At 45.0% G+C, this 225,789-nt stretch overlaps 7 protein-coding genes across 17 annotated transcripts; 3 read left to right on the top strand and 4 right to left on the bottom strand.

Annotated features, from left to right (window-relative positions):
- The first annotated feature begins 885 nt into the window (after positions 1 to 885).
- LOC125740004 (solute carrier family 22 member 23-like) lies at positions 886 to 27,018 on the top strand. Its single transcript, XM_049010630.1, has 11 exons — positions 886 to 1,298; positions 1,638 to 2,168; positions 10,135 to 10,238; positions 10,414 to 10,568; positions 16,283 to 16,451; positions 16,801 to 16,928; positions 17,904 to 18,006; positions 18,880 to 19,115; positions 19,767 to 19,799; positions 21,026 to 21,149; positions 21,757 to 27,018. The coding sequence occupies exons 2-11, from the start codon at positions 1,749 to 1,751 to the stop codon at positions 22,904 to 22,906; spliced, it is 2,622 nt and encodes an 873-aa protein (XP_048866587.1). The 5' UTR covers positions 886 to 1,298; positions 1,638 to 1,748; the 3' UTR covers positions 22,907 to 27,018.
- A 2,321-nt stretch (positions 27,019 to 29,339) lies between these two features.
- Positions 29,340 to 38,677, bottom strand: ripk1l (receptor (TNFRSF)-interacting serine-threonine kinase 1, like). 2 transcript variants are annotated; one of them, XM_049010632.1, is made up of 11 exons: positions 38,037 to 38,676; positions 37,511 to 37,693; positions 36,328 to 36,484; positions 35,599 to 35,736; positions 34,441 to 34,672; positions 33,786 to 33,935; positions 32,709 to 32,785; positions 32,071 to 32,146; positions 31,169 to 31,672; positions 30,922 to 31,056; positions 29,340 to 30,779 (listed from the first exon to the last, which is right to left on the bottom strand). In XM_049010632.1, the coding sequence occupies exons 2-11, from the start codon at positions 37,666 to 37,668 to the stop codon at positions 30,484 to 30,486; spliced, it is 1,923 nt and encodes a 640-aa protein (XP_048866589.1). In that variant the 5' UTR covers positions 37,669 to 37,693; positions 38,037 to 38,676; the 3' UTR covers positions 29,340 to 30,483. The 2 variants fall into 2 exon arrangements, with proteins under 2 accessions (XP_048866589.1, XP_048866590.1); XM_049010633.1 differs by having other exon boundaries at positions 30,509 to 30,779; positions 30,927 to 31,056; positions 38,037 to 38,677.
- Positions 38,678 to 44,135: 5,458 nt separating this feature from the next.
- On the top strand, positions 44,136 to 52,693 carry LOC125740007 (dual specificity protein phosphatase 22-B-like). Of its 3 annotated transcripts, none has more exons than XM_049010637.1 (7): positions 44,136 to 44,607; positions 46,319 to 46,352; positions 46,674 to 46,756; positions 49,239 to 49,288; positions 49,976 to 50,050; positions 50,880 to 51,051; positions 51,824 to 52,693. In XM_049010637.1, the coding sequence occupies exons 1-7, from the start codon at positions 44,587 to 44,589 to the stop codon at positions 51,860 to 51,862; spliced, it is 474 nt and encodes a 157-aa protein (XP_048866594.1). In that variant the 5' UTR covers positions 44,136 to 44,586; the 3' UTR covers positions 51,863 to 52,693. The 3 variants fall into 3 exon arrangements, with proteins under 3 accessions (XP_048866594.1, XP_048866592.1, XP_048866593.1); XM_049010635.1 differs by having other exon boundaries at positions 44,141 to 44,607; positions 51,819 to 52,693; XM_049010636.1 differs by lacking the exons at positions 44,136 to 44,607; positions 46,319 to 46,352; positions 46,674 to 46,756 and adding an exon at positions 47,780 to 48,797 and having other exon boundaries at positions 51,819 to 52,693.
- Positions 52,694 to 53,777: 1,084 nt separating this feature from the next.
- On the top strand, positions 53,778 to 60,697 carry LOC125740008 (interferon regulatory factor 4-like). Its single transcript, XM_049010638.1, has 9 exons — positions 53,778 to 53,930; positions 54,426 to 54,625; positions 55,037 to 55,223; positions 55,763 to 55,848; positions 56,196 to 56,331; positions 56,795 to 56,899; positions 57,923 to 58,279; positions 59,082 to 59,194; positions 60,133 to 60,697. The coding sequence occupies exons 2-9, from the start codon at positions 54,428 to 54,430 to the stop codon at positions 60,184 to 60,186; spliced, it is 1,236 nt and encodes a 411-aa protein (XP_048866595.1). The 5' UTR covers positions 53,778 to 53,930; positions 54,426 to 54,427; the 3' UTR covers positions 60,187 to 60,697.
- Positions 60,698 to 79,601: 18,904 nt separating this feature from the next.
- Positions 79,602 to 92,107, bottom strand: pcmtd1 (protein-L-isoaspartate (D-aspartate) O-methyltransferase domain containing 1). Its single transcript, XM_049010634.1, has 6 exons — positions 91,505 to 92,107; positions 83,713 to 84,155; positions 82,240 to 82,342; positions 81,872 to 82,043; positions 80,856 to 80,979; positions 79,602 to 80,327 (listed from the first exon to the last, which is right to left on the bottom strand). The coding sequence occupies exons 2-6, from the start codon at positions 84,017 to 84,019 to the stop codon at positions 79,957 to 79,959; spliced, it is 1,077 nt and encodes a 358-aa protein (XP_048866591.1). The 5' UTR covers positions 84,020 to 84,155; positions 91,505 to 92,107; the 3' UTR covers positions 79,602 to 79,956.
- A 2,082-nt stretch (positions 92,108 to 94,189) lies between these two features.
- Positions 94,190 to 176,609, bottom strand: st18 (ST18 C2H2C-type zinc finger transcription factor). Of its 6 annotated transcripts, none has more exons than XM_049012170.1 (23): positions 176,481 to 176,609; positions 163,359 to 163,521; positions 130,795 to 130,904; positions 127,332 to 127,383; positions 125,441 to 125,471; positions 123,478 to 123,665; positions 118,044 to 118,766; positions 116,100 to 116,234; positions 114,066 to 114,156; positions 113,578 to 113,670; positions 111,964 to 112,172; positions 111,131 to 111,327; positions 107,456 to 107,695; positions 105,160 to 105,272; positions 104,336 to 104,398; positions 103,645 to 103,713; positions 103,071 to 103,133; positions 102,141 to 102,221; positions 100,077 to 100,298; positions 99,739 to 99,827; positions 98,994 to 99,097; positions 98,732 to 98,875; positions 94,190 to 97,129 (listed from the first exon to the last, which is right to left on the bottom strand). In XM_049012170.1, exons 1-23 carry the CDS (start codon positions 176,532 to 176,534, stop codon positions 96,989 to 96,991), a joined length of 3,375 nt encoding a protein of 1,124 aa, XP_048868127.1. In that variant the 5' UTR covers positions 176,535 to 176,609; the 3' UTR covers positions 94,190 to 96,988. The 6 variants fall into 6 exon arrangements, with proteins under 6 accessions (XP_048868127.1, XP_048868128.1, XP_048868130.1 ...); XM_049012171.1 differs by lacking the exon at positions 176,481 to 176,609 and adding an exon at positions 165,047 to 165,169; XM_049012173.1 differs by lacking the exons at positions 163,359 to 163,521; positions 176,481 to 176,609 and adding an exon at positions 146,664 to 146,830.
- A 4,030-nt stretch (positions 176,610 to 180,639) lies between these two features.
- rb1cc1 (RB1-inducible coiled-coil 1) lies at positions 180,640 to 207,209 on the bottom strand. Of its 3 annotated transcripts, XM_049010655.1 has the most exons (25): positions 206,912 to 207,209; positions 206,268 to 206,362; positions 205,844 to 205,948; positions 204,980 to 205,111; positions 204,749 to 204,875; positions 204,038 to 204,208; positions 202,651 to 202,853; positions 198,335 to 198,758; positions 197,249 to 197,419; positions 196,557 to 196,741; positions 193,409 to 193,595; positions 193,236 to 193,317; positions 193,004 to 193,068; positions 192,781 to 192,884; positions 192,224 to 192,350; positions 190,098 to 192,025; positions 189,108 to 189,291; positions 187,916 to 188,024; positions 187,417 to 187,675; positions 186,617 to 186,671; positions 186,264 to 186,311; positions 184,969 to 185,027; positions 184,594 to 184,721; positions 182,661 to 182,731; positions 180,640 to 181,600 (listed from the first exon to the last, which is right to left on the bottom strand). In XM_049010655.1, exons 4-25 carry the CDS (start codon positions 205,048 to 205,050, stop codon positions 181,523 to 181,525), a joined length of 4,836 nt encoding a protein of 1,611 aa, XP_048866612.1. In that variant the 5' UTR covers positions 205,051 to 205,111; positions 205,844 to 205,948; positions 206,268 to 206,362; positions 206,912 to 207,209; the 3' UTR covers positions 180,640 to 181,522. The 3 variants fall into 3 exon arrangements, with proteins under 3 accessions (XP_048866612.1, XP_048866611.1, XP_048866613.1); XM_049010654.1 differs by lacking the exon at positions 206,268 to 206,362; XM_049010656.1 differs by lacking the exon at positions 206,268 to 206,362 and having other exon boundaries at positions 207,153 to 207,172.
- Positions 207,210 to 225,789: the final 18,580 nt, after the last annotated feature.

Raw genomic sequence — 225,789 nt, 5'->3', positions numbered from 1 at the left:
TCAAACCCTCCTTCTCCGTATGTGGAAATTTAATATTATGCCCAAAAACACGCTCTTAGCTGACATGCCAGCTGCAATGGTGGCAATCGGCCAGCCAGCAGAAGTGGAGATTTCAGGTCCAAAGAGTACAAATCCAGACAAGATCCAATCCAGATTTTGCTTCAACCAAGCAATTGAGTATAAAGAGTCACGTTCACAGAGTACTCAACTGGTTGGTTGAAACAAAAACTTGGACTGGATTTGTACTCTCTGGACCTGAAATCTCCACCTCTGGTGGTCAGTAGTACCAAAAGGAGGTTCTGGGAAAGCGTATAGGGTATGTTTGACCTTCAGTGTTTCACGGTAGAACAACAGGGCACAGTCTTTTAGGTAGACAGATCCTGTGTAAAGGCTCAAGTCAAGCCGCTAGGTTTCACTTATTGTTAAGCCATAACGTCAATAAATTCAACGTAAATTGAGCGTATAGAGTTACGGTACGTGGATCAAAATTAAAATGCGGTTTTCTCTTGTTACAGGTTCATGATTTCATAACCATAAAAATAAATAAATGGTATGGAAATCAACACAAAAGTGACTTCATAAGAGTTAGATTTTTTTAAGTGCTTTAAAACGTACAGAGAGCCAGGCAAACAGCTTGTATTTCTGGTTGGTCATTAGTTTGGACAGTAGAGGGTAGCATTACTTCAAAATTCACGATTACCCGTCTGCCCGGGCTCCTCCTCCTCAAAAAAAAAAAAAGATAAATAAGTAAATTAAAATTAATACCCTCTATTACACAAATTCAAAAAGCAAATACAGCCCATTCCGACAAAAGACATTGACATTTCAATTAAATCCCAAAACGACTTAGTGAAATGTGCTACTACTCTACTGCAAATCATTCCCGTGTAATGTTCAGTCCCCCAGACACCAGGACAAAGGTGGCGGAAACATTTTGTTAAGGAATTTCTACCACAAAAAGAAAATGACTTTTGCGCCGAAATGTTTGCGGACTGTGTAACCACTGGAATAATATTGCACTGCAATATCGTCAATGTGCATATCGGCGCGGGTGTACGAAACAAAGCTGTATTTTGCAGATAAGAATGGGCAATATTTAGGTGCCCGCAGTTTTCATATGTAGTGTAGGCTGTATGTGTGGGCGGGGACACCTTCGCAGGTTTACAATATTGCGTTGGCAAAACCATCAAAAGACACATTTTTGTGTTCGTTTTAAAATGTTTGCTGTATAAATTATGCGTATGCTTTATTAAACCACGACCGTGCACGACATCTGAAGGAAGGCTACGTTTATACAGGTGTGTTACCTGTAGCTTCCTTTGGTAAAGGGGCTGGGTTTAGTCGGGCGGCTTGGGACTCTTTCCGGAACAGCACGCCGTCCGGTTTATCAGTCATATTGATCTTTTTTTTACGAAACCGAAAATATCAGAAGATAAAGGAAGGTTGAGTGACTTGGCTGTGGGCACGGCTCATTGGGAATTCCTGATTCATGCTGTCTATGTGGGCACCAGCGTGACTTTCCTTATTGTCTAGGCTAAGTAAAAAAAAAAAAAAATACAATGCGATAGAGACGTTTGCCATAGCTGCCCACCCCTTTCGATCGCGCTCAGTGCCTCCTTTTTCTTGCGGTTTAATAGATTGACGGCCCAGGGTCGGCTTTTGGTACAGCGCCGATGCGCTGCCGGAGACGGCGTGCGGGACTCCGGCGGCCGGCCTGCGCTCCTGACGGCTTGCAGTGAACGGCGGCGATGGCCGTGGAGCGGCTGGAGATGGGGGACCGGCAACCGGAAAACGGCTTCGTGTCGTGCGAAGCCGCGTCCCCGGGGTTTCTGTCCAGCGTCGACAACAAAGTGCTGCCTAATCTCGGCGGATTTGGGAAATACCAGAAACAGCTGGTTGTCCTGACGTGGATCCCGGCTCTGTTCATCGGTTTCAGCCAATTCTCCGATTATTTTCTTTTAGCCCAGCCGAATATCACATGCCTGGACCCGTCTGCCAACGCCAGCAATTTCACTGGGGGTCCTGCGCTATTTGACTCGAACGGCAGCCTGCTTTCACGATATAGTTTTGGTAATGGCACCCTCCAGGATAACAGCAGTATTCCGTGTGAGTGCAAGGACCGCAGATATAAGCTGGAAATGGGACTCGACCGAAATGTGGTCACTAAGGTAGGACCGGCTTTGCACTGTGCGCAGTGACGATCGTGTCCAGCACGAGTTTTTAATAAGAAACACAATGTAGCGCTATGCATATAATATATGTAACATGTAATATTATGCCGCTTTGCGTTAGCGCATTTTCAACATGGGGGGGGGGTGTCGACGCAACACTAGCGAGAGCATAATCAGCTCGGTATAATGTAATGTGTAGCGTTTCTCCATTTTCCAAGTATTGTTTTTGTGTAGCAGAATGCTTCGCAGCGCTGTATGCATGTCACCCATCTCAAGCATAAAAGGGACATAATGTAGGCCAATGTATCGTTTTAATCGCAGTATGTATTAATATGTGTAATTTTGGTCTGCACGTACATTCAGATCTCGCTGCCTTTCACAAAAAAATATGCTTAAGCAAAATGTAAGAGGCCGAACCGCAGCAATGACAGTTAGATGACAGGGTAGGTCATACAGGCACAGTGTTACCGGCGCCTATTTTCAGTCGGCGCTCTAAGATTCCCGCACGCCTGGTGCCGACGCTATAATTCATTGTGGGCTTTGGATGCCTTGCGATGTTTACCATGGCAATCGGGGCGTATTGTAACGCTGATTGTCAGTGTATTGCGTTTAGGGCTACGGCAGGCTGGGTAAGGTAGGCTGTTTTGCTGACCGAATGAGTCAAACTCATTGACAGTCTGTGCGCAGGAAGGCTGTCCTGGTGCGGCGATCAAAAGAACCGCCCCAATCAAAATGAATCCCCTGGACACGTTTTAAACCCCTTTACCCACATCAGAAATCACACAACACTATTGCAAGCGATTATGCGTTTTAATAATTTAATAAAACAGTACAACACTGGTCTGTCATTTGCAGATTAAATTATACGGCCATTCTATTGATTTCTCCTGGCGTGTTCTGAAAATTGCACAGTAATGTTATAAACAGTGTGTTTATGCGACGTGTAGTGTTTTCCTGCTCGTTGGTGGCAATGAAGGTGAAGTACAAGAGTATAGGGTGCTGGTTCTGGGGGTGTTACAGGCCGAACCGACACCACAGTACGCTTCCTGGGAAGAGGAATGTCTGAGATCAGGTAGCGCTTGTGGTCACAGCAGAAAAGCATTTCTTAATAAAGGGACGAGCAAAAACGTGTCCCCTTGTAAAAACTTCTTTGTATTTCGTGGTTAAAAATAGTGAAAAAAATGGGTTAATCTTTACCATACTTAAAATAGATGGTGAATATCTCATTATGCAGAGTGGAAACCTGGTTTATCCTGTAAGTAAGCTGTAATTTGTAACCTTTTCATTTACCTACAGTATTACATCTGCTTAAGTCCACATAGCGTTCAGCTCTATTACTTTTGTTCCCGTCTATGTGACTTGTATACATCGTATTGAGTTTATCATTGAATATATATTCACCTTTAAATATTTTACAGACTTATGCATTTAGGACAAATTTTTGTTGTTTTCCCATCTGAATCTAAGACCTTAATGGGCAGCATCCGATGTCGCGGTCTTGTCTCATTCAGCCTCGCACAATTTTATTGCGTGCTATTGTAGTAAGAAACGGGCCTCGGCCGCATGCGCGGTAGGAATCTGGACTAACAGGTCTGCCACTCTTATTGGGAACGTGCTGCTAAAAAGAATCCCATTGTATTTTTTGCTGAGTAATAAAAACATGTTTGTCTGCGCAATGTCTTTATTATTTTATTATTATTATTTTCGTGATCTCAACTGCTTTACAAAAAAACCTTGTCTGGAACTTCCCGGTTCTCACGCCGATCGAGGGATATTTTTAAAAAGGTCGATATGAGTTTTCCCCAAACAGCAGATGGGATGACTTCAGCTCTGATGAATTTAGTCCGTTCTGCCTCGCCCCCCAACGGCCGCAGATGTGCAGTGCGGCCCCTGGGACTCCTTACGGTGTCACACGCTTGTCCTGCTCCGCTGAACGTCCGCAGAAGCGTAAAAGCAAAACCATCGGCAGATGCTGGACGTCCTGACCCCTTGAACAGTCTGTTTCTTTTAAGGAAACTGGCACAACGTTTTCTTTTTTTTTGTTCTAATGTACTTTGAATCCAAAATTAATTCTTACCTCGTCGTAGTATAATTTCCAATGACGGCCCCAGCAAGGAGTTATTCGGTTTTGCACACCATTTAATAGTGTCTATGTGCTGCATTTGGCAGGTTTTACTTTCCCCACTGATTCAACTTGAGCCCCCTTATCAGTGTTGTGAAACCCAGTGCAGGGTTGCTGCCCGGCGATCGCAGCTGTACGGGGGCCCAGTGAGCTTTAAGCTTTGTGAACTTGTGAAGCCATTTTGTGGTGACCGGGCCTGCCTTTGAATCTGGGAACTGATACCACACTAGTGCTTACACATGTAAACTGGCGTGGGTGCCGGGTAACTCGTGACCGCATTGGGCAACACTGCCATGTACCACTTGTGACCTCATGGGTACACGTGAGAGAAGAGCTCACCACGGAGTCTAGGTCTTTTTGGTCTACCTACCTGCCCGACTGTCGGGCAATGGATTAACGTGCCGGTCTAGCTGTTGGCATATGCTAACAACGTCTGTTGTTATTATAAGGCTCTTTTCCACTGCCACCAAGAACCCTGCCATCAAGAACCATTACCGACCCGTACCGGGAACCGGTGCTTTTCCACTGCGGAGCCGTAACAGCACTGTAACGGTCCTGCTGCTAGCAGTGTGTGAGCCAAACGAGCTGGTTGTGGCACCACCATGTGATTGGTCGAAATATGTGGAGATTTCAGTGTTCTGCACATGGATTATTTGAAGGAAATACCATATATTAGGTATTATTCATTATTAGTAGTAGTCTGCATCGCGATGTACCGGTGCATTCCCGAAAACTCGGGAACTTGAACATTTCCAACCTTCTGCTTAAAAAGTTCTATAGAAGAGCTGAACAGAGTGGATTCGTAATGCAAATTTATGCAAACAAATGCCCATTCTGCTACCGTTTGATACTTGCATGACGCTGGGTTTATCACAGACATGCCAAAGGAAATTAGCACACAGTGAAAGAAGAAATAATATTATTATTATTATTATCATTATTATTATTATTATTATTATTATTAATAATAATAATAATAATAATAATAATAAAAATAATTATTATAATAATAATAATTATTATTATTATTAATTATAATAATTGCACCTGGTACACTGAACAGTAAATGAGTCTCTTCAGTTTTTCATCTCCAAACCCTGCAATGCCTTTAAGGAGCCGACCCTTCTGCAGTGGGAAACCGAAGCGAGCTGGATCTGCACTGTAACTGGTGCCTCTTCGCAGTACGGCTCGGCTCCTGTATGCCAGTGGAAAAGCACCATTAGAGATGCGCTTAATCGTTTGAGTGCCGTGTTTATGATTGCCAGTCCTGAAAGTGGAGCGGTGTAAATAAATTTTCTGGTCCAGTGTTTCCCAAGTTCCTCTTTAAGGACTTTAGGCCAATCCCATAAGTTTTGGTTCATCTCCAGACAGTCTGATCAAATAATCTGCTGGTCTTCAAGCCCATTATCAGTTAAGTAGTGGGCTCTATGGAATGGATGGAAGGAGATGTTTGGAAGCCGTTACTGTGCTCGGTCCTTCCTGCTGATCAGCTGCGCCCTGGCTGGGCTGTATTGTGTGATCAGATCGTAGTGTATTGTTAAGGAAACAGACTCCTAACCTGATGGTTATTAGTTTAAGTCCCGAGGATAAGTCCCTGCTGATGTACCCCTCAGCATTGCAGTGGTAACTGAAATGCGCTATAGCATGCTAATTTGACGTAATCAGTTTTAATGCACTAAGAGGGTGATTGTTTTATTGACTCTCTGTGTCATTGAATATGTTATCAGGGGTGTCTTTCTTAACTGTTTTGAGTTGGGGGGGGGGACTGATGTCCCCATATATCTCTGAGGGCAGTGTTTGCGTTTGATTAAACACTGGAATGCACATAGATCCAAAGTCTCACAGTGGTGTTGCTGTCTTACTGTAAAGTCTGATAATCCTGCTCGGCTGCAGCTTGGACCCCATAGGCACGCATGTATCTATAAGGACCGCCCCCCGCCCCCCCCCCCCAGTCTGAAACGCATGCAGTTTTATGGACACATACCTGTACATTGACCAGATGCTAGACAATGCATAGCAGTGGTTCCTTTCTCCCCGGGTTCTGCGTACAACAGCTGCTGGAGATGGGGGGGGGGGGGTGGCTGCGTGTCTTTGGTCACAGAGGATCTTGTTTGCATGGAGATTGTGTCACACTGGGACTCGGCATCGTCAGTGAGACACAAAAGTTTGCACAAAACTATTTTTTTGTATCCTCAATAAAACCCCCACCCACCAATGCTGGTTGCCATACAAGATATTTTATATGTCACATACATGGTTGTACAAGTACAATATATAGTGAAATGTACCCCGAATGACCCTTACACTGTGCAAATCAAATCAACAGTTAAATTTTTTTACAATAAACTAGAAAGTTACAATAACTAAAAATGTATACATAATATAGAGAAATACAGAAGTACTAGTATAGGAAATAATCTTAAGGTAATTAAGAGCTTTGTATTGTATTGTATTGACGGCCAGATTTGCAGCCAGTCAGGGAGGGAGGTCAACGCAAGAGGCGATTGGTCCCATTTTGATGGTTCCTGCTTTGTGTTTCCAAGAACCGCTTGTAGATGTGTGTGGGTCTCTGCCGGATGAGGAGCACTGAACCTCGCCCCCGAGCCACCCCAGCTGATACTGGCGGCTCAGATCCCATTCCGTTTCCCCACTGCCACGACAATGCGGCTCGCTAAACTTGGAAACTTTTACGTGGAGGGTGGGCCGTAATAGCTAAATTGATTGCCTGTTGCCATGGAGGCCACCTGCCATAGCTCTATGAAGCAGTTGTCAGTTGCTCGTTCTTACATTCGTTTCTCCCCTCCAGTGATTTATTTGGTTTGTAATTCATTTCACATTTTGTTCTAGATCTGAATCAGGTTCTAATAGCCAATTTTAACTGCATTCGACTTGGTTTATGAAACGTCGAGGTTGGGATTTTGCCCTGGGGTCCTCGGTGTCTTAAAGGTAGAGACAGACAGGCAACCACAAGGTTGTAAGTTCAAAACCACTAAGTGACAATGCTGTCCCTTCAGGTTGGATTTATTGCTTGCATTCCAATGTACAAATGGGGGGGGAAGTATGTTGTGTTTCTGCTGTAGGCGTCCGCTGTCTCTGTTAACTGTGCAGTTAAGGTTAACAGAAAGCGGAAAATAGCGTAACAATGGTCCCGATTATGCTGGTTATTAACGGCATGTATTTTTCCTAACATGCTTGGCACTATGCTAAGTCTTTGTTTGTAAGTGCTGTAGTATTCATGATCATACCAAACATATATGAGTGTTTGTTTTCACCGTTCATCCAGATCTGCACAGTGCAAACAAGTCCCCCCCCCCCTTTTTTTTCTGAACTCGTTGCTTGGCGACAGCACAGTCTGCCATGTAAGAAGGCGAATTGTGTTTCTATGTACTGAGATTTGTATTTTCTTATATTTGGCCGGTTAAACATATGCAACTTAAACGCTACAGATTTGAATCAATTTCCAGCTCTTTTGTGTTTTTCCGTTTTATTACCATTTTGATATCTGTGCGTTTTGTGCGTGTTTCTTTTCGTGATTATTACATTGCGAGGAGCAGATTTCCCCACAATGTAATAAAAGGACTGGGTAGTGGTTAGGGTTGTCATAGTTGGGATTAGTGCTACGTTCACAGAAATGAAGATATGAATATGTGGGCTGTGTGTCTGTTTTCTGTATATATTTTTTTCTTTCGACATCACTTGGATTCCATGTGACTCATACCAAAGTTCACTTTAATGCAAACCTGGCGTTTTTTTTTTTAAACTCGTATAACACTAGGCCTACTACCACAGCGTTGGGAAATGGGATTCGGGCACAGACTGTAAAGTTAATTTATACCACCACAAAACATTCAGCTCATTAACATCAGCTCCTGATACCTGCATTCATTTCTTGTTTCCTTTAACGAACATCCCGATCAAATTCTTAGCTAAATGTTGGAATGCTTGCTGTTCAGATGCGCCCCTCTCTCTCTCTCTCTCTCTCTCTCTCTCTCATGGCCTCCGCGAGGCTACAGATATCCTGTTACAGCTGGCTGTTTTTTTAACCCTCGTTGATAATTAATTATTAAATAGTTGTGTTTAATGCCGGACGATGCCTGATAAGTTCTGAAGAAACACAATCTACCATTCAGGCCATTTGGGCTTTAGTTTATGAAAGACCCAAAGATGTAGTCTTCTCCATTCAGACCTCCTGGCTCTGCCGTACACTCTGATACTCAGGATCGGCAGCAGACCCTTGGACAGCAGGCTGTGGCTCTATCTCTCTCCCCGTTAGCTCCTACAGTGCCCCCTTGTTTGGACCCCTTCTGTGGGGGAAGGGGAGGTGGGGCGTAGAACAAGGTCCGGTGTCTCCATTTGTCCCAGCTGCTCTTGACGCTGCCTGACACTTAACCCACATAAATCACATTCAAATACACAAATAAACTGACATTTTACTGTCTGGCTTGAATGGGACTTGGGACTAACGCTTGTACCACATAACTGGAAATGTAATATAAAATTAAAAGGATGCAGGCAAACTATTAGTCAGATCAATGTAATCTTTAATGTGTGCGACACTTATTTAATAAAACTGTCTTGGCCGTCGTCTTAATAACAGTAACTGCAGAGCAGGTCTGCAGGTCGCGTGGCTTTGCCGGAGAGGCTCGCGCGCCCGACTTGCATGACACGCGCTTTTGTGCGACTCGGCGACGGAGCCCGAAGCCGGTTTCGGTTTCGCAGGAAAACCGGGAAGAAAATTCTGGACAGCGGAACATGAATGCCCACTGGCTGATGGTGGAAAAGGAAGGTCCCTGAGCCATCCGGGAAGGATGTCGTTATCAGCGTCGCGTTTCAGACCCTCCTCAGAGGAACACTCCTCCCGGCCGGCCCTCGCCCTCGTGCCCGCAGACCTCTTGTGCACAAACTGAAGAATAAACAGCCGCTTTGCCGGTCGCTACACAGATTATTCCTTGTGGTTTCGCTCATTAGCTGCTGTACTGTCAATCCGTATTAACCTCGTTGTTACATAGCCGGTTTGCGCTCCGCGGGCCCCAATCCGCTGTGAAACTCTCTGTCTACAGTCCGTCCTTTATCTCTGTGTGCGGTTAGATGACGGTGATTATGCTTCGGGTCGTTAGCATGTACCACGGCACTCTCGTCTTCCGGACACTGACTGGCGTTGTTCCCAAAGTCCTGTGTTGTGGGGTAAATTATGGAAGCAAGCATGTTTTCCACTTGATTCAAAATCACATATAATATTTTGAATTTCCCCATTGAGTCAATAATGCACATCAATTCGTTTCTCTAGTAGTACAGATTTATTTATTGCTGGTGTCCAAGGGCTGGGGGGGAGAAAATGTTTTTAGAATAATTATGAAGGAAATACTGACACCCCAGTCAAACTAACTAGCATCTGAATAGCCGTGCAGCAATAAGATTCCTATAAAGACAGTTGCCATTAAAGCAATTAACGTGTCATTTGAAAGAGCAACATGTGAATGTCTGTTGAAGGATGTTTAGATAAACAACCTCTCAGACATCTTAATGTTGCACTATCTGCTGATTGAATAGCAGTCTTATTAGGTTCTTGCTTTTTTTTGGAATATTTTGTGTAGCTCTTGCTCCAGTCCGACTTACTCTGGTACCTGAGCATGCTTTGGAAGATCAGCTTAGCTGTACTTGTGTCTCTTTGACTGTTTGGCAACAGATATGTTTGTAATGTACCATCTGCCTCAGCTGTACATCACTTGGGACAAAAGCTCAATAAAATAAACGTGAATCACGTTAGGATACATAGATCGAGCTTCATTAAGTGTCGGTTCCAAAAACTGCTTCAGCCCTGCTTCCTGTGTCTCCTTGCAGTGGAATCTGGTGTGTGATAACGCATCGATGGTCCACATCGCTAAGTTCACCCTGCTGGTGGGGTCCATTATTGGATACTTGGTTATGGGAGTCCTTGCTGATTGGTGAGTCTTTTTTTCGATCTAATTTATTTGGCATGCCTACAATTGCTGCACTATGTGTCCTGGCTGCTTCCGATAACAGAGATCGGTGTCTGAGATGATTAAATTGCTCAGGAACTGGCGAGCCAGGTGTGAGAGTCGGGCGCCTTTGCGATTTATGAGTTCTGCTGTCCTCCAGGTTTGGCCGTCACCCAGTCCTTGTCATCTCCGTGCTATTCATGCTCGTCTTCGGTCTCTCCGTGGCGTTTTCGGTGGACGAAACCATGTTCAGCACACTCCGGGTCTTCGAGGGATTCTGCCTGGCTGGGATCAATCTCTCCCTCTACGTGCTCAGTAAGTAGCGCCCCCCCAGAGGCTGAAAATTGGATGGGCGTATCACGCATATAACGATGTTTGTTAGACGTCCGATCCATGATGTAGATTACAATTTTTTTCCCTTTTCCCAAGCCAACTAAATTGGAATGTAGGTTTGTAATGTTAATTGACCGCACTTAACCAGCAATTCTATCCTTACAGCATAACTTGTAGCGTTACAATAATAATAATAATAATAATAATAATAATAAGTGCTGCACTGGTTAGCACTGTTGCCTCACACCTTTGGGTCCCGGGTTCGAGTCTCCGCCTGGGTCACATGTGTGTGGAGTTTGCATGTTCTCCCCATGTCATCGTGGGGTTTCCTCCAGGTACTCCGGTTTCCCCCCACAGTCCAAAAACATGCTGAGGCTAATTGGACTTGCTAAATTGCCCGTAGGTGTGCATGTGTGAGTGAATGGTGTGTGAGTGTGCCCTGCGATGGGCTGGCCCCCCATCCTGGGTTGTTCCCTACCTCGTGTCCATTGCTTCCGGGATAGGCTCCGGACCCCCCACGACCCAATAGGATAAGCGGTTTGGAAAATGGATGGATGAATAATAATAATAAAAACTTAAGCCATGTAAAATACTTACTTATAGCAAAAATGCTTTTAATTATTTATTTATTTTTTTTTATGCAAAAGTTTTGAAAACAAATTAATATCACTTTGTAAATGATTGAACTTTGGTTGCAAATGCAAACAAATAATAAACTGCTTTCCTTCTCACCGGTTGTACAAAGGGTATCTCTGCAGAGTTTTCAGATTGCAGTTCAGTTTTCAAAATGATATCTCGCAAATCAAACCCATTTCCGCACAATAGAAATGTGTCGTTTTTTTAGAACCACTTCTTCCTCATTAGCCATGCCGCACACACTGGCTATTTGACGACATAACCGACTCGTCTGTGGACTGTGTGACGCGAGTGTGATGTTTTTAGCCCATTTATTTTGTAAAGTTTGTTTGTTTTCAAGATCTAGTCGCTAAGTTGAGACCCACTGGAACAGACAGACAAAGAACTGACACAGTGTCAGTGCTGACGTGTGACGCTTGCTGAAATCGCCTGTTTTTGTTATAACACTGTTGCAGCTTCCAAACATGCAGACATCGCATGACAAGCGCTTGCAGGTTTGTTCTGTCATTATAATAAGTGTTAAGTAGTACTCAGGAACCTGGGCCTTCACTGCTAGCTCAGCCTAGCTGCATGTATGAGGATTGACTCCACAACAGCACATATGTTTGTAATGTGTTATTTGCCTGAGCTCTGCGATGCTTTGGACTTAAACATTTGCTAAATTAACCTAAATGTAGTCCTGCATTGCAATTCTTGTAATAACTCTGAAACACGTATAATGGAATCATTTGCACCTGGCCACAATTAATTATCATCCTATCAGCCTTCGTTATGCTGAAGAATGATCTTTAGAGCTTTTGTGGTCCTTTTTTAAATATATATATATATATATTTTGGAAAATGATGTTCTAGTGGTGGTCCACTGTTTTTGAACCAGATATCTAGTGCAAAGTAGATGCAGGCATTATATGAACGCTGGTCTCATTTTGCTGTTTGTGACCAAAATGTCTGTTATCATGAAACTGCTCTCCACGCAGGACAGTTATACATCTGCCAAGGACAGTGCTGGCTTTCTGTCAGACGATAAGTTGTGTAGTGATACTGTCTTGGGTGTGGCCTATCATTGCCCTACAGGGATAACTGGGTGGGGAGGGGTCAGAGGGGGGTCCTCTGCAGCCTGAACCCTGCAGCACTCAGCAGAAAACACTCGCCGCAGGTCGCATGCTACGCCGATGTTTACATGCGGGTTCATCCAGATAATACTACCCAGCTGTGACCCATGGGCTGCTAAGACAAGCGTGTCACGCGAGTCAAAATGAGCGACATGTTCTTTCTTGGAGGGCGGGTACTGAAATTAACTCTATGCTGGAATGCTTTTCATGTAGCTTTGTGGGTATTATGTCGGGGGGGGGGGGGGGTTCCTCTCTTGGTATAAGGGCAGATTACACAAGGAACTAGTGTACAGTGAGGTCCAATACATTTGTGGATTAACACCCTTGTGAGGAATTCCCTTTTTTTAAAAAACCTTTTTGGTATGTTTAGCAGGTGCGATGACTAACCGTCTTCCAGCGAATTATGATCTTTGGGGAAATGCCTTATGAATGTCACTCGGATAATTGGCCTCACGTCACAGTCGCTGGGCAGTTTGAGATTGCACCTTGAAATCCCCCTTGCATCTGCAGTTAATGCTTGGCAGGAAGTCGAGGGCAGCTGGGGGGGGGTGGGGAACGGGGTGGGGAACGGACCGCGCTGTCCTTGTCATTCTGATTTACTCCGCACCACCCACCCTAAAAGCTTTTCTCCACCTTTACGGTGGGAGCGTGATCTCCCTGGCGTTCAGGCTGCAGACGGAGTGCTTAACGTTTCACGGGATGCCTGCATTCTTCCGTCTCCTGAGCTGACTCATTCCCAGACCACCCCCCCCACCTCCTAAAAACAGGAACAGGAAGTGCTTGTTTGTGTTACCTTAGAACCACAGTAGGAGATTCTCCCCGTGGCTGTCGGAGCAGGTCATTGTTTCATGTCAGAACTTGTTACCTGCCCTCAGTTCTTCCATGCATGTTGTATCCAGCAGAGGACGAGAAAGACCTGTTCGGTGTCCTTTAACAGCCCTGTCGTCTCTGCGGGGCATGGGGATGTGTGTATTCGAGCCCCGGTTACTCTGAAGCACATTTATAGTTACTTTAATAGCACAGAAATATTCTCTCCATCTCTTCAATAGTCTTGTCAGTCAAAACATGACGCTACATCTACCTTAATATTAACTTAGTTGAATTCCATATTTTTCTCATAGGCTAATATATATTTTGCTATCTATTTTAGTGCATTATCAGATATTATTCTAAAAGTATCATCCAAAGCAGAAATTCCAAATTGAAGAATACTTTTCTGGCTGTAATTTGTAAAGATTCAGACAGGGACATCTTTAACCGGTGATACATTGTGAAGACATCTTGGTGAAATTTGAATAGTAACACCACCGACTAGACTGGATAGCTTGTGAATCTTTAATAAGAAAATCCCTTTGTCTTGACTTGAATAGCATGCCGTTAGTTGAAATGTGCATGGTAAACACTCGTGGATCAGATATTCAATGGGAAAATGAAGCCGGACTGACTGGTTCGGCCTCTTCCACAGTATCGGGCAAGTTCAGACCTCTGAGGCAGCTGCTGCCGTTTTCAGCTTCTCAAGGAAGCGTCGTAGGGGAGCGTTTCAAATAATTGCTCAGCCGACACCGGTGAATGACAAAGTGTTTACCGGCCAGGTGGGTCACATGGCTGTTTGCGATTTCACAGCCTCCGCCGTCCAAGGCTTGGAATTACAGACGCCAATTCTTACCGCTCGGTCACCTTTGGCCTGGATTAGAAGCCAGAGAGGCAGAGGATGCTGGGAAGGGAGGATTGGCTGCTCTTTCTCTGAGAGTCGGCTGGTTGTTGTGCTGGTCACTTTTACAAGGTCCTTTTTAGGGGGCGTGTGTCTTCTGCAGCAATGCCGTTAATGTTCAACTAAATAATAAATAGTGGTAAGTGTCAGTGTGCTGACGGAGGGGGCGAGGTGCGTGTGCAGAGTACTCTCTGATAGCGTCTAGTTATGCCACGAACGGTTCAACATGAGTTTCTGAACGTGGTTGGGATGTGAAACGTTCTTGTGATGAGCGTGTACCTTCTTGCATCTGGGAGGGGTCCCTTAATGCAGTGTGGAAGCGGTAATGCCTGTACTGATCTTATGCATGACTGCGGGAGCTTAACCCCACCCCCCCCAAGACCAAAGTGTACCCGATCTGTGTATCACCATTGAGTCACTCCTGCCTCTGTGTCAGCAAAGCTGAGGGGGCAAAGGATTGGGGGAGGGATTGTAAACAGGAGGTGAAAAATCCATCGAACCCTGGAAAGGACTCCACTCCCTTTGCCTCTGGGATGGGCACTAAAACGCCATGTCTGTCTCCTGTCACCTAATATTTAATATCATCGTTAGTGTGGGCTCATTGTGTTCTGTTGGTGTGATCCTGAGACATTAGGAACTACCTGTAACACGCAGGCACAGGTTTTTGGGGGTTGTTGCAGACCCCTGAGGCGGAAATGTGAAAATTAGCCTTAATTCTCATTCATGTACAGGCAGTTTCACCGTTGGTTGCTTGAAGACGTTTAATATCCATGTGATGTTTTTGCTTTCGTGAGCGCGTCCCATTCTTCCCTGTACCGTTTTTCTCTTGTACCATGAGTCAGGCGTGGAGGCAGCCCAGTCCCTGCCGTGCACCAGCCGGCCGATTGGTCCGTGATGACACCTAGACGGTGTATCATAATCGGCTGGTCCATCAGGCCTGAGCAAGTCCCATGATGAGATCACTTTGATAGGAGATTACATACTGAAACCCCCCCCCCCAAATCAACCCTCCCACACAAACACGGCCCTGCGGTAATGATGGCCCTAAGCCATGACCAGTTCCCACCCTGATTAGAATTTTCCAGCAAACCTTCTAACCATGTGATTTCATACTGGAATGAGGATGAGTGGAATGTCCTTCCTGGTGCAGTCAGCAGTGCTCCTGAGACCCTGTGGGCTTCGTCGAGGCACAGTGACAGCAGACTAGGAACTTTCGTGCTCTATTATGGTGCTTTTCCACTGGCATACAGGAACCGCGAAGAGGCACCAGTTACAGTGCGGTTCTAGTTCGCTGCGCGTTTCCACTGGGATCGGCTCAGCGGTCACGTAGAACCTCTTATTTACTGTTCACATGGTGTACATCATGATTTACTATGTGTTCATTTCCTAGTTAGGAAACTTCATGAGGGCCGAAGAGGGTGAAATGTAATCGAAATCCCCCCCCCCCCAATCTAGGAGGGATGCTTAATTTAGCGAAAATGGATGCCGCTTAGAAACAGACGGACCGTTGTGCTGTGGATCGCGCTGACATGGCGTGCTGACTCCCCAGTCACGCAGGTGACACTCTCTGCTGCGTCACCCCCCCCCCCCCCCCCCCGCCATCCTCGACACAAACACGGCCCTGCGGTAATGACGGCCCCAGCTCAACCCATGTCATTGTGAGGATGCCTCAGCTGTTCATTTCTGTGATGTCAGTGTTTCTGTTTCGCCCCCCCCCGCCCCCAAGAAGAGTGTGACTTTGACTGAGAGACACAGCTGCCGTGCCGCTACGTTTGCGTCTGTCTGCTCCTGCTTCCATGAGAACGCAGAGCCCTGCATTGCTTTGCTTCATATATCGTATGATCTTCTTCATCTCCGCATGATAAACGCGTTTCGTTTGTTTTTCAGAGTTGCACACAGCAAAAGCTTACTTTCTGATATGAAATGTTTAAATAAGAATGTGGTATATCTATGCACGCATGCTGCAGCTCAGGATTTATGACATACAGGCCTGATTAGCTATGCGAATTTGAATATTTGACATTGTGGCACTCAGACAACAAGAACATGTGACGAGGGAAAATGTCACGTTGTGTGAAAGGGTGCTTGCAGGTTCCCCCTGGTGGCTGGAAATATATCTGCAGGTAGCTGCGTAACGGTGCTGTAAATGCCACTCACATTTCCTGAAATAGAATAAAAGCTTATTGCCCTCTCTCTCTATTTTTTTCTGCTATTCTTTGTGTCCCCCCCCCCCACAGGAATCGAGCTTTGCCTCCCCCGCTACCGCTTCTCCGTCACCATGGTGGCCAGTTTCATCACGCTGGCCGGTCAGCTCTTGATGCCAGGCCTGGCTGTCCTGTGCAAGGACTGGCACGTGCTGCAGGTGCTCATCGTCTGCCCCCTCGTCCTCATGCTCTTGTACACCTGGTGAGGAGCCATCTGGCCCGGCCCCCGTGTGGCCGGCATGCGCGCGCGCGCGTCCAAAATAGCTAAACGCGAACGTCGCGAGCGCAGAAAGGCTCGCTTCCTACAACGGGATCACACTGTACGCACAGGCTGTGCTTAACCTGCGAGGCAAACCGAAAGCCATGTTGGGCAGGATGACTACAGCGTCATCAGCTCCTTCCTGTTTTATCCCGCTTCCCGCTGCTTACTTGGTTGGTTCCTGCTGGGATGAACCAGGCCTTGATTGGCCGCGTGTGCAAATCCTGCTTCTGAGCCTTTTCGTCGCCGTCTCTGCCTGACCCTTGTGACCTCGTGTGTCACCTCTACCCAGGCTCTTCCAAGAGTCCCTACGGTGGCTCCTGGCCACCAAGCAGTACAGCAAAAGCAAAGGCTTGATGTCCAAGATGGCTAAGAAGAACGAGGTGGAACTGGAGGATCGCTACGGCGATATCCTGACAGGTCGGTGGGTGGTATTTCCCCAAAATGTCCAAACTGCCTTTAACTTCTTCTATTGAATGTATTATTTATTTAACGGGAACACATGTTGCCATTGACGCGCCACGGGGCAGGCAGGGCTGATGTCATGGCAGGGGGTGCCCGGCGATCGCCTTCAGGAGAGTGATGTTCCCCGATGGAGGCCCAGAACCGTTGCGGTTCGAAAGCAAAGACCATTTCGGGTCTGGTGGAGACCGTAGGGGCCCAGCAGCGTAAACGGACTTTGTTAGCATCTCCTCAAGCGGAAAATGCATGATTGGTGTCCATTAGACACAGAGATGGACTGGAGGCTGTTAGGGCACATGGTCGACCGGCCAGAGAAATGGAAATTTTCTTTATGTTGTCCGTCTTGCAACCCATTATCCAATACAGGTTCACGGGGCCACAAGGCTCATCTGGATCCTAAAACCGTTCTCTCTCCCCCAACCCCCCTCCCCTCCCCCAAGAAATGATGCCCTTGCATTTGATTACATTGTGGTGCAATTTTTTTTCCTCTCCCCCCCCCCCCCCCGCCCCCGGCCCCTGCTTTATACATTTCTATTGCACCTGCAGACAGGTCACTTTGCAGCTGCCTTTGTAATTGCACCCGCGCGTAAACAACAAGGCCGCTTGAATTGCAGCTGCCTGTAATGTCGTCCTTGATCTAAAATGTCTCTGTAGAGCACCAGCAGGCTAATGTGCAAGTTCTGTTTCTGAAGGACTCTGCTAAACTCTTGGAATAATCCTTGCTTATCGGGCAGTTTAAATGTTTTAGAAGTATATTTAGCTTTTTGTGGATTATTCTCACCCAACATGCAGAGGTATTCAAACCAATCAGGTGTCACATAGTCCAGATATATCTGACCTCAGTAAAAACCTGAATCAATATGTCTAGTTTCTGTTGTTACATACGCTACAGCATAATGGGAGTTTTCGTTTTCTTTGCCTGTTTGTTTTTAGTATTGCACAGGGCTGTTCCGAACAAGCCCCAAAAGACGTGCATCGTCAAGATGGTCGGCACCAGGAACCTGTGGAAGAACATCGTGGTCCTCTGCGTGAATTCGTAAGTGTGTTAGGATGATCAGCGCATGCCGTCCTGCTGTGAGAGCGCTGGTGTATCGCAACCATATGTATCGATCCGCAGACATCATGGAACTGAGCATGGGGTTCACCAACATCCCTGCATACAATCATCAGAGTCTCTAGCAGGGTCAAGATTTTGACAGTAGGCCTCTGGAGACAAGCCCTTCTCTTGATATGGTGGTACCTGCTTTTCACAGCCCGGGGGGGCTTTACCTCTGAGTCATTAAAGCCCCAAGCCCAAGATCATCATATAAATATTTGATGAGCCGGGAAGCGATGGCGATTGTGTACTTACCTTAGTCAGAAGCTTAGGCCAGTCTCTGCTCAGTGATTCGAAGGGTAGAGCATGATGGGATACCATCTCGTGTCTCTGATATCTCTTATGTTCATGCAACATTCATATATTACCCTTCTCGTCCTTGAATAGTCTTATTAGGATCCTTCTCTGTTAGAAGTTGTCGTGTAGTTGTTCCTGTGTAGCACCTGCTCTGATACTCCATACACCCGCTCTGATACTCTGTACACCCACTGTGATACTCCGTACACCCGCTCTGATACTCCGTACACCCACTGTGATACTCCGTACACCCGCTCTGATACTCCGTACACCCACTGTGATACTCCTTACACCCACTGTGATACTCCTTACACCCGCTCTGATACTCCGTACACCCGCTCTGATACTCCGTACACCTGTACCTGGGCATTCACTGGAAGTTCAGCCTGGTCGACTCCTTGACAGCATGTACGTTTTCAGTGTTCTGTTTGCCTTGCTTATACGCCGCTCTGGACAAAAGCGCCGATTTGTACAAAATCTGAAATATGTAAACGGAAATGTCTCCCCCTCCCTCAGGCTGACGGGCTACGGAATTCATCACTGCTTTGCCCGCAGCATGCGGGACCCAGAGTCCAATGAGACCCCTCTGTTCCAGAATTTCTACCAGGATTATTACACGATGGCGGGTATTGCCACAGCGGCGTGCATCGCTCTGTGCCCGGTGGTGGGCCTGTTGGGCCGCAGGGGGGGTCTGCTCGTCTTCATGATCATCACTGCCCTGGCATCTTTGCTGCAGCTGGGCCTGCCCAACTGTGAGTACTGGACGCGCAGGGTGGATCCATGCGGATGTTCATCTGCACACACGCATTTTTTTAGTTGCAGGGACATCACGTTGGCTTCCCCTCGCTGTGGAGTATGACTCCCAAATCCATCACAGCATTTCCGGAAGACAACTGAAAGCTAATAATCCAAATTGCCAAATCTTTATTTGCTAAAAGCGCTTTTGTTGTTTCAGACAAAGGAATTTTACCCTGAGGTGACATGTCAAAGGATTCTCCAAATAGCATTATTTAGCAATATTTGTCCTCAAAACAGGCAGTATACACACTCCCGCAGGCAGAGGTTATTCACCAATTCCTTTTTTAATAACCAAGCACATCTGACATACAGGTACACGCTCCATCACATGTGCAGAGCATTTCACAGTCGCATGGGGAGGATTGCACTTACACGCACAGACCCACACGTACCATTCAAAGACACACGTTGATAAATGTGATTATATGGCCTACAGTCATTTATATAAATGAACACTTGTCTTGTTATACTAGTGCATTAAGTGTGATATGTGAAGTTGTGAGTACGGTTTCACTCGCTTTGCAAAACATCGGCACAGAAATATCTGCATAAGCACTAATTTTGACTTTTTTTTTCCCCTCTTTTTCCCGGCAACTTGGACACAGTGCTTGGGAAATACAGCGACCACCTAAAAATAGGTACAGTATGTGTGTTTTCCTCGCATTTCCAGTGACAGCCTTCCTACTGGCTACCTGATAATGACCTCACTCACCATCTAGGTCTCACCTTTGGGGAAAAACTCCTTGGGAGGCGAGTGGTGAAATTTTTAAAAAATGCATTACATGCCCCTGAAAAGAAATTCGCGATGGCCTGATACGTTGTCAGATCCGAAAGGATTGATTGCGGCATCACTATGGGACGCGGCAGGCTCAGGCGAATGCCGCGGCTCCGGGTTCAGTGGATCGTGACGCGGGGGGGGGGGTGCTGTCTCACCGCTGTCGGTCTCCGAGCCCATCAGCACTGGAGAGTTATAGCTGGCGGGCTGCTTGGACTGAGATCTGGCGCGATGACGCCCCTGAGTTTGGTTCTGGTTTGAAATCAGTCTTAACAGAGTCGATAGATATAGGGGACCCAAATAAAAAGTATCCATCACGGGAGAGTCGGGCAGCCAGGCCCTAAACCTGGTTCGAACCCTGGACCAGAAGCTGCAGCTTAGGGTTGGCCTTCACCTTTGGTGTTTCAAATCTTCTCTTCCCTGGTTGCAGTGCTCTACTCATTATTAACATACCTTGTTACGCTCCAGCTCTCTGATTGTTCCATGGAGCAAGAAGGTCGATATTCCCCCCCCCTAACCCCCGGAGGAAACCATCGTCATGAGCCGTGGTGCCCTTCATGGTAGCCGCTGTCCTTGCGCGAGGACCGGTCCTCAAGGGCGGCTTATCCGCCGGCTTCCTGCCCGCCCCTTGATCAGGCCATTTCTTCTCCATCTCCTCTTCTTCTGTCCAACGCCACTGAAGCAGGACTTCCATTCTAGGGGGGCTGGATATGCTCTACTCACTTTGAGAAAGCACTTGTGGTATTTATGGAATTTTGAATCCCCCCTTCCCCCACCTGACCAACAGCACTACTTTTTGGAAGTGCACCCCCTGGTGGTACCAGCAGATTGCACACTACAGGAGACTACATGAACCGCATATGTGGAAAGAACAGTTTCAGTGTGTTACGTAAGATGGAGAAGAGCTTTATGGCTATGTAATAATGTATATTTCTAATGTGGTTATGCCACATTTTAAATGCAGTGCAGAGTTGCGTAATTGAGTCAGTGTTGTACAGGGTTACTGGTTACGACCAGTAACCCTTGTTAATGTCGGATCTTATTCCTGTAACTGCTGACAGCTGACAGTTTCAAATGTGTTTCCCGCAGAGCGGTCGGACACCCTGAACAGGAACTTCTCCATCGCCTTCTCCGTCATCGGCATGTTCTCCTCCCACGCTATCAGCAATCTCAGCATCTTCTTCTGTGCCGAGGTCACGCCAACAGCTATCAGGTAAGCTTGTTGGTGTGGGGACAGAGGCTAGCTGGCCCTGGTCTGGGACTGGGCCTGGAGCCAGGCATGAGCCTGGACCCGGACCCGGGCATGGGCCTGGGCCTGGGCTAGTTTGGGGCTAGGCCCAGCCCTGGTCTGATCCAGGTCTGGCTTTGGGCTGGGCCTGGGCTGGTCTTGGGCCTGGGATAGGTCTGGCTCTGGTTTGTCCCTGGGCTGTTCCTGGGCTGGCTCTGGTCTGGCCCTAGTCTGGCCCTGGGCTGGTCTTGGGCCTGGGATAGGCCTGGCTCTGGTTTGTCCCTGGGCTGTTCCTGGGCTGGCTCTGGTCTGGCCCTAGTCTGGTCCTGGGCTGGTCTTGGGCCTGGGATAGGCCTGGCTCTGGTTTGTCCCTGGGCTGTTCCTGGGCTGGCTCTGGTCTGGCCCTAGTCTGGCCCTGGGCTGGTCTTGGGCCTGGGATAGGCCTGGCTCTGGTTTGTCCCTGGTCTGATCCAGGTCTGGCTCTGCTCTGGCCCTAGCATCAAACTGGGGCCTGATCTGGAGTTGGTCCAGACCTCTGCCAGCTCTGCGTGTGTATTGCTTGCCGTGTCACAGCGGCTGTTCCCGTTCACAGGGGCGGTGGCCTTGGCCTGGTCCTGGCCAGTGCTGGCGTAGGCATGCTGGCGGCGCCCATCATGGAGCTGCACAACCAGAAGGGCTACTTCCTGCACCACATCATCTTCGCCTGCTGCACACTCATCTGCATCATCTGCATCCTGCTGCTGCCAGAGACGCGCAAGCAGCCGCTGCCCGAGGCCATCGCAGACGGGGAGAACTACGCCCGGCAGCCCCTGCTCCCTCCCAGGAGAGCTGGGGAGCAGCACCACCTCCTGTCCCGCTCCCAATCCAGGGAGTACACCCCTCTCCACCAGATGAACATCTCTGCTGCCCCCAGGCCGGCTTCTGCCGATGACTTCGCTGAGGATACCGACACTCCCCCTCCCACGGACTCTGCTGCACCCCTGGTCGTGAACTCCACCAGGCCCTCTGCCACAGACCCCCCCGCCACTGACTCCGCTGCTCCCCTGGGCACGCCGGACTCCCCCGCTCCCCCCACCACAGACCTTACCACTGTCCTCGTCACAGCATCTGCAGAGCGTTCCTCCCCCGTGGCCACAGACGCCGTCCCCCCCACCACAGACTCTACCTCCTGCCTTACCACAGATTCCCCCACCACCCCTACCAGAGGCCCAATTCCACCCCCTCTCACAGATGTCACTGCCCCTGTACTAGCAGACTCTGCTCTTACTCCCAAAACCGATTTCCGTCTGTCCATTGCAGACACAATGACCCCTCCTGCTACAGACTCCATCAGCCCCAGTGATGCAACTTCCTGTCCCGTGGCAGATCTCGTAATGTCCCCTAATGTACGCCCCCCAAGTCCCCTAGCTCCCTCAGGCTGTGTTGCTCCCCCAGCTAATGGTGCTGGTCCTTCTTCCCCTGCCAAAGATTCTCCCGATCCCCTTGTCTCAGACTCTATTGCCCTGTCCATCAAGGACCCTGCCACTTACTCCCCTGCCAAAGAATCTATTACGTACCCCGACGGTGACTCTCCTTCTACCCCCGCAGGCAGTAACTCTTCTCCCGGGCCCTATGCCACAGGCTGTACTGTAGCTCCTGCAATAGACATTATTTCCCCCAGCATTAAGGACACCACTGAACCCCCTGTTACGGACATTGCTACCAAAGAGACTAGCACTGCCAATGGAGTGAGGTCATCGTGATGAAACGCCCCACCCCCCTGCGGGGCGGGGGGATAGGGGATGGCCTTTGCCGCTGGGATGCTACGGCGCTGCCGACGACCCGAGTCACATGACAGAGAGTGAGGTATCCATCAGAATGGTAGGGCAGGGTCTAATTAATAAAGATGTTATAATTAAAGGAATCTTCCTACACATTGTCCCAGAGAGGAAGAGCGGGGAATTGATGAAAGGAAGGTTTGAATTTGAATCATAGTGCCATGAAACACTGTCATGTCTGCTCTGAATTTCCACCGCTCCCCTCTTTCGAACATTTCAGATTATCGAATGTAGTTCGGAAACGTGCGAGCTTTCGCACTGACCGATCGCAGGCCGCAATCCCGCACTTACAGCTTCACCTGAAACCAGCCGATAGGCTGGCGGACTTCCCCAGTGTGTAACGGCTGGGAATTTCTATTCTTATAAAATTCCCATGATTCTCTGCTGCTTCACGGTCTTTCCACTGCTTAAAAAAAAAAAAAAAGGCAGTAATTGTGATGTGAGGTTTCCGCGTGACGTGAAAGTACATCGATTAAAAATGAAATGGAAATTCAGTTGTGGGCCAGAGACTAAATATGGCAGGCATTATGGTCATTGTTATGTTTAATTTGTATAATTGAAGTAAGATTTAAGCAAACAGTTACACCCAGACAAATGAATATGATGGTTTGTTCATTAGAGGAACAAAAAAAATTGACGTGCCAAACATCAACATGCCTCACAGCTGGAAAGACACCTGTTTGCCTGGTTTAGGTCTGGGAAGTTGAAGGTCTTTTGCAGGTAAGCCTGGCCTGAACTTACTAAGATGTTCTCCCAAAATTCCATTACCAGCCAATCAGACGGCTGACAAACCAGAGCCCTCGGAGGTTTCTGAATTTTACAGATTATTGTTTTTATTAGTGCCACAAGATATTCTGTACACATAATTACTTAGCGTGAGCAATTGCCAATGTGCCCCATGGCCTTCAAGGGTTCATACTCCTTGTGTCCGAACACCCTAGGGTTGCACCCTACCCCTCAGTAGCGCTATGGACCTTTTCATGGAGCGGAGAAGATGAATTGCTTCGTAGCTGAGCTCGCCATCTTAAGGCATGTCTCTCGCAGGGGCGTCACTCAGTTCCAACCATTACTCTGGGTCCAGCTGAATGGTATTTCAGCTCCTTATGGTAAAAGCAGACAAACCCCACAGCCGGGAAACATCATCATTTGACCATCATTGTTGTTTTTGGAACCAAAAAGTACCGAACGAAACCAAACTAAGAAAACTGGTGCATTGAGTTTTTGAGCCCACTGGTCTCACCATGTCCAGAGGTGCATAATTAGCCCTGTTCATAAAGAATTATCATACATGCATCCAAAGACCTACAGCGAGGAGACATTAGGCCCCTGTCATTTGGTGATGTATTTCCTGTGCTCTTTGTAGTAGAGGATGTGTGAGCACCATTGTGTTCGTTGCTCTGCCATTCAGTGAAACTGTACACCTGTGCTTTATGTGAAGCTACAATCTCCTCCCTACTCGCTACCCATGTCTTGACAAAACCGGCGAATTAAATCTCGAGAGATTTCTGCGGCCTTTGTGAGCGTGGCCCTCAAAAGCTCTCAGACAACGGGATTGATTTCCGTGGATTTCACGGCTTCATTCAGAGAATGGTTTTGCCAACTTCTATGTTCCAGGCCAAAAAAAAAAAGTGTTTTGATGGGCACATTCATTAAAGTGGCACAGCTGTGTCCTGGATTTCACACTATTTGTTCGCTACTTGTTGTTAGCGTGTAAAGTACTTGATGTTGAATATTGTGCAGTTAGCGTCGCTAAGATGTAAAGCTATCAGGCAAGCAAACAAATTCGCCGCCATAACAAACCCTGACCTCTTCGTCACATGACGTCGTCAGCGAATCAGATCTCATAGTTGAAATGTACAAAAAAATAACAGGCTGAATTTTGGTGAATGTTGCTGTGAACGCCTAATGTTTTTATGCTTACCAAGCAGATGTGTTGTTTGCACGCAAATTGTTTTTAGATGTTCTTGGGGAGAGCTTTTGTTGGTTTTAATAATACTTAAAGCTTTTGAATGCATTTAATAATCATTTTAATATATTAACGACATAATAGTTGAACCAGTTCTAACCAGTCTTAAGTAAAACCATGTCATCTTTAGATCAATGCAATCTTGGATTACCCCTCCGTTGAATCATCTTTTGTGTTTCCTTTTAAATACTTACTGGGCACTGGCTGTCCTTCTGAAACATTCAGAAATTCGCCTGAAGGACAAAGGAGCTTTTGTTCTTAACATGTGTGAGGTTATTTTGGGCGAAATGAAACTGTGGGTGTGTCTGTATGCATGTGATCTGTAATGAGAAACTGTCGATTTATGGTTGATTCAGAAAAAAAAAAAAAATGACTGGGAACGACCTCAGCTGTATCCGCGACGCTATTAAACCACACGGGTCACACCAAAGTAATTCCTGCGGCTATTTCTGATTGTGTTCAGAGGAAGCGTCATTTGTTTATGTGCTGCTTTGCTGCCACTTAGGACGTTAGGGAGGAAGGAATACAGCTTCTTCGAGGTGCAAGTGGCATTTCATGGATTCGCCATTTTTGACAGAAGTTCTAATGAGCGACATTGGAATTCTGTCTTTGCTCGTTACCGTGACGACAGCGATGCCAGTTATATTCTGGGTGTATCCCTGACATGGTCCTAATGGCGGTTAAAATTTAATAATACGATTGAATGTGCCAAATATTTTTTTTGGTGGAGTGCTTCTTTGGTGATTTAATCGGTTTGTGAATTAAACAAAAAAAATGTGGTATTGGAAGTCGATATGTTAAGTTATATTAATAACCTTAAGATAATTTAAAATGCTTTGATGTAGCAGTGTCGAATTGACCCATGTATGTTCTATGAAACACTGTTTCTATATTTATTTTTTTCTGAGGCACTCTATCCTCAAATGTACAGGATCAGTTACGAATAACATACACAGTAACAACAAGTACAAATAGACTGATTTATATTTTAACTTTTAGAATGTTTCAAGAATATTAATTGCCGCTATTATCGCTAATCACAGCCGAGAACTTCCGGCATAAAAGACTAATATTTTTTGTGCATTCAGCAATACATGAATCTGTTGGTTTTTGATGAATACGCGACAGATATGCATCTAATTTAGAATGAAGTGCGGCAATTATTTCCTAATTTAGGGTGTTGAGGATTATAAAGGTCAGTCCATTTGTGGTAAACAGGTTGCATGCTTTAAAGAACGGTAACACTTGTAAATAGATGTGTAGTAGTAATTTATAGATTAGCCTTTACATCCTCATCAGGGTTATGTCAACACGCAGTACTGTAATCACTATGACTGTCGAACCATTACAGAACACTGTGGTGTGCTGTGCAGTATTTTCCGTTATGTTTACTGGATGACTTTGAAACAGTAAGTGCTGTTTAGGTGTTTCTTTTTAAGACCTTTGTTTCATTTCTCTCTGTAAATTAAAACTTTGTTTTGATGTCTGGCTATTATCTAGTGAGTCAGCCAGATCCCTCTCCTTCCGCACGCATACTTTTCTGGACAATGAATGAGTCAGGAGCTGTAGTATTTCTGTTATTGGAAAACGTGAATTTGTGTAGGAGAAATGGCCATTTGTCCGTATGTCTGAAAGCACAATGCTTAGATGTGAATCAGTCTGCTCCTTTCTCCGTGTTGATGTACGCCTTCTCTAAGGCACTTTTTCAACTGAATGTGGCCTCTGCCCTTAGACACAACAAAACAAGATTTTATCGTGGTAAAACATTAAAAGACAGTTCCAAGAAAAAAAGCACTGAAAAGCCATCCTGTCAGATTGTTCCTTTGGCAGTCAATAGCACAGCAATCACTGTAAATACAGTGAAATATGAAACATCAATGAATGTAAACCGCTATTATTTTTAATACCAGTAATCCACTTGTAAATACACCATAAATGTCATTCTAATAAAGTCTTTATCAATCACTAATTTTGAAGTTACTTCCAGCCTGTAAATAACTCATTACAATTATTTAATGGTGTAATTTATGTCATAAAATACTCAATAAAAATGTGGCGATTTTCATGTTCACATCTGTGATTAAATGTATGATCATTAAAAAAAAAAAAAAAAAAAAACAGTTGATGGCATAGTCAGCTGTGGAAGATTATTCTCTTAGCATTGCGAACTTCAAAGCAAGTTTGTATGCCCGAAGCGACCTTTACAGCCCGCCAGGTGTGCTTTGCCTTTGAAGTGGGCTGTATGTCCTGCTTTAAGCTCTACAGTGTCCCCAGGTGGAAAGCTGAAAAACTACAACATGTTGAGTTCCAGCATTAAATCTAGCGGTCCAATTCTAGACCTGCTCACTGACTCCTATTGCCAGATAGGAGTAGTATAGACCGGATAGTTCCGGTGCATAAAGTTAAAATCTAGACCTGACTCTTTATATTCAACCAACTCAACTCGTTTAAAACAAAAGCTTGATCTAGGTTCTTACTATCTGGACCACGGCCGGATCTAGAAGTGGGAAGGGGTGGACAATGCCCGCCCAAATTTCTGCTCTGCCACCCAATTGGTCAACTTTAGCTTGCGCCATCTGAATCTGCCAATCACGTTTATTTCATTCGTCCCATCAGATTTTCTTCGGCGGAGCCTTTGCAGTCGCCTGTGAAAGTGGTGGAGGAATGTTACTTTATTCTTATTAAAGCTCATTCTTATTGAAATGTATCTTTATTGCTGTGTTGAATAAGGAATTTTGCTAGTAATCATTTAGTTAACTCTTAGATAGCTAGCTAGCTAACATTACTGTTGCTTAGGAAGCTCACTTGAACGCCAGATGTGTGTGACTTTGCAACCCTGTCAGCGCTCAGTATAAGTCAAGTTACCTGGATCTAGGTTACGTGCTATAATTCACATAAATTCGCCCCAAGCGGGCCGCTACTACGGGCAGAACAGGCAGTAATGTTACACCTTCCCTGCCCACTTTGCAGCCGCGCAGTGCAGGTCGCTTCCACCTTTTTTCAGTTTGTTCATGGTTTGGTATTTACCTTTTAATGCCCTTTTTCTTTGAGGAGCATCCTTCCACTACATCGTAAGTAGATAAGCTTATGTTTATGTTAAGTTTACGTTTGGTTTCAGACACGTCTGTCCAAAGCACCATACGGAAATCACATAATAATAACAATAATGATTTTTCTTTCCTGATTAGAGAGATGACCACGAGATCATAATGTAGACTTCATAGATAGCTCATAAAACATCAATATGCCCACGCGCCCCGCCTATTTCTCCGGTTACACGCCGCTACTGCACTGTAGTATAATCCATTGCTGCCCAAACAAAATTTTTAATTCACCCCCCCCCCAGCCTGAACAGTCCAAATCCAGGCATGATCTGGACCTTTTATTGATTGATTTATTTATCTGGAGGCTAGCAAAGGCATCCTGAAGTAACGGGGGACACTGACTTGCCATACAGCTTTGATATGCAATCCGCAGCTGGGTAGGCAAGTTCACCCAAAGTGATGTCCAGTTGTATTCAGTTGTAAAACTAATTTAACTGGAAAAATTCAGGTTAAACACCTTTTGACGAGCTGCTTTTACTGTCCAAGTCCTTAACTACTGTACTGCCTGTGTTATGGGCAGCTCAATGGGAGATGCCACTGATTCAGACCTCCTTGACCAGGGGTTTGAATCCCAGCCCTACTCTGAATATGTAGTGGCTGCTACAGTCCAAGGACATGTAGTTAGTTGCCTGGCGACAATGGATTGGCGTCTTATCCAGGGTGTACTGCTGCCTCATGCCAGCGATTCCCAACCAAGCGAGTCCTTGGGGTCCCCTAGACAGCCCATGTTTTTGCAGATATGGACTAGACAGGGAGCTGGGAAGGAGCAAAAACGTGGACTGCCTGTGGGTTCCTGTGGACCGGATTGGGAAACATTGCCTTATGCTGGCCGTTCCCGGCGATAGATTGTGGACCGTCCACTATGCTGTAGTGGAGAAGTGGCTGGAATCGATTCCGGTGGAAGATCCTAAGCAGGAGATCTGGGTCAGCTCAGTGATAACCTGCACAACCGCACGTTCTCCTTTGCGTCATGCACTTCTCTCCACTCACCACCAGGGGGAGTTAGGAGCATAGCGCACACAAGCTCAGAAGAAAATGTCAGTCCACAGGCCATGCTTCAAAGTCTTCATAGGGGTGGAAATACTCAACAACAGAACCTGCAGCATCTACGGGGGCTTTGTCCCCAACAGAGGGCGTGGATAAGGAGTACTTGACAGCAAGAGCAACCAGAATATTACGACTTGATGAATTGATCAAGAATGGTGAAAGTGAGGTGAGTGACATGATCGATTTACCTGATGCAGTTAATATAACAATTAACAAAATCAAAATTGCAGCAGTCCAAGGCTCAGAAACATATATTTATTCTGCAAACTGAGTGACAATTCAAACTTTACATAAGGAAAATACAGATAATTGCAATGGCTTGCAAACGTAAGGTTGGATCTCATTCTGACAGCTGTTCTTCTGAACTGTGTATCGTGCATACCAGTATGACCACTATTCAGAAATGTTCACCTGTGTCAGAAATGGAATTGTGCAGAAAGATTAGCATAACTGAATCTATATTTAACAATTAATGATGTGACTGAACAAAGGATTACAAAAATGACTAAAAAAGATCAAAAAAATGATGGTACAAAGAGTACTTACATTCTCACAAGAAACGTTTCGTTAAAAGTTTGAATAAATTCATCTATTACATTTTTGAATACCAAAAAGCTACTTTTTTTTCTCCTGTAACCATATATCAAAATCTAGTAAGCTGATTTGCACACCATTCAAAAGAGAATATTATTTATATAATTAAAAAAACATTCTTACTGTTATTGTTGGGCTTTTCCTGGGTTTGGCTAAAAAAATAATTGCACTTTAGTCTTTGCAATGATGCTACAAACTAACAGGAAAAAAACGACCATATTATACCATATTTCTTAAGGTCCTGGAGTCTGACAATGGAAGGTAACTGTTATACACATGAGCATGTGGCACAGTCCACCGTGGAACCCCCCCCCCCCCCCCCCCATCTCTCTCACATATACACACAGATACCCACTCTGGCCCTGTCATATTCAGGTCTAAACACTTATTATGGCATCTAATAATTCTGGCTTCCTGGCTTCCAGGAATGCAAGTGGGTGTGGCCAAGATTGGGGGCGTGGTTCAGGATTTGAACCCTATGGGAATTCAACCCCATGAAGTAATATGGGACCCCACTCCCGGGTTTCCCCTCAGTTAAAATTGCTGAGTGAAAGAAAATATGGGACAAATCACTAAATGGTTCCAGAAACAATATTGTTCGGGGGGGTATGATGTACCTGATTGTGAAAATTGGGGGTGAGGCAATGGTGGGACATGGCAAGTACAGCAGCATTAGAGCTACAGAGCCAAATAGAGCAACAACACACATATGGTTGTGCTTTCTCAGCAGATAGCATGTGATCCATTCCAGGATCCAGGAGAACTGAGCCTTGAGGAAATAATTGCTGGGCTTAAGGAGACTGGGGAGACCGGCAGATCTCAAGAAGTTTGTGTAGAATTTCTGCTTTGACCACCCCCTGGAGAGCCCGGCACAGCTTGCCCATTGTACATCCCACATAGCCTTCTTTCATCTTCCAGCGCCCCAGAGCCTGGTAAACCATCTCGTTCAGCCCTTCCCGAACATAGTCATGCTCGATGGTCTCCACCTCCACATCGGTGAGGCCGAGCCGCCGGACGCACTGCCTCCAGTTGATCCCGATGTTCTGCCGCAGCATTTCGATATGCTCCTCCGTCACAGGACGGTCCTCTAAAACGGAAAGGGCCAGATCACCGTCAAGGAGTCGAGTTGCCGGGCAGTCGAGGTTGACCAACATCAACTTCACCAGCGCTCCGCATGACATGGGAGCCACGGTAACAAAATAAATGAACAAAAACACAACGTGACGCACCGAACCTCAGGAGAAGCTCCTGATACATGGACTTGCTTCCGTTGGACTGAATGCTGGACGGACTGAAGTCTTGACATCCAATATAAAGACAGTTGTTGTCACCAATCTGGACCCCCTTTGCATTACTTAGGAACACTGTTTAAAAGTATAAACAAAAGTAGGTTATTGCAATGCCAGTCCATCCATACACCTTCTCGTCGTCGTGAGCGTGTACATATACCTTGATCCAAATAAGGTAACATCATACCTGATTTATATCCTGTCGACAAGTCTGGATTTTCAGATTCCGGGATTGGAATCGAATGGAGCTGGGCCTGCTCATGCTGTGGTGTGTACTGGTACTGAGGGCTCCAGTCAGGGGAGGCCATGGGAGTGACCACCACACTGGGACTGGGTGTTGACTGATGGCTGAACGAGGGGAAGTTCTCCAAGGTCCCCCCTGGAACTGGGTCATTCTTGGTCCATGACTGCACAGTGGATACGTGCAGTGGTGGCCGTGCTCCCCTCGGAGCCTCCCTCCGGTCCTCCCTGCCCACCTCAGACGGCCGAGGAGGTCCCACGTCGGGCCAGTCGGGGTAGTCATAGCTGCCGTACTTGTGGTAGTTAAACTCCTGTTCCAGCTTAACCTCCAGGTTGCTAACAGGCACGGCATCGCCCTGGTAGAGCTGCTCAGCGCTGGCGATGGCGTGAAGGTCCTCGATGCTGGCCTCCACGGGCATGACCTCGGAGCTCTTCAGGGAGGTGGGACAGTCTGTCAAGAGGCACAGACACCAAGTCAAAGCAAACTGCCGAATGAAGATGAGAATTCAAGGAACGCATTGCACAACCGTTCTTTCAATTCAGCACATTTTCATAAACAACAGGTCCTAAACCATGCTTGCAGTGACTGCAGACTTTCACTTCTCTGTTTTCAGTAGACATCTAAAGCCATCTGTCTGGAGTCTGAGCAATTTGTTTTACTCAGATGATGGCAAACTGTGACAGACAAAACTTTTTGTTGGCTTTTCAGTAAATGGCACGTTAACCAATCGTGATGGGTGTCTATTTTTACAAATCACTTTCACAAAAAAATAAATAAATAAATCTGTGTGGCTGGTCATCATTACGAGATATTGTATTAATAACAGCACTAAACAGCACTGCACTCACCTCCCTGCAGATTTAAAGAGTCCAGAGACAGGGATTTCATCTTCTCCAGGAAATCCTCTGGACCTTTATACTTTGCCTATTAGTTGATTAAGTGACAGTGAGTAATATACAGAGGTCTTGTGCAAGAACACAAGTCACGTGACCGGATCCACAGAGGAGCAGCAGGTACAGAAATCGGCAATGACTGTGTACGTGGTGGGCAGGTGACACAGTTAGTCTTGTTGGGACTAAACTCAAGATGCCACCGAAATGCAATTGTAATACGACAAGGTTTGTACTTTGCCATATGTGACACGTGCGTAGGTAACTGTAAAAATGTAACTGTAAAAATGTAATTCAAATACTAATTTCACACCACCAGATCATGCCCAAACAGTCCCATAACTCTTCTGCATGGACCGGACATCATTCTCTCTAAGATCTTTTATAATCTGGAAATTACCCCACACCTACTTGTATAACTCAACTAAACAAGGACACTCACATTATTCGATCATATTTTTAAGCTTTGTCGCAACTTACAAGGTTTCACATCATTTTTAAATTAGCTTTTCACAATCTGATCTGCCACCGTTTCCGATATGAATAACTACAGGGAATTAAAAAAAAAATGAATTTTCAGCGTCTGTGATACATACCATAAGTTGTGGTATATCCTTTTCCACGTTTTTCTCTAAGCTTTTCTTGTAAAAGGGTTGAAATGACTCATAGCTTTCTGTAGAGAAGGGAAGAAGAATAATGGGGGTATTGAGGTCAGCTGGGCTGCATTCCCCACCCCTGCGATACGAGTGGACTTTCTATGCTTGGTATTTCCAGAAAAGGGTGCATTTTGGTCAACGAGAAAAAACAATGTGCATGTGAGTGGTATAGCAATGGCACAAGCGCAACACTCGCGTATCCACTCTCCGTACACGGAAACGTTCATAGTTCTCTGGACAAGCTGTGTATTTTGCACATGTTGCGTTTTATTTGTATTTGAATTATATTTAATTATATTTTAATAGTCCCTGCAACACGTACCACAGCAGAGGGATGCCGACTTTTCGGCTGGCTGGCGTGAGATTCTCCGTAAGGCTAGTCTGCAGTCACATACACACGCATTTACATGCATGTAACTGTTTTTTTACCTTGTAAATAGTCTGCAGGGTTTTCAAACTACCCCAACGCTTATCAAAAGTTTCCATGTTGGTATTTAAAGTGGACACTGGGCAAATCGGTCATGTGCAGCGTGTCCAGAACTACGCACACACTAATTTGGAGTCCGTGGAGGCGTACAATGATGTAAATGATCGAGCGGACACGTCTGCTAGTACGCGTGCCGAGAAGCATGAACCAACCTTTAATGTGCTATTAAATACGAAAATAAAATAAAAACATCAACGCATATGGGGCGTACGAGCATGTAACAGCTCTGTAGGGGCTAGGGCTGTTCCAGAATGCACTGATTAATCCCAATCAGGACATGGAAATGGAGTTGCCATTGGGAACAAAACTGAAATTGAATTAGAATTTCAGGAAGATTTAAATTCCAACTGCAATTCCATTTCCTGATTTGGATTGGAATTGATGAATGCATTCCGGATTGGCCCCAACCCTGTCTGACGGTGTCAACATCGACTGTAAGCTCTCTCATTAAGTTTGACGTGTCGTAGCACACACCCGAGGTCCCACACGAAGCACGCAAAAACACGAATGCCAACGCAGACCGCAGAGACCTGTAAACGTTGGACGCTGCTCCGGGTTCTGCTGCCAGCAGTTCTTCATCAGCTTCACCATCTCGGCCGGAGTGGATTGTGGGATGAGATTCTCGTCAGGGCGGTCCCCTGCACGGACGCACGCGCACATCTGGTCTTCGTTTAGGGCATCTAGAGGGAGCAGAAGAAATATCTAGAGATGCATCTCAGGCATTGTAAACACCGAAATAACCCATAACAACAGTGAAAACATTTCCACGGAGACTGAGCTAATTGCGTTGAACTGGATGAAGCAGCTCTTACATGCAGTATCTGTGACAGAACAAAAACTGGAGGGCTGAGTCCACTGATGTGCGTGATGCTGCACTCTTCAGCAGACAGTCAGATGTTCACAGACTACAGACACCTGCTCCTTTGCGGTGTTCCACAAAGTAGAATTTCCCAATTAGCTAGGTTAACTTAAGCTATATGTCATGACGGTCCAATAAGAGTTTAGGTAAGGAGCCTTCCTATCGGACAATCATGACTTCTAACTTAAATTAATCCAGCTAATTGGGGAAATGCGGCTTGTGGATCACCCACATGTTCAGAGGACGTTACGTACTAGTAAGACTGAATTTTACAGGTTGGTTTAGATAAGAGCTACATATACACATTAAAGGAAGGGGATACAAACTCTCGTAAGGCTGTTTTCTGGTGAGCACCACCCAAACGACAATGGCAAAGCTGTAGACGTCGGACTTCTCAGAGGAGAGGGCATGGATGCTCTTGAGATGCTCGGGGGCCATGTAGCTGAGAGTTCCCGCCGTGGTGCCACAAGTGCGCTGGCCCAAGCGGCTCTTATTGCGCGACTCCTCCTTTGTCAACTTGCTCCAGCTCTGGCACGTGGCTAGGCCCAGATCCGCAATCTGAACACACACACACACACACACACACAAACAGTGTAAGCCTGACACAGGCACTTCTGAAGCTGCATGGGGTGGAAGCGAGAAGATGGACAAGGAAGCTGGAAAAACACATTAATCAGCGATTACTGACGGAAGCGGTACATAGGGAGTCCAGGAGGTTGTGGAAAATGCAGCGGCCAGCGACAAGTCCGAGCAAGGTTCAGTCAAGGCGGGTGCAGATAAAGGCACCACCTTTTAGTGTTTCCCAGCCCGGTCCTCGGGGACCCACAGTTCGTCCACATATTTGCTCCCTCTCAGCTCCGGGTGGGGAACAAAAAACTTGGACTGTGTGTGGATCCCAGAGCGCCGGATTGGGCCTCAGCGGAAGCCACAGGGGCTGAAAGCTAGAACTGCAACTTTCACTGTTAAAGGAGAGCTACGGATAAGTTAGGATTCCGCCATCCCCTTCTCACACGTTTCCAGGTTCATTATCTGGATTCAGAGATGATATCTGTCAACTCTGCTATGAAGACACCGTAGAGCAATAGTTCTCAGTCCTGTTCCTGGCACTCCCGGCCAGAATAGCTTCACTCCAACCCTACTTTAATCAAGGTCAGGGAGTCCTTAATAGTCCTTAAATTCAATGTGGCAGGTTGAAAGCAGAGTGGGTTGGAATGAACACAGGGTACCAACTCTGAGGAACACCTCCAAGGTACAAACAACATTAATGTATCAACAATGGTACAGAAATCTTCCTCAGACTCAATTTCTGTACCTTAAAAGGTCCAATTACCTACAGCTAAAGGTACGACTGGCAGACCCTTGAGGGTACAGCCCCAGCCACAAGCGAAGATAGAGACTAGTGCCCTTTTTTCTGAAAGTGTAGGGATCCTCCTGGAACAGGATTGAGAACCACTGGTGTACAGTATTCAGTAAGAGGTACACACCTTGATATGGAAATCCTCATCTACCAGTATATTGTCTGGTTTCAGGTCTTTATGAATGATGCTGTTCTGTGATAAGTACACCATTCCTTCAAGGATGTCCAGAATGATCCTCCCCTTTATAGAGACTGGTACGTCAACCTGGAACAATGCAGATCTTTTAAGACAACATAATGTTACACTGTAGTAAGACCTTACACAATGTTTGGGACCACTCTGCAAGCACGTTCCCAAGATGCTACTCTAGACATAAAAATAAAATATTGAAGGTGACTTCCTATTCCTCAGATTTCAAATCATTTGTGTGCCATGACTGAACCAAACGTTTGTGTCAAGCCATAATCCTTTATAAAGAATGCTATTCATTTGAACATTCATCGTAATGCACTACAGTACCTTCGTAATGCATAATACATTCATAAAGTATTATAAATACAGCTATAACTATTTATAGAAAGGCATAACACATTATAGCCATGCTTATGAACGACTATGAATGCTTTATGAATCTGTCAAGTATAATGCACTATAGATACCTTCATAATGCATTATAATGGTCAATATAACAATTAAAGTTACTTTGTTCTGCATTATAAAAGAATTCATAGTGCATTATAGATGAGAGCCTCATACAGCATTTATAATGCATAATAAACATGACTGTAATGTGTCATGTCTTTCTATAAACAGCCATGTTATCTTATGTCATTAAGGAAAGTCTGTGTGGAATACCCTGGCCAGCATAGCCAGCAAGTTGCCTTTAGAGATGAACTCCATGACCAATGAATAGGCCCCGTCCTCCATGATCAGGCCCAGAAGCTTGACGATCCGCTTATGCTTCAGTTTGTGCAAGAGACGACCCTCTTCCATCAGAGACTGTTTGTACTTCCTAATGACACAAATGAAAAAAAAAGAGACAGCAAAATATAAGGCAGTGGTTTACATCATGTCAGTACATGCTACCCTCCTTATCCCTCAACAGCTTAATCAAAAATCCAGTCGTTGAAAATGTGAGCAAGTCATTCTCGTTATATATATATATATGTGTGTGTGTGTGTGTGTGTGTGTGTGTGTGTGTGTGTGTGTGTGTGTAAAAAAAAAAAAAAAAAAAATAATTTTAAATCTGTCAAACCCGGACAGACAAGAAACACTAAAAATATTCTATTTATAATCAACAGCAGCATTAGGCAGGTGCTTGATAATATTATACAGAAATGATAACTGGTATTATAATATATAAACGCTTCCTGCCCTGATACCTGTGCAGGAAATCCCATTCCATTAAATACATCCATCCATCCATTTTCCAAACCGCTTATCCTATTGGGTCGCGGGGGGTCCGGAGCCTATCCCGGAAGCAATGGGCACGAGGCAGGGAACAACCCAGGACGGGGGGCCAGCCCATCGCAGGGCACACTCATACACCATTCACGCACACATTCACACCTATGGGCAATTTAGCAAGTCCAATCAGCCTCAGCATGTTTTTGGACTGTGGGGGGAAACCGGAGTACCCGGAGGAAACCCCACGACGACATGGGGAGAACATGCAAACTCCGCACACGTGTAACCCAGACGGAGACTCGAACCCGGGTCCCAGAGGTGTGAGGCAACAGTGCTAACCACTGCACCACCATGCCGCCCCCTCCATTAAATACAATTAAGCAGAAATGTACCATTTAATAAATGTCTTTTGTTAATGTATAGAGAGAGATATGCATCCCCTGAAATTGTACTTAAGAGTATCCTAGAATTAAATAACCAAGCAAGATAATTCCCATGTTCAGTATTTTTCCCTTGTCAGTACAACTGAGTGGCCAATCCTATAAAAGGTCATAAAAACCACTAGTTAGTTAGGCAGTTAATCGGACACGAGTTGGTCAGTTCTGCCATTAAGAGCAGTGAGATGACTTACTGATTCGGTAGGTGTCCCGTGTAGACGGTCTTCTGGACCACCTGCCCGTGGGTCTTGTGGTAGCACAGGTAAACCTGTCCAAAGCCACCAAAGTCCAGGGGAGCCTTTTTGATAAGGTCTGCAGACTTCATACAGATGGACTCCGATGCTATAGCCATTGCCGATAACTAAGCAGTTTAGCCCCTGACACAGAACAGAAAGAGGACAGCAATACGCCTGTTAAAAGTTACGTCAAAGTTATGACATAAAAACAGCGCCGATCGTGTATGATTTTCTATTACGCTAAAATGAACAAATACGAAACATTCCATAGTCATAGAAAGTTATAGAAACTTTTTAACGTAAAATGTAATTACCACTTTTTAAACCGTCTGCTAATAGTTTTACTCTTTTAATTCCTACAACACACTGAATACTTAAACGAAATTCGCCATTTTTAGTTACAACGAAAACCCAACACAAAAAACAACGTATTAAAAAAAACTAATATATTTACAATACATGTATATAATTTAAGCATACTTACCTTCGTACATCAAGGCGTCAGCTTATTTCCGGAAGGTTTATGTCCCAAAACCAAAAGTAAAAAGGAGAAACTCCGGCAGCACAAGCAGACCGATGTAATCAACCGACGATGCACCGATCGCGTTCCTCACACGGGTAAATAATAATCACAAATAAATAAGTCATATGTTTTAAACTCAATTCCGAATAGTTATCGATTAACTGAATGATTTTGACAATACATTAAATCATTATTAATCGAATCAAACTAGGTAACTGAATTAATGCAGCATTATGTCGCGTTGAGTTAGACTTTTTCATAGACAAGTCAGTAGCCAAATTAAACCACTTCCTTTTTAGACAGTAATATTATACGAGGAAGAAAGGAAGAAGTTGGTGATCGTACAAACAGGGGACACATTAATTGGTAATAAACAGTAAGCGTAGTATATGAACATTGAAAATGCATTATTGAAACAATACAATAGAGCTGACTCCTTCGGTTAAGATTTTGTTGCGCAAAGATTCTCTGACATATATCATGTTATTAATTCAAACGATTTAAAAAATATTTATATTTCTTATTATATGATGTGTTGGGCGGCCAGTATCGTTTCACATCTGCGGAGTTCCGCCCTAGCTCTGTGTGTTTGTATGTTCTCCCACTGCCTCTAATTAAAACAGTTCACTCCAACACCTCAATGATATGCAGTTAGGTGGACTGGCCGGGGGCGGTACCTTACTCAGTGTACCTCAGTATTGCTTTGCTGGTCTGGGATTCAATTCAGCAATCTTTCAATTACAAGCGCAGTTCCCTAACCATTAAGCCACCACTGCCCTTATGTGAACAAATGAGTGAAGATTGTTTGTATGAACTGTGATTGACAAAGTTTTGTTTGTGGGTTTCCAATAGGAAATATTGGTGTTGTTGTCCTTAATGTTTAATGTACTTCATCATGTTATACATACAGGTCCTTCTCAAAAAATTAGCATATTGTGAAAAAGTTCATTATTTTCTGTAATGTACTGATAAACATTAGACTTTCATATATTTTAGATTCATTACACACAACTGAAGTAGTTCAAGCCTTTTATTGTTTTAATATTGATGATTTTGGCATACAGCTCATGAAAAACCCAAAATTCCTGTCTCCAAAAATTTGCATATTTCATCCGACCAATAAAAGAAAAGTGTTTTTAATACCAAAAAAGTCAACCTTCAAATAATTATGTTCAGTTATGCACTCAATACTTGGTCGGGAATCCTTTTGCAGAAATGACTGCTTCAATGCGGCGTGGCATGGAGGCGATCAGCCTGTGGCACTGCTGAGGTGTTATGGAGGCCCAGGATGCTTCAATAGCGGCCTTAAGCTCATCCAGAGTGTTGGGACTTGCGTCTCTCAACTTTCTTTTCACAATATCCCACAGATTCTCTATGGGGTTCAGGTCAGGAGAGTAGGCAGGCCAATTGAGCACAGTAATACCATGGTCAGTAAACCATTTACCAGTGGTTTTGGCACTGTGAGCAGGTGCCAGGTCGTGCTGAAAAATGAAATCTTCATCTCCATAAAGCTTTTCAGCAGATGGAAGCATGAAGTGCTCCAAAATCTCCTGATAGCTAGCTGCATTGACCCTGCCCTTGATAAAACACAGTGGACCAACACCAGCAGCTGACATGGCACCCCAGACCATCACTGACTGTGGGTACTTGACACTGGACTTCAGGCATTTTGGCATTTCCCTCTCCCCAGTCTTCCTCCAGACTCTGGCACCTTGATTTCCGAATGACATGCAAAATTTGCTTTCATCCGAAAAAAGTACTTTGGACCACTGAGCAACAGTCCAGTGCTGCTTCTCTGTAGCCCAGGTCAGGCGCTTCTGTCATTCGGAAATCAAAATTTTGGAGCCCTTCATGCTTCCATCTGCTGAAAAGCTTTATGGAGATGAAGATTTCATTTTTCAGCATGACCTGGCACCTGCTCACAGTGCCAAAACCACTGGTAAATGGTTTACTGACCATGGTATTACTGTGCTCAATTGGCCTGCCTACTCTCCTGACCTGAACCCCATAGAGAATCTGTGGGATATTGTGAAGAGAAAGTTGAGAGACGCAAGACCCAACACTCTGGATGAGCTTAAGGCCGCTATCGAAGCATCCTGGATCTCCATAACACCTCAGCAGTGCCACAGGCTGATTGCCTCCATGCCACGCTGCATTGAAGCAGTCATTTCTGCAAAAGGATTCCCGACCAAGTATTGAGTGCATAACTGAACATAATTATTTGAAGGTTGACTTTTTTGGTATTAAAAACACTTTTCTTTTATTGGTCGGATGAAATATGCTAATTTTTTGAGACAGGAATTTTGGGTTTTTCATGAGCTGTATGCCAAAATCATCAATATTAAAACAATAAAAGGCTTGAACTACTTCAGTTGTGTGTAATGAATCTAAAATATATGAAAGTCTAATGTTTATCAGTACATTACAGAAAATAATGAACTTTTTCACAATATGCTAATTTTTTGAGAAGGACCTGTATATACAGCCATGGGAAAAATTAAGAGACCACAACACAGTTTTTTGTTTCACTCATTTCTCAATTTATGGGTGTGCGTCTGTGAATAACATAATTTTTTCTTGCAAACTGCAGCCTGATTCTTCTCTGCTTCTCATTAATGAAGAGCTTCTTCCTTGCTTTATGGGAATTCAGTCCTGCTTCTAGGACTCTGATACAAACTGTCCTAGCAGTGCACTTTACACCTGCACTTAATGTTTCCCGTTCCTTTAGAAGGTCACTTGATGTCATCCTATGATTCATGAGAAACTGTCAGATAAGTTGACAGTCATCTCTGGCGTTAGAAAGTCGCTTCTGCCCTCTACCTGGCTGGTTTCTGGTCGTTCCCAGTGTCTCCTGCTTCACCTTATTCCTTTATACTGCTGACTTAGAAACTTTGAACCTGAAAGCAACGTGCTGTTCAGCATAGCATTTAAAATGCAAATTTGTTTAAAAATATAGAGTGGTCTCTTAATTTTTTCCATGGTTTTACATTGTTTTTATTTTACTGTTTATACTCTGTTTCACATTAAGTTGTGTCTCCGATCCAAATTATATTTCCTAATGGAAATTACAATTCCGAAAACCCACTGCAATCCAAATGGTGACGCCCACAGCACAGTACAACTGCCTAGGCCTCATTCTTTGAGCGCAATACCACTACTCACTCATGTTTAAACAGGGTCATAATCCAGGGGCCTGTATCAGTAAGCAGGATCTGCTTCTTAGCCGGATAACTTGTCGGATTTAAGGTAGTCTGGGATAAACCTTTACACTGTGGTACCTTAAATCCGACAAGTTATCTGACTACACAAGAAATCCAGCCTCGTGATACTGGCCCCAGAGCTTTCCTGTTAACTTCATTAACACTCTCTATCAAAAATGGCATTAATAAATAATACCCTGATAATTAGTGATCAGTTAATATGGGTCCTGCGGTACGGCCATGTACGGAAACGCAGAAAATCCACTCAAAACTGTTTTTGTTTTCTTTTTGCGTCTGTTTTTGTTTTTCTCTCTAGTTATTTTGGAACAATGAGCGGCACATTTCCGGCCCGTACGCACAGAAAGACTCGTAAAACTACACCGAGTTTCCTTGCTGTGGTCCTTCTACAACCTCCACCACAAGTGCAGTCACCTATCTCAGCTAGAAAAAAAAGCCATTTCCTATAGGCACATCTGCAGCGAGCTGCCGACCTCCACGACGCTAACAGCTCTGCTGGCCCACTCGGCGCCCCGCGCCTCGCGGCTTCCTGTCCAACGCCCACCGGCCCCTTGTCTCACATTCGAATTTCCCCCGCCTCCCGGCTGCCTCGTGATTCAGCACACGCTGACATGCCAGAGAGCATTGTGGGGTTTTCCTGTTCACTCGACCTGACCTTCAGCGGGCTCCGAGCAACCGATTGCGTCAATCCAGACCACAGGTTTTTATGCGTACCTTCCTGTGATTTACAGCCATTTTTTTTTCGCCGAAAAACGGTGTTGCGATACCTAGAAAAGTAGTAGGCCGGTATATGCTGTGGTGTGTTCCTGTTGAAGGGGCACCCAGTAAGGCCCAGACACATCTTCAGTTTATGGATTAAGCCACAAATGTATGATTTGATTTGAGGAATGACAGCATCCACTGCAGCACAAGGATGGATCCGAGTTAATTTTGACAGAAATGAAACAACAAACCTTCACTTTTTTTGTGGTGTTTCATAAAGAAACAATTGGCTTTCAGTATTGAATATAACTTATATAAGTATTTATTCAAATTCATAGACCGTTTTACAATAGATTTTTCAGACCGTTTTTAATGCGATTGTTTTTTATTGACAGGAAAAAAGATGGTAACACAAACTTACGTATTACTGGCAGTATGACTCATGCCAAATTATGATAAAAAAAAAAAAGGAGCAGCGTAAGATCACTCATTGATAAAAGCGCCTTTCTGTGAGTCGTCTGGGAAAGCACCGCAGTGGAACACGCTTCAAACCGTGAAGTACATGTGACAATTTCACATGGCCGTGCTTAAATACTGTACGGCACTTGTCTGGTTTCTGTAAACGCCTCTGTTGTTTGTTGTTAAGTTCTCATATACAAAACCACAAATCAAACCAGAAACTACGGGACCAGTCTACGAAGATCGCTAAAAATAGACACCTTTCAAAAATGCAAGTGTAAAATAGATACCCCTCAAAATATAGCTGTCTGGAAATTACTATGTTCACCGTGTCTTTGTCTGTTTACTGCCACTTTCTCTATTTTCGATGAGTGAACGATAAACAAGACACTTTATATTTCTGATGACTCAGTTGTACTGTCTTTAGCGCTTTTATCTTCTGATAACAGCTAAGTACTTCTTCCCCAAGTTGCACAAGGGAAAACACATCACAGTTTAGCAGACTTCCATTTGATCGGTATTGGAAAAATGACTAACTACCGTGCCAGTGTTAGTTTTAAAGAAAGTGACAAGATGGGGGAGGGGACATGCTGGGGAGCTGGCAGTGACATTACAACCGGGGACATGCAGGTGGAATTTGAAATAGCGACCCATATAAGATGAGACATCGCAGAGTCGGAAAGGTATGCATCCTAACTTCCACCTGGGTCTCCGTGTGCTCGTGTTCAGGGAAATAACTGTTAGGCCTGTTTTTTTTTTTTCGATGAGTGCAGCAGTGAAGAATTTCTGCATGTCATCTTTTATTTTTATACCCTGGATGCAGAAGAACAGCCACTGCGGGCTGCGGATACTGTGACGTGTGACTAATATTTCAACCCGAGTTCATTCTTAGGATATTGTAAATCCAAAAAAAAAAAAATCCTTGACATGCTAGATTGTTATTAATTTAAAACAAGGCATAAATGCATTGTAAATCTCCTGCTATTATCTGATCCCAGCCAGCTATGTTGGCGTAGGCAAGGCATTCTGGGTAAAATGTAGATAGATGCACTTGAATGATTAGTATACTTTCTACTTCTGATATATTAGAAACATTTTACTGGTTCATTACTGTTACATAACATTCTAAAGTTTCAAATTCCTGTGAACAGTTTTGTAGAACACAATAATGGTGTGCTGAAAAGTAGTATTATTCAATTTGTAATGAGGAGTTCATTTTTCAGATTCACTAGGCCCGGTGTTTATGAAAAGAAGCTTGAATCGCACTAGCAATGGCTTATCGGAAGGATTCTGGATATGGTTGATGACAATTTTTATCATCAGGCACCTCCCCACTCAACAAATGAATTGCTGGGACCCTCCCCACGTTGGTCCATGATGTAATATTATCAGGCTGAAACACAGTCCCACTTGACAAGGGGTGTTCTCATTAAAATTCTGGAGTCAATAAGCAGAACAATAATCATTTCCATTTTAATCTCTTTGGTTCCTCGGGAAAGATTATTTGGCTTCATTATAAACAATGAAAAATTCATTTTAAACTCCCTACTGCTATTACTTTATCTTCTAGTAACTCGTTTCTTGAACAGGCCTGCAGCATAAATATTTTTGGAGTAACATCTCGTTCACACGTGCGAGGTTATATAACTGTGCCCATATATAAATTATTAGGACAATGAATAGATCTTCCAAACGCCGTAGCAGAAAGGTTCTCTCCGAGAAGCAGGGCTCTTCCTCGCGTGGTCATTCGGTAACTTCCATATAACTCGGTCGCATCGAGTTTTATAAAGCATCACGCGGCCATACAGGTCAGTACATTTTGATGAGTGGAGAGGGAAGTCCCCTTCTGCTTTTTCCCGTCAGATTGTTTAATGCACTTACTGCGCCTCACTGAGGGCGACACCGCAGACGGAGATCGAACTACATATCCCAGGGTGCACCAGCAGCCAGCGACTTTACGACATTTGACAGCCAGCCTGGCTGCGGGCGCAGGCGGACTGACCGGCGGCGGCGGCGCTTTGGTTCCTGCGGGCGGCGTTTACTGCGCGTCGCGACGGGAAGCTGAGCGCTCCGAAACCCGGAGGGAGTATTGAGCCGTCCCGGCTGCTGAACGTCGGACGCCTGTGCTTGAAATGGGAAACGGGATTAATAAGGTATTTCGCACGCTGTAATTCCGTCGCAGTTCAAGTTTGAAGAACCTTATTTGCCCTTTTTTACTTTTCTTTTTAAACCAGTTGCATTATTATTACTATAATTCTTTTTTATTGTTATTAGTAGTAGTAGTAGTAGTATTGTTTTTGTTACTTGTTAAATATCTTAGCTGCATCTGTCGTGCATGCCTAGACGCAGGGGATCATTGTGCATGTTTTGTGCAGAGATCCCGTACTTGGGAGACGGCTGAGCCTGGCCGCTACATGAGTGGGTTAGTGTGTTAGATGACAGCCACTGCGTAATATAATAATGTTAATGTCGGTCACAGACTCCCTACACACGCTGCCTTCGGAGGTGGGCGATGAGTGCACGCGAGTACGGATCTCATTTTCATGGACAATTTAAGCAGGAACACGTTTCTTGTTAAATGCCTTAAGAGTGTTAGTCCTAATGCATTCGACGTTAAACAATTCCTCCTGCTTTGATAGCTGGAAGTTCGCCGGTTGCTATTTAGCTGTTGTTACTTTGCACGTATGATAAGTGCTGCCATCTGAGGACACTGGGGCCGTTATTGATCACAAACCATTTAGACTAATGTAGGGCCTTCCCTCTGAAAAGTACCAAGAACCATTACCTCTCATACTGCAATCATCATATTGCTATAGATAAATGTTATCTAATCAAGGGTGTGCATGGGGATTTTTGGCTTGCTTTAATGGCCTCATATAAACTAAAAACCTTTGCTCTCCCTCTTGACGTTTGTTTAGTATAATGTTTTTCAGACTATTTAAGCTTATACTCTATGTCCACATTGTAGGGATTGGGAAAAAATCAGGCAAATTCTGGTGCCACTAGCCGATGGATTATCTAAGGCTGATGTCATGCCTCAGGCACCACTTCCTGCTCTGATCTGTTACTTGCTGCTCTGATCTGATACTTGCTTGCTCTGATCTGTTACTTGCTTGCTCTGATCTGTTACTTGCTTGCTCTGATCTGTTACTTGCTTGCTCTGATCTGTTACTTGCTTGCTCTGATCTGTTACTTGCTTGCTCTGATCTGTTACTTGCTTGCTCTGATCTGTTACTTGCTTGCTCTGATCTGTTACTTGCTGTGTCATGTCTCCCTTTGATGAAGACACCTCTGCCATCCCCATGTTATCGGTTACTCACTCACCAGGCACTTTTGGTGGGTTGGCCTGGCTGGTCATATTTAGCATTTTTCCGCTGGGGTGGAGAGATCGTGCGAATCTTAGACATCTTACCACAGCGAGGTACCGGGGGGATGGGCTGGAGAGATGAGGCAAAGAAAAGCTTGGTGTTATGTGTTGAGGTGTCTCATGCAGTCCTAAGGTAGATGTTAGTGGCCGAGGGAGGGAGGGGGGACACCTCTGTTGATGTGAGGTCTTCAGTCAGTTGATTATAAAGGACAGGCTTCTGTGTTGTGCAGATCGTAATGTACTACTGTGATAGAAATGCATGACATTTCCTCTTTATCAATGGCACCAGCAATCAGTCGCCTTTAAATATAATAGGCCTTCATAGCACCCCCCGCCCAACCCAAGGCCACCTAATATTTAAAACCCCCTCACCCTTCACTTATGTGTAGTGATATTCCAACTTGGTGAAGTCTGAGAATAGAATATGATGTCGTCGGTTTTTTTTTTTTTTTTTTTTTACCAATCAGCTCTTGACCTGTCGGTTTGCTCATTTTTAGGTGCTGCCTGACCTGTACCTGGGAAATTTTAAAGGTAAGTGACTAATGCCAGACCCCAGGACTGCAGCGGAGACAAAGCAGGTCCATTAAAGCAGAAAATGCAGCAGCAGAATGAGGCACAAATCACCCGTGGAAGAGGGTAGTGAAGTCGAGTGCGACGTCCACCGTCGCAGCTTTGACTGCGCCCAGAATAGGGCATCGTAGCGATGCATTACAGACGTCATTGCCAGGGCTTTCCATGTGACTGCATTTGTCAAAGAGAGGGATATCGCAAGAAATATGATCGCATTAGGAGGCGTTGACCTGTGCAGCCTGCTGCAAATTGCATTTACCCCTGCCCCCCCCCTCCTTTCAGATGCCCGGGATAAGGAGCAGCTGGCGAAGTACAATATCACACACATTCTGTCCATCCATGACAGTGCTGCCCCGCTGCTGCAGGTAAGGAGGTACTGTTCGTCCCCGTGGCTTTGGGGGGGGGGGGGTTCCAGGCATCTTGGAAAATCGGCGTTGCCTTCTTTGTGTTCCCGAAACAGTGCTGTAATGCTATTCACTGGGTTTGTCTTTGGCTGACGCCGTCCCGCCGGGACTGCTGACCCGTGACGCGGGATCGTGTTTCCGTCCTGAGGCACTTTGTCTGCCTGAGGGCACAGACTGGATCGGAACCGCGGTACTGCAAGACCCACCTCAGATTTCCCAGCGGGCCTCTGTCCTAAAAAGATGCCCTGGGTTATTGTCCACAATGCATTTACCCAATATCTGTGTTTCATCTTGGACGTCAACCGGTTGTTTTGTCATCAGCCTGTATTTGCCGTATTTATTGTAATATCAGGTGTCAGCAGGTTCTATATAGAATTTTCTCTGTCAGCAAGAAACTCATGAGAGTTTTACTTACACAAAAATGTTCTGTGGGCAGAGCAAAAACTGATTGGTTCTCTCTCTAAACCAATCAGATTGTAGAGGAGATGGGTTTACGCAATTAGCGGACGCTGGACCAAGACATCTAATTGGATGGTCCCACCTCCTCTAGTTGCTTGTACCCACCTCCTCTACAATCTGATTGGTCATATCTCTGAGCCAATCAGATATGCTCTACTCATATTTTTGTGCAAGAAAAACTCTCACGAGCCCCCAGGGAGCTACCTTTATGCGAGTCCTGGGGCTGGGGTGGCCAGGGAGGGCTTATTCCGGAAAGGCCCCAGTGGAGCACCTTCTGCTTTGCTGGGTCATCTGACCCATGTTGTCTTCCCACTTGGCTCCATTTAACATGCTTCCTCTGCCTCCACGGAGCTTCAGCGTCCTGTAAAAGGCGAGGAAGGAGCGGGGGCGGGGGGGGGGGGCGGGGGGAGGCCCGCGAAAAGCGACATCCGCGAGAACATTTTCACGGCTGCCGCGTCAAACATAGTAACGGCGCGTCTCTGTAGCTGAGAAACGCCGGCAGAGCCGCGAAGTTGCCGTTTCGCCGCTCTGCTGGGATCCATCTGATGTGTGGAAAAGCTTGAGAAGGAACCCGGAGTGCTCTCACGGATGCCGGGTCTGCTTTGATCCGGACGGGAGAACACGCTCCTTCTGAGCCGTGACTTGTGATCTCTCCGCATCTCTTTCTCCCCGAAATAAACCTCGTCCGCCCAGCAGGATGTCTGTTTTCACTCGGACCGTGATGGCCGTTCAGAGATGCCAATGGGGTGCCACGAGACCGAAGGAGATGCTAATTCTTGTTTTTGCTCACTCGTCTTTGCTGCCCCATGTGACGTTATTGATGTCCTGCTCAATGATGCCACCTGTGATGCTTCGCAATCAGGAGCGACAGATTTCAGCCGTCGAACCGTGAGACTATAGTTGGGCATGGAAAGAACTCAGACCTCGGATCATCTGCCAGTTGCCTTTTGCAATCCCCAGTCAGAAATGCCCCCATCTGTAATTTTAACATTTTTGTTCGAGGCACAGAGTTTGCAGCGGTTGTGTTAATCTAACCTTGTCGCGTGTTTTGGGTATTAAAGGCATTTTACTGTGCTTTTGGGGAGCGGAACCTCACATCATCATCCAATTTCCTCTGCTTCACATCTGATAACTACTATAATCAGAATAGTGGCATATAGTCTGTGTTTTATGTTGCCAATTTGTTCATTTCACCATCAACTGAGGTGCATTTTGTTGTGCAAAAGGGGGTCGGGGAGCTTAGACTGGCCTTTTTATTTGTCCACCCTAAAAATGGAGGCTACAATGACATCATACTTTTCTGCCCACTCGCGCACCATTTTAACCCATTGGCCACACCCCCCTCATTATGGTTTCACGTCAATAGTTCGTGTACTAGCCAAGGTTGCCTCGCGCTGCTCTGAGCGTAAAACATCACAAATGCGGTTTGGGGGAGCTCAAAATCCTTATGGTGGTTTCATTTTTACCCCTCCATGGCAGATTTGTTAAGACTGGCGTTGAGGACCCGAACGCAGGCGATAGATCACCGAGACAGTCCCTGCTTGTGGGTGACCTTTCTGGAGTGGAAATGATGCACAGGACGCATTTAATGTGCCCCCTGCTGCATGGCTTTGGTTAAATAATGCATTTTATCTGTCTGTGTGAGACTCGGCCCCTGGCTTTTAGCTGTCTGGCATGTGTGCCTGCATGCTGAAGCTAATGGGATGGATCTTGCTGCCCCGGCTGTGACAGTCGTTACTTAAAACAAGAATTAACTTAAAGACGCAAGGTGCCCTGTGTGAAAGATGTCAGAGGTGAACAGATGGATATTTGGGCCATTAGTTTGCAGATGGACGTCTCTGCACGCTCTATGTCTGAAACATCTGCGCGCTTGGGTACACAGAGAAACTCCAGTTGCACCATTGTCTCAGTGAAGGCTGCTCGCGGCCGGGCACCCAACTTTGAGGTAGCGTCTTGAAACACGAGGCCTCCTTTCTCCCCACAGGAGATGACCTACCTATGCATTCCTGCCTCAGACCTACCAAGCCAAGATCTGTGAGTATCCACAAGACGCTACCATCCACACTGATTCTGTGGGAAGCACTGGCACTCTGTCAGACTGATCACAGTGAAACCTGCATTTTTTTTTTTTGTTAAAAAAAAAAAATCAAAATTAAATGAAAACCGGTATTGAGAGACTTACACGCCAACATGCTAACCACACGCGCACACACATAGGCGCTGCCTTCCTGTTCGGTGGAGGAAGGTTTTCTTGTCTGCTACAGGAAGGAAGTTCATAGCTCTGCTGTGCTCCATCACTATTTTTACCTCTGTGGGCCTTGATGCCCCCCAGCAGCCGCTTGCTGGCGTCCGGGCGACGTATTGGAGCGGCACCCAGATGGCCAAACATTACAACAGAGGCTGTTTGGCTGGGCTGCTTTTTTCTGATCCAATCAGCTCCTTTCCAGAGGATGATTGACAACTGTGCTGCCCACTCTCATTTCTCCATCCATTGGTGGGCGGTGGGAAAAGCATGGTATCCTGAAAGTGATCTGTATGGGCACAAAAATACAACGAAACCAGAGTTTAAGACGAATGTGACTTTATTTCTCTTTTCTTTTTTTTTTTTAAATAGAAGATCGACCAGATCCTTTACCTCTGTGATGGAGGTGTAGGATGTAGATATTGCAGCCCTCCGTCGTATTTATAATCTGCATGTGATTTTTCTCCATCGTCAACCAGGACACAGCATTTCAAGGACAGCATCGCATTCATTCATGAGTCCCGCCTGAAGGGAGAGGGATGCCTGGTCCACTGGTGAGTCAGATCCGCTGCACTTGTGCACAAGCTACAACACCCAGGGCTGGACAGCCCGCTGTCGGCGTGACGAGCTGTAGGTCGACTCCTAGCTCGTCCTGCTCGTGTTCGATCGGCAGGTCCTGGGTCTGTCCGCGCTCAGCTGCACGTCGCTGTTTTTTTAGGCGTAAGCCTGGTGCTTAAACACGTGCTGGGATCCTTATTCCTCACTGAGAGTTAATAATTCATCTGTCTTCGGGGCAGTGTCCCGCTACGGGATCGCAGAGGATATTCTGGGCGGCGTAGAACGCGAGCCGGGGAAACACCCTGGATAGGATGTCAGTCCATCACCGGGCACACACACACACACACACACACACACTCAGACCCTGTAGGTATAGTGAAGCAGTGATTCCCATAAAATTCAGCTAGCTCCTCATTATGTTGCTTAATCCAGTGCAGTGTAGAGCTGTACCTATTAATAAAGCTGGAGTGTTTCTGTTGGGGGCAGAGGCATGGACCCCCTCCCAAGGCTTGAACCCCCAGCCTTTCTAGTAAACCAGCAGACCAGGTTAAGCGTACAGAGTGTATTGTTGTGTTTTTATTTTATTTTATTTTTTTGACCACGTGTGATCTCGCGGGATAGAGCAGCCAGCTGTCGAGAGAAGCAGCCGTTTTGCCGGCGCAGTGAGTATTATTAGCGCAGTTAGTGTCATCGGCGCCCGGCGATGGTGGAGGAGGCCATGGGCGCTCCGGAGTAAGGTCATCAGGCGCCGCCCGAGGAGGATAGCCGAATGATTTACACCCGTCCCTCACCCTCTGTCTTCTCGGGGGGGGTATCCCACGGCAGCCTGGCAGGCGTGTCCCGCAGCGTCACCCTGGTAGTCGCCTACATCATGACCGTCACCGGGCTGGGATGGCAGGATGCCCTCAGCGCCGTGCGGGTCGCCCGCCCCTGCGCCGGCCCCAACGCCGGCTTCCTGCGGCAGCTAGAGGAATTCCAGAGCGACCAGCTGGCCCACGTAAGTGTGTTCCTCCTGTGGGCCTGCTGACAAGTAACTGGGAAGTCGCCCGAAGTTCTAGTTTCAGAAGAAGTGTCTTCTCGGTCTTCTGCCGGGAATTGAAACCGTGACTGTTTTCATCACGGTATATAAGGCATGATTATTGACTGTTGTTTAAGATTCAGGTGGAAAAAAAAACACCACTGATTATTCTTAGGAAACATGCAAGTAGCTTGACACTGCACTCATGTACAATGAGAAGTTATCAAAAGGATATCAGATAGTGATGACTGCGATGAAGTCGCCGTACTCTCCTGTGTCCATTGCAGATCGTCGGTCCGCTTTTCGTAGCGACTTATCTGCCACAGGGTCACACTGAGCCTATCACAGGCGGCACACTCTCAGAAAAGAGGGGAAGAAGTTGTGCCTTTGCTTGCACCTGGGACTGTACCCGCAAGGGTCTGCCATTTGTACCCTTAGCTGTAAGTAATTGTACCTTTTAAGGTAGAGAAATGGGCTCTGAGGAACATTTCTGTGCCATTTATGGTACATTAATACTGTTTGTACCTTTGGGTTGTTCCAGAGTCCATTTCTGTACCTTAAAATGTATAATTATAAGGGTATAGCCCTAGGAACAAGCAAAGGTACAACTTCTTACCCTTTTTTTTTCCTGAGAGTGAGCAGTGAACGAGGCAGAGGACACTCTGGCTGGGATGCTGGTCCCGGCCGACCCGTTTAAATGAATTTTTGTTTAAATGAGGACAAGCTCATCCCTGTCTTCCCCCCAGTACAGGGCGTGGCTAAAGGAGAAGTACAAGGAGAGCCCGTTTAACGACGAGGAGGAGGTCCAGACCCTGCTGTCCCAGAAACCCAAGGCCAACGGAGACGATGTGGCCCAGCCAGGGCTGCGTGCTACCTGACGTTCACTGTGTCTGGGGCGACCCCTCTGTTACTCACTTTCTCTCGGTGTCGGATGGTGCCTGTCAGCCTTGGGCTGGAGTCTGAAGGGTTACACAAGGGAGGTGGACATTTCTATGTGCAATAGAGTCAATGTTGTGTTCCTTTATTCAGAAACTCTCCAAGTCCATGTAAATATGCAAAGTGTGTGTTTGTTTTTTTTTTAACAATCTAAATGAACCTTTGTATTGTACATGTAAAATTTTGGTAATTTCTATTTAGAAATTTCATTTTGTAATGCAAAAAAATGTTTGTGTTTTTTTTCCAAAATTTTCAAAACGGCAGTTAAGTTTAAAACAAACAACCAGTTTAAGCTGTCTACTTAACTTTTTAGAATGTTCTAGAGTGTTTTTTTCCCCCAATATCATTACGTTTAAGCAGTAATGTTTGAAAGCAGGAAGAGACTAAACATTTCTTAAGAGAAAATAAAATACATGTGTATATTAATGGCAGAACGGTGGTTTCTTTGGTGCAATTTTTTAGTTGATTCTAGGGTTTGTTATAGAGACATAAAAAAAAACTTTGAACTGAAATAAGAAACAAATATCATCTGAGTCGTTTTTTTCCAGTAGATATGGATTATGGTGAACCTGGAAATAAAAACGTGATTTTCTCCAGGTAATTACTTCATTTTGAGAGTCTTCATTGCACAAAACATGTCAACAGCCAAAAAGCCCATTAAAGTAATAAAAAGAGACCCAAACTACTCGAGTATCCTTTCCGTGAAGTTTTCAATTTGTGTACTGTAGTGGATATAGAGATTTTTTTCTTTCTTTTTCTGTATTTGAATGAGAACGGGGCATTTTTGTAAGAACACATCTTCACCCGTATTTTAAACCAGTTGCCATGACGTAACGTGTCCCGACATTCTGTCTTGATGTCTTCCCAAAGACTTAAAATACAACCTTTTTTGTGTGATCCTTTAATTCTATCATTCTGCTTTTATAGACATGAAGCAGGTAAATTATACAAGTTTGCCAGTGTTCTGCTGTTGGTTCCAACAAAAACGACTGCGTGTCGTTGAGAGTGTAGTCCACAGGCATTATTTAGTGCGTTAATGATTTTTTTAGCACATCGGGCATCCGTGCGTAATTATTTTCCGCACGATTCTTTTAGTTGTTAGATAATGCCACCTTGGTACAACGTTTTATTCAAAAACTTGAGTTTCTTGTTTCTGAAAATACTTTTCCAGCATGCCCAATAAAACAATGCTGTTCAAGATGATATATCAAAAATGTTAGTGTGTAGTTCTGTGCATTGCGTAAATCTTCGTCTTTCTAGTCTCTAATAATCACGATATGTTTAATGCAAATAACAACAGCGAAGTGAACGTAAGTCATAGTTCACATTATTTCTTATGGACGTCTGGCATTAAGCATTTTGTAATCATAAGGTACCGAATTAGGGTACGATGCTGACCTGCACCCAGAAGGTGGCAATCATCGATAGATCGCTACAGTATGGGAGCGAAATCAGCACTGTAGTTACTCATGCGACCCGTACCAACCACTCTCACTTATTACAATGAATTGTTTAACTTCCTGCACCAGATATAAGCCAAATAAAGCGTTTATTGCCAAAACATGCTATAGGCTCTGATAGACCAAACTGGGTTGACCGATTCTGCTATAATCCATAAACTCTATTGGTTCAATATATCAACTATCGACGTGATAAAACGCAAGAAGGATGCACGCAGGTGAGTATTATTTCAGCTAAGTCGTGTTTGTTTTTTCCTTTTTTCTTCTGTAGGGAAACAATTGTTCCACTGTCCGCGGAGATTATGTGCCGATGGTGAGGGATTTCCCTGCTGTTTACTGTAGGTTCAGCGCAGATGAACTTCTGAGTTAAACTCCTCCCAATTGTTATTTAAGAATCAAGTTCCTCCTTCTCAGCACTTGTCAGGTCGATCTGAGTGTTAATAGGGTCGTAATTTCTCTAAGGTAAGATACGCCTGGTCTTGATCTTCACTAATAAGCTGCTATAAACAGACGTGAGTGTTATTTGCTATGGAATAATGCAAAATGAGGTAGCTGAATCAAATAATTAACTGATTATTTTCTTTTCAATTGGATATTTAAAATTCGCAAGTTTTGTGGATTAGAACATTTTAATTAAATCCGAGAATCTACACACGTAGTTTTCATCGGAGTATTATTATTATTATTATTATATCATCTTTTGCATTTTAAATGATAACGTCTGTTTCCAGCATAACTAAGCTGTGGCTGTTTATAGGACTAATACCGGGCGATGCATAAGATTATAAAAAGCATTTAGTCGATTGTTTATTGCACAAAAAGTAAGAAACTTTGAAGGACTGCTTGCCTTGTCCGGCTTGTGTATTTTTTGCTTAGACTGATCTAACAGGTGCTCGTATGAAAATGCTTCGTCCATCACCCGCCAATGTGTCTATTCTGTTGCATGCATTTTGACAGAAATGAATTTAGAGAGTGACTGCAACATGTCAGTCAGTTGTGGCAATGGAAAACTTAGGCAGTGGCTGATCGATCAGATTGACAGCGGAAAATACCCCGGATTGGTGTGGGAGAGTGACGACAAAACCATTTTCAGAATACCCTGGAAGCACGCTGGCAAACAGGACTATAATCGGGACGAGGATGCGGCGCTTTTCAAGGTAAATTACCGCGAATGAAACTGCACGCTTCGGAAGTTTCGTTGCTCTTCTCTGAACGTTTTTGTATAGTATAATATTTTATAGTATGATATCTAGTAAAAAAAAAAAAATATATATATATATATATATATATATATATATATAATATAAACATTGTCGTTTAACACCTTATATAACATTATGTGTCCTGTTCAGTGAGGTTGGATGATGAGTAGTCAGATATATCCAGGGACCAATTTAAGACTTATATCATCCGGCTTCAATAGATGACCTGAAATGCCCTGTCGTTATCTTCAGGGCACAATGAACGACGGTGTCATTCTGCGTTAGCGTTGCGGAGCACGCGGACAAGTCTGTGGATTTCAGCAATGAGAATCAGAACCGAGACCTCACTTGTACTCTCGTTTGCAGGCTTGGGCGCTGTTTAAGGGCAAATTCAGGGAAGGGATCGATAAACCGGACCCCCCGACGTGGAAAACGAGACTCCGGTGTGCGTTGAACAAAAGCAATGACTTCGACGAACTGGTAGAGAGGAGTCAACTGGATATATCTGACCCTTACAAAGTTTACAGAATCATCCCAGAAGGAGCCAAAAGGGGTGCGCACATTTTTATTATTGTTGTTCTTGTTAAATAACAAATGTTTCGTTTAAGGGCATTGTAGGGGATTTGTTTGGGTTTAATAGAGGTCATTTTTATAGCAGTAACTTTAAACAATGCATTAAAAGTTTCAAGATAACATCTACCCCATATAGATCCACTAAGATGGCAAATTAGACGGTGCATGCAGCACGCATGGGTGGTCGAGCCTCTCACCCAGCGCGTCACAAATGTCCTTTTTATCGACACCGAACATAAATAGTAGCTTGTTTTGACCTTGCTCAAGAAGCAGGAAATGCAGAGGAAACCAAGGCATGTGTTATGAGCTGAAAGGCGTCGGTCTGAGGTTCTCACTTGCTCAGGAGCGAATTGTGAAGCTGCCCTCCGCTCCTGCACGACGGAGAAGCGTGTTGTAAACGCGCGCCCCCACAGAACAGCGCCTTAGCTTTATTTATTCAACGTAACTTATCGGTTATGTTTTTCACTGGTGGGAGACGCAGGCCGCCTCCGAGTTTGACAGCCTGTATGTTCACTTCAGGCGCCAAGCAGATGAGCACAGAGGAGCCTACGAGCCACATGGACCTGGGCTACCCCATGCCGGTCCCCTACGCCATGCAAACTCAGGTGACTGCTAACGTCAGTGTTACGAAAAGCAGCATGTCGGGAGGGGGGGGGGGGGAGTGTTTGGAGGGTGTCACGGCAACTCGCTGTGGCCGGGGTGGGTGGGGGTGGTCTTTCGGAGTTTTCAGAAGCCGCAAGGCGGTGAGGACACTGACAAAAGAGCTTGGTCTTCTACTTGACCTTACCCATTAGATATAGCATTAGTGCATACCAGGGGAGTAATTAGAGGTGTACAGTCTGTACATACCATCCGTATCCCTCCACCTTGTATATATATGGGGTTCATAGCGCATGTTCTTCCTTCTGCGTGAGACGTTTTCCTGATTTTCTTCTGGTTCTCCTCACCGCAGGTGCCAAATTATATGGTGGGTCCCGAGCGACGGGATTGGAGGAGCTACGTTCCAGAACAGCATCACCACAGCGATCTGCCCTACGGCCACTACCAACCACGCGCCCTCCCCTGGCAGGCCCCGCCCTGTGACAATGGTAGGTGTCTGTATAGGTGCTGGAGGGGGGGCGGGGGGCGGACATGACAACCAAGGCTAAATTCCCATGTGCCGTCTCAGAGGGACAGCTGTGGCCCTACTTCTCCAAAGAGGCCCGAGGCTGTTCCCTCCCGGACGATGAAAGGGCACCATTGATGCTCAGCCGCGTCCGCGATGGCTGGAGCTCGAGAGGCTCAAAGCCCAATTGACACCACTGTCCGTGATTAAGGAACAAGTGGAGAGAGAAGGCAGTTGATGATAGATATCAGTGACTCATATGTTCCTGGGACAAGCAGGTCTTGAATCATTGATGAAAACGTTCTTTGTGGTCGGAGGGGATTTTTAAACAAACCTTTATTTGATGTTCTAAAGAAATATTATTTTTGCAGACAGCGCGTTTAGTTAAGGTTGTTGACTTCCTCCGCTGACTTTCCCCCCCCCCCCCCCCCCCCGCCTATTCGCAGGCTACCAGATCACCGGATCCTTTTACTCCTGCTCCCCAGCAGATTCCCAATCTCCCGCCTTTCCTCTGGATCCTAGCCGATCTGCAGAGACCTTGGCATTCTCTGGTAAAGAGATATACTGACCACACACACACACACACACAGAAGATACACACACAAAAAAGCACGACCAAGACATTCAAACACTCTCTATACTTGCCCTGTAGTGCCTGCTGTATAATAATGTCTGATTTTCCTTGCTTTGCTCATCTTTTGGAAAAGGTGCTGTAAATGTCATTAAAATGTTGATATTGATATAATGTTGTCTTATATTTGTATTCATATGAGTTTGTGGCTTCAGTTAACTCGACACAGGAGAGACCAAACTTAGGTCTTCATACAGTATTATGTTTTTTTTGCCTGCTTTTGTCTTTATCTGTGTTTTTTTTTTTTAACTATGGTGGTTGTTAATTCTGGATGAGAAAAGCCAAATGGCTGCCCATAAGAAGAACGCCTGTAAATTGCGCTTAGTCTGAGGCCATTGTGCTGCTCTGTACTGTGCCACATCTGATTTGCTTTGCATGAATTGTATCGTTGTGCTTTTTTTTTCTGTGCAAGTTTTCAGTAAAGATGAATGTGTTTAGGGCATTGAATCATACCTGTGTATAGTGCTTGAAAGATTTGTGTTTCGCAGACTGTAACTGCGGAATATGTTTTGTGTAATTGTTAATTGTTAATTTCAATGCAAATAAATACCATAATGTGTTTTCCATCTTAAATAATATTAAAATGCCCTATTAAGTAACAATATGTGTGTTTGCGTGTACTTTTTTCCCCCCCTATAATTTATTTTTAAATATCCTTGAAGCACCCCGGCACTGTGAGTATTGTGTATTGAGTTTAGTAAATAATTCGTAAATAAATAAAATAAAATAATTAGTAAATAAATGGTTGAATTTTAAGGCAGAGAACAGTGAGGAGAACGGAAAAGTGGGGATGCTTTAGCGTGTGAGACTGTTTATCGTGACACTGTTCTCTCCCCACGTTATTCGCCAGGAGAGCTGGCCGGTGACCCCAGTACGGAGTATCATCATTGCCTCATCTTGCTCCATCCGTGTGCATTGCCCACCCCCCCCCCCACCCCCACAGACCGCCAGCTGCACATCTGCCTGTACTACCGAGCGACCCTGGTGAAGGAGGTGACCACTGTCAGCCCCCAGGGCTGCATAATCTCATCCAGCCCCGAGGACAGGCAATGCGGCGGTGTCGAGCAGGTGCTCTTCCCTTTTCCGTATCCCCAGTCGCACTGCCGGGGCATGGAGCGACTGTCCGTCACACTGGAGCGGGGCGTGCTGCTGTGGTTGGCTCCCGGCGGCTTGTATGCCAAACGCCTCTGCCAGAAGCGCATCTACTGGGAAGGGCCGTCGGCTCCGTTCGCTGACCAGCCCAGCAAGTTGGAGAAGGAGCAGACCTGCAAGCTCTTTGACACACAGAGATTCCTGGCAGGTATGTGACCATATCCTATTTACACATACCTACCTACACTGCCTTTAAAAACCATCATGAATCACATACAGTAACCTTTAAAACTTTAAAATGTCAGCCACGTTTCTTAGACTTTATTACCCAAATCGGATGGTGGGAGGTTCATCGGCGGCACCGATATATTCGGGTAATCCCGGAAAGGCCTTGCGTCTCCAGACTTTCGGCAAAACCACTCTGTAGTTCACTACACTGGAAAAAAGTGTACCCCCCCCCCCCCCAAACCAGTGGCTTTTCAGTGAAGCGGCGAGAAACAGCCCCCGCCCACCATATCTCGGATTACAATATCTCATACTCAGTTCTCACGAAATAATAGCTAAGTCATTGATTATTGCCATGCAAATATCTCATTCCCACAGAGCCCAAGGACTGTCTGTACTATTGTCAATGCATTTGCAAATGTCCTTCAATAGTTTTATTAGGTTCTTGCTCTGTTAGAAATTGTTGTGTAGCTCCTGCTCCAATCCTGCTTAATCTCGTACCTGGGCATTCACTAGAGGCTCAGCCAAGCTGCACTAATGCATTGTTGACTCCTTGACAGCATGTATGTTTGTAGCGTGTTATTTGCCTCACTTGCACATCGCTTTGGACAAAAGCATTTCGTAAACATGTATAACGTAAATGTAAAGAAGTGCGATTTTGTCAACCGCTTAAGGCCTCTCTTACTGCTGGTTACATCTGCTCAGGTTCAAAGCCTTTCTATCCACACGTGTGGTTGCGAAACCTTAAAGGATCATCTTATTCATCCCCGCATCCTTATTGTCAGAGCTCCAGGGTTACGTCCATCGCAGCCGCCACGTGCCCAGGTTCCGCGTCGTGCTGAGTTTCGGGGACGAATACCCAGACCCACAGAAGCAGACGAAGATGATTACAGCTCAGGTAAGCTCCTCGTCCCTCAGCTCCACTTTCACACGTGCCGCAGTATCCTGAGCTACTGACTATTTATCCTCATGAGATTAACGGACAGCAAAGAATACAAAAAAAAAAAACCCTGATTGCACAGTTACAGACAATCACATTGTGGAGGACTTACAGTATGTTTATTTATAGCTGCTGGTTTCAGGTCAACAGCGTTAATTTTATGATTACCGGAACACTGTTTTCTCTATAGTTATTTTAAATCCGCCCCCTTCAGCTGCACGTGATCTGTCGACGTCGCACGCAAGCACGGTCTAGTGATGATCTGTGGTGGTTCGCCACAACGTCTAACAGAGCGGCGGTGCTGCACAATGGTGGCAGTTGTTTGCACTGATGCTGCATGCAGTTTCCAGCCTCAGACTACAGTGCTGCTTTGTGCGCCGCTTCCCTGATTCGCGGACGGATTTTATTTATTTTCGCACTGGTGGTGATGCGCTTAAGGATGCTATGGAACGATCGAGCCGCCCGTGCGCTTCGCAGTTACGTGGAAGAGGGTCCTGTAGAAAGGAAGACATTGTCACCTCTGCTTTCTGTTCTGCATTTTTTAGGTTGTGGAACAGGTTGTGAATTTTATTTTACGTTTTTTTTTCCCAAATAATAGGGCGTTTAGTCCAGTACTCCACCCCGATGCTGACTTCCTGACCCGGGGGGGGGGGGTAGCAGCGGCTACTGCGAGTGATTATTAACAGGGTCGTGCATGGATTTAGTCTCAAGCCTGGTGATGTTTCTGATTAGTCCGCCACACCCCACCCTCCTGTTGCAGACCTTGCACCTCGACAAGGATTCAGTTCAGTCGGCTATAGCGAGGTCATAATGATTAAGTGTCTTGTGAGTATCTCTAGTCTGGCCTGAGTTTGGCGTTTGGGGCTGAGCTCAACCGCCGTCGCCCCTGTCCTCAGATGGAACCTGTATTTGCCAAGCAGCTGCTCAGCTTCACGCAGTGCCGCCCTTAACACCCCAGGGTATGAACTGCTGCATCACGACCACGAAAGAGTCACACGCCACTCCGGCATACAGGAGTGAGGCCCGTCGCCTGGGACCCATGACAGCGACCTCAGATGACCTACCTGGCAGACCGACGGCAGAGGCAGCCCAAGAGAAGATGCACGATGGGGCTCTGGTTTGTATCATACTTCTCGTCGCTCACGTGGACGCCTGGGAGCCAGTGGCTCGAGCCAGTCAAACTAAGAAAGCTTGGCCTCTTCTCCAGCCATTTCTCCTCGAGTCACCGTCTCAGGGACATGCTTGTTCCGCATGATGAACTTTTCTTTGAGGGTCTTGGAGCTGCCGGAGGCCTTCGAGAGACTCTGAGTGCGTCTTAATTATCTCTTGTTTCATAGCTGGGATGCATCTTGGGGCGCTGTACTAACTGGGCCAGGTCTTCAGTCTCCGCCTGCCCCCGACGAGCACGGCCTCAGATGTTTTCAAATGGATTCATTAAAGCTTTTCTTAAATGCTTTGGCACATTTCATGAAACATACTTAACATAAGAGCATTTCTCAAAACAGTTCATGCATACAGCACAACACTATGGTTTAGTTGTAAAAGCCCGTAACTCACCCAAAACAATGAATTCATGTCTCAAAAGCAAATAATTCCACTAATAAATTAGTCAATGCTAAGATATATTGTTAAAATGTCGATGTAAGTAAGCTCCAGGAAGTTCATTGTCGCTGACTGATCATTTTTCTTTAGCAAACTGATACTTATTCATGTCAAAGACACCAGTATCGACACTGCAAGGCTATACATTACAGTATGCAAAGTTCACTGGCGAGAGAAAGCACTCGCATGCACAAGTAACTTCTTCAGATCTCAAGACACAGTACAATAGCAAACATAAAATTGTCACACAGCACTGTATAACACGAAACCAGCAACATGGCAATAGAATAACAACAGAAGGGCAGCAAAATCATGTACTGTGGGAAGCAAAAACACATCAATGTCACTGCAATTTATTGAATTTATTGAATATATATTTGAAAGCTTGGTTAACTGTTTTGCATGTGGTGACTAACACAATGATCACATATATGCATAGTGTGGGAAGCTACATAATCTATTTTGACCAACAAGACTAAAGCGGCTGACAATCGTGTCAAATGACGACAATTGTACAAAACCATTAGCACATATGTATTAAAACATTTGAAAATTTGTGTGAATCAATGAAAAAAATTATGTTCTGCTGTGCAGAAGTGACATTACTGTGTGGGGATCGCACTAGCTGCTTTGCAAATGTTAACTGTCATTTGAGAAATGCTCAAAAGCAAATTGAGAAAAACTGTAATATCAGGTTTGGATCTGGGTGTAGTACCAAGGATGTAGGACCAAAGTGAGGGCATTGTATTCATTGTACTAACCTGAATGTTTGTTAAAATTATATTTTTATTAAAGAATTTAAAGAACAAAAAGAAAAAGACAATATTCCACATTTATTTACTGAAGTCTTGCACTTGAACTGAAATGCGTTATTTCGCTTAGGCCTAGGTCACTCCATGCATATAATGCGGGTTAAGCTGCAAATTTCGTTGCTGGCTCCCTAGCATTAATGTGGCTTCATGCGTTACGGAGAATGGATGAAGGATGCATACATGGGGGCAGAGGTGTTGGTACCTGGCTGGAGTCGGGCAGGTTGACACTCTCTTTCCTGACACGCTGATCCTCGTGAAAACGTGTCCACCCTAGGAGTAGAGAGCTCTTACTCAGACTGATTTTGCTGAGGTGGCTCAGGTGTGGAATTATTCATTTGCTCATTACGCTTCTCACGTTTTGACCCTGACACCAAAACAGCAAGCGCAGAAAATCCTAGCTCTCGGAGCACAATTGAGCTTGATAGTATCGGCACCGTGACCGATATTGCTGGCCAACTGCAGTGAAATAAAGTTACAAAGAAGTTGGGAAGCTGCGATCTTCAAAGACGGTGATAAATACCATTGAAATCATAACACGGAAACTGCTAGAACTCTGCGGTGGGGGGATTACGAGGCCGTCATCTTACACACAAAATCTCGACAGTTAGGCGGAGGTAAACGTTCCACTGTTATTTCTTTAGCGCTTGTGTAAATGTGGTTAAGGTGAAGGCAGGAGGCACCACAGTGGTAAGAGTGATGTAGAGAAACTGCCCTGCGAAAACAGGGGGGACCTCAAGCGACATGAAACAGGAAGTCATTTACAGGTGCACAGGAAGACTCCCCCCAAGGAAAAAACACACACACTGATGTATATTATAGAAGTACTATAGCAATTCCGAGTATTGCAGTGCTTTTTTCGGCACTGGAGAAAGCTGGAGTGGAACAAATATCTTTCGCAAAAGGCCTTTGTATATATGCAAGATAAAAATACTAAAAATGCAACTTGTCCTGTCATCAATCTATGTTCATTTTAGTGTTTGCATTGAAACACTGAAAGCCATGACCCGGGGTATGTCTCTGTGTGTTGGGTTCATGTATGTAACTATTTAAGAGCAATAAGAGCAGTCTGTCAGCATTTCAGAGGAACGGCCCTCCACAATCATGAAAGTCCTACATTATGTATTAATAATGTAATACAATACAAGTAGAATGATAAAACAATCGTGCACCTCATTAACACTGTTAGGGTAAGGGCAATGACTAAGAAATCATTTGCATACACACATAAGATGTCATTCAGGTTAGCATACTGGAAACATTGTAGTCATCTATGAATAAATTATGTGAGGCTAGAAGGGAAAATGGAAAGATAATCCCCTTTTTGGGGGATAATTTAAAGATAATTTAAGGCTCATACTTTGTGAGAAATCTGCATATATTATGAATTTTAAGAAAAAGGAGTTTTAGTCGAAATTTAACTGTGGTCGCAGAGTGCGTTTGCCTGTGGTCCTTCAGAGATATTTTGGAGACGAGCTGTAATTCATTTGCGGTTTGTGTTTTTGTGTGTAAACACAGGAAATAAGGTTCAGTCAAGATGGTGATGTTTAAAAGAAAAATAGACGTAGCGTAAAAACCAAGTTTCCAGGCCGTCATCATGAATGAAGGCTGTGTTTCATGTTTTCCATGAAGAAGAAAACGCAGGTTTTCCTTTATCATTTTCACTGTTTTCAGAGATTAACGAATAGAGGTCTGAGCTATCATAACTCAGGTGTCACGTATTTTAACAATTCAGAGAGGGAGACCGAGGAGCAGTTCCGATATTTGCATATTCTAAACGAATATTTAAATGACAAGGAGTTCATTGTGTTTTGTCATTTTAAAAGTCAGTGGTTCAAACAAAATCCTTACAGTACTGCAAAGGAAACTAAACAATATGCTCAGTAAACAATATGCCCACCACCCATTGACAGTTGCGTGTTTGAGTGAATGTATTTCGCTTAGATCATAACAACATGGTGTAAGTTACTGAAAGAGGCGAGTGTTTGAAGGTAGTACTGTAATCAAAAAACATCCAGCCACTGATAAGGTATATGACTAAACTCATATCAGATATATATGGTAGACAGAAGGCTTTTTTTTCACACCCAAGAGGGTTTGTAAGTCATGTCAGAGGAAAGAACTGGAGATGACTTTGTGGACAGGAAGGTCCATCCCCGATAAGGGCATCATAAACTGGGAGATGTGTGGGGATGAGATGGAGGTGGTGAGCTTTTTCATCAGCAATCTTTGAAGCCACTGTGGTCTTTATCAACACACTGGGTCTTCACAACACAAAACAGCTGTCTGAGAACCACTTTCCCAGAAATAACTTAAAATAAAACCTAAAAATGAGTTTACCAGGAACCATGTGGCGAAACAGCGTTTTGTTCTACAGAGTAATTTAGCAAGTATTAGTTCTTAATTGGGTATGTGTTTGTGTGCCGCTTTTTTTCCAAAAAAGTCCAAAACCCAGCAGAGAGACTCCAGAACCACCCCCCCCCCCCCCGCATAGCTTTTGTTATTGCAGAAAAAAAAGTACTTATATCCGAATACCATTTTCTCAATGAAATTTGTGGGCGAAGGTGCTGCTAATTTTAGAATAAAAACAGTCTGCTTTACGAAAGAGAAAAACAAGAGACAAGAGAATCGTTTCCTTTCATTTATGACTGTTTAGGAAACAGATTTTTCTCGCTGCCCTCATCCTGTGGCGCTGTGGTAGAGATTCACGCGAAGAGCCCAGAAAAAGGTGCCCAGCCGTCCTCAGGATGTAGTTCAGGACAAACTATGAATTATATTTTAATTGGTTTTTGAACAATTTAATTCAGACTTTACGTGGAATGGTTACAGAGGGCATGCAGTCGCAATACAGTAGCTTGATAATAAAGGCATTTATATCCTTCAAAGTCATTTACGGACACCACGGCGAAACACAGAAAAAATTGCGCTTTACCTTGACGCAGCCCCTTCCTCCCATGATAAGCTTCACTTTCCAGCCTTTTACTCAGCAAACATTGGCCTCGAAGCGTTAGGGTATCTAATATATTTACTACCGAATTAATGCACAGGTCCTTGTACCTGAGGATGCCTTGAAAAATCATCTATATGACAGTTTAAGACAACATTTCTTAAGTCAATGGGAGTGGAGGCATGAGGCACTGAGACATTAATATGTGATGCCAGGCAGCCAAACTCTCCGTCACCCTTCACCATTCTCCATATGTCTTGGGTCAGACCGCCACCGCTCCTGTACCATGACTAGGCCACTTTTTGTGGGGCATCTTCTATGTCAATCCAATCGTTACCCAAAGTAGATCATCGCTCCCTTTGCCTGCTCCTCACCTCCTGTTGCTCCTTTCTTGTCTCCCCTTGGATGTGCCGTCACCCTGGTGGCCGGGAGTTGGCACCTCGACGTACGGGCAGCGCCTGATGCTTCGCGGCATTTGCTGGCCATCCTGGCTTGGTGCGTGGAACCAAAACAGAGAATGTTGATGTGCAATTTGAAACACTCTTCCCTAAGATGAACGGTAAAGTTAAAAATGACCTAGAAAAGTATAAAATTGTGTACTTATCTCAATGGACTGACAATTATAGAGCGCGTAATTTTTCAGTTTCAATATATGCTAACACCCAAAACCTGCGGTTTAGTAATCATGTTAGAAAAGAAAGTGCACTGCATGCAGCTGACCATTCTTCTCAACACATCGTGAGTGTCCTGGAAACAATCTTCTCCAAGCACAGATTCCTGACATCCATCTTGTTGAGGTGTGGCCTCTGGTAAATGCTAGGGGGAGACACCTCAAGTCATTTCCAAAAAGACCCTATACTCATAACAGAAACTTACTCTTGATGCATGCTAACCATTCGGCGAGAGGGTGGAGTGTGCACCGGTTTTGATGCTGAAAAGGTCTGCAGCATCTGCCGTCCTTAAAATCCATTCGCCGCTCATAGCATACAGCACAGCTCACAGTTTTCAGACTTGTGTATGCTCTCTGGTCAGTAGGCCTAATTATGACGATGCATGGCTAGTGTGAGATTTATGCATCGCATCTACATTTATTTATTTGTCAGATGTCCTTTGTACAAAGTAAGATCTATCTGAGGCAGCTGTCAAATAGCCAGCTTATAGTGCTGACCAGAGACAGGTGCTACATGAGCACTGGCTAAAACAGGATAGCATAGATGTTATGATGTCATTAAGTAGGCAGACCCAGAGGCAACAATATCTGGGGTGTTTCTCAATAGGCGTGACTGTGTTCTGGGGTACCCGTTTTACGCCATCTTCCGTTGCTAACGACCAGTTCCAATACTCAAGAACAGAAGTAGGTAGGATGGTTAAAATCCCCAGATGCCATTCCTGCCCTGCCAGGAATATCAAGGACACCTCGGGCCGCATCCTCACCAAATGACACCAATCCCATGATTCATTGCAATCCAAGCTCATTCTGCGGAGGCAAGTTAGCAAGACTGGTCTTGCAGAGGCCACAAGTACGATCTTGGTGTTCTTGGTATTTGGAAACACCGCTGCTTTCGTGGCAATACGGCACCACCAACACCTACATCCCCCTGAGCCACATGCTGCAGCTACACGCTCAAAAAACAACTGATAAGACAAAATACATTTAAAGAAAGATCAGAAGTGGCATATTTCAATCATCCATTATCTGGGCTCTAGAACTTCCTGTATTGATTCTTATATATACTGAACCATCTGGAAAAAAAGTGTCTCTGTAACTAACTGATTGACGAGCGATTCCTGTAAGAAAAGTCATTGATCCGTTCATTGATGTTTAGCTAAGAAACCAGTTTCCACAGTGTCGGCCTTGTGGGTAACGGTTTTACAGGAGGACTAAACACAAGCATTATGGACAGGAACCACCGCGCTGTCCTACAGCAGTGACCGCTACTCCATTTCCGCTATATTTCGTGCCCCACACGGCACATGACAAAGAGCGCCCACAGCTAGCCTGCAGAATTAAAAAATTATGGTATTTCATGGCCTGTTGAGGGTAGAAGAGAAAGAAGAAGGAGACTAGCTTGGATGGCGCTGTCCACAGGCAACTGGAAAGTGTTGCAACTCGCAGGTGTCTCCGACGACCCCCAAGCGCAGCGCATTTCCACTTCTCCTATTCTCGATTCTCTCGCTGCCTGTAAACCGGTACTGGCCAACAAAGGGGAAAATGTCAGCGCTATAATAGGGCGAATGCAAGAAAAAGCAGATCGTGATAAATCTCTACCTGATCGCAGCCATCATGCCGGACTGAGCCTTCACCGAGTATGATTATTCAGAGATTCTAGAACATCGCATCGTATGCCTAGGGCCAAGAATGGGAATGCGACAAGCCGACGCTGCCACTTAGCCCAGGGGATGCTGACTTAGCTGATATTTTTGGGCTCCTCTGCAGTCTCACAGCAGCACGGGTCATGCAGAGTCCTCGGAGAGATGTCAAACACTGACTCATCCGACAAACCCATCGAGAAAACCCAGTCACTTTAGTCATCTCACAACCCTGCCTGGAAGAAACAGATGCTTACAAGAAGAGGACCTGACTGTGTAACTGTCCAGAAAATAGAGCATTGCGATCAAACATTAAAATCAAAACCCGCACAGGCACAAAACTGCAATATATTTAAAACAAGTTACTCCTGCTGACTGATTTTATTATATATCCAGCACTACAAATTCATTTTAATCAATATTATTTCAGCTCTGTGTCTCGCTTGAAAACCAGTGATTTGGCAATTTGAAACTGACTTGATGGCATCTTAAATTATACTAATAATTTACTATAATAATAATTATTATATAATTAAAAAATATTATTTTATAATACTTCATTAGTAATATTATAAGGTAGTCTTTCCAGACAGCCTCATAGGAATCATTAAAAGAGTCAAGGAATTAAAGAGATTTGTAGGGGTTCACATTTTTGGAGCACGTTTCACACCACTTTTTCTGTCTAAGGGACTGTAGATGTAAATGCCATTAAAATTACCTTTTTTTGCAATGTTCATCTACCTCCAGTCAGGACCTGGTTTTAAAATAGCACAGTTTATGGTCAAAGGGTGCTAGTCTGACGTCAAGACTAAATTTCGTTTCCCTGTTGATACACAATTAGGTATCATGTGAGATTCCTGGGTGAGGGAGAAGGCAGTGACCCCAAACGGATTTCAGAGGTTTTCCTGGGAAAGGACAAGACCGGCCACAGAAGGCAACAGTGTTCAGCAGCAACAGCCCAGAGCCACCTTCGAAAATGACAGCAGATGGACAGAAAGTTGAAGAACAACACGACCAGCTGTGCGTCTGTGACCTGAATGGCGGCAAAACTGCGCCATTAAGCAGTAATGAAGGGCATTTGTCTGTCCGCCTTTGGAAGTTTGTGTGCAGAACCAACTGCCCTTACGCCAGATCTACAAATCACGGTGGTACCAGCACTGGGCCCTGCATATACTGTGTCCCTCAAACTTAATTTCAGGCTCCCCGGAGTGTCTGTCCACATCTCGTGCACCTGACATCGCCTTTTGTCAATTAACCAAACCCAGCTCAGGTCAGTGGTTTCTCGCTATTAGGAGAACTTTCTGCAAGTATTTTTAAACGCAAAGTCAGAACGAAACTTCTACCTATGGGGAAGGAGAAATGGTCCCTACAAACCGCACAGAGAATGTAGACCTGTGCATGGATCACCCCATGGAGCGATCGGTGCAGCGTCACCATGGCAACATAACCACTTGCGTAAAACTGCCCCGTAGAACCATGCCGATATCAAAACATACAAAATACACGTGAAAATATCTTCACAAACACTCAAAGGGTGATAATTACTTATTTTCTTGCAATCACATATATGGAAGATTACGGATTAGGTACGATTATTGTTTCTGGAAATATCGCCTTCAAAACCTGCAAATTTTCTTAACAGACTTTCATCACTGTATAGAAACATCAAGCATGAGATCCTGCTTCAAACAAAGGAAACCTTTTAAATTGCAGTTTATTACAAACCCTTTGGCAAAACATTTTTTATTATATCATGACTGCGTATTTGGAACTACATTAAACAGTAAAACTTCCGCGACCTGATTACATAATGTTAAATCTCATAGCATCATCTGAAAAGATAAAAATTCCACTTTTTGAACAAAAATTAATAAATAGGTAAGTTAATATATTTATTTTGATTTTACTGTAAAATGTATACGCACACTATATCACCAAAATATATTAGCCATACGAAGCAGGCCCCCATACAAAAATAACATCACTTTTGCTTTTAAAAATTAGAATAAGGCAAAAGTGAAGTGCCTTTTTAAAGCTATTGTCCAGAGAGCCTTATACCTCTCTTAAGTTCCTTTTCACTTAAACCACATTAGTTTCGACTCCATATTAATACTTCATTTCATCACACTGCACAGAGAGAGCAAGAGAGAGAGAGAGAAATCCAGTTTTCACAGCTGTAAACTGCAAACACAATGTATCATACTACATAGCGTATAATCACAATTCACTGTTTCATACTACACAGTATACAAACCCCATTCACTGCCATACTTGTAGTGGACGAAATTCACTGTATAATATTACATAGTGTACAAACCCCATTCACTGCCATACTTGTAGTGGACGAAATTCACTGTATAATATTACATAGTGTACAAACCCCATTCACTGCCATACTTGTAATGTACACTATTCACTGTATAATACTACGTAGTGTACAAATCCCATTCACTGTCATACTTGTAATGTACACTATTCACTGTATAATACTACGTAGTGTACAAACCCCTTTCACTGTCATATTTGTAATGTACACTATTCACTGCATAATACTATGTAGTGTACAACCCCCTTTCACTGTCATACTTGTAATGTACACTATTCACTGTATAATACTACGTAGTGTACAAACCCCTTTCACTGTCATATTTGTAATGTACACTATTCACTGTATAATACTACGTAGTGTACAAACCCCATTCACTGTCATACTTGTATTGTACGCTATTCACTGCATAATACTATGTAGTGTACAAACCCCTTTCACTGTCATAGTGTACACTATTCACTGTATAATACTACTATGTAGTGTACAAACCCCTTTCACTGTCATACTCGCAGTGTACACTCATTATTCACTATCATACTACACAGTGTATACTCCCTATTGACTGTATCTTGGCCTGGATTAAACACATGGGCAGAGCAACCCTCCACAAGTCCCCCCAGTGCCATTCTCGGATGTCTTGTAACAAGTTAATGCAATTTAAAATGTAGTATTTTAACACATTTTCCCTGTGTTAGGTGCATTTCTGATTGTCGCGAACGACCAATCAGCTCCGTTTCATTCTGATGTGACGTCATGTTGTGCAGGGGCCCTTAACCTGCCCCGTATCGTACTTCAAAGCATACATTCCTATACTGCATCATGTACACTTCCCATTCAGTGCGCCATACTACGGAGTACTTTTCCCTTTCACTGTATCATACTCCATAGTGTACACTCCGTGTTTACGATGTCATACCAAAGATGAAAGGCAGGTTTTATCTGCAACTCATTGACAAATATCAGCTTTTCACACCAAGACCTCCGCCTCTCCGTGCCTTCACCTCCGGGCGGCGCTTATTGTAAATCCACAGTCTTTCCTGTGGCGTCGTCTGCTTTGGAAAAACTCGGTGAGCGCGTCTCGAGGGGTCTGATGTTGTTCGCCGCGCGAGCGTGGTGCCCCCACCCACGCGCCGATGCTAACCCACCGCCTCGCTCAGGAAACTCCCTTCGGGACTGGGTGACCACCGCTCTTGCTCAGACCCGGCACGTCGCGCGACAATTTACAGTAAGGAGGTTTTGCTGACAGCAGCACCGCACACCAGCAGCGATCGCCCGGCTGAGAAGATATAAAGAGAAACCGGAGCGCTGTTATTGTGCACCCAGTATTGCAGTGGCTGCACTGACATATTCGACTATCCTATAAAAAAGTTTATTTAAATGATGCCGCCAATTCCCTTCTTCCACATCCCTTCCACTCTAAACGCGGACTGTTTCTTTAAAACCAGCGCTGCCGGGCGAATTGAAGTTAAATGGAGCCGACAAGTGCGCGGAGTGGCAAGCGGCAGTGCTTCTTGCGAGAGTCGTACAGTAAGTTGATTCTGGTAAATCTATTTTTATATAGCAGCGAGATGACACCAGGCACACCTAACAGAAGCTGCTAAGTAGGTTATTCCCCACCCGAAAAGGGAGCGATTTCAGCTGCCCCGCTCCAACCGCCTATTCATTCAGACCCAGCACCACCGCTCGATTTGTGGTGATATGATTAGCTTTATTATTGTTTCATTTGGGACGTTTAGCAGATGGGCTATGAACTATGCATGGGCCAAGACTCTCATACCCAGAGAGAGGTACGTTATGAAGCTGTAGAGATAGAGATGAAAGTCATTTTAAGCATCGATTCAGACCCTAGCGGGTGCCTCCCCTCGCTAGCCCAAAACGGTAGACTCGACTTTCCGTGAACAACTTCCTGTCGATGGCCCACGCGGCTGCTTTGCCATCAATCGCGGCCCTGCATGTGCCAGCTCTCCTATCTTTTACACCTTAGAGTTCAATAAAAGGCCTCCCTATAGCTGTGGACCAAGGTTTTTCAGCTCCTGCCCTCTGTGGCCAGTTTCCTACCAGAGTCTGTTCCCAATGTAGGCTGACCACCTGAAAAAGTGACCATTGTCAAAAGTCACATATCTGAACATCGTTCTCCCATGGCTTCTCCTCTTGAGGGTCATCGTGGCAGCATGCCTGGCTGGACAGAACAGAAGACTATATTATTCATAGGTCAGGACATTGATAAATCAAACACCACAGTGACTAATCTGAAAAATTCACCTTTGTGAATAACTGTTTTAGACAGGACAGTGGTTACTGTAGTTTTTAGTCAGTGCTGTTTGATAAAATTCTTCTAAATCTAGATTCTGGGAGATTGTCAGTTTCCAAACATGCATATGCTCTGCACACCCCTGCCAAATAACACCTGGGTTCAGTTGTGCCATTGTATTCATCAGTTGCGTTATACAGCAGTCAATATGCTATCGACATTTTACTTTGAATGCCAAAGGCTTCCTTGCATTGTTTCCTAGGCAATTTATTGGCCACCATCCATCTTCCAAACCTATCCCAGAAGCAATGGGCACGAGGCAAGGAACAACCCAGGATGGGGGGCCAGCCTATTGCAGGGCACATTCACACACCATCTACTCACACATGCACACCTACAGGCAATTTAGCAAGTCCAATTAGCCACAGCATGTTTTTGGACTGTGGGGGGAAACCAGAGTACCTGGAGGAGACCCCACGATGACATGGGGAGAACATGCAAACAGCGGAAACTCGAACCCGGGTCCCCGAGGTGTGAGGCAACAGTGCTAACCACTGCACCACCATGCCACCCTTTATTGGCCACCACCAAAAGGTTTATCGCAGTCTGAACTTATAATGATCATAAAAATCTATCAAAATTTAAGGCTTTTAAGTCTCCAAGACACTTAATTCCCTTCTATTTATTTAATTATTTTACAAAGTTTTTAAATTTATGGATTATTTAATCAAGTTGACATCATAAAGTCGATGTAGATGTTCTTAAATTACATTTAAAAGCACTTCACAATATCAGTGCTGGAGGTATCATCACAAGCTAATTCTAATAGCATATAAGAGCTCTGATAGAGTTCATTTAATGCCAACAGTACAATAAGTAGATGACGTCATAACCTATTCTGAAACGGCAATTATATTAACTAGACGATGAGATTAAAACAGTTTATTGCAACGGCACCTTTAGCTCCATCTGCTGGCCGAACACCAGATTTTCACTCGGGCAAACTTGCTAATTAATTTACTTACTTACTATAAGGGTAAACCACGCTATTAATAATTTCTGAAGGTGCAAATCTGGATTCGAACCCCCGAGGATTACTGGTCATGGTGTGATCGAATGTAGGCACTGCAAACAGAAATGAAGGGAAACACCCACCAGACGGCAAGAAATTACCAGATATAATAAAGTTGCTGAAAAAAGAAAATGTCGTGGTTACAGAACAGAACATATTGTTGTTTTAGCAAGGTAAATATACTGTCTTTATCAGTTTTTAAAGATTTTATTCAAATTCTAACAGTATACGCACAAGGTCGCAGTGCCCGCTTATTTTAGAACTTGTTAAATATTAAAAAGCTGTGCTATTTCTGCACAAGCATGCGGGCTGTTGTGTTTTCGTTGTTTCTGGCGGCACGATATGTGACGCGAACGCGAGGAAACACCGAGAACCTGCAGGAACGGTGTAGATTTCACTTTTTTTTTTTTTTTTTTTTTTTTTGTGGGTTACATCCAATATAATTCTGCAAATATGCACAAAATAAAGGCACCAAACATGTTCATTGTACGTTTGGAGAGAATAAATATTTAAGTCATTATATAGGCTACCATTTAACATAAACAAGATGATTCATAGATGTGCGCGTTTTCCTGGTACCAGTGACTGTGCTAATCTTCACTCTATTGCGCCTAATTTAGTGTATGTGCTAGCAAAATAACTCTTTTCACATTCCACGTTTTACTAAGATTATACACGTCAGTAATAAAATATTCAAGGTTCTGAAGTAAGAACAAATCAGAACAATCAACATTTAAAATACATTTTTAACATGCAGCATATTAGACAGATTGGCAGACGTAGATTTATGGATTATTTTGAGCTATTGTGCCTTTTGTATGCATTTGTGGGGCGCTGTGGGTGTTTGTGCAGATAAGCTTTCGCTCACACCTCCTTACTGGAAGATAGCGACGATGGCGGGGAACGTTTTTGCACAGGCTAACACAACATCCGCAACACTTTCCAGAGTATTATTATTAGTAACAATAAACAACAATATAATAATATTTGCAAGAACTGATAACGGTATCTCCATGTGGATAACACAAAAGGTCATTCATAATTACAGCAGTAAAAGTCCTGAAACAAATTACCAATGTAGTCCATGGAAATTTAGAATGATAAAATACTTCTGAATATTACGTTTTATAACGCACATCTGTCGATTTACTATTGTTTTAAACATTTCAGTGACTGTATAAGTCTCTCTAGGGACGTGTCTGTGTTTAATTTAAAAGCACATTTCACAATCTACTCAGTTTTAAACCATGAATAAACCATTTATTAAACCATTTATTTTGCCCAAGGGGGTTATGTGAAGTCCCTCAAACCGCTGTTTTTTTTCCTTTTTCCAGTGGTTATAATTTAGATTCACCACTAGATGGCAGGAGAAGCGACAATGAAAGAAATGCGGAAACATCCAATACTGATACGCGTGTGGCTAAATTACTTGTTAATTATTGAATATTTCGATTTACGACAGTAAATAAATTCTTTTACATTTATTTTGCCTGTGTTGATTCTCGGCAGTCCCATGTTATCCCGTATGTTTATGCCTTATACTTCCTGCAGCACAGAAGAAAATGCCCGTTTAGTACTTACGTTACTATGCCAAGTGAGATCCAGAGTCAGGCTTGGGTATTCGGGCCACTTCCGGGTGTGGTCACGTGGTATCAGTCGGCCAAAAGATACTGGTGCTTTATTAAGAGTTATATCACAGTTTATCTGAATTGCTAAAGCACATTTGCTGAAACCTTCCATTCTGTTCTCAGAACAGTTAACACAAAACCGACTTTTTAAACTACTTTCACAAAACCTTTCACCGATCATGCAAAATAAATCTGTTCAAAACGATTTTACATTTGCTCAAAACCAAATACTTCTCTTGGATCACACACAAGTTAATGTTCAATAAATAAACATTACTGAGAATTCATTACACGCTACAGCAAAAAATTGCAAAAAACTACCAGTCAAATCTGTTCCTGGCAAGCAGAGAAACGTTCACTGTGGATATGACCTTTTGCATGTTGTGTTGCAAAACTGGAAACCAACTGCACATGAGTACAGTGAAAACAGTTACTTGAACAAACAAATAAGAAAATTATAAATAAATGCATTAAAAAACAAACAAATAAATACATTGCTGTTAAGCAAAAATGTTTGCATTGAATGATACATAGAGCAATGTGTGATGTTTCAGGTATTCTGCACTCCCAAAAAAGTTACAGTAAAGGATAAAGTACAAATAAATATCCAAATGAAAGGCAAATTGTAGTAAAATGTTGTCCAACTGCCAAGTCAAAGTCAAGGACATACATTCTTTGTGCTTCATCATCATGTCTCAGGGCTGGGTCAGGACTTTGTCAAGAACTTTGTCTACATCACAGGAAATGCTCTCGCTTGCTGGGCAACGGGGGAAAAATCCTCTGTGGCACCCATCCATTCTTTGACATTGAACTTTAACTTACTTATGACACTTGCACTCTCACTCGGCACGTGTTCACTGTTCTAGTCACTCTTTGGCTTCTTCACACATCTAGAAATACGTTTGAACGATTTTGAGTCACTGTGTTTAGATAACTACTGTGTGCTGGTAGAATTTAAGTTTTGTGGCCTGTGTTTTCCATCGTGCATCAAAGTTCACAACGCTACAAAATGTAGTTTGATGAGTAAAAATTTGTTTAGAATTTAGCTAAAAAGGGCGACTTGGATATGCGAATTGCGTCTAACTGAGTGAATGTTATTTTACGTTTGTCCAAATTAGTGATTGATTTAATAAATGTGTTGTTTCAATTCACGGTTTTGTTCCAAGAATGGGGTTTAGTGTTTTAGCAATTCAGTAAAACTGTGAAAAACGTAAAGCACTCAGCCATTGCCTGATTTCACTTAACTCATCATACGGTTACGTAAAGCCGCCAATGACGTAATGGAGGCTACTGGATTCCCAAGTTGGCCTTGTCCACACCTGCAACAATATCTGTATATATGAACTCACCTTACAAAACAAATTCCTTTTTTTGTCTTTAACAACTAACAAATGCATCTGCTTTTTTATATCCAGGTTGGCTTTTTAGTTTTAATGGTAAGACTCTACAGTCATGCGTCTCAGGCCCAGGCACCAATCCTGTGACAGATTCTGATGGACATTTTGATCAAAATTTCACTTTTATTATGGACCCAGGTGGGTCTTGCCACAGACAGGTTTGTCGGTGTACAGACAGGTCGACGATCCCTGCTCAGGACAGCCTTTTATTATGGACCCAGGTGGGTCTTGCCACAGACAGGTTTGTCGGTGTACAGACAGGTCGACGATCCCAGCTCGAGAAAGTTACTTTGGCAAATGAATGAGTATTTGCAAAATCTGTCTCAATCTGTCAGAGTGCTTAAACTGTACCGTTGCAATTACAAAGCCAATAAATTGCTCACAACGGCTAAACACTGTCAAGCTATAATTTCTATCCTCTTGAATTCTCTTCTCAATCAGCAATATAAATAATGGAATTTTTAGAAAACCCTAGTAAGCATAATGGTTCAAATAAAAGTTCTTTTAATGCATCAAAACCCTGCAGCAGCCAGCTGCGCCGATCTGAACCTGCAATGACAGCTCGCATGCAAAGCTCCATTCCAGAGTTTTGTTTTCTAGTTCATTTTGATAGCATGCCATCGCAGTAGCTGTTTTCAGGAGGTGTCTGCCATTTGTTCTAAAACCCGCCTTTGAAGACTGCAGCGATGCGCAGCCCGTGTAATCAGAAAACAACACGTTTGGATTCTGAAGTGTACAAGCAGTTACCGCTTATTATCATAGAGACAAGTCCAGAGACAGACCACCGTACACAACGACCCATATTTCCTGTTCTTAGAGATGAAGTCTGGAGCACTTCTCAGCCAATCCAAAACGTAAGGGTGAGGCTCCGAATCCAGACCAATGTTCATGCCGAGTTCCTAGGTTGAAAATGCCAGGTGTTTAAACTTTTTTTCCTCCTCATTCAGGTTCCTGTCTCTCTACATAACGTGAATCGTGCCGACCCCAGTACCAATCTGCCAGCACTTCCTTTAGCAAAGGTATTTAGTTACCCCATAAAAGTGGTTATGAAGTAAGCAAAATCGAATCGCATTAGGCTACATTTAATATTGGCACCATTCAGCGCACACCATGCTGAAAACTCAACGATAAACAACTTTGAAGACTCAAGGTTAAACCGGAGGTCACCTGCCACTGAACTGCCTTCAAAGTATGTAAACCTCAGCTATGTCACAGCAACGGCGCACGGAGAGGTTTTGCCAGTGGGGTTTAGGAGGAAATTTTCTTGTACATGTTCACAGGTGGAACTGAAGGCTGCAGAAAAACAGGTTTATTTTTAACCAAGAGGCTTGCATGTACTGGTCTGGAATAGTACAGACATGAGTGAATAAGATTACATAGATTTTGAGGTTCTAAATGCAAAATGAAACTGGAGTCCCAATTCAGGTAACAGCCTACTTACAGCCAACTAGCTTAACTCTTATATATAAAACTCTTATATATAAAAATGATGTAACGCTGCCTTAAAAATCATCTTCCTCCCAGGCTTTTCATAAAAAGAAAGAAGAAACATTATCAGAGAAGTAAAACCTATTTTTTTTTTTTGACAAAGTTTATTAACTGACAAAGTTCAAGGTTACATATTCACTACGCCGGTGATCTACACAGAACTACAGTACAGGGACAAAGCAGAACAACCAAATTCTCAACCAACTTAAACAGGGTGAAAGAAGCGTTAAATCTAAAGCAGAGAATCAAAAGAAAAAACAAAACAATGGAAATTCTCATCTGTGGTACTCAAGAGGAAAGAGAACACAAGCCACCATCGCTGGCTACCCTGATTATCTTCAGAAAGCAAGACGTGTGACCTTCACCCGATTCTGTGCCGCCCCGTCGAAAAGCCAGTCCGAAATATCCGGTCAGAATACTGCAAGTTTAGGCAGGCAGATGCCGCACCATGTTTACAAAGCAACTTCATTTTAGATCATTTTACAATCAAGAGGAAAATTAAGAAAATTTATGTCTATTAAAATATTGTGGCCAGACCATAATACCAAATGAACTGATTACATCAACTGTCTACAAGCAATATTACACATCAAAACAAATTTCATATAAATACTAATTATACCATAAAGAAAAATGTTTTGAAAAATCCAACACGACAGCCACACCTGTATAATCCTACCAGTAGTCATTTAAATTTCCCAGCAATTACATACCAATTTTCAAAATTACCTCACAAAGCCTCAAAACCGTGCCTCACAAAGTTTGTGCATCAGTTCCTGGCTGTTTGTACCAAAACAGGCTTCTGCTTTTTCAATGAATCAAACAAAAACCGTAGAGACTGAAAAGACCAATCTTGAAGAATTTAACACACTTCTTGTCGTGCATATAGGACTTGGACTGTTAATCATTTTTTACACAGCTGCACCTCAAATCTCTTGCTCATTTGGGAACCGCCCCCCCAAACCATGCAAAACAGGGGGGGAGTGTATACATTTCAGAGTATAAATCTCAGAAGGGTCCTCAGATATTGCCAAAGTGACACGAGTTCTTATAAGTAACTAGGTAACGTCACACATCCAGTGTTTACCGTCAAACTTAAAGAAAAAAAAAACATTTAGTGTTACTTCTGGACTCTGTGTCAAACTATTAGCGATGCGACGGCTACGTTTTGACGTGCTGAGTGAGATATCCACTGGATACTTGCATGAATCTTAGCTAATTAAAAGAATGAAATTAAAATGGAAAAAAAGAACAAGAATGACCTCACAGACGGGAATGTGTAACACCCTCCTTGTCATAATTTAAATCATCTCTTTCGTGCTTGAACGACGGCCAGCTCTCTTCTTTTTATTTTTTGGAAAGGGCAGCCGATTCTCATCTGCAAAAGTTCAATTCCTCGCCTACAGAAACTGCTCATCAGCCCCGAAATTTTTTTTTTTTTATACAGCTAATCACCTGAACCAAAGACTCCTGTCTGAAGTGGGAGAGAGACGGATTGTTTCGGTAGCCTGCGCCCACTCTGAGAAGCAGCTTAGTTCTTACGACGGTTGCGTTTCTTGCCACAAGCAGTTTGAAAGAAAAAAAGGATAAACACGGTGAAGTGACCTTTACGAATAGCCTCCATTTTAAATCCAGGCGTTAAACATCTATGCTAGCACATGACTTTAATACGTCAAAGGTCATCTTCTTGGGCAGCTGAGAGAGGGTACTTGTGACGTTTCCCATAATCCTCAGCACGGCGAGGCAGAGCACGATGGCTCCTGATTAGGCAGCTACAGGATATAGGGGGGCATGTTCGTCTGCTAAATCCACATCGGTGCTACAGAAACCGGCTGCGTCTTCAGGCACGTTCTGTTTGCTGGGTTACCCCCCCCCTCCCCCAAGAACAAAAGATAATGCTGGTTGTGAACAAGCGACATTCCATCACCATGTGATATGACACCCCCCACCCCCATTAGCGGTAGCATTAGCATCTAGCTCCCGCAGTATTCGCCACAGTCCACACCGCCAGGCGTCCTCGCCACCACTCCGCTAAACACGAGACAGAAGCACGAGGACGCGAACCCAGCGCTGCCCCCTCCCCCCCCGAAACCGCGACCAGCACAGCCTTTCAGCGCGGACGCCCCATTCAGCCCGAAATTCACACGGTCACCACACCACCCACCAAACTCCAGGTTATTATTCTGAAACACTCTCTGCGGACAATATCCGATCTCATAAGAATTACACGGAATAAAAGTGCATCTGGAAAGAAAAAAAACAAAATAAAGCCCATGGTCTAAAGATTAATATATTTTTTATACAAGGCCTTAAAAACCTCTAATAGAAAATAAGAGGATTTTAGAAATTAATATAAATGGCAAAATACAGTATGTATTAATTTTTTCCTTTGTGATTCCTCAAAAGAATTGGAGGAATGGTTTACAGAATGTAAAATGTATACAAATTGAAGATTTTTTTTCGTTGTTTTTCTCTTTTTTTAACACAATCAAGGTACATTTGTGTTCGTCTTTCATTTCAAGATTCAGGATTCCCCCCCCCCCCCCAAGCACTCTGTTTTTCTTCCTTTTCTTGGACACAAACACAACGCACACAACGTGCAGGTGAAACACCCTCCCCCCCCCGCCCCCCCTTTTTGGAAAGTGATTACATCATTTTTTTTTCCCCCCACGTTCACGTTCGACAGCAAAGAGACGTCAAAGGTAAAGATCACATGGCCGCAGGGACCACTCGCGCTCTTCAAGATGGGTCCAACTCTGAAAAGACCCACGGCCATGCTACATCTCGAGAAAGCGGTAAAGGGGGGGGGGGGGGGGGGCAGGGGGGGGAGAGAGAGAGAGAGAGAGAAAAAAAAGCAGGTGTTACTGCCCCTCTGACTGGCTGTCCGTTATTTCTCTCTGTAGTACAGCAGATAAGCCTTCAGAGCTTCCGGTAAAGGCAACATCAGAATTTTGCTCCTCAGGAGGTTCTGCTGAGGCTCCTCCAGCTTCATGACCTCACAACTGTCCTTCTCTTCCTCCTCCTTGCCGTCCTCTTCGATCCGCTCGTCCTCCTCGCTCTCGGCCGGCTGCGGCATGAGCTGGTTGCCCACGAAGACGTAGGTGTTGATGCGCCGGCGGCGGCAGCGCCGCCGCTTGCGCTTCTGGGGCGCCCTCTGTGGCGTGTTGAGGGACTGCGTCTCGTCGGCGGTCAGGTCGCGGAGGGCGCGGCGGATGTAGATGCGGGAGAGGTCCTGGAGGGTCCTCACGCTGATGGGAGCTACGGAAGAGGAATATAGTTGCCATAGTCTCGTCACCCTGGGACACCTTCCACAGGACGCCTTCGTTAATGGAGGAAAACCAGCACCCCCTGGTGGCCCCCTGGAATACTGTTCCCCAGCTCAGCTACAGTCCAGACATAAGAAAACTCTCAAACATCTGTTTAAGCAGTTAAGATAGACATTTTGCATAAATAATCACACCGAGGAGGTGTGTGGCTCAGCGGGTTGGGTCACTGTGCCTGTGATTGGAAAGTCTGCGTTTTAAGTCCCAGGGTTGGCAGAATGTCACCACCACTGGGCCCCCCTGAGCAAGGTCCCCCCCCCCCCCCAGCCCTGCTTCAAAGTACCATTTCTGGCTCTGAGAACTTTCACGCTGACCCGAGTGACCGGAGTTCTACTCGCAGGACCTAAATCAGACACCAAACACAGTGCCCTCCCCCTGAAACGCTGAGTGGACCTCCGGTACCGAATCCGTACAGCTCTGTAGGAACCCAGACGCATCTGCAGGGCACTCAGAAGGGACTTACGCAGCTTTACGGCGTCGGCCTTGTTCCCATCGCCACGGCTCTGCTGCACCAGGGGTGCGAAGGACACTGCCAGAATGTTCTTACTCTCCCAACTGCTCTGGCCGGTTCTCGTGATCTGAGTCAGCTGCAGGCACACGGATCCGTAAGCAAAAAAAGCCTCCGTTCAGAACCCAGTCAGTCACCCCACGCACCTCATGTGGAATGGGGTTAAAAACTTAATTAATGTCACAGAACTGCTTTTCCGCTTCACGTTTTCCTTAACTGTACATTCCCAGAACTAGGAGGCGTCTAATGCATTATGTCCATTTGCTCTGAACTTGCATTTTGCCATTAGTGCATTTGCACGACGTGTCACAAACACGCCGCAGAGGGCCTCGCCCAAGCCAGCCGCAATAGTCAGCTTCGTGGCTGACGATACCTTGCGAAAATGTGACCCTGCAACCATCAGGTCGACCCCTAACCACTAACAGCTCCGGCTGGCTGACGTCCTGCCAGAACCGCGCCCTTGTGCTCCTTTTCCTTACTAATAAGTTCAATCGTTTTTCAGTGCTGAGACACGGCAGGCCTGTAAATTCTCACGTGAAACTAGCAAAACAGCACGGGTGAGATGCCTAGTTTATAGACCGGAGTAGTAATATACCTTCTAAGCACCGATTAACTCACCATTTTCTACATGTATACTATAAACTGCTGAGTTCCAGGAAAAATCAAGTTTTTAAATATTGATTGAAATTTTGATTTTACAGAAAGAGGACATAGGCATGGTGACACCCCCCGCACGTCTTAAAGACCATGTCCTCCTTAAGGAACAAAGGGGCTTAGAGTAACATATACAGTATGACAAATATAAGCAAAAATGAACTGCTTGATCTCAGCAGGATTAAGGACTAATTGTGTCGATATCAACCCTCGTTTCTGTCCAAGTACCTAAATATGACTGAATTTCATAGTGCGTTTTTAGAGCTGGACATTTTTTCGAGCCGAGCCTGACGACGTGATAAAAGCAGCCGACTGACCTGATCCTCGATAGGCATGACGAGGATGCCCCCCACCTTCAGCAGGATCTTCATGTAGTTCTCATGGTCCTTCTGAACCCCAGCTCCGCAGTAAATGCGATCGTACTGGTGGCTATCTGACGAGATCTCTAAGCAGTTCCCCACCACAAACTTGGGTTCACAAAACTCAAACCTGGTGGTAAACGAATAAATAAATAAAAATAATTAATTACAGCGCCCTCTGCTGCCAGGGAGATGCTCCTGCAATTGCAAGATAGGTAGGTGGATGAATTAATTGTATCTTTAAAACAGAACTACAAATAAATACTAATCATATGGATGCATTATGGAGGACCAAACGGCAGAGCCAGAATTCATGTCTGACTCACTTATCAAAACTGTCGCTGTTCTTAATAAAGTCGTCCAGCTTCTCTCTGGCATATTCCACCACGTCGGTGTGGAGTTCCACGCCATGGTTCACCCCAAACGGACCTATATTCCATCAGACGCAAGACGAAGGTTTAGGGGCAAAGGATGCACCGTCAAACATGCGGTTTGTGGCGTCATGGTGACCGGAAACACACGCTCGCTAACACACCAGCGCTCCCTGCTCCGCCCCGTACGCTCGTGAATGCGTACAGCTCCACCGCGAGTCGCCACCTCCTTTCTGACCATAGAGCCATGTCACAGACACCCTCCTCTGCAATCTCCTCTGGCAGCATGCGACTCCCATGTCATGGAAGCACCAACCCCCCAACCCCTAAAAATCAACCTCATGATCCACGACAAGGCAGAGAAAGGCCCTAATTGTGCATAAACGGGAAAATGTATGACTGCAGATGGTCCCCCATCCTTAGAGTACAGCATACCACTCTGACAGCCGGATATTACACAGGCCAACTGCAGTAAGTGTACAGTAAGGGGGGGGGGGAGTTCTCCATTATTAATTGCTAATTTATTATTATTAATTTCTAATTAGATGGGTTACATCTACACTCCCGGTGGAATGCTAGTTGCGTGTTGCCGGTCACTCGAGGTATGACGCATCACGCGGTGAAATATACTCATGAAACATAACAAAAGTCTTGTGTTGTGACTACAGCAATGGACTGAAACGTTATTTGCAAAGTCTGAGTTCAGGTACTTTGGAATTCTTCTTGGAATTCCTGGCAGCACGAGACCTCAGGGTCAGAGCTCAGGGTCAGCCATTTATCCGGCACGCCTGGAACGGGTTTCGGGGGTTTTTGATGGTCCCAATAACAATATGACTATTCTGTTGACTTTGGGATGCAAATCAGCAGAGTTGGGTAATTCAGGGCCAGAGAATAAAAGTCCAGACCAGGATTTTCTTCCAACCAACCAGTTGAGTTCTCTGTGACTGTGATTCTTTATGCTCAACCGGTTGGGTGAAACAAAATCCTGGTCTGGACTTTTACTCTCTGGACCTGAATTACCATAGGCACAGCAACAAACCTGTCCGATACATTTACACCGATGTGTCGAGTATCTTTGGGATCTAGAAAAGCACAGAAGGTTGACTAGCCGAACAGGAGGTTCGTTAAGTAAGGCTCAGGCATTTAGCAAAGCCAGCTCTGCAGCGTACATTTCCGGCAAACTGTAGCATGATTATGAATCTGAGGAGCCATCGCTAAGTAAAGAGTCAGAGTAACCTGAGCGCCTTGTGAGAGTGGGGGGGGGGGGTGGTTACATGTGAAAATGAAACACTCCCCTCTACAGCAGACAATAAAAAATATTTCCTTAATAAAATAAAGGTGTTTTCTTAATGGGGGAAACATGTAAGCTTGAGTGAAGAGCTTATGGACGTTACTGACCCCGACCTCGGATCTCCACCCTGACCTTACCTATAATCAGGCCCACCATGGTGCTCAGGTAGCCAGTCCCGCTTCCCAAGTTGAGGAAGGAGAGGCCTTGGTGGAGCTTCAGCGCCTCCATCACCTCGGAGTAGATGCACGGCGCTGAAAGGTGGATGTTGCCATGCTTCCACGCCAGGTCCTTGTAGGCATTGTCTCTGTAACCTTCCAGGTAGTAGTCCCCGCGGTCGATGGCCCGGAAGGCCTGCTCCACCCTCTCCGTGCGGATGTACTGAGCCTCCTTCAGGTTGTCGATCAGGTCGTCGTTGTCCTCGCCAGCGCTCACGGCGCCCCCCATGGCTGCTGGAGATCTTTGGTGCTCGTGCTCTCGGGCCGCCCCTCTCGCCGCCCCCCCCCACCTCACCACATGGACACCGGGTGGCGCTCCTCGGGCTCTCGACGTCAGACCACCGGCGCCACAGTCATCAAGGGAACTGGGGGGGGGGGGAGACAGTGTGCGGAGTGAGATGGGGGAATGCGGTTCTCCAGCAGAAGGTCTAGAAGCTACAGTCACAGGGCTGACCCAGATCATGCAGCCTGACCCATGATCATTGCACTCCAGGGGTCTATGTGGGCCAGTGACTCCGATGACCTGGGAGGCGGATGGGGAAACAGCCACACGGACTGGTGCCTGGCCCAGATCGCAGGCTGTGAGCTGAGGTCTGCCCCTCCCAGAGGGAGAGGCAGCTCCCACAGCAAACTAACCCGTCGCCAAAGCTAGATGAAAACACAGCATGCCCCCCCATTATATATCCGAGCCTTCCTTTAATTTAGTCATTTTTAATCAACACAAAAGGTAGATAAATTGCTCAAAACTTGAATCCCCATGAATTCAGAGGCTTGGTTCCCTCCAGGATGAAAACAAATAACATATTACATTACATGACATTTCTTTTAGCCACGCTGAGAGGACACGCATTGTCTCTCTATATTCATCACACATCTGACTGACCGGTTATGGACACAAAGCTAAGCACTACTAGACAATAAGAGAGGCTCTTCAGTGCAATACCACACTCAGAGTCCTTAAACATCTACATTTCTCAGAACCACTTGCAACTTCAATGATATATACTCTATATCAGCTTATGAAGTCATACAGACCAGACTGAACCTGCAGCCCTGCCATTTTCACAGTAAACAAAGTTCTCTAATTGTACTGGAGACAACGTGCTGGTTTCCTGTCTTCTTACGATGGGGTATTTCCACGAGTCGAGCTTCATAAACACAACCGGTGTACTTGACACAAATTCAGATTTAGAGACAGAAAACTTATTTTGCTTTTGCTTATACGAGTTCCTCCGCAGGCGATTACTGAGCACGGCTATTAAGAGCAGACACCCGGTCAGGTGCCCCCCCCGCACCACAGCATGCCCACCGGAGAACGTGCAGAACCTGCAGAACCTGCCAAAAAAAAAAAAAAAAAAAAAAAAACGCCCTGATGTGAGAGTAAACAAGAGTGGGCCGCCTTTTTCACTCTTGACAGTCATCTTTCACAGATTTAAAAGCCCCCAAAATTAGAAAAGCTAAAAAAGGTCAGCTGAACCCTCTCTCCCCCCCCCCCCCCCCCGTCTGACAGGCCGTCGAGAAAATAACAAAGACACATGGGTGCTTTTTTCGCCACCACATGTCACCGAATCCCAGAAAGTTTCCTTCGCTCGGCTGTGAATATTACACCGATTCCTGAGACATTTCTCTTGAAATCAATTCACCTCTGACACGGCATTCACAGGAACACAGGACCGAGAGAGTGAGGGACGGAGCGGGCAGTGAGCTCGAGAAATAACACAAGGATTCCGCACCTCAGTGTCGTCAAACGGGGAGCGACGAGCAGAAAACCGCGACCAGAAGAGAAGATCGTAATCAGCACAAGCTCTCTAAACTTCTTCTAAAACAAAACACCTTCACCATTCATGACTTAATGAAATGATACATTATACGAGCTGCAGCTAACATGACTGGGCTTGAAGCAAAGTCATTCCCAGATTTGTTTTTCGTTGGGGAAGGGGGCAGAAAATTGAGAGACGTGGAAAAACCACGAAAGGTCAGCGACATATTCTAGTAGATCTACAAACCGCACCCTATGGGGAAGGATCTCAGTCCCATGTGGTGTCCAGGTAGGCAAGAGGACAGGCTCAAAATGAAAAAATAAATAAATAAATCAAACCCACGAAGAACACAGTGAACCTGCCAAGGTTCTTGGGGTCCAATAACTGTACACGACGGACACCAAGCGTGAGCAGCTAGGGGGCAGCGTATCACAGCAGCGGGCAAGACGCCGAGCTCAGGGGCATTTATGAGTATCGAGCAAGAAGACGTGCGACGACCCAGAAACGCGGTGACCACGATCCAAGTATGACATGGAAAGGGCTGCCCGTGAAAACCTCAACGAGAAGCAAGTAGAAGTAAAAAAATATATTTATCACAAAGACTCCATTTCAGGCCATTACCCTGTCTTCCCTCTTTACATGTTGGAGATGGTTTCAAAGAATGAAAGGATTCAAGATTCGGAGACAGGTACTGTATAGACCTTAAAAGTGGTCAGAGAGTTTTATTGGAAGCTACAAACAGACTCATTACTTCATCAGTTGTCCTTTGTACAATGTACTTAGGAATTCTGTTCCTACAAACTCCATCTTGCTGTCCATGAGTTTTTGGGGTCAGAGCCCAAGGTCAACCAGGGTCCAGCTTCCCAGTAGCAGTTGGGTTTAAGGGCCTTGCTCATGTGCTATGATTACCGTCCTGCCATGGGGCTCAAACCCACAACCTTCCGAGACACAGGCTCAGATCATAACATGGCCCTGGCGAGGGCAGGAAAAGGATGAGACAGGAGCCGCATGAAAAATATCCACAAAGGTAAATCCCCTTATATCTGAACAGCTCACACGTTCGGTTATTTTTTTCCATTCCACGAGCCGTTAGTTTCAAACCGGTGGAGGAAGGAGCATCACGCCTGTACCGGGTCTTTGTCCCACTTTTCAGTTTGCACTCCTGCACTGCAGAGTCCTCCCGAGTTTTCTGCAGTAAAAATATTGCCGCCTAAAATGGGTCAGGTGCTGTTATTTTAAAGGAACGTGCGGGTGGTCGTGTGCGACACGTCACAAAGCACTTAAAGCAATTTCGCAGTCGCTTGGAAAGAAAAAAAAATAAATCACCTTGGTTGACACGCTGAACTAAGAAAAAAATAAACAAATAACAGCAGGTTAGGATGTGGGACCGGAAGGTTGCTGGTTCAAATCCCACTGCCAGTAGAGTAATTTCGCCGCTGATGCCATGAGCGAGGCCTTTAACCCCCAGTTGCACCAGGGACTGTCTGACTCTGCTTTCTCAGATGTACATCGCTGTGGATGCAATCAACTGCTAAACGCATAATGTAAATGGTGCGATAAAATGGGAACTGGGGGAGTCCCTATCTTTCGCACTGAGCCACGTCATGCGTCTGTGACTGACCTCGCCTCTGCTCACACTCACACTGAGATGTCTGTGTGCTGCAGCTCCGTCAGAAGACCTCACCATTCTGACACTGGCACACCAGCCCACACAATTAAACCCCCTTGTCCCGCTCGCCGGGAACAAGAAACCCATTCGCCACGTCTTCCTGCGCCCGCAGCCTGACCGCAAAACGCACAAGCAGCCGCTTTACAGCTCCTTGAAGACGAGGCCGTCTCTGTACGCGGCGACGTTCCCAGACGCTTCCGTTCGTTCGTTTATAAAGCGTACGGACGGTGCCGCAGACCCAACGTTTATGATGTGAGCTTTACGGAGAGAGGCAGCAGAATGTAAACATGCGGGGGAGAGGTACACACGTCTATCATTATCCTGATTGTTCCCCCCCCCCCCATTTGGCAGGTCAGATACTGGCATCAGATGCGACTCGGTTTACAAAGACACAGGACTCCGCCCCCGGAGGAATAGGCGGACTTAATTGTTAATTTCACCAACATACAAGCCATGAGAGGTTAAAAAAGGAGCATCATCTGAGCGGTGTGCCCTGCCTGTCCATCAGGCGGTGGGGGGGGAGAGGACATGCGCCCCTGCTTCCCATCATCCTCCACGCCGACCCGGAGCAGCTCAGCTCTCAGGCTGCGTAAACTACAACTAGTTAAACATGTGACTCACAGATTTCAAAACACACAAACCATTTTGAGCAAAAGCATGATCACAACTGCAGTTATAGAATCTACCAGCATATTTCTAAACAAATTAAAAAGCAGTCATGAATAGACCACAACGTCATGACTGAGAGTTCTAAGATTCCAAAGATTCCCCAAGCAAGAATGGGAATCCAGCATCAATAGTAAATAACATTCTGTTGAAAGTTTATATTTCAAGAACCCACGCAACGGAACATGCATGTAGCTTTCGTGCATGTTATTCCCAGCTTTCACACTAAATGCACAATCGAGTACCAAATCGATCTAAATGGACATGACTGCCGGTTGTATTTCACGCCAATCTGATGCCTGTGCTCTACAGGCGAGGAAAAATCGTGCGTCGTGTGCAGTCTCAAAAACAAACAAAAAATCTATTTTTTTCAAGAGATGACAGATGTGGGGAAGAATTTGAGAGCCGGTGTAATGCGAAATCGATAATGGACACTCAGGGACCTTTCTGGAAGGAGCATAAGCGGTTAGCTGAGTCCTCGGGTATCACAGCCTTCGTGCAGCCAAGGCAAGCAGCACATGGCCGTGCTCCCCGATCGCAGAGAGGAAGCCCGCATGGCGCCACACTGAACAGCTACCAGACGCCGCTAAAAAACCAGGCCCCCGCAAGGCCTGGGCCCTCAGCTGAGTGACAGTATGAGGGAGCAGGTCTGTCACAACAAGACGAAACACAATTCATGACAGAGGACGCCCGGCGTCACATCCTACCAGCTTAGCGTCGCGCCTTTTGCTGCCTTTTAAAAGAATTGCTAACAACACAGCAACAATATTTTAGAAATGTTTATCTATCCGCGCCGTATTTCAGGAAGATTTTTTTTAAAAAAGCAAAACGATAATAATTACCAAGACACCAATGCAGCACTTCTGCTACAAATTAAAATATTAATCCATAAAGATGATGAGATATATATTTAGACAGAGGTTAAATAGAGATCTTGTTAAAACTATGTTCACAGTCAAGACATTCATCTTTATATATGCAATTCCTTTTGATTTTTTTTCTCCTATGTATACATTTCAATTATTGTATCTTCTATAGCAAACCAGATTACTACGAGTGACACCACTTGTAGTGGAAATGTGTGAGGAGTTGAGGGACATTTACATCACAGCCATGTAAACCAAGCATAATTTGACAAGTCAGTAGTCTTTCCTGTAATTACCCACATTGGTCATGGTGGTTGGAAACAAACCCTTGCACTTCAGATGCATATACCTGACTTAATAAGATATGTGTCTGCCATTTTGGGTATTAAAAAGGGTCTTCCTTCCCAGACTTGGTCCTGGATCCTTAGTTGCTGAGGTTAATGGGATGGAGGCTGGGTTGATCACAAAACACGGGCTGGAAATCACCTCTGCATTTCTAACGCCTCCATCTCAAAGTCAGTGCGATTCTCAGGGTCCAGAACACCAAGGTCCCCGAGTTCAGTGCCTGTCCTCCGGTATCAGCGGTGACGCAAGGACAGGTCACTGTACACCAGACCGGTACCGGCAACCTAAAGTCAAGCTTAAAGGTGACAGATGCCTTATTCGGCTGGTGAAAAACGAAAGCAGGAAGTCAGAATCATCCCTGGTGAACAAGCTGGTCAACGGGAAGGGGCGCATCAGCATCTCACCTTCTATTTGCACTTAATAAAATGCACTTCGCAGCCTCTGCGGGCTAATGATGTACCTGTGTCATAACGAAGTGGCTGTTTAAACCTTGCGAGAGTCACAAGACAGTTCATTTCTTTGACGTGACCCTCCAAAACAAAGGCAGGAAAAAGTTCATTAGCTCTGTGGAGTCAATGGTCCGGGAGATGTGGAAGCTCGCTTACGACAGACAATGGAATTCGCTAAAGTCATACCGTTCAACATAAACAAGGAAATATTTTGCAGCTGTCCTGACATGTATTCAAATATTATATAACATTATCCATAATGGTGTTCTTAAGAAAAACATTTACTGCAATCAGGAAAAAAACAGCTTTAATGTATTTATTATGCAACATTCTGCTGGAGTTTTATTTAAAAATAGAACAATGCAGAATATCAAACGTTACACACAAACTATATAGTAATTTTTACAAACGACTGTATACATGACACTATTGCAAGAGTATGCTTTGCCTTATTTTGAATAACAGCCGCGTTTCTCCCCTTTAAACTCAAGTCTCGCTGCAAGGACAGTTTCTGAGACAGTGTTATAATACCCGGAACCTCCACATTTCTTCATTTACCTCAACAGTCATCTGTACTTATGTCCTACTGAATATTTTCCGGCTTATTTTTCGGCTTGCGCAATATACCCCTGCCTTTAGTTGCTGTTGGCGTTACATAAAGCTTTTATTCTTATTTGGCTTTTGCACATTTCCTGGATCGACAGCTCCGACTGCCTCTCACAGCGCTCAGTCTATTGAAAAACACAAGCAAAATACCCAGCCACGGTTTAGGGATCGTCGGAAATGTCCACACCACATGCGAAAGCTAGCTTTTGCCCTACAGCAGTCCGCAGTTTTACAAATAGATTGACGCGTAGCTACTTCCCCTTTTAATAAAAAAACTGTGTATGGTCACGGTAAACGTTTATGCAATGCGAAAAGTTTATAGACATGGCAATTGTTTTCCACGGAGCCGTAACATTTAAATACGATCCCTTATTTTGTGTGGAAAAACTTTCCACTGACGCCATCTCGGCAGCAACAAAGAGTCTCCATCAAGTCGGTGTAGTACATCTGCAGTGCGTTTGTATTGCATGACAAAACTATATTATTATTTTTTTTCTACTGTTCTTGGTGTTATTACCAGCTATCCAGTTATTTGTTCACGTTAACGCAAAGCATTCACCAGATGCTTTAGACACACGTAAAACACACGTTTAACACACGTAATAGTTATTTTGAAAATTAAAAATTAAAAAAACAAATTGCAAGACAAAATGACATCATGCACACGCTGAAGCGAAGTGCGGGCAATCATAAGCCCTTCTGAAACGCCTTCATTTACCCATGCGTTACTTTCAAGATTAAATTTCATTTTAATGTGTGTTTCACCCTTATGGAGGTTAGCCGTCGCAGCGAGGGCCTATTCCTCCTCGTATCATCAACTTTCTTAAAGTAAAAAAAGGCAAACGAGCTCCGGGGACATGCACACAGGGACATGCACGCATCTAAGCAGCCGTCTTTAACTTACACGATCTTAAATTACTGTCGGGGCTCCACTTGGAGCTTTTATGATGGTTCGCTCAAGCAAGAAAAAAAATAGCTCGTCTACAGCTATAATAACCGAACCCTCTGCTAAATGCCCGAAATTATTATTCTGAAAAACAGAAAAGTCAATTCATTTATCAGAGGCCACGATGCAACCCCCGTTACACAACAATAAAAACTTAAGTCCGATCAGGGGCCCATAATATATGACACGCGTAGCCATATTAGATCCAGATTCGTCGTCGAGTGCCGCAGCCGCATTTAGTGAAATAACCCTGTTTTCTCGTCGCGATCGGTGGCCGGGGGCGAAGCGCGGAGCCCGAATGCTGGGCCGATGCCGGGGCTCAGGGCAGCCGCGGCCGCCCGTCCGCTACTTCGCAACAACAAACAACAAAATGTCGACATGCGAGGTTTTTAAAAGGCACCACTCACCTAGTTACGCCGCATATGTCACCGCAGCCGAAAGGAGCGAGATCGCACCGAAACGGGGAATAATATCAGGGTCTTTCTGTGGTCGCTCTTCTCCGTTTTTTGAGTATGCGGCCAGATATTGAGATGTTTAAAAAGCGCAGGACATGCTGGCGTCTCTTCGGATCGGCGCAGGAGAAACAGCTGAGAGGATGTAAACATATGTCACGTGGTGAGGCGCCGATGGAGCCGCAGGACCGCAACCGGACCCGGTCACGCTTCTGCGACCGGCCGCTGGCAGGCCCGTCATCTCTATACCTGCATTTACAATGATATTTCAAATGATGACCATTATTATTCTGCATCCATAATTTTGGGCTGTCGGTGTAAGTTTCCGCATTTGCGTCTCGGCGCTGCAAACCACCGTTTGCAGTTTATTTTCCGCGCACGTTTCCCTAGTCAGGCCGGAACAGACCATTAACGTTACCGTAACCTGAACGTTATGTCGGGGGGAAGGGGTTTACCTGGAGGTAAATAGATACTCCTGTTTTTGTTTACATAACGATTCGCAGCCTGTATGACATTTTAATTGCATTGTAGTGTTTCGTAGGCAGTGTATTTTCTTCCGATAACACAGTTTGATATTAATAAAGAAAACTCCAGGAAGCCATTGCGTTTTACGTTTTACGTGGCGTGGTGTCGTTCATCGCACTGGTCAGCACGTAAATAAAGTTACAGATCCAAATAAACCGAGTGCATCTGGTTTACCCGTTAAAAAAAGAGAGTGAAATGTACAGAAAAGCAATAGTATGGGGGTTGATCGTAGCTTATTACTGCAGCAGCTGATCCCGACTGTATAGGGGGGGAGACACCATCCATTCACCATTTTCTGTAACTCTTGCCTGGAGCCGGACCCAGAAGCCCATGTCAAGGGTTCCTCTATTATCCCCCATCTTGCAACCTGTTATCCAGTTTTGGGTCGTGAGATTCTCCTATGCAATTATGCTGTAATTATAATAATAGGCTCCACCAGGGGCGTGTGTAATTCGTTTACAGTGAACGAACGGCTCAGTATGAAAACAAGACTTGCCACTTAAAGTGTGTGGATGACCAGCACCACCACTGGAGTGTTTGATAGTTCTTTTTGCAGTTAATTGACATTTATCTAATGTCTAATCCAAAACTAAAGTTTGAAATCGGCGTTTTGACATTTATCGCGAAGGAGCTGTCAAGTCAGACGCACATTTCTGCGTGTATATCCCGCCAGTGCTGCCTGGCAGCTTTAAGACTAAACTGCTGAACCTTTGTTTATTACAAAAGGGGCTTTGTTGCACAGGCCGCTATATCCGTTAGCGCTGCTAGTGCTGGGCATAATCACACCGCCATGATCGTCATCATGCAGATGGCTGGGACGTGCACTCACTAACCTCCACGTGATTTCTAATGGTCCACCCCACGCATTCATAACACATCCTTAAATGCATTAATTAAAGGCGCTGCAAATGACAACTGCAGTTTTCCTAACAACCAACCTCTAAGCCTTTAAAATTGATGAACTTTAACGTTTCATCAAATCACATGTCATACATATTTCATTGTATTGTTTTATACATGATTATTGATTTTCCCACGAATTACGTAAAATATACTTCCAGGAATAGAAAAAAATGACTTCGGTCTGCCATCTAGTGGCTATGCTTTGGCAGTGTAAAACTTACTTATATTTTTGTTTTTATTCGGATATGCAATTGGTGGAATATTTGTGCACAGAGTAGTAAGAGAGGGTTAGGGTTGCAATTAAAACGTTTACTTAAGTTAGCTAGATTTCTAAAAGAAGCTTAAATGTTGGGCATCATTAAAAAAAAAGAATACAGTCTTCAAAAATGTACCTTTTTAACTTAAGCGTAGCTCCTGGTCAGCATTGATATTAACAGGTATGGTGTTTAGGAAAAGATGCTTATCAGACGTCTTAGTCGGAATACTGACTGAAAATTAGAAACCATTCAGCCAAATGAACATCCTCTTAATTAAATGCCGGTTCGGTGTAACTCTGCAGGTAATTTTAAAGTTCGAAAAAAAATTGGGAACTTGCCTTAAGTACCAGGTTCAGATATATTTGGCAAAAATGTAAGATATAAAAATGCTAACGATTTTATCAGCGAAACGTCGTCTGTTTTATTAAGGCCTATTTATCGTAATAATTGCTTTTGGTTGATTGTCTTGGGTCCATATCAGAGAGCCAGAAAAAACACACTATTTTTTGCAATAATGAAATCATTCATCTTAATGTCTATGAGGTCGTTTTTACAATTACATGCATGTACAGTGCCGCCTGTTCTTATTTTAATAGAAAAAGTAAACAGCAATTGATAAATCACGTGGGACTGGTTTTAGTCTGAACATTTGCACAACTCTATTACCACGAAACAAAGAAAGCTGTATGAATGGCCGTGTTCTGTCTCGTGGAAAGGGCAATCAGTCGCATTTAATGTTAAACCAAAAGTATTATTACTTTTGTTGTTATTATTACTGAAGAAATATTGAACACTTCAGGGCGGCCAAAAATGCGTATAAAACGGAATACATCCCAAAGTACAAACAATTCAAGTGCATGTAAAAGACCCTTGAAGTCAGTTGCGGCTGAATTACGGAAGACTGCCCTCCGGTTACGGATAACATCGAGTTGTGCATTTACACGCTCACACGTCAGACCATTTGAAAAGTTTTATTTCTACCATACACAAACTGTACAACACAGCGCATATCTGTTCTGAAATAGTAAAAGTTTCGGGAAACCTCCATATACAAACTACCTGAAATGAAAAAAAAAGCATAACTCATTTTAATTAAAAAGAAATTAACTAATTTACAATACAGTCTCATAGTACCAATATCGTTCGACACAAAATCCAGGTCACGTTACAAAACACATCAAGTACAAACAGGGAAAAAATAAATATTCTTCACAAAACTTCCTGAGCAAACAATACGTGGCATATAAATTAAATATTAACAATTACAAATAAATAAGCAGAATTATAAAGTTATACAGTTATCATGAATTTCAACAAAATTGCTGATAAAGTTTATTAAAATTACAATTTAATGAGTTGATTCTTTTTGTATAAAATAAAACATTTCTTTGCATTAAGCCATTGTTCATCCAGGTGGAAGGTTTTATAGACATATTTCATTAATTTAAATAGTGGAAAATGTATAGGCCTAGTCTACCTCATTGTGTAGCAGTTTTGCAAGGTTAACCAACACGTTCTTGGAAAAAAAAAATTTAACATGTAATAAAACCATCATCAAAGGTTTTGTATTCAGTTGAATGTTTAAATATTATACAGTGGAAATAACAGTTCAATACATCAAAGTAAAATGTTATTTACTTTAAGGTGAATTACATATCGGATGAGTAATTCCAGTAAAACATTGAAAGGTTGTCTGTGGTTCTTAATACCTGTTTTTATGGGTTGGCGTACTACAGAAGTTGGAAAAAGGGTTCCATTTAAACTGAGTCATCTTTACAAACACAAACGGCGGCATTTTAATCCTGTTAAAAACAAGACGATCTTTTTTTTAAAAAAAAAAAAAAAAGTAAACGACATTCAAGGAGCACTGTGAAACTTATCAGTACGTTGAGTTGCATACATATTTTGGAGCGTTTCCTACACGAATAACGACATTATCTTCATTTGGCAAATGCAATCTTATCATCTGCGGAAACCCTGTAATTAAAAAGTGACTAAAACAGGATCATGGTTCCGCGCGCGGCGGTGTTCTGCACGCGCCGGACGACCGCGTGTCGTTTGTCGGAGATAAAACGATAGTCGTAACTCCAGCTTTCTCCACAGGAAAGAGTAAAATAATAATAATAATTCATAAACACATTTAAAAAAATGAAACCTTGGCAAAACTTTCTTTAGGAGCAGAGCCTCTGATCGGGCATTCCGGGATGTGAAATGCAGGATTTCCTTTATAATGTGTGAAAAACTGGAAATAAAAATAGCCGTTTTCAGCTTTCATACATACAGACTAACGTCAATATCCTCAGGTGTGTCTTAAAGCCGTTGAATACAGTACAGAACTGCAAAGCACAGTTTATGTCCACATGGTCGGTTCGAACCACAGGCGTAATTGTCACCGTGGGGAACCCGCGGAAACCATATCCCCAATTACACTGCGGCTCATTTTATAACCAGGATGCCAGTTGAATCTGAGCCTCACAGAGCAATCCATCAGGTTATAATTCACATCAATCTTATTCTACTTTCGAAAACTTTCCAAAGGTGGGAATTTTAACAAATTTAAATTCCGTACGGATTAGATCCACCTGTGGCACTTTAAGCGATCTGGCGGTCTGTATGGTATCCTACTAGACTGTGTGATTATAAATCTAGGATGCAGTAAAAACTGTAGCGCTTTCAAGCTAGAAAAAAAACCTCACTACTTCTTTTCTTTTAAAAATAACTGTACTGTATAATAAATTAGACACCATTTCACATAATACTATTGTACCACAAAACAGTGAAAACTATGTTTCATGTACACATTTACAGTTAGGCACATATATGCACACACACGTGTGCACACAAAAGGCAGTTCATATCAATATAGTTCAAGACAAAAATAAAGACCTAGACTGTGATGTTACGGTCTGGTAGCTTCAGGACCCAGCGCCTCAGCTCGGAGGCTAAATCAGACATTCGGGTAATCAAAAACAGGAGAGGAATGCTGCTGTTAACTCCGTGTGAGACTCCGTGTGGATTTCAAATATACAACTTATGCTGCTGAAACCGTTTCTCTAACGTTCTCCAAAACGATGATTCCCAGCGAGTTATTTCGCACGTCTGCTTCACTTAAAGACTGGAGGATGCATCGCCACTAGGTGGCAGCAACGAACCATAATTTAGGCAGAAATTAAGTCTGACGTTTTTGTTTTTTTTTTCTTAATAAAAGACGTAACGTAATATAAAAAAGCCCTATGAGAAATATCTTAGAATGGAAGGTGCTAAAATATTTACAGTGTGCGGAGAGTCAGGCTGCTGTCCAAAACATCAAGTTAGCAGCTGTATGGTTTTAAAAGTTCTTTTTAAAAATGATCAGTTGTAGGAGCTAATAAATAATAATAATAGTAACAATAATAATAATAATAATAATAATAATAGGAAGAGGAACAAGAAGAACATTGGGTGGGAAAATAAATTAAGACAATAAATAATAATGTGTAATACATACAAATAAATACAGAAGTCGATTACAGCAAACAATACAGGAAAATTAAGTGCAAGGGGATAAAAATTCGTCACATAAATAAGTAATGCAAATTGCTTTTTAAGTCCTTAACATATCACGGCTGGTATGATTTTATTCAGTGCAATATGTTTGCTGTGAAACAGAAAATGCATCCCGAAAAGTCTCTTGAACATGCAACCAGTGCTCCTTACTGGGATGAAGGGACTCTAAGGTGCGCCGTGGTGCTGGTGGGAGGGCGGGGGGCGGGGCTTACACATGGATGCCCTTGACTGCCTGCTTGATGCTCTCCAGGAGAGCTTTGCACTCCGGCGAGTAGTCGTGCTCCGAGTTGTTGTACATGTCGGTCAGTGTGTTCACGTAGGCCTCGAAGTTCTGCTCACAGATGGGCCCCTGCAGAACATTCCAGTTCCTTTCATTAGTGCACTTATCGCCGACTCACAGGTAGCTAAATAAACCCGGGCTAATCTATGCTGCTCAGCGCGCTTTTGCCGTGCTTCCCTGACAAGCCATGGACATGGTCCCGGGCGGAGACAAAACAACGAGGGTGCGTTGCACCGCTCGCGACAGGCCTGCCGATTACTCCTCCCACAAATTTATCGCTGCGCTCTTCGCTGTCACAACACTCGGGCTTGGTGAAAATCAAGTCACAATGCAGCTTCCAGCTTCCTTTCAGTGCCTCACTCTGAGATTGGTCCTGACAAACGCACATTCCCACAGAGCTTTAAGTACATTTGAGCACAGACTGTGTAGGATGACATCCGTTTAAATGGCTGCAAACAGGTAGCCTTGGGGGCTCTTTTTAATATATTAGTCATACAGGCTGTACGCATGGATTGCGTGGACTGCAGCTTCTCTGGAATTCTTGAAAAATTGGTTTTGAATTAGATGGGAACTGGAGCCAAAAAGTGATATTAAGTTTTCTTTTTTCCTTCTCTCCATCCCCAGATACTCCTGCATTCAGCCAAGGCAGACCATGCAGAAATGCACCTTGGGTAAACTAACTGTGCCGCGCTTTTTCCCGGAGAATTTCCCTTGCTGCTCGTGATCACATGACCTTTTTTTTTTTCAGATTTGCAGTGCAGGTGGAATGTACGCAGCGGGCAACCTGTCAGTGTTTCTCTGGTCTCCGTGACGACAGTCGCCTCACCTATCTCTGGTTTCCTTCTGTCAATCAACGCGATCGAGCTTGAAGAACGTTCGGTGTCGTCACATTTGCATAAAAAGCCCCCCCTGGTCTGTGAATCTCACTTTCCCATGAAACCCCGATGCTATAAAAAGGTAAAGGTGTGAGATTCACCAATGTATAGAAACTCAGGACTGTGATCCTTGTGCCAGAATAAAAAAAAAAACCTGAGAATGCTCATATTATTAGCTAAAGAAATAAATAAGTGGGACCTAGTTTACATTCCTATCACAGAGGACAGAGGGAAGTACATAAGAATGGTCTGATGAAGGTGGATTTCTGCTCGAATATAGAATCGCTAGCAGTTAGCCTGACACCAGTTTTAGCCAATACCAAGGGAGGACTTGCTATGAGTGGAGGTACCAGACAGCCTGCAGGGGGCGCTCATGCAGCTGCCCTCAGAAATCTGCTGGATGCACTGAAGCCTGTGACTGGACAGATCCAGAGAGCAAACTCTGGGTACGCACCATGGCTTGGGGAAGCTGCCGACCATTATGACCTTTACGCTCATAAACACCAAACTGAGTCCGACTACGTGGCTTTGCATCTCTAAGTCTTAGAGGAAAATGGAAGTTTCTAGAGTTGCTGCATGGGGTAAAGTCTTTACAGGAATTGCTATTCCTGTACTAACCCTTGAGGATTATATTAAAAAGTACAAGTTAGGCTGTAGGTTGCTGTAAGTCTCTGTGTAGGTCCGGTCTTCAAGGGGAAGGTACTGACTGAACCTCAGGCCTTCTTTGCGTACCCCCGGGGCCCTCGAGGTCCGAAGCCTGTGCTGGGCCATCAGCTAAGGTGGCAGACGCACATACCATTGGAGGCAGCTGGATGTCGGTCAGGCTGTTGATGAGAGCCTGACTGAGGCGTGCCAGTTCCTTCAGGAGGCTGTCATTGTGCTGCTCGATCATCTTGTTCTCCTCCTCGATCGTCTTCAGATTACATTCCATGGAGGAGATCTGTGGGGTGGCAGAGGGGTTAAACCTTGGCACGGCAGAGGGGGGATGGATTAAAGCATGGCTTGGCGGGTGCGGGGGGGGGGGGGGGGGGGGTTCACGGTCGACGGCGGTGGCCCACCTGGGTCTGCAGCTGCATCATATCGGCCTCTATCTTCAGATTGGATTCATTCAGCTCCTTGATCTCGTTGTCCAGGTGTTGCATGTCTTCATTTCCCTCTATGCCTGCAAAAAACCAACGGGAAGCCCCAGCGATCAGCGCTGTCACACAGACACCGGTGCTTTCTGCTGTTTCAACAGTAAATATTTAACTAATATGGAAAGATAAACACATCCTTCAGAGATAAATCCATCCTGCAAGTAGCAAATGGAGTGTCTGAAGGTCACGGGCATTAAACTCAAGCTGTAACTGAGTGGTTTGGGTAAGAAACCCATGGGTAACACTCGTACAGACAACACGACGGACGCAAGTCACCCGCTCCACAAACCCTTACATAGTGCAAATTTTACGCAAGTCGGATTTACCTCAGCAGACCTGATAGCAAAAAATGTATACATGTCGCATAAATGAAAAGATAAAAGCATAAATTTATTCAGAAGTATTTCTTGACAGTGCCGTTTGGTGTTAGTGTTTCCGTAAACTATATATCTCCGATATTTTTTACGTAAACAGTTAAGTCGGATTTACGCAAGTCGATCGCTGCCTGTATATATTATGTAATTTATGTAATTTTATGTAATATACAAATGCTTTCAGATGTCCAAGTCTTTCAGAAAATTTCAGTAAGAGCTGATTAAGAAGGGCCCTTCTCTGTTAGGGTTTCTAGGTTTGCTGGGATTCGTGTTGATGGGGGGGGGGGACTCACCACTGCTTGCTTTCACTTTGATGGTCATCATCTCGTCCCCTGAGAGCTTCTTCTTGATGGTTTGAGCGTTCAGCGGGCACCCAGACAGACTGTCAGGACAGAATGAGGAGCCCGGCACAGGGTGGTTACTTACTCAGACGTGGACGCTGTACCTCTGGCTAAGGGCAGAATAGCATGGCTTTTTTTTGGACGTGACAAAACATGGCGGGATGCATGGCTGTGACACCCCCCCTGGCCCCCGAGGATAATACGACGGAGGCATACAAATATAAAGAATATATAACTGAAACGAAAATAGAGGAGGACGCACGGCGGCCTGAGTGTGAACTCAGCCTTACCTTCGGTGACTGACAAATACATTATTGGCGTGACCTAGACCATTACAGCCTGGCAGTGGGCAGTGGGGCACTTCCTGTTTGCAGACCTTCCAGGAGAAGGCAGATCCATTAATAGCGCTCTCCTTCTGTCTCTTGGCAGCAATGGGGCAGCTTCCGGCACTGCGATGGGATGTATATTTACCCAGTACGTGGCCTTGGCCATCGCAACCAATTACTGGACATCTAGCACAAAAAAAAAAACAAAAAAAAAAAAAACAAGAGGATGCGTTCACTGCTATTGCATCTGTTCCCTTATGGAGAGGCCTCTGATGATTCTTTTTATACGAAAATAAAGAACAAGTAGTCAGTACACACTTCTGGTTACACACATGTGTTGGAAGATAGATACATGATCTTGGATTGTATGATGACTGATAAACAGTAGATTGTTATATATATTTTTTAATATTATCTACTGGGGTTGTGTGTAGCAGGTTTGGGATCTGTCTCAATGTCCGAAAGGTTGTTGGTTCAAGACCGTTTGGCTGAGGATAATCATATCTGCTCCCGGGATTCGGGCAGGTCCCAAGCTTTCTTCTAAATCACTTTGGCTAAAAGTGCCAGCTAAATAAATAAATGTAATGCAAGAGTACTGACACATACACACACAAAAACAAACAAACAGCAGGTTTGATAAAACCTGGGGTGAATCCTCATAATCTGGTACCTGTAATTTACCATCTACAAGATTAAGGCCTGGAGGGGCTCTGCACGCTGTATTAAAGGTGCACTTTGGTGTAATTCACTTTGGGCTGCTCTGGGGGGAGGACGTGGTGCACTGCAAGCCGCAGCGTAATTAACGCCGAGCCGATCGCTGGACTTGGGCTGGGCTTACGTGGGCGGAAGACAAAGACCGTCTGAATTAACCTGATTGCAACTCCTTAGAAAGAGATCAAAATAAATGTATGACTGGAAATGTGATCAGAGCCACAAATATCCCTTCATATACTGGCCTGAAGGAATTTTCCAGCCATTAAACTGATTAATCCATTGAAATGCTGATTACAAATTTAAGTCTAACTAACTGGAAAAAAAAAAAATGTATCGCCACTGTGCCCCAGTCACGCAGGCAGCAACACAAACATTTTCCCCGCTTATTTAAAATTTACTGTTTTAAATTGTTGGAGGTTACATCTGGAGGGATTTTCTGCGTAAATTTTTGTATTTAGTGGCAGTAAATGAACAGGGGTAAGGATGTGGATAACCAGGTTATTCAAAGAGCGGTGACTGTTCAACCAAGGCCTTCCAGAGACTTGCAGACCACGGAAGGCCAGTTACTGGGCGTTTTTTAAGCACCGTCCGCCACGGCCCGCAGCTCCACCGCCCTGCATACCAGAACTGGGGTCGGAGCAGCCCTTCCACCCAGGTGGGCCCCATGACAAGGCCCCCAGTGTATGAGGGCTGCCACGAGGCCTGGGATATGTGGTAATGCATTACAGCACAGATGCACAACCACTGTTTTCCATCCAGTCGTGTGCACGAGATCCTTTCCAGTATAATTCCTAAAAGCTCTTGACGTTGCATTAGTAATTAAAACAGAAAAAGGCCATTGCAGATGTAAAAGTGAAGGAGGCCCACGCATGCAACTTTGAATTTATGCAACAATCAATTCCATTAATAATGGAGTAATATGATGTTGGACAAGGTGGTATTTAAAGTAACCAGCCCCCTATAGGAACACCCACACGGTATTAAGAGGGACGCCGTCTTTAATTCCCCCCCCCCCCCACTCTCTCTCAAACTACGCGCGTTTTGCAGCACGATCGGTTCTAAATGAGAATGTAATAATGAATCTTTCAAAGGTTGACTCCTCTTAACTGTTAATTTACTAATGTTTACAGGCAGTCATTAAAATTTCATTTTAATATCAGAATGGCTTTCAGCCTTAAAATCCTAATCTGCGAACTGTAATTTTAATCGAGGTTCAGGGAAAAGTATAAAGGACTACAAACGTATTATCACTGTTGACAAGCGAAAGAAAGAAATGACGATATGCACTGTGTGGGAAGGGAAGGGAAGCCTTACTTCATTTCTTGGTCCTCTTTGTCGTCTTTGTTTGGTGTGAGCTTCATCCCTCCCTTCCGTGCACGGGGGCACCCCGACAGGCTGGGAAACCATCAAGAAGCAAGCTGAACCAGGTGGACTCCTGAGTCTGACCTCGCCGAGGCATCACCTCAAATCCACCCGATAACATTATAATTTTGGTGCATCACTAGGTGTCCCGACCCAGGCCAAGAAAAATCACTACGTCCGGTGTGATGGCGAAAAACAGACAAATGATGGTGAGCTCTAAGATCGTTAGTATTTCTGCCACATCAAGGTCACCAGCCCCGTCACTGACTCTTGAATATATTTCTATATCATTCCTACATGGTGGTGCAGAAAAACAGGGTCTCCGTGCCGATTTTGACTTTCTGGACATTTGCATCCTTGCTGCTATTGAAATATATGAATTCATAAAGGGCACTGAACTCGGTCATTTTAACTTTATTAAAGATGAAAACTAAGAGTTACTTGGTGACAATAAAGAAGACAAAAACAAAGAATTGAGCATGGCTGGTTGAATTTTCATTGAAGACTAACACTCAGTCAAACTTGTGGCCCCCACCACTGCGGAAGACCTGTAGTTCACTGTCTTATTAGTGATGAAGAAATATGCACAGCATTCAGCTTTCATTTCTGATCTACTTACAGTCTAGGATAGTGTTTCCCAATCCGGTCCTCGGGGACCCACAGGCAGTCCATGTTTTTACTCCCTCCGAGCTCCCTGCCCAGACAGTCCACATTTTTGCTCCTTGCCAGGAGCTGGGAGGGAGCAAAAACATGACTGTCTGTGGTTCCCTGAGGACCAGATTGGGAAACACCGGTGCAGGAAAACGTGGAAGATCTGCAGCCAGCACTGGACCTGTCTCACCATTCTGCCTGGGCTCTGATTGTTTACGCCAAAAAGCCTACCTTCTGTGGGAGGCGTAATTTCCTGTCACATGACCAGAGCCGTCACAACCAGGTGTTGGGCACCTGCACAAAGAGCACATGCACAGATGGGCCCGAGGGACTCCTCATCTCAGATGACCTTTTCCTTTAACCTTGACCGAATTTTTGAATAACTGCAATACTACCACCTTCAGACTCATTTTCTGGAAAAAAAAGTGCTTTAATTTCGGACGAAAATAACTTCCAATTTATATGTGACACATGGAGCCTGTTACAGATACTGGGTTCAGTCGAGTTAGTGAACGCAAAGCCCAGGTTAACGAAGTAAATACACAGCTGTTAAAATGTGAATATTTTGTAGGACTCCTGATTAGATAAAATGGCAAAGGCATTCACCCCAGTTGGATCCTAGTAAACTGTTATTGGGGTCTAAGCCATATTTACTGACTGACAGTTATCTGAGTTACATCATGCGCCGACTGCAGTTGGAAGCTCTGTTGCTCAGCCTTCCGTCTTGTTTAACTTCAATAACAACAAAACCACACTGTGAATCTCTACAGAGCTAATGCTAAAGAAAGCTGAAGGTGATACGTACTTGAGTTCCTGAGAATTGGCTGCCATCAGCGACTTGAGAGTCTTGTCAGCCAACGGGCAGCCAGAAACACTAAAAAAAAAAAAAAAAAGTTTCCGTTACAGATCTCCAATTGCATCATTTTCATTTTCAGCTGTTAGAGAATTATGCATCATAACTTTAAAGGCCGACATTGGAAAGATGGAGCTGCATTATTTATGTGGCATGACCTCATGTATGCTCATCCACAACTAAACCACAGGATGCTATAACTGAGAATCAAGCAGGCAATCAATCGACTGATCAACCGAGCAATCAATAAACTGCAACCGCTCCTCGTTTAGCAACTACCTCGGTTAACCTTAACCCTCATCGTTTCAAATATGACGCAGACGAAAAATTCATTTTCCCGAACAATACGCGCATTTACCACCAAATTTCATATGCCTGACAACACCACACGTGAAACAAAATCGAGTAGGGTAGACTGAAGTAAAGTCATAAGCATGCTTCAGCTATCGTGACTTTCACTCAGCGCCCATTATGTTTAACGACCTGGCCATATGAACGGAACTCAGTCGTTAAACGAGGAGTGATTATAATCATCAATGAATCAAATCCATGGCCACACAAAAATATACCAGGACAACACAGCTCCTTGAAGAATTATTCCTATAACACCAGAACGCAGACTAACTATCTCAGAATGGATTACCTGCGGTGAGAGGCGTAATTTCCCGTAACATGGCCACTTCCATCACAGCCTGGAGTCGGGCAGCTAAAATACAGATGATCGTATTTAGGGTTCAAGCAGAAGAATTCAGAAGAAAGTTTGTGTAATTTTATTACACATCTTTCAACTTTGACTGTTCTATTTGTGATATCTTGCCTATATCGAGTTAATTCCAATGCAGTGTTCAGCATAACAACAATAATAATAATAGATTGGAAATCTGCATACCATTCATCACTGTGAAGTTAGTAAAGCAGGAAATTTTAGTAGAAAAAATGAATTTCAGGAGACAGTGTCTAAAATTCTCAGTGCCAGAGAGGCCCTCTTTTAGTTCCTAAAAGGCCGCAGTTTGCATTTCAGGACTACAGTGGGATGATCCCAGATCACTGCACTGCGTCTCAGTGACTACGAAGCTTTACCAGTGCGCACACATGCATGGTCTAACTACAAGGTTAAGAGACTTGGAAGCTTGAGTGAAGATATACATACACATACACTCACTTTCAAAACAGATACAAGTCTCCTCCAAAAGAACCTGCAGATACATCGGTTACAGTGGTGGACAACGGATTCCATACTTTTCATTGGTACAGAGTGGATATCTGCCTACGGTCTCTCGAATACAACGGCCTGCATTAAAGGCTTCGCGGGACAGTAATCCAGAGCCTGAATTTTACGAACATTATTCGAACAAGCATTCACAGATGGGTTAACACTGGCTGCCGTGTACAGAATAAGTTCCCGTGCTGTTTCGCAGTTCTGCTGGGGAGGCCAGTGTCACATGACTTAAATCACATGACTTATACCTCATCAGCTCCTTCTTATTATCTCTTGAGAGGATCTTGGACTTGGGGCTCAGCAGGCTAATGTCCCCATGGTATTTTCTGTCCTCCAGTGCCATGCTGTCCAGGTCGTCCTTCTGAAATTCGGAAAACGTATTTTCTATTGTCAAGAACACACAAATATCATCGCTTTTAAAACAGTAAGCTGGGAAATGAAAAATGAAAACTAAATAATAAAAAAAAACAGCCTTTGGCCATACAAGCCTGAAACATTAGCAGAAGACAGGACGAGTATCAATATACTTAAGTACGCTTACAGTAACCCATACATCCATTTAAAGTCGGATTTAATCTGGCCGGCATTTACAATTGGTGGTTGTAATGGAAAACCATTGGTTTTAGCATTTTTTAAAAGATGGAAATCTATGGAAGAGCACCAGATGCTGAAGTGAATTATAAAGAGTCCACAGTGTTTGGTCAGATTAAAACACAGAAATTCAAATCGCCTAGAGTGGAAATGCACCTGTAAGATGGGTGCTACACTCAAAAGATCACTGTGCTTAATCTATTCCCGAAACAGACCTACTGTCACAAACAAAACAATATTTGCCCATTTCTACAGACCTGCAGTTTTTTTTTAATAATAATAATTATAAATAAATTACCTGTTTTTTTTCCTATTCCTTTTGCTTTGTGTCAGGTTTGATCTTGCAAAAGGTCATTCTAATATTTATTCAGGTAAATAATATCAGCTACAACAGATGAATAGCAAAGACAAGGTGGACAAAATAACGAAAATCCCACATGAAAAAGAACTTTAACTTTGAAGCAACTCAATCGTAGGCACAAATGCGGCTACAAAGGTGAGTCTGGTGAGGTTGAATGCCAATTAGCGGTACGTGTGAGGTACGAAATCGGACAGACACACGGCACTTTGATATAGGAGTTTTCAAAGCAACACAATGCGGCTAACAGAGTTGCAAAGAGGCCAAAGAGTTGGCGTCGAATCACAGGTGCGTCCGTCACAATGCTGCAGAATTATTTAACGTGTCAAGAGGACCAACCTGAGCGATTATGACAGTGCATGCCAAACACGGACAAACTCAACAGGGAAAAAGAAGAAGAGATCGCAAGTCGAAGCTCGCCGGCAGGGACACTTGACGGGATAGTCACTAAATGCTAAAAAAAAAAATTACCTCAAATGTAGACCATTTGCGACCCAATCTCAACAACCACTGCATACTGCAAGCTTCACAAGGCGGGAATTCATGGCAGGGTCGCCACTGAGAAGCTACGTATATCCAAGACGAGTGCGCAATGATGGAGGTGGAGGAGTAAATTTGTTTCTTGAGGAATGGTCCGATAATCCACTACACACAGTCCAGGACTTGTGTACAAGACAGCATTTCAGGAAGGTGCATTGCTGCTGTACTGAAGGTAATGAATGACCCTACTCTTTATTTGGTGCTGGGCATTAGTACCCTTCTAGGCATTTCCATGACTTTGCCCACTACCTACATTTAATACCAACCTAATGATAAACAGACACGCTGATTTAAAACTGGTATTGGTTCCTGCTGTTTACCTCCACATTCTTACCTTAGTGCAGGCCATCAATATTCTACAAATTTAACCTCAATTAATCATCCATAACGCAAACAGGAGCCTCGTTTACGCAACGTGCAGTTTTCAGTTGAGAAAACTCGAACACTCTTTTGTGCCTTCGGTACACAGCCACGTTCCGACTGTACGCCAGGGCTGGCTGAGGCTCAGCACACCTTCAGTCTTCCCCTAACCCCCGTGGCTGGTTACTCCACCATTAGCCACTAATGAATCTGCGTGGTGCCTTATCGACATTTAATTTTTATTGATCTGCGGGCCGTTTGATGGATTTCACAGCTGTACAAGTTTATCGCCTTCATGGCTCCCTCCAAAAGGCACGCCGACCCCCCTGAGGGCAGTGAGTCTTTTGATCTGACGTCAAAAATGCGAAATGACTCGAATCCGGGGAGGTGCACTACAGCAGGAAATGCAGCCGGTGTACTCTAACAGGGCAGGAGGTGGCAGGAGGTGGCAGGAGGTGTTGCGATTCGCATTGTTTAGTCTCAAATGAGGTCGCACTCGCGCAACACAAATCAGTCGCACATCAGGTGCCGACGTCACCAATGTCACGCCGCAGCCTCGCTGTTCGGTTGCCGTACGACACGTCGTTCCTGTTCCATTACTCAGTGGATGACTGGTCACCGAATTAAACAGCTGCTTCACGCGACGAGCTGTGTATGCAGGGAAAAGCTAGGGGCCATGGGTGACCCCTCTTTACCTCGCGGTCTGGTGCGGCGTGCACTTTGCTGTAATTCAGCGGCGTGTCCCAGGTGTCCTGCTCGCACAGCGCCTGGAAGAAGGCGGGGGTCCCCCGGACGCTGGCGGACTTAGTGGGTGAGGACGCCGGGGTGGGCAGTGACTCCCCCGGGGGTGGCGGTGGTGGGGCTTTGGCACTGTCTCGATTCTTCTTCATGCTGAGGTCCAGCGTGCCGTTCTCGTCGACCTCTATGAGGCCGTCCTGAGTCAAAGACACAAGAGTCCAGGAATCACACAAAGCTTTCTTTTTTTCGTTCATTCTCTCAAACTCTCACTTACTCTAAAAACCCTGAGAATTATTTATTCATCCACCCATTTTCCATACCTGCTTGTCCTACGCAGGGTAATGGGGGTCCAGAACCTATCCTGGAAGCTACATGGTGCAAGGCAGGGAATAACCCAGGATGGGGCAGCAACCCACACACCGGGCAATCTGGCAACTCCAGTTCACCTTAGCATGTTTTTGGACTGTGGAGGGAAACTGGGGAACCCAGAGGAAACCCCATGACGACACGGGGAGAACATGCAAACTCTACACGCAACTAAGGTTGAGACGCGAATCCAGAGGTGTGAGGCAACAGTAACACCACGGTCCCCCCCCCCCCCCCCCCAGAATTATTAGACCAAAAATTTTAGTTAAAGGTGTTCTGAAAAAAATGTCAGTGCTATAAATAAGACACTAACTAAATAACTGTGAACTTCCTGTTGTGTGGAACAGGTCTTTCACTCCATCGCATAGGGCCTTGAAATTCTAAAAACGATCCCTCTTGCCACCGAGCGGAAAACTCAGCCGGGCAAACAACTCAAAAAGCTTTTCAGATTCAGCTGAAGTTGGCGTGCGCAGACTTTGATTAGAAAGGACCAGACAATGAGGTTAGCCTGCACACAATGGCCCCTGCCCAGATTGCCGGCCAATTGTTTTCTGGTGACAGCTGTGTCATCTGTTTTCTAGGACGCGGCACCAAGATGGCAGCTGGGACTGCTGGTTTTAGGTCATTGCCGTCAAACCCAAATTAAAAGAGCTTAATGCGACGTAAGTTTTCATCACCGACAGATGCGCACTGAAGTAGGTGTTAAAAACGACGGGGGCGGCTGATGCTCAGTCCAGTTTTGATTCTGTCAGTCGTATAGACCTCAAACACACTCAGAATGTTCCCGACTTCCATTTATTTACAGGCAAAACAGGGACCGATCCCAGAGCAAAACCTAAACCAGCACGAACACGCGACTATACTGAGCTTTCCTTTTACCTCCTTCTGTGACTGCCTCGTTATTTCTGGGTAGAAACTGACCTCTGAACTCTTACGCTATACACATGCTAATCCATCTGTACCTATTTACATATACACCTAATTACATCCACACCTATATCTCAGCACAATAATATCTATACCTATTTACAAGTGCACCTATTTCAAATGATACATTCTTCAACAATTCCTTCCCCTCATCCCTGACACTACTTAATAACAGTGCTACGATACAGAGCATCCACTAAGCGATATTAATGAATCCTGCAATGCCCGGGCTTGCACAATTCTCTCACATTAAACATATTGTTTCCTCACAAGCTCTCCAAAATTTTAATTCAATACAAAAATTTCACAGTAAGTCAGAGTGATAACTTTTTTTTTTCCCTTCTTCGCTGGGAGACAACCTGTTTTTCAAGCAGCAGTGGATTCGAAACGTTTCACGGACCAGCGACATTCATCTGTTAAGTTTTTCACCATTCGCTCTTAAAGATGTTATTCCTGTCGATAAAAAGACACGGTTATGTCACCCGTCGCGTCGTCCAAGTTCTGCCTCCCTCTCTCCCTGACACCCCAGCTCCCAGAAGTGTACAACAAACATTTCATATTCATAAATGCTTCCTGATTCAGAGCGGAGCCGGGGACAAACATGCAAACGCTGTTTAATTCATGCGCGTGGTGTACCTGGTGCGGGGCCACGTCTGTGGCGCATTGTGGGGGTGGCCAACCTTGGCAGGCGTAGCGGCGAGAAGCGAGCTATAGGAGCGCTCAATTGTTACCCTCCTCAATAGCCATACGCTACGTTAACTGCTATGTAACATACATTATATATCCATGCCACTGTAGGTCAGGCTAGCTACTTCCAATTATAGCTATAAACACAATGAAAGTTTTAAAAGCTAATCGTTATATAAGTGAGACAGACCCAAAGGTGAATGCTATGTTACTTGGTGTAATAGAGAACTCTTAACGTGCTAAAATGCAAAAACTTGGCATTAGCTTTTACACACACACACACACACACACACACACACAGGTTTGTGATTATATCTTTGTGAGGACTCTGCATTCATTTCTATGGGGAAAACTTAACCCATACCCAGCCCTAACCTTAACCATAAGTAACCAAACAAAATACGGGACTTTTGGCATTTTAACTTTTTGATTGCGTTCACAGATGTTTGTGGGGACCTGAAAAATGGGTCCCCACAACATCAAAATAACACGTACATAGGGACATTTGGACCCTATGTAACACACACACACACACACACACACACACACACACACACACACACACACATATATATATATATGAATATATATATAAATATATTAAGCTAGCTGCTGAGGAGTATGGATATAAATATGTTAAAATATGTTAAAACTTAAGAATTAAAATTAGTTAACTGCTATATAACTGCTAGCCATTTGGAATTTTGGCTGTATGTATGATATGACTGGAAAACTGGGACGATCATAACGGCGCAGGACGTCATTAGCGCACTGAAGTGTAGTGCTGCGTCTAAGCCACGGGGCTCCTCTCCTCCCAGAGCTATCACTCCTCTCCCATTAGCCCGTTGCTTTCCGTCCTCTCGTCTATCCGAGAGCGAGCGAGGGGGGGGGGGCGCCGCTCGGCCTCATGGGCCACCGATGGCGCGGATGCGGGGCTGTACCAGGTGCAGGGTGAGGACGCCCACCCCGGCATGAATGGAGGCGCTGCAATCTGCGTTCTCGTGAAAGGAGTGGGGGTGGGGTGCGTTAAGGCACAACAAGGCCTACTTAGAGCCAGGCTCCACCAGGACTTAACAAAGGGCTCAACTTTCAAACTGGTGCGCATTGGACAGGGAGCTGGAACAATGTGAGGGAATAAAAGACTTCGGCTAATGAATCCTAGTGCTGATTGGCTTAATCCACTAACCATAATTTTATATGCCATCTGATGGCAGCGGGTGCTAGGGGCTGATCAGGCTCAGCTTAGCCTGGATAAAATCTTACTAAACAAAATATCTTCCACCATCTGCAGGGCCAGGCTGATTTCCGTGCCCGCATTATTTAAAGTTTTTTTTTTTCCACGTTGTGGGAAATGCGTAAACTACATGCATGATTGCGTGTATAACGAAGGGGAGGCTAATAGTGAATTCAGATGAAGCCCCATTGTCTTTCTTCCTTTTGATGTAATTACTAGTGTACATTAAAGCTTTATTGGTAAACCTCTTGTTGTTCTTCCTCCCAGAAGCTCAGTCTGCCTTGCCAAAATCACTCTTTTGATGTTGTTGTTTTTCTTTTTTTTTTCCCTCCACCCTGTTTTGTTTTTGCGCGTGTGAGTCGGGGCCGCGTTAAGCGTCGCACTCGCATACCTGGCCAAGTGGACTCGATTTGATTACCTTTGTGGAGGGGCCCAGCGCCCGGGCCGCCAAGGGGTCCCCGTTGCTACGGTAGCGGGTGGACAGGTTGAGGATGGCGTTGGTGGCAGCCGTGGCCTGAAAGTCTTCACCGGTCGGGGCGTAGTGGCCGGGACTGAGGCCTCGGGGGACAGGGAGACGGGCGCCCGGGGTCAGCAGACCGGGATACTGGGGGGGGGCTGAGGACATACCACAAGAGGTCACTCAGCAGAGAGCTAATGACAGCCAGGCGTAGTGCAAACACTCCAACCCCAGTTATGTAACTTTATGGGAGCACAGCTGAGTTTGCGCTGCCTCTTAAAATAACGTAAAGAGTATCTGTCGAAGTAACGCAAGCGCAAAGTCGCAAAGCCCCAAGCGATCGGCTTTACGAGATGCAGGTGAGTCACGGAGTCACAGGCAACTTTTGGGGTCGCATAATAATAATAATAACAATAATAATAGATACTTTTATTGATCCCCGTGGGGAAATTGTCTTTACGCCTCCCTCAGCTTGCTCTTCTTCGGAGAGTAAGTTGTCCGCGAAGGGCAGCCACCCATAGGGTCGCCCAGGGAGCTGGGGGTTAAGGGCCTTGCTCAAGGACTGGCAGACGTGCTGAGATTGGGTTTGAACCAGTAACCATCTGATGACAAGCACAGCCCACTCAGTCACACGCTGCCCCTGATGCTTTCATGACGGTGCGGCGGGCGGATTCCCGAGAAGGCCTCGCAGACTGGCCGACCACATTTTCCCGTTATAGGTACTGCACGGACGTATGCCTGTGCTACAGCTGGCCAGCTGGTGGCCCAGGTCCGCACGCGTGCCAGTGGCTTACGCTCGCCGAAGTGAGGAATCTCGACATCCTGGCCGGACGGCGTCGCCGGCTGTTTGCCGAAGACCTGCGCATCGAAGCTGGCGTGGTCGAAGCGGATCTTGCTGTACTTGTCCAGGTCCTTGGCCAGGCTGGCTTGCAGGGAGGACACAGGGTGACCCAGCCGGTAGTTATAGTGCTTGAATTCAAACTTCCTCAGCAAGCTTGGGGTCCTGCGAGTCAACATCAAAGACAGGGTAGGGGACATTTAATCAGCTACAAACTGATTAAAGGAGCACACACACCATAACTTTATAAATGAACTGTGTCGTTTATTATCATTTATATTACAATTCGAAAGTACAAAAAAAAAAAAACATGGAAATAAAGAACCAAAACAGACTCCTTCATCATTTATCACTGCCCATCTATCCTGTAAAAATGATCGACATGGTCGATTCTCTACACTGTCAAATGATGTATTTTATATCTGTAACACATATTTTGATGTGTGAAAACACAGATACGATTGTTTAAATTGAGTGTAAGATATTAATATGCCTGCCTTCGTATAAGTGATATTGTAAAAAAAAAATTTGTCTATGCTTGTTAGGTCATAAATGGGATTAATTCATGGTTGCATAATGACTGAGGGTGAAATCAAATTACATGAAAGGATATTAGCAGACGGAGAAGAAAACAGCTTGTGCCATAATACAACCCCGTCCACTACTACACTAGGGAGAGGGGTAAGGGAAAATCGTCCCATGAACTTGACCAGAGAAATCAGTTAGATGGATGGATGAATGGATGGGTGGATGGATGGATGGAAGGAATGAGAGCCATAAATCAAACGATTCTAAGAAAGACAGAACAGAGAAAATGGGTAATTTCACAGATGTATATGACATGTACACGTTTCCCAGAAAGAACCGCAGTGCCTCTAGTATTTCCGTAATTGTTTATACACTGTAATTCGTCATGTCACTCTTTACACGGGGAACAATAACTTTTAAAGCCTGAATACATCAGGAAGTTAAACTCCTTAAATGGCGTCACAAAGGCCCTAGAGACTTCAGGATGAAAAGAAGCAGGGGAAGGTGACAGCCAAACCAAGGCAGCCTTAGAGAGACGTGTCTGTAGGGCGTGTTTATGTCACGTTAGGGCGACACGGTAAATCTAAGGGCTTTCGGTCTCACCCGTGGATTTCCAGCCAATGAAAATGACCTAAAAACAACTAGTTGAAAAAAACAACTTTCTTTCCATTAAACTGTAACATTATAATGTCTGCACAATTTAGTTGTTGTGTAAAATTATACAGACCTTGTTATAAAACCATGTCTTACTTAGTGAATACCGTGAAAGTAAATTAGTAGTCTAAATATATCTAAATGCTTTCTTCCCAGCTGTGTTTAATTCCTACTTCACAGCGCTGCTGGAAGTCGAACATGAATAAATGTACAAATGCCTCATCTTCGGATTTGAATATTAAAAGCAAACAAATTGCGCCAGTGTTGGTAATATACAAAGAGCAGGGGGAGGGAGGGAATCTAGGTGCTACTCTACACTCATAAACTTCGCACTGTGGGTTTATTCTGCTAGTGGAGAGTCAGAGTGCTTGGTTTTTGATAAACATACCTGGGGAAGGGGTCAGGAACTTGGCCACATTTGGAAATGTCCTCGGATGGTTTCGAGATCTTCCCGGCGGCGGCGATGGGGCAGCCTGAGAGGCTGAAAAACAGGGAAAGGTGCATTTCCGCTATGAGGATGACACTTCGGATGAGCAGAAAACCTGTGACAGTAACGATATGTGACTAAATGCTGTGGTGAGCTCAACTGTTTTGACAAACTTGTAGCATTCCCCTTATTTAAATAACGTTTAAATAACGGCATACAATCAGTGGACATTAACGTTTCCTTATATTTTTCAGTGTTTCGCTGTAGCGCCGTTCTCCCACCTCCCCGAAGTTAAACATTAATAATCTCTGCTGCAGTATGACCGTTCCTGGAGCCAACATGGAACACGGCATCATTAAACACGCGGACAGGGAGCTGAGGTTTACTAAAAGGAGGAGGGGGAGGGGCAGCCGAGGATGTTAACCACGGAAGAAGCCACTCGGACGTACCTCCGGTGCGTGCTGCGGTTGCTGTTCACATGGCCTCTGCCCGTACAGCCGGGGGTGGGACATTTCAACACGTTCTCGTGTAATGCCAGGACTTTGGGGGAGCACAGGAAGACATGCATAAAACACAGAGCATGGAGGCATCGCATACCCACTGACCGCTATTTCCGAAATGCCAGAAGTCTGCGTGATACCCTCCAGGATTACTGAAGGCCAGAGGTTCTTCACAAACGTTTGCTAGCTAAAAACAAGAATAAGCTGGCCAGCTAAAAACAAGATAACTACAATACTAAGATGACATTTACCACTCATTTCCTAGACTAAAAAAAACTAGAAAAAAAAAACCTCTTTGGACACCTCATGGGAATCAGCGGGAAAAATCTGCTCCTAATCTCTCAGGATGTCTTGAACGAGATCTCTCCTACTTCACCCCTGCTCACCACTCGTCCTAACCTCAATTTTCACGTAACCATTTTAATCATTTATTAACACCATTTATTTCTCAAGCAGCAACGTTAGGGGAAATTATTCTGGCCAGAAAGATACATGGTTAAAAATGAAATACAGCATTTCTCATGGTAATTCAAACAGCTTTGAGACTTTTCACTATTAATCACATAATGCTACCCAAAGCTGCGGACTGACATGCAATCAAGAGTTTTCTGAGGTATATCGTGTGTTTATTTACATATATCTGACCTGTGCTCTGATGCAATTTTTGTTTTAAATCGTATCTTAAGCGTTTTTTTTTTTGTTTTATAGTGCTGCTGTTAACAGCGATATTTTCGCGATATCTCACGTAGGTAGCAGTGCTTCACGCGACCTCCTGCTCTCCTTATTATGTGCTTGTGTCTCTGTTCTGCCTCCGTTGCTTAATGCACCTATTATTTGCACCCACCCAAAAGTCGATTTGGAGGAAAGTGCCTGACGGATAAATGTAAATGCAAGAATGACACAAAAACGTTACGAGGAGCATGCTGCGATGCGGAAAGTGAGTGGCTTCTGAAGATACGAATTAGTTTAACAGCCCAAACAGGTCAAGTCTGCATGATACATCAGTGGAACGAGAATATATGAAATTGGAATTAAATACAGCAAATGTCCCTTTTTGAAACCTGTGCTGATTGGGTGATATCAACACTTTCATCTGTGTATGTCAAGCATGGTGTAGGAGACCAAAGAAAAACATTTTTCCAGTAGAGAATTAAACCAGAGCATGGAGAGAGAAAAGCCCCTAAAGTTATACCCTGTCATGTAAAAAAAATAACAAACGTAAGTACTGTCAAGCCGCAAGCATGGGCAGGTTCAACTTTGTATCCTTAGTAACTTTTCATTTCTATTAAGTACATAATTTCCAATTAGTTTGGAGGATGTGCCTATTTATTTTGAATACTAGATTGGTAATTCCTTTGATTTCCAAACACAGCTTCTGGTTTGAGAACACACATGCTTTCAAATTGAAAAAGTTAATTGCATTTTTTGTTCCTTTGTTACTCTACTGTTTGAATGTTAAATGTTTGTTATGTTACATTGAAATTATTGGCAAAAAAAAAAACAACCAACAACTGGTAATATTTTTTTCAAACGGAATGGTAATTGGAAAGGTCCCCGGCTATACTAAATCAAAGTTTATAGGTTTAATTCCACCAAAGGTGCTTGTACTTTAGACTAAATGAGATTTCAGAATAAGGCAGGTTCTTGTTATCGGTACTGAAAGGAAACCGTTCACGGGCACATTACAGGCACATGTCGTCTCTCACTGTCGTAATGAATGTGGCTAGAGCATGTCGATCTCTGTACGTTTGTGGCGTTTAGTTGATAAAAGCGCATCCACGTCAGCATTTAAAAAGAGAGGAGTGTGAATTAGCCGCAGAACGCGGATGAACGGGCAGCTCGCGGCCTCATTGCACTACAGGTGACAAAAAGCACGACACCTCCAAGGTCTAAACACACTTTTTTGCTATGTGACCTGCGACGCAGTAAATGCAACAAGGACGTTGACTGATTCACACGTAGCGCCAAGAGAAGGCAGCTTACTCTCTGGGGGAACTCGAACTTTATGGGGGCACCCCGACAGGCTCCTGTGGTGGGGGTAGAGCCCTGTCACATGACCCGTTCCGTCGCAGCCGGGCGTTGGGCATTTTATGTCCTTCTTATCGGAGCGAGGAGAATCTGCATGGAAGAAAAAAAAAAAAAACGTGAAACTAACATAACATAACATAACATTGACTTTAGTCCAGAAAGGAGGTATTCCACACCTTCATATACCCATGAAAATAATAGCCTATAGAGACTACAGTGCAACACACAGCAAAGTCGGAAAAATACATAATTGAAAACGGGTCCTTGACTGCATTAAAGTAGAAGAATAATAACTCCTGTGCTCAGTGTAAATATCAAGACCCAGCAAGACCCTTATATTAATCTCTCGTTGCAGTTAGGCTGCGGTTAAACTGAGGGCGTCCACATCTTAATGCCCATCTAGAGACATGATTACTGTAAGGATTACAGCATTCTGCAGCAGCCATTCAAATAATAAGTACAAAATATGGGAAGTACTTTAGAAGGATTTAAGAATTATGCCTATGGTTAACTATCTGGTTGATTCCTATCAAAATCCCATATATTCAGACCCAAAGATATACACAGTGAGGAGGATTTTGTCCTTTTATATTTTCTCTTACTTATGTTATCAGTTCATTTTGCATCAAAATGTTTAATGTCTAAGAGGATTTCGCACCTTACACCCCAGTTTTAGGCATTTTCCCCCGTCCTAATTGACATAAGCTTCCTCAATGACATATGGCCACTATGAATCATCGCGTAAACATTGGAGAAATAAATCTCATGGTTTCCCGTACAAATATAGCCGTTTTGACCATTTGTTTTTGAAATTCCTATAATTCAGTAAATTAAACAAGCGACTAGCTTTTTCGAAAACGCCGTTAATATCACGTAAATGATAAGATAGCCAATAACAGAAAAGCTTCACGAAAAAGCATCTCCCAGCTGGAACACGATCCAACCTGTTTTAGCTTCCAGTGTTCGTTTTTTTTTTTTTTCTCGTGTGACTCAGATGCTACCCAGGAAATGATCTAAAAAAAGTTGTTCTGCAAAGGACTGTGACATCTGTGTATGGGCTGTCAGTGTCACCTGCACCCTCAAGAGGGGGTTTAAGGGTTTAAGCTTTAAGAAGATCCCAATTTTCCAAGCCTATTTCTTTACCACAGCCTCATGCATTTTTACAGATTATATATTTTTATGTATTTTTTTTTTGTAGAAAAAGAGACACTGCACCAGCCGTTGATTTATAATAGCTAGCCTTGGGGCAGCACGTCGAACATTACAAACTGTACAAAAAGCTTATATTTATAGGGTAACGCTGTGTTTTAAATTACTCTAATCTGCCACCGGGACACCGGGCGCGGTAATTTGACCCACTGACATGGCGCACGGCGAACTCAGCTTCGCTTGTAATTTAATTGATCACATCAAATGACAAAGTGCTCATTTAATTACACCGGAAACCACAGTGCATTTATGAGCTTCCCCCAGTACTGTCCCTTTCCAACTTTTCATTGGCAGATGCTGTTTGTGATGGAGAGAAGTCAGATTCTGCTTCATTTATTGCAGTTGCATACATTATAATTATGAGCTCTGGTAACAGTTTGCACAATTTCTGCCGTTTCGCTCTCCAGAAGACCGCAGCACTTTCAGAATCAAACGAGATGCTTTTCTGTGGAGTGTCTAAAAAAACTGGGGCCTAATGTGCAGGGTCCATGTGGTCCAGGACTAGAATATAATGTGAACTGGGGGCTTGTCCCTGATTTGAGCCCAGAATACCCTGCTGAGTTAGTCACAATGCACAAGTTCATGACCAGTGAGCTCACATTCGGTCTCAGCTGAGTTGAACAGGGTATTGGGAACATCCAGACCACCAGGCTTGGTTTGCACTATAAATGAAGATAATGTCCCGCTTACCTTTGCTTCCATTGTATCCACTGCGAGCTTCCATGTCCAGAAGCCTTTGATGTCTCCTCTCACTGCTCATCTGCTCCAAGAGGAACCTGTCCATCTCCTTGTAGGCGTTATGGAGGACTTGTCTCTGCTCCGACTGGGCGGCCAAGGCCTGCTCCATCAGACTCAGGTTGAGCCGTCCCCGGTCCAGTAAGTGCTTCTCCGCGACCACAGCCCGCCAGTCGTCCTCCGCATGGATCTCCTCGGGTTCCTCCTCGCTGTCACTAGAGTCCCTCCCGTAGCTTAGCCCTCCTGGATGGAAGGCGCTGGCTCTGCCCAAGTAGCCGTCCTGGACCGAGTCGGGCCCAACTCTGTCACACTGACCCTCCTCGACCATGTTGCTGGGGGAGTCTTTGGGGGTCTTTGTGAGGCCCTGAACGCCATTAACCCTGCAGATGCGAGGTGGGCTGTCCCAATCCACGGCACTACCATCAAAACGTGGCTCTTGGTGCCGCAAGGGGGCGTAACTTGAGTCAGACACCCCCCTGCCAGCCTGGCCCCCCTCCCCCTGCTCTCCAGCCTCCTCTTCCCCCTCTTTGTCCTCTGGGGTGCCAGAAGCGCCAGCCTCGAAGGGGGGGGCTTCATTATCCACATCCCCAGACCAGTTTTGTGAATAATGGGTCTTTGATATAGTTTCTTGGAAGGTGCTCTTGGAGAGGGTCTCATCTGGTGTATTTATGCTTCCATCTAAAACCATGGGTAAACGAGAAAAACAGGCAAGCGTTACTGAAGAGAAAGCGAATCATTCAGCTGGAGATTTCTCTTTTTTCTGCTTGCAAATTTAGCCTGTTATAACAAAAAAAACAGTGAAATGACATGTTTTAGTGAAGATTCTAAGTGTGGAGTTTAAATCAGACCCTCCTATGATTTCTCACCACCATCCGACTCAGGAAAAAAGCAGGGTATGTGGTAAATCTGGTTCAGTAATCCAGGAAGCTCACGAATCAGGCAGTATATCATTTTCTTCTGTTCAGAGTTTTCCTAATCATGGGCAACAAGTCGATAAGAATCTGAATTACCGGATTAATGCAGGATTAGCTTATAACATCGTATAAAATTGCCGTGAGTGGTTTGGTAGCATGGAGGCAGAAGGTTTGGTCGCTTGCATCACTAACGTGTTCTCATTCTTAAGAAACTCGTTTAAGAAAGCCCATTATAACGGATTGGTTTTGGGAGGGATTTTCAAGGAAGAAACAAATGTTCCATGAAAGCATTTTAAGTCTGGAAAGTACATCTGCTTTCCAATATCTTTTCATTTGATCTTAAAAGTCAGGGAAAATGCAACATTTTATTTTTTTCTGAAAGCACTCTTCCAAACTCTTGGCTTGAACCATATTGCAAAAAATAGCTGTGACTCTCCGTGCTGAACAAGAACATTTGGAAAACAAGAAACCATTCTTAATTTTATCTGTGTCAAAATATTTGACGTAAAAAGCGAGCACCGCCTTCTCCGACAAACCACCGTCCGCCTGTACTTAGCCAGTTTCGTAGCTAGCTGGACTTCTTGAACGAGCCACCACCCTCCTATATTTAGTGAGTGAGCATCGTAGCTAGCGAGACAGCGCAGACTTCTCTAGCTTCTCCAACAAATCACCACCTCCCTGCATTTAAGCAAGTGAGCATCATAAAATATGTGAAATGACTAGCAAGCACCGCCTTCTACGGGCAATCATCCTCCTGTATTTAGACGGAGACTATCTTAGCTAGATAGACAGCATCGACTTTTCTGACGAACCACCACCCTCCTGTATGTAGCGAGCAAGCATCGTAGCTAGCTAGAGAGCACCAACTTCTCAGAGTAACCACCACCTGCTTGTAACTAGCTCATGGACATCGTAGCTGGCTTGCAGGCATCAACTTCTCCAATGACCCACCACCCACCCATATCTAACTAGCAAGCACCATAGCTAGCTAGTGAGCACCGACTTCTCCGACACACAACCACCCGTCTCTGCCGGTCTGATGTATTTGGGACAGACGTGACTAAATTAACCCTGTCTTGACACTAGGGGCTAACACCTAAGCTGGCTGCGTAAAAATTAACAGGTTTTCATTATTTTGATTAAGAAAAATGTGAAACCTTTGAATTCTGCTGATGAAATCTGCATGTCCTTGTCACACATCCAGAGATTCAAACTTAAACCATGTAGCAGTTTCTTCAGCAGATGGCAGGCAGTTTATATAACTTTATAATTTTATATAAAATGTATATGTACACACAGCAACAGGATTCTGCAATGTGCGTCTCACCTGTCTGCCTTGTTTTAATACTAAAATCATTCATTTTCTCTGAGAACTGGAGTCTTGTTAGTCTACCTTTAAAATGGAGGAAATGAGTCCCTGTCAAAGCACATATTTCATTTTAAAAAATTACATTTAATAGAGATTTTTAATGCTATTTTAAGCATCAGTCATCTACTTCCAGGATTTTCACTCTTTCCATCTGTCATACTCACATTATGATGGAAATGCTCCTAATGTTAACTTGTTTTCAAAAATTGTAGTTTGATTTTGAAATTAAGACAGACTTTTTTAAATATACATTTCCCCTACCATAATTCAGCAAAAGGCTTTAAGATTTCCCTCTTGTTGTCAATGCAGTCAATCTCATAAGATTCAACATGAGCCACACAAGCATTACTTAATTGAAAAAAGCACTGTTTGTATCTAAGGCCAAACCAAGTATCCAACCATGAAACATCATAAAATACAAATTCATGATAAAGCAAATCGGAGGGTGACAAGATGATGACAAAATTTTAGTCAGTCATGACTCTGTTTTACAAAAGCGTCGATTAAGGCCCTGTTTACCCCCCCCCCCAACACATACACCCCACACCAAAAAGAAAGCCTTTTTAAAGCATCTGTTTTATGAAGAAATTACCGGTGAGAAGCAGAGAATTGTGAGCTATCATTTCGAATGACTCTCATCCTTCCGATCGCTGAAGCTAACTTCCCGCATGTTTCTCGGGGATTTTTTTAATAGGTAAATAAGTGGTAAGTAGGCAATCTATCCTCTTAAGGACCTCAGTGTCACAGGGTGAACCAAGGATGCCTGTGACCACAGAGCTGAACACTACAGCTACGATACATCACTTTCTGGATTCTTCCAAGGCCCTGCGCGGTCCATTCTCTAGATGATGAAGACGAGTTAAGGGATAGATGCTGCTCTTTGAAGGCCGCAGCGGCAAACTTAATCTGAAAAGCACAAGGAGCGGCCGTACATGAATTACATTTCAAACCCCACCTCCCCCAGCCAAAAAAACAGGCTTTGCAGACATATGACAGCAATTTGTAATACATAAAGACCAAAAATGCAGAGAACGGCGCATTACACATGTTTTATAGCCTGAAAGAAGGCTTTAGTTCAAAATCTATCTGTTCAGCTAATTAAAGAAACGTCTGTGTCTCTTTGCACTGGGCTGGGATTTTGTTTTGTGTTTTTTTTGTTAACGTAAATAAATAAATAAGCCTCTGCGTATGTGCGTGTGTGAGCTTCAACTCGTGTTTCAGAGAGACGACTGTTTTTTTTAAGTACAAAATGGTACAGGATGGACTGCACCGTCCAGACCAAACGGGATTTGCAAGGTGTGCTCCAGCCTGATAATCTCTCTGTGGCTGGAGACATTTAAATCTAAATAGATGCCATAAAAAAGGAGAAGAAGGAAAAAAAACTGCAAGTCTATCCAACAAATAGATTAAAAGTTAGTCAGTTATGCTTAGTTACAATTAGCAAAGACAGGCACTGGACACTTGTTTTTCATCCAGATGGATGCAGAGCCCTGAAAAAAAAAGAGAATGAGAGAGAAAGAGCGAGAGAGCGCGCGAGAGAGAGAGAGAGAGAGAGAGAGAGAGAGAAAGAGAGTGAGCGACGGGGGGGGGGGGGGGGGACTTGGATCCCACCGTGGTTTCTGTATTGGAACAGGTGATTGGTTTGTACTCCAGAACAGCCATTACCGGAGTTCTGCAGTGGAGCAGACGCTTGGCTCTTGCAGACTGCAGTACACCATGACCAAATGGGAGGCACCCCCCCTCCCCCCCACCATGAAATGCAGGCATTCACAGCATCCCACAGGCACCCTCTCGTATGGCTTCCCCCCCCGTCTTTCTTTTTACCCGCTGTAGCTGTCATGTCATTTCCATACGCAGACAATCCCCCCCCCCCCCCCCCCCCCCCCCCACACACACACACACACACACCCGCTTTTTTTAAAGCGTGCCGGCATCTCCATGACCACTCGCCCCCCTTCCGACCGCAGGCCCTCTCCTCGGGCGAAGCCTCTCGGACATGATATGGGCTTTCTTCCATCTGTTTTTTTTTTATTTTATTTTTTTTTGGGGGGGGGGGAACGGGGTGTGCAGTACGTGGAGGCGCGACACAGATGAAGTTCCCGGGTTACACTGCCGACGGCCCGGCAGTGAAGAAAGGGTTATGATAATTGTAATGTAATATGAACTCGGGAGACAAATAAATTCCATTTCCAACGAATCTGCTCAATTCATTGAGCTATTCTCTTGGTCCATTTAACTACCCACATGTGTACAATAATGAGCTGTAGACATTATGCCTAATTATGCATATTTGGACTGTGTTAGAGGGCCTAACAAAAGCTTTCGAAAGCAACAATTACGTCTGTTGCTTGGTTACATAGTTAAAAATATACCAAATAAGTGCAGATTATAGGGGACGGAAATGCACATGTAAACCATGTGTATTGTTGCCAAAATGTTCATAATTCAGTTCATTAGAAGATCGCCCTGTTTTGTATCTACAAAGGACAGTGCTTTTAAATAAAATATTAATCGGCCTTCATCAAGGCATTTTTTATTTGTATTGTTGCCAAAATGTTACTGGTGGCTGGTCTAACACTCTCCTTTTACAAAAGAGCATACTTAAGATACAATATTTATGTTTCTGCCATTCCACAAGCTCCAGAGTGTACCCGGGTTAGATGCCTAGGCGTACAAATATAGGGAGGAACACTGGAGTCAGACGGAAAACGCTCAGCCTGCGAGCCGGCTGAAAATTTCACATATATATATACTCTAAAAGATGGCCACACGCCTGAGCTGAAGCGAGTAGCAAACAGACGCGAGCAATGGTGTTTTAAGCCCCCGGATTCAGTCATTTTAGAAGGAGCCGGGAACCCTGGAGAGCAACCAAAGCAAATGGACAAAAGAAGCCGGGAAACCGGAGTTACGGGATCCTGGCTTTCGAAGCGCGGCTACGTGAGGAACCTCGGAAGAGAGGCCTCACGGTATAGTGTTTCAGCCTGCGGTAAACAATCGTGCCAGAGTTAGTGGCGGGGAGGAGGGAAGCGAACGCAACAGATGGTAGTTTAAAATTCAGCGTCAATTGTTCATCAAAACAGACAAAAACAACAGGACATCTGTCTACCTGCTGGAGTGTTGGGGCTCGGCACGTCGGCTCTGTCCCGCGCCGCTGCCAGGTCCTCGCTCTCATCCTCGCAGGCCTCGCTCGGGCTGTAGTGACGCGGCTTCATCAGTAGCGACTTTCGCTTGTTGACGGGGGCGCCGGACGCACCATCCCGCGAGGTCCTCTTCCTCGCCGCGGAGGAGCACAAGCTTGGAGGAGAAGGCACGGGGTGAGGCCTACGCGACACCTCGGCTCCGTTGCAGACACGGCGACCCGCTCTGCTTCGGCCGCGCTCCGAGTCACCCGTCCCCAGCCATTAATCTGCCAATATCTTACTTACAACTGCCTCGCTTACTAAGTCGTGTAACATTACCTAGGCAGCAAATGTATGCCATTCTACAAAAAAAAAAAAAAAAAAATCCCCGGTTCATTTTTAGCTGTTATAATTAGATGGTTTGTTCAATTCCCAACGCGAGAAAGATTACAACCATAATAAACATTACTGACGGCTTCTTCCCAGGACACAGTGGTCTGAAAAATCAAGATGCATTCAGGCAGAGAATGAACCGTTAACCAGTTGATATCGTAACGTAACTAGGGGGATGGCGGTTAATATTTCCACGGATCCGTTGGTGCGGAAGAAGTTGGTGTCAACTGTACCTACAGCAAGCTTCACAGTAAATCTACTTAAATGTAAAGCAAGTATAGAATGGCTATCCATAGCCCAGGTAACTGCAATTCATTAAAGATCCATTTAGAACCTGTTGTCTGAATTCAAAACACGTAACCACTCCTGTTTGTGCTAAGCGGTATATGTAAACATAAATCACTCACAGTCACACTCACAGACAGATGTGCCTGTAAGGGTTTGTTTTTAAAGCATTAAAATGAACTCTCGGCAAATCTCCTTCATTGTGATGTCATGACGACCACCAAAATCCATTCCAGGATGCTGTCAGGAGTTCTCCACTCAAAGCGCTGGAGTTTGGGTCAGCGCTCTAACATATAACCGCGGCTATCTCTCCTAGAACCTCTTTCATACTTCTTTTGTCTTGCTCAGTGCCCTTCCTGATTTTCGTTTTGGGGAAACATGACATTTTCCAACAAGACGCACAACTGTTTCCCACTGTTGCTTGGAACTGATGTCTGCGCGGAGAACTGGATCAAATGGAGCCAAGGTATTTTTTCAAGTTTGCCAAGCACTGTAATCAGTCCTAAAAAACTAAAATATATCATTTATAATTTAATCAATATAATTTTTAAAAGAGCAGTGGGAGAAGCTTAGGATGAATTTCCACCTTATAATACTATATTTTAGTACCACCAACTATAGTTTAATATTTTCCTAAATTTGAAACATAACGTGAGTTTTTCGGTTTATTTCGTCCACTTTACTGACAACTACTTTGACATTTTCACCTTAGTGCAAACGTTTACGGCTGCCTATGTTCAGACCAGCTTAGCTCCCAGTTCACCATGTTGGATGTACGGATGTGTATGGAAGCGCTGGCTGTTAATATCCCTGCCCCCAACCAGCATCTGGACTGATCGATCGGCGCGTCCTGCTGGTGCTATTACTGACATGCTTTGTCAGAATTAAAGGCGTCAGACAGCAATACATTTTCCTTTCTCTTCCAGCGAGATGTCGATACCGCGATTCTAAACAGTGGAACGGTGAAATGGGTGACCGTGTTAATGATTCAGTCCGCAGGTGACCAAGTCCCAACCCAGAATTCAGGAGAAGAACCAAGATGTCATCTCCCATTTATCCATCCAAGGTACGGCTGCAACCCAACAGTCTGCAAGTATGCATTCTGATGTGAGAACCAAACTATCTATGGTCTCCGTCGCCACATCTGTAAATTATACCTGTGACATCACTCTGCAATACTAGTGGTAAAACGTACAGTTAACAGAAAGGGACACACGGACTGAACACATCTACAGACAAACACACATGCAAAGCTTACAAAGTCTCACTCACCTAAGAGGCTCTACCGTGGTTTCCGCTGGAACTGCAGAGAGAGAAAAGAAGGGCACCTATTTATAACTGATAACATCATTTTCACCTGTAACTGGAAACCTTTAAAATGATGTACTTCATATTCACAAGCAAGCTAACACTAAAAACATCTTTCTGTCTACCCATCGCCATTGAAATAAGTAATAAAATTAGCTGCATTTCCTACACACTTATAATTCATACTGAAAAATATTTATTATCTGCAATATATTTGTCACCTTTATTATCATCCTAAAATGCCCCACTGCATAGAAGATTCTGCTCAAATAACAAATTGAGATCGCCCACTATAATGTGACCAAAGACAGTGGCACGATCAATCAACAGCAGCACTGGAAAATAAAATCAGTCGAAAGAATACAGAAATCTTATCCAATAAGAATAAAGTCTTTTGTATCCTCTCAAGTTCTCATTCTCCTGTGCACACAGCCGGAGAAATGCACACTTTTGTTACCACCCTGAGACCCGCATGTCACACGCAGCTGATGTTTGTAGCCTTAAACCACGGAGATAGAGAAGAATGCAGCACCGTGTTATTTCAATGCGAAACACAAAAAAACGCAGAATGTAATCAGGGCTGGGGCTGATACACTTCATGCATAATTAAGTGACGCCGAACATTAAGTTTACCAAAATTTGGTATGGGACAACATTAATGTATTGTGAGCGTATTACAAATATACACAAAATCTTCGCAAGCATGGAATCAAGTTAAGAGGACAGTTTGCAAAAGCGTCTAAGTACATTTCAACTTGTTTTTGTGGGCACATTTGCTAAAGCTAATTTGTTTGCCTCTGAACAGTGAAGAAAGCCTCTTGATGGTGACTTGTAAAAGCAATGCAGAAAAGGGGAAAGTACTTGTTGCAATCATTTTCAGTATTTCAAGCTTGCAGACTACTGTCCGTGTAAGGAATCTTGGATATCACTGGTCTGGCTGTTCAGCCACATTCAAGCTGTCTAACTTTGACAGTTACTTTTGTTGGGTGCTGTGTGGAAGCTAAATGAATACGTCAATAGATCAATCAGAGACATTTTTTTCTATTAATAACAGGGGATGACTGTATGAAAACAATGTCAGACTGTTTTGTGCCTATGGGTATAGAACTGGTCAGAAGATGCCTCCCAATATAGCGACTATCTTCGTTTCCTCGGCCACAAGGTATAAATATAGCGGTTGCTTAATTGTGTTGGTTCTGAAGGCACATTCACACTAATAGACAATGGACCTGCATCTGTTTGCAGGAGGACTTTTCAAAGCGTACTGGCCCGCACCCTTCTGAGTCTCCTTAGAGGGGGCGATGAAGGCCAGGCACAACCCAGTGGCCCCCGGGGTCAGACGGAAGCAGCCCGCTCCTCCCCAGCCTCTCTTTGTCCCTGAGTGGAGGCCTTACTGCTGGGCGGAAAGCAGACAGAGAGGACCTCGCAGCCGGGTGGAGGACTTCACTGCCCGCCAGATTTCTAAATTCGAACTCATTTTGCAGAAGCACCATGACAAAAAAGGAGGGGAGGGTTGGTTATGCATTGGAGTTCCCCCTATTTTGGTGAAGTGAAGCCTGTAAGCTTCCCATGAATGTCGGGGATGCAGTAATGGCGTTCCGGCCAATGGGAGGGCACCTAAGAGGCTCTGAACACCCGCATAATGACGTCCCCTGGCTGCCGGTTTCAATCAGCCTCCCTATACAAATGCAGTTCTTGCCTTATTTAAAGTAATATTGATGTTTAATGCAGTAATTCCCATATAGGGCCTGCCCTGCTGAAGGGGACACTCTGAAGCGGACCTGCAGGAAGCCGTCTTGATGACGAAATGCCTGTTATTTTTTATGGCTTCATCGCGACATCCGTCGCCACTCACCCTTGGTTGCGCTGCACGCCTGGGACCTGCTCTCCTCGCTCTCCGCCTCCATCTGTGGGACACACGCAACGGTCGCATGTTAGGCTGTGGGGCGGCATATAGGCTGAGGACACAGCAGGTTGATGGATGGATGGATGGATGGATGGATGGATGGATGGATGGATGGATGGAAAGACATACAAATGGATAGAAGGATGATTGATGGAAGGGCAGATATATGGAAGGATGGATGGATGATGGATGGGGTGATGACTAGATGGAAGGATAGATAGACAGACAGACAGATAGATAGACAGGGATGATGGATGGATGATGGATGAGGATGATGACAGGATGAAGGATAGACAGACAGACAGACAGATATGGATGATGGATGGGTGATGGATGGGAATGACGACTGGATGGAAGGATAGACAGATAGATAGACAGGGATGATGGATGGATGATGACTGGATGGAAGGATAGATAGACAGACAGACAGACAGACAGACAGATAGATAGATCTCAATAATTTCTTACATGTGGGCCGTCCCTCACAAACTACTTGCTGAAGGAATTATTCAATATTCATGTTCTGCAATATTTCATAATCCGGGCCCAATATGGAACTGCTTAAAAGTAATATTGTTATTTACTGTACTTGGCAGCATGACGCCAGTCTCCTGTAAGTTGCATGCTTTGAATTGCTAAAAGAGGAATTATTTAAAACCAAATCAAACCAAATTATGTTATGTCATCTGAATAGCCGCTGTCCAAATCTAATTACTGCACAGAACCTGCAGAGACATTTGAATTTATTTCATATTACACTTTAGTGGAAAAAAAAGACAAATTGCTACTCAGTTCAAGTACATAAAGGCTCAATTGTGTTAATAACATAATGATGCAGCAACAAAAATCAGCCGATCATTAAAACATGTCAAACATGCTATCGTCATGTATGGAGAGACTTGCCCACGCACACGGGAGAAGTGAGAAACGCACATAGAACTGGGGACTGCGGGAGAGTCCCAGACGTTGGCCCGAGACGAGCCTCATTACAAATCATTCGGTTTGCTGTGAAAATCTGAACGGTGCCCAGAAGCAAATCCTGGGGTAAAATGCACGCGCGCGCGCACACACACACACACACACACACACACACACACACACACACACACAGACACACACACACACGTAACAAATAAATAAATAAATAAAAAGCACCTAAAAAACTTCTGGGTCGGTGTAAACCCGGCGATGCTAAATTATGCTATTAAAGTGCTGGAGGTACACAGTATATGTTTAGACCAAAATAGTTGTTAAAACCCATCCACTCTCCCCCGGCGCTGCTTGCGGATCCCAAATAAAACCTATTAAACATAATTATTCCAGGCTGATGGCAGTGTATGGTGGTCAGGGGCTGTGAAACCTCTGAGTCACAGGATACAGGCCTACTTCCCCGCTAATGGGAAGCATGACTCCTCCGTCTCGTTTGGGGCTGTGATTGAAGGCACTGACCTGTCATACATTTATAATAGGGGAGCAGGTGTAGCACTGATGGACTTTAATTTCCTTTAATAAACCTTTTATATGGCACACTCTTACTGCCACCCTGGGCTCTCTGAGGTCCTGCTCATAATAGCTTCATTACTTTTGATTACTGGGGCCCTATTGAGACAAACAACTCCCCAACACTATAGATTACATTCTGTAAAACTAATGTAGCCGATTAGTTCATTACACTCTTCCCCATCATACAACAACCAGCACATTTAACAAAAGCCCTTGAAAGATAAAACTATTAAAAGTGTTGATCAGCTTTTTGGCTTTATAATGCGGAGCTGTTTAATTTTACGATGCGCAAATTCTGGCATGTGACAGCGAACAGAGCCGTACATTTCAAACATTCGCTTTGGACTGCATCCTGCATCAAAATCGATCCTGCATGACAACTAACTGCAGTGACGTTTATTCCCTAAACATTTCCTGTACGTTGCACATGCTTCTCGTTACTGACATGAACAAACACCAGTTACATATTCGTCCGTTTAAACATATTTAGTGTAAACGTAAACCATTCGATTTTAACACTGAGGTGTTTTACCCTCCAAAAAAATGACCCATCTTGCCAATCCATGCACAGAGAAACTGGAGTAGTTCATTTAACACTGAGAGTGTTCCGATAAAAACTGTTTATCAACACTCCTGATTGCTAAATCACCAGCATTTAAAATTTTTGCAGTCGACAATCCCATAAAAGATTCCTGTGTCATCCAGCCCTTCTGTTATATGTAGTTATCTGTACAGTTTAACTTCTGTTTGTGTATTGTAACTAGATCTCCTCAGGCTTTATATGAATGATACTCTCTGTACAACCATGAATTTGAATATTTCTCTACAACATGTATAATAATCCACTCTAGCAACTGAACTCCGTTGCATTACAGGTTTTTCAGAAATGCACCAGAACCTTCTGAGCTATCCTGTATTATACCTGAGGCTAAATGCTAACATATTGTAAAACGATAAATGATTTTTTTTCCCCCACTGAATCTGCACTACCCACTGGAACATAAAAGCCAAAAATGAGAAAAACCTACCTTAATTGAAACATAACTGTTCTGTAAAACTGAAAAGCTATTTTTCACAAAAGTCCCTGTTATTTATAAGATTACCCAATTCCAGGTATGAGACAGAAAAATACACAGATACCTTTGTTCAGCAAATAAAAATAAGTTTTGTAACGCTCATTTAAAGACTCAGGCATACCTAACACACGACGATCTAGCTAGCATTTGCTTGTGGTGATAATTAATGACAATATTCTATAACAATTACAATAATGGCCGTAAAATCGCACTAAAATAGCCAAGGAACAGATGTTTGTTCTAGAAGGCATTCAAACCGCACATCAAGCTAAACCATGGACCTCCTGCGTGAATCCCAGGTGGCGCATAGGTGAGACTGCTACAGAAGATGGACCACCCATGCACGAGGGAAGAGGCCTGTATCATTACACAGTTACCTGCTAATTTGCTTAATTAATCCCTCACCAGCAGGCATTTAATCACTTTAATCAAACAGACAACACATTCCTAAGTAGTCTAAAAAATAATGCTATTAATTACATGGAGATTTATTTACAGGATGTGCCTCTCCCCACCACCCACCCCCCATTGCACCCCCAGCCCACCCAGTGTTAAGAAAGTGTTGAATTGGACATTATGCAGCAGGTGGAAGCAAAGAAAGGCTGTGGGACTGTGATATTCGCACAACATCAACGACCAGGACAAGAGAATAGAGTATTACAACAGGCCAGTGAGAAGCAACGCTAAACTCGTACAAGGATTCAAATTAAAGAGCAGTAAACACACTACTAGCCACGCTAACTTCAAGCAAACTGTTGCGTGCTTTCACCGAGGGGCACTCTGAACTGCACGCATTTAACATAAACAAAATACAGAAAAACCTGCGCTCTTACCTTTGCTTGCAGTTCACGCGGTAATTTACAGGAAGCGAAGGAGAGCCTACACCGGTCGGAGCACGTGAAGGTATCTATCTGCTTCAGAACGTCAGTGCGAAATTCATTCTCTGTGGAAAGACAGAGAGGGGTGATGAGGGAAAAAAAATAAAAAAACTTCACACGTTCAGGTCGTGCTCAGCCATTGAGGTCAAGAAATGTACAGAGGAGTGAGAAAAGGTATCTAAAGATGTGCCCATCATCCACAGGCTGCATAAATGGAGATGCGCCCACTTTGGCTGGCCTCACGCAGACCCTCAACCCCGTCTCCCTGGCACATCATCACTCCCCAGCTTTGACATGCTTCCGAAAAACCCATTTCTTCAAACCACTTCCTGGACTGGAGCAAAGCCTCTCGGGAAGCCTCTTGGGACTCGGAATCACAGCAAACTTATCCGCTGGAAGCCGGGTGCGTGAAAACGACACCAGAGGTCCGGCGAAACTTACAAGGTTTGCGCACCTACATGGAGATGCTCCCACCGTCTGGACATCAGAGAGACATCAGATGTGGGGCGCCTTCAAAAATCATGCTCCCTGGGCATAAACATAAAGTACTGTTTGCTGTATGTTTATAGTCAACGTGTCCCATAAATGAAAAACTGCAGCTAATTTTGACTACACCTCTGAGGCCTGAGGGCAGAGGTGACCAAGAAAGTTAAGCCACGTTTTCCTTATATTTTCTTTCGGTGGACTGCTGACAGCAGTTCATCCCTACTCTACGTTTCCACAAGCAAAAGTGGTTCCCCGCAAACCTAGCGTTCGCAGAAGAAACTTGGCCCGTCGTCAGGAAGCGGGAGACTAAAGAGAGGCAGAGGAGAAGCGAGGCTGCGAGCGATACTCCATCTTTAACAACTTATTAGCGAGAGAGAAATTAAATTGCTTGCGTGTAATTAATGCAAACCGTCCAACTGGGGAAACAAGGAAGAGCACAATAGGCGAAGTGTAGAGCAAACTGTGCCTGAACACATGAGAGATCTCATTACAGACGTATTTATTTCTGTTAGTTCTTACTGAGTCGCAAAAAAAAAAAAACACCCTGGGATCTTAATTATAGCGCTGTGAAAATTTCCCACACAAAGCAAAAGGAACCGATTTAATCCATTAGCATAAAAAAGACACACTAATAATTGAACCTGGTATGTCATCTGCTGAATAAAAAAAAAAAAATTACAACCCCCCCCCCCCCCCACACACACACACACACACACACACACTCTGACCCCCCCCCCCCCCATCCCCGGCCCCACAAATAACACGTCTCCCTGGAGCACTCGCCTCTGTGCCGGGGTGGATATCTCGGGGGACTCTGGGCTTCCTGAAGCCTGGGCTTTCTGTGTGGAAACCAGACCACTTGCTGTCAGAGGCCATGGCCCTCTGCCCTCGCCCATCTGCTAGCTCTCCCACCCCAGAAGACTGGGGGCAGAAGCGGAAGGCCTCGCCACTCGAACTACCACCGTCACCCGCCCCCCGACGCTACGGAAAAGGCCCTGTCAATCAGCCACACGGCACAGTTGCCAAACCTCTTGGTTCTTTTAATTTTTTAAGAGGTTAATTGGTGGAAAAAAAAATCTAGAGTAATAGTGGATAATATTACTGCTCGTCATTTCACCCAACAAATCATTCATTTTGTATAGTAAATAAAAGGTTCATCTTTATTAGTATATATTATAATACAGCATGTTTGTAAATAGTATGAAGATATTAGGCAAATGTTTTCGGTCTTTTCTTTATATTTGTATTGCTTGGGGGAAGAAACTATTCATAGAAAACATTAAAACACCACATGAAAGGCCCAAATAAAGCATTTTGTAATAAGTTAAAACAGCATCTTACACCACGGGAAATAATAAAAAAAAAATTGTTACCATAAACAGGAAAATTTCCACAAAGCCTAAAATTCAAATTTTTCATTTGAACGAAATGATTTTGCGCTGCATTTCTGCAGTAAAAACTGCATGAGAAACTCCAGACAAAATCGCCGCAAAATTATTGAAGGCCGCAGCTGATGGGAATCAGGTAGAGAATCATATACTGTAGGAGAATTAGTCTGCCAGATAACCAAACTGGATGACCAAGATTAATCCTTCTTTTCGGAGGGACCAACTGGATGAGTTTAAGTTAGTAAAGTCAGATTAGTAAAACACAGGAATACAACATGTACCTGGGCCTGGACCGGGACAGGCGAGCGCTAAATAAATTCTGTGCTATTCTCTGGTTTATGCTACCTCCACTTATAATTACTACTGTGTGTCTTTCTTACTAAATGTGTGTCTTTATTACTAAATGTGTGTCTTAAATCCACCCCAACGATTTTCAGGTGAAAATAAAAGCTGCAGTTTATAAATAATCGCACATTTGATAATAAGATGAAAATGACAGAGAAATACAATTCCGTGCACTTCTAATAAGAAGCAAATATCCGACAAGCTACTAAATTAAATAAAATTTAAGTCTCAAACTAAAAAAAAAAAAAAAAAGAAAAAGAGAAAAAAAATCACTATAGATTACGGTGAGGGCTAACAAAATCACAGTTTGAAATAAAATGCTAAAATAAAAGTGCACATTATTATTTTTTTTATATATTTCACAGTGGCACCAGGCGAAACTGATGAATGAAAATTAAAGTACATAAATAAAAAGGAAACACAATAAAAATGTCAGCCCACTGCAGACGGCCAACTGTCATGATTAGATAAGACTTTCAGTATAATTACTGTATAAACCTGCGTGCTCAAACAATGAATAAAAGCAGCGTGCAGACTCTATCTGTCCCTATACACAGCCTGGCTCACAAAGCCGTGTCCCTCCTCCCTCTCGACCTTTCTTGGGCAATATTAGTTTGCGTGAATTATGTCGATGTTTGGATAAACCGGGCAAGGTCACCGTCTGATTCCCTCCCTTCCCCTCATCCTGGCGGCGGACTGCGCGAAGGGTTAAAAAGTAGAATGGATTTAATTATGGAATGAATGGAATTATAATGCGCCTGCAGCAACTTTTTCTCCTTATTTATTAAAGCAGCTGACGGACCAGGTTTGATGAGGCACTTCTGGCATAATTGAGTCATCACACAAAGAGGCTTCCTCGCATTCAGAGCAGTTTTATCAGCAGCAAACAGACCTGATTACTGGCAATTACACTCTGATCTGGGGAAAGCTGGGGGGTTGACTGTGCGGGGTAACTTCTGTGTTTATAGTTTACCGGGGAATAATATCCACGTTAATTTCGCATGCTAAGTGTTTTCTATTTCTGCATAATAAAACGCACGCAGGGGCGAGATGCTACAATTTACTTTAATATTTCCTTGTAATGAATGTCTAAATGCACTGCAAACTGCTAATAATTGTAGACGAAACATCTAAGAGAGGGCCTCCTTGTTGAAAGCCGCGCGCCCCTCCCACCCCGTTTTTTGCCGGCCCCCAATTATAAAAAACACCGTGCAAATTGTTTAAAACAAAAAAGTGTCCACAAGCCATTATCACCGGGCGACCGTGTCGTGACACTAACCTCGTGTGTCCAGGGGAAAAAAAAAACAAAAAAACAACCCTGAGTAAAATCCTAAGGAAGTCCAATAAAAACTGTTTTATTTTCTCTCCCCCCCCCCCCCTTTTTTTCATTGAAATTCAAATGCATTCATGGTGAATAAATCAAGCTGTGCTCAGAGAGACAATTTTAATAAACAAGTTTTTTTTTTTTCCTTTTTTTTAAAAAAAGGATTTTCTATTTTCATTGCGGCCCTAGTCCTCACCAGATGCCCTCTCCCTGAAACACCAGCAGCTGGACGTTGGAATAATAGCTGACAGACATTTTACATGCAGGCGGGGAGGGGGGGAGAGGGGTGGAGGGGGTGTATATGAGCCTGGAGTTCCTATTCAGATCAGTCCCTGCACCCCAACACTATATTTTCAGGACTTTAGAGTCCCTCCCTGATCATTCACCGTGTGTGGACATAATATCGGCCATAGCATTTATTTACACAAAGTGGTGTTTTACAGAAACGGCTGGTTTTGTGTATGTTAAAAAATACAGACGCGCGCGCGCGCGCACACACGCATGCTCGCGCGCACAACACTGATTTTGGAGGGAGGCCCAGAACCGCTTAGGCCAGGGGCTGTTTGATCGCAGGTTGACAAGGATGTGGCAAACTGCTCCAGTCTTACGCTTCTGCGAAACATTTAAAGCGACATTGCTTCGTCGTTCTTCAGAGAACGTTTTTTTATTATTATTTTCTTTCTTTGTTTTTTTTTTTTTTTTTTTTAATTTTCGGCTTTTAAGTTCGACGAGTTTTTATGGGAGTTGCAGCTGAGGGTGACAGGCCACGCCTCATCGTACCACTTAGAGTTTGTTGTGGACGTTTAAATATCCATGAATGTGCTGTGGCAGAAACCATGGCGACAGAAGGGGGTGGGGTGAAGGGAGATCGTGGGTAAGATCACGCTACAGTTACATGCTAAATAGTAATTAGCAAGATGCTAACCCTAAAAACACCACGTAATATTTTACTTTTGCGGAAAAAGAGAAATATTTTTCATGTTTTAATATGAAAATCACAACATTGGTGATTTATTTTTCGTTTTCAAAAAAGAAAGTATTATTTAAATAGTAATCATATATTTTATGCATTTAATTTAAAAAATCAACTGAAGATGCAAACCAGCAGTGACTATTTGTGTGTGAAAGCATGCCTAAGTGTATGCTATCACTATGAGACTCATTCAAATGAAAATCATTCCCCGGAAGTATTTCACGTTTAACAAATCACTGGCTAAATGTTGCTATCTTGCCGCGTCCAAGCGCAACAGCGGATGTTACACTTTTAACAATACGTATGAGTGACAGGTATTGTCTAAATTTAGAAATAAGCTCTCGGAAAACTCGGAGAAGCCCCGAAGCATCATTGGTAGGAAAAACAGTGAAACAATTACAGGATTAAAGCATTGAAGGTCTACTTTTCATTAGCGGATCAAATTAACTGGAGGATAAAACTCGGAAACAAAAAGCCAAGGACCTTTCAGAAATCACTGCTAACTAGCGACTCCGTCTCTGTGGGGAGCTGGGTTCTGAAACCCACTAAGTAGAAGTCTCGAGGACAACTGTGATTTCAGATGTACCAGCCGAGCAGACACCCCAACCGCCAAGTAAAGTGTTTCGCGGGCCCTGCCAAATTGGGACTTTCACAAGGGGGGCTGCCTTTTCATCAGTTACCCAAGACGGAGTCGTCTCATTAAAGAAAAGGCCCTCTGAATCCTTAATGCACGACGAGGAGCCTGGCTCAGTGCTATAACTTCACTAATCTGCTCTGATGGCATAAGTAGAGGGGAAACTTGTTATTGGAAACACTTATTGAGTGGCAAACAGGAGTATCAGATGCTGACACCTCCGCCGGAGAGCTTTATTAACCCCGTGTTCTCATTCCAAAGTGACTGCTGATGCTTCCCTGCAAATGCGAACAATCTGGAGTGAGACCAGCTCCACTGAAAGAACTAAGAATGCCCAGGCAGCCTCCCTGTCCCGAAAGTATGAGACTCTGGATTCCCCTTGGGTGGCAAAAACTAAAGAAAGGGTTTGCATTGTGACAATCGGTGCCTGCACGATTCTCATCTATCTATTGATCTATCTGTCTATTTGAGTGTTTATTTGTTTATTCATTTTCCGTTGGGATTACGCACACAATTTTTCTGAGGTTATTTGCGTGAATTTGCTTGGTGGAATACGGTATAGGGTAACTGGAGGCGACTGAAACCTGAAAGCACAACGTGACATAAGAGCAAATACCGATAGGAGTATCATATTGGTGACTTAGTTCGATCAGCTACACGACGAACGAGCGAACAAACTCGGCACTCGTATCTCTTTCCTAAGGGAAATCGATTTTGACTAAAAGAGGACTGGGACCAATTTAAAAGGCCAATATCACAGTCGTTTTCACACGGCATTCCTTAAATTCAATTAACCCGTTACATGACAATTAATTTGCACGGCTCCGATGTGCGCGTCCGCGCCGAGAGGCATGTTAATGGCGTCCGCCTTCCGTGAAGTAAAATCAGAAACAATAGCTAGCAGAGAGCCCGTAACTAGCCGTTCAACATGGTCGTGACCTGTTGGAAGAGTACACACAGCCGAGGCATGCTTCAGAGGCGACGGGAAGCGTATTAAGTTTACAAAATGGACGCTATCGCTGGTCGACAAAAAAACGCAGTGGAAAGAAAAACACACAGTACAAACAGTCCACTTGACAGTTTACCGCTGCGACAATGGCTCTTCAGTGGCCTGCGTGGAAGATGGGGGATTCAAGGACAGGTGCGATGGCGGAGCAAACTTGCGGCCCTGATTTACTGTTATCGCTGCAGTGTAATCCGCACCGTGGCCTCTTGGTGGGGGCCATTGTTCTAGCCTCAGAAAGGCCTTTCATGATTGAAGATGCATGAATGCTACCAGGTGGCCTGCGATTCGGGGGGGGGGGGGGGGTGGGAGATAAATAAATAAGGAAGATACGAGTCTGACGCTCCACTTAATCCCTGGTCTACAAAAGGTACCACTACTGTACTTCGGAGCCAGAGGAGAGAAGTTTGCGAGACGCCCAGCAATCGGTAGGTGAAGAATCGGCATCTCGGCGCTGATTCTTAATCAGATTGCGCTGAAATGAACAGCCCGTGTGGCAGCTGTAGTTTTCCCAGGGTTAATTACCTTTCACTGCTCAGCCCTAATGAGTCAGCTGTTCATGTCATTAAACTCCACTTCATCCCAGCGTCCTCGTCCTCCGTACCCACTGCCGTGTGCACTTTGCCTACATGCTTCAGGCTGGGCGGGGGGAGGTGGGGGGCGGAGGAGGCCGTCCCCCGAACCCGTACCGAAAAGCCGAGGGCCCGTCATAAATGTGGGTCAGAACTCTTCAGGTTCAGGTTCTGGTTCTGGCATGGATGGTTAAATCTGCCATTCACCTCCGAGTGAGTCAACGGTGGTCCCAGGGCCCTGAAGGCCTGTAAGCCTGTAGTCAGTGGTGACTAGGGACCTCGGTTTAAAGGCAGGTGGCAACCCCAAGCGACCTGCCTTGACCCCCCCCCCCCCCCCCCCCCACGTACTCCCACAACAAAAGTAACTGGGATAGTCAACTGAGGGGAAATGAAACATTTCAGTGTGCATGCCGTGGACACACGCACGCAGAACAACGGCTGGTAATTCTGAAGCACCCTACATATACTGTTCTCGCAGAACCATTTCTGGCTCTGTAAAAACCACAGGCTCAGGATGTCGGGGGAGTTTTAAGTGATTTCTGCCACTGTGTGGCAAAATCCCGTGGCTACCTGGATTACAAACTTTAGTCCTTTAACTCGTGCCAGAATAAATCCGTGTTAACTCGGATTTCCCTCTGGCAAACGAATTCCCAGTCCGAGTAAGCTTTGTCAGGAAGGAGCTGTGCATAAGTACTTCATGCGATGAAGACGAGGCTAATGTTAGAATTTCTCAATAGCAAAAAAACGAACAAACAAAAAAAAAGTTTACAGCCATGAAAAACTATCGAAGTGTTTAATTTTCAAAGCACACAAAAAAAATCCTGCTTTCTTTTATCTTTAAAGCTGTCCGTGTATTTTAAGTCTTCCCCATGGAAGGAAGTTTCAGATTCAAACAGTACACGAAAAGTTTTGAAACAGCCATAGCAATAATAATTAAAACTTTTGAAAAGTTTCCCGTGAGGTAGCTAAATCAAACTTCACAGGTAGGATACACAAAATATTTACCTGTTAAACTAAGATGGACTGACTTATTAACATAAGAATTGGAGATAAACTAGACATTCCAGAAAGAATGAATTACATTTTAACAACATCTATATATGAATACCAAGTATTTTACAACATTACTGAAAGAGTACTTCTTTCACTGAGGAATTCATTCAGCAGCAGCTTATCAAGTATTCACTTCATTATACTATTACATCCACTAGTCTGCTGTGTTCATTAGAATAATATCATATATTTCACAAAGTGAAAACAGTTACTGCTTACTATCATCCTGTTCTGAGTTCCCTTTCAGGAATAACGCACAGTTAAGCCCTTATTATTTTGTATATTATAAATTGTTACCAGCACTTTCTCAATCCAGAGTCTCAATCCAGTTAGCCAGACAAGCAGATGGTCCGTGGTTACGACTATATGCATCAATAAAATGAATAATCTTTATGTAAATGTAAATTTAACTGAACGCCGTGGTTTAACAAAAAGACAGAACTTTAAGACACGTCCTAACACCCAAAAGAGCTGCTTCATGCTGAAAGTGGCAGTGTACTGTGGTACTTTGCCATCCTGACATCACGATTTCACTTGAATTTACCATTTGTTAAGTAAACTAAAATGGCTCTTCTGTTCGGCCTCGGTAATCTCTAAGGCAGCACCTTTCACAAGATGTGTATTGAGGTCACTTATTTGCCTGAATAGTTAAAGTTCACTGAATGCATCACTTAAACATCTTAGATAACCCCCCTCCACCCATGCACACACCCCCATTAAACACACACACACACACACACATACACACACACACCGAGGCTGTGGAAACAGACTCCCGGCTTCAACCAGAAGGATGGTTTAAAGTTTTAACCTGCATGCGCGCCGGATGTGTTCAGATAATTCTCCAGGATGTGATGTGTGTTTAGTGTGCTAACAGAAGCTCCCGTTCTGCTTTATCCTGAGGGTCATTAATTTTACACAATCTCTGCTGGCCTTTCCTAATTGAAGTGCTTAGCCTGCCTACCTCTCAGTCGCCTGCCTGACGCTTTAAGCATAAAAGTCACATTTCGATCCCATAACGAGTAATTCTTCACTCACGGCCGAACCAGCGCTAGACACGAAAGCCTGGATGTGTGATCCACTAAGTGAACGGTAAGTACAAAAGATCCTTCTGACAGGCACAGAGGGAATTTAGAGAGAGAAAAAAAACTTCTCCCCTAAAGCAGACACTTTGTGAAAATGACTTTATATCCAGCACAGAGCAGTATCTCCACTTCTTGAAAAGATGTTGCCGGAGCAGACAGATGCTTGACTTCCTGCTCTTGCCGTCCGCAGGCGAATCCGGAGGGCTTTTATTGATTTCTGCAGGAGAGGAGCTTTTTAGCACGCCTCGCAGGGGCGCTCGGAAAATGTCACTGTTGTGTTACATTGTTAAGCTGTCATTTGTGTAAAAGCTCCGAGACGCAAAACGCCGGCGAGCGGGCGGAAGCGCAATTTGTGGAAAGAGTAAATACAGCGGCGTTAGGGTACCGCTCCTTATGATAAACATTTCCTAATTATACAGACGCCCGGCGAGAGGTGTACGCTGCAAAAAAAAAGACGGCAAGGGCGCAGTGATGGAGAAACTTGGTAAACACACACACGCGCGCGGGGGCGCGCGCGCACACACACACACACACACACACAAACACATACCCGCGCGCACAGGGGGGAAAAACCCCCAGATTAAAAAAAAAACAACATTTACAGGAACAACTGTGCAGTGACACAAGTTGAAGTATGCCGCTTAACCAGTTAACTTTGTCTCCGTTGCCTTTCTCACTGTCTCTCCCCCCGCCCCACACACTACTCACCGGTTCGCCTCCTGGAAGTGAACGCTTCTTGAAGTAGCACAATAACGTCTCATTAATCTACTTATCTGTAACTTGCTCAGAGGCTGAGGCGACTCACGGACGCGGTCGCATCCCTCGCCTTCCACGGGGCAACGCCGTGAGCTCGACTCACCGTTTCCCTTTTAGCCTTTGTTCCTGCCTTTCATGCTCGCATCAAGGAGGCAGCGATGTATAAAGAAGCAGAGGTGGCTAGGTTAGTCCCGCGTGTCGCTGTCGCGTGGAGCGCGCGCGGACACTGTGATATTCTACGCTGCTGCTAAGCTTTTTTTTTTGTAGCCTTTGTGTCATTCACTTAACGACCAATCTCATTAGCTGCCTGGGTACAATAGGCTGAAACATTCTCTGTGTAAATACACCACATGGTGACCCTCAAGGTTAGACCTCTGAAGGTCTTTTTAATCACATAAAAGATGGATTTTTTTTTTTTTTTTTTTTTTAGAAAATCAATGACCAAAAAAAAAAAAAATTAGAACAGATTGCTTCCAAAAAAGGACTTTTTTTCTGGATTTTAATAAATTTTCAGGATTAGATAGGGATGATCAAGTTTTTCGCCTTATCACTATTTAAAATATATTTATTGTAATTAAAAACATAAAATGGTACTTAAGGCTCCAATAAATATTATACAGTGTTTATCAAGGGGGAATATTGGCAAGAGTATTAAATATTAAATATCCACTGGCACATCTAAAAGTGAAATTCAAACATTTACTTTGTTAACAGTAATAAGCATTTTAATAGCAAAATTTAAGTGAAAATTATTTTTTAAAGATTTACCATATAAATCAGTCCTATAAAATATTATTGTATTTTAAATTGAATAAAATATTGCAGATCTTTGTGGTCCTTTCCAGAACAAGTCTATGGAAGACAAATGGACTCAAAATATTGCAAATTAAAACAAAAAATATATATATTTTGAGGTGAAGTTGATAAAAATGTATATATTTTTCATCATTATACCTACTAGATCTAAAAATCAATATTATGAAAAACACATCAAAAGAATAGCTAGTAAGCTGTGAGGTGACAAGAGGCATAATGTACATTAATACCGTGTGGACATTTTGCGATTGTACTCAACACATTTTTGACACTTTTTCCGTTTCCCCCAGTGCCATGTCTATGGTATAGTCCTCTAATTCCATGCAAAATGAATTATTGTAAGTACTCGCAGCTCTGACAGCTGTCCATAGGCAGCACCGGGGACGTGTCTATTGGCCAACTTGACCCTTGTTAGAAAACAAAACAAAACAAAAAAAATAAAAATAAAGAATGCAGCAGGCTGGGACTACTGAGAGAGGTCACTGGAGATTTTCCAGACAAACGCGGTACAGGGGAGAGGCAGAATGAAAAGGACAGACTCAGAATCTCATTTTAACAGACCGCACACAATCTGGGCTCCCACAGAACTATCTCTGCCTGACCGCTGTCTATTTATCCCTTATCAGTGTTTACCAACCGCGAGTTTTCTTTCATTCACACTGTGAGGCAGTTCTCCTACTATCAGTCAACAGCTGACACCGTGGAACAGCCTCAAAGGCAAGAGGAAGGGATCAAAACTAAACCAAAGCTGTTTAAACAATACAACAGAGGAAATAAATTCATAAATCCTAATTCTTCCCCAACCCACAAGGGTGCGAGCAGATCCTTTATAGTTAGTCCAACAAACAAACCCACCGCCAATGAGGTAACATTACAATTAAGGTAAATGCAAAAATATAGTCTAAAAAAAGAGGGGGAAAAAACCCATGTAATTTTAATTAGAAACAAAGCTTACAGCTCCTGGATGCCAAGAAAATTAAACTTGAACAGTGTGTCACTATGATACTTCAAAAAAAAGCAAAGAAAAATGCCTGTGAATTCTACTTACTGAGTGTCTATGACCAATTTGCCCAATGTGTTAAATATTCGCGCGGTGCTTTTTGATGCTTCTGAGACAGAACACGGATATGGACGCGCGATTTTATTTTGCCAATTCCCTAAATCATGTGTTGAGGCCCCTTCAAAGGTTTCTGGTTTTACCGAACGTCCGAAAATTGTCATTTTTTTTTCCCCCTCTCGATACTGCGCTCCAACTCAAGGTCCTTCAAAACGATCTAATTGGGCTTTGAAGCGCTGCTCACATTTGAACTGCTCGGCTCTCTGAAAACTTATTAAAAAAAAAAAAAAAAAAAAAAAAAAAACTTTAAAACTGCCTGGCGTCGCCACGAACATATCAGACATTCCCGTCCGTGCGTTTTTTAAAAGTTACACATTTGGTTCGTTTTTACAATTAAACCCCATGAAACTGGAGAGGAGGGTAACGTTACGTGGTGCTACAAGGCGACGTTTCGGAGCATGAGGGTCTGTATCTAGTGTCACTGGTTGTAAGTTCACCCCACTTGTAGACCTCTTCCTTTTACATGCTGGTTATCTTGGGGGAGCCAAACATACATGCAGCTCAATGATAGTATATATATCGCTGTCCGTTTTTCAACATGACCGTGAGTGATATTCGACATGGTACTTTAAGACCCCTAATGTTGCAAACTACCTCGTGTACAGCTTCAGAAACCGGTCAGAATAATGATGCACACACACCGGATAATGAAGCGAATCGTCGTTTTTTTTTTTTATTCCGCCTCATGCTGACATTTTTAGCCTGTTAATTGTGTCACACAGCAAAAGACGAGTCTGAGCCCCACTAATCACACCATCCGAATGGCCCTCGCCGTATTTCAGCCTCTGCGCGCCGTGCAATTACAATTTCAAAATTGATTTCCCGGGTACATATTAACAGCCATGTTTTCTGGAGCGCTTTTCCAGAAATTAAGTAATTAATTACATTTATCCTTTCGCCAGCTGCTGTACGGCAGATGGGAGCGGGGCTCAAACCTCGTTGAACCGAAGCCATAAGTCTCATTTCCCTGGATTAGCTGAGCAAAGTTTGGGTGTGAGGCTCAGGTATTGTCCCCGATACCCGGACCCCGGGTCCCTCAGAACTCAGCCCCGGCAGAGCCAGAGTACCGGGCCACGTCGGCTGCCGTCTTTGAACCGCTCTGGTGGACCTTGATGTGATTATGATGTAAATGACACGCGTCTGTCTTTTGTCTCAGCGTAATGTGGTTTGGGGGGGGGGGGGGTGGGAGACAGGCACCAGAGCTGTCCTCGTCCCCTCGCCTGTCCCTTAGGTTTCGGGGGTGCCTCAGACGCCTGGTACACCTCTATTATCGTCACCGGACACTTTTAACTCCACAAGCAGCTCCACTCATGGGTAAGTGCTGTTCACTCCGCGGGGTTTACCGTTAAAACTCGGCATCTGCCTCGCGGCAGATGTTCCCACAGGTGCGACTGCCTCTATATGCTTCTCCCCCTGCCCTCCCCGACAAACCGCAGGTGGGTCGAATGCTCAGTTGAGGCTACAGCAAGACCAGGAATCCGCTGATTCTGGCTACCATGGACAGCTCCCAGGCTTCAGGGCCGATTCAGGTGCTGTGTGATAGTGCTGGCTCCCCACGGCGGCTGTTTGTGATACCATCTTGCACGGAGGTCTAGTGAACAGCACGAAGGGGCAGCCCCGGGACAGAGCTGCCTGTGTGCCGATCATCGGCATCAGATAATACTGCTGGATTCATGCTTCTCTGCAGTGCTACTGGGCCGTGCAAGAAAGACACATACCTCAGCGTGAAAGAGCATCTCGACACCCGTGATCACGCCTCTCCGCTGCCCGCCCCAGGGTCCGTGTTTGGGTAATGTGTTTACACACCTGAAAAACCACGAGTATTTGCCCAGGCAACCAATTCCGCATCACATATCGCTTTCCTTTAAATAACAAAATGGTCACAAGGTCATTGAGGCTTCTTTAATCGCTCTTATTTTTACCTTTGTTTTGAAAGTTTAGCAGACGATCGTCTTCTTTTTGTGCCCTGTAGTAATTTAGATTTGGAGATAAAGAAACATTTTCTTCAGATATGATATAATATGTATCATGTCAACTCTCACCCCACTTACACACTTTGGACAAAAGGGTCCAGTGAACAGCTGCAAATATAAGTAAAAATGATGATAAGAGTGTGAAGATATGTATGCAGGGACAAAATGTTACCTTTGCTAACTTACCGAAGAAAATCCCGGTTTCTCGTATCAATGTCAAAAGCCCCCATCTGACTACACAGTACTCAGAATCCAGCATTTCATACTGCAGACCCATTTCTCAGGGAGTCTCTCCCCCCCCCCCACCCCCATGCAAAGGAAAGTTAGACACTGCAGAGTCCACTGTGAGCTATATGACCCAAAGCGTTTGTTCCTACTGAATAGTACAGTTGATCCATAGGAACATTATTTAATTAGATTTTATTCTGATCATTTATTTATTTATTTATTTATTACCAAGAGCTGAAATGACCATCCCTGCACTTGCAGTACTAAAATACTGCATGTGTGAAGTGTAGAGCATCAGATACGTCCTCTACGGCTTACATACCAACAAAGGAGTTTGCAAAGGGACACCTTAAGCCCTCCCTAAAAGGACAGGTGAGTGTGGTGCAGTCTCTCTCTGCAACCCCCCCCACCCCCCCCCCCCCGCCCCTCCACCACATGCACACACACAAACCACTTTCAGGTTGTTTACATCCAGACCCAATTACGCCACGTTTTGCAGGGAAAGAACAATGACGATAAGCAAAAACACAGCCACGCTTGAAAACCTGTCGTTCTGGGCGATACACCCGGATGAGCAGCGTACGTAACGCGCCGGCCGCCGTGTCGGCATTCCTGAGCCATCTTCCTGCTACCCACCGGCCGTTCCCGGTCTCCGTTAATGCCAATAAACAAGCTGATATCCAAATACGCACTCCGAGCAACAAAATCTGATTTGCTTTAGGAATAATGTACAACTCGGTTTAGTGTCTTCCTTAAACATAAAACATGCTCAGCCTGAAACATGTAAATGACTTTGACAAAAAAAAGCTATTATTCTAGTACAATATTGCAATGCATAATTTACTTTTTCATTTGTATATCCCCCGTCTGTAAAATCAATTTGACCTTGGAGGCTGCGCTGTGTTGCTTAGCAGTAACTGGGAGTTAAGTGCATGTATCTGATACAGTGAGGCTCTGTGCCTTTGTGTCAGTCACTTCTCATTAATTCCTGCGGCCCAATTTAGGTGCCACATCACAGATATATTTATACATATAAACACTTTGAAAACGCACACAAAACAGAAGCGTATTTCACTCGGTAAATATTACATGCTAGCAGCGTTCTATGCATAGATTATTAAGTGGCTCTAACGCTAATTATATAGACTATGGCACATCAATTAACATCAATATTCTTTTAATCTGGAGAGCAAGACCAGACAACTTCTGTCAAATTCAAGTGAAAATACAATGGGTTTAAATATGACTGCAAAAGCCACCAAATGAAACAGGACTCCACTCTTACATAAGGGGGAAGAATAATAAAAGTTAGCAGACTTCATCACCTCTCAGTTAACCCTTTCTCCCCAGTTTTTTTCTCCTCACACAATGCTAACATGTGTTCTCCTAAGACTAGCTTACAGTCTACGGTAAGTGCAGTGAGTTTAATTTAGGTAGACAGCATCAAACGCTATCTGGGTGATCAAAAATAGGTCATGCTTCTTAAAGCCAGTTCGAGCCATTTAATCTCCCCACTAACTGTCTGAAAGCCTCATAGAAGCTGCAATATTTTTTCCAACAATGTCAGGCACAGCATTTATGCGCAGAAAGCCGCTGAATTCACACTTTAATTCACTAAAGGTGGAGTCATTCAATGTAAAATGCCCATCGGATGTGTGCAAAGATTAATTCAGTATGTAACCAATCATTATATTAAAAATAAGATAAATTTATACAAGTGCACCAGTGACAGAATAAACACATTTCTGACACACTGACACTGAAATTACAGTCTGCGAGCGAAAGGTAACTTTCAGACGAACAATGTAAGATTTATGGCACTTATTTCTGAGAGCCGTATTGATAAATATGCACAGCAGCGATTCTTTTCAAACACGCCACATTTAGGGCCTAGCGAGGTTGTTCCAACCACCGTGGCAGAACTAACACCCTACGGGGAAAAAAAAAAAAAACAGAAACAAACCCAAAACACACACACACACACACACACACACACAAAGTAGCACAACACCGAAATGCCCCGATCGGAATCAGAAGCATGATAAAATGAAAGAAGAAATCAGGCACAGACCTCTTCCTCAGGGTGCTGAAAGTTGTTTTTTTTTTTTTTTCCTCCTGTCCGCCCCCCCCGGAGATTCGGCGCGTCCGTCCGGGAGCTACGGCTTTGAAAGGTAGTCCCCGGGAATATGACACACTGTGCCTTTGACAGCCCAGAGATAAGCACCTGCGTTTGGGGGCCCATGCTACGTCACACCTCCCTATTCAGATCCCTTCAATATGATGCACATTTGCACATCAACAGTGCCCCCCCCCCCCTCCTCCCCCACCCCCAGCCCCCACCACCAGCAGCCCTCACTCCCACGTCGGCACACAGACACAGATGCAAACGTTTTGCAACCCCACGTACGCAGACGGCTCATTTATTTAATTAATTTAGAAATACCTGCCCTCACCCCCCCTCCCGCCAAACACAGCCCTCAGTGACGCACTAAATAAATAAATAAACAAACGGACAAACTTTTCTGCCTGCACTGCCATAACATGGCTGCCTGGGCATATGCCCCTGCTACCTTCCCATATATCAGTCATCATGCAAATGAGGTAGAATATCACTCCTCGGCAGCAGATGGCCAGGGATGATAACAATGGCTCAACAGCCCAGTTTCAATGTCCGCGACTTTATCGCTACGGCAACAACAACCAAAATATATGTAATGAAAGCCCATCCAGTACTTTATTCTCTCCTCCCCAAACCCCTTACATCCCCCACCGCAGCGCACCCTCTCCTTATCTTTCACGTTTATTAACATTGTTGCGGGTTTTGTGAATGGAAAAATTTTCCACTCGCGACGCTAATATCTATCCGTGGAAAAAAAGACGAGAGAAAAAAAAAGCAGGACCTGGAAGTGATTTCAGGGACTATGCAGGGCAGCAGCCTGGCAATTATTTGAGTAATTAGGTGTAATTCCTCCCTGTAGGCCATGTAACCCTCCTGAGCAAGCCTGCGCATTAGACGGGCTGGGAGCGGGGGGGGCGGGGAGTGGAGCTGGGGGGTAAAGTGCCCCAAGACGCCCTGAACACAGCACACAAAAGCCCAGCCTCAGTGATGTCACCTGGGGCACCACTGACTTCTGTAAATAGGAGCCCCCCCAGCCTCCAGCAGAAAGTAAACAGTGCGAGCGTTAAGCAGCATGTGGGGGGGTGGGGGGGGGGGGAGCAGTAGGGCTATTACAATGACAAAAAGCAGCCACACTTCGAGGCGGAGCTAAGGGGGAGGGCGGAGGCTCAGGCCGGGTCGCCACGATGCATGATATGCACGAATCATCAAGGGGGGGGTGGCTGGGAGAGAGACCCTCCCCTGCCCCACCCCATCCCCCGCCAGCTGACACCAGGGCCCACCCAAGCAAGCCTGTCTCCAGCTTCTCCAGATTGATGGCTGGAAACAATGTGCAATAATGCATTTTAGGTGGCTTCTCTCTCATCTCTCATGGGACTGGCCAAAAGGGCAGGGGGCTGGTAATGGGGCGGGGGGGGGGGCGGGGGGGTGGAGTTATTGTTTAAGGTTTGGCCGTTGATCATCACCTTGTTTAAGACCTTATTTAAAAGTCTGATTTTCTAACTGTCTTCGAGGGAGATCTGTGCAGAAGCTAGCAGCTTTTTTATTTTTTATCCCTTCTTGAAGTGCAGTGTCTCTCCCCTCCAATATGCTTGGGAGAGATGAGACATACATGTATCCTTTAAAACAAGCATCTCTTCCATGATGGACTGAAATGCCATTTAGTTCTTTACATCATAAGCGTCTGTCCGAAGAAAGAGCTGAGGACTGCAGATAAACAGAGCAGCGCCGCAAGAAGGGAAGATGTGCCCCATTCAGACGTTCAAGCGGAGCACAAAAAGCAAAGCAAAACGAGACAAAATGCAAGCAGGGAGAACCCCCCCCCCCCCCCCCCCCGAAAATCAGCACAACAATCGTGAAAAGATGACAATAAAATATGCCGCATCCCATCAGGAAAACCAAACACAAACCAATTACACCTTAAAACCTCCAGCACACAATAACACGCCGCATCAGTTTCACGATTCTCCACGCAGCGGTGATCAAAATAAGAGCAGACGCATTCTCAAAACATAATAAAGTATTTAATCTGTGTATTTTTTACTAAACTAATACGTTACCGACTTAAATATGCAGTTGGCCGCCGAGGGGCCGGTGAAAACAAAGCGAAAATGTGAAAACTGAAGTGGGTTTGGTAAAACAATTGCTGTGTCAGGGTTCAGATTTAAAAAGGTACAATGCATGATTGAGGAACGGTTTTAATAGCATTTATCAAACTATCACAACAGGTCAGTCAGTGCTAAGTTAAAAGCCTCGGCTGTACAGCCGCCCATGTAGGTAAAACTGAAACGCGGAATTGATGAGGGACAGCAGAGATTTTCACGATGCTGCTGGAAAGTCCTACTTTACTCTGGAGTTATTAGACTTGTAATGAAATAGTGAACTACAAATGTAAAAAGTAAGGACTAGGATAAATGTTACGAATCAATAATATGTGAAGAAGTGAGGCATCGATTTTCTGCTCCGTAGAAAGATAAATGGCATGAATATGTAGGAATCTGTTTCTGGAAGGGTTAATGGGCAACATTTTCAATCTGAAAAAAAACGTGGGTTTTGATGTAAATCGTCCTGGATACCCTGGCACGCTCTCCTCGGTCCTCCCTCTCCCTCTATCAGCATTATCTACAACCGCCAGTCACCCCATTCAGCAGTTACCAAGCACACGTTGTTTGCTCCTGCTAAAGAGACTTTAGGAAAGGTCACAGAGAGAGAGAGAGAGAAATTAAATTTTAAAAATGCACAAAACGGTCTGGGATAAGCCACAAAACACCGAATGCGGCGAAAGCACAGGGAGTTTATTTAGGTGGGATCTTAATTTACTGCTATTCATTTCAGCACGGGGGACTCCAGGTTCCTTCAGGGGCTGTACTTAAACCCTCTCCTCTGCAGTGCGTCCCATTTTGTCGTACACCGTGTTTAAACAGGCAAGCATATCTAGTAATGTAAACACATGCTGTGCAAGGGGTCTGGCCCTCAAGAAGGACCCATCCGTCTGTATGCTTGTATTTACTGGACTTGGGAATGCCCTGCAATCGAGTACTAAGACCTGCGGCAAGTGCACTGCTGTCGGGGCAAGAAAATCTGAGGCAATTAGACACACACGCAGAGATCTGGTCAGTAAATAACGCGGTCGCTGTTCTTCTTACGTAACTTACATTATGCAAGGATTTCAGATCCTGCATATTTAAAATACAGTCCAGTTATAATGTCAAAGATTGTACTCCGCCATCCAGACGCGCAATCACAAAAAACTACCCCACCAGCAGGTAATTTCCCCTGCCATCACATTACCGCGACAAAGTCGTCCTTAACAAAGCAGGAATAATGAAATAGGCGTTTTGCGCTAATTTAAGTATGTGGGGCGGAATGACGCGCCGCCGTCCGCGACCGACAGCATCGCTAAATCTACTGCTATAGACGGAACCGTGGGACAAGCAGTTACGATCCCCTGATATAAAGACCAAGTCTGTGGAAATAACGCTCTTAGTCAACAAGTGCTTCATCGCGCACTATAATTTATTATTAGTATCGCAACATCACAAATCGCTGGTTTTTTGGTAAAACAAGGGGCTCCAGCGGTATGAATAAGAATCTTTTTTCAGGCTCAGAGAAAGCTGCTCCGGGCAGCCTGACATCAGTAAAATAATAATAAAAAAGCACGCATCCAAGTGACAGCGATTTTTCTCCACCGCCCAAATCATCATCCTATATTCAATGTCTGTCGCTGTGTACTCTACCATAACTGTGATATCAGGTTTCCACCCACTAAGCCACTTCCATGACTCACACGGTGTGAACACCATGAGAAAACTGAAGCTGAACTCTGCTCTTACACTATATATACGGGCAGTTTTTACATTGCATTCAAAAGCCAGATGTAATCCGGTAATTCTACCAGGGTAAATAATTCTTCCTTTCGCTGTTTGTCTCATGTGGAGCTGTGTTCTTATGCTGATTATATGAAACGTGTTGTTTTATGAAGGAATAAATTATTCTAATTGTGAGAATAATGCATCTTAGAAAGTATCCAATTACAGCTTTTATAATTTCAAAAGCAAATTTGGAGGAAAAGAAAAACAAAAAAAAGAGGTGCCGGTCATGAAGATTTTCGGACAGGCATAAACGCAGAGGAAAACACCCCCTGCCGAAGCTTCATTATATCGCTGGAGCCTTTTTTTTGGGGGGCGGGGGGAGATGAGCGCATTATATGTACGCAGTGATTATATTAAGATGTATGAGCAGCAGCAGGGTGACAGAAGGGCCACACTGGGTGTGAGCTCGAGGGGAACAAGCACGCGCTTCGCAAACGCTGCCTCCAGTGGTGGCTGACCTTCATTTCATCTCCTGCACTATAACTGCGACATCCTGTTATACAAGTTACGTAAGTGCGTACATTCTATATATAAATCTACACATCAGGGGCGATTGTATGATTTTTGGCTTAGAGGGGTTCAGAAAATACAGGTGGCACGCCACCTCCATCCCAGGCCTCCACGATTAGGGGGTGACGAAGCACATACATGGGACAACGTATAACGTAATACAGGAGAAATTGCTAAATGGTTTTAGATTTTATTTTCTGGGGGGCTGACAGAAAACACAGGGGGCTTAAAATCCCTCTAAATATGACCTGGAGCCACCTACTGTATGCTATAAGTAAAGGTTACATGTTTCATTTATTGCTATAGCCAGATATAATGGCTTAAACAACTGTATTGTCCTGTATTGATAAACAACAATTGGTTAAAAAAAATAATAATCGGCCCCACAGGACCTGACAAGTGTTACACTCAAGTATTTAATTGTGCCACCATGTTAATTTGAGGACTAATTACCAACGAAGTGTTGCATGGTGCATGGAGGTCGGTCCTTCCGCAGAACATCACGGCCGCCGACGTGCGATCCTTGCAGACGTCACGCAAGCCTGCTGCATGACGGCAGGTAACGCGTGCGACGATGACTCAAACATTTGTAAAGTGCAGTGCAATGGCATTGCATCACTCAGCTCCATGTGGTCTAATAAACACCCATATCTCACGTCGGACTGTAAAATGACGCTGTAACGACCCACATTTTTTGGGCCCAGACTGTCATCGTTGGCTTCCTTGAAAACTGTGGGGGAAAGGGGCGGGGGGGGGGGGGGGGGGGCTTCACCTTCTCCAGTGGTGCTCGAACCCAGCACCATCGCAGATGCTCGATGTTACAATCAGGGTTGAGAGCCTATGTTTTGCTCTGAGTTCCGTTTTACTCGCTGAAGTAACCTGGCAAATGGGACCCCCGCCCCCCCCCCCCCACCCCCACCCCCAGCAGCCAAACGGGAAGATAAAACGAGCGGCGAGTCCTTCAGTGATTCGTCTGGATTCTAGCATCAGCAGGTGTGGGAGTTATCCGCCCACGCAAGATCAAGTACACAAAGAGTGTAAACCGCTGTCTTTATCAAGATTGTTGCCCGGGTACCACTCTGATTTTTTCCCTGTGCATAAAGACGACCGTGTGAAACGACACTGGCTCCCTCGCGTACACGGCCTCAGTGCAGTCGCTAAGGGAGCAGCGCTAAATCAAATTAGCCTGTCAGTCTCCTGTCAAATCAGCGTCTCTGATTTCCAACAAACAAGTAAGTAATTACAGCTGTAGATCTGATAGGGGAGTTCTTATCTCTTACAGCTGCTGGCTCCTTGTGCGAATTTCAAAGGACTTGTGCAGATTTTGACTGGGAGCCTTTGATAAAGTCCCTGAGCGTAAACTCCAAGCGGCCATTCGAGCTTGGAGACCGCTGTGTGGGTCCCTGCAGGGGTCTAGTCAGCTGCTCTGTCAGCCCCTGTGTGGAAAAACATCAGGCCAAAATTCGGGAGAACAAGGACACCAGTGGAGGCAGCAGGTTGTACGTCATCTATAGACACAAAACTATTACCAGAAGGTTGCCGGTTTGGATCCCATCAGGAGTTTATTTATACTATACCCCTGCAAAGCCATCTCATCTTGAAGAAACAAGATCTTCTTGAGAAACATCGAGGTGCATTAAAACGGGAAAACTCTCTGGTCGCTTTCCATTAAAACTTAAATAAAAATTTAAACAGTGGCACTGAGACCCCCCCCCCAGGTAAGGAAGTCCCACCTCAAGGCTGGTGCGATTCTTAAAGGAGTGTTCTCAAGCCCTTAAAACCTAGCCCTCACCCCCAAGACTCCAGTGAATATGACAGGTTTCTCTTCCAGTTAGAGCTACATGATGTAATAAACTGTACAGTGACAGGCACCATCTGACGTTAGCCCACCTCGAGCAGCTGGAGGGTCAACAGAAGACATTTGGCCATTTAAGTTTCCGGTCACACCATAGAGCGGCATTACCATCACAGCTCAGCAGCAGAGGGTTACGAATTACACTCCCTAGAAAGGTCAGGCACATTAAAGTTCGACAAAGTGACATTTGAATAAACTTTATTCCTCTCTGGGCAGATGCGACAAGCTGGAGATTGTGGTCGGACTGAGAAGAAGCAGAGCTGTCAGCGGGATGGAGGGGGAGATGCACTCCACAGACATTACGGCGTGAAACACTGTTAGGGAGAGTGCAGGGTGCCCTACTTCCTGAGCACAGGTGCATACCACTTTAAAACCTCAATATTTTTATATCACGTATAAGGGATCAGCCCCGCGGATTAGATGATCATTTGAGGTGAAAAAGTGTGCAATATAAACTAAAATATGAAAAGTACTCCATTTTTTAAACAGGTTCCTTGCAGCAGGGAGAGTTTGTGACTGTAAAATCCTATTAGAAATCCCATTACGTTACACTTCTGAGTTCCAGACTTTTTATGTCTTGCCCAATTTAGTATGTAAAATGACCTTTAAAAGGCAAGTTTACTGAGAGAAAAAAAAAGCATTCTGTCTGTGTCATTCGGAGGCTGGCTTGAGCATCGCCAAGAAGCCCCTATTAATGTGATTTACAATGTTGTGATTGCACGTAGCACAGGAGGCTGTTTGCTGGGAATCAGTGCGCACATGTCCTTTCAGAAAAACAAAGACATTGATTATGACGGAAGTTACTCCAGCACAAGTAGCGGGGGCTGTTGTGATTAATGGGGCCGGCCATTGATTTGCTTTTGTTTGAAATCTTTGTTAACTTTTTTTCCCAGTCACAATTATGGCTTGTTATGAAACAATGTAGCCAATTAAGGAAGTAAAAATTAAATCTGTCGATGGGCCCATTCCGTGTAATTTCCAATTTTAAAGATATAATGTTCAAAACAAATCTGAATGTCAATGCTGAGAGGACTTTCTCTTATTCGCGTGTGAGGCAGGTATACTTTTTCGCCTCCCCCCCATTACCGGCAGTGTACCAAAGTGACACGCTCACTTTTCTTTTGTTTTTTTTTAAAAAGTAGCGTCAGCTAATTCCTGGAGCTAAGGGCCTTACGGTGAAACCCAGCAGCAGAAATCAGTCAACAAACCCTAGGATTTGAACCTGCAACCTTCTGCTCACAGGCACAGCAACCTAACCCACTGAGCCACTTACCACACTTCCGACAAAACGACCCCATTATAGTGGCTTCTGATGCGAAGACGTCACTCTTCTCAAAGCAAGAAAGAAAACAGCCTTCACTTTTCTTTTTTTTTTGTCTACATGGCATTATGGGAGGACGCCATGCTATGTGGCGTAATCGCAGGTGTCAAACCGTCAACGGTGCGTCTACCTGAACTCTCTTCACAAGACACAAACACTGGGAAGAGCGTGTTTATTTACGCTCACGGAGGGATTGCTGAGGTTCGTCTCCCAGTCATCCGTTCAGGGGGTAACCATTGTCCCGAGTTTCAATAACATTACAAAAGGTGCTTGACACACTTTGACAGCTCTCGGCTTGATGCTAGCTTTGGCATTTGCAAGTCAAATGCTAGTTTGAGTCTAAGAACTCAATCAAAAGGCAACGCACAATATTCTCCAGATTTTTCCCAAGCACTTAAAAAAAAAAAAAAAAAAACACGAAACTTCTCCCAGATCCAGACGTTCATACTCCCTGATTCCTCGCATCATCTCTCCGAGATAGTGATAATACGATTTCTGTGTTTTTTTTTTTTCGCTGTTGAGAAACAAACTGGATTATAAGCAGATCGCTACATAAACAGCTTTCAAAAGGAGGCAGCTATTTTAAAAGAAGCTGGAGAAATGCAAAGGAGGATTTAAATTTTAATTTGAATGTATTCCAGCAAGTGAAAGGTTCTTTTGATAGGGGATTTCGGCAAAGATGACGGTATTTAAAAGTGATAAACAAGCATCGGAAACCTCAAGTCAAACACAGTGTTTTGCGTCTTTCTAGTGTGGGGAAAAAACATGATGAGACTTATGCTCACATGCAAAAAAAAGTAAGTAATAATACGAATAAAAATGTAAATATATCAGACGCACTGAGCTATTTCCTAGTTATTTGTGTTGGCAAATTAGATAATTAATATAGCGCAGCCACACCAGAAACTTGCATATTAATATTGTATCTGTACTAAATGGAAGAAACCATATTCGCAGGTGATTTTCTAAATACATATATAAAAAAATAAAACTACTTAATGAGCATACCTGTGTCTGACAGAAACGGTGTTTTGAAAGACCCCGCAGGAGATTTACGGCAGTAAATAGCAAACAAAAAGCAAAATGAAAGGGGGGGGCTTCATTGCGAAACAACAGCGAGGCTCCAGCGACGGACAGCATCCATGCGAGCCCACAGGAGGCACAAGGGTCCGGCCTGGCTTCGGGTCGACGGGCGCAGTATCACCGGAACGCAGAGCTCCTGCTCCTCAACCAGAAATCCCAAATGGCAGGCAGCTACCCTTTTTTATATTTGAATTTGCCAAGGGTAAATCCAAAAATTAATGTTGTAATAAGACAATGGACAATAGGATATTAATCGTACCGCATAATGATGTGCGAAGCGTTTGGTGAGAAAACGCTGCCAAAAACCCGAGCGAGGACAGAGGCATCGTCAACAAAACACCCATAAAACTAGAGTGTTACAGGTACAATTTTTTTTAGATATTTTAATGCATGGGAACCTGCGCCCTCTTGTCCTCCAGTAACAAAACATAAACATACACCAGCACAACTGCACATCGCTAATTAATTTAGCGCATCCACGCTAATGATACCGCGACGTGGCTGCTTTCATTCCAAGCAGAATGGTACAACTTTGTCCATTTGTCAGGGCAGAAATCCCCTTTCTTGTGGGTTCAAGAGGCATGTGCCAAGCAGTTGTTAAAGGGACTCAACGACGGGCCTTATCTGACAGCTGCCTTTCGCAAAGCTAGTGCTTTGGCCCTTGCAGCGGGCTATTATATTCCGATTAACACTGTGACATCCCGGTTTGGGAGGAGCTCCTGGGCTCCTGGAGATGGGGGGGGGGAGGCTGAGTTGCAGGATCCGGTCTGACCACTGGTCCGGCGGCCCGAGAGCCCCACGCCACACAGGCAAGACAAAGGGTTACATCATGCTCCCGCATAGCTAATCCGATCACGGGCCGCCATTGTGTGTCCTCAGCACACAGCCGCGGAAGTGCCAAGTAAACCCCATTCTGCGAGACTCCCTCATAGCGGGGCTGTGCCAGCACTGGGCTGCAGTTTCATGCGGGTGGGGGGGCTGGGTGGGGGTGGAGGGATAGGACTGCGCTGAATTCGTCCACACAGCACAAGCATGCTTACCCTGTATCATGGACAAGATCCCTGAAGAAAACTACGGAACTACGGCAGAGCCTGTTCTCTGCTACCTACATGATAAAATACGGATGATGTCCCTCATCCACAGCACATTTACCGATACGTAAATGTTACCCTACAAACAGGCCACAGGGCTAAAACACCAGAATTTCAGATGCCGTTGTTAATAAGGGAAGATGTATATGTTCAAATAAATTCAAAAAAAAAAAAAAAAAAAAAAACAGGAAAGCTGAAGCCGAGCTTATGGGAAGAACACCTGACCCTCAAGAAAATCTGAACTCACTCGCTGAGACCTGAGGAGGTAGGAGCTCATTCACTGAGACCTGAGGAGGTAGGAGCTCATTCACTGAGACCTGAGAGGTATGAGGTCACTCGCCGAGACCCGGGAGGTAGGAGGTCACTCGCTGAGACCTGAGGAGGTAGAAGCTTACTCTATGACCTGAGGAGGTAGGAGCTCACTTGCTGAGACCGAAGGAGGTAGGAGCTCACTGACTGAGACCTGAGAGCAAGGAGGTCACTCGCTGAGACCAGAGGAGGTAGGAGGTCACTCGCTGAGACCTAAGGAGGTAGGAGCTTACTCTATGACCTGAGGAGGTAGAAGCTTACTCTATGACCTGAGGAGGTAGAAGCTTACTCTATGACCTGAGGAGGTAGGAGCTCACTTGCTGAGACCGAAGGAGGTAGGAGCTCACTCGCTGAGACCAGAGGAGGTAGGAGGTCACTCGCTGAGACCCGGGAGGTAGGAGCTCACTCGCTGAGACCTGAGAGCTAGGAGGTCACTCGCTGAGACCAGAGGAGGTAGGAGGTCACTCGCTGAGACCTAAGGAGGTAGGAGCTCACTCGCTGAGACCAGAGGAGGTAGAAGGTCACTCGCTGAGACCAGAGGAGGTAGAAGGTCACTCGCTAAGACCAGAGGAGGTAGAAGGTCACTCGCTGAGACCCGGGAGATGGGACGTCACTCGCTGAGACCTGGGAGGTAGGAGGTCACTTGCTGAAACCTGAGGAGGTAGGAGGTCACTCGCACAGACCCGAGGGGTAGGAGGTAGCTCGCTGATACCAGTGGAGGTAGGAGGTCACTCACTGAGACCTGAGGAGGTAGGTCACTCGATGAGACCAGTGGAGGTAGGAGGTCACTCGCACAGACCCAAGGGGTAGGAGGTGACTCGCTGAGACCAGAGAGGTCGGAGCTTGCTTGCTGGGTTCCTGTCTTTGCTACATGACACCGGCTCTTACGGCTGCTGTTGAATTTGCTTTTCCAGGACAAGCCTATAACTCCTCGCATAACCCCGGCATCCCTTGGCAGTGCTCCTGCAGCACTCCGTCATGCTCTCAGGTGGTGCTGCGGCGAAGGACAACTCTCAGGAGTAAAGCAGGCTGCGAAGCAAGCTGCGGCCTGCACATCTTCTCCATTCTATACACCACGCCAAGAGAAAGGGTCATGACTGGAACACACACTTCACGAGAACCGCCCCCACTTAGTCAGCCAGACCCAACCATCACCGATGAGCACCATCTCATAATTCATCAGGAGACCCTGAGAATCTGCCATCTTGCTCCTAAACGAGTTGATGCCAAATATCGGCTTCTGAGTGTAAAGAGGAGCTTAGGCTAGTTTACTGCAAGAGCAATGAAAAAAAAAACAAATAACAATGACCATCACTCGCCTGTAAGAAAAAAATGGTTTTACCGAGACTTCATTAATAATTTACTAACAAAATTAACAATCTGCTCCTTGCCAAGAGATCAGGTAGATCGACATAAGTACAGTGGCCTCTGGATGGCAGTAGGGAGCAGAGTATTAGAAGCATGTGAAGAGGAGCTGGAGTGTGCCTGTTTTCAGAGGAGAGTCAAGTGACTAGTGTGATTTGTGTTGATTAATCCCACCTGTCCCTCATTTGTGACAAAAAAGCAGGAACTGATGCGTTCTGGTGTTCCTCATAAAACAGCAAACCCAACGAGACCCCTGGTGCCCATCTCAAATCACATTATGGTCTTGTGTTTTTCTTTCCCTAACACAGTCCAAACCCCCACTGCATTTTCCTTTTTTGCCATCTTGTCCCGTGTTGCTCCAGTCCCTACTCCATCCCTGTAAACTCTGAAGGGGAAACCCCTTTTCTCCAATAATCCCATGATTCTGCCTCTGCCCCATCAGACTGGTTCTTGCTTGTGGGTGGGGAGGGGGGGGGAGAAGGGGTAACATCTATCAATTTCCCATGTCCTTCAGACAGGAGCACTGTCTAGACAAAGAGACATGATAGAGCTAGTTGCTATTTGTTAGATCTCAGGCCACTTTGCTCTGAAACAAGGAATTTACACTTCAATTACTGAGTAGATGATTTTGTCCAAAGCAAAGCTGGGTCAAAGAGGGCTACAGGACTTAATCAGAGGCCCAACCGCACATGTACTCTATCAGCCCTGGGACTTGAACCAGCAACCTTCCAATCACAGGCACAGAATCCTTAACCCACTAAGCCACATTCGGCCTCCAGCAGGACAAACTCGTTTCACCCAAAAGAGTAGCTTCTCCCTCAGCTATACCATTCCTCTACCTCCCTGAAAGGAATGGGCCCAGGTGAATGATGCGTTCTTCTGAAGCAGCATTTTGGCAGACTCAGCTGTGGACTGGAAGGCGGCGTCCAGCACGACTCGATCTTGCTGGGAGCCGAAAGGCTTTCACTTCATGTTTACGGGAGCCCCCACAGATATCGAAGAACAAGGTCAACATCGCGCGAAACTGCGAGATTTCACCACGTACGACTTTCACGTCGTCATTCCTCTGCATATGCATAATTATTGAAAAACCGCAGTCGTGCATCAAGTAGAGCTGAAGATCTACTGTCCTGATACGCAATATTAGCAGTGATATCAAGGCAGTTCGATTCTATTTATTTTTATGTAGCGCCTTTCACAGCAGAGTCACCCGAGGTGCCTGACGTGAATTTGCGGTAATACATGATTACGTCATTTATACAGAATGATACATGAAACAGTGAGAAAAAAGTGCGGACAGAAAGAAAGAATGAAACGATGAATTCATCACAGGCAAAATCGTCCTGCAGGTGGGATTCAGAAGCATGCCGGTGGAGCCATGTGCCTTTGACTGAACTTAGCAGGCCTGGTGTGTAGGCAATCGAGTCACAGCAGTGCGTGCAGGAGGAACGGAGGTGGCGGGAGTGTGTTGGCTCAGTGGTGCCGTGCATGCAGCACATGCGGCGTCGCGCTCTACCTCCCCGCTCACACGGTCCATGCGTGACACCTCCGTCCAGCCCTCCTCCTTCACACGCGATTAAACTGCTGCGATGCTCAGCTGACGACACCGGGCCGTGCATGAGGAAAGTTGTCCGTCCGTGCTTCAGAGCGCCTTCGAGTCAGTTATCTCTCTGTATCTCCGGGTCGGTTATGTGTCTGTGCCTAAGCCATTCATCTCTCATTGTCAGTCACTCGCATCTCTTTATCCAGTTCTTTATTTGCTCCCCAGAATGACTTATCTCTGTATCTCAGGATCACTTATGTGTCTGTACCCCCAGAGTCAGCTGTCGTTCTGTCCCTCAGAGTTAGAGGCATCCTTTTGTGGCTCAGATTGCCTACATATCAGTCTGTGCCTTAGACTGGCGTCCATTTGAGACTCAGAGTCATTAATCTCTTTGTATCTGATGGTTAGTTATTTGTCTATATACCTCATAGCCAGTTATCTAGTTGTACCACAGAGTCAGACTATAACAGAGGCTACACTTAGGGGCACAATGCACAGGATCCACTCTGAAAGCATAAATGTAAGTACATCACCCTCAGCCTTTTCAGGCCGGGTCCCTTGTATTTAAAATGCACTAGAAATGGTATCTTGTCTCAAACTGAACTCCGCATTGTGCACGTGTTAAGGTGTGATGGTCGTGCGGCGAAGGTACTACACGTTAATTGCGTTTGCCATTGTACTGTGATCATTATGTTATTATATAATTACACAGTAATGATTATGTAATTGCTACAATGTTATTGTAATTCCTGCAATAGAAACGCACTCCTCAGTGAGCGTGACACAGCGCTTTGCAGCACATTAGCTTGATCGCCATCTAACAAGTTTCCCGCGTTGCTCCTGCTCATGAGTTTAAGTCTTCAGAGGACTCATCGGGTGTCAGTAAGGTTAAAGTTGAAGTCAGAGGCCCCTTTTTTTCTGGGCAGTACACCTTTAAGAGGCCATTTTGCGATCCCCAGCCGAACACTCCTTATAGCCAATTTTAAACCCCGACTCTCTCACAATCCTCCTCGAATATGGGAGCTCATCTTCAAAAAAAAAAAAAAAAAAAACTTTAAAATAACCCACAAAGTCTTGGCATCATGTCAGACGCTGCGTCAAGCTGAACTGCAGCTTCTGATGCGACCGCAACAGTGGTGACAGGCTTTCAGGCTGCAGATCTCCGCGCTTCTCTTCCATGCTTTGTGCTGACCTCTGCTGGACCAGAGCAGCAAGGGAGGCGTCCTTGCATTACGTAAGGAGGCCCCGCGCTCACAGCATAATTCAACTGACGGTAAACAGAGACGTACCCGGACATTCGCACGTTTTCACAAGGCCCGAACATGCAGCGCAAAGGGGCCCGTGGAGGGGGGGGGCGGGGGCGCATTGTTTTACATCTACACCTGAGCAGGACACCACTGTAGGCTGCCTGACAGGGTGGGACAATTTGAGAATGAACCTAGGAAGCGTTCTGCCTGAGTGCCTTGGGGGGGGGGGGGGGGGGCAGGGCAGTGTGGGCTTTCAAGCTCAGTACCCAGAATTCCTAAATTCACAAGCCCTGGTGGCAAATAGTAGAAGACCTCTAGCAGGCGTGCCACAAGCCTGTGGTGCTCCTAAAATCTCTTCACGCTGACATAAGCAAATCGGCTGGCACCGCGTGGCAGCCAATAGCGGGAACGTGGCGACCATCGCCGCCGGCAACCGGCGACTGACAGGAGCCACGTGCTGCGAGCAGCCGCCGGATGACCCACGTCGATTTGCCACCCACCCTCGGCGGAACGAAGCCAATTCACTTCACCGCCAGGGGCTTCGATACACAATCGGCGAATTACACAGCTGAGATCTGAACATGATTTACACCACATGAACTTAGTATGTTATTCAATAATACTGTGTGTCGGCACCATTTATATTATCATGGAAAATTACAATTTGCAAAAAAGAAAATTACAATTCGCAATTACAATTTATCGTAAACTGTGCTATGAGTAAACATTCTTAATTTAATGTTTCTTTTACAATAGCTAGTGTTTAATACCCTAATGTAAACTCCATAAACTATTTACATATTTTATTAATGTGCATTAGACTCTCAGAACATAAAACTGCATTATTGGGCAAACGACAACATTTAAATAATGAAAATAACATACATTTTATAAAGGTGGCAACAATACTGTTCCGAGAGAATTAAGATTTCTAGAGAAAATTAGGAAGGACAAGGAAAAAATGTAAGAAAGCAATAAATAAATACGAGGCTACGCAAGTCTGACGCCTCTTGAGCTTGGACGAAACAGCACATTCAGCTCGTTACCTTCTGTGGGGCGTTACGCACCTGACCCCCACCCCCTATCACAGCTTACTCCGCTGTTAACACATTAGTCTTTTTTAGAGCCTGATTTAATTTTACCCTCCCCTAACAAGCGTGATTGTGTGCTTTTACATCCCTAAGCCGGCCTGTGACTGATGGGCTGTTCGCTTCTGCCGTGGGGCAACGACAGCCGCTTTGGAGCGTCACGTCCGCCGTAACGCAGCGCCACACCGCTTTGTCTGAAATGCACCAGGAGAGGTGGGACCGGCGCATGTTCACTTTACCGCGTTAACCCCCGTGGCGGCTGATCCTCTGCTGTTTCAGCGTCGACGCACCAGATCAGACACTCAGATAAGTCCAAACTCAGCTACGGGCTCCCATCGCAATTGGCCCTGGTCTGTCAGGTTTTAACCTGCTCGCCCGCCCCCGCCATCCAGCCAGCACACCTCAGCGTAAACATACAAACGTCTTCTCTGTTTAGACACATGCCCGTGGAGAGGAAGAAACTTCCAAAACACTTGCGAGAGTCATTTGTAAGGCCCGCGTGATAATGACGTGCGGCTGGACGGAGGTTCTCGCATTAAAATTTATAACCGCGGTACGTTTCGGGCCCGCGGTAAGCGCCGGCTGTGAGGTGAGATGTGCATCTGTATGATCTGTAAATGAGGCATGAATGACACTGCCACATGCGCGCAAACACGCGCGATCGCTCGCCCGCGCAGGAAATCGGCTCCTGCAAACTCTGCCGGGCCGACGGCGAGCAGGCCAGTTTGTCCTAGGTGCCCCCTCGCCGTGGGATTCAGAGCGGAGATGGGGCTAATCTATGAAATACCCCACACCCCCACATGTCCCACTTCAATGGCTTTCAACATACTTTATTGTTCTTACATTATTGACACTATTGAACAGGGCCGTCTAGCTCTGTGGAGTGCCCTTGTCAAAAGTCCATCCACAGCGCCAGCATACAAAGACACTTCCTGGAGGGACTACAGCTGGTATCCTCAATGGCTTCCCTTTACCGTAACACCTGTGACTGTTTTGTTGTGTTTCGCTTTGTCTTTGAGGTAAACAGTGGCTCAGCTGAGACCACATTGAACGCGCCGGACAAAGGGAATTTTTTTTCCGTCGCGGACAATGGCTCCTGTGTGTCCGCGGGAGCGGGCCCCAGCCGCTGGGGGGAAAGAACGAGGAGCCGCGGTTAAAAAAAATTAAGCTTTTCCCCAAAATCCAGTGGCAAAAAAAAAAAAAAAAAGCCAGAGGAATAGGTATGTAAGAGGCTTTCTTATTTTCATATTTGTTTCTGAAACACAAACAAATAAAACCGCCACGTGCCGCCACGGTTCGACTCGAACGAACGAATGTGGCCACGTACTTCGCCGCCAGCTCACAGACGGCCGCCGGGGTTCCTTACCTTTTCCGGGGGGGTTGGTGCTACTGCTGCTGGAGGAGGAGGCCTCCTTGCTGTCCAGAGCTGGTTCATCTGGCTTCTCCGCGGCCCTGGACTTCTGAGGGCTGCCCTTCCACTCGCCGAAGCACTGCTTCACCATCCCCTCGTCGGCCTCTCGCATCGTTTTCTGCAAAACACTCTTACAGGTTTATCTCTGCGGGGCCAGGAGTCGCCCTGCTCTAAACGGCCCTCAACATATATCCCCCCGTCTGTAGTATTTATACACAAACATACATTTATATCCCCCCCCCCCAAACCACTGGCATGCATGGCCAGGAAGGGCGTGCCACATTTTTTTACACTGCGGTATAATTTTAGCGTGTTTCTTAGCGCCAGCGCAGAGCTCACGACGTCTTTACGACAGACGTGTCCCTCCGATATCTTTTATGTATGTCGCCACATTAATCTACATTCTTTGCGAAAAACAGCACGGTTCCCGGGCTGCGTCCAGGTTGCCGTCGACGCAGCCACTCTCTGTGGTGACGATTCTGGTCACCGGCACCTGATCGGATGGATGTGCTCGCGATCGTCCCTCAGAATTCCAACCCGCGTTCCGTACGGTATGGCGTGACAACAGCTTGCTCGTAAAAAAAAAAAATAATAAAATTATAAATTAAATTAAAAATGTAAATACTCAAAATGCAGAAAGGTAAATGTTAAGGGAAAATCTAAAAAACAAACCATATTTCCTAGTGTAATTAAGCCTAAAGAAAATAAAAATAACATGTTGTGTCATAATTGGGTGTTGTACAGTCCACAAATACTATTACAAGGCTGATCAGGATTAGCTGTAGTGTATACCTAGTTATCTATTTCTGAGTGCCAGGCAGACAGCAGTGGGCAACTAAATTTCAAAAGCTGGCAAATCCAGTTGTCTCCTAAATACAGAAAGTACTTAAATCCAGAGCTAACACAAGAAAAAGGAGGATAAAGATGCGCTCGCATATCACCAGAAAGCTGGTGCACTCTTCAGTATCACTGGCTAGGTTAAACAAATATGCTAAGCAGAGATCAAAACAATCCCTTTGATCTGTAGCCTAGTTTCCAGAGGAATGGGTTGGCTCTTGTTGTAAATAAGTTGTATAAATCTGCGCCGTTTGCCTCCAGGTAATATCACGAGGGCCAGGGATTCACAGGCAAATATCTTGTGGTTAGTAAACAGATCAGATATAAAGTACACAAATATTCCATGTGTGCTGGGATGTTTCCCGTCAGTGTTTTAAGCGGAACTGACTCGTAACGTCAAAAGTTTGTGGGGGGGGGGGGGGGGGTGGGGGAGAGAGAACAACAGCAAAGAGACATGTGTAAGCGGGTCCGGTCGCCGTGACCATGACACGAAATGTCGTTTTTCTGGAAATGCGAGCCTGACACCACTGCGAAAATGTGCCTAAAAATAAAGGAAGCAGGGACGTCAGGACTATCACACACTTCACTGCCATTCCCACATATCCATCACACGCATGCATTGAAAAAATGTTAAAGTCACGCTGTAAGAAGGTGCACACCGGTGTTCGTGATGCATATTATACCTGCATCGCGCTCGTGTGCACGGACAGATATTCATCTACGCAAACGCTCGAGCACACGCAAAGAAAACGGCTCCTTTTCACGTTTAATCCTTTCTATAGTCGTTTAATGTAAAAACGTCCTACCTCCAGTGTCCCCCCCAAGTCACACACAGTGAAAAACATTGTCCGGCTCCACACAAAAGTGGCTTGAAGAACCAGAATATAGGAACCGAGCGACTTGCTGACTAACTTTGCCCTCTGTTTTGATCAACGACACAAAGGGAAACGCTGTCTATTCAAAACACACGGCATAACTCTTTTCACAAACGGGGGGGGGGAGGGGGGGGGGGGGCGCGGCAGTGTCAGAAAACAAACGGAGCCATGTCCGGGCCCATTCTCGCTCTCCCGTGAGCTGGGACCGGAACTGTCGGGTGCCGGGACGACCTGACACGGCGTGTGCGGCTGATCACAACAGGGTGCTTTCTGTGAGCTGCACCAATCTCCCAGAAAGCACTTGGGTTCAGTCCGGACTGGGTGCTTTTCAGCTGGGCATCTGGTGGTGTCGCCCCTCCCCCCCTTTCCGAGGGACCAGAGCCAGTAGCTCAGCTTGTCTGCAGGGCTGCCACTGTTCTCAGGTATTTCACTGACCCACTGAACACAAAGGGTGTCAATCTAAAAGCATAACAAACCCTCGCTTGCGGAGACACCGTGTCAAACAGCCTGGACCCGAAAAGCCCCGGCGCCGTACTGTCAGTGATATTAAAGCACAAACTTCCTTCCTCATCCACTCACGCGATCTCCTTTCCTTACCACTTTATACTCTCGAATCTACGGTCTTGGTTGCCAGGTCGATACTGAAACGCTCCAGTCAAGCATCCAAATTCACAAACAGTCACTTAAAAAGCCATGTCAGAAAAACAGCTCGTCATACTCACAAACAAATCATATACAACAGCCCCCTTCCCGCCTTGGGAATATCGCGTCCCTCAAGTCCCACGCGCTATTCCTCCAAGCACTGTCCCCCTTCTCACACGATCGTGTCACTTGACCACCCATGATTAGCTTAAGATGCAGGGCCACTGGTTGCAGGTTCAAGTCCGGGGGAGAAGGGGTGCTAATTAGCAGCCATTCGAATGGCTAATAGAAAATGGAATAGCAAATAGCATTTGGCCAGTAAACGGTAGTATAGTATCGGGCGGTTAGCGCCAAGCGGCTACATAATCACAATAACAGAATGGAAAAACACACCACGGCTGTAGCACAGGGCCCGTTATCACGGCACGTGCTGTTTCAGGTCGGCCGCGAGCAAATTAAAACATCGGAAAAAGCGGCGAGATCGGGAAGTCTCCCCAGGTACATCTGTGTACCGTACAGCTCGCTTTTCATCTCTAAAGAGTGTTTTTCCCCTCAGGAACAATGTATCTGTCTACAAAGGTGAAAAGAAAAGGAGGAAAAAATAAAAAAAACCCCAGCAGATGACACCGGGCTGAGGTGGGCCTCGCGATCATGCTGTAATTCCGGTTAATTAATCTGGGCCCATAAGGTGACAGAGCTTTCCAGGGTACATGGACCGCGGGTCTGCAGAATCGGGGGCTGTCGCTCCAGGCAGGGCCATTTCAGCCGAGAAAGATCCTGGATAAAGTGCACGTTTTAGGAGAAAATTTTATCCGACGGTCCAACAGCGAAAGTTCTGTTTTATTTGTGTGTACGCAAGTGTATCATCTGATGGATATTTGAAGGACTTCCCCGTAGCGTCGCTGCCGTAATTGCGTTAAATTTCAAACCGTTTCCATTTTCCTTCCTGTTCTCTTGTTAACAAATAGAACTGAACAGAGGTCGCTCTTAAGATCGTTTAGAGGGTGGAAAGGAGCAGCTCGTGATGGGGGAGGGAGGGGGGGTGTGGCCCGGGGGGTCACAGGGGCGGCACAGCACCATGCGAGGAAGGGGAGAGGCACATATGTGCCACGACGCTAGCCGTGGCAGCGGGGCGACAGCCCCCCCCAGCCTGGGTGTGATGCTGGGGGGGGGGAATGAGTAACTAACCAAACGGGCGTGCCAATCGGCAGGGCCCCGAAGACTCACAGCACTGGGAGTCTTTTCGGCCCTGGAAGCCAGGCTTGCTGAGAAGGTCCAAGCACGAGGTTCACCAGCTGGAGGATGTGGCTCCGGCGAGCGGCTCGGCACAAAGGAGCCGGACGGACGATTCTGCTCGGAGACCAGACCAGCACCGGGCACCATCTTATCGGCCCCAATTCTGCTGTTTTAGCTGACTCTGCCTTGGAGCAGCTCCCTCTGTCCAGTAGGGGGTACCGCAGTTTTATACAAAGGAGTGCGGAGGCGGTGCGAACCAGGTTAGCTGGGGCAAAGTGGCCACGTTTCACTCCATTGTCCCCAAACGCGTCGGTCTCCCTCGCCCGTAAACCAGAATCTGCGGAGCAGGAAACCACGCTCGTTCAAACGTTGCAGCGCACCCACCCCCCCCCCCCATCCCCCCTCTCCCCTCCCCCTCGTGTCTACACCAGTGATTGCCGCTGAATCCTTAAAAATTAAAAAAAAAAAAAAAAAAGAAAAGAAATAAACGATTGGAATAATTCAGACGGGGAGAGAAACAGCTAGAAGTTCTAATGAGGAGAATCCTGCCAGGTGGTGGACTGGCTGGAGCTCCAGAACACACAATCTGTCTGCTCATGGTTCCAAAGCGCTGACAGCTGCCGTCGACAGCCCCGCGCTCCAGCAGGCTGGCTGTCCCTGCTCCCTGCCCTCCCCGCCTTTGGACTCCCCCCCCTCCCCCTCCCACCCCCATCCCCCACACCCCACCGCAATGGGGTCACCCCCTGTGCCTCGGGGTCTCAACCGACCGCTGAAAGGCGGAGAGCAGAGCCCGGGACCCCGGCACGAGGCGGACGGGTGTTCCGTGCTACACTTTAACCTCAGTTGACCCCATGTGACCCCACCATGCCCCACGCACCCGTGTTCATTCTGCACCTCCCCCAACAGCATCACGCCTTTCACGGCCTGCATGCAGCCCCACTTTGTCTTTCACTGACACGTGTAAGCTGATGTCAAGCAGCAGAATACGATTCCGGTTTTCCTCTTGGCACCACCCGCTACGTCACCCAGGCCCCCATGCGACCCAGACCCCAGCCTCCTAAAAAAATGTGGCACGCTACTGAAGGGGTGCCGAGTCGGCTTTGTGCTTTACCAGCCCTGTGATGAGAACCCCAGGTCCCAAAGACAGACACAGCAATTTGCTTGCTTTTATTAAAATGAAAAAAATTTAAATGAAATAATGCTGCATTTGTCCTTGTCTGCAAATTACTGGAAGATTTCTGGGGGCTCGGGACTTCGCTGAAAGGTCCAAAAGACGCACCGCTATTCTGCCAAGGATGTGATTCGAATTGGCAACATTCCGATCACAGGTACAGTGACCTGACCTGCTCAGCCACACGTCGCCTCCACTGTAATATGCCGTAACAACTGCACCATTTCTTACAGCTGGACGTATTAACTATGGTTAAGTTTCACATCTTTGTCAAGTGAGCTAAAGTCAGGGCTTTCATGTTAGAAGTGTGTTCCGAGTTAGCGCTCCGTAATCGACGCTCGTCAGCGGCCGCACCGGCGTGTGAAGCTAAGATGCAAACTTAAGTCGAAACTCAGATCATCTGCTGGTCCAAAAAACCGCGAAGAGGAGCCAGAGGAAGTACATTATGTGATCCGACAGGCTTCTGAAGAGTAGAAAAAAGCTGTCAGGGATGTAAGGTTCGTCACGTCGCATTAGCATATTAGTCAAATGACTTAGTGACACATACGCCGCTCCTTCAGAACATCAATTTCACACCTAGGTTGTCCTTTTTTCATGAGGGGCCCAAATGAGCATGAAAAACTTTGCCGCAGAAGCCATCGAACATACAAATCCACACCCTTATCCGCTAAGCTAGCATTGTGGCGCGGCTAAAAATAAAGACTGGCGAAGTTGCCCTGATCCCTTATTGGTCCTATAGTTTTGCTCCCGTTTAGCATTCACATCAACCCCCCCCCCCCTAGCAGCACTGCCACCCCCACCCTGTGTAAACGCCGTATTCTTCTGCTCCCCCGGCACAATGAGAGCGTAGCTCTCGCTGGCAGCAGATCCTGGATCAGTGCTCCCAGATCCAGCAGTCTATGTTATCAGCAGGTGTACAAGCGCCCGAACAAAGAGGTAACGGAGCAGCGGGTGGCGCTTGGGGGCTCATCTCGACAGCTATACGGCCCGCCGAGGCCGCGCGTGGGGGTGGAGGGGTGTGTGTGCGGGCGGGCGGGCGGCAAACGCGGAGCCCTCGGTCCCCCGCAGGGCGCCCTGACCGCTGCTTGCCCGTTCGCCGTGCACCTCGTCACCCACAGCGTGCCAGATTCAGCAGCGGGCGGAATGGAGCCGCACCGCGCGTTATACAGCATTATGGGAAATATTTGGCATCCGGTGACCCGTGCACAGGTGTCCCTTTTTAAATTAATTTTTTGGTAATTAATTTTCAGTAAATATCACATTTTAAATGAAGACTGCCACGTCCGATGCACACTGATCAGCCGGTATTCTAACCATCACATATTACCAAGTATATACAAATACTGACTGGAATCTATTTCTTCTATAACAGGCCTTTCTACTAGATTAAGAAAAATCTCTGGCTTTTTAACCTATTTTATGTGTGTCCCTCAGGATTCTAAAATACCTGAATCCCCCTCCCCCCCCCCACACCCCCCAGGTGCTGAAGCTCCTTTAACATGCTGGTAAACACAGTGAAGTTGTGCTCAGCGGCAGCTCAGGAAACACCGATATGATAAGCTGTCAACGCTTTTTTTTTGGAACATTTCTGTTCAACACATCGCCTAATTCTTTGAGCAGAGCAGAGGAATTAAACTTGGCAAAGCGATGTCGAACTTCTCCACCGTCAGAGGCTGCCGGCTGGTCCTCAGATGGGAACGGGGAGGCGACTTAACCAATGGGGGCCGAGGAGGTTCGGGGAAACCCCCCCACGTTGCTACAATAGAGAAGTTCTCAGAACCAGGATGACTCACAAGGCAAGGAACATCGGCAAGGCAACAGACCACTACGGCAGCAGTGACTCTCGCCAGGCTCCTTTTGCCCAAGTTTGGAACCTCCACATGGTTACCCGTGTCTAAAAAAACGTAATAGTTTAATTTTAAAAAATCATTTAAATACTTTAAAACTTAAATAATAATCATTTTGTGCCATAAACTCCGCCTCAATGATTTACCAATTCAAAAGAATATTATATGGACATCAGAAATGAAAAATGCCATTTGCAACACACACCAAATCGATATCGGCGATACATCTCCGGTCTGACAATTACTCATTTCGTCGACTGATAATTAAATCTAAATCGATGCTCAGTGCCCAGGTTTATGCTGAACCGTCCCTTCTAAGTCCTATTAATAATGACAGGCCCTTTATTTAAGGCCCGATTCCCAGGACTTCCAGCGGGAGCGTTTTGGGTTGAGGTCCACGTGAGCCGCAGCTTCCGCTGTGCTGCCTGAACCTCACCCAGCACGACAGAAGGGCATCTGGGGAAGCGTCCCCCCCCCCCCACCCTCCCGCCTCCCTCCACCCCACCCCCGGTCCTCCCCAGGGTCTTAGCGCCGGCGGATTTCGCGGCTAAATGTTTTGCTGTGAAGTAATGATGCAGAAAATAGTTAAACTGAAAAATGACAGATCTTCATCTGTCGAAGGGGGCGGTCTGCCAGTGCCGCAGAATGGAAACGCTGGTCCGGCGGAGGCCAAATTAAAGGGAATAAATTACTGGGGTCTGCGGTACTGAGACTCGACGCCGGCACCACATACGTTTCGGCAAAGAACTCCTACAGCCATGTCAGCGATGTTCGGGATGTTTCAGAAGCAGAGATGAGCCAAGACCAGAGACCACAGGAACCAAACACTAAAAACATGCCAGACTGTAAGACTAGCGAACTAAACTACTGTAGAAAATCTGTTTTGATGCATTCACTTTACAAGGGTTAGCCGGACTACGCGGGTAGTTCCCAATCCTCCACCCCAAATGACGATAAAGCAAACAGCTTTATCGTCGTATCCACGCCTGTAACGATGCACACGCAGGACTGCATCGCACCCAGGACCGTCTCAAAGTGAGCGGGGCCGAGACGACAAACAGCGGCAGAAGTAACGCGTCTTGGAGAAAAATGGTTAACGTGAAGTCACCGAGTGCAGACGAGATGTTAAATCCATGCAAAAGAAGAAAAAAAAAGGAAAGAAAAAAAAAACACACAGCACGATTATTAATCGAAAACATCTCACCCCATAGCATTGGCATGAGAAATTGGGCTGGAGCCCAGACATACGCCCACCCAGAAGCAGCACCCCAACTGCAGTGGCAGTGGACGTCAGGTAAGTTTTCCACTACTCTTACTGTTCCAAGTCATCTGGTTTACAAATCGGATAACACAAGCGGATCACACAGTTATTAAGAAGTGGGTGTGAAATTTCAAGGGGGGAAAAAACACTTTATTATTCATTTGCCTTAACTTATAGGCCCAGATAGCGGTGAGGTGTATAAGAGACCTCATTACTAAAATGGTTTTGAGGGTTCAGACGCCAGGCAGGTGGCCCGGTCAGTATATTTGGGACACATACCTGACCCTTCGCTTTATTGATTTAGCCAATTCTTTCATTCATGGTGATGGAAATTTTTTGAGAAACCACGATCAAGCCAATCCCAGCAGCAATTGGGGGTTAGTGCCTTTACTCAGCGGTGAAACCATTGAGGGGTCTTGAACCAACAACCTTCAACATGCCCACGGCAGCTCTTAATGACAGGAACATAAAATGTCGCACAAAGGAAGAAGCTGAAGTCACAGCAGCTGGGGGGGCGGGGGACGGTGGGTGCGTCCGGACTCCAAAGCTGCCCCAGAGGGCGAGCAGCTCTCTTTTGTAAATGCAGGCCAGTGTCACCAAAACACAAGTGTTGTTACTTAGCTGGTTATATACATTTTTCACAGCAATCAGCTAAATCCTACATTCAGCATTGTATACACGGAAAAAAAAGGAAGAAAAAAAACTTGATACCCTTTGTCTAAGTGCCACAAAGAACAAAAGAAAGAGTGGGAAAAAAAAATAACGGTAAGTTACCGAACAGCAACATACAAATACAGGTAGCCCAACCTGTTTCCGCACCCTCTGATGATACGATTTATTCCCAGACCTCTCTTCAAGGGCATCTTTTCACCCCGTCGACTCCCACGCCGTCTTGCTATCAGATCTCTCCTCTTTGCCTTCTTCCGCGCGGGTGGGTTGGTCGACAAACGGGGGGGGGGGGGGGGGCACTGCCGTGAACGCGGACCGCAGGCGACCCCGGCACCGGCGCCACAAGCTGCTACGAGATGCGGTCTTGCCGTGGGAGACGCGCGGAAACAACAGCTGGCACGCGGCGACTGTTACGGGGAAGCCATCCAGGGGTCGCGGCGGAATTATGAGTTTAAGAGGCGCCATCTGCGTGAGGGCAACGCTACGCCAGTGAAGGAACGCTTATTATTTATCCACTGTCGAGAACACGCTTCCCATTTCTCTAAGTAGTACCCATCGCGTGAGGTTTGCACTTTCAGGGGCTATCAATCTACTTTAATGCTGAGCACCATGACCGCATGTCTCCTGCGTCTCCCCATAGGGAGGTGACCCGCTGGTCTTGAGCATTAACCTGCTTCGAATGAGGTGTGGCTGAAGTCAAAAATCATATTAAAGGAATATTTGGGAGAGAGGTAGCGGTGTGTGGAGGCTGGACATGGCACTGCGGTGGAGGAGACCAGCCTTAAAAATCGGTGTAGGGGCCACAGTACATGTGCAGAGTCGGTATATAAACAGGGCGTACCGCTCACACCAGAATATGCTATACAAGACTTCGCATGGCGTGTTTGGGGTCACTGAGTAGAGGGGTCGTCGCCGTGGTGACTCGTGACAGACATTGTAAACAAAATGCGACTCTCGCCATGGCCATGGCATTTGAAAAATGTAGCCTAGGTGGCCTTTTTTCCATCAACCGAGACATTTTAGCACGGACACACACTGCTCTTGCTAAGAATACCTTTGTCCATGTAGAAACAGGTTGGCGATCCCCGATTGTGGCTCCCTCATGCCATGATGTGAGTCACACCACTAACACATGGACATATTACTGCATTTCTGAAAGGGCCAGGTGACAGTTTGCACACTTAGCACATACCGAACATACCAACTGCTGCTGTCACCCCGTACTACTTCAAAAAAAAAACATTCAGTGTCTCCTAACAAAACTTGTGACAGCCACAGACTGGTCATTTTCTATGAGGCGTTGATATATTTCTTTTTATTTAAACATCACCTCTTTGGACGGGCTTTTATGGGAAAAAAAACACTTCTCAGAAATTAATGCAGTAAATGCCAAGTATTTTTTGCAAAGCAATCGGTGAAATGGCTTAGACGCACCAGGAGAGGGCACTAGCTGACCTCTGGAAAAAAAGTTCATCGGAAGTTGTGTTAGGTCACACACCTGAAGAATGACTGTAATAGCGATACATTTCCCTGCGCGGCAGAATGAACGGATAAAAGATGCTGCACAACATTAGCGCACCGCGGGCAGTCACTAGATGTAACATGCCGAGGGGGTGGAAGTTAAATTTATGAAATGATGTCATCGCTTTACAAGGAGGCTACCCTAGTTTCAGATCCAATATCGCCGAAAATCATGTGACCACTGTAGTCATCATTAGCATTTGCTAATAATTAGTGCCAAAAACATTACAGCCAATATTATAACATCTATCCAAACAAAAATATTGAAATTTGTTGAAGCTATAGTGTATCGTCAGTTCGATTTCATTGCATCAGCTAATTCTTGATCTTCCCTGTAAACATTAAAAATAATCAAAGATATTCTAGTCAAGACTGGGAGCAGGCCTGCGACCTTCACGTCCATGACATCACCTGCACCTTACAGTGCTATAAGACTGGGGTCTGTTTTCCCTTGCTGACCCCTCCACAGACATCCTGACTCAGATACTCGAGCTCTGTTGCATCAGCTTCCAAGACTCAACAGCCATTTCTTCATCGTATTGCATCACACCGACACACCTCCCTTACTTTTCCCCTTTCCGCCGTTCCATTAAGTCCACCACCACCTCTATATCCGAATATAAGCTTCATTTCTATCAGCCCAGGGGTGCGGTGCGTGCGTCAGGCTGCTAAAGGTCATTGGTTAGAACCTCAGCAAGACAGCCACATCGGGGCCGGGCCCAGGAGCCAGGCCCCTAACCATCCAAGGGCACCATTTACGACTGAATGTGTCTGTGTCTCGAAGGAGTACAAGGCAGCATATGAGAAGCAGAAGCATTCCAAGCATGGATTCCCAAATGACCCACAAAATAATGGTGCCACAAGCTCCTCATTTTGCTGAGCGGTGAGAGGGTTCCCTAGGCGCGTTTCACTGACCGGGGTGGGGTGGGGTTGCAGATACCCCAATGGCTCATTTATCGCAATAGACCAGTTACAAATATTCATAAATACATTCTAGAAATCATCGAGCAAACCCCCACCAGTGTCTCATGACCCCTAGAGGAGGAGTTTGGAACTTTGGGAACCCCTGTCTCAAGGTACCTCTACTTGTGCAAATGGCAAATAAAGCATATCATTTATACATTTCATATGGACTGTATGTGATATGGGGCGGCATGGTGGTGCAGTGGTTAGTACTGTTGCCTCACACCTCTGGGACCCGGGTTCGAAGTCCCCGCCTGGGTCACATGTGTGTGGAGTTTGCATGTTCTCCCCATGTCGTCGTGGGGTTTCCTCCGGGTATTTTTTCTTGTTCTATTTATTTATTTATTTATTTAACTAACTAACTAACTAGCTAACTAACTAGCTAACTAACTAACCAAACATTACAGAAAGATGCCATTTGTACTTATTCAAAGCAAGATTTGCACCTGAAACTCAACAGCACAAGGTTCTACATTCCATACCCCATAAAACAGTCCGCAGTAAAACAAACATCAAGATCACGAATTAAGCCCTCAGGCAGCGTGACTGATTTTAGTTATGGGAAACTATGTTCAATTTACAGAACCGATTCTACCGAACTGTTCGTTTAAATTAATCGAACGTTCGATTCGAAGAATCGGCGGGGCAGTACATGCTACTGCACTTTGTTCAATTACTTTTATCCAAGATACATGTTTATTAAAATCTTATTTATATTTAAATGTTGGTGATCTCTGAGTCTTGTGGATGTATATTGATCGCTTCGGGATTCATTACAATGAAAAGCAATCACGTAAGAAGGCTTTAGCGCATCTTCCAAAAACCTGATAAAATCTCGTGTACCTGCAACATACCCTATACAATAAATGCTGGGATCCGCACATTTATTAACCGTACATCTTAACTCTGGAGTAGACTTTCGGCACAAGCAGACCGCTCACATTGTGAGAGTTTCGGTCTCACGAGATTCACCGAGAAACCTGAACCGAACTCGCCAAAATGATGAACTACTCAGGGAGTAACAGGGAACCGCTTCAACCGAACGCAGGATGGCTACTTGCTAGTCTGCGAAAAACAAATATAAGTGCAATTAAAAAGATTATTTTATATATTGATGTGTGAAAAAAGGATTTTTAGATTTGAAAACCGGTTCGACCTATTCACTGAGCAGAACCGGTTCCAAAGGACGATTCGTTCACGAATCTGACGTCACAAATCGATTTAAATTCTTTAAAACAAATTCAAGATGGCCATATCATTATGTGATACTGCTTGTCAATTGCAAACACGGGGTCCACATTTGTATTTTTGAAATCTAATTTGTTTTTAGAGATATAAAAAGAGGAACAAACCTTCAATAAGGGAGCAAAGATCTAAAAGCGACAAAGCAAAAAATGCCGCAGGTGTAAAGGCGGCCTCAAGTGTTATAGGGCGCTTATGGCAGCAGTAAAACAGAGCGCTTCTGTTTTCAGGAAGACCGCTGAAAACGGCTTCTCTCTTCCCATGATTGTCCCTTGAGCTGAAGTCATGAAAGTCAACAAAAGTAAACTCCGTAGTTGTAATTAAAATAAAATAGCATTTGCAACAAAAAACCCGTCAGTAAAACTGGGGATAAACCGCAACACTGAAAAGTGTTCAGAGTGAAATCCAATCTCTGCGTAAACTAAATATTTCTGAAAAATGTAAACTGAAACTATTCTTTAATTTATTAATATTTCTGTGTGAATCATAGCATAAACGTGACGAACGGCAGCTGCTGAACGCCACGACTCCAATGTCTCACCGTAATGTTTTAACTTATATCAAGACGTTAAGGCAGACAAAGATATTCTCTTACTGGTTTTTACTACAAATAACAAGTTATTAAGTATAAATGCTTAAAATGTATTAGTTTGGTGGAAGTATGCGACCGCGGCTCAGCACTTAAAACTGTACTTCTTGTTCTGCTTTTTTTTTTTTTTTTTTTTTTTGTAGTGAATGAAGTAAAGAAAATATAAAGCGAAATTAAATAAATAAGTATTACGATAATTCACGAGTTAAAGTTGTGCTACTTACTTGCAGAGTAAAAGAGTTGCGTTTGCTTGGCCTGTTTGGGAAAAGCAACAGCATCCTAAGTCATACAGCGTTCATCGTCGGCGGAGAGCCGGTACTCAGGTGGTGCCAGGAAGCGGGCGGTGGAGCAGCGCCGAGCCGCCAGCCAGCGGCGCTCTACAGCCTGCGGGAGGAGCGGCTCCCACCGCGCCGACTTGCGAGTCTTTGCATGCCTTTGTCATGCAAACCGCCTGGAATAATTGAACCCGCAATATGATAAAAAAAATCATTAAGTGCATTTTGTTCATGAAAAGCTGCGTAAAAAAGTTCCGTTCTCTTTTTGGCGGGGAAAATTTGATTCATGCTCGAGTGTCATAACGTGTGACTAAATTAGTAATGGAATTACTGTATTTTAAATCTATTTATTATAAACAGATGCGTGTTCCCAACATGGAGCAATCGTTAATAAACAAAAGCATAATCCCTTTCTCCTGAAGTTTAAACAAGGCCTACAATTACATTTTCACTTGCTACTATAGAAAATTGCTATTTATTTCATTATCATAAACCCATTGTTTTCTCTTGTGAAGTGGCCAGAACTTTCCTTAAGAGGGTAAGAAAGTTCAAGTTTCTTCACAAGTGCTCCCGAAGGGATTTGCATACCATGGATTTGCATGGCTTCTGCAAAAGATTATTTGCATGGAGGCTTTTGCTGCTGTCAAAGCTGTACATGCAGGTATGAATTTTGGTTTTGGTTAGTAACTAGTTCCTGAGTTTTGTTTAGGTGAATTCATTATTCTGTGTTTCCTGGGATGGGCTACAGCAGACATAGGTAAAAGCTAGCCCATGAGCCATGGATTTTTTTTCTAGCCTGTGCGATCGTTATAATGGAAAAAAAGGTCAATTCTTACGTTCAAGCCCAACGAATGATGTCAAATACTTCCGAAAAAGAACAATTCTTCTATTGTACCTTTAGTGAGACATGAGAAAATAATAATTTTGCCTTCCATGTAAAATTATTCGCCAGGCTTGGACTTCAGGATGGACATATTAATATTACGCCCTTTGAAATACAAATCACCACATAATGTGTGGATTTTTTTAAAGCCATATATTAGAAGACAACGACTGACTGAAGTTTTCCGTGTGTGTTTATACTGAAGAGGCGATGCAGCCGTGGATTGTAGCCATGGTAACATCCAAACAACGTCCCCTGAAATTGAGGAGACCTTTAAGCCCAGGCCGCTAGGATCGGCGCTACATCAGCGCCCCTCACAATATCAACCCAGGTTTAGAGCGGACTCTGGAAAACACTTCGCAGCTCCTCCAAGGGCCCCCACACACACGCACAACACCCAGCCTGTCGTCTCTGCGGCATCAGGCAGGCCCCCGTCCCCAACGTGCTACTGGCTGAATGTCAGCATCATCACCGGTGTGCCAGTGGCCCTATAACGGGCACGTCTGGGTGGGCGATGGTAGCCTGCCATCATGTTAACGCTGACACACCCGGGCTTTCATAGGGGTGCATTTGTCCCCGAACGGGGGGGGGGGATACGTTTCAGTGGCGTTTAGCAGCTTCCTACAGTTTGTGCGGCATATTTAAACAGACTAAATTACAGGGTTCGTTTGCAGATATTGTGGTCAGACTAAGGAGGCGCAGACACATGGCAGTAATGTGCCTGGTCCCGTGATGGGAGTATCTCCCAGTAGCTCAGTGGGGGGCTGTAAACATTAGCACAGAGAGCCAGTCTGGTACACATGCTTAGTCTTCCCCGGCAACCTCCATAGTGGGTGTTGTGTCACACATTTTGTCACTAAAGCCTGTCCCGTGAAAATGGAAAAAAAAAAAAAAAAAATTTGAAAAAAGAAAAAAAAAAAAAGCCGGGATTGGACAGACCACTCTGTAAATCCTTTTAAAAGAAACTCTGCCCAAATGTGACAGCAGACGTATGCTAGGCGGCGGGAATGAAGCAAAACATTGTAAGAGACACCCCTAGCCCCACATGTCGCTGGAGGCAGGGCTGCCACGCTCCCCGCTGCGAGCTGGGAAAGTGATCCGGGTGCGTCGCCGCTGACGAAAAGGGCAATGGAGCTCTCGGAGCGCGGCTGAAGCCTCCCCGCGTGCCGGCCCGCCCCCCCATGGGGACTGCCAGCAGGATAGGGCCCTCGCCGCAGCCTGGCTTCAGAATAAGGCAGGCCGCGTTCTCAGGTGGAGGCTGACGTCGAAGCGGGTTTGAGCTTCGACGAAAGTGTCCGTTCGTCTTGAACTCGGCGGGACGCAGGGGATGTAATGGCTTCACCGGAATGTCGGCGAGCCGAACGGAGCTCATCTTTGCACACAAAAGAAGGGAGAGGTATGGTGGTGCAGTGATCAGCACTATCACCTCACATGCCTGGGACCCCGGGTTCGAGTGTCTGCCAAGCTGTGGACATTTTTGCTGTGGAGTTTGCATGTTCTTCCTGTGTTGTCATGGGGTTTCCTCCAGTCCAAAAACATGCTGAGGTTAATTGGAGTTACCAATGGTGTGTGTGTGTACTGCCTACAATGGTTGCTCCCTGCCTTACACCCATACACCCCCCACAACCCTGAATAGGACAAGCAGTTTCAGAATATGGATGGAACACACAAAGATATGTGTGTTATATATATATTCAGATACAATGTTTTAGTCTTTTATTCGCTGGCTTAAAATGAACAATTTACAATTAAGAACAATTTACATGGAAAAGGGTCCAACAGCTTACTTGCTTTTTTTCTACCTATGAACATACTTCATTGTGCATGTTTTGCTCTTTTTTTGCTTTTTCTGATTCATGCCGACTCAGTTCATTGATACCACAACTTGCCTCCATGTTAGGGGAAGTATCACAAATCAAGACTCTTTATCGTGGGGGCACTGGGACTTCCCAGGACAGGGGTCGCTTCGTGACGCTCCTTCTGAACCAGATGATCCTGCTGCCTTCTCATCCATGTCTGTCTACTGGGGCTGCTTGTGACGAGAACAAACCAATTCCATGGAGAAACTAAACAGCTGCACAGGCAAGACAGATGTCATACACCCTCGTGATAATTCTGTGCCACTTACTCATGCAGTTATAGATGTCAGTTACGTAATATCGACTCTTCATTTTTTTTGACGTTTTATCTAGAACAGTGTTTCTCAGCCCAGTCCTCGGAGGACCCTCAGACATCCACCACATTTTTTGCTCCCAGCACACCTGTACCAGGCATTCAAACTTTCTGATTTCCTGACTGTTTGGTAGAGATATGCTGGGAACTGGGAGGGAGCAAAAATGTGGACTGCTGGGGGTCTCCAAGCACTGCGTTGAGAAACACTGATCTGGACCATTTAACCAGTATTTCCAGTCACCTGTGTTGGTCTATGCTTGTTGCTAAAGAGGAAAGTGACCCAGGCCTCTGTCCGGAACAAAATCCCCACAGCACAAAGAAAGGATTTACATTTCCAAGTACAAAGTTCTGTCCGCTTCTTTTGGCGCTCGACGCTGTGGCTTTACTTACACAAAACAACAACCGACATGCAAAGTCCCGGCTAGGGAACACCTGGATGGCTAGTACCGCGGAGGGGAACTTATGTAAATGTTCCTGAAGGACGGCAGGGCGGCAGCCAAGTAGTTTAAGTGGGTAAACTTTTACTGTGGGAACATCTGCAACCGGCAGCAAGGCGGGGGGGGGCGGGGGGGGGGATTCAGTTGCCTTTGCGTCTTTTAACACGGCAATTTGCTCTGTTCCTGACCCCCCTGAGTCCATTTTGTGAGCGTGCCCAGTCACAGCGGCAGTTTATAGTGACTCTTTAATGTGGATCGCGGACGGTTCTTGGAGTCCACGGTGTTGGGGAGCGGGGGGGGGGGGGGGGGGGGGGTCACAGCGATAGGACTCTCACTAGAGCGAGTCCACCGCTGCGTCGCTGCCCGGGGAGACCATTTTCCCCAACATCAGAAAAACCATAACGCCGCACAGCTGGGGCTCAAGTCTTCCGTCTCCTCACTCTGGCCAAACAGTTGGCTCTGAGTCACTGATGAGGCCATAAAACACGTTATAAAACAGCCCTATAAAAATCCCAGGTAATCCGTTAATGCAGCATGGTTCATAGCTATGGAAACGTCTCATTGGCTACTTGTGTGTAAAAGGCCGTACGACACAGGAACCGTAGATAAAGACACATCGGGGATCAAACCTTTATTGTTTCAAAACTCTATATTCCTTTACAATACAGTCATTTATTGTTACTTGTATGACTTGATGGGTAATGTACAATGAAATATTTATCCAATAATGAAACACAAGAGCACGAATATGAAATATTTCCTATATACCAACGTTCGATGGACAAGGGAAGTTGTGCCGTCATGTTATGAGCGGAACGAGACCCCTTTTTCTGAATTCATGGGAGCAGTGTTTGTCATCTTCTGAAAGTGCATTTTAAAGGATTGCGTGAAGACCGCCGTACCCAGCCTTTCGAAATATACATTTTCCTTTTTTCGTTTCATTTTTCTTTTTGATTAACAGAGGGCCAGTACACTGTGCTGTGGGAAACAAACAGCATGAACCTACATAGCCAGTGACCACATTTATCTGGAGATTCTGATGAGAGGAAGCAAACGGGTCAAACATGCCATGAACATTCCTCCATAAACATTTAGGGTAAATGTGAACTTCCAGAACATTAAAGAACATCGCAGCTGATCGCGAGAATTTCCACAAAAGACAAGCGCCAGTCATAACGAAACTAACGCAACATTCAAATACTTATGTTTATTATACAGACAATTTGAATGGCACCAAAGCCGGTATGTATAGGACATGCCCTAACCAAAGTAAATTAAATTAAAATTTGGTCCACAATTATAAATATCCTGGGTTTTTAAAAAAGAAAACAAAAACAAACAAATTTGTTCTCATTTGCTATTAAAAGAAGTGAAAACGTGATGATTATGATTTTATTCCTGCTAATGCAGTGGCTGATTTATAACAGATTTATGAACAACACCAGATGCATTTTAAAAACGTAAGCAAAACAAACTCCCATTTCCTTCTCACAGTCAGATTATACTTTTGTGTTCCAGGGTACAGCCTTGACTCTGTAGAATTTGGTACCCAGGGGGACCTTGAATCTGTTCTGAGCCTGAGGAGAGAGGAAAACTTTAGGCATAAAGAGGCTGGTTCCTCACGCTCACCTAGCAGTAACGGAAATTATTTGAGGCTATGCACAGCTGGATGAGGACAAGACAGAAACAGGGACCCACAAGACCCAGGCAACCAAAGCTGAATGGGGTAATCTTTTTCATTTAACTTTATAATTTCTGCAGTTCTGTTACGGTTCCAATCTTCTTAGTGAACAGTGAGTTATGTTAAATAATAGCCATACTCATGAGTCATGTTCGCTTGGGACTTGGGGAACAGAACAAAGTCTTCGAAACGAACATTGAAACGAATACCCATATCATATTTCCTAAATTGTTTGATACTAAATATGGCCAAACTATACCTTACACCAAAGCCGTTGGCCACTGTGTCAGATCCTGTCAGATAATAAGCAGGCTATGTTATAGGTTGGACCAGTTCACCGGTTGAGGGTAATGTTTCATTCATAGTAAGATTTCACATCAATGACAGACAATCCTATAAACAAACAATTCCAGAAAGATATACACCATGCTCTGTTCCAAATGATGCTGTAATTATCTTTATCGTCATCCTTCAAACGGAGATTTCCACAGTACACAGCTGGACTAATTAAACTATCCATAACAGTGTTCTGCTCATTACTTTGCAGATATTTTCCTAATTGTGATTTTTTTTTTCCACATGCACAGAGGTTTAATTCAAAAGGCTGTAAACATGTTCAGACTGTAATGAGATCAAAACGATGTTGCGGACCCAATAACGGAAGAGTGTTTTACTTTGTGGGAACAGCGATTGACACGTTGCACTGCTGTGTCTATTGTGACTTGATTAAGCGCGAAACGAAACCCGAAATTCGGGGGGAAACGGAGAATGGCTCGACAAACGGAGACCGATGACTCCCATAAACAGGTTTGACGGCACGAATTGAGGATACACTTTCAAGCAACTTATGCGAAAACTTTAAAACTGTCCGAGAGCACACTCATACTGTATTAACAGGAAACAGACATCAACATTCGTCCTGCTTCTTCAATGATTTTTTTAAAAAGTGACGCTACCTTTTTCGCCTGACAATATTCTTTTTCCATCACTTTCCCAAGAACCCAGGGTCGTCTGGCAGCCCCTGATGCTGGAAAAAGGGACAGAAACATACTTTTTATTAAAAAATAAAAAATGGCAGCACTTTTAACGCGACTGACACGCAGCATCTGCCGAGACCCGACGCCCGAGCGACCGCTCGGAGATCAACGTGACAAACCCGTCAGGCCAAGAGCCACTCGACTGCGGTGACCTCTCCACGGCGTGCGGCTGTGTTTGAAGTACCGGCATCACAGCCTCGCCCCCCCACGCCAATTAAAATAAACACGGCTAGCTACAACGTAAAGGTTTGGGTGGGTGGGACGCAGAGGAAATACAAGCGACAATATCAAAGCAGTGATTTATTTTAATTGCCTGTAATTTTTTTGAAGTTATATTTAAAAATAAAAACTTAACACAAAAACTAATTTGCAAGAAACATAGGACAGCGGTTATTATTATTATTATTATCGTCGTCATCACCACCACCACCACCGGTTAATGTGTTGAACTGAATCCTTTCATTCCTTGCCACCGAACATCCCCGAATCTGCTCTTCTCGGCCACCGCAGCAGCATGTGCCATGGGAACGGCAGCTGGTCCCCGGTTTTGGAAACACCATTCTGGCCACAGCAAGAGAACGCGCAGCTCCGCCACAAGGTGGTCATGAATAAAACGGAAATTCTGACACGGCCATGTTTAGATTGTAAACGGTGGGGGGGGGACATGAAACGACCAAAAAACTGCACGTTCAGCACGCTTCCCACCCGCCTTCTGACTGTAACGGGCGGCAGGTTTCAACCGCTGGCGGACTTAAGCGATTTGCAGGATTCGCTCACGGGCAGCGCGGGCCGGGCTCAGCATGGATTTCCCTGCCGGGAGCTTCTCCAGAACTGCAGCGCCAGCCGGGTCCGTGGCCTGATCCGCTTTAGTGAGACACCTGTCTGTGTCAGCGCTTAGAGTATATAATTGGGAGCCAGGCAGGTCATTTTATACAGCAGCCTCTAGAAGCTAAATAATGAAGTGACATTAGAAGGTGCCGACCCCTGGCCACCGGGACTTCCTGCCTCGGCTCCGAGCACAAGCGGCCCGCCCTGCCTCCGGGAAGCCCAGGGTCCCGCTCCACCCCCATGGGGGCCTCCATCCTCCCAGCGTGGACCACACGACCACGATCACTGACCCCCCCCGTCTCTGACGGCCATGGACAAGAGACTCTTGTGTTGTTTATAATTGTATTTGCGGTGCGCAATTTGTACATTCGCAGACACTGTTGTCCGGGAATAATATCCGATTACTTTCTCTGAAGGGCTCAGAGAATAATTCTGACTTTTTCCCCTCCAAACACACTTTCTCTTTTGAATTAATTTTTTTTTTGTTTCCCTTTGGAAATTATACATGTGATAATTTCCTTGTAAACGTGCATTGCAGTGAGTAAACACCCGGATGATTTATTGACTTTTTGTTCAATGAACCACTTGGAATATAGGTCTAGCCAACAGAAAAGCACGACAGATTCCTTATTTCACTTTATGGTGGTCCAAATTGGAAAATAAACAAACAAATAAATACCGTGGTTTATACAGCTTTACAAGCTACAAGAACGAAAGGTGAACTGTAGATAGACTGCTAAGCGTGGCCTGTTTGCTACCGATTACACTCCCATAGAGCAACATGTGCTACCGACAAATGTCTAGCTACCTGAAAGCAGAAAGCGCCTGTTCATGTTAACCCGCTAAGGCTATCAAAGGCCAGACGGCGTGGCGAGTTGAGTGCGTAGCCGACGACGCGGACCATCAGATGGCTAAATGGGGACGGATTGTCGCCTGCCGTCACGGCTGGCTGGACGCGGGGCAACTGCGGCGGCACGCTTGGCGGCGCAAGCAGAAGCGGCGGCGAGGGCCGCTGACAATGTACCTGGCTTGAGATCCAGGGCAGCGAGGGATTCGGAGTGGAGGAAGTAGAGGGTGGGGCCCACGGTGAAAAGGACGTAGTTGTCATGTCTCTCATCCAGAATGATCAGCACCAAGTCTCCCACCTGAAATCTGGGCGGAGCAAAAACCGGTAAAGGGAAGGCAGCAACTTCCGGACAAACAGGAATCAGAATATAGGAGTCTGAGCGTTAGAACAGGAGCATCTCGCACGCCATGTGGGAAAAAAAAAAGCCTGTATGTGGGACAAAGACTCCCGTAAATATTAATTATTCAAGCCACACCGAATTCTAAAGACAGGTAATCGTTATCGCTAAAGCTTAGTCCCCATTAAAAATGACATTAGACGTAGGGTACTTACTCTCTTATAGCAATTTTCTCAGAGTGTCGGGAAGATACAGAGGACATACTCTGGGACATCTTTAAAAAATAAAACAGATACCATCATTACAATTACGAAATGTTAACAGCTAGCTGTTTGTTAGCTATAGTCAAACGCGCGTCGTAGTCCCAAAGAACTACAAAGGACCTTTCAGCAATGAAGCATCTTTCACTAATGAAGGTTTCTCCTTTTTTGAATTTGCATGACTTCACCATCAGTGAGGGCGAAAATCAATACTGGCATTCACCTGACATTTATCATCCGGCAATTTTAAAACAATTTTGTGGCTTTTGCTACAGTGAGGATAGGGAGGAAAATGAGCATCTGTTAAAAGATTTTATTTTTATTTTTTTGCAAACATGTCACAGTGACTGGCTGGGAAGCCAATCACAGACCACAATTTTTTTCCCACTGTTTACACTCATGCTTCAAGTGATCACGTTGTCATCAGTACAACAGTAACGTTCGTTCTTGCAAAGAATGCAAAATTCCCCTCCCCCCATTGTTTCTATTAAAAATTCCAAAATACAGCTGAGTGCAACTGCCATACATCCATGGAGTTAAGTAATATACAACCTCTAAGTTACTCTGAGTGCTTGAAAACCAGTCTAACATCCTCACCAATTTATACTTCCTAAAGAACTGGGTAATGCTCCCACCAAGTGGCGACACATGGAATATACCCCGTTCCATATAGGTTATAATGCGGTCAAGACCGCAGTACATAAAACAATGACACTGCTCTCTGTTCTTATAGGAGCTGCCAAATAAATCTGGAAGTTAATCTTGCATTGGGAGACAACTAATTTGGAATCCAACAGTAATTATGTAGCTTTGCGGTCTGCGTTACTGGCAAATTTTGTCCTTATAAATAATATGGAGGTACATGCCAAATGAAACTTAACTATATTTCACACTGATTTGGACTTCGTCCCACATCGCAAATGCATGACTGCCTACATCTACATCTGTTAAATTAATATTGCGAAATTAAAAGCTATCTAATGGCCATCGCCATGAATATTAATGACGGTGCTGTCTAACACCGAGGGAAACTGTTCTCTTTCTGCAAAACAAACATCGAACAAGTTAAAAGGAAATCAGGTCTTACACCCTGATGGCTAACACAGGGGTGTAAAATCATGAAACATAATACTAATAATACCACTTTAATCCACTGCGGAAAAAGCAGGGAAAATAGTGAATACGTTAACGCGACGATGAACATGGTCTTTTTTTTTTTTTTGCAGTGATGCAGTGAATTTGGACATTACCAGTCTCTGACTGAGGCGTTTGTTTTCTTCCTCTTTCATATGCAAGGTCTGAAAAACCAAGAGAATCTGCATAAACACACTTTCCAGTGAAATACTGCACAGTGAACTCTGACCACGACACTAATCCATCAAACTCTACTGCGAGAGGCGGACCGTTCGCAGAAGAGAGGACGACCCGATTCTGCGGGACCGTACGGACCTTCATTATGTGCAGATTAAGAGAAGATAAATCAAATTCAATCATTTGCAAAATAAGTGCATAACAAAACACGTTTTATAAATGACTCCGGCGCATGATCGCAGACTTTTCCCCACATCTGTGCTCTCAAACGTTTCCCAAACCCAAAACTCACCCTTTCCAACAAAAGAATGCGTCGTTTTTCCTCCGACAGCAGTAGGATATTCTCACTGGAATGACAGAACAGATTGACATCGTTAACACAAGCTGCCTGACCTAGAGTCTTACAGCTGGCTTTCCCATTGTTGCTCTACTAGACAAAGAACATCAGGACTGCAAAGCAATATTATACTATACATAAGACAGGGAAGAAACATTTGACTCTCATAAATTGCACCCTCCATTAACAAAAAGCTAAAATGTGTTAGCTTGTATAGCTGAAAGCACTAACTACAACGGCCAAAGAGTCCATTCTGGGACTGAACAGGTGAATGTTGATAGGACAATGGTAATCCCCAGGTCAAGGACCATACCACTGGGAAACTCAGTGGGGATGATAGCTTAAAACCTGTCCTGCAAGTAAGATTGTTTGCTCAAGCGGAACATTATCCTATTGCAACGTGCAAGGCTCAAATAATTAGCCACGCCTCTAACAGGTGCCAAACCTACCACTAAAACTCCCATGCACAAATATCCTTCCTTAGGTTGTTCACTGATTTACACTTTGTAATTTATCTCCTTGTACCACTGGGCAAAAGCTCTATCAAGCTCCACAAGAATTCCAGAAATTCTCTGGAATGTGCTTTGCGGTAGGACCTAAAATACAGAGAACACCCAAATGGTACATCCTTCATGTCATCATGAGGTGTGACAGCTAACGTTTAGCAAGTTCGTCCTTTTTTTTTTTTTAACTCCATCTTCTGAGCATCGTTTCTTGGACACGGGGGGGGTAATGGGGATGTGGATTGTCCTTACTGTACGGTCATCATGCTGGCCTCCACAGCCGAGTCCACCTTCTCCTCCTCATGGGTCGGCACCACGGAGGCGAACCGGTCCGGGTCGAGCGGTGCCTCGGAAGACGCGGCAGCCCCTGGGGTGTCAGCAGGGGGCAGGTTGCCCATAAAGTGGGCAGACGAGAGCATGGCAGAGCTGCGCAACCGGCCGAGCTCCTCCTGTAGCTGCTTCTTCTCCTGTAGAAGACTGGCTCGGTCCTCCTGCAGGGTCTCGATCAGGCCTGTGGCCGAAACGCAAGCTTATTGACAAGGCGCTAAAAAGCCGGCCGGCCAAGTGCTGCGACAGATGGCACGCAAGTATACTACACCCTATTCCTTATCCTGCTCGTGTGTCACCTGATTCCAGCTCAACCACACAAATAAAACTGCTACCTCCAAATACATCCCATATAAATTGTGATATAACAGCTACCGTAAAGCCGCCACTAAATCAACACCCGGTTGGTATGAAGTTGAGAGACCTTTATCCTTCTCTTGCTGCTGGGTGACTTTTCTCAGCTTCTCCGTCAACTCGTTGATCATCTGCTCCTTCTTCATCTTCTCTCTTGTCAGGACGGTGTTGAAGTTCGTCTGCAGGCCGCCAAGGCGCAAGATACAAACACATATGAATCAGATCAATGTCCTAAGAGAATTCCTGTGAACCATCTCGTCACAAAAAATTCCAATAAATGTGTAGCTAGTCTACACCTAGACTGAAGCGTTATACGAATAGTTTGCAACAACATGTGATATCCAAGGTTTAAAAATATATAATTTAATGCAAAAGCAAGAGAAAATGGACCCATTTTAATATAAACTTAGCTATAAAGGTAGAATCTTTAAAAAAAAAAAAAAAAACTGTACTTATTCAACTGATTCGAATTTTACAGACACCATTTCGGTTTTCCCATTTCAGCTTTTAGATGTATGATGATGAATTTTTCTGATTGTTGATTGCAAATTGTTTCTAACCACGTTCTGCATATCCCGTTCCCGAGCCTCAACTCTGATTTCGCTCGGCGCGGTGATACATTTGGATGTCGCCCTTAATTAGATTTGAGGGTTTTCGAGCACTTCAGCGACAAAGACCATGTTAATGACTGAATGTACACACGCTTTCAGATCACTCTCCCTCAAGGGCCGTCTCCCATCAAGCCGGCTGATTAAACTCGTTTAGTGGAGTCCTAACGAGGATTTCCTATGAGAAGCTCCATCCATTTTTATCACCCTCTTGTCTTTGACCATGTTTGTCATGTGATACATTTGTTTGGATCCAATTGCATTATTTATTTGCTTTGCAGAGTTTTCCCTATAGCAATGCGCACAAATGGTATACTTCATCCCAATACATGCGCCCCCCCAAAGGATTTAATAGCTCTTTTTCAAACCTGTAACAGGAACCAGGGTATTGTAGCATTTGAACGCACAAATCTAGCAACCAATAGGAACGTCAATGCAAACCTGAACTGGTATGTACACCACAGTAGGAGCCTATGAGTATGACTGCTGCTAAGCTATTAGGGACGTTCAAGATCTAAAGCAGGCAGCGAGGTAGCAGTTCATTAGCCATCATGTGCTCCCCAGGGCAAGGGTGTCCAACCTCATTCTTGCTAGCAGTATACTGGTCATGTGCTCGCCAGGGCTAAGTTTCTTTTGACCGGGAGACCTTCTCACCTGCTGCTCGGCGATGAGCGATGTCTTCATGTTCTGTATCTCCTCGTTCTTCTTCTTCTCCAGGAGTTCCAGCTGGGCCAGGAGGGAAAGCCTCTCCTCCTGCAGCCTCTCCTCAAGGTCAGGATTGATAGGGCCCGAGCGCTCGGCCGGTCTGTCCTCGGTCGGTCCCAATGGCGCCACCAGGCTGCAAATCAGGGAACGTCAGTGAATCCGAAAGTTGTCGAGACTTTCAGCAACAGTCCAGCATCATCAACCAAGACCAACACATGAACGACAGGGTCACACCCATATCCCATAAAATTCATTCAAACATTTTAAACATGCTCTCAGCACCCAAGACACAGCAGTACCATTACTGCAATGAGGACTGCAATTTATAAGAATCCTTTCTACAATGTATAGCAGGCTCTCTGTATCTGCGGTTTCAATGACTGCAGTTTCAGTTATGTGGTTTACCACAGTCCGAAAAAAAAGTAAGACGTGTAACAATGTTTTTTTGATATATTTTTTCACTGCTCTATCGTCTCTTGAAAATTAGGCTACAGCGTGCGTCATTTCTCTTACTGCAGCTGACATATTTATTGATATTGTGCATAATTTATCAATTACCATATGCGCGTACACAAAAATCATGGAATATATGGCGTCCGCGGATGATTTGCTATTATCTGTGGCTTCGGTCATCCGCAGTAGGTCTTTGAACGTAGCGCTTGCAGAAACGGGGTACTACTGCACATTGGATTATCACATTTATGGTTTAATACTACCGCAATCCTGTAATTGGATAAGCAATGTGAAAGATGGAACAATGCATGCTCTACAAAGACAGAGAATCAAACTCTCACTTTACGGCGAATTATTGCACGTTTGATAATTTTGTTTATTAATGTCAGCAAAAGCAAGTAATTTACTTCAGCACAAAACATGGCAGTTTGAAGAAGTCCAGGGAACTGAGCTTGGCTGCTTTCATCTAGAAACACATTCACTCACCCTTGGGCAGACCGTCTGTCTTGGAGTTGGTTTTCAAGCTGCTTAATCTTTTCCAACAGTCGTTCCTCAACGGCCGCCTTCTGCAGTTCAAAGTCTTTGAAGGCCTCTGCCAAAGCGGCCTTCACAGCCACATCTTTTTGTTCCTCCAGACTCTGAAGGGCCGTCTGCTTCTCCTGAGCTATCCTCTCCGAGAGCAGCTCATTCTCCGCCTGAAGATCACTGATAACAGTTTTCAGGTGCTGTTGCTCTTCTTGAAACACCCTCTCTTGCTCCTTCTCACTCTGCAGGGTGGCACTTCTGTCCTCCAGCTCCTTCTGAAGCGTCTGCACCTGCTCCCTGAGACCCATCTCGACTTCGGCAGATTTCCGTTGCAGAGCCACAAACTCATTCCGCAGTAGCGTGCTTTCTTCCTCGTGCCTGTCCACAAGCTCGGAGATACAGTGGTCCTTTTCCAGCCTCATGAGTGACCTCAGCTCAGCCAGGCCCACTTCATACTCCTCGTTCTTGGCCTGCAGCTGCCGCTTCAGGTCACCGATCTCCTTCTGGAAGGCTTCTGTTTCAGATTTCACCCGGGAGGTCACAGCCTCCTCCTGGTGACTCTTGGCTTCCTCGTACAGAAGCCGTATCTCCTCCGTCTCCGACTCTTTGAGGGCCATCTCCACCTCCAGCTTGCAGCGCAGGTCCGACAGCTCTGAGAGGCGGTGCTCCAGATCCTTCAAGCGGTCCTCCCGCTCACGGAGGTCTCTGGCATGGAGATCCACAAGCTCCTTTAGCTTGGCCACATTCTCCTCGGCCAGCCGCTCTCGAGCCGCCTGGCCGTCACGTCGGACCTCCTCAAGCTCAATGGCATGCTGCCTCCGTAACCTCTCCTCCAGCTCATGGAGGTGAGCCCTCTCCAAGCTTTCCATCTCCTGCCGAATCTTCTGCTGGCTGCGTTCGATCTCAAAGTGCAGGTGCTCTAACTGACTAGCAAGCGAGTCCCGGGACAGCTCCACAGTCTTCATCTGCTCACTCTGATCTGCCATTTTCTGCTCCAAGCCCAGCAGCTCCATCTTTAGGGTACTCACAGCTTCCGAGGACCTTTCTCTCTCACTCTCAAGCTGGGCGATTTCTTTCTCCTTCCTCCCGACAATACCTTCCAGCTCAAGCATGGCCCTCTGTATGTCTTTGATGATGTTTTGATTCACCTCAGATTCTTCTCGTAGGTCTGACAATTGTTTGTCATGCTCTCTTCTGAGAGCCTGTATTTCCACCTGCTGCTTTTTCTTCATGTCCTCCTCATGGAACTGCAGGATGCTATCCAAGACTTTCTGTATGTCGACGGACATTAATTTCAAGGCAAAGCTGAACTCTCTCCGCTCTTTCAGCAATAGTCCGCGGAAGTGGCACAGGTCCTCCTTAATGCTCCTCAGGTAGCCTTGCGATTCCTCGGTAGCTGACCTGTATTTGTCGATGCATAATTTCAAGGCAGCTACCTTTGAGTTCTCCTTTTGCAATGTTGTCGTGTCCTGTATGCGCTTGCTGTCTATGGCATTGATGACAGAGGAGTACAGAGACTCCACCATCATTTCGGGGCTTGTTGGGTCACTGATGGGATTTGGGGACGTCAAATTATCCTCAATCACAAACTCATTCACGGCAGACAGGAAATCTGACTCGGGGCTCTCCGCTAACGAGTCAAGGTCCAGGGACCCTTGCTGTAATACCGGGTCCATGTTCGGGTGTCCGATGGTTTCAAAGTCAAACGTGTGGGCATCGATGCTGTCCGGAGATAACTCCTCCAAGGGAGCAGGAGCTGTAAGGGCGTGACAGAGGGGTCCCTGGAGACTGAGAGATGAAGGGGTTTTGGGGGAGGTAGAGGTGGTTCCTGTTGTGCTTTCTGATCGTGGTAGTGCGGTGGATCTCTGTGCCATCTGGGTACTGGATGCCTGGTAGGAAACGCATTTTAAATCACAGATCACCACAACTCCGATAAGAACGTTAAAAAAAAAGCATCAGTGGTATCCAATGTGACAATACTGACCAATTACATCAGAAACAGGATTCACCGATAGAAAATTCGGAACATTCTGCAGCTTAAAGGCTATATGTTCTACACAGTTGGGCTACAGCTAGTTTATTGGTACCTTCTGTTCGCTGAGTAAGTCGGTGATGGTCTGGGACATCTCATCGACACTCTGGGCAGCCTGAACCAACCGGCGGAGCTTTTGACTGTGGTGTTGGAGAGGTTCAAAGTCACACAGCGATGGGACACTGGAGGGGAGAGAAAAAAAATCAGATTATAAAGATAAGATGAAATGCACAATTTATGAATGTGAATGCTAAGATTACAGATTTTTTTTAAAGATGGCTTTTCAGTTTCATATTCAACTCAAGGTGTCCGCTGAGATAACATGCGCCAACATCTGACAATTTGGTTGGCAGTACTTCTGCACCAGTTGAGAATTAAAGGTCTTATCTTCACTCCAGAGGCAAGATATAATTCAAAACTTCATATCAGCCCAGGATCGTGTGGAAATAGCTTTATCTACATAAAATTTCCTGAGGCGGTATCTGATCACACTGTCAACAATATTTGGTGCAAAGAGTTTCCACTTCACACATCCCACAAGTAAGTGCAAATCAAAGCTTCCTGGGAGCCGATGTCTCGTGCGACTGCCCAAAAATCACCACAGCACCGCACCTGAGGAAAGGCTGGACTTCGGCAGGACAGCAAGATTTCAAATACTGCAGGTCAGCAAGGGAGATATCTGGAAGCTCAAAGTCAAACTTCCGGGGCTTTCGTGTCTGTGGGACATGAACGACATCAACATTCAGCAACCCCACACACAGAGGGGACGCGGGAGGATTTAGTACGACTTTACAGATTAACGATGTAGACAAGTGTAAACTCATTAAACACTTACGCAAAATGACGTGGGAGGCCAGGAATCGAGGCCTCGAAACAACCGGTTTCTGAGAAAAGATTTCCCTGCAATTGGATCAAGAAATGTTTCAAGATAGCTGCTAAAATATGCCCAGACACACTGTGCCCAGAACATGTTGTTTCAGAGAAAAAAAAAAAAAACACACACAAGTGTTTGTGCCAAAGCCTTGTGTAAGAGAGCGGCTGAAATCAGGAATTTCAAGATAACTCACTGAAGAGTTTTCCAAAGGTTTCCCTCTTCGCCTTCTCGGCCTCGTAAAGCTGCTTTCCATCTTTCACAAGGGCACCGGCCCACTGGAAACACAACGAGAGCGAGTCAGCTTCCCCCAGAGGCAGCGGCAGCCGCCGCGCTGAGCAGACAGGCCTGGGATCCGGGGGTGCTAACCTCTCTGTAGTGCCGTATGAAGATCCTGCGCCTCACGACCTCCACCACGGCCAGGCAGTACATCTGCGGCACTGTGCCCAGCGCCTCCACCACCCGCACCCTCTCCAGCAGCTCCGTCAGCAGCCGCAGCAGGGCCTGCAACTTCTCCCCGTCCTGGTCCGCGTGAAGCATCACGTAGCAGCACCATCTAGAGGCCGGGGGGACACAATGCGAAGCGAGTTGAGAAGTGGACCAGGCGCCGGCAGGAGCTGATGTCACACCCTGACATTTCATGAAAGGAGGCTGAGAACCACGTTTTTGGTTCAGCTGGGCCTGTTTCACAGAGATCGATTCCAAACGACCCCTAACCTCCTATAACCTACACTACAATAGGGCTGGGGCGATATCTAAAAAAAAAAACTATCTAGATATTCCTCACTTAACGACCTACCTGATTAACGACCTTCCGGACTTACAACCAGCTCTCTGACCAGTTGATATCGTACGCTGTACGAGATCTGGCTGTGGAAGCGGCAGCGCAGCATCTCAGTGTCAAGCAATTGTGCAAATTAAAATAAAATGTTATCAAGCTGGAGTTTCCTTCAGACCTTTTCATTATTTAGAACAAAGAAAAATGATTACTTAAACCTAAATAATGTATATTAGGGCTGATTTCCTCTATTCTGTTTATTACACTGTAGAGTATGCTACTGTAAAAACATTTATAAACAGGGATGTACATAACTGGTACGATAGTACCCATTCGCCTTTAAAAGCGACGTGTGCAGCAATATATTGTTATGACGGCGCAAATATGCACGTATCATGCATTTTAACATTTATACCGCACATGAAGTACGAAGAGCATATAAAGGTGAAAACGCATAATTTCTTGTGATAGCGCAAACGTACATAAAATTAGTGTGCATTTGTGCTGTTACAATAATCAGCAGCCGCACGTATTGCTTTAAAGGCGAATTCGTACTTGTGTACCAGTTATGTGCATCCCTGTTTGTAAAAATACTTAAAATGTTACAAATGGCGCATAGGTGATATTAAATCAATATCTAAAGATGGTCGACACAAACTCACTACCAGTACAGTATTCTTGAAATGCTCCTTGCTTATCAACCGATGCGCTTAAAGAGTGGAACTCTGTCGGTAAGTGAGTAGTACCTGTATACGATATTATAATTAAGAAAATACTAAGAAAAACAATAATAATTGTCCAACCCCCCCCCCCCCCCCACAACCACAAAGGCACTGGGAAGCCCCACCAGGATGTTCCCTTGAATGGCAGGCATCTGAAATAAAGAAGTTTGTAATGTGACAACACTGAACTTCCCACCTTCCAAGTACGGTGAACACACTATCAATACCGGGCAATGCTTGTGAAATGTCGCACTATAACAGCCATGTTTTTTCCCCTTTTAAACTGTGTCAGAAACACAGGTTAAAAGGCTGGACTTAAAGCCAAATCGCATATCCTCCTGGCAGGGGCGCTGCTAAGGATTTTGGGCCCCATGAAAAGAATCTTGACAGGGCCCCCAACACATTTATTGGGGGCTTCTCTGGGCCCCCTCTCAGTCACGGGCCCCGAGAATCGTCATCGTTTACCCCCCCTTTACAGCGCCCCTGCCTCCTGGTATCTTGTTTCGTGTGTAGCCTAAGCCGACAGCTAGCTGATAATAAGCCTAGAATTGCCGATAAAATCGTCATATTGCCCAGCCTCACGCCAAAACCTCCAAACGAACAGAAACAATCCACCATTCCGATATTACAGTGGCTCCCATCCTTTGTGCTATTCCCGCTTAATCAAATTGTGTCTAACATAGGATACTTGTCCCTGTGTTGTATGTCCACAGCCCCAGCACAGAAAGGTCACTGTGCTCACAAAGCCAGCACTGCCCCCAGCTGTCAGTGCACCTGCGGAACAATACAAAAGTTTGCTGTGCATTCCAGGAATAAAATGCACAGAATGCAGTGACACACCATTTTTTCCCCACTTCCAGGAAATAAAGTATTTCATATAATTTGGTTGTGGGCGTAACAGGAGAGAGAGAAACTCAAACTCGTCACACACATAATCCCAAACAAGAAAAAAAAACACCATAATTCATGCTCAGTGTTTTAGTATTAATCTATCTAACAATTACAAAGGACCACATCTCCACCCATTTGTCTTCCCACGACTTTATCCTGTACATGTTCCGGAGACACCATGGAGCCTAAAGGACATACAGAACGAGTCAAAAGTTCTTGCATGCCACAGATTTTACCACTTTTCCATTTATTTCATAAACTGTAGATTTTTAGTTCTTGATAAGCATTGGAAAGTTGAGTGAACAACTATAAATGAAAATGAGGGTAAAAAAAACAAGTCTGCTGTATAAGATGGAAAGAGGATGTAAAAATGCATGTCTGACATCCTATTAATTGGTTGTGTAGTGACAGCATGGTCAAATTCTAGGCTCTCCTTTACCTTTAAATGCACTAGTTAACTGCTTCATCCCATGAAACAGAGCAGTATTTAATGTCCCTTGTAGAAAGGCTGCCTCAAATTTTCTCTGCTTTTATAACTGCTAGAGGAGGTTACTTTGATGAATCAAAAATATGACATTTTCGTGCTAATTACGGTACTCAAATGAACATACTACGAGTGTATTTGTCAGTAAGGAATATTGAGTGCATTTTTAGTAAATGTTAAGTGAGTAACATACAAATCTAGAAAATCTTACAGTGGGCAAAAACTTTTGGCTGGCATTGTTGATGGGCAGAAAAACACAAGATAATTCTGTTCCTGAAAAGTTGGCTATTTCAGCCTCTTAGCAAGAGTATTTTCCCAGCAGGCATTAACTGGTTAACTTCGCTTACATTGTTTATCCATTAGCTATGAGTATCAGCCAGCCAGCAGCCAAACGTCGCTCCGTTGATCCGTTAGAGCTCTACAACAAGACCCTGGTGCAGTTACAAGCAATCTGTCCTGCTCCTCTGCAAGCTGTAGGTACTTTATCCTCGCTGAACATTTTATTCCATTATGACATCCAGTAATTCTGGCATTAGATTTTAGATTAGCATAAACAGAGTTTTCCACAGCTGAAAGCTTAAACGCAAAAAAAAAAAAAAGGGAAAGATTCACCATAAATCAAAGCTAACTGGAAGTCCTTACTTGAGTCGAACTTGTAGATTGTTGGCGAGCTCCTGTTTGGCAGTCGTGCATTTCTGCTTAATGTCCAGCAGCTTCCGGTGGTTGGTCAGCATGATCATCAGCTGGTTGGCGTGGCTTAGACACAGGTCAGGCAGCACCGAAGTGTCCTTCAGGTTCTCGGCCCTCTTCTGATTGGCTAGAAATCCCTGGGGGAGAGCGGCGACCAGTCAACTTAACATCAGAATACTGTATCAGGCTACGTTCTCTTGACAAGCCCCTTGATATTTTACACAATCCTTAAGACCTGAATGAGCACAGGTAAAATACACAGTGTACGTAGTTCATAAAATAAAAACTCAGTGATGGTTCTAGTGCTCCATGAACAGAGTAGTTACAGGGAGACCAAGAAAGTCATGCGTGATCTAAACATATAAAGCCTTTGTTGAATCTAGATATTCTGTGAAAGACTGCCATCTGCTGGTCATTAAACAAGTTTAACCCAGATATTAAAAAAAAAATAAAAAATGCACGACCGCATTAAGTAGCATATTCACATCGAAATCCCACGCTTGTCTTATGTTTGAACTTTTCCTTTCAACAGGGGAACACACAGGATAAGTGTTTTCTGAGGGCGCTGATGACGGCGACCTGTGTGAATATGAACATCCGGCAAATTCCGCAGCACCCGCCCACCCGCGGCATGACGGGCTGACCTGAGCGAGTTCCTTCTGCTCGTTGACCAACTTCTTGCAGCTTGCGATCATCTGGTCCAGAGCGTACAGCCTGTCCTCGAGCCCCTTGATGGCTTTCATGTTCTGATTATCCAGTTTGGCGATGGTATCCCGGCATTCCGCCAGAAAGGGCTGAATGATTCTCGGATCGAGCTGAAGGCAAAAATAGCCGAACCACGTCAATGACGCGTCTGCGAGGTCTACCTCTGTTTTACACTTAAGTGCAACCTGGCATGCATTACCAGTCAAATGTTTGAGCACTCCTGCTTGAAACGCTAATTATCTAAGCTTGAATCCGTCTACACTTGTCTATTAACAAGAGAGGATGTCAGCCTTCAATTGATGTCAGTGAACAGATGACTCAATTTGAAATAATTGGGGCAGACCATAGCCTCTTTCTAAGACAGGGCATGAGATTTGATATATGTGGTTCGTACTGTCAAGCATGTAGGAGGCAGCGTCAGAGTCTGGGGTATCTTTGCTAGTGATCTTTACCAAATCTAAAGCCAATCTCAGCCAGCATGGTTGTCATAGCATATTTTACATGCCATACCAAAAAGATGACTGTGCAATCCCTCAGTCGTCATCAAGACAAAACCAGACAGGATCATAACAAAGCGAACCACAAGCAATCCATGCCTTTGGCACATGTTACCAAGAAAATTCTGTCTATCCTGAGGAATCCCACAGTGATATCATTCCTAGTTTTTTGGAACACCTTTTTGATGACATAAAACATTCAAAACATTCCAGGTTTGCGGCAAGCATACTTAAACTTTTGACTGTTACTGTTGTAAAAAAGTACATGTGGTAAAACATTCTATAACAATCTTCTATTTAAAAATATAAATGACTAATCTACTTTTCAATTAACACTTTAATTATTCAGAGTGAGCACGCATAACTAACATCTGTCTGCTGCAAGCTTCTTAAATGTCTTGGTATCAGTTAAGCAACTGAGCTGAACTACACACAGACACTCTCCCAAGAAGCTTTTATTTCCTTGCTTCTCCTCCACACTGCATGCTAAAATATCCATCTACTCTGAGTAAAATGGGGTCTGCGCACCCTGTTGATGGAGTCGAAGCACTTCCTGACAAGTGACTCCACGTCATTGGGTCTGTCCTGGACGTTGATCCAGTCCAGTAGGCTGACGTTGAACTGGGCCGGGCCGCTCCTCTCGGGGGAGTCCGCCTCCTGCAGGGCGGCTCTCAAGCCGCTGCTGTCCGTCATCTCGCTCCCCTCCCCGGTGCTGCCCTCCACAACCCGCGGCTCCTCCTCGGGGGAGGCAGCGTGCGAGCCACTGGGCGAGATGGCCGCGTCGCTGGGGCGCAGCACCGAGTCCACCGAGCGCTCATCCTCCTCGGTCTCATCAGCGGTGGCCTCACGCGAGGACGGCGAAGCAGACTTTTCCAGGCTCTCCCGGTAGCTGTGGCGGGTTAGGCATTCCAGTAGCGGGATGCGGGCCATGACTGCCACTGCGATGCCTAGCCTGTGTGGGACGGCGAGAGCCACATGGGGGCGCTGGGTCAGCACAGCGGCGCCTTGGTTACCGTCTCTACAAGCGATGTGCCAACAGAGCTGCGGCGTAGAGAGGCTCCATCTAAACCCCGTCGGCCTGATACACCCCCTGCTGTGCTCACGATGACGTTTACGTGTGTCAGATGGGGCGGGGCTTAACAAAAGCTGATTTCTGATTGGCCCTCAGTGTGTCCCTTCCCTGTCAATCACTAATTCAAAACATGTTATTGGCTCATGATACGCTTGGCCCTTCTGTATGAATAGGGTACCTCTTATGCCCCCACCTTAAAAAAATACAAGAATACTGGCATAAACCTGAAACTCCACCGTAAATGTCAGGGGAAGCATTTTGAATGCAAAAGATAGCAAAGAAAGCACTGACAGCTCTGTGCTAGAGTGACACTCCCTCCCTATATGGTATGATACCTGCCAGCTTGTCCTCCAGCAGACCAAAGTAACCCTGCCAGATTTGGCATCTAACTGGGTGAGATTAACATGCCGTTAAAAAAAATACACTGGAATTATTTTGTACAGGTTACCGAGACAGAATAAATTCACCTAGTGCTGAACTTTAAATCTCCAAGGACAAGATGCATCCAAGTATTTCTAGTTGATTGGATATTTAATCGGCATTATGCAAAAGAATCACTGGGCAAAGCAACCACAACAAGATGAGAAAGCCAGTCAGCTGAAGGTGTGAAACAAGCGATCAACGGCACCACCTGCTCCCACCTCCATCCACTAGATCGCCCAACGCCTAAGAGCCAGCCCAGGAGAGGATGGAGGTACGTCACGCGCCTGGAGTGATACTGGAAGTGAGAAGACCACTGAAAATCGCAAAGGAAAGGACACAGCATGCTTTTCATGTCCAGCTTTGGTCTTTGTGACGAAGACTTGACTGGATCCTTTACAGTGCTGCATAAATTTCTTAAAATGTGATCATTTTGGCATTAACATGTTGGATATGTCAACCGGGGACGTGTGCAACGAATCACCCAATGTCATATGGACGACTTGATTATTTTTAAAAGCACTCCAAAAGCACTCCGAAGCTTTATAAAAAAAAAAAATTAAATAAACGCAGACTAAATTTAAAAAATTAACATTCCTTTACCTCCCATTCCATCTTGAATAAAAAACCAGTTTTAAAAGCTATTAAGCATAACTTGTGTCAAAAACGTGCCTAATTCTTCATAATTATGTATACTCGTCAGCCACATGGGCAATACCGTAAACAAATTCTGACATCTATCCTTTTAAAAACTGATGTTACGCCAACTGAAAAACATGAGTGCTTGGCCTAATTACAGCTTTTTAACAGGTCTGTAAAATGACATCCACATTTAAGCATCATGCATACCAAAATCTCTTTCGTCTATAAGCTGTCATTCCTTTCACATGAATGTGGTTCCACTTAGACTGAACCAATGCAGAGATGTTTTTACCAGCATAACAGCACAGCTGGCCCACAACAAACAGCAGCCAGTGTCATTTGGAAATGCGGCTGGGTTTCAAGGCCCCAGGACAGGCCTGGATGTGAGGTCAGATCCTGTACGTCCATTTTACTGAGAACTGAAAATACGGCTTCCCCAAGCCTGCAGGATCTTCTAAGGTTTCAACGCATTCAGTTTCCATCTGCTCGGGAACACCACACCGGGAAAGGCAGCACGACCATGGCGTAATGCTGAACAATATCCATATTTAAGGCCTTCTCTAAAATCGCACCATTGGATTCGCTTGGAGGCTCACAAGCAATTACACTGAACACAGCGGGATTCTGGGAATTCCCCAAGAAACTGCCATACTGTCCTCCCGCTGAATGGGAGTACCCGGCACACTCGGCACCCCCTCCCAGCGGGAGGCTGATGCACACAAACCGCCATCGTGGAGGTGCCTTATGACGCAATCCGGCCACAGAGGCAGAGCCCACTGAGAGCACTGAAATAAATGCACAATGAGGGCTCCCAAGAGAGATACCTCCACTGGCATATTCACGTAGCAATGTGCTACTGCGTATTCAAACCCGTCTCCCCACTCCATGTGTGCAGATCTTCTGTTCTTCTTGCCAGCATGGATTTTCCCTCTGCTCCCAGGAATCCCATGGCAGGTTGGATCCTGCCTCACAAGCCCCGCTTCCCAAACAGATGCTCTCATTTGAGCTGCTTGTGCATCTGAATCTGGAGCACAGAATATGTGCTCATTCCTGAAACAGGACCGGGCTGCAAACAAGCCTGGCTGTTCTTCAGCACACCTCACGTCAACACACTGAGCACCAGGCCGCAAGACGTCCTATGGGATTAAACAATTCATCACGTCACCCCCTGCTGCCGTCTAAGCTGAATGCATCTGTGTGCAAGTCTGCCTTCTGTACTTAGCGCCACCCTGTGGTGTTCTGCAGGCAGTTCTCCGGCCTCTCCCGAGTGTCTGCACACAATTAACATTCACGCCTAAATACCCAGAGCCGCCGTAAAGTCATGCCTTTGAACGGACATCCGGGCTGAGATAAGCGGGAGTCCTTCCGTTTGTGAGATACGACATTTCGGTGAGTCTGGCCTCCTTCCACGGCAGGGGGATGGACGAACCGGAGACTGTAGCATCTACTACACTGGAGCTGTGATTCTCGGTTGACCACAGGCAGCTACCCCGTGCAAGAAAGAGCAGGCAACGGCCCGAGGACCAAATTCAGCTTCTCTAAAAACCGGAGGCGCAACAACACAGATTTCAGATCCAGAAAGTAAAATCCAGGTCAAGATTTTGTTTCAACCAACCAGTTGAGTTTATGGAGTCACACTCAGAGAGTACTCAACAGTAAAGTAAGAGAGTACTTACTTTCTGGAACTTAAATATCCACCTCTGGATACAAATGTAGTTCATATTAATCTGCGGAAAAAGCTTCAGTGTTCATTCTCAAAACTCCCAGCAGACTTGAGAACATCTAGGAATGAGACTGGAGTCCGTGGCTTTGGAAGACAAGGTCTGTTCTGACCTGATCCGGCCTCTTGTCACTTACTGTTTGCATGCTGAATATTTATGGGCGGTATGCCTCAACCTCATTTGACTTCCCCACTATTCACAATTGTCATCTCTTTCCTGAAGAAACCATTTTGACCCTCAAGCGCTGTCTGTCCTAACCAAATTCTAAATACTCCCAGGAGCCATTTTAATATATTCAAATAAATTCAGTTGAGTGACGAGACTGAGTAACTTCTCCAAGAGCAAATGGGAGTGAGCTTTGAGCAACAAGCGAACAAGGTAATGCCTCAATTGTACTGTCCACATCAATCCACAGTGACCCTCACTGTCATTAAGTATATGCTTTAATCACTACTGAATGCTAAGTATTTTCTATAATTTTCGCTACAAAGAAGCATCTCCCAAAAAAACTGACACACACAAAGCCAACCTACTTTACTTAGAAAATATATGATATCAGATACAGTACTGTGCAAAATTCAAAGAGAATGCTTAAGGCTTTGCTCAGAAATCCGGTTAACGTTTTAGAAAAAGCAAATTTATAGTTAAAAAAAAGTTACTGGTTTCTTGTTGGATGGCGAGATAAACAATGCTTTGGTTCCTAGACGTCTCCTCAGGGGCACCCCAGCCATTCCATATATTTGTTACATTTAGTTAGTTAAATTACACACAGAGGTACTGATTATCCAATTCAATTCAATTCAAAAACCACATTCGAAATGGTTATGCTGACACACTTAGACAGACATAACATAATGCTACACCAACATGAAGATCATTTAAACACAATTTTTACTGATAGCATAAGATTTTTCTACAGTACTGTATCTGTGCGTATTCAAACTGCCTGGATGCCAACAATAAACTAATGAGAAGGAAAAGGAACATACTTGGTGAGTTTGAGCTTGATGTCCTCAGTGTCCTGTTGGTAGTTCACGTAGGCATTCTCGAACTTCCAGAGCAGCTTCTGATAGGACAGCGTGCAGTCATCCAAGTTCGCCATTATGGCCGCCCAGCCTTGGTGCTGCAGGTGTTCGTCATGGACCAGGCGCTCGCAGAAGGAGCAAAGCTTCTTGGCAACTTCAAACATTTCCTGCCCGGGTAAATGCGACAGAGTGAGATCGGCCACCGTATCCATGTGACAGTCAGGCGGTTGCTTAGCGACACCAAAGCCTTTATTGTGAAAATTTAGCCGCCAAAGCAAAGAGATAAATGAGCTGCCAAAGACTAAGCAAGTTCCAAGAGCATGTATAGATCAAACCAATTCAGCTGACTTCAAACTGAATGTAAACTTAAAAACAACTTATTTGGTACATATTTATTCAAGACGGTCAACACAATATTTTAACAGAGAGGAGTTGCAAACTTAATAACAAGGCTATAACTTCACCACAAGCTAACTTCTAATGTCATAACAGCATCTGCTGACAGCGGCATTACTTACAATTGGCTCATATATCAAATGCCAATTTCACTGAATTATGGGCCCCATTTTCCTCTTAATAAAATCATTGGTTGTATGTTATTGACATAAAACTTCATTGGGTTGATTTAACTTTTTCAAGCCAACCATTAAATGATCCACCGTTGCTAAAACCAACAAATACACGGACAGCAAGCCCATGTCTTACAGAAGGAGGTGCATGGGATGTGACCACAGCTAGCACTGTCCGAATTCAGCAATTCATTTGTCGAAAAAGGCTGTTGACCAGCGTAGGCCAACACTTTCGCTTGAGTCATCTCTGGGATGGACAAAATCTAAAAGGTTTCTTTTGTTCAAACTCGATGACTAAATTGTTAAAGGCATGCGAACGTGTGTTATGTTTCTCTCTGTGGACTGGCTGTCACACTGAGTCACCCTCACTTCACATCAATGTTTCCTTCAACAATACTCTTCCGGCACGGCTGGACTCCAAAACTCTGATGCTACCGTACCTCGGCAGAACCGAATGTCTTCTGGAAGCTCAAGTTAAAATCTCAGCCAATCATAAATCGGCTTGGAAAAAAAAGAACCTCCGAGGCATAGAGACTCGGCCAATGTCAGGCTCACCAGGACAACAAAGTAACACTATTGGCCAAAACCCGACAGCTGGAAAATAAATTAAAGGATTTCTTGTTTTGGTTTCTATGTTTCCGAATACAGATCGACTAACGTTCCAGATTATGAGTGTTACTGAAAGACAATAGAAAAGGCACAAATCGTCCTTCTGCAGTCCTTCGAACCATAATGCTGTGCAGAGGCTTCTTCTGCAGAGAATGACGGAAAAACGAAATTACCACTGCAAGCTGGGTTCTGGAGGCAACGGTGTGAAAGACGGCCGGCATCATAAGGGACTCCTCCACCTTCAGCTCCATCTCATTCTCAATGGAGAAGGTCGTTTTCAGTATGGTCGGAGGCCGATCGCACAAGATCATCTCTTTGTTGAAGAGGAAGATGGGGTTGGTGTCCTGGAAGTCAGCACAGGAAATCCAACAGACTTAAAAGGTGGTAAGCGGAAATGAGGCTCGGATATATAAATTTATGCAACCTTTGGTGATGACCAGCGACCACAAGCAAATCATTTGCGTTCAAAGAGCAACTCAAAAAATGTACAGAATACCAAAAGTCATATCCTTAAGTTTCAGTCTCCCTAGCAATCAATACCACCATCATGTCTGCCTTTAAACGCTAATCAAAGTTATTCATTTCCAGCAATTAGCAAAAACAAGATGCAAGGACACGTTTCTTTCTTTTTTTTAAAGGAAGATAATGAAGGAGAACCAATTCCAAAAAAGATCTTAGCATAATTCTGGTATACCAGTATTTCTGTACATTTCCATTCCAAGCAGTAACACGCTAGAAAAAGCCAAGTCATATTCAGAAGCAAAACAATTTGGGCAGAACTGTTGGTGGTCCGATGGGGCCCGGGTAACTGGAATGTACAGCGCCCCCCCGTGGGGGTGTTTGGGAGTGGGACAGGTGACTCCCCCCCCCCCCCGGGTGCTTACAGTGCCAGCGCTGTAGCTGCAGACTCGCCTCTCCGCCACCATGCACTCGCCCCCGTTCACCACGAGGACTTGATGCTGCACCGCGATCTTGTACTTGGCCTGGATGGCATGCTTGAGGTCCAACACCCTACGAGCGACACGGATATGGGGCGGCTGCATCAGTAAATGAGGTGGAGCAGGTGGAACAACCAGGGGTGGGTGACGACAATGGCGGGGGCAAGCTAGCCTTACGTCTGGACGGCGAGTTCCGTATCAAAAGTCAGCGTGCTCCCGTTGTTGACCTGGAACACATATAACTTCATGTTGAATTCTCCGACAATCTTCACTTTTCCCTTCCTTGATCATTTAGTCACTTAGCACCTCCTTTAGGAAAGGAAAAAAGAAGGAAAAATATTTCAGAAGAGACAATTTCACAGGACAAATGAACAACACAAGCAAGTAAAACCATCATTAAAATATATGAACCAGAGAACACTTACAAGGGAAAGAAATACCAGCTAATCATATTATCATAGCATAACATTACTATAGCAAACCTGATATTATGTTACATTACTACATACCGTTAAATCTGGCTACATTTACACCGCAGCACCGGCCTCCGTTCATTAATAACAGAAATCAGATATAATAACTTATATTAACAACAAGAGAATTTTAGAGGCTAAGATAGTGAATCCAGAAAAGAGTGTGCACAATAGTGGGTGAAGATATCTATCTGAAGTAAATGCTTATTATCTGGTGGATTCCCAAACAGTGTCATGAGCATGGCCTTCAAAAAGCGGCAAGCGCCATGCAGATGAGCATTTTTCAGTTTTTTTCCAGAAAGTCCTCACAAGTTTGCAAATAAGGGAAAAAGCGGTTACCGTGATAAGCGCTGACATTTCTGAATATAGCATCAAGTAGAAACACAACTGCCACTCTCGGTACTAGTACTATTAATGAACAAAATATGATGCCGGCTTTTAAAATAACACGCAAAGCTACCAATTAACACATGCTGGGAAATACTGCTACTAAATTACATTCAAAAACACACGTGATACATCTTCCTTGCGTTACCCAACCCGATAAACGTGACCTGATCATACTTACCTACTGTCACAGGATGCTGTCTAATTACAGCAAAGAGTCTCGGTAAATCAGCGGACCTTGGCAATAGACGCATCAAAAATGGATACGGGGTGTGCTTAGGGGGATCTGTAATTTAAGACGGATTAATCGTCAGGGAAATGCAACGGCGCTGAAAATGACCGTCAGGTTATTTGTCAATAAATAAAGCAGAATGCTGTATGGAGAAAAATGGCATACGAGACAGACAATATTCACACCTATAACGATGGAGAAATGGACATTGGATTGTTTTAAAGAGATGTGATCGCTCTTAAAAGCGCCTTTCATTGTACTTCTGGTTGTCAGTGACCCCTATTACTTATCGTCTATTAATTGTAGACGCCTAATGAGTCTTGCACGAGCAGCGATCGGGGTTAGGGTTACGGCTGTAGAGTTGGGGGAATACTTAGGATTAGGGTGAGGGGATCTGCAGCAGTGCAGGTAACTTTCTATCCCAGAGCCGCAGCCCGGCTCGCGCTGACCAGCCATGCCTCCCTTCACCTTGGGTAAGAGGAGGGGGGGGGGTTACAGTACTGCTCCTTTGTCTTTGGATTGTCAATCCGCGCTAAGCCACCTACACTCCATGTTTATACGTCTATTATTATATCGAAATTAATTTCCATTTTAAAAATGATGTTCCCCTCCAATACCCGGATTCCACACCCGCGAGGCCTCCCCCTCAAACGGCAGAGCCGTCAGACAAAGAGCCGAGCGCGACTGCGGCTCCGCGGCCGGCCCGGAAAGTTACCAGTGTCCCGAAAGGGGATTTTTTTTAGGCCAGTCGTACACCCTGGACGAGGCTGAGCGGACAGGGGTCGGCGGCGGGCTGACAGTCATATACTGGGCTGTCATATAAACAGCGCCCGCGAGCCCCGCTAGCTATCTGGGGGCGCAGTGTCAACACTTTACGGGTTAGCAGGCTGGCTAAGCCGACACCTCACAGACAGTTCGGCCCACATTAATAAAAGAAAATAAATATAAATAGTCAATGAACGATCCCGTGACAGAGAAGCGGGAACCCGCGACAGCCGAGGCCGGAGGAAGCCTCACCTCGGCGGCTGTGTGTCACATCCTCCTGGCCGCGCGATCGCCCGGGCGCACGGCTAGCCGGCTAGCACGTCGGCTAACGAGGCGACGGACGCGGGGGGTTATTTCCGACTCACTCCCCCGGCTGGCATCACCCTGGACGCGATCCTGGTGTGCTATCCCCGTTTTCTCCCCCAGGCCAGCGCTTTCGGGCCCGGCGTTGTGTAACGTTGACAGTGTTTACCCCAGCGGCAGCCAAGCTTACAGGCAGACTCCGCTGCTGTGTTTTGTTGCTGTCGTCATCGCCGGGCGCATTGCATTGTGGGATTCCAGCCCGGCTGAGTGACAGGGCCAAGTTTTTGCGCTAGGAGGGTGATGCTGGGTATCTGTGTATGTTTTTCCATGAGATAGTCGCAGTTGCGCTGACATGTTCTGATCTGAAACAGAGCCGCGACAATAAGACTGAACAAACTGCCTTCCTTTCTTGTAAACATTTGTCATATTTTAAATCATAATTATTCATTGTGTTGTACTTGTTAAATAAAATTACATTGCAGCTACATTTTATTGCTACTTCACTAACAATCAGCTTGCTGCCATTTCGAATTTATTCACGAATTGTCATAAGGTCTGTTTTCGAAGTAGCGATTTTTAAAAGTCATTTTCCAAATAGTACCAGCTCTGTTTAGTTGTGTTTTTTTTTCTTTTTGTTGCCAAAACTTTCAAGTAGTAGTAGTAAGACCTGCTTTGTTATTTATGCTGTAAATAAACCAGACTCTTCCTGCTCATACTTTCCACTCAACTGGTACTACACCTGACTGCCACCTTTGATGCTGTTGCTGATGATTCCACAAGATGGCTCCACTTGGCCATTTCAGCCTGAGCCTGGCGGGACTACATGGATTGCACGAGGCACCACCCCTAGGCTAGACCATATTCCCTGTTTTGCATACAGTATACTGGTTTTTCTTTGTACTTATCATGTCTTTGTGGAATAAGATTGAGAAGTTTCATCTGAGGTGGTTTGGGCGTCTCACAAAGATGCGACCCAATTTTCTCCTAAGTGCGCTGTTCTCTGCAGGTACCATTGGGCAGAGGCTTGGAGGACACACTGGAGATATTACAGCTTTTTCGTGGTTTGGCAACATTTGGGGATTCCCCAGAACAAGATAGTCTGTTTTCAAATTCAAAAAACTTTATTTGTCCCCGAGGGGCAATTTAAAAGGCACAGAGGAGCAGCGCACACATCTGGTTTCTCCTACTCCATGTGCTGCTACCGTGAACCTCACCAGGAGCAAAGGTATGAAGATGATGATGATGGAAAAACCTATTTCAGAAAATTTTAATCATGGATCGAACTTTCTGAAGAATTCATATTGTGTTAAAGTTTTAAAAGAAGTCTCTTTCATCAAAAATGCAAATAGTGTTCAATTTTTTTTTTCAAATGTTTTTAGGCTTACGGAACATATAGGCCTGAATAAGTTTAATCTTCACATATATCTGACTTCCTGTCCCAGATAGGGTCATGGGGGGGGGGGGGGGCTGCAGCCTATCCCAGGCAGCATAGGGCAGATGGCTGGGGGTAACCCAGGACAGGCTGCCAATCCATCACAGGCATACATATATGCGCACATTATAGACTAGTGTTTCTCAAACCAGTTCTGGTGGACCTCCTCTGTCCCATTTCCCAGGGAGTTGGGAAGGAACAAACACGTAGACCATCTGGAGGTCCGTGAGGACTGGTTTGAGATACACTGCTATAAACACCTTAGAATCAGTTAGCCTCACCACATGTCTTTAGATTGCAGAAGGAACCTGGGAGAAAATGCACATGAGATGGAAACTTCATACACAGAGAATGGAGACAGGATTCAAACCCGCAACCCTGGAGTTCTGAAGCAAAAATCCTATCATCCCACCATATCATCCAGTTTAAAGCAAAAGTTGATATCTAAATGTTAACAAAGGACACTTGAATTATCAATGGATACAAATTAATATCTGCATACAACAGGATGAGGTATGAGAATTAAAACGTGTAATCAAATATTCATGTAATGCTTTGCTGTGAGAAGCTGCCATCTGTAATTATACAAACGCTCTTTGAAAGGTGTTTGTCTAGGCATGTATATTCTGGGGTTCTCTCTGGCCTAAGCTAAAACAAAGCATTCTGATAAGCTACTTGTGAAGCTCAGTGTATTTCATCTAAGTTGAGAGAAGATGCTGCTTGTTATCCAAGGAGCGTGTCATTGGCACGGAGCTAAGTAGCACTGCAACGCACAAGATGGGAGCTCGAGTTTGGGGAAAGCGCAGAGGAAAACAGAACATACTTCCGGTCCCGCGAGGATCCCCGTCAGTGGACGACTTGACCCACATTGTACCAATAAAACATTCATGGTTAGTATTATAATCTGCTTTGGATAAAGGCTACAATATAAGAACAGGAAATACACCAGAGATAAAAATGTCAGTCCGCCACAAATTACGTATGTGATAATGAATACAAAAAGCGGCTTTGTCGTTTCTGTGGCGGAATTATTTCTCAAAAGCTGGGCTTTATTCAAGGTCACCCACTTCCGTGACAATACAGCATCAATGGAGCAAATCCGTCTGTATTGCAACGCCCCGACGTATACATGTAAATGATATGAAAAACCATTGTTAACATTTAAACAGGACAGTGAATGTCTGTAGAAAGGCGTATAGGCCTTAAGATCTTTAGTGTTATTGTTTTATAATGCTACGTAAGTTTAGTTTTAAAGTGGTTTTTTCCTGCCTATAGTTTTCCAGTTAATGATACAACCTATAGTTACTAAAAGATACGCGCATATTCTTCCTTAATTATTCAAATCAAAATAATGTTAAAATATTTTTTTTTTCCTAGCTAATTTCTTTGCGACACATTTCACTTAACTTAATCGATTCATCCGGAAAGTAATAACTTTTGCGCTAATCTCTAGCGTCGAAGGGTTAAAGAAAGACTAACGCTATTCCGGGCTACAAAAATTGGTCATGCCTTGAGTCTCCCTTCAGTTTTACGGCCAAGGGAATCCAGAAGGCTGGGGGAGGGAGGGAAAAGCCACCGCGGAAGCAAGCAATCATCTGCCTACTTAAAAAAAAAAAAAAATCACACAAACCTATTAACATATTCAAAAGCCCTGCTGTATTTAAAATTCTGTTTACTCGGTACTAAACTCAAAGCGCAACACTCAAACAAATATAATTAAACTATTCATTTTCTCCTTTCAGCAAAGTAAGGAATATCGGCTAAATTCACAGTTAGTACATTTAGGTATGCATTATCAAGCAAAGCCAACTTTATGTTGGTGTATGCTTTTAATACCTTAATCATGCGAACATTTAGGTGCACCAGAGGTACACAATCTAGACCTAATCCATGTCACTCTGAGCTACTTCAGGTTTTGCAAACTGCTTTAAAACTGAAAGGCTCCCGTGTTTAGCTAATTCGGTTCTTCTTGTGCTTTGACTGGTTCGTCTCCTTAATTGAAAGAATTATCCAGCTGTTTCACATTGATATTAGTGGCACATGCGTGATTATAGGAGACTGACCAATCAGCACACAGCAAGAACCCAGCGATGAAGTGAAATTCGGGTCCTTTTAATTGAAATGGTATTTTACAAATCATATCATAGTTCAAAGCTATGGAGGGCTGTATAGCTTGCACCTTAAATGGAAAAGTCTTTAAACAAATGCTTAAAATGGCATTTAACACTATTCACTCTACTTCTGGGTTTACAGAATGATTATGATAATAGGGTGACCAGATAATCCATGTCCTGTCCAAAGCTCAAAGTGTTCTCCCTGAAATGGATTATGTGGTCACTCTATTACCATAATCATTCGGCGAACCTAAAAGCTAGAGTGAACTGCTCCGTTGTTAAATACCATTTTAAACATTTGTCTAAAGACGCATCATATTTTCAATTAAAGGTGCAAGTGCTAAACTATACCACCCTCTAGTGTATAAAGGGAGGAACATCACTGCAGATCTTCGCAACTGAGATCTTTCAAAGCGAGGATGTCATTTTGTTATCATCCAGTAGATGTAGTCATTGTATCAATACATGTTTAATCAAAATGGCCACATTCAGTTGTTTTTTATTTTGTTGTAAAGTTGAAAACTCTTTGATGCTTTCACGTTCAGCTCTATTTTAAATAACACATCCAGCTCGCCCGCCCTTTTCCCCCCAGTGTCCTCAGGTACGGTAAAATGGCACCATGAGAACATTAAGAGGGTAATAAATTGAAGCGATAAGTCGCGAGGCTGCCTGGTAGCCAGATGTCCGTCGAGAGGAGGAACCCGAAAATGAAGATGACCACCTGCGCGCCGGGAGTCTGACAGCATTCATTATTGGCAAGCTTTGCGGCATATTCATTTGGCGCGAGTCGCAAAACTCCCTCGGCACCAACCATGCAAGGAAATAAAATGAATAATTCATCTGTCAACATGTGTTTGTCTTACTTGCCATTAGAAAATAAATAAATAAGAACTCAATATGGTGTCCAGGGAGAGATACGGCGATACCAATATGTACCCCGCACACCACGAAGAAAATGAAACGTCTTTGTTCCACTGAATAATTGCTAAATTCACATCAAACCTAAGTAATAGTAACAAAAATTACATAAACATATGACAGTGACACTTGCATCCCATCCAGTGTCCCCTGCCTAGCATTCTGTGTTGGCTGGGATACACTCCAGTCTCTCAGCAACCCCATTCTGGGTAAGCTGTTGGAAGCTGGTTGGATTGATGGATAAAACAGTGACTGAATTAACATCTTACTGAAATACTATGTTGAGTATATTCTGTCAGAAAGGGCTTCATATCTTTTGTGTTTCATAACTAGGATAATATATTTATAATATTGTTTATATTCATCATGCAATTAGTCTGCTGCGGGTTGGATAATCAGACTGTAAATCGTGCTTCAGTCCTCTGAGCCTTTTAATAATTGTAAATAACTCATGCGTTTTACTCCAGGGTTTTAAATATGCCAACAGTAGCGTTGGTAATTTGGGGGGATGTGGTACAGCTGGTTTGATGTGTACCTCCTGACTTGGCCCACGCAGTACAGGAGAGGATGAGAGATAAAGTTGGTGCAGATGATAGCTGCTTCCATGGGGATTTTCTTCCCTCGGAGGCGTCTCCGTGTGAGTGACAGCAGGCTTTGTCAGCTCGCCTGCCAACCTAAGACCCAGGCCTTTGATCCACGCCGCTATACTTCAAATTAGCTTTTTTTTAAACAGCGTGTTTCAGACGTTTTTGCTGTTCTTCTCTGCCACGAGTGCCCTCACAAAGGGCTGTCCCCATCGGTGGTCCAACAGCAGTCTCCTAACACACAGGGGATGATGGCCAGAGATCTCGGCTTTTGATGTCCGTGTGAGTAGAGTCGCAGCGATGGAACACGCAGGGCAGGCAATGGCTTGAGGACCCAAGCTGGGAGGGGGGCCCCGAGCTGGGAGGGGGGCCTCCGAGGGCGATTGATCACATAGTACATTGCAACGACACATCTGCTTTATTTGTGTATTCCGTTTATCACAAAAGTGAAAATAAAGGACTTATTTCTCTTTGTATTTATCGTTAATTTAGACCTCACACTGAGATAATGGTAGTAAATTTTACCATGTCAGAAGAGAGTGAGCTGGAGGGCCCCCGGAATCTCTAGAAGGCCACTGCATGTGAGGAGGACAAGCTGCCCACCTGGCTGAGCCGACACAACACTCACGGCACACCAATGATCTCCTTTAGAAGATCATCTTTCGGCACCAGGCCATAAAGGCGGGAGGAGGGTCACTCTGAAGGGCACTGGACCAAAAGCAGTCCAAGTTTGTACAGATTTCCAGCCTGAGTTTTCTGGGTCAGCATCAAAATATCAATTCTGTGAAGTTTAGCCAGAGGCGGACATTTCAGGTCCGGAATGTAAAAATCCAAACCGGGATTTTGTTTCAACCAACTAGTTGAGCATAAAGAGTGACAGTCACAGATACTCAACTGGTTGGTTGAAACAAAAACCCGGTCTGGATTTTTTACATTCCGGACCTGAAATGTCCGCCTCTAAGTTTACCTAGAAAGTTACATGGGGTGACCTTCTCCTGACAAGCCACTGGGAAGCTACGTCGATGGCGGGAAGCCGATGGGGATTCTGAACGTCACCCACGGCCGTCCATCTCCGCATTGGCCTCGGCGAATAGCCTGTCACTGCCCCGGATCTTCTGTCACCTCTGGTCATGGATTTCAGTTTCTTTGAGGGAAGTGACATCGAAGTCTGATGACTAAAGTCCCAGGGGTACAGCCCCCCCAACCCCGTGCGCCTGCGAGTGCTCAGTTGCTGCTGTGGCATTTGCCAAGAATACGTTTGTCATTGCCCACATTCCGGCGGCAGAGATGAGGGGGATATATGATAAGACCTGCCAACAAATATAGCCCAATCCTACACCTGAAAAATTCATGCACTGCATTTTTTTTTTTTAAACCGGGAGCTTTCTTGTGACTCCGTAACTTCGTAACTCCGTGTTTCAAATGTGAGGTTCAGTGAGGAGGGCATTGAACTGCTGAGCAACACAAGATTTCGCCGCAGTGAGCGATACATGTTCTCATTTCCGAACTGCTAGCTTTGATGAGCTTGCTGTCATGGAATATGAAAGCGAGACAAACAGGCTAATCACGACCAGTAGGCAAAACAGAGCAGGAAACTGATTCATCTTAAAGGAGCTGCATGCCTTCGCCAGATAATTATGGTGTGAAGTTTAGGTACTTTAAAAAGATCTTTTGTGATTAACCTTCAACCACACGGGTGAGAAGAAACGGCTGGTGAGACTGTCATAAAAAGGTTGGTGTTTTTCTTTTTGGGGGGGGGGGGGGTGCAGAGGAGTCACCGCTCATTTTTCTGGAGCGACAATCCTGTCCCTGACATCGAGCCACGGGCCACTGCTGACCTCTGCACAAGGAGTCACGTCCAAGCAAGTGCAAGGTGTTACCTGGAACATCGGGATATCCGTTAGTTACTGCACCGTGATTGGACACTGACGAGGAGGAAACGTGGGGACTGGGGAAGACCTTGAGGTCCATTAAGTCATTAGAGTGTCCTCTCAAAGTGAAAGTGGCTGGGTAATCAGCGTGAAGCCCCTCCTGACGGCGAGATGTTCCCCATCCTACTCGCGCTGATGTTTCCAAACTTTGGCTTTCCTTGATCTCAGCACACACCAGTACTGCCCCCTGGTGAGCATTTTAATTAGGTCTCCGCAGCACCCGGCACTACTCTCTTCCCACTGCAGGGTCTTGTAGATAAACTCCCTGGCAGCTATTTCTTAATTTGCTCTCTTTCCAATGTTAACTTTAGTGCTTCCATTTTATCGTCGTTGTTCCATTAAAGGGCACGTCGGAGCCTCTTCCATGCATTTGTTTCTTATTAATATGACAATGCTGCTAATTCTTATTGTACTTCATCGCTTATGGACTCAGATAACTGCAAAAATCCACAATCAATTAAGGATTGATTTATTCCTGTTTTGAATCGTATTCCATATCAATCATCCCACTTCCACCTGAAAGGAGAGCTATAATATTCCTCAATTCTACACCTCTACACTTAGTTCCCATCACGAATTAAACACCACTGACGCAAATCTATTTCAAATCAAGACTTCGCTCATCACTCAATTCCCCATTTGTTTACATGATCAACATTATTGTATTACATAATTTATTTGCATAGCGCATGAAAGAGAGTTACACAACCACGGGGAAAAAGTAATTATCACAGCTGTGTTTCTCTTTCAAGACACATACAATGTACCTTATCTGTATCTGCCGGTCTTGCCCTTTGAATCTCTCCTTAAAATGCAGATGAGGACAGAAAGACGATAAACAACGGATAAATCATTTTCTTTGAGTCACATTAAATGAGATGTTTAGCGCAGTCAAGGGAAAGAGTTACTGGGATTTTCTTCAGCGTGCCCTTGCACTGACGATGAGGTAAGCCTTTTGCAAGACCTGCAGAGATCTGTTGTGTAGATCCAAAGATATCATCAAAGGATATTTAATCTGCCCGAGGAGACAAGTCGTGTAAGAAAACACAGCATGTTTACTCTTTCCAGCCGGTTGGTTTGTATCTAGAGGAAACAGAAGCAACAAATCAAAGGTCTCGTTAGAATTTTTTGTGTCCTCTGTGTTTACAGGGATGGATATTGGCTAAAGCGTCTTCGGGTAACTGTCCTGCTCAGAAGAGCACATCGAACTCATGTCCAGCACTAGAGGCAGGAGCCAGAAACCCACAGCCTTCCGTTGGAGCGTCACATTCCATCCCTTCTCCATCACAACACTGGACTTCAGATGAATGGAGCAGGGCACTGGAAAATAATTTGACCGAATGGTAAAGCAGCACAAAACACAACATTGGCATTTCAAAGAATTCGGCGTCCTTTGGCCGGTGAAAGGTAACCAATACATTCCACATTGTCTTTTTTTAATATAGTGTAGCATAGATAACAGATAAGTAATTAAGCACTTGTACTGCAGAAACCGGACATTATTTGTAGTGTGGTGATTATTTGTAGTATACAGTGTCTGTTTTTCATGAGTTTTTTTGCCTCGGATATAGATTTTAAAAGGAAAGTGCGAGAAAAGTTAGAAGACGACAGCAGTCAGGACTACAAAGAAAGTCACGTGCCATGGGGGAGAAGGAACGGGGGCTAAGAAGCAGCCGGACAAGGAAAGCAGGGAAAGGAACAAAGGCTGCTAGTCACAAAAACACAATGTACCAAGCAGGGAAGGCAAGCACAAGGACAGGCATGGACACCAGGGTGTGAGCTGGATCTTGGAGGGAAAAAGTGCAGTTTATTATGGGATATTTCAGCTGCAGAGTCAGCATAACCTCGTGTTGGATAAGGGGTTGTGGAAGAGATTAGATAGATAGATAGATAGATAGATAGATAGATAGATAGATAGATAGAGATAGATAGATAGAGATGGATGTATGGACCAGACAGACAGACAGACAGACAGATAGATAGATAGATAGATAGATAGATAGATAGATAGATAGATAGATAGATAGAGATGGATGTATGGACCAGACAGACAGACAGACAGACAGAAAGATAGATAGATAGATAGATAGATAGAGATGGATGTATGGACCAGACAGACAGACAGATAGATAGATAGATAGATAGATAGATAGATAGACACAGATTGATGTATGGACCAGACAGACAGACAGACAGATAGATAGAGATGGATGTATGGACCAGACAGACTGACAGACAGACAGATAGAATACAGCCATTTCCTATGAAGGTGGCAGCCATCAGAACCCTCACTAACTCCTGTCAAAAACACACTCCCAGAAATAATTTCATCAATGGTGCCTGTGAACTGTCGGGTCCAATCAGCGTCAGCGCTACGCCCCTCTGAGCTAAAGCAGATCTCAGTGTTCTATCACTTCTGTCTCCTTCCTGTTATTTCCTCCCTTTCGTCATCCACACTTTCTGTCGCTCTCTCTCTGGTCCTCTTTCTAATTTTACCTGCTGCTCAGCTCTGGTCAGCCCTCGTTATATTAGAGCAGCACGTCTGTGGGAGGGGGCTGCAGCAGGTTCGGGGAAAACTCTCGCGGGGTAAAGTCCATTAATAATCCCGGGGAGTAATTCACGCCTGAGGGAGGCGAGAGTGTCAAAGGCGGTCCGGTGGTCCGGCGGGACAGCGGCGCGCGAGAGGATGACTCAGGGTCACGTGACCTTAAAGGCGCACTCAGATCTCTGCTCTTCTGCGGCACAGAGCTTCCATCTCAGAAGCCATGTTGTCGTCATCCGCAAAAGTACAGGTGAGTGAATTCATTCTGGGAGACCTTTAGTGAATGACCCGGATTTAACATTAAGATAATAAATATGATTTAATCACAAAAACCGCCTTAATAATAAAACCATTACGAAAGACGTTACAAAAAGTAAATGGATAAAAAATAAAAGGGATCTGCTTGGGGATTTAGAATACAATAGAGAAGTACAAAGTTGTTCGTCTATCCACCCATGGGAAGTACGAACAGGTCAATTTTACTTAGAACTACAGACCATGTCAGAGGTCTCCTTTGCGTAAAAAAAAAAAAAAAAAAAAAAAAGACTCATGACTGAAGACTTCGATTCAGCAGCACCCCCCCCCCCCCCCCTTCCTGCGGGTGGGGTGGCTCTCAACAGCTGTACTTTGGGCAGCTGGTGCAGCGTACAGGCCGAGCCAGGCGGGCAAACCCCGCCGAACCAACACTCACGGGCCCCCGATCTCCCCCACCCCGCCTCCTCCCGCTTGCTGGCGCAACTCGGGCTGCAGAAGGTCGTGCCAAAGTGTCCATCTGTTTCCTCAGAGGCCCGCTATGCAATGACGCGGGTCGGCCTGCCCCTCGTATGGTGGCCCTGTGCGCGGGTTGCCAGGAGACCGTCTGGCAGCCATTGAGCCCGCGAGGTGTAGGGCCCCTTCATCCAACTAATAGCTACCATCTAACAAGCTCCCAATGCTGAGACTGAGTTGCAGAAATGAGCTTGGGCTGTTATTCTTTTTTTTTATTATTTTCCTTTTCTGCATATTGAACGTGACTAACATTGTTTTTTTGATGAAGCAGAAAGGTGCTAGGAAAAACTAATCAGCCCAGATCCGGCTCCGGGATCCAGACCGGAACAACGACCCTGACCCCGATACTCATCGTCGGTTTTCTGAAACACCTGTTACCGATTTCCGATTTAATTATATTTATACCGCTCTCAGCCGGCTGCTCGTATTGCTGGGCGGTCATCCGCCTGATCGCTATTACCATTTACCCCTGTCATCGACCTTTTGTGGTTTCGGTGTTTGTTAGTAAACGGCGATGGGTCATTCTGCGACTACACCCCGGTCTCCATCAATACCATAACGCTTAACTGAACCGTTAGCCCACGGCTCTGTATTACGCAGTTTGCGCGCTTTTCGATACAGCAAGCAAGAAAAACACAAAAGTCTCAAGCGGCTCGTTTTTTAACAGACCAAGCTGTGTCTTTTCAAACAGCTCTTCTGCCATGGCAAGAAAACAAAACAAAAAAAAATAACAACTAGCCAGTATCATTATCACAGCATTTCCAGCAAACGAAGAGCTACGGCCATTGTTTTTGCAAGCTATCCAGCAGCAGGCTGTTTATGCTCATCTGTGGTGTGGAGACACATCTGGCAGGACAATCCAGCAGTAGCACACGAGCATGCATGGGTTGCTGACTTTCCTATAATTTATATCAAGGCTGTCAAAATAAAATTCCGCAGAGACCGCGTGCATGCATGTTTCTATCCCAACACTCTCCCTCAGCTTAATTTGGCCAATTAGTGGTAAATTATCTGTGCTATTTATATCTGGGTCATTATGCATTTTTTCCCCACAAAGCACAGCGCCGCAATGCATAATTAAGGAAAGAGGTTCCGATGAAAAATCTCCGCGTGCGACGGGACCCTGTCTGATGGCCTGTTTATGTCATGATGGTTGTTTCAGAGCGGCACGTTTATGGTTAAGGGTATTTTTTGTGCCACAGGCTGCAGATGCGAGACAAGGGTTTACTTGAGCGACACTATATAATTACGTTCACCACTGTGGCATCTCCTCGCTAGGCTGCAGTGTCAAAATACAGTGCAAATGTTCTCCTTTCTTTCTGCTCACAGTCACTGCGCTTAGTTGACAGGTTTTCATTATGTGTTGCCATTCCATGCGTGAATCTTACAGTTTACATCAGAACAGCAGCGTGCATTAGGAAAAAAAAATCTCTTGCAGAATTAAAAAAAAAAAAAAAAAAAGAGCGTCAGGGCACGCGATACTTTGCAGTTACATTACAACACCCTTGATCCCTAAGCAGGTAGTCATTATCTCTACTTCTGAATATATGCATTAATTAAGTCTGCATCCGTGTCGCAGTCATTACCTCTAGAGCTTTCCGTCTCTTAAACTGTTTGTAAACACGTATCGGAGACAGAAGTGTTTCCTCTCCGCAAAGGGGAACCCGAATAAGCATAAATAAAAAAAAACTGATGGGGTTTATGCAGTAATTCACCAAACGTCACAAATCTGCTTCGGCCCAGAGAGGGAAAATCCTTTATCTCACTAAAAACCCTAATTCCTACAATGTGTTATTTATTGCTTATAACATTAATATTCATAGTTTTGATTTTGGATGCAGTACTTTCGCAAGTTATCAAAAAGCTTTTAATGTGCGAAACCCGGCGGCAGAACCATCCAAATTAAAGCCAATTAAAAGACTTTACCTTCACAAATCGAGTTTCCGCTTCGCACCGTGGAAGAAAGCCCACCTCAGACTCCCTTGCGTGTATGGTTTAACGTGAAACTATGGGGGTTTAAATGAGAGGGTCATGGAAAGCCTTAACCAGGGAGTCCTCGTAACAAGCCAAAACGAAGCAGATCATTACATCGATAATGTCTCTCATTTTAAGGGCAGCGTGTTAATAATATGTGTACTTGCATTAGGTCACTTCGAATGAAACCGTTAAACAAAATTTAGTCTCACTGTTGTATATTCCTCTTTGGATTTCTACCCGTTTTATTGGCTCCATCGTTTATTGATCCAGATCTGCGGTCTGGGTTCTCCGAAGTTTGCCCCTCATACGCTCAAATGATTCTTTTAAAGTCCTACAAATAACCTATATTTTAATAAAAACACCTTCAAGGGCGTAACTTTGGTTTGAACTTGGGGCGGGGGGGGTTGAGGTCTCGACCAATTTAGTCGGTTTTGATTTATTGGGGGGGAGGGTTACAAGCCCCACTCCCATAATTTACGCCTACGACACAGGCAAACGGTTAAAAATGAGAGACTGAGATACCATAGTTACCGTTTGGAAGTGACGCGTAAAACATCTGGAAATATCAGTGTGTTTAACCCATTCCGATTCCGGGATGGAAGAATTAGTTTTTTGGAAGGCCTTCTGACTGCACAATTCACATTTTGGATCGGAGAGGTTCTTTACCTATACAATCTGCTTCATGCTGGGAACTCCAACATGCCTTTCTGACGCATGAACCGAAATCCAGGGACAGGGAGTGGTGGATCCAAACTTGTCCACTGGGTGGCGACAATGATCTTCGTATCCCTTTTGCTGCTTCCTGCTGGTGCTGCAGTGTGTTATTAAAGGTGCATTTATTCTCTCTCCCCGTATTGCAGCCGCTGCATTGCCTCCGAAGGACCGTGCTCCTGTTTCCCCTGTCAGTATCACGCCCGTGATGTTGTCATCCTTTTGTAGTAATGTGCTTCTTCCCTGTACACGCCGTACGTTTTGTGAGCGCGTCGTATCTGCAAATGGGCGTTTGCCGGAGACCCACACATCACCTTTGCAGTAGTAGGTCCTTCAGTGATGCCATAGCCATGCATTTTGTGTCATACTTGTTGACTGGAACTGACACTGCTCCTCAAACGTGTTAATACGGTTAATATTCCTATCCGTTTGTCTGAGACTTTGCCACGCGAAAGGTTATAGATTTTCTTGCTTATCTTTAATTATCCGCTGTGGACTGCGCTAGTCTGATTGCCTCGCAGCCTAATGCGAGACTTATTAACTGCACAAGACCACGGTCTAATTGTTAAATAACGGAGGCAGCACAAGAAATACAAAAGAAAATATTTTAAACTAAATTATAAAACCACGCTTCCAGAACACTACAAAAAATGAGAAGTTTGCAAGCAAAAATGCAGTTATTATAAGAACTGTATGCATATAATAATAGCCCTATATAATTTATGCTGTGTACTTTTTAATTTTATTGCGATTCAAGCTTTACAGTAACTTTAACGTTAGATATTAACCCCAAAAATCTGCCTGCACCATGATTGTTTATTGCTGTTCGGCGCAAGCACTTGCTAACAAAACAGCGTGTTAAACTGCACGAGAGCTACGCATGCCGTCATCTTTGCCTAGCATATTACCGCGTTCCCCCTCTGGCCCCTGCACAAGCTTGTCTGCTGCCTGAATAAAACATGAAAGTGAAATATGAAAAATCCTCGGCCGCTATGTTGTTTTGGCTGATGAATCAGGTGATTTTTTTTCCCAGTCATATGTAAATTAAGGTCTTGGGGGAGGGAAACCCCCAACGCACGCAGTTGTCTTACTTCATTTAGCATCTGCTAATTGATGCTGTGCCGTACGATGTGACATAAAGAGTTGGAACTATATCCAGCCCGTCGTCCTTATAAATTTACTCACATGGACATTTCCTCAAATTTCCCTCCTCGCTCTATCCGTCCTTCTACCCGGCAAACATCGGCAGTGCAGTTTGTGGACTTTGTCGATTTCTCTGCCCTTCCAGGCAATATCGCGTTTGAAATACAGGGTATTACCAAACCGGCCCGAGAAGTTACCTAGATGCTTCCGACTTCAGACCAATGCAGTCTCACCAACTTTGGTCAACTGGCTGGTGTATTATTTTTTCATTCGAGACAAGTATGCACACGTGTTTACATGTATGTAATTTTTATTAACTTGCAAATAGTTTGTAGGGTTTGCGAACTAATCCAACGCTTTTGATGCAGCTAATTTTAGTTTTAAAACGGAGTAATATAAATTTACCGGAAGATTTCTTGCGAGAGCGTGAGAGTCTTAAAGTATGAGCGTCACGCCAGATGCGTGAGAGTTGGCAGCCCCGCCAATATGTTCTCCTGGAACTGGGCCAGATCTGCAGCATCACTCCCATCTCTAAGAAACATGCTTGAGGAAGTATAACTGCCACATCCACTGGAAATTCTGCTTACCATCAACCATTTGCATCGCTGTCGTCTCCTTAAAATCTATAGCCGTTCATCTCGGAAGGTATTTGAGTGTGACCATATCTGCATGTTCTATGTTGTGCTGTCGTGTTCCTTGCGTTAGTTGTACAGCATTATTCTGGTGATGAGGTATGATTCACAGGGACTAGTTCTGGAGTTTTTAACAGTTACTAACAGGTCAGTGCATCAGGCCTACATCCCCTGAAACCATTTATCCTATTCAGGGTCACAGGTGGTCCAGAGTCTATGGAACAACCCAGGATGGGGCACTAACTCATCGTAGGGCACACTCACACACCATTCACTAACACATGCACACCTATAGGCAGTTTGGTAACTACAATTAGCCTCAGCATGTTTTTGGACTGTGGGGGGAAACCGGAGTACCTGTGGGAAACCCCACGATTCAAAATACATTTCTATAGGGTGCTATGATGTCAGGAGGTGGTATGGTGGTGCAGTGGTTAGCATAGTTGCTCCATCCCTCTAGGACCCGGGTTTGAGTCTCCACCATGACTCCATGTGTGTGGAGTTTGCATGTTCTTCCATGTCACCACGGTATTTCCAGTGTTCCAAACATCGGAGTCCAGAAGCGCAGATTAGCTGATGTTATCAAGTTGACCATGTGTCCCTAATGATCCCCATATGTCCACCCAACTTGGTCCCTGCTTTGTGCCCACAGGCTCCACAACCCTGAATGGCTACAGAAAATTCAATGAATGGGTGGTATATGAAATTGTAACCTTCACTCTTGCTGATGACAAATTCTTAATTGTTCTTCATTTTGCACCGAGATTGACAGTTTCCCTAAACAGAGGAGATGCAATATTTGAGTGGACCAGTGAGTCTGAGTAACTAAGACATGAGGAGGTTACCGAGTCAAAACGATGAGGCTGCACTCTTGTAGTAAAAACACCATCACAGCTGGTCGATGGCTCTCCTTCTCAGGCGTTTATCGCCCAGGCCATCCATACATCACCCGTGCACTTAATTTAATTGTCAATCACATTATCAGCCCCTCCAAAGCATTGGGCTAATCAGCAATTAGACTCCCATGGTTTATCAGCGCAATGGTGCTTCCCAGTGCATCCATTATCAACCTGGACAAACCAGTCTATTAGCAGGCTAACCCAGCACACAAAGTCATAATGTGGAAAAATAATCATCTCCGCACAGATTTCCTTTTCCCTAGTTCTTGTTCTTGATTAGAACTCTTAGTTGATGACACTGCTTTCTAACCTGGTCCAAGGTCACTTCATCCTGACAAGTGGACTAAATAATGTTCCTGTCTGGATGTAGATAATTACCTTAATGTGTAGTGCTGTCAAAGCCCTGTGGTCTGAAGAGGGCGGGCGAATTGTTAATCCCCAAAATTATCTGTCTGAATTAGACACTTAGCATTCCATACACAGGATTATTAAATGGGAATTCTCCACACATCTAGTTTTAAGAGGCCGGTTTTTTAATAAATACACAGTTGTGAGAATAGATGGCACATTTGTTTTGAGTTCATTCAGTTAGCATGCTTGAGAACTGCTCTCAAAAGCTGAGAGACTAACTGTTCGACAGTCAGTTCCCCCCTTCCGCTTTATCTTTTCGGCAAATTCCAGAAGTTTGACTCAGTCCTTCATTCGACAAAGTGAGGTGACACCCGCTCGCGTCTTTCTGAGCATCCCAGCCAGCCTGCAGAAGTTCCGCATATGCGGGTGGAGCAAGATCTTCCCAGATCTTCTCGAATCGTGTTGAGCTCGGCTTGTGTCACATCCGTTTCACAAGAGAGTTTAACACTGCGCACAACTGCCATATTGTGCGCCATGGCCACCCCTCCCCCCCCACTGCAACAAGTCCCTGGATAATGAGACACTGTGGCAGGTGCGTACGCGGTCATGTGATACACATGGTCATAAATCAGTAGGTGTTGACTGTCAGCTTTTCAGAGCTCGGAGGTGCCGTTTTGTCATAAATGGAGGTAGTGTAAAATTACATGTCATTTCAACTTCATCTGTCTTCCGACTGCATTCCCCATAAGGACCATACAGAGTCTGCAGCTCCGAAACGCAGTGCACACAAGACTGCATTCCCCATAAGGACCATACAGAGTCTGCAGCTCCGAAACGCAGTGCACACAAGACTGCATTCCCCATAAGGACCATACAGAGTCTGCAGCTCCGAAACGCAGTGCACACAAGACTGCATTCCCCATAAGGACCATACAGAGTCTGCAGCTCCGAAACGCAGTGCACACAAGACTGCATTCCCCATAAGGACCATACAGAGTCTGCAGCTCCGAAACGCAGTGCACACAAGACTGCATTCCCCATAAGGGTCACACAGAGTCTGCAGCTCCGAAACACAGTGCACACAAGACTGCATTCCCCATAAGGGTCACACAGAGTCTGCAGCTCCGAAACGCAGTGCACACAAGACTGCATTCCCCATAAGGACCATACAGAGTCTGCAGCTCCGAAACACAGTGCACACAAGACTGCATTCCCCATAAGGACCATACAGAGTCTGCAGCTCCGAAACGCAGTGCACACAAGACTGCATTCCCCATAAGGGTCACACAGAGTCTGCAGCTCCGAAACACAGTGCACACAAGACTGCATTCCCCATAAGGACCATACAGAGTCAGCAGCTCCAAAACGCAGTGCACACAAGACTGCATTCCCCATAAGGGTCACACAGAGTCTGCCACTCCTAAACGCAGTGCACACAAGACTGCATTCCCCATAAGGACCATACAGAGTCTGCAGCTCCGAAACGCAGTGCACACAAGACTGCATTCCCCATAAGGGCCATACAGAGTCTGCAGCTCCGAAACACAGTGCACACAAGACTGCATTCCCCATAAGGGTCACACAGAGTCTGCAGCTCCGAAACGCAGTGCACACAAGACTGCATTCCCCATAAGGGTCACACAGAGTCTGCAGCTCCGAAACGCAGTGCACACAAGACTGCATTCCCCATAAGGACCATACAGAGTCTGCAGCTCCGAAACGCAGTGCACACAAGACTGCATTCTCTCCGTAATGATCCCCATTGTAGGGCACGCGCTCACACACTTGCAACTTATATCTCATAATACTTCTCCTGGTCAGCGTCAGTAGAAAAATCCCTATCTGAAATATTCTTTCTTCACTTATCCCTTCATCTTCCAACCACTTATCCAGCACAGGCAGCTTAGGACACCCCCTGAACAGGATGACAGTCCACGCCCCCCCCCCGATGGGCAATTTAGAAACACCAATTCACCTAACTGCATTGTCTTTGGATTGCAGGAGAAAAGCAAAGTCCCCAGAGGACGCATGCCAACGGCATGCACACGCATGCAAATAGACATGGACTGGGGGATGGGTTGTGTGTAACACAACAGTACAAGCCACTGAACCACAACCTCAGGCTACCTTAACTTATGACTTACTGCAGACAATGTTCTTGGTTTGGACGCATTCTTCTGTCAGCCAGTCATATTTATGGAACATTTGCAAATAACCAATCAAGAAAAACCTTCTTTTCCATATTTTTTAGGCCTTATACTTGGGCTGGGCGATATATCAAGTTTTTATCAATATATTTTCATGCGAGATATAGGACGAGACGATATTGTTTGTATCGATATAGTTTATGCTGCTTTAAAATTATACTCATAGAGCTGCCAGTTCACCTATTTCTCCTCTCCCTGTCGGTCTCTCGCACTTCACCCTCACCTGCCCTGCCCCTCCCCCGTCCCCCTCTGAACACAACCCGTCTCCCCCCTCACTCACTCAAGTCCTGCATACAGCGACAGCATGGAGTCAGACACGAGGCAAGCTAACAAAGAGGAGTTGATTGGTAAAACAATATATGCTGGTACATCATTTTTGAGCCATTTCTTTTCCTGGACATGTACAGCTGACTGTTAATAAAAGTGCCTGAATGACTTTGTGTACATTTAGTTCTGACTTGGAACCGCATTTTTGTTATTAAACTATGGGGAAAAAATTATCGAGATATATATCGTATATCGCCATTTAGCTAAAAAATATCAAGACATGAGTTTTGGTCCATATCGCCCAGCCCTACACCTACACCTATGAAGACTGCCCTCTCAGCTTTATTTGGG

This window comes from Brienomyrus brachyistius, chromosome 4 (genome assembly GCF_023856365.1).
Source record: "Brienomyrus brachyistius isolate T26 chromosome 4, BBRACH_0.4, whole genome shotgun sequence".
In the NCBI taxonomy this organism is placed as follows: domain Eukaryota; kingdom Metazoa; phylum Chordata; class Actinopteri; order Osteoglossiformes; family Mormyridae; genus Brienomyrus; species Brienomyrus brachyistius.
Note: the sequence above shows the minus strand (reverse complement) of the source record. Positions and strands in the feature narration are given on the sequence as shown.

Coding starts and splice junctions, on each gene's coding strand:
- LOC125740004 (XM_049010630.1), top strand. CDS start 1,749: ATGGCCGTGGAGCGGCTGGAGATGGGGGACCGGCAACCGGAAAACGGC. Junction 10,569..16,282: donor TCTCTCCCTCTACGTGCTCA/GTAAGTAGCGCC, acceptor CCCCCCCCACAG/GAATCGAGCTTTGCCTCCCC. Junction 19,116..19,766: donor GCAGCTGGGCCTGCCCAACT/GTGAGTACTGGA, acceptor ACTTGGACACAG/TGCTTGGGAAATACAGCGAC.
- st18 (XM_049012170.1), bottom strand. CDS start 176,534: ATGCTGTTGCTTTTCCCAAACAGGCCAAGCAAACGCAACTCTTTTACT. Junction 130,905..163,358: donor CACCAACCCCCCCGGAAAAG/GTAAGGAACCCC, acceptor GTCTTTCCACAG/AGAATGAATTTCGCACTGAC. Junction 99,828..100,076: donor GTATTTGTCAGTCACCGAAG/GTAAGGCTGAGT, acceptor CTGTCCTGACAG/TCTGTCTGGGTGCCCGCTGA.
- rb1cc1 (XM_049010655.1), bottom strand. CDS start 205,050: ATGAAGTTATATGTGTTCCAGGTCAACAACGGGAGCACGCTGACTTTT. Junction 193,069..193,235: donor AACCTTTGGAAAACTCTTCA/GTGAGTTATCTT, acceptor ATCCAATTGCAG/GGAAATCTTTTCTCAGAAAC. Junction 192,351..192,780: donor GAAGTCCAGCCTTTCCTCAG/GTGCGGTGCTGT, acceptor TCTCCCCTCCAG/TGTCCCATCGCTGTGTGACT.
- LOC125740007 (XM_049010635.1), top strand. CDS start 44,587: ATGGGAAACGGGATTAATAAG. Junction 46,353..46,673: donor GTACCTGGGAAATTTTAAAG/GTAAGTGACTAA, acceptor CCCTCCTTTCAG/ATGCCCGGGATAAGGAGCAG. Junction 51,052..51,818: donor AGAGCGACCAGCTGGCCCAC/GTAAGTGTGTTC, acceptor TCTTCCCCCCAG/TACAGGGCGTGGCTAAAGGA.
- LOC125740008 (XM_049010638.1), top strand. CDS start 54,428: ATGAATTTAGAGAGTGACTGCAACATGTCAGTCAGTTGTGGCAATGGA. Junction 55,849..56,195: donor CCTACGCCATGCAAACTCAG/GTGACTGCTAAC, acceptor TCCTCACCGCAG/GTGCCAAATTATATGGTGGG. Junction 59,195..60,132: donor CGAAGATGATTACAGCTCAG/GTAAGCTCCTCG, acceptor CCCTGTCCTCAG/ATGGAACCTGTATTTGCCAA.
- ripk1l (XM_049010632.1), bottom strand. CDS start 37,668: ATGGCTATAGCATCGGAGTCCATCTGTATGAAGTCTGCAGACCTTATC. Junction 36,485..37,510: donor ACGGGACACCTACCGAATCA/GTAAGTCATCTC, acceptor TTGTGTCATTAG/GAAGTACAAACAGTCTCTGA. Junction 34,673..35,598: donor ATGAGGATTTCCATATCAAG/GTGTGTACCTCT, acceptor GTGTGTGTTCAG/ATTGCGGATCTGGGCCTAGC.
- pcmtd1 (XM_049010634.1), bottom strand. CDS start 84,019: ATGGGGGGCGCCGTGAGCGCTGGCGAGGACAACGACGACCTGATCGAC. Junction 82,343..83,712: donor CATGGTGGGCCTGATTATAG/GTAAGGTCAGGG, acceptor GATGGAATATAG/GTCCGTTTGGGGTGAACCAT. Junction 80,980..81,871: donor TCATGCCTATCGAGGATCAG/GTCAGTCGGCTG, acceptor GTGTGCCTGCAG/CTGACTCAGATCACGAGAAC.